This window comes from Microtus pennsylvanicus, chromosome 16 (assembly GCF_037038515.1).
Source record: "Microtus pennsylvanicus isolate mMicPen1 chromosome 16, mMicPen1.hap1, whole genome shotgun sequence".
NCBI lineage: Eukaryota > Metazoa > Chordata > Mammalia > Rodentia > Cricetidae > Microtus > Microtus pennsylvanicus.
This window is the reverse complement of record NC_134594.1, coordinates 33,575,174-33,819,255: the sequence shown is the minus strand read 5'-3', so window position 1 is coordinate 33,819,255 and position 244,082 is coordinate 33,575,174. Positions and strand designations below refer to the sequence as shown.

At 42.6% G+C, this 244,082-nt stretch overlaps 3 protein-coding genes, 1 long non-coding RNA gene, 1 other non-coding gene and 1 pseudogene across 18 annotated transcripts; 3 read left to right on the top strand and 3 right to left on the bottom strand.

Moving 5' to 3' along the window:
- Positions 1 to 9,419: 9,419 nt before the first annotated feature.
- LOC142836312 (uncharacterized) lies at positions 9,420 to 12,642 on the bottom strand. Its single transcript, XR_012908045.1, has 3 exons — positions 12,467 to 12,642; positions 11,440 to 11,641; positions 9,420 to 10,473 (listed from the first exon to the last, which is right to left on the bottom strand). It is a non-coding gene; the product is annotated as an uncharacterized LOC142836312 (long non-coding RNA).
- Positions 12,643 to 12,939: 297 nt separating this feature from the next.
- Positions 12,940 to 30,740, top strand: Slc33a1 (solute carrier family 33 member 1). Of its 6 annotated transcripts, XR_012908044.1 has the most exons (8): positions 12,940 to 14,110; positions 20,818 to 21,008; positions 25,185 to 25,369; positions 25,778 to 25,895; positions 26,972 to 27,187; positions 27,667 to 27,861; positions 28,538 to 28,561; positions 29,493 to 30,740. XR_012908044.1 is itself a non-coding variant. In XM_075950524.1 (7 exons), exons 1-6 carry the CDS (start codon positions 13,336 to 13,338, stop codon positions 27,832 to 27,834), a joined length of 1,653 nt encoding a protein of 550 aa, XP_075806639.1. In that variant the 5' UTR covers positions 12,940 to 13,335; the 3' UTR covers positions 27,835 to 27,861; positions 29,493 to 30,740. The 6 variants fall into 6 exon arrangements, 4 of the variants coding, with proteins under 4 accessions (XP_075806639.1, XP_075806638.1, XP_075806637.1 ...); XM_075950524.1 differs by lacking the exon at positions 28,538 to 28,561; XM_075950523.1 differs by lacking the exon at positions 29,493 to 30,740 and having other exon boundaries at positions 28,538 to 28,652.
- A 2,607-nt stretch (positions 30,741 to 33,347) lies between these two features.
- C16H3orf33 (chromosome 16 C3orf33 homolog) lies at positions 33,348 to 45,569 on the top strand. 3 transcript variants are annotated; one of them, XM_075950791.1, is made up of 5 exons: positions 33,348 to 34,160; positions 35,249 to 35,308; positions 37,621 to 37,768; positions 41,335 to 41,495; positions 44,708 to 45,569. In XM_075950791.1, exons 1-5 carry the CDS (start codon positions 34,029 to 34,031, stop codon positions 45,107 to 45,109), a joined length of 903 nt encoding a protein of 300 aa, XP_075806906.1. In that variant the 5' UTR covers positions 33,348 to 34,028; the 3' UTR covers positions 45,110 to 45,569. The 3 variants fall into 3 exon arrangements, with proteins under 3 accessions (XP_075806906.1, XP_075806909.1, XP_075806907.1); XM_075950792.1 differs by having other exon boundaries at positions 33,351 to 34,142; XM_075950794.1 differs by lacking the exon at positions 35,249 to 35,308 and having other exon boundaries at positions 33,348 to 34,142.
- Positions 45,570 to 54,446: 8,877 nt separating this feature from the next.
- Positions 54,447 to 237,272, top strand: Plch1 (phospholipase C eta 1). 7 transcript variants are annotated; one of them, XM_075950576.1, is made up of 24 exons: positions 54,447 to 54,573; positions 81,181 to 81,299; positions 160,841 to 160,987; positions 163,137 to 163,380; positions 169,781 to 169,910; positions 173,420 to 173,590; positions 184,404 to 184,497; positions 186,251 to 186,454; positions 193,197 to 193,317; positions 196,984 to 197,155; positions 202,213 to 202,320; positions 211,689 to 211,850; positions 213,706 to 213,777; positions 216,753 to 216,847; positions 222,187 to 222,284; positions 223,240 to 223,419; positions 223,516 to 223,623; positions 224,416 to 224,540; positions 226,530 to 226,614; positions 228,805 to 228,951; positions 229,272 to 229,351; positions 230,830 to 230,889; positions 231,326 to 231,683; positions 233,968 to 237,272. In XM_075950576.1, the coding sequence occupies exons 2-24, from the start codon at positions 81,221 to 81,223 to the stop codon at positions 236,046 to 236,048; spliced, it is 5,121 nt and encodes a 1,706-aa protein (XP_075806691.1). In that variant the 5' UTR covers positions 54,447 to 54,573; positions 81,181 to 81,220; the 3' UTR covers positions 236,049 to 237,272. The 7 variants fall into 7 exon arrangements, with proteins under 7 accessions (XP_075806691.1, XP_075806697.1, XP_075806696.1 ...); XM_075950581.1 differs by lacking the exons at positions 54,447 to 54,573; positions 81,181 to 81,299 and adding exons at positions 98,807 to 99,306; positions 233,640 to 233,667 and having other exon boundaries at positions 216,756 to 216,847; XM_075950579.1 differs by lacking the exons at positions 54,447 to 54,573; positions 81,181 to 81,299 and adding exons at positions 98,807 to 99,306; positions 233,640 to 233,667.
- LOC142836621 (nucleophosmin pseudogene) lies at positions 123,791 to 124,305 on the bottom strand (annotated as a pseudogene).
- On the bottom strand, positions 171,873 to 171,977 carry LOC142836680 (U6 spliceosomal RNA). The gene has a single exon (XR_012908146.1). It is a non-coding gene; the product is annotated as a U6 spliceosomal RNA (small nuclear RNA).
- Positions 237,273 to 244,082: the final 6,810 nt, after the last annotated feature.

Below are 244,082 nucleotides of genomic sequence, written 5' to 3'. Positions count from 1 at the left end.
TAAATGTAAATCTTTTTTTGTTTGTTTGTTTGTTTTTGTTTTTCGAGACAGGGTTTCTCTGTGGCTTTGGAGCCTGTCCTGGAACTAGCTCTTGTACACCAGGCTGGTCTCGAACTCGCAGAGATCCGCTGTCTCTGCCTCCCGAGTGCTGGGATTAAAGGCGTGTGCCACCATCGCCCCGCTGACTATCCATTTATTATAGAACACTAACATTGCCCATGCTCTGCTGTCAGGCTCTAGCTCAGGTACTGGGAAGTGACACTGAACAGATTGGGACCAGAACTTACTATAACAGTGTCCTGAGAATAGTGAAGAAGGAGTGTTCTTGTCACATCTTTGTTTGTTTTGTTTTTCGAGACAGGGTTTCTCTGTGTAACAGCCCTGGCTGTCCTGGAACTAGCTCTTGTAGACCAGGCTGGCCTTGAACTCACAGAGATCAGCCTGGCTCTGCCTCCTGAGTGCTGGGATTATTAGAGGCATGCACCACCACTGCCAGACATTTTGTCATATATTTTACAAACCAGAAAACTAAGACACAGTAAAATAATTTGCCACTCAAGTAGCCCTGTTTCACTTACCTTTTTGTTTAGTTTTGTTTTTGTTTTTGTTTGGAAAAAAATGAACAGTTGAATTTTCCAATGCCTTGATACTGGATTTTCTTGGTTGGTTTGTATGAACAATCCAGAGTGTAGTTAACAATAGAAGAGTTTCAACTTGTGTAAATATCCACCCACCACCACCACAATCCCCAGGCAGTGCAGCAGAACAATGTGATAGCTGGCGTTAAGGACTGGCTACATACCATCTCAACCTCAAGTCTCTGGAAGCTGCAAGACACATTTCAATAATGGATTCATGCTGTCGCCAGGGAGAGGCTCAGTTTGTTGTTGTGTTTTTATTTTTCTTTTTGTTTTGTTTTTTGTTTTATTATGTTTTTGAGACAGGGTTTCTCTGTGTAACTTTGGAGTCTGTCCTGGAACTCATTCTGTAGACCAAGCTGGCCTATCCCTGGCAGTCCTGGAACTCACTGACTCAATTTTTAACAATAAACTGTAGATTTCTCGTAGAGCCTACCTTGTTGAAGAAATTATTTTCTATTTACTAGCTTGTCTGGTTGTTGTTTTTCAAGAGTGGATGGCAGCCGGCCACTACTTTTGATCCCAGCATTCAGGAGGCTGAGTTAGACACACAAAGTTCTAGGCCACCCTGGTCTACAGAGTGAGTTCCAAGACAGCCAGGGCTTTACAGGGAAACCCTGTCTTGGGGAGAGAAAGAAAGAAAAGGGTGGATGATGTTTGGCTGGGGAGATGACCCAGCAGGTAAGAACTACCCAAACCTAAGATCCCAAGTTCAAGTCCTAGCATCCACATAAAATCCAGGTGTGGCCACATTCACCTAGAAACCCAGAAATTCAGAGGACAGAGATAAGAGAATCACATGGGCTTGCTGGCCACCAGCCTAGCCCCAGGCTCAGTGAGAGAACACGTCTCAAGAGGATAAGGTAGATATTGATAGAGAAGAACACCCAACATCCTCCCATGGCCTTTGTGCCCATAAAGACTTGTGCACATATACCACCACACACACACACACACACACACACACACACACACACACACAATGAAACAAGAACTTTAGCCGGGCAGTGGTTGCGCACACCTTTAATCCCAGCACTCAGGAGGCAGAGGCAGGCGGATCTCTGAGTTTGAGACCAGCCTGGTCTACAGAGCTAGTTCCAGGACAGGCTCCAAAACCACAGAGAAACCCTGTCTCAAAAAAAAACCAAAAAAAAAAAAAATAACTTTAGAAAACAAGAAGAAAAAAAGAATGGATGATGGAAAAAAAAAGAAGTCATATGCTACTATGATGACCGAGCACTTGCTGAGGCATCCCTGGGAGCTGGAGGTCAGCCTAGGCTACACAGTGAGTTCCACGATAGCCTGGGCTACAAAAAGTAAGGAAATGAAATAAAAGAAAAGCTTCAGAGGCTCTTGACATCTCCTCTGAGCTCTAGATTCCTTTTATGGGCGACAGTTAAGCTTGGCTGTCAATTTAACTGCATGTGGAATCAACTAATAGATAAGTCACTGGGCACAAATGTAATAGAGTTTCTTGATCAGGTTACATGAAAGGGGAAGACACACTTTACATGTTAGCATCATGTTCTCATGATAACCAGAAACAAAGGAGGTCCAAGGAGAAAAGTTGCTTTTTTCATTATTTGACTTCTCGTTGCAATCCTATCTTGCTGTGAGATCATTTACTTTGTCGCCGCTGCTACCATTCTTCTTTACTGATGAACCCAGTTTTTTTTCAGCCTTCTAATGTGGACTGAAGGTCAGTGGCTCTCCAGGAACCCTCTACGTCCTCAGTGTCAGACTAGGAGTATTGAGGTATCTCAACAGCTACTAGGTTCTCTGGCTCTCCAGGATGTAGACAGCCACTGCTCAACACCCAGACTATATCAGGTAAGCCAGGCTGATAAATTCCCTTGACCGTATATTCATTCTCAGTGCTGGTCTACTAGAGAGCCCTAATACACCATGTGGTACTGGGGATTGGTTGTAGGGCCTCGCACACACTAGGCCAGCTCTGGCACTGACCTATTTACCCAGCACTCTTTTATTTTTTATTTTCACTTGGGTCTCACGAAGTTGTCCAGACTGGCACTGAACTTATTTTGTGCCTTGTGTCCCTTCTGGCTCAGCTTCCTAAATAGCTTCAGTTTCAGTCTTCACCAGCTGCCGTGAATCCCAAACTGCTAACTTGTTAGGTCCGCGGAGGTCTGGCTAGCAGTACCTATCCGCATCACCTACAAGCCACTACTTCCTTCATGCTCCTCTCCAAACGTGTAAACAGCCTCATCCCTTACATAAGGTATGTTCTTTCTTGACTTGGGCCTTTTGCACAAGAATATCTTTCTCTCTATGTTGACCTGGCTGGCCTGGAATGTTATATGTAGAGCAAAGTGGGCAGCCTGGAGTACATTATAAGAAACTGTCATAAACAACAGAGAAGAGAGGAGAACTGTGGCCAGAGATAGGTGGCACAGATAGACTTTATAATGGGCTGTCGAGTAATAAAAGCTGGAAATATTAGAGAAACATTTTTCAGCCATCATAATAATAATAATGAATTCAGACATGAAATATCAATGGATGCTAAAATTAGTGAGTAAAAGATCAGAAGCAGGTCTTAATTATACTGTATCGAAGTATCTTCCCACATAATAATCATCAATTATACAAGGTAAAATAGCAAAATTGTCTTTTTGTTTGTTTCTGAGATAGGGTCTGACTGTTAACCTTGCGAGCCATGAGCTAGACATGATCCAACTACATCAATCTCCCAAGTGTGTATGCTACCACATCTGACAAAAATTAGCGACTTTATAGATGCCTCAAGATACCTCCTTATTTGAGTGATCACCAATAACAATAAATCAGTGTCATATGTCACTTGATGGTCTAAGAGATAAGCTTAGTGTTACATTAGCGATCCTCTACCTAAAATGCATGAAAGAAATGGAAATCAAATGCAGGCACATTCCACAAAGTAACTGTCCTGGTTCCAGTTATTTATTTCCTTATGAAAATAATAACCCTAGCCGGGCAATGGTGGCACACGCCTTTAATCCCAGCACTCGGGAGGCAGAGGCAGGCGGATCTCTGTGAGTTCAAGACCAGCCTGGTCTACAGAGCTAGTTCCAGGACAGGCTCCAAAGCCACAGAGAAACCCTGTCTCGAAAAACCAAAATAATAATAATAATAATAATTACTCCTAAATGTGGTCACTAAAGGGAAACTTTTTTCTGCAGTTAGGGCAGAATTTATCCATGACAAACAGCTTTTCTCTGCTTTATCGTCTCAGTTGGAGCCATCTAAAGGCTGGCTTCACTAGGTCTGAGATAGAGTGGCCCAAAGCTAGGGTTTAGAATAATCTATTCTAAGGCTTTCTCACTCACCCCTTTGACACCTGCTCTGGGAACAAAACCTCTTAGGGCTGGAACACTTCCATCTTCAGGGCATCTCCACCTCTCTGTGGCCTCTCTCTCAAACTGCTTACAGATAGTCGGATATCTTCTGCATCAAGTCAGATTTCCCAGGGAGAGGATACCTGGTGGAAGCTGTACAGCCTTTTCTGATTCTCTTCTCTATTGGCATAACAAGGATGAAATTTAGGGTTTTGTAAGCAAACACTACACTGAGACACATGTCCAGCCCCTATATGGCCTTTTCTAATCTAGCCATGGCTTACACACAGAATTGTTTCTCTGCCATTTATTTATTGGATGAATCAGAATCCTAAGCCAGATTCATTTCTCATGGATTTAAAAACTATATGGTTTACAAAACCATGTAAGACCTCAGAGAGCCAAAACAATCCTGAACAAAAAATATCAATGCTGGAGGGATTGCCATCCCAGACCTCAAGAAATATTATAGAGTTGTGTAATAAAAAACAATATGGTACTGATGCTAACAGACATGTAGACAATGGAACAAAAGCAAAGACCCAAACATGAGTACACATAACTACCACCATCTGATATTTAATAAAGATGCTAAAAACATACTAGAGAAAAGACAGCACCAGATAAATGGTGCTGGGAAAACCAAATGTTCATATGTAAGAAAAATGAAATTAGACCCCACTCTGTTACCTTGCACAAAAACTAATTCCAAATGCATGAAAGACCTAAGCTTGGAGCCTGAAGCAGTAAAACTGCTGGAAGAAAATGCAGGCTGCCAGTACTACACGTAATACAGGAAGGGAGGGACTTCCTGCCAAGAGTTAAGGCCAGCAGCTGAGAAGTGGGACTTCTTGAAAAGAAAATGCCTCTGTACAGCTAAAGAAACAACCAACTGGGTGAGGAGAAAGCCCACAGAATGAGAGGACTTCTGTCAGCTATCTGACAGGTTTAAAACCCACAACTCCCAGAGCTGCCTTGAAAGGAGCATTATGACCCTGCTTCCCCTAAGGACTGCTATTGGGCTAAATGCTGTTCCAAATGGAAATGCCATTCTTCCAAGCCTCCTTCCCCTTCACCTGAGATACCCTCAATAACTGATACTGCCGTGCTAAACTAAGTTTTAAAATTCCAAACAATACATTAAGAAATAGTTCTTATGATAGTGAACTGCTGAGAAATCCACCAACATAGAATTACAAGAAGGTGCCACTAGATGGTGGAATTCATTTCTGAAATGGAGCCCAGGAAAAAAACCAGAGGCCACAGCCTGGCAGTAAATCACTCTGTGCTTTTGAAAAATAGTCTGCAAACTACAGCTGCAACTTCTTGCTATTTAGAATTTGAATGACGTTGGCTTCTGTGTTTTCTCTAAGCCAAGTGCCCTGGCCTTTCAGAAACCATATGAAGCCACATCTATCCCTGTGGTAAAATTCTTCAATAAACTAAATAAAAGCTTATTGGGATTTCCAGTAGTTAATAAAAGGGAAAAAACAAACATATTCTTTTAACATTTACCCCTAGATTCAAGAAAGATTAGGAACTTTCTAAACTGAAACATAATCAGCCTGACTACAAGAAAAATAACAAAAGAAGTCAATAGATCCCCGTGTGCTGTTTAATAAAGTTGAGAAAAACTCAGCTGCCTTTGGTTATTTATGGGCTGGAGAAGAGAGTCTGTGTCATATCAAACATGTCAGTGATCAAGAAAAAAAAAGTGGAGTAATCAATATTTTGGTAAAAGACATTAAATTGGCTGGGTGGTGGTGGCGCACGCCTTTAATCCCAGCACTTGGGAGGCAGAGGCAGGCAGATCTTTGTGAGTTCAAGACCAGACTGGTCTACAAGACCTAGTTCCAGGACAGGCTCCAAAGCTACAGAAAAACCCTGTCTCGAAAAACCCAAAAAAAAAAAAGTTATTAAATTGACCAAACTGACCTTTGAGGTATATTCTGGTTAGGTAAATGATGACTAGAAAATTAAATACAGGAAAACACCCAGTGTCTGAGTATGGTGACTGGGAGACTGAGGCCACGTTGCCATGAGTTCCAGATCATCAGCCTGGGCTACATAATGAGGTTGAAACCAACCTGGGCAACATGAGACCCCGCCTCAAAATAAACAGCAATAGTTTAAAAAAGAAGTTTATCAGCTGATGACTGAGCCAACCAAACAAGAAATCAGCAGTGAGCTGGGTGATGGTAGATCTCTGTAAGTTCAAGGCCAGCCTGGTCTACAGAGCAAATTCCAGGACAGGCTCCAAAGCTACAGAGAAAACTTGTCTCAAAAAAAAAAAAAAAAAAGATTTCTGTTAAGATGGTAGACTCCAAGCTGCTTCTGTATTAGTTGGTGAAAGAAAGAATCAGAAAAAAAAATATTTTATACCAGAAAGGAAAAGCTTTAGAAATTCACAAAAGAAGTGAAAAAATACAGGGAAGAGTATAAATAACATTGCACAAGTAGATAAGTAAGCTAAAGGCAGTCAAACAGCTCCCTGCCAAAGACAGAAGGCTGGGGAGCTGCTGCCCAGAGCAGTCAAGAGGATGGTCAGATGAAAGCCCTGCAGCTCTCCCTCAGGTGAAGCCCACAGGGCCCACATAACATCTCAAAATCAGTTGTGGATTTGGTGAGACAGTTATTCCTCCTACAACAGGGCAGCAGCAGAGAGAAATGGCATCTTCTCATATTATTTCACTTAAGATATGGTGCTTTTTGTTTGTTGTTTTTGTTTTCTATTTTCGAGACAGGGTTTCTCTGTGTAACAGCTCTAGCTGTCCTGGAACTAGCCCTTGTAGATCAGACTGGCCTCCAAATCAGAGAAATCTGCCTAGCTCCACCTCCCTAGTACTGGGATTATAGGCACTTGCCACAGACACCTGGCAAGATATGTATTCTTTAAAAGCTGAGCTGTTACCAGGTGGTGGTGGGGTACACCTTTAATTCCAGCACTCAGGAGGCAGAGACAGGTAGATCTCTTGTGAATTGGAAGCCAGCCTGGTCTACAGAGCGAGTTCCAGGACAGGCTCAAGAGCTACAGAGAGGGTTGGAGAGATGGCTCAGAGGTTAAGGACGCTGACTGTTCTTCCAGAGGTCCTGAGTTCAATTCCCAGCAACCACATGGTGGCTCACAACCATCTACAATGAGATCTGGTGCCCTCTTCTGGCCTGCAGTCATACATGGAGGCAGCACAATGTATTGTATACATAATAAATAAAATTTTAAAAAAAAGAGCTACAGAGAAACCCTGTCTTGAAAAATTTAGATAGATAGATAGATAGATAGATAGATAGATAGATAGATAGATAGACAGACAGACAGACAGAAAGATAAATACTGAGCTGTCTGAGGCCCTGAAATCAGGGAACATTCATATGTTTGGGAACGTCAATTTGGCCTCTCCGTAAAGAAAGGCCTAGAAAGTCGGTTGTGACAAGAAAAGTGGGGGTTCCAAGAGGCTGGCTCAGGCTGAGAAGTACAGTCACAGTGGTGTCACCACTCTCAGTGGAAACAAATCCCATCCACCAAGAATTCCCTGCAAACTGACAGTCCTAAGTGAGAGGCCAGTGGACAGACCAAATTCTACAAGACAGCCATCTATCTGTCACTTACAGATGGGCTGAGAGACAGCCAAGCATGAGAGATAAGAGCATGGGCTGCCATAGAGAGGACCTGTTTTCACTCCCACATTCGTTAAATGGCCTGTAATTCCTCTTTCAGGGGATCGAATGCCACTTTCTGGCCTCTGAGGGCATCTGCACATATGTGGTACACACCAAGACAAGCAAACACACACAAACATAAATGTAAATGAAAAATAATTTTAAAAAGAAAATAAGAAGAGTTACAGAGAATGGGTCAGCCTTTCCACAGAATACTTAAGTAATTCTGAAGGAAATGCTGGTGTAAATATAGATAGCAAAGGGCATCCTGAGGAAGACTCAGATGGAAATGAAAACCTTACTAACCGGAAAAGGTAAAGCTTACAATAAACTGGCAAAGAACCATCAGAGAGATGTAGTGTTCTGCAGTGGGTGGAAACTGAACAGCCAAAAAATTGAATATTTATGAGCCAGGCATGATGGTAAGTGCCTGTAACTCATGTACTCAGAAGGCAGAGCCAGAAGTGCTGTAGTTTGAAGCCAGCCAGGTCTATACAGCAAGTTCCAGGCCAACCAGAACCTACAAAGAGATACTATTTTGAAACAAAACAAAAACACAATCATCACCACCAACAACAACAAAACAGGATATTTATGAATTAAGACCTTAGGAACATTTTACTTTCACCTTTTAAGCCACCATACCTGGTTTATCTTTCTTTTAAAAGCCCTAATATGGCTGGAGCTATAGCCCCATTAGTAAAATACTTGCTTAACATGAACAGAGCCTGGAGTTTGATACCCAAGCACTACTAAATTAGGTGTGGTGGTGCACGCCTATAATCCTAGCCCAAGACGCGAGGATAAGAAGTTCAAGGTCATCCTCAGCTATGTAGCAAAAGTACGGCAAAGGCCAACCTGGACTACAAATAGCTTCTGCAGAAAGCTGCAGGGGCCAGGTTGTCTGGCACAGCACTGGGAGGAAGTTGGCTAGGTAGATCTGCAAGGGCAGGATCTCCACCACAGACAATCCAAAAGCCAAGAGGAATGTGGTAGTTTGAATGATAATGGCCCCATAGGATCACAGATTTGAATACTTGGTCACCACGGTGTGGCACTATGTGAAACGATTAGGTGGTGGGCCTTGTTGGAGGAAATATGTCACTGGGGGTGGGCTTTGAGATTTCAAAAGCCCATTCCAAGCCCAGAGTCTCTCTCTTCCTGCTGCTTGCATTTGGATGTAGAACTCGAAGCTACTTGGCCAGCACCATATCTGCCCATATGTTGCCATGTTTCATGCCAGGATAATGGACTGAACTGTAAACTAGCCTCAGTTAAATGCTTTCTTTCATAAGAGTTGTCATGATCATGGTGTCTCTTCATAGTTCTAGAACAGTGACTAAGATAAGGATTATTCTCAAGACTTTAGATTTCCTATAATGTGCCTTGTAATTTGTAATTGCCATCTTTTTCTTTCCTTTTTTCTATAGATATATGTCTCTTCTTTTGGTTTTTCAAGACAGGGTTTCTCTGTGTAGCCCTGACTGTCCTGGAACTCGCTTTGTAGACCAGGGTGGCCTCGAACTCACTGAGATCCACCTGCCTCTGCCTCGTGAGTGTTGGGATTAAAGGTGTGTGCCACCACTGCCAGTAGATATGAGATATTTCTATAGAGGTAGATATTCCTGCCATACAACTATACTCTTTTTTTAATTTATTTATTTATTAAGGATTTCTGCCTCCTCCCCGCCACCGCCTCCCATTTCCCTCCCCCTCCCCCCCATCAAGTCCCCCTCCCTCATCTGCTCGAAGAGCAATCAGGGTTCCCTGACCTGTGGGAAGCCCAAGGACCGCCCACCTCTATCCAGGTCTAGTAAGGTGAGCATCCAAACTGCCTAGGCTTCCCCAAAGGCAGTAAGTGCAGTAGGATCAAAAACCCACTGCGATTGTTCTTGAGTTCTCACTCTTTTTTTTTTTTTTTTTTTTTTTTGGAGACTGGATCTCACTCAGTTGCCAAGGCTTGCATGGAACGCAAGATATGGGATGACAGGCATGAGCCACCATGCTAGACTTCATTACTGAATTTTGGAAATCTTTAACACATATTTCACAGGTTCACAACTGAGGAACAGTTCCCTCAAAATTATGTATATATATGAATTATTTTTTATCACCTGTTGCTGTGATAAAACACCCTGACAGAAGCAACTTAAGAGAAGGAGAAGCTGGGTGGTGATGGCACATGCCTTTATTCCCAGCACTCGGGAGGCAGAGGCAGGTGGATCTCTGTGAGTTCGAGGCCAGCCTGGTCTACAAGAGGTAGCTCCAGGACAGACTCCAAAGCTACAGAAACAAAGAGAAAGAGAGAGAGAGAGAGAGAGAGAGAGAGAGAGAGAGAGAGAGAGAGAGAGAGGGTTTGTTTTGGTTCACAGCTTAAGGGAGGATGTAACAGGGGAGTCTTGGGGGCAGAAGCTTAAGACAGATCTGTAGTCTCAGAGCTCACTATGTAGCCCAGGCTAGCCTGCAACTTGTGAACCTCTTGCCTTAGCCTCTTCAGTGCTGTGATTATAACATGGGTGTGACCCCATCTGGCTCAAGGCTTTTCTAGTTAGAAGGTTGTTTTAGTTTTTGTTTGCTTTGTATTATCACCATCCATTAAAAAACAAAATCATACACAAAATATTATGCATACAAACACAGACCTGGATAAATACAAAACTCTTCCCTAAAATTTTGCACTGGTAATTTTCTCCTGTTGTATTTTTTAGTTGGCTGCAGAAATTTAGCATTGAATAAATGATAGTTTAGCTGAAGTAGAACAAGGCAGGACAGACCAATCATCAGCACTGCTCACACAGTTCATTTCCAACATGACTTCACTTTGGCACCTGGAACAGATCGGCCTAGAGAAATAGCGAAAACACAACAGATTGTTACCTTTAACAACCTGACCAGAAAAGCGTACACCTGTCAACTGTAATATGTGTCTTTAAAAAACAAAAACCTGGGTGCCAGGCAGGCTTCTGTGGAATCTCACTTGCTTGCTCACTTCACTTTGTGGTCTTAAAGTATAAAATGAGGATGCAAACTGGACCCCATACCAAGGGCTTTCAGGAACTGTCCTGGCTTTGATGGCGTCTTTATTCCACTCTCACTGAGGTCAGAGTGCTCATTCAAGAGAGAGTCCCACAACATAGCCACTAAAGAGAAATCAGTATTATAGCTAAGGAGTAATATTAGAACAAATTATTTAAAATACTGACAAAAGCCAGGCATAATGGCACATGCCTGTACTCCTAGCACTTTGAAGTTCAAGGCCATCCTTGACTACATAGTAAGTATGAGGGCTATATGAGGCCCTTCCTAAAAATAAAAGAATAGGGTCTTGTCTAAATAACCACAACAAATTCAATAAATAAGTAAGTTAACCAGCTGCTTACTGAATAGATCGGCTGCCTGTGCCATAAAAGGAAATTCATGCCTACTGCTGCAAGACTAGTCAAAAGCCACTGGAGAGGTCAGAGGTCCTGGGAGGGGAAATTTGGGATTGCTGTTTTCTTACATGGACATATCAAACTGATCTCTGAATATTTATGATTATAGCCATAGGTTAGTGCCGCTTTCAGCCTTTGTCACAGAACCTACTTTCTACAATGGACAGCAGTCCATACAAAACCTCAACTGATCAAAGTGCTGAAAATAAGTGATAGTTGAGTGCTCAGTCCTAAATGAGACGTTTACATTTACCATTCCCTGCTACCCCACCAAAACTCAGGGGTCCCTGTGAGAGCTGGCGGATGATGTAGAAATGCTGTCTTCTGAACATGACATGGCCATTGCACTCACGAGCTCACAGTAGCTATGATTACCTGAACACGATCAATCCACTCAACATCACAGCATGGCTGGGAGGGGGACTCAGAAGCTTCCACCCCAAACTTAGGAGCTGTTGACAATTGTCGGCTGCTGGGAGAAGAGTTATTTTTCTTCCAGAGTACCGTTGCTGGCAGATTGCCCATGCTCCAGTGGTTAGACCCAAAGATATGAAACAATTGTTGCACTCAGTGAGCTCTAAAAAAAAAAAAAGATATAAATGTGGGAGGGGTTCAAGTGGGGAAAGTGGGAGGATTGTATATGATCAAGACACATATATACATGTAAAGTATTACTAAAGAATAAAAAATAATAGAGTAAATTAATTTGTTTATTTGACCCTACCATTTGGGATGTCACTATGGACTACACAGTAAGACCCTGTCTGAAAACAAAAACTCCAATGATGTGGTATCCATAAAATGAATGACAAGAAGGGAGGAGTTAGAGAAGAAGACAAGGAGAATGAGAAGTGTATGATTGCTAAGTCGTTAATAAGCTGTGGAAAGAAGAGAAAGCAAAACCAGCAAAAGCGCAACCAAACTGAGAGCATTTAAAATGAAGAAAGCATTGCCATTACGTTTGCAGTGGCGTTTGGAAACTGGCCAATTATGAATTCAATAAAAATTTTTAGAAACGCTCTTTCTTCGGCATCACAGAAATACTAAATCTATTATCTCAACCTTTGCAGCTCCATGAGCTTCCAAGGATTCTTAGAAAGAAAGAAAGAAAGAAAGAAAGAAAGAAAAGAAAGAAAGGAAAGAAAAGAAAGAAAGGGAAGTCACTTAAAAAGCATAACTGTGGATGCCAAGGATGGTGGCTTCAAGAAGTTTCCATGGCATAAAAATATGATGCAGCAGATTGAAATTCATCTCATTCACCCTGTGTACCTAGCGGTCCCATACACTTATTCCATCACATTGGGAAAATCGGACCGCCTCATTCGTTCTGCGGATAAGATAACCGTGTTTCCATTTAGCCAGGCACGAAGCCGCCTGCATCCTGATATCAAAGAGTCCTAACCTTTCTGGCGGGCCCACAGGGCAGAGGAGTTACGGGAACCTCCAGCGGGAAGTTTTGTACTGAATTAAATAAACACAAAGACAAAGTCTCCTAAACTCACTGCAGCCTCTGACCCAGCACAATATTACCAGGGAATGGGCCAGTCCCGCAAGAAAAAAAAAAAAAAAGCAAAAAAAAAAAAACTTTGCTCACGTGGCGACGAGAGCCCAATAGCTTAGGCCCACGAGTTCCACGCGAGCGCATGCGCAACCGGAATCCCGGCATTTGCGTCGCTTCATCCTAGACGTACGGTACGCAGGCGTTATTCCTCCCTTGGCGTCAGAATCGAGGGAATTAATGGTTCCTAGCAAACGTCGTTCGGTAACGCCACCACCGGAGCTGGCCCTGATTGGTTGGCTTGGAAAGGGGGCGGGCGGGGGACTTATTTGGGAAAGGAACCACTTCCCGAAGCGCGAGGCAGGAAGTCATCCTGTACCACCGGTGTCGGCCGAGCAGGGCGCAGGCTGCTGGGGCAGCGGAGACCTCCTGGCAGCGGGCGGGCAGGCGGGCGTTCGGGTACCGCCGCAGTTGCGAGCCCGCCACCATCGCAGCGCCACGGCCCGCTCCGCCAGCCTCGAGCCCGGCGCGGCCGCCGCGGGGGCTCCTGCAAACTCTCTGAAGCGGCTCCTCGGGGCAGCGACCCAGGCTTTGCCTGGGCCACCGGCCGGGGAATCTGGATCCGTGCTGCAGAACAGCGAGCAGTCTCCCCGTGTCCGCCCTCCTGGCGGTGAGCCCTCGAGACCCTGGTCCAGAGCGGCTGCCTTGGACCTGGGACTAGATTGATCCAAAACGCCAGGCCATCATAGACCGGGCTCTGAGTCGTCTCTGATATGTCACCGACCATCTCCCACAAGGACAGCAGTCGGCAGCGGCGGCCAGGCATGTTCAGCCACGCTCTGGATATGAAGACTGGCCCGTTGCCGCCGGGCGCCTGGGATGACAGTCACTCGGACTCTGTGGGCGGGGAGGGGGACCGAGAAGCTCTTCTTGGGGATGGCAGCCCCGGTGACTTCCCAAAAGCTCCGCGGAGCTACCGAGCCGAACTAAGTAGCATTTTGTTACTGCTCTTTCTTTACGTGCTCCAGGGCATTCCCCTAGGCCTGGCCGGAAGCATCCCTCTCATTTTGCAGAGCAAAAATGTTAGCTACACAGACCAGGCTTTCTTCAGTTTTGTCTTCTGGCCTTTCAGTCTTAAGTTGCTCTGGGCGCCCTTGGTTGATGCTGTCTACTTTAAGAACTTCGGTCGTCGAAAGTCCTGGCTTGTCCCTACTCAATACATACTAGGACTCTTCATGATATATTTATCCACTCAAGTGGACCATTTGCTCGGAAATACTGATGGCAGAACACCTGATGTGGTTGCTCTCACTGTGGCATTCTTCTTGTTTGAATTCCTGGCTGCCACTCAGGACATCGCTGTGGACGGTTGGGCGTTAACTATGTTATCCCGGGAAAACGTGGGCTATGCTTCCACATGCAATTCTGTGGGCCAAACAGCAGGCTATTTTTTGGGCAATGTTTTGTTTTTGGCTCTTGAATCTGCTGACTTTTGTAACAAATATTTGCGGTTTCAGCCTCAGCCCAGGGGAATCGTTACCCTTTCAGGTAGTGTACCAAACTATTATACTGTCAGATTGATTTTATGCTTGTGAATGCTTTTGACGCGAAACTTTGGATGGGCTCTCTCTTTTGCTTGCGTTTAATTTTTTTTAATGACGCACAAAATATTTTACATCATTTCTCTTTAAAATGAACGCACACCACATTGACTTTCATTATGAGATTTTCATACATGTATATATGTACTTTGCTCATGCTCTCTTCCTTAACACACCCTTCTCTCTCCTCCTCCTCCCTCCTAGCCCTCTTCCTTCAAATAGTTCACACACAATGTTTTTCCCTTCTAGATTCGTTGTAGGAGAGAAATCATGTGACATTTTTCCTTTTGAGTTTGGGTTATTTCTGAATTCTGTTTACTGGATTTTTTTTTAAGGGTCTGTATAGCCAACCTCAAGCTCAGTCCAGCTTCAGCTTCCTGAGTGCTGAGATTACAAGCATGTGCCCCTACACCTGGCTTTTTTATTAAGTTTACCAGGCATCTAGATGGTAGATGAGTTAAGTGTGTGTCCTGTTTTGTTAAAATGTGCTTCTTTCAAGTATTGCTAAAGCCAGCCTTTGACATTAGCACAGATATTGATCAGTAAGTACTCGTCAGTGAAAAGTGAAAGTAACTGATAAAAATAATAAAATTCTGAGATAATGATCTATGGGCATTTCTTGATGCACAAGTGCATATTTTAAAAACATTCATTTAAGCACGGTTCACATTTTTCTTTTGTGTTTCAGTAAACTGAGCTGTCTAGTTTCTCGCTTTCTGAACCTTTCCCAGCTTTGCTGTTTCACAGGTCATCCTCTCTAGCAGTTTGTCGAATGGCGAGAGCAGTAAATAGAAGCATTCCGCACTTGGCAAAGTGACAGGGTTCTAAGGGCCTTCTGCAAAGGAGCGTGCCTGCCAACTAAGAACAGTAGAGATGGACATCGGAGAGGCCCAGAACAGCCAGCCATTGACTGTGGTGGAGATAACAGTTGACATTTCTCATGGTTGGTTAGGCTGACACTGGTTTTTTTTTTTTTTTTGAATAGCTGTTTGAAAAACTGAAGAACTTTGTTCTCCAGAAGATTCTAAAATAGTTCACTTTAAAATTTAACTTTTCTTTCTGTACTTTTGATTTTGTTTAAAACATTTCGAGTTAAAGAGTTAAAGCATTAACTTTAATGCTTACACATATCACATTACCAGTTTTGAGGTTTCTGTGACTTGGTAATAGCGAAACTAAATTCTGTGGATTCTGTTTCTGTTTGTGTGTCCCTGGTGCTGGGAAATGAGCCCAGTACTTCTGCATAAAAGGCAGACTGTTTTCACTGTGCTGAGTCCCCATCCCATTAGCCACTGGGAGTTTTTCCTTTTGTTTCCCTCTTGACCTTTGTCTAGTCCTGAGATATGGAAAGGAGTCTAGACTGGTATCAAATGCCCATCCATCTCAGGATCTACGTACTTAAGTTATGCACCACCACGCTCAGTTTAACCAGTGGGTGGTTTTGAGGAATTTAAAGGCCCTGGAATCATAGAAGGAAATACCATTGCCTAGGTATGTAAAGAGGAGAGAAACACACTCTAGAAAATCCGCATATTAGAATCCGTAACTTAGAAGCAAACCAAACAGTCAAGGGCTTGAGTGTTAACTCTGGTTCAGAGCTCTTGTTGCTCTGCAGGGGTCCTGAGTTTGGCTCCCAGCACCCATATGGTGATTTACAGCCCTCCGTAACTCCAGTTTGGGAGGACCCAGTACCCTCTTCTGGCCTCCATAGACACCAGGAACACAAAGTGCACTCACATACATTCAGGGAAAACACTAATACACATGAAAGTAAACAAACCTTTAGTTTTTTTTTAATTCTGTAATTAATCACAGGTACTGAGTAAGGAATGTACTGAAAAAGAACAGTTTTGACTTTAGAAGGCAGTCATCTGGATGGCAAATTGAGAGAGGGATGATGAGAAGAGATAAAATCAAAACTTTGAGTCTACTGACTGGCTTTTTCATGGCTTCAGGACAGTCCCAAATGCAGAAGGAGGCCTTTTCCTTCTTATACCCTTTGTTTTCCAAGATCCTGGACAGACAAAGAGAGACCCTTTAAGCAGGAAGGGATGTCAAAGACAGAGAGAGAGAGAGAGAGAGAGAGAGAGATGCATTTCTTTCTTCATTTTTATGATGACAAAACTGCTATCAAGCAACTAATTAGGGACATGTACTTGGAGCTTAGGTGTTCGTGGCTTTTTTTTTATTTATTATGTATACAATATTCTGTCTGTGTGTATGTCTGCAGGCCAGAAGAGGACACCAGACCTCGTTACAGATGGTTATGAGCCACCATGTGGTTGCCGGGAATTGAACTCAGGACCTTTGGAAGAGCAGGCAATGCTCTTAACCACTGAGCCATCTCTCCAGCCCTGTTCGTGGCTTTTAATCTAATATTTTGCCTGTAATTGGTAGGACGATAGAAAAACCTCATGGAAAACCTTTAGATCTAAATATGTGCTAATGGAGCTGTTGTCTTTTATTTTTCAGAACAATGCAGCTTTGTGGCTCCATGTAGCTGAAAAGATCACCCACTTTTAGAATCCCTTGTTCTTAGAAATGATAGGTTAAAGTTTTAATTTTTTAACTGACCTACGCGGAGCCACCCTGTGGGTGCTGGGAACCAAATGTGAGTCCTCTGGAAGAGCAACCAGTGCTCTTAATTGCTGAGCCACCTCTCCAGCCCCCACATGGCTTTTAAGTTTGCTTTAAAATAAGATAAGTATGTATATATAGGACTCAGTCAGAGAAAAGGTGCTTGCACCTCAAGCCTAAGACAGGATTTCGATTCCTGGAACCCATAGTGGGAGGAGAGAACCAACTCCCAAAAGTTGCCCTCTGACCTTCACATGTACTCTGTGATGTGTGCCTGTGCACATGCATACAATAATAAGAGCGATAATAAACAAAATAATTGCCTTTCATTCAGTTGTGTGGGGAGAAGTTAGGTGACCCCCCCTCCCAGAAGTGGTAAGGGATTTTTGTACTACTAGGGATAACATTAAAATATTGTCTTATACTAAAATATCAATACAAACAAGATGGTTCAGTGTCTAGGGTGCCTGCTGCCAAGCCTGATGACTTGTGTTTCTATCCCTGTGATCCATATGATGAAGGAAGAAAACTATTTCCCACAAGTAGTCCGCTGACCTCCACCCCACACATACATACATGTACATGCACATGACTAGCTAAATACCATGCCAAGAAGTCGGTGTGGGGATATAAACCGTTGACTTTGATTTCACTCATAAGCCATGTGGGAGAGGATAGGTGGCCGTGTATATGGTTGTGTGTGTGTGTTTGCATGCAGTTTTACTCCATGTATGTATAGACTTTGTAACTAACACGACAGTCATGGCTGACTGATTAGTTTACCTTAAGATTCCTTTCTGTTGTCACGCTCCTCTTATCCACAGCTTTTTTTAACGGGAGAGCAGAGCATCACTCTAACCCAGCTGTCCTGGCTATCCTAGAGTCATTGACCGTCCTGCCTCAGATGCTAGGACTGCAAGTGTGTGCCGTCAGCTGGGCTTGCTTTTGGTCTTTATAGTTGTTACACGAGCAATGCTCCCTCTCCCCTCCACTAGCCTGTCAAATGCCGGGTTACAGGTGTACATCACACTGTGGTAGGTAGGTACTGCTTGTGCTGTTTGATTTCCCTTTTAGCCCCCAAGTGAATAACTCATTTTCTCTCTGTGATTGCCAGCATTTGGTATTCTTGCTGTTTTTCACTTTAGTTACTTTGATAGTTTCATAGTTTACTAGTTTTACAGAATAGTATGATTATAAAGGAATATTGGAACCTGATGTGGTGTTTTGATTTTGATTTTTGAGACAGGGGTCTTAGGCAGTCCTGGCTACTCTGGAAGTCACTATGTAGACCAGGTTGACCACAAATCCAGAAAAATCTACCTGCCTCTTCCTCTGTTTCCCACGTGTTGTTGGGATTAAAGGTGTGTGCTACCTTGCCTTGTCCTAATATTCCTTACTAAGCTATTTCCCTGTAAGATTGATGTTGAAGAATATCCATAGCTTGAACTACCAGCCACTGTAAAAATACACCATGAGCTCTATCATGACACCATATAGTAAGATACGTAAGATGAATTCTTTTTAAAAATGTTAAGGTTGATATATTGTTTATTTATTTATGTGTGTATATGCACACTTACGTATGTGTCCGTGGAGGTCAGAGGACAGCTAAGTGGAGACAGTTCTCTTTTACCTTTATGTGGACTCCAGAGATTCTACTCAAGTGGTCAGGTTTGTACAGCAGGTATGGTTCCTGGCTGAACCCTTTTGCCAGGTTCCTAACCTTGAGCTTCTGCTTTTCTTTGTGCTGCTTTTCTCCTGAGCTTACAATGGGCTGGTGTGCCAGAATCTATATTGTGTGTGTGTGAAAAAAAAAATTCTTTTTTCCGAGACAGGGTTTCTCTGTGTAGCACTGGCTGTCTTGTCCTTGAACTTGCTCTTTAGTCCAGGCTGACCTTGAACTCAGAGACTTACCTGCTTTCTGCCTCCCTAGTGCTGGTCAGAGGCACACGCCCTCCCTGCTTGGCCAACTTTTATACTTTTATTCATCAGTGGTGAATTACTACCTGCTCTTAATGTCTGCATTCGTGGGTGTATTAGACAAGTTCTTGTAGGCACTTTTGAATATTCAGTCAAATAGCGTGTTTGTGAAAGTAGGACATCACCTTTGTCATCTTGGTCATTTTGGAGAGCTGATTGTGTACTTTCACTGTGATTAGTACACTGTACTCTGGAAGCGATGTTAACGAACAACAGACATGGCCAGTGTGGTTGGTGAGCCATTATGCTGCAGCAGGGATTAGACTTTCCTTCCTGTTCTTCATGCTTTATTTCCCTCAAAGCACAAGGAAATCAGAAATAGTCTTGCCTGTGCATACCATGTCCTTCTGTTGGCATTGGCATAAAGGAATTTAAATTCTAGTTGAAGATTTTTTTCATTAGACTCGTTAAGATGTAGTAAGCAAATTTTCCTTGAGAAGTGAAGCTCCCATAACCTAAAGTATAATGGAAGAATCTATACATTTCATTCTTTTTTGTTTACTTGTTTTTATTTTGAAGACAGGGTTTCTCTGTATAGACCTGTTTTTGTTTTGTTTTGTTTTTGTTTTGTGTGTTTTTTTTTTTCAAGACACAGTTTCTCTGCAGCTTTGGAGCCTGTCCTGGAACCAGCTCTTGTAGACTACGCTGGCCTTGAACTCACTGAGATTAGCCTCTGCCTCCTGAGTACTGGGATTAAAGGTGTGCACCACCATGGCCGGCTGGTCATTTAATTCTTATCAAAACTTTTAATTGGCATTTCTGTTGGCAGAATTATTAAACCACCAAAAAAAAAGCTTTCTTAATGAAAATACTGCTTAAGTTAAACTCTAAACAAATCTTCATTTGTCTCACTTTATTGTTTGTGAGTACAAGTGCATAGGCTCACGGAGGCCAGAGGCACCTGGAGCTGGCGTTACAGGCCACTAGGTGTGAGTACTGGGACACGTTGAGACAGATGTGTTCGTGTCTGAATCAAGGGGCAACTCCTATGGCAGCTTCGTAGTGAGCTCGGGCGGCATTTGGTAGTTTATCATACAGTGTATATTACAGAGGGGATGTGTGTAACCATGCTTTGCACATTCATATCTTGTGTGTGCTCTATTACTGCTGTTCTTTCTGGCTGTTAGGAAGGCTCTTCTAAACCATTGTTCTCTCCCACCTATACACTTGTTCAAGCTCCTTCCGTGAAACAATACAGACAGTACACCGTGTCTTCATCTGCAGATACTGCAAAGAGGTTAATCTTAAAGAGATTAAACATGTACAAAGTTTAGAAATTAAAAATTAAAATATGAGCTGGCAAAGAGAGTTCAATGGGTACTTGCTGTGCAAGCCTGACCATCTGAGTTCAATCTCTAGAACTCATAGTGGAGGCAGACTCCCTAGGGTTGTTTGACCTCCTCAGGAACCTGCATCTGTACTCTGACACATATATTACACACACACAGCACACACACCTACACTTGTGGTGGGCATCTGAAGCAAATAATCATGTGTTTGGTTTGGAATGGAGTGTTTAGTTTTTCATTTAAAAACAGGTGTATATATACGCTAGGCTGGCTTTGAACTCACTGTCTAGTGAAGAATGATCCTAAGTGTTGTTCCTTCTGGCTCAGCTTCCCAAGTGCTAGAATTACTGGGATGTTCCAGCCCACCCGGCTATCTTGCTGTGTACCTCTGGCTGGCCTTGGATTAACTTTGTAGCCTAAGCTAGCCTCAAAAGCCTCCTGAGTGTTGGGATTACTGGTGTGCACCGCTGTGCTTGGTTCAATCATGCATTCTTTATCATCTAAATTGTCATTTAATACAGGAAATGCTTGGATGTGTAACTATAGCCAATGAACCTTATGTGGTGTAAAAATCTTTTCTTTCTCTTACCTAAATTAGATCTGTAGCCCTCCCCCAAAGGTAAGTATTAGTCAGTTTTGTGTCTGTATGTTTAAAGAGTCAGGAAGACTTCATTCATCTGCTGTGCCTCAAACAAAGTTTATAGCATAACATTAGGGTATTTTTAGTTAAGGAAAGTTGTATTTTATTTATTATCAATGAAGTTATATTTCAAAAATTAATTATAGACTAAAACATTCTTAATTTCAGATTTTCTTTTTTTCTGGGGAACTGTATTTTTAATAACAACGACATTAGTAGCCCTTCTGAAAAAAGAAAACAAGGAAGTGTCAGTAGTAAAAGAAGAAACCCAAGGGATTACAGATACTTACAAGCTGCTGTTTGCAATTATAAAAATGCCAGCAGTTCTGGCATTTTGCCTTCTGATTCTAACTTCAAAGGTAAGAGATTTTTAAACAAATGTATTATTATCACGGAATACTTTCAATGTCTTTTCATAAGTCCCCTTCTAATACCATAGGATTTAAAACTGAAAAGCAATATTTCCTGCGTATTAAATATATTTTTAAGTGATTTCAAATATCACATCTAAGTAAGCTATACATCTTAGAATCTTGAAGTTATGTCCATATGTAGATACTGTTGACAATAGTAACGGTTGAAATGAGAGTGAACACCTTGAAGTGAATAGTTTTCTACTATTGTAAGGATCGCGTCCTTAATATCGGGGTGTAATGTCATTTACTGAGAATGTGGCTTACAAAGATAAGGAAGTGTATATGTATTTAAAAATCTATTGAATTATTTTTTTCAAAATATTGAAAGGAAATCTACCATGAAACAAATAGGATTACTGGTAATTTACATTCTTCATGAAGATGTCTTTGCTTAGCCAGGTGGTGGTGGCACACACCTTTAATCCCAGCACTTAGAAGAGTGAGTTCCAGGACAGCCAAGGCTACATAAAGAAACCCTGCCTTGAACCTCCCCTGCCTCAAAGTCTTTGCTTAGCCAGATATTGTAACTAATGCCTGTAGTCCCAGTATAGTCCCAGGGGAAGTTGAGGCAGGAAGATTAATGTGACATCAAGGCCAACCTAGGTTATAGTGTAAGGCCCTGTTGCAGAAAGCAAAATAAGGCTCAGTTTTGTAGTCCTAAAACTTAAAGCTCTTATGCTTGAAGCAAGGTAAGCAAGTATATGCCTGTAGCATAGTCTCACAGTCTAGACTTTTACAGCATTTAAAAAATCCATCTATATGAACACTTTATAACAGGCCTAAAGTAAATACTGTACCTTCATTGTCTTCATTTTAATGAGTTACTCCCTTAATGATGGAGACATAGTTAGAAGATAACATTATATTCAGTCAGTCATTTAGAAATGAACACTTTTTGGCATGTTCCTTTGTTTTCTATTGTTTTTGCGATAGGGTCTCACCCTACATCCCTTGCTTGCCTAGAACTCAATATGTAGGCCGGGTTGGCCTTGAACTCACAGAGATCTTCCTACCTCTGCCTTTGGATTGCTGGTTTATTTGAGTTTTTTTTCTCTGTTATATGTGTGCACATATCTGTGTATATACCTACTTCATATATATGTTTTTACAACAGTTTAAAAGTAGAATTGAACCATTGTGTGTAATTTTATAGTTTTTGTCCTATTCCAGACATATCCTGGTATCATTCGTATTTTAATATGTTTAAATAGCTACATTAATAGTCATAATATGTAAATTTGCTATGAGTTTTTTCCTCATGATACATGAGACAGTATCATCATGTAGCCCAGGAGCTGGCTTCAGACAGTATATAGCTGATGATAATGTTGAATAGTGTTTTTTTTAAAAAAAGATTTCTTTATCTTTATTTTATGTATATGGGTAATCTGCTTGAATGTATGTCTGTAACACATGTGTGCAGTACCTGTAGAAGTCAGAAGAGGATGGTGGATCCCCTAAAACTAAAGTTACAGATGGCTGTGAGCTGCCATGTTGGTTCTGGGTACTGAGCCCCTGTCCTCTGGAAGAGCACCTAGGACTCTTAATAGCTTAGCCTTCTTCCAAGCTCAGTGTTGAATGCTTAAGCTCCTTGCATCCGTCTCCCAAGTGTGAGGACTATCGTGTGTATCACATCTAATGTATGTTATTTATAGTTTGTTCGTCTCATTACTCTAAATTCCATTTTATGAGGATGCCGGTATTTATTTTTCAGGATTTGTTTAGGTGGGTATGGTTTATTATGAATAGTACCTCTGTAAATATTCATGTAGGTGTTTTGTGAACCTTTATTCTTATTACTCTTAGGTTAATACTGAGGAGTTAAATCACCAGGCTCTAGGAATTACATAGTATATACTTCTAGGCATTTATTTTTTAAATAGTGGCTCTTTCCGGACAGTTAAGTGAGGTAAGGGCAGAGAGACCTCTCTCTGCTTCCACCTTTAGCAGCATGAGGGGGTTCTTTTCAGAGGCCTGTCTACTCAGGTGAAGCTGGAAAAAAAATGTTTTTTTCAGGGTAAGTCAGTATAGAACAGAGTTGAAAAATTGGAGGTGTTAAGGGAAATGAGCATGCGGGCTCAGGTAGGGGCATAGGCTTCTCAGGGAGTCTGTTCTGAAGCTGCATCTGAGAGAGCTGTAAAGGAACAAATGCGATCAGAGTGACCGCTGAGGTGCATTGGACAGGAATAATGCTGATAAGGTAAGGACTTAGTCACAAGGTTTTCAGTGGGGAGCTCAGATATTTTTATAGTAAACAAATCAGTAGTCTCGTGCGATTCCCAACAAGTGTCTGGGAAAAAAGCGGGGCTGTACTGGGAGGTATTATAGATCTGTCGTTATGCATGGCTTGCTGTCTCTTGACGTTCTTACTTAAAAATCATTACATAAGGAGAATATTTTCTCTGTGTAGGGAGTCTTCACAGCAAATGTTATTAATTGCATAGCAATTCTTTTTTTCCCCTCTTAGTTAATATTTTCTTTTGAGAACTTCAAAAGTAAGCACTGAATCTGCATCACTCCGCCCCCTGCCCCAGCCTCCCATGTTCCCCTTCATGATTCTTCATCATCATCTTTTTAAGACGGGGTTTCACTGTGCTATGTAGCCTAGGCTTTCCTAGAACTCACTCTGTAGACCAGGCTGGCCTCAAACTCACAGAAATCAACCAAACCAAATAAACAAATAAACAAAAACCCCACCCCCCAAAAAAGACCAGATTCTATAGAGTGGCCTTCTGTGTTGGAATCGGGTTATGCATAGGTTTGTAGGAGCATCACAGACGTCATATCTCTGTGTCTCCAGGGAATCATGGAATCTATATCATGCTCTTATCCCCTGATGTTTTCTAGGTTTTGAATGCTTTGTTGAGACTTTGTGAGGTTATAGTTTTTTCTTTTGTAACTAAACTGACTTCTAAGAAGATCCTCGGGACTAGCTGTCTTAGTTCAAACGTTGTCTCCACTTTTATCATCCTTACTCTTTATTGATGTCTTTAAGAATTAATCTCATTAAGCCGGGCGGTGGTGGCGTTCCCTTTAATCCCAGCACTTGGGAGGCAGAGTCAGGTGTATCTCAGTGAGTTTGAGGCCAGCCTGGTCTACAGAGCAAGTTCCAGGACAGCGAGGGTATACAGAGAAACCCTGTCTCAAAAACAGCTAAAACAAAACAAAATCTAATTAATTATACTTTTTCTGCTTTTTTTTTTCCTAGACAGGCTTTCTCTTTATAGCCTTGGCTGTCCTGGAACTGGCTCTGTAGACCAGGCTGGCCTTGAACTCAGAGATGCACCTCCCAAGTGCTGGGACTAAAGGTGTGTGCCACCATGCCAGGCTATTTTTCCATATTTTATTCAACCTTTCCAGTATACTGTTTTCTTAAAATTGATTTTGAAATGTTAGATATGTTTGGGAATTTTTATTTTAATTTATGAAAAATCGTCAAAAAATATGTCAGTGAGTCTTCATTTGGATCAAATTTATTTATGATTAACCAGAAACTTTTCTTTTAAATTTATGATATACAAAACAGTAGAATTTTAAACTTACAATAGATTGAACTGATGTTTGGTTTTTTGTTTTTATATTTTTTTTTTTTTTAGGGGAAGGTCCCTCTACATTGCTCTGTCTGTCCTGGATCTCTATGTAGACCAGGCTGGCTCGAATTTCCAGAGAACTGTCTACATCTGCCTAATGAGTGTGAGGCTTAAGAGCATGCCTCTTCAACCGATTTATGCTTTTTTGAGACAGAGTCTCATTACATAGCCCAGGCTGTCCTGAAACTCACTATATAGACCAGGATGGCTTAGAACTCACAGCAGTTTGCTACTGCTGCTGCTGCCTCCTAAAGGCTGGGATTAAAGGCCTGGATTGAACTTTTTCAAAGTAGAAATGTATTTGTAATTAAAACTAACTACAGTTCTACCAGTATCGCCTTTTCTATTGTTTTTCACTACATAATATTAGTAAACCAAAGTGCAAAATACACCTTCTGTAACTTGACAACTTTGCACTTGTGACTGGTGGGCTAAGAGATGAGACTGGAGGTTTTGTAGGACTTGCCTGTGTCTTGACATAGGCATCTCCTGTGTCAGATGCTAACCCACTTCTGTTCGTTTGTTGCAGATTGGCTTTTCAGCAGCAGATGCCGTGACAGGCCTGAAACTGGTAGAAGAGGGGGTGCCTAAGGAACATCTCGCCTTACTGGCCGTCCCGATGGTTCCTCTGCAGATAGTACTGCCACTGATCATCAGCAAGTACACCGCAGGTCCCCAGCCACTGAACATCTTTTACAAAGCCATGCCCTACAGGTAACAGCAGAGCCTGCTAAATAGCTGGTTATGTTCACTATTGTGCATCTGACAGTAGAGTGTAGGGGTAGAATTGGGGAAGGAGGCATGATGGAACTTTACTGTCACTGTTATTTAGAGGAAGTTTTTCTCTTTTTAGTCTTCTGGAATGTCCTTTTGTTGTTTGGGGGATAGGTAATATTTTTGTTTTCGTTACTGTTGTTTTGAAGGAGTGTCTCTATGTAGCCCTGGCTGTTCTGGAACTTACAGACCAGGCTGACTCAAACTCAGAGATCTGTTTGCCTCTGCCTCCTGGGTCTAAGATTAAAGGCATGTGCCACCATGCCGGGCTCTAGCCATTTTTAATACAGCTTACAGCTTACTCCTTAATGTAAAATGGATGTCAACTCAGTGTTTCTCTTTTTGTAGGTTATTGCTTGGATTAGAATATGCCCTGCTTGTTTGGTGGACTCCTAAAGTAGAGCATCAAGGAGGATTCCCCATATATTACTATGTTATAGTGCTGCTGAGTTATGCGTTACATCAGGTAAGCTAGGAGACGAGCTGCTCATGAAGTGTGTGTGTGTGTGTGTGTGTGTGTGTGTGTGTGTGTGTGTGTGTGTGTGTGTTTCTCACTAAACTGGTAGCTTGCCACATTGGCTAGGCTGGCTGGTCACTGCCTGTTTCTGCTTCAAAAGCTGGAGTTACAGGCACTCACTTATTCATGGGTGAGCATATGAACTCAAGCCCCATAGTTGTAGAAGTGCCATCTTCCAGTCCCTGAGGAAAAAATTTCCCAGCTACTTTAATGAAGTTGAAGGTTTCCATGTTAATCTGACAATAAAGTAATTTGATGGTGAACTTAAGTCCAATGTCTTTAAACTTGGTGAGGGATAGTCATGAAATAATTTTTCTTCAAATTATTCCTTTATGGAGAATTTATTATATTTCAGAATTTTAACAAAGTTTACTCTTACTAAGTAAGTATACCTTGATCTATTCATAGATGTAGAAAAGATGTTTGTGTTTATTTTTGGTTTTGAGACAGTCTCTGCCCGTATAACCAAGCCTAAGTTTGAACAGGTCTGAAACTGGCCCTATCAATCCAGTCAATCAATAAAGAATTCCATAGTGGATCATATCTAACAAAACATAGGCTTGTAAACTTATTGGGGCCAGTATGTCAAATGCATATTTCTGTTTTGCACAAAATTAATGCTAGGCACATAACAGACATTAAAAAGAAACATTTGGTTCAGTTAGTGTCTCACTGTCTACCTAGGGAAAGAAATGTATGGACGATGCTGTTATAGTCCAAAGGCTTGTTTCTTTGGCTTTTGCTTTTCTTGGAGAATTTCTCAAAGCATAATCAGAGAAGCCTAGGCAATCACACAGGCCTTAAAGGAAAAAAGATTCTAGGTCTCCGACATGAGGTGTGGTGTATGGCAGCAATGTCGTCATTACTGATGTGTTGTGTGACCAGAAAACAGGGCTCCATAGTTTATGCTTCCTGCTTGGTGCCCCATGCTCAATCCCGAACACCCTGCACACAGAAAACAAAAGCCAAAAAGAAAAGAAAAGAAAACCTCCTTCCACCATCCCAATGTTGCCTTCTTCTCACAGGTCACGCTGTACAGCATGTATGTGTCGATAATGGCTTTCAATGCCAAGGTCAGTGACCCTCTTATCGGAGGAACATACATGACCCTTTTAAATACTGTGTCGAATCTGGGAGGAAACTGGCCGTCTACAGTAGCTCTTTGGCTCGTGGATCCCCTCACAGTGAAGGAGTGTGTAGGAGCATCAAACCAGAATTGTCGAACACCTGATGCTATTGAAGTAAGTGTGTTTTAGTTTCCAGATAACAGTGAACAAGTTTTGAAATATGGTTAGTGGCTAAAAATCATATATACCGTAGTTTCAGTATGGAAATGTACATATTTTAGCACTATTATGATGAGGATTAATTGCGAATTTGTGTCAGTAAGACTAGCTTAGGTGAAGGTGCTTTTTAGGCAAACAGAGCACACTGGGGTAGCTGAAGTGCTCACAAATGAAACAATAATAGCTGGCTTTTACAGCACGGTTGGTGTAGTGCTTACTTAGCAAGCACAGAGTTCTGGGTTTACACAGAAAACCAATCTTAGCGATGTGTGCCTTTAATCCCGGCACTTGAGGGCTGTGAGGAAGAAATTCAGAAGTCCAGGATATCCTCAGGTCCAGAATTTGAAGCCAACCTAGGCTATCTGAGACCCTGCATCTATAAAGCAAACCAGAAAAAAAGTTACAGAATATTAATTATACTTTTATTTTTATAGCTTTGCAAAAAACTTGGCGGCTCATGTGTGACAGCTCTGGATGGTTATTATGTGGAATCCATTATCTGTGTTTTCATTGGATTTGGTTGGTGGTTCTTTCTTGGTCCAAAATTCAAAAAGTTACAGGATGAAGGACCATCTTCATGGAAGTGCAAAAGGAATAACTAATGCCAACATTACTGGACATTCTAGAAGGTAATTGTAGATTAGTTTTGCTGAGAAAGCTATGATAATCAGTGTATAGGGATATAAAATACTGCTTAATTTTAACTTTAAATGTCACATAGTTGAAAATAGAAATTTCTTTGTGTATTTGATCATATTTTTCCTTGCCTTCTCAGTGTATTTAATGTTTACTTAAGGCCAGGAAACAACTCTTTTGGTTGTATTACTTGATTTCTGTTAATTTACTGACCAAAGCATATTTTAAGCTGCAGTGGAACAGTCGTGGTGGTCACCATGCTGCCAAGTATTGTTGTTGGTACCTGTCATTGAGTTGTATGTAACATTTGGTACAATGTATCAAGTGGGCAGAGCTTAATATTCAGGTACTAGCTGACTAGTTTGACCTTATTGGACGTTAATTCTCACTTTAAATTGTAAATTTGTAAAAATTTATGTGGACTCTGATGCAAAGAAAATGTAGACTATTAAAACATTGAGATTTTTCTGATCATAATCGATTGTATAAATGAATCTGTTAAAATAACTATTTTAACTGTAATTTTTGCTTTTGTAAGCATGGAAGATTTATAAAAAGATTATTCAAACTATTTTTTTATAAATGAAAGCTATTGTTTTTAATTTATTGATTTTCCTATCTCTCCTTTTTGGGGATGCTATTTTGATTTCTTGTTAACTCTTGCCCTAGGTTTACGCTATGATTTTGTCACAGGTGAGTCATGGCACACAGACAGCTAATGAGGGGATCAAGTTTGTGGTGTGCGTGTTTATGGCTGAGTTGTAAAAATAAAAACTAAATGTCATTCTTGCTGTAGTTTTTTAATTACTGTGAGAAAAAAATGTAAACTTACAATTAAATAAAAGTTCAGTGAGTTAACACTATAATCTTAAAGTGACTATTTCAAAAAGAGATTTTGTGCCTTTGATAGACCACTCTGTGGGAGAGCATTTCTTAAGTTTAGGTAAGCACTTTATTCATGAAAATATTAATAATTATTTTATGCCAAATCAGGAATTGTATTTGCTTCTTTTTCCTTTTTTCTTTCTTTTTTTAAAATTTATTTATTATGTATGCAATGTTCTGCCTGCATATATGCCTACATGCCCAAAGATGGCACCAGATATTACTATAGATGGTTGCAAGCTACCATGTGGTTGCTGGGAATTGAACTCAAAGAGCAGTCATCTCTGAGCCATTTCTCCAGCCCCCAGGTATTTCTGTTTTTTAAAACACCCAGGTATTTCTGTTTTTTAAAACACATGCTTTTGGGGGGAACTCATTTTGCAACTGTGTGGGTACCAAAGAAATAGTATTACTGTTGGATTATTCCACAGTATCTCTACAACATTTTACGTATGAACAGAGTGCGATCACTTTTTGTTTTTTGAGCCAGGGTTTCTTTGTGTAGCCCTGGCTATCCTAGAACTTGATTTGTAGACCAGGCTGACCTTGAACTCACAGAGATTCTCTGTGTGTGTGTGTGCCACCACTGCCCAGCCTAAGTTAATAACTTTTGATGAGCCAAGGCCAGGGAATTTCCCTACCCTAAACAAGCCTAGCCTTTGGATTTTGAAATAGTGTCTTATTGTGTAGCCCAGGATGGCCTCAGATTTGCCCTAGCCCTGCTGCTTTGGTCTCTCAGGTACTGAGATTATAGGCGTGTGCCGCTACAAACTCTGAAAGAGAATAGCAGACAAGAGATAAACCAGAATGGCGGTTGTTGGAAGGTTGCTGGTCAGAGGTTACCGTCTATCATGGCCTGGCAGCTCTCTCCAAAGCTTGGCAGCATGGGGACTACCCCCAACCCCCAGCATGACTTCCTGCTCTCTACCTGATCTTCTCTGGAGAATATCCCTGGCCCGCCCAGGAAGACTGACATTGTCTGAAAGCTGTCTTTAAGCCTTGATGCCTGATTTATCTTTAGCATGACCCTGGGCACAGTTCCCTGCTAGAAGCCTTCCCCTGCTGCACACATGGTGATTAAACTTGTATTAGGAGCTTTGCTATAGGACCCAGCCGCCACAATCAAAGCCTCATGATAGGAGTGTGGTGAGCCACTTAGTGCAAAGTAGGGTTTGTCCCTGTATATTCCCTGGAATAAAGTTGGTAGGACTTACTGAAGTCATCTCCCAGAGGACTGTCTGTGTTGTACTCACAACTGTCTGAATCCTGTTCCCTGTTTCTGCTGCCTCCTCCCTCATGGATCAGTGCACCAACAATCTGGAGGAAAAAGCGGGATCACAGGTAGCGTGGGAAAGGAAAAGAAAAAATGGAGTCCAGAATTTGTGAAGATGATTGGAAGGAGTGTTGTCCTAGGAAGCAAAAATAATGACAGTGTGGGTGGGACCAGGGACTTGTTCCCAAACAAATGTTTTTCTAACGTTTTAATATTTTTAAGATTATTTTATTATTTTATGTATTATAAAAGTGTTTTGCCTCCATATTTGTATGTATGGACACAATAGCCATGCTTGGTACCCAGGGAGGCTATTGGATCTCCTTGAACTGGAATTATAGTGACGTATGAGCTACCATGTTGGTTTGGCGGCTTGAACCCAGGTCCTCTGTAAGAGCAGCAAGTGATGTTAACCATTGAGCCAAATCTCCAACTCCAAGAAGATAATATATTTTAATATTTATTATTGTAAAAATTAATTAATCAACATTATTTTTGTCTTTTATGAAAACAAGAATTAAATATTAATTCTTCAGGGTCAATATCAAAGTAATTTTGCTAGTTGCTCCTCAATCTAGAGTTGAACAGCAGCCTTCTGGCAGCTTCCTTTTTCTCAGCTCTTCCATCATCGGTCTATAGTCTTCATTACAAGTATATAGATTTCTTGTAAAGTGTAATCAGAAAATAAAACTTCTTCCTTTAGGATAAATGGTATCTCCTGAGTGATGAATTTGTTCTTCTCCATTATCTAAGCCACATATTCCAACAAATCCTGTCCATCATAGTTCTGCCTACCACGTGCATCCCAGGTTGTGGAGTGCTGTGTGCTCAATTTAAACTAAAGATGTCCTGTGGGCATTTCTCCTTTAAAATTAGCGGTGGGAGCTGGAGCGATGGCTCAGCACTTCCAGAGAAACCGAGTTCATCCCATCACCCACATGGTGGTTCACAGTCCTCGATAACTCCAGTCCCACAGCATCTGGTGCTCTCCTCTGGCTCCTGTGTGCGCTCGGTGCACATCCATGTGCTCAGACAAACAGCAGCACACATAAAGATAAATAACTATAAAAATCAACAGCTTCCAATTACTGCCTTGGCCCAGCACTACAAAAAGTTGAATAGAAGGAAACAAAGAAAGGCTCTTCCTTGGAGCACTGCACCTGTCTACTGTGGTCATCATCATAGGTTCCAGAAGTGTGACTTGTCACAGCCAAAACTTAGTACTTGATTCACGATACCATTCAAAACCCTCATATAAATTAATCAAGAGGATCCATGATTTTAAAAGGTAGGTGTTTGGTAATTCCTGTTTTATACAAAAAACAGAGGCACAGGACAAAGGTACGTGATTTTTCTTTTTTTTTTCCTAGTTTGTCAAGATGGGATTTCTCTGTGTAACCCCGACTATTCTGAAACTTACTTTGTACACCAAGCCAGCCTCCAACGCACGTAGTTCCACCTGCCTCTGCCTCCCGAATGCTGGGACTGAAGGCATGCATGACCACGCCCAGCGGTAAATAAGGACAGATTGCTAGTGCAGGCAGTCCAGCTACGGTCCCCCACCATGAAACAGCTGAGCTGCTGCTCCTCTCCTGTCTCCACTCGGCTGTTCCACATCACAGCCCCTTTGCACCGTCTGAATTAGCTCCCAAACAAGGACAGGCTTCATATTGCATCTCTCATTCTTAGACCAGTATACCGATTCAGTATACTCGTTTATATCCTTTGGTTCACGACCTTATCCTGCACTTGAAACAGTCCCTTAAAAGTAAACGCCCACCTCTTATGTGCCAAGATTGCATGCACATACCTGGTTCGTGTGTGCTGGAGGGTGAGTCTAGCACCTTGGGCATGCTGCGCAAGCGCTCTACCGACTGAGCTACCTCACTAGCCACAAGAGTGAACTTTATAACTAGGAGAGATATCATCTTCTAAACTTGGAAAGCATGAGGAAAATTTATTAAAATGTTCATGGGGAGAAGAGGTTAAAACTGGGAGCTGAAGTAGTTAAGAACGCATACTGTACTTGTAGAGAACCTGAAATCAGTTCCCAATACCTATGTCAGAAGGCTGCCTGTAACTCTAGCTCCAAAGGAATCCCTGACCTCCACTGTCTGCTCAAGGGCACAGGCCACACAGAGACGATGACCTAAAATTTTTACAGGTATCTTTAAAGGTCAAATTTTGAGGTTTCTATTTAAATTAAAAGTAAGGAAACGGGGATGTGTGGTAGAAGCTTGCCTAGCTAGCAAGGCATCGTGGGACACATACCTGTCACCGGAAGGAGAGGAAGGGTAAAGCCTGAGGTCGGGATAGGCCACAGGGATCCCACTGGAAAGTAAAGCTGACGGGAGTGGCTAGTACTGTATTTTTTGAGATAAGATTTGCCAGCTTTGTTTCTTAACTTTCCGAGCAGTTCTTAGCACTCCAGAGGAAATTAATCATAATGAACTTGGTCCTGTGATAAGAAAGCATAATTAGATACTTCTTTTTTTTTCTTAAAATATTTATTTATTATGTATACAATATTCTGTCTGTGTGTATGACTGAAGGCCAGAAGAGGGCACCAGTCCCCATTACAGATGGTTGTGAGCCACCACGTGGCTGCTGGGAATTGAACTCAGGACCTTTGGAAAAGCAGGCAACGCTCCCAACCTCTGAGCCATTTCTCCAGCCCTAGATACTTCTTATCTCTAGAACTATTTTCCTGTTGTCCGGTTCGCAACAATATAGGAGTAGTAGCTTCACACATTAGGAAAATTCTACTGTAACGTTTAAACATTTAAATAGAGGTGATAATATACTGAACCCATGTAGAGGTGAATAACTGTACCAAGATTTCCATAACTTGTAACATAACTGTCCCGTTTGGGAGTGTCCAGGGCATTCTCCGGTGTGGTGATTTGCTTAAAAACAAAATCTCCACCCATGAAGTCAGGAACAACACTGATGCCTCTCAGCGATCACGTGTGAAAAAGCAAGGAGCAGCGCAACCAGGAGAGCGCCCCCATATCTGTGTGCAGAGTTCTCATTACACGGCTAGCAGATCGGGAAGCGCCCCCACATCTGTAGAGTTCTTACTGCACGCTAGCAGATCGGGAAGCGCCCCCACTTCTGTGCAGAGTTCTTACTGCACGCTAGAAGATCGGAAGGTGCCCCCACATCTGTAGAGTTCTTACTGCACGCTAGCAGATCGGGAAGCGCCCCCACTTGTGTGCAGAGTTCTTACTGCACGCTAGAAGATCGGAAGGTGCCCCCACATCTGTGGAGTGTTCTCTCTGCACGCTAACAGATCTAGTCCCTCTGAAAGTCAAGCTGATGCCCAGAGACTCAAAGCCTCCACCGTAAGTGGGATGTCAGAAATTACCAGGTGCAACGGGAAAGAGCAGATCTTTCTTTGGGCCAAAGTTAAATTTATTAATACAATATGAATAGGTATATCTCCATCTCTCTTTCCTTTATTATTTTCGGCATTAAAAATATTTAGAAAGCCAGGCACAGTCAAACACACCAGTAGCCTCTGCATAGAAGAAGCTGAGGAAGGACAGTGGCCAGTTTTAACTACATAAAAGGGGTGTTTTAAAAGGAGTGGCGCACTGTGGTAGAGAGTCTGCCCCACATGTAGAAGATCCTGGGTTTGCTCTTCAGCACTATTAGATATGGCAGATGGATCTCTGAGTTCGAGTCCAGCCTGGTCGGCAGAGCTAGTTCCAGCACAGCCAGGACTACAAGCAAAAAATAAAAGCTTACAGACAAAACAGCAAGAATAACCGAATCGTGTATATTTACCCAGATTTCCAAATTCTTAATACTTTACCCCATTTTTGTTGTTTGAGTCAGTGTTCCCTTGTCCTGGCTGGCGTGGTACCCCTATTGCACACACTTCATGTACACAGCGGGTGCAGGAGCCCCGGAGGGGAGGGGACCGTGGGACGCGCGGCGCGGCGCAGCGCCCCCTGCCGCCCGCGGGAGGAACCAGGGCGGCTCGCCGGACGCGGGAACATGGCGCGGCCGCCGGCGAGCACAGGGTCGCAGACGCCCGACCCGGACCAACGGGAAGCCAACGTGGTGACGCGCCTGTCGCAGTGGGCGGACAGCCACCTGCGCCTTGTCCAGGTGCCGCGACCCGGCGGGGTGGGCTAGCCTGAGCGGGTGCTCGCGGCAGGCCTCGAGGGGGACCGGCAGGCACCGGCATGGCCGGGGAGGCGACATCGCCTCCTTTGCCGTCCCGGCGGCCAGGCCTGCTTCGTCACTGCCGGGCTGGCGCGGGGCTGGGGACGCCACAGGGGTCCAGGTAACTCCCGGTTCCGTTCGGCAGCCTGGAGACCCAGAGAGCTGGGAAGCCCCATAGGCCTTCACAGAGCCTATTTTTCCAGGGCTGGGATTCGAACTAACGTTAGCATTCTAGTGCTTACCACTGAACTATTTCCCCAGTCCTGTTTTGTTTTGTTTTTTGAGTGAAATGAGAAGTCACCGAAATTCAGTCGAAGAAGAGAAGCGTTGATAACCAGACTAGAGACAGGACTGCTAATAAGGTCCTGGCGGTGATGTGGGCAAAGAGGGAGCTGCCCGTGCGTTGATGGGAGTCGAAGGCGACAGAAGCAAAGGCTGACAGAGCATTAGGGAAGAAGACAGCTAGAAGCCAGGAGGGGAATGGATTGGAAGAAACAATTTTTCAAAAGTTCCGCTGAGAAGCTGAGGAAGTTGAGCTTTGCAAATGCGTTGCAGCTAGGCAGCCTGAGGTCCAAGGTTGTGCCTGCCTGCTGACATTCCTTTGTGGCTTCATCCTTAGTCTACCTGTCATTTAGTAGTAACAAGTGCCAAAGAAATACATATATCATTATTAACTATATTAATGTTACTATTCAATCATTTACATACATGTTTGCCATGGTTTTCTACCAAATGCATAATTCACCATGGATGTCAAAGATAGAAATGTTAGGTCAGGGGTGCATTCAAGGAGTTCATAGACCAGGTCAAATCACTCACACTCAAATCCCTGTGCCTGCCAGATAGCTAAGGAGGAACACTGAAGGGTAAAAAGACAGGAGACTGCACGTGAGGACGCAGCAGAGCGGTCTGAGCTACCGTCGGAGGCGGCTGCATCATTTGAACTGGTCGTCATCATGAGGGCCGTCTCCTTCCCCCTTTCTAAGTTAGTGCGTTCGCTGTTGCAAATGATAACTGACAAGAGTCAATCATGAAATCTCTTTCTGTAGAACGTCAGCACGGGAATGGCCATAGCTGGGATCGTGTTACTAATGAGAAGTGTCCGGCTGGTGAGTCAAAACTGGCAGGGGCAGGGCTGGAGAGATGGCTCAGTGGTTAAGAGCATTGCCTGCTCTTCCAAAGGTCGTGAGTTCAATTCCCGGCAACCACATGGTGGCTCACAACCATCTGTAATGAGGTCTGGTGCCCTCTTCTAGCCTGCGGACACACACACAGACAGAATATTGTATACATAATAAATAAATATTTAAAAAAAAAACTTAAAAAAAAAAACTGGCAGGGGCAACAGACAGCGGGTTTATTCCCATTCCAGGAAGCTTGTATCCATACTGCAAGACTTTAAGTTCTATTGTAGAATAATAAGTATATTTTTTAAGATCTTGGTTAATGTTTAGAGCAGTGACTATATTTTAGAGTCACAAAATTGTACAGTTACTGAATTCTACAGACTATTCGCATAATCATATTTTTAGAGTTAGAAAAATAGTTCCATAAAGGATTTAGTTTGTTAAGATAGTATAGTCACTAAACTTGCATTTCAGAATCTGTGGATTGTCTCGTGTTTTTGGTTGACTTTTTGAATATATTATAGATTGCTTATAAGAGCAATTGGATAGCATTCTGATTAGTTCAGAGTATTTTCCTGATGTCTGCTGAACCATTAATCTAAATGCTAAAATGATCAAGCCTACATATAAGGAATGAGTTGGAGTAAAGGAAAAGCAAGCAGGTTAATAGCATATACATTTTCTTTATGCATTTATGCAGCCGGTCCTAAATCGCTGTTGCCTCTAATCATATGATTAGAATCCCATGAGCTCGGCTGCTCCACAGACCATGTCCTTTCAGTACACAGATCTCGGTTTTCTGTCAACAAAATGGAATTTAGTTGGGTATGGTGACTCGCACCTGTCTTCCTGGCAGCTAGGGAAGCTGAGGCAGGATTACTACAAGCTCATAAGCAGCCTGGACTGCTGGTGAGTTCCAAGTCAGTCAGGCTGAGCTATAGAAGGAGACCTTGTCTCAAAACAAAACCAAAACCCAAACAAACTAGAATTTGTCTAATTTCCTTGTCTGGGTAGGGAGTTGTTGGTACTGATGACATCTTGTCTTTTAGGTAAAACTATTTCTCATGTGTTTTGCAAATAAACTATTATTTTGAGATAGAAATAGACATTCTGATGTGGCTGATTTTTAGTTATCGAACTTAAATGGTCAAGTGATAGATCATCTATTAATTTGAGAGGCTACAACTTGCCAGTTTAACCTGGAATAGTTTCTTAGGTAGCATAGCGTGACAGAATCTCAATAATGCAGGTTACCATCTATGGCTTTCACGTTGATGAATCTGAAAACAAACTTACATAAGTTCTTTACGTATGCCCACACAAACAAGAAATCCAGAGTGGTCCTTCTGAACCCAAGTTAAAAGTAAGTTCTGGGGCTTGGAGGTGGCTCCGTGGTTAAACACTCTCACACAAGCCTTGGAGACCTGAGTTTGATCCTCAGAACCTGTGTGAAGGTGGAAAGAGAGAACATAGCTCCACAAAGTTCTCCTCTGACATCCACGAACACACAATGTAGCATACACACACACACACACACACTAGACATTTTAATTATCCCAGCATATAGATAAAGCTCTTCTCCCTTGCAGAGATAATATGCCATAGCATCAAATATTCTTTCCTCTCCAAAGAAAGATGGACAGTGCGTTGTAAGGTTCTGAGCTAGCCGTGATGCTGTATGATGCTTGTTGAATGATGCAGTTACTAACCCTGGGCACCGAGTAGGTGATGGGGTAAAAGGAAATCTCCAATGTTGGCCTACCCTCTTGTTTTCTTTTTAAAGATTTACCTTGTCACCTAAATGATTTTAAAAAACAATAAAAATCTCACCAGCCAGGAGTCTAATTTAATTCAGCACAGCTGTGCTGGGACTTCATTTCACACCTCATATATGCTATCTTGAAATAGACATGGGTGAATAGTAAGCTTTAACTCTCCAAAAACAGTTTAAGCTATTTACTCTTTTTATATATATGTGTTTGTGCATGTACTGAGTTTATGTGCACCAGATGCAAGAAGAGGGTGAGGGTCTCAGCTCTCTGGAACTGGATGCCTGAAACTGAACCTACATCCAGAGCAAGAGCATCAAGTGTCCTTACCTGCTGAGCCATCTCTCCAGACTTTAGAAACACTTTTGATTCAATATTAAAGTGTCGGTGCTAAAACTTATTAAATATTGACACGTTAAAGTTGAAACTTTTCAATGCAATGTCTTCTTGATAAATGCTTAGATATCTTCACATTGTATTTTCATTTTAAGTGAAAATTATATGTCTTTCTTTGTAAATCAACAGACATCAAAATTCACAGCCTCTTCAGATATTCCAGTGGAGTTTATAAGGAAGAAAGTGAAGCTCCGTGGCCGATTACACCGGATAACCGAGTGTGGTCTAGAAATTGAACATATTCCTATTACTTTACCTTTTATATCTTCGTGGAAAAGTAAGTAAGATGCAAGAATTGTAAAACTAACGGTTGTAATCATTATTGTGTATTTAATAACTAGATGTTCTTTATAAAGGAGCAGAAATATGCTAATTTCTGATTTCTTTCATAATCTATGAAAATCTGAACCATGGCCTTACTTACAAGAACTTGTTTACTTTGGCTCTAGAGCTCCTGTCTTCCTTCTCTCTTTGGTTTCAGCCGACTGCCCAGTCTTTCACTCAGGCCTTTGGTTGCTCATCCTGCAAATGATGACAGCCTGTGGTGGCCCAGGACCTAAGATAACCGTACCATGCGGAATCAAACAAACATGGTCCTTCTCACGCTTACAGCTTACAGTCTTGGTGGAGGACAATAGGCCTGTGAAAATTCGTTCTAACATTGATGAAGACAAGAAACAGAGTGCTGGGATAGATAACTATTCATGTCTGGTGGGGTTAAGGAAATCCACACATATACAGTAGTCAGAAAGAGAAGATCTCATTGAGGAGACATTATATAATCAGACCTGAACATTTGAGTGGGCTAGCCAGGAACAGCGCAGGTAGGAATGAGCTTGCATCTTTTGACAGGTGTATGAAGTTCCTGTAGTCGAGACACAGGGAAAAAAAGTTGAGAGGAGCCAAAGAAGATTAGAGGGGTATTAGGAGCCACACCGGTTCTCTCTCTCTCTCTCTCTCTCTCTCTCTCTCTCTCTCTCTCTCTCTCTCTCTCCCTCCCTCTCGCTTGCTCTCTTCTTTTTTCTTTGTTTGTTTGTTTGTTTGTTTGTTTAAGACAAGGTTTCTCTGTGTACCTTTGGTTCCTGTCCAAGAACTCACTCTGTAGACCAGGCTGGCCTTGAACTCACAGAGATCCTCCTGCCTCTGCCTCCTGAGTGCTGGGATTAAAGGCGTGTGCCCACCACCGCCCAGCACTTCTCTACTTATTATCAGTTATCCCCACTTCGTATCAAAGGGCCCAGACATACACACCTTTCTCTCTTAGATATAATTGCATAACCCCGGCTCTGGTTCTTTGCTCAGACAACTTTAATTCATTCTTTGGGATCTGACTCAGTTGTCTTTTTTTTTTCTTTTGTAAAACTTCCTTAACCCCCACCCCCCTGTGAAGAGGGTTAAATGAACTGCAGTGGTAGAATTCCTTGTTTTTCTACCCTGCATTTTAAAATTTGCTGTCTTCCTAGGCTACAAGCTACCCATTTTTTCTTGTAACTTCCTGTGATATGATATATTTATGTTTTTATATCTTCTCTACTAAAGAATTAGCACTTGACAGACATGAACATTTCCCCCAAAACTTGATGCTCACAGTTTATAGAAAAATGCTGACTAGTCAATAGAGTTTGGATGGAAAGAATTGACTTGCTTTTTTGTCGTTGTTATTGTGTGGTTGGCTTTGGTTCTAGTTTTTGTGCGTTTTGTTTTATAAGCTCTCTCCTGATTCAGTGGAGCCAACGGGACATAGCTGGAGAATTTTTGGTTTTAAGGGTTTTGTTTCCATTTATTTTGTTGTTCCATCGAGAACTCCATGGATGCCTGTTTGTGTATACATGAAAGAAACCTGCTGCATGTCTTCCAACAGATAGTGGCCACGGCAGAAGAAGTGAGAGTGTGAACACTTTGTGTGTGGCTGATATAAATTGCTCCTGGGAAATGGATAATTTTATGTTTTCAGAAATATTTTAAAAAATATTTCTTATGGTTTATTTAACTTTATTTTATGTGCATTGGTATCAGAAGGTGTCAGATCCCCTGGAACTGGATCTTCAGACAGTTGTGAGCTGCCATGTGGGTGCTGGGTTTAAAGGCGTGCACCACCACCGCCTGGCTGGTTCTCTCCTTTCACTGTGGTTCTGGAGCTAGAACTCAGGTGGTCAGACTCATGGCAAGTACTTTTCCTTGCTGCCTTGGTTGCTTTACATGTTTTGAGACAAAAATACCTGATCAAAGAAATTTAAAGGAGAAAGGTTTATTGTGGCTGGCAGTTCCAACAGGATACAGTCCATCATGACAGGAAGGTATGGCAGCCGAGTTACATTACATCCGCTATCTAAAAGCAAAGAGAATTGGAACCTGAAACCCAGCTTTAAAAGCTCGAGGTCCAGCTGGTGTTGGTGGTGTGCGCCTTTAATCCCAGTACTCAGCAGCAGAAACAGGCGGATCTCTGTGAGTTTGAGGCCGGTCTACCTATTGAGTTCCAGCATATATGTCTCTGTGAGGGTATTACATTGCCTGGAACTGGAGTTACATACAGATGTGGACTGCCAAGTGGGTGCTGGGAATTGAACGAAGTGCTCTTAATCTCTGAGCCATCTCTCCAGCCCCCTGACATTCTACATTCTACCACTTACCCTCATAGGCTTGCAACTACATCATGATGCAACTGTTTTTAATAGTCCCAACATTGTTTGGAAGTTCGAAATATTTTCTAAGACTTAAGTCATCTCTTAAATGTGACCTGTAAAGTAAAAAAAACAAATTACAAGCTGGGCCTGGTAGCGCCTGTCTTTAATCTCAGCACTCAGAAAGCACAACCAGGTTGATGTTTATTTGTAAAAATGGCCCCTCTAGGTGAAGGGAGTGGTATATTAGGAGGTGTGACCTTTTTGAGGTAGGTGTGGCTTAGTAAGAGGAAGTGCGTCACTAGGAAGTGGGCTTTGAGGGCTCAGTGTGTTCTCAGTTCTCTTCCTGCTGCCTACAGATCCAAATATAGAACTCTCAGCTACCTCTCCAGCACTATGTCTGCCTGCATGCTTCCATGCTTCCCGATATGACAATAATGGAATAAACCTCTGAAACTCTAAGCCAGCCCCAATTAAATATTTTCTTTATAAGAGTTACTGTGGTCATGGTGCCTTTTCACCACATTATAACCTCAAGACAATTTCTTTTTCTTTCTTTCTTGGTTTTAAGACAGGCAATCCTGGCTGGTCCTGAACTCCTTATGTAGACCAAGTTGGCCTCGAACTCACAGAGATTCTCCTGGCTCTGCTTCCTAAGTGTTGGGATTAAAGACCTATCTATTATAAAGCATAAATATCTGGTTTATTTGACATCCTCAAGCAGAATTGATTGTTTGTGGGAACCACAGAAGTAGATCCCTTCCACCTTTACTAAAGGTCAGAGAATGCAGACCTATTCTTGTCCTTCAACGTTATATGACAGGAACAAGGACATATGGGGACATAATAATTCTGATAATATCAACTACAATTGCTCTAAAATCAATGAAGAAAATCTTTCTTAATTGAGATATATCGATGGCAAATAAAACTATGTTTTACATCAGATTGGTTTTCTGAATAATTGATTAGTAAGGAAATAAGTGTATCATTGATTTGTTGATTTCAAGATCTATGCTATAAAAATAAATTTTCTAAAAATTTAAAAAAAAATCTGGTTTATACTTGTATTATTTTAAAAGAAAATTTAATAAAAAGAAGTGGTTTTAAATTTAGAGTTTGATTATTTATAATGTGTGTTAGGGGTTTGGAGACAAATGACTTTGGACTTTGTTTTGTGGTCTGCCTTGAAGCTAAACTGCTTTCTACATTACTTTCTTAGAAGAGCCATGTGGGTTTTTGCTGGTTAAGCTGGCTGGAGTAGAACTCACTGAAACCGGTAAGGTCTGGTTACAGAAAGAGCTGAAACCTTCCCAGCTGCTGTGGTTCCAGCTTCTTGGAAAGGAGAATTCAGCACTGGTTTGCTACCTTCTAGTGAACAAGGTGAGCAGTGTGAAGAAATACCTGACCGTGCACACATAAGTAAATGCTTATTTAATTGGCATTTTGAATATATAATGAACTTTTCAAACTACTGACCACAGTTATGTGGTGTAAAGAACAAGGTATTTTATAATAAATTTCTTCTTCCTTTTTTTTTGTTATTTGCTTTGTTTTGTTTTGTCTTTTTTGTTTTGTTTTGTTTTTCGAGACAGGGTTTCTCTGTGGCTTTGGAGCCTGTCCTGGAACTAGCTCTTGTAGACCACGCTGGTCTTGAACTCACAGAGATCCGTCTGCCTCTGCCTCCCGAGTTCTGGGATTAAAGGCGTGCGCCACCACCGCCCGGCATTTTGTCTTGTTTTTAAGACAGGGTTTCTCTATGTAACAGCCTTGGCTGTCCTGGGACTTGCTCAGTAGATCAGATCGAACTCATGTCCTTTGCAAGAGCAATGGGAGCTCTTAACCACTCAGCCATCTCTTCAGCCATCTCCAGGCCTTAGTTTTTGCCTTTTTAAACTATGAGTCTATGTGTGGGCCTATGCGCATGCGTGCAGTATCCACGGAGGCTAGAATAGGGCATTGGATTCCCTGGAACTAGAGTTATGGGTGGTTGTGAACTGCCTAAAGCAGGAGCTGGGAACTGAACCCAGATCCTCTGAAAGAGCAGCGACAGCTCTTGGTTGCTTGAGCCATCTCTCCAGCCCATTTAGAATGCCTATTTGACTGATATGACATCCACGAAATTTTACAATGAAATTTATATAGTGCCAATTAGTGGTGGCACACACCTCTATTCCCAGGCTTGGAAGACAGAGGCAGGTGGATCTCTGTGAAATCATTTAGGGAGTGAGGCTTGACAACTAGAAGTTACAAAGAACGGGATGTTTTCTAAAGATAAATATTGCTCCATCTGCTCCAGTATCCTGTGTGTTCACACTCAGAGGCTGTAAAAGTAAATGTCTTGGCCACGTTACTTCATGCATGTAGAAGACCATGCTCTGGGGTTGCTGTTCTCATTTACAGGTGGGTCTCCAAAGGATGAGAGTCTCCTGGACTAGACTAACCAAAGGGAGAGTTCTTCCCGGCTCAGAAACCCACCTGCATTCCTAGTCCTTACATTGTTTTCCAGGTGAACAATCGATGCTGTGCATAGGAACGTGATTCAAGTGCTTCTCTGCCTGAAATCTATTAATGTGTGACACTGTTTAGTTGTTTTGGCTTGGCTCAAGGAAATGAGCTTATAAAATGTTCTAAACTGAGACAAATATAATAAACCTTTCATAGACCAAAATTTACAATTTACTGTACCCAGAAAAATGTTTTGTTTCAAAGTCTTTTTTTTTAAGATTACTTTATTTTATAGACTCTTAGAAAATATTTCTTCATTTAAGCCTGGAATTTTGACTTTTTAGATTAATTTTTATATTAATTGTGATCGCCTTTTTGAAAATGTGGATGTGTGTGTGTGTGTGTGTGAATGTGTGTTTGTGCATGTGTCGGCTTGAGTGTGTGTGTTTGTGTGTGTGTGTATACACTCACATGCATGTGAAGGAGCCTGCCAGCAGAGGGCATTGAATCCTTCCATGTTGGAGACACCTGACGTGTTTCATGGGTGCTGGGATGAAAACCCAACTCAAATGATTGTGCAGCAAGCACTTGTTTTTTTGTTTTGCTTTTTTATTTATGTGCCTGTGTCTACCTATGTGGGTGTCTACATGTGACCAGAAGAGGGTGTTGGATTTTTTTGGAGCTGGAGTTACAGACAGTTCTGAGCTGTCTTGTATGGGTGCATGGAGTCAAACTCCAGTCCTCTGCATGAGCAACAAGCATTCTTTATCTGCTGAGCCATTTCTCCGACCCTGTACTGTACTTCAAAATGAAGCTATCAACATTTGATTTTAATTGGTTTTGTTAGGGTAAAACAGGATCTGCTTTATCTCTGTAATTTACTATGGAAGGTCGTTTATTGATTTCATCACAAGTAGAATAATAGTGGCTTACAACAGCAACTCTAGTTCCAGAGGATCCGAGACCCTCTTCTGGCCTTGGCAGGCACTAGGCATGAAGGTGATGCATAGGCGTACACATAAGGGCAAAACACCCATGCACATTTAAAAGAAGAAAAACAAACACTACCTGCCAGACCCCCCAAACCCTGTGACTTTTAAAAAAAATATTTATTTATTTATTATGTATACGATATTCTGTCTGTGTGTATGCCTTCAGGCCAGAAGAGGGCATCAGACCCCATTACAGATGGTTGTGAGCCACCATGTGGTTGCTGGGAATTGAAATCAGGACCTTTGGAAGAGCAGGCAATGCTCTTAACCTCTGAGCCATCTCTGCAGCCCCCAACCCTGTGACTTTTAACCTAACAATTTAATGCTGTTGAGTTCATTGTCCCCTATTTACTTATTAGTTAATACTTTTCTTTTCGTTGTTGTTGTTTTGGGCTCTCATTGTACAAATCTTGTGCTCTGTTTCCCCTCTACACAGTCAAGAAAGTAAGTAGCACATTCTATAGTTTACCTTTCCAGTGCTTCTTTGGATTAAAGATCAATGAGAATCTTTGAGCAAGTTTTGCATGTGTATTATGTCAAAAAATAAAATCCTTCAATTTAGCAATAGCAACTCTTCTACCCCTTTGTTGTTTCGTTGATCTGTTTTGTTACTTATTTTATGTGTGAGGGTCATCTGTTTATACAGGTGCTGACACGTGTGTGTGTGTGTGTGTGTGTGTGTTTGTGTACATATGTGGAGGCCAAAGGTTCATGTCAGGTGTCTTCCTCAGTTACCATGTACCTTATCTTCTCATCCTGAACCCAGAGATCTCTTTCTCAACTAGGGTGGATGGCTGGTGAGCTCCAGGGATTGATTCCCCGGTCTCTGCCTCCCCAGCACTGGGATTACGAACCTGACTGCTGTGCCTCACTTTTTGTACGGATGCTGGGTATCTCCAGGCCCCTGTTTTATTGCTGTCACTGTTTTGTTTGAGACAGGGTCTCATTTTGGAGTAAATAAGTAATCCTCCTGCCTCAGATTCATAAATGCTAGGATTGAGAGCGTGTGGCACCAAACTTGACCTGAAGAGCTTTGTGTTATACATTTTTTTTGCTTTTCTCTAAAATGATAAAATTGCTCAATTTTAAGGTAAATAAGATAACATGAGTATAGTACCAATTTATTAAATCGTTGGTTTCCTTCTTTTTATTCAGGGTGGATACTTTAACGTGAATCTGAATGAGGAAATTTTGAGAAGAGGCTTGGGCAAAACTGTTCTTGTTAAAGGGCTAAATTATGACTCAAAAACCCACTGGAAAATCCACAGAAACTTACTTAAGGCTGAACTGACAGCCGTAAAGAAAGGAGAAGGAATATGGAAGGAAGAGTCTGAAAAAGAAAGCTATTTGGGAAAATTCAAAGATTCCTGGAGAGAAATGTGGAAAAACAACAATTATTTAAAAACAAGCAGCCCAGATTTCCACTTGACCAAAGACAGTTATTATGACAGGTTTCAGAGGGCTTATGGAAGCTGGAAGGACCACGTGGGCAACTTCTCTTTAGTTTTGAAACTCAGAGAACTTGTGAGCCGCTTGTACTTCAGGAGAAAAAGATGAAGCATCCTTGAGTTCCAGAGGTGACCTCTGACGAGTGCATGACTATATGACCACTTTTCCTTGCGTCAAATGGAAATTTCTTCAGGTGACCAAAATTCTAGTCTTAAAGATTCAAAACACTGTTAAAACCAAAATCAATTTGAAAGAATTATGATCAATGTAATATACTTTCAGGAAAAAGTAACACACTATACAGTTACCTGGTAGAAGGCTGTATCCATATAGAACCAGTGTTTTGCCTGTTTCTTCTCCTGCCCTGCCCCCTAGTGCTGTGGATTGAACGCAGGGCCTCATGCACTCTGGATTCGCTAGCGTACCTTGGTCAAGTCTCATTGCCAGCACTAATGTCTCAAAAGAAAGTTCAAGTATTGACTGTTAAATTAGTTATTTGGCACAGCCAGTTTTAATATTTGTTTTTCAATTTCATCAACTTTATAATAAAGGAAGTTTTGGAATGTTTTCTTTCTAAGCCACTTTTTCTCCCAGTGTCTTTCTAGCTGCTAGTGAGTTTGGGCCAGGGCCACAAGAGATAGGGACACCATTCTTGGGAATAAAGATCGCTAACCTCTCCTGTAGTTAGATGAGAGGATTACTCTTACGACAGAGGACGAAGATGGCCCCACAGAGTACAGAAAGGAAGGATCTTTAGGACACCACTGAACCCTGAACGAGCCAACTCCTTGTACGGTGAGAGAGTCAACTGCCTTGATAGCAAAGCCAGTGTGAGCTGAGCATGGCGGCACACACCTGCAATCCCAGCACTTGGTAAGTAGAGACTGGAGGATACGGAATTCGAGGCCAAAGTGTCTTTAGAAAACAACCAAAGAGACTTTACTCGATCTTGCAGTGTAGAAGTGGTAGCACTCTGCCAGGGCGTGATTAATAGCTTATCAGAAGTTTATTGATTCATGTTAAGACTGTGAACAGCAGCACAATGAGAGAGAGATCTGATAGCTTGCATTTGTACACCTTAAAACATTCCTATGCTCTGAAACGTTTTTATCCTCAGACCTTTATAACGTGCATGTACACACCTTAAGTCACTTGCATGTGTACATCTTAAAACACCTTCTTGGCCCCTAAAACATTGCTAGATCCTCACATCTTGAGCCTTGCATCCCCTAACACCTTTTATTTCAACACGGTAAGAAGTTATGCTGAAGTCTGTTTTGTGAGGTTGTCCCTTTCAAACTGGCAAAACCTCCCAGCCATCAAACTGCACCAGAGTTCTTGAGAAGGATAAAATTTTTACCCGAGTTATTGATTTAAAAATGGCAGAGAACTAAAATTCTTTTTCTATGTTGAAATCACACATACTGCCTGAGTCAGGACCCTAAAACCTTAAGAGTACTTACTCCCCAGAATGCTGGGATGACTGTAGAGCTGTTCCACCGTCCTCTAACCCTGACACTGGTAGGTAGTCCAGGCTGGTCTTGAGTTCATATTCTGGTGTAAGAAAATACACTGCCTATAGCCAAGATGCACATTATCTTATTTATTTTCTTGTTATAAATACATGTGATGTGTCTACAAGGCAAAAGCAACTCCTCCCCATTCTTCTTCTATCAGGATCTTTTTGTGTTATAGTTTGGTCTTGAGCTTCTAGAATTGGAGTAACAAGTGGTTGTGAGCCCCTGGATATGGGTGCTGAGAAAGAAAAAAAAAAAAAACTTGGCTCCTCTGTTCCAGTACTTGCTTTTAACTGCTGAGCCCCACAGAACCTTTTTTTCTAATCTAAGCCTTCCTCTCCAAATCCCATGATGCTAAACTCTGAAGACTAGTTTTCCTAAAAGTTTCCTGAGTTTAAAATAACATTTACTTCAGAGCTTGGTAGCATGTTTACCCAGCATGTTTGAGGACTTCATAAGAGAAAATAACTTTTAAAATATCTAAGAATGATATTTCTTTAATCCCACATGCCTTTAATCCCAGAATTAGGGAGGCAGAGACAGACTTCAAGGACAGCCTGGTCTATAGAGTAAGTTTTAAGACAGCCAGGAATACACAGAGAAATGTTGTCTTGAAAAACCAAAAAAAAAAAAAAAACCATTAAAAAAAATCTAATAAAACTAAGACATGATTATATGGTTTGTTTACTTGTCTTTTTTTAAACTGCACTTTCTCCTTTATTATTTTTGTGTGGGAAAATCTAACCATTTGGGTTTATTTGGGGGGCGGGGTAAGAAAACAAAGCGAAACATGTGTTGGCAATAAAGAGTGCACCCTATCAGAATTCTGAATAGAAGGGAAACAGTACAGGCTTCCTTGTGTTGTAAACCCTCTCCCTCAGGTTTTCAAAGCTTTAGATTTCCATTCTGTTTTAGCACTTGGCTCACTTTCTTTCAACATCTCTTTCGGTTTTTCTTTACTATCTGTAATGATTAATCAGAGAACTGACAGTGTATTTGAAGATGGAAATAAGTGTATTCCTTGATGGGAAAGCATAGTCTCAAAGTTTCACTATTATTTCCTATTCTGAATAATGTACCTCCCTTAGACATCTTTTCTAGCCAAAGCAGCAGATACGGACTCTGTGGGAGGTCTTTCTGGAAACAAGAGTCCAGAGGGGGGTTCTGAAGCCCGTAGAGGAAAGGGGGCTCTGTTCTCAGCTCTGTTCTTTGCTTCCTGTAAGATACTTCAGCCCCTCCAGGAGGAGGAGAAAGGGTGGGGGAGGGGAAATTCACTTTTATTAGCACATTTTTTTTTGCCTTTTAAATGCTGTAATCTCACGAGAAGAATTGCTGGATGTAAGAAAAGCTGGCAGTTCAACTGATGAATTTACTTCCAGCAAAACCTACTATTTTCTCTTTATCTGGCAGTCACAGGGTACACTACTTCACCAAGACACAAACATGAAGCTAGAGAGCCATGCATGGGGGCACAAGCCTTTAATTCCATCACTAGAGAGGCGCTCTCTCTAAATTTGAGACCAGTCAAATCTACAGAGGGCGTTCCAGGCCGTCCAGAGGTACACAGTGAGACTCTGTGTAAGGACTCAAGATGTACTCAGAGTAGAACCCACTCTGGAAAGAGGGAACAGACGTCTTAAAGTTGTCCGCTGGTCTCTACGTACACATTGTGATGTGCATCAACACATACCAGAATACACACACACACACACACACACACACACACATATGCACACACAAACATATGAGGGGGGTTAGGGAGGGAGAGAGCAGCAATAAATAAAATTAAAAGGATGAGGGCTGGAGAGGCAGCTCACGAGTTAGCTAACAACACTCTTTTAGCAAACACAGATCAGACACATACATTGGTGTGGAAAACTTGTGTTTTGTGTTTCTCAGTGTTCGTCAATGGAGTTTTCACACATTCACAAGAGCAAAACAGAATGAAGCCTGTGTCTTTTTTCCTTATCTATGATGGGAAATGTATATTTGCATGTGAATAACATAATAACTTAGACACCGCCATATACAAAGGGGGAAAGAATTTTAATGGCTTGTTATAGGAAACATATGAGCATCCGTTTAAAGAACGGATCCTTTAACGGTGTTACAAGTACAGGTAAGGAAAGAACAGGGAGAACGTAGCCTTGAAAACACCCCTGCCCTGTATATAGCAAATGCATTTCTATGTCCGATAACAGTAAAAGGAGTTGTTGGCACTTTTGAGAGCTTATTTTGTATCTAGCTGTGATGGAAATTCCTATTTGTCAACTTGACTACATCTGGAATAAACTAAAACTCCAAAATGAAGGGAACATCAGTGAGGGAGTTTACTTAATTTGCAGTGGGAAGATCTACTTCTAATCTGGATCTTTGAGGTAGGAAAACACACCTCTAACCGGGGCAGCATCTTCTGAAAGCCCTTATCAGTACCTGGAAGAGAAGCTTTTCTCTTTGCCTACCTACTGGCTTTAAAGCCTAGTTCTTCAGGATTCTAGTGTATACTGAAGATGAGCAGAGACATACAACCTGCTGGACTGAACAACCACTGGATTCTTGAACCTTCTGTTGATAAGCAACCATTATTGAATTAACTAGACTGCAGCCTGTAAGTCATCCTAATAACTCCCTTCTCTTTATCTATCTAGAGATTCATTTTATAAGTTCTGCTCCTCTAGAAAACAGTGGCTAATACACTGACATTTTGCGAAGGGCTCAGACACATTGGTTTTACTTAGTTACTCTGAAGTCATGCATTTTTGCCAATAAACAAGATCACAGTTCTGGAAAAGTGTGTAAATATATGAATGTACATATTATATTGACTCCCCCCAACCCAATTTCTGGATAGGTAAAATTGACTAAATCTAACACTTTATACTGAGGAACTAATGTGCAGGCTTCATTATCCTATTTTATTTTTGCAAATGTGTTAAAATCCCTTCCAGCAATAGTGAAAAGCACAACCCTCCCACAGGACAGCTTTCCTACTTATGCCCCTTCCCCCCCCCCCCCATCTTCAGTATGACAGTTGGTCACATGAAAAATAACATGCCTCTCCTGCTTGGTGGTTTGATGTGAGATCTTATTACTTGTTCTTAAAAATCTTGAGCAACACAGAAAGTCAGGCCATAAGACCAGGTCCTGCTCATTACTTCTAAAGTGCTATCTATACTTCAGCTATGACTGATGACCTAACGCTGGTCTTGGCCTGGCAACCTCTTGAGAAATATGTGTTGAAAGGGAGGTGACTCTTCCCTGATAAGCTCCTTAAGTCAGGTTCCTTGACTTCCTGATGCATTGATTAAAACAGAGGTGTTATTTATCTCTTTCAGGCTCTTGCTTCTGACTGCAACTCCGTATTATTGCTGGTTAGATTGGAGTGCTTTCGGGAGGGTTCTTTTCTCCCCTCACATCCAAAAGTACTGGTTTTTGCTCAGGTGGGACAATCTCCTTCCAACACACACATTTATTAGTAGCACAGTTTTCTTTACAAATCCTTCTCAATGTGCAGCCTAGCAGGCTCAGTATAAGGCTTATTAATCAATGTCGGAGTACCAGACACCGCTTGCAGGGTTTCCTGTGATCCTGATCGTCAGTGCACGTTCAGTATCAAGGAAGCAGTGATATGTAGAAATCTGGCAGCTATTTAGAAGGGAGGCCTGGCAGGGACCTGCCGGGATAATTAATGAGAGGCCTCCCTTAGAATTTAAGGCTTAGTCGGTGAAGAGGTGGAGGTAGGAAAGATGCCGTCCACCAACCAGTTCAAGGCATTTAAGACAAATCATGTTCTCATAGTCCCTTTGCTGCATTGAAGACTTTAAATCTAGGGACCCTGTCCAGGGCTTTTGGTGACTTTTATAGGGGTGAGGTCCTTGTGTCTGGGGAAGCAGGAAGATCCTAGCCTGGATTTCTTAGCAGAACTGGATTAAGGTACCAGCAGGAGTCCCTTGATCTTGGGACCTTGGAAAAGACTTAGAATAAAGGATTCTAACTTTTATGACAGGAGACCATCTAGGAAAGGTCCTAGCCACACAGGATACATAGGTAAGAGGAGTTTTACTGTAGATTCCATTGCCTTGAATTCCCCTTTAGCCAGTCCTGGGGATGGGGGATGGGGGATGGGGAGGGACGATGGTGGTGGGTATTGGAGGTACTATTTGCTTTGTTTTTCTGTTGACTCTGGTACCTTGGAAAAGGTTATGCAATCACAGGGGCTGGTTACTCATAACCCACTATTTAATAATGTTGTTACTATTCTCTCTCTTTTTTTCACAAGCAGGGAAAAAAAATTCACTCCTACTTCCATGAAGTTGTCAAAGTAGTGACACTTTCTTGTTTGTAATCAGTGACACACCTCCTGTTTGTTGTCACACTGTGACCCTAGCTGTCCTGGATTTCACTGTGTTCCAGGCTAGCCTTGAGCTCACTGTAACTCTCATGCCTCATTTATTTCTAGGATCACAGGCATGAGCCACCATGTCTAGCAATTTAATTCTCTTTTCTCAATAGTGTTTTTTAAAAGCCATGTGAGAAAAGACAATCTGTGATCCCAACACTTTGGAGATGGAAGAAGGAGGATCAGAATTTCAAGGATAGCCTCTGCTACACAATGAGTTTGAGGTTAGCCTGGGCTGCAGGAGCCTCTGTCTCAAACAACCAAAATGGAAACACGTGTGTGTGTGTGTGTGTGTGTGTGCTTCAAAACACACACATTTCAAAACATGCACGCTTGTGTATGAGCTTATTAACCTTACAGTTAGTGATTAGGGAGGGGGAAGAGTAATAAGGGCCAGGAGCTAGGGTTTTAGCTTAAGGGTTTATTTTAGAGAGCAGGAAGAGCGGCTGGAGTGATGATGGCTCAGTGGCTAAGAGTACTGGTTGCTCTTCCAGAGGACCCCCATTCAATCCCCAGCACCCACAAACATCTGGAATTCCAGTCCCAGGGGATCCAACAACTTCTGGCCTCCATGGGCATCAGGCATGTACTTGCTGCAAAGACATACATGCTGGTGTTATGTGACAATATTTTTCCTGGGGAGACACAATACATACATCTATTCACCCAGATAGTGAGCCCACGACAGTCCAAAGTACATAGAACACCAAAGTCCAAACTGGTGAACCTTAGGTTTTATTTAGGTTACTTACAGGAATATGGGTCACCTGCAGGTTCAAAATTGACTCCAAGACAGCTGCATCACCAAAGCCCACCCCAGCTCACAAAAGCTGGAAATCTGGAACACTCTGTACAGTCTGCAGGCAGATCGGCAGGTTCGAGGATGTCCTTTCCAGATGTAAGAGTTGATCTAAATCTTTCACAGCCTGCTCAGATGACTTCTGCTTCTTCCAGACCGCTGGTCTGGTCTCAGAGTCTCCTTTGCATCCCACTTCATTTCCACTGACAGGGATGCTCAGCTTTTATTATTCACCACATAGGGAGAGGCCTAGTGAATCCCATCAGTTTCAGGAACTTCCTTATTGTTTAAGGAACTTCCTAAGGATGGTGTATTTCAATCCCCAGGCGAAACTGTTACACAGTAGCAGGCAAAACACAAAACACATAAGATAATACAGGTAACTTTAAAAGAAATTTATAAAATGTATTACTGGGTCAAAAGGTCTGAGCTCACTTTCAGATTTGAAAACTCAGCAAAATCTGATTCCTGAGCTTGAAATCCCACCAACCTCCACCCTGGAAAACTACTACCCAAGATACCCTAATGTCTGTCTTCTGCTCAGTTCCCCATTGCTTCCAAAAGATGCAGCCACCCTCTTGCATCTTTTACAAGAAATCTCTTAGGTAAGGGTTGTTGTATGGTGTTACTTTGTGGTATTCCTTGGCTCCCGGCTGCCAGGATACCTTTCCTCTCAGTACTGCAACACTTCCATTGGGGAAGCCTTTCCCTTCAGAGCTGTGACACAAGTTTTCATTCCTGTTTTCCATAGGTTTGAAATGTGGTGTGATTTAAAATTTTAAAGTTCACGAACTACAGAAATAAACAGTACCAAAATCAAGACTCCTTGGCATAAACACTCTTGTCAAGAAGTTAGTGTTTGAGTGTACTTTTCAACCTGTGCATCTGAGAGCTTTCGGTTCCAGAAGACAAACACAGGAGGCCGAGCGATGGATAAACATGACTGATGGGGAGTTTAATTATCTTGCCTTTTTTTTCCCCTGTTCACCATGGTGATTGCCACCCAAACAAAACTCTAAACAACCCTTCTCTACACACACACACAAAAGCAATTTGGAGGCGGAAAAATGACCTGCCAATTTTTTTTCTTTTTTTTTTCTTATTTGTTTACTATTTATTTATATATTTGGTGCTTGCAATTATGTTTAGGGCCTCAAAGCACATGATGCATTTACACCCTCAACCCTATTTAATTTCTTGAAAATTGGGTATTTGCGGTCTGGTTAAAGAAAAAAAAAGGAGCAAAGAAAAACTTGGGATTTCTTTCTTTCTTTTTTTCTAAATTGATTTCTTCCTTGCACTGTACTGCTATTCTGGTGGCTTTTTCCTTTTCTTTCCTTTCCTTTCCTTTTCTTTCTTCCTTCCTTTCTTTTTTTTCCCCCTGAGAGTCCAGGATAGCTTTTCAGGATAAAGTTTCTTTTTGCCCATGGTGCTTTGCTGTTGACATTGTAATTGCCTCTGTTCAACGGAATAATACAAATGGGTTGTTTCTATGGTATCGGCTGAGCGGGGATGAAAAGGTGAAACACTAGATCTTGTGCTGAGGGGTCACAGTGCGTCCCTCCTCCCACCCTCCAACCGTCTGTCAAAGAGGACTATCGTCGATCCAGGCCCTCCTCGTTTATTGCTTTCTAAGCAGATTCACGCGTGACAATAAAGACTTTTGTTTACGTTGTCACTAGGCTTAGACAACCTTTGCCAAACCTATGCTGCCGTGCCAGCGCTCCTGACTTTCTTACTGGAGAAAAGTTGCTTTGAAAGGTGCGTGAGGAGCCGCGTCCTCAGTTCCTCCTAGCCAAGCTTTTAACTAACTAACAATAGGGCAGGTTGAATGAAGATTGATAAATGCAAATCCTGGAATTCCGAAGCCGGACCGCATCGCACCACGCTGGTTGCTCTCCACTGTTGGGGCGGTCATCTGTCGTGATCTTTTGAACACTTGCTGGGTGCAAACGTCCTTCTGCCACCGGTGTGCTCTCTGACCGCGCATTAGCTTCTCCAGCCCTCTAGCGGAGCGGTTGAGCCGAGGATTAACTGACTTGTTAATTAATGCCAAAAAGGGGCATTTGGAAGAGACTAGGAGATAACAAAATAAGCTCCAGCCCACGCTCCCCGTTCCTCAATTTGACTTGTAGTTTACTCAAAATGGATCTCCGTGACTTACCTCTGTTAACAGATGCTACATTTATTGGAAAAAGGGTAAGGGGAAGAGGGAAAATGGGTCGTTTGGAGCTTTATTTCATAAGCTCTTCAAACTGTTGTAAGAGCATTGCACAACTGGCGTCCCCTGGACTCTCCAACTTTGTTTTTGAAGCTCCTTTACCCATCACCTAAACTGAGACTCAACTGGGGGGTGGCCCTGGGTTTGGGAGTCTTTGAAATTTGCTGCGGGGGAGAACATAAGATCTTTATTCCCAGGGGCTCCGGCCTGTGCCTAGCAGGGAACCCATTCAGGAGGGTGTCGGCCTAGGGGGTCCAGGTCCAATTCTTCGCCCCCATTACTATCCTGCTGGGGCAGCCGAGGAGGCAGGAGCTCCAGTCCACTCTCGCGCGCTCCAGTTCCGGATTTGCCCTGAGCTGCGGGCTAGAAGGGAGGGGGCTCCAGTGTGAGCCTGAGGATTTGAATGAGAAAGCAGGTTGTGGCGGCAGCGCAGGTCTCTGCGCCGAGCTCCTCTGTGGGTTCTGCCTCCTGGTGTGGAGTGGTGCCCCGTCGTGGGGCCTGTTTTGTCTTTTGGCAGGGACTTGAGATTGGAGTCACACCGGGCCACTAGCAGGTAGATCACGCCAGCTTTCGGGAGGTTGCGCCAGTACCAAAAACTCCGAGGGTCCTTCAACCGCGGGATACTCAGCTGAGGAGGTCAGTGCAGTGAGGGGTGGGGGGCAGGGAAAGGGACGCGAGCAGGGAGAGGAGGACTGGACTGCCTCTCCAGCGTCGCGCGAGCAGGTGGCTGAGTTCTTTCTGGGCAGTCCCAGCCCCGCGCGCTGTGGACTGTGCAGTGTGCCAGGATGCCCCGGGCGATGAACTGGACCACAGTAGCTCGTGGCCTTCTGAAGGAGAGCGTGGAATTGTGCGCCTGAGCGAGACCTAACCTCTCGCCTTCCCTGCCCTGGTTGCAGACGTCCAGCCTCTGGGAGGGTCGGGCATCGCTGCGGGGTGATCCATGACGGCTCCCAGATCCTCAGGCGGCCAGGAGAGCAGCTCTGCGGTCTCGGGAGCGCGCTTTCAATTGCACGCTCGAGTCCGGCGGTTCAAAAAACTCCGGGCATTAGGCGCGGGGAGGATTTACTCCAATTGCCCTTTCCTGGGACAAATCGGAGGTTACCAAAGCGACGCCCGGGCTGCGATGGCGCTTTGTGCGCCTGCGCGGGATCCCATGGCAACAATACGGGTCGGAGACGCCACTTGACTAACAGACTTGCCTTGCTTTGCTTAACTGTGGAGTCCGCTCCTTCTCTTCTAGACTTTTTTTTTTTTTGTTTGGAACTTGGAGTCAACTTACGATCTCATTTTCCCTTTAAGACTTTAGCACTGAAGTGATGACCAACTGCATGAAATAGGAAATGTGAAACTTTTTCTCCTGCGTTATCCTATTGATCGTGGAAGGAAAACAATGATGAGAAACTGCTTATGGGAGCATTCATTCAGGTTTCCTCCTCTTAACTTATGGAAGAGGAGATGAATAAGACTTTACTTGCTGGTGAGGTTTTATTTATTTATTTTTAATTTAGTTCGTCTTGGGTCTTAGGAGGACAGGTCTGAACCTTCTTTCTGCAGCGTGTGGACAACCCCGTAGCGCCTGCGTTCTCTAAACCACACAGCGCGATTATAGTGCACAGAACCCGATCTCTCCATATGAACGAGTGTAAAAATACCGGTGACTGGGAACAAAGGCTTTCTGTGGCAGCAGAGGCGTTGCTTTTCCAGATGCTCTCCGCGTTTTGCTTACTGCTGGGGTTACGATCTTGTTCATAAAACGAATGCTTTAAGACGTCTTATTGCAGACTTGTCTTCCTCAATTGTCTGTTGAGAGTCATTTTTTTTTAATATTGTGTCTTGAACCCCCCCCCCCCCCCCCGCCCTGCCCTCCTTTTAAATTCCATTTGTTTACACCCAGGTGAGTTTTGGCAAGAGTACAAATCTTCAGGGTTCCTAGTGGGTGCTGTAACTTCTTGTTTCTATGCATCTTTAGACTGCATTCCTATTTTGCATCGTGATTGTGAGCTACTTGCTATTAAATAAACCAAATGGAATTTACATAACTGTTCATTAAAGTTTAAAATGGAGTTACTTTTCTTGGGACAAACTTTGGCCTAAAATAACTTGAATTAAGTAACGTAAGGATTTTGCATTGAACACTATACATTCCAGAATAGCGAGCATTTAGATGTACCAGGACTTTAAAGATGATTTAGTCTAGTGCCAACAGCAAACGGCAATGACACCAGCATACTACTTTTCAAAACAATTGGTAAATAGCACTCAAGTAAAGTTTTCTCCTCCATCCTTTTCCTTATCAATGTCTAGACATTGTGCATCTCATGTAGCTCTAATATTTTTTTAAAAATATACTTAATCTACAAGAGCTAGTTCCAGGACAGGCTCCAAAACCATAGAGAAACCCTGTCTCGAAAAACCAAAAAAAAAATATATATATATACTTAAAATATATTTAAAAATACTCTTCTAGCCGGGCGGTGGTGGCACATACCTTTAATCCCAGCACTTGGGAGGCAGAAGCAAGTGGATCTCTGTGAGTTCGAGGCCAGCCTGGCCTACAAGAGCTAGTTCCGGGACAGGCTCCAAAACTACAGAGAAACCCTGTCTCGAAAAAAAAATAAAAAACAAAACAAAAAAGTCTTCTATTGAAATTTAGAAAAACTTAATTTTCAGGTTCAAGTACTTTGTGACCCTGTTTGGGGCTCCGATTCCCTATTCTCAGTGATGTGTTCTTCTGCCTGTTCCGGGAGGTAAACTGCTGCTTTAGCAGATCATGGGATAATGAGATTGGGAGTGCCCGGAGGAGGACTGGGAAGGAGACAAAGGGAGGAGAGGTTGGTGGGCAGAGCCAGACTTAGAGTGGCTTGCAATCAAATGCGTTAAAAATCCTGGCTTCTTTCTGTTTGACATATTTTCCCTGTCATTGCCTTCAAGTAGATTTATTTTGAAAATCAGTCTATTACGTAATTATATAGATAGAGTTATAAAAAAGACATGATAAAGGTGTCTCGTATTAGGAAATATGTTGTGGAAATAGCACAAAGTACTATGTGCATGTGTGCATTGCTGGGGATTGAACCCAAGACCTTACTTTTGCATGCTAGGAAAGCTGTTTACTCTCAGGCTCTCTGCCTAGCCCTTGTGAAAATTCTTAGTAAAATGTTTTATAGTTAAGTCATTCATTTAGCCAACAATTATTTGTTGAGAATTTATTTGTAAGCAAGATGAATACATTCAATTCCTTGTCCTCAGTGAGTTAAGAGTTCTAAGTTTTGGAATAATTGTAATGTGGCTTCTGGTTTTCAGGGGGAGGGGCACCCCACCTCTGATGGTTCTTTCGTCCAGCAGTGCTGGAGGTCAGCTGCAGCTCCTCACGTATGATATGACAGCACCCTGCCGCTAGCTGCATCTCCACGGAAACTTCCGGCATTCTTAAGAGTAAAACCAAACTCAAATCGAAAAACTTAACCAAAAAAATGTCTTATTTAAAAATGAGTGTGCTTTTTAAAAAGCAATTTAGATAAGACTATGTGTGTGTGTGTGTACTTTGACACAGTCTTCAAACTTGTGGTCTAGGCAAGTACTGTGCTTAGTGTGGGAGAAACCAAGAGGCCTTCAGCTCAGGTTTCCCAGGGAAGTTAGGTGAGTGCTTCAGCAGCTCTTTGTTCTGGTTCCCTGTCTCAGGACATAATGAACCTGCTGCCAGCTCCCTCTGAAGAACAGAGTGGGTCTCTGTGCTTGAAGGATTGTGACTCCTGTTTCTCTGAGGGGGAGAAAGGGCAGATCCAAAATTATGGACCGGTGAAAGGAAGGCAGGGTAACCGTTTAACTTTCATGTTAGCGTGAGTTTCAGCGACTACAGACTATTGAAATCGTTTATAGTCCCCTGCAGGAGCTCTCTTGAAGTACTGGCCAGGGTCGGTAAACATTTGCTTTTGTCGTTCCTAGGACAGAAGGCTAGGGAAGATTCTGGCCTCCTTTCCTTCACCACTTCAGGAGTTTAATAAAGATTAGAAGGTCACAGACGAGCCGAGGAGCATCCCCCCATTTGCTTATTGCTCTTTGTCTAGGAAAACCAGACTCAGCTGTGAATTGTGGACCAAGTGATGCAGAACTCATTACTTTGAACAATGCCTTCCCTGCCTGTGAAGTGTGTTCTCTCTTCTTGCTGGCAGGGGCTTATTCCAGGCTAGCTGTGGTCACAAGGAAAATCATTTAGACACAGTTCACCAGTCACTCACTCGCTTGCCTTTGACATCCGTGACCATTTTTGTTTAGGGAGAAATCCAGTATTGCTGTGATAGGGTGTGCCAAATTGGAAGGGCATTTTAGGAAGCCCGTGAAGAAGTTTACACAGCTTTTTGCTATTATCATAAAAGTCTCTGTCTTCTGTGCTTCAAAGTAGAAGAGGGCAGGATGGATAATATAGAAGGGGCAACCCAAAAAAGGTCTCTGCTCAAGTTAGAAATGTTCTTTCCAGCCCTGCATTTTGGACATAGTAAGTGCTCGGGCCCTTGCAGTCATTACAGAGCGGAGAAGGATGAGTCTACCATATGTGTTGCAGACACGAGGAAGCCAAGGATTAAGACTACTAAGTGACCTTCTTAAATTCCTACAGCTAACAAATGGCAGACCTGGGATGAAAATACAGACATGTTGATTTTTAATCTTGCTGTTTCAGGAGATCTAGGGACAGCAGACATCAAATCCTTACTGTGAACTTTCTGTTTAGAGTCGTGTGAAGTCCGTTTAATTGTAGATGCAAGGTTGGTGCAAAAGGAGTAGCCATTTCATAGGCTTTGTTTCTGATAGTAAGCAGAACTGACCACGTATATATGGTCTGATAATATATTTGGTTTCATAATATTATGAATATTATGAAAACACATTTTGTTTATATAAATACAAGAATCCTTTAGAAACTTAGGCAGTTGGGCATGATTGAGATTTAATTCGACTGGGGATTTTCTAGTAGGTTTTCGTCTAGTAACTACCTTAAAGAGTTTTGGAAGAGAAGGAAGAAATGAACACGTGACTAGACATGTACTATATGCCTTTTACAACTTGTAATGATCCAAAGAGGTTGCAGTTACCCCATGCTGAGACTCAGTGAGGTTACTTCCTTGCCTATGATGTACATAAGTTGGGAAGAGATTGGGAACTTGAGACTAGGTGTGCCCACCTCCATGTACCCTTACATCATGCTGCCACTCAGGAGAGCATGAACACATTTATGCAGCACGCAGTTGGGTTTATTGTCAAATTCCCCACTTCTTACAAAGTACAGGTAGAAGTGTTTCTGCTCTGCGCTGAGTAGAGAAGATCCATTCTGGAGGTCAGGGTGCTATAAATTTAGGTCTGGTTCCAGAAAAACATTCAACACTTTGTTTATAAACTGTGTTGGCTGTTTGTTTAGCAGTGAGTGATGTTTGGGTGCTTTTCCTTCCACATCAAAGCGGCTCACTTATCTCTTCTGGTCTGTGTCATCTTGGCTTAGATCTGAGAGGACCCTTCACCAACTTAATGCCTGTTTTCTGACATGTCAAGACAGAAATCTTGGTTTTATCTTAGATAATCTTTGCCTGTTTCTTTTTCTTGAAGTAGTACTGTGAAGCTTGCTGCAGGAATAGAGTAGATGAACTTTTACTAAAATCCTCACAAATTTGCTGAAGTCAGGCCAGAAGCTGGCATTTTTTTCGGCAGTCCCAGAGCCTCCGCCCTGTAGGGATTGGAGCATGTGATGGGATTACATGGAGCAGAGTGTAGAGACACATTTGTTTTTGATGCTTCTTTATCACTGGAGAAACTGAGGCTCAGGAATGTCCCTGCCCACATAGCCCATTGGGGCTGGGTTGCAGCTGGGTGGGGACCAGCGCAGGACTGGTGTCCACGTCAGTAGTAGTATAGTATCCTTGACAGCACAGCATAAAGCCCTCCCCTGTCTTCTTCCTCCCCATTGTCTGGTTCCAGTTAGTTCCAAGCCCTTCTCCTTCTCCTTTTTAACAAGGGTTCCATGTAGCCCAAGCAGATCTTCAGCTGAAGGTTTAGCTACGGATGACTTTAGACTCCTGATCCTCCTACCTCCTAAATTCTGGGATTACACCTGTGCACCTCCATGCCTACCCGGAGTCATTTTCTACAGTTCTTTTCTCTGTGGCTGCGTCTTTGGGGAGGAACTTAACTAACCTGTCCAGCTGGTCGGGTGCTGGGGCCCACCTGTGAAATTGCACTGGAAGTCTGGACGGTCTAATTTAGTGCTAGTGTATGTGAGTTACTGATTAACGAAGGAAAGACCTCGTGGTTTCTTTTCACCCGTTTTTCATTTCCTGTTGCTAGTCTACGAGAATCAAACATTCAAATTCAGCTTCCCATTTCCTTCTTCCCGCCTCTTGGACGTAGTAAAGAAGCCGCGCTGGATCTCAGAACAGCTCTCCACAGAGAGCTAATAAAATCTCTGAGAAATTTCCGTGGTGGGAACATGGACGATCTATACAGGGTTTTCAGGGACCAGAATCCAGGACCAGAAATTAAGTGAGTTGATTTGCTGGTAGTTGTGTACAGTTCAGTTTTCTAGACATCCTGCTTTCCTTTGCCAACAGTTCTTTCTTAACAGTCAGTGGGAATGGAGGTATTGAAAAGAAAACGCTATGTTTTCAAGAGAGGTTTGCTCATAGGTAATTCATTCATAGAAGGAGTTAGGATTATCGAAATAGTCTTTTGGTTTTTATTTGAATTTAAATTTGGTGGTTCCATGGCAAATTGATATTAGAAGGTGAAGAGTGAGGGGAGAGGGAAGTCTTTCTGTGTATGCATATAAGATATCTTTGAACAGAAACACAAGAGACCAGTAGAATGGCTGCCAGGTGAGGGGGGCGGAGCAAACTGCTCACGCTGTACCTTTTTGTGACTTTTGAATATTTAAAGCTTTCAACTTAAAACATTGGTTTTTCAATAATAAAGAAAAATATGCATTTACCTCCTAGTCCCTAGTAGATGTCAGATGCTGGGAAGCAATGTTTAAGAAAAAGTGTAGCAATGCTTATTCTTTTTGAAAATATCATCAAAATTCATATTCAGTGATTTTGTTTTTGAGACAAGGTCTTTTACGTAGCCTTGGCTAACTCACTTTTTGGTATCCCAGGCTGGCCTCAAACTGTGACAATCCTTCTGCCCCAGTCTTGGGAGGGCTTCGGGCTTAGTTTGTAGGCACACATCCCCATATTGGCCATATTTAGTAATTTTTAAAACGAGTGTGCTTTAAGCTCTTGACACGGCCAGGGAGATTTCTTTTCCTTCTTATTCCTCAAAAAGACTTGCCTATTGGCTGCAGTTAGGCTCCTGGACCCTGGCAGTCAGTGTTTGTGCAGTTGTGCAGTTTTTCTAACTTTCTGTCTCTCTTCCTTGTCTTTTATTCTTGCCCACCATACCTTCTCCCACCACAGAGACTTTTCAATCATTCTTATATTTTCCTGAGTACTGTCTGAATCGCTATCACAGAAATCTTTCCAAAAGGGGGAAAAAAAAGGTTTGTATCCAGATGCTTTATTCTGAACCACAGCTCTCTCAGTTTAAACAGCTTGTGAATTGGAGGCCTTTGCTGTTTACTGAGTGAGTTGTTAAGACACCGTGTTGGAAGAAAGTAAGTGTAAACTGTGTAGTAGCTTCCCTTTCATTTGTCCAAAGAGAGAAATGTGAAATCTCTTCTTTAGTGGTCAGGTTTCAATCCAAGGCAGAAAGCCAACAGTTCTCAGCACAGCCCTGAGCAATCTCACCTCAGATCTGGTCCAATAGTTTTTCTCACAGAATTCTTCTTGTTGCTCTGTTCATTTTCATTCACTGGAAAAAAACAGTGTTCTTATTTTGAGGAGCTTGTACAGTCTCATATATATGTATATAATAATAATAAAATTCAATATATTTTATATAATATATAATTATTATATATGATAAAATCTATTATTGTTATATATTCCTGTATATACCTCATGCATTATTATTATTATTATTGACAGCGTCTTCCTCTGTAGCCCATGAGGGCCCTTGAACTTTTGACCTCCTGTCTCAGCTTTACTGGAATTTCAGGCCTCTCCATAATGCCCAGTTTTAAAAGAAAAAATTTAAAGTGTTTTTAGTACATGTTCTATCCCATACTGTCTCTTAGCTCTTCAGCTGGTTCCTTCATAGACCAAAAGCATCATTTGTTTCTTTTCAAAGATGTAATTAATGTATTTATTTATTTTATTTTTTTTGCTTTCATTTTGTTCTTGTCTCTTTTCCATTTGAGTTCCCTGTTTAATTCTTTTTTTTTAAATTTATTTATTTATTAAGGATTTCTGTCTCCTCCCCGCAACTGCCTCCCATTTCCCTCCCCCTCCCCCGATCCAGTTCCCCTCCCTCATCTGCTCGAAGAGCAATCAGGGTTTCCTGACCTGTGGGAAGCCCAAGGACCGCCCACCTCTATCTATTAATTTGTAGATTTAGTGACTTTATTTGATTTGTAAGAATGTTTTGCCTGTGTGTAGGTACAGTGCAGCAAATTGGTGCCTGGTGCCCTTGGAGGTCAATAAAGGGCATCTGTTCTCCCTGGAACTGGAATTATGGACGGTTTTACACACTGTGTGTTTGCTTGGAACTGAACTTGGGTCCCATGCAAGAGCAACAAATGTTCTTAATCATTGAGCTATCTCTCCAGCCCAGTGTAGTGTATTTTATATCCTTTTGTGTGCAGATGGGCTGGGCATGCTTGTGTGCTTGTAATCCTGGCACTTAAGAGGGTCTATCCAGAGGACTGTGACTTTAAGGCCACTTTGGGATATATTAGGAGACTCTCTTTCAAGAAAAAAAAATTCAGCATAGCAGCCTCACATTTTTTCCCCCTTTCTTTAGTTCTTCTGGAGACTGCACCCAGGGTCTCCACATAGTGGGCAAGCATTCTACCACTGATACACGCCAAAGTTATTTTTGCATTTCACACTTTCCATGTGTTTTATCATCCCATATAAATTTATTTGCAACTTCATGATTTAAAGAACTGTTTCTTTTTTAGAGCATTTATTTAGTGGGCTTGTAGACAGAGACAGCTTTTTCATTACCCCTGCCGCCCAGACTCGAATAATCACTAGTTATAACACTGTTTAAGCAACAGCTCAGGCATATTTCTAGCTAACCCTTAAACCTTAAAGTAGCCCATTTCTATTAATCTGTGTATTGCCACGAGGCTATGGCTTACCAGGTAAGGTTCTGGCATCTTTCTCCTTTGGTAGCTACATGGCATCTCCTTGACTCTGCCTACTCTCTTTCTCTTTGTCTCTGGATTTCCTGCCTGGCTTTACTCTGCCCTGCCATAGACCAAAGCAGCTTCTTTATTATCTAGTGGTAATAAAACATATTCACAACATACAGAGGGGAACCCCACGTGGTGTGTGTTTGTATGTGTGTGTGCGTGCGTGCATGCGTGCGTGCGTGTATGTGTGTGTGTGTAGGACAGAGGGCACGTTTGTGGAGTCAGTTTTCTCCCCCATTGTGTGAGGCATAGAGTCTGAGCTCCAGTCATTAGGTTGGGCAGCAAGTGCCTTTATCCACTGAGCTGTCTCCTTGGACTCTGATTCGTGGTCATTTTCACTCTTTATTTTCCTTTTTCCTCTCTCTCTCTCTCTCTCTCTCTCTCTCTCTCTCTCTCTCTCTCTCTCTCTCTCTCTCTCTCACCCTTCTTTTTAACAAGCCCTCTAAGACTTTGATGTCTTTTGTTTTTGGAACCACTGAGTTCACTTATGAGTAAGCTCTGCCTGTATGAGCATGGGTGGGTGTTAGCTCCTGGAACCAATATGAACAACTTATCAGTGGCTACACCATTGAAGAAAATGACACCCCTCTTCCCTTGTATCCATTAACTGCTCATAGTCCCACCTTGAGGGGCGGGGCCTCCTAAGCTCCTGCCTCAAGTATGATGTCGTGATGACTGTCCAGTGTTGTGCAGGTAACTGTAGCTGTAGTTAATTCACAAGCACAGAGCTGTGTTATGTCCAGAAGACACTATGTCTTAGCACTCCCGTCCAACCTCTGACCCTTCCATTCTTTCTGTTCCATCTTCTGAACTGTTCCCTGGGCCCTGGTGGGGGAGGGGGTGGTGATTGGAAAATTTATTAATATTCAGGATAATTATTAATGAGTAAGGACTGCTTTCCTGTTCTCTTATTATTTGTTTCCAGTTATTTTGTAGCTCCTTCATTCCTTTCTTTCTCTCATGCTATCGGTATCCTTTGTGACTAAATGATTTTCTCAGTATGCTATGACTTTTTCTTAAATATTTTGTGCATTTTCTAACCACTTTTGTTTGGCTTTTGCAGTGACTCTTATGTAAGGTATCTTCAAGTTATAATAGGCTGTTCTGAGGAAATAACTTAACTTATATCGCATTAAAAACAAGTGGAGATGCAGGCCTGTAATTCCATCACCTGAGAGGTGAGGGCAGCACAGTCAAGGGTTCAAGTTTGAGGCCAGCTTTGGCCACTTGAGGCTCTATCTCAAAACACTCAGAGCCAAAACTGAAACCCTCAAATAGCAACACCCTGAAATAAACAAATCTAACATACTTATTCCACTCCTACATCATTTTTGTATCAACTGTATTTTTAAATCTTATACTTTTTTTACATTATATATTCCTTAACAAACTATTATTGCTAATATTTTAATAGTTTTGTCCTTCTTAAAAATATTTTATTTATTTAGTTTTTTGAGACAGAGTCTCTCTATAGAGTCCTGAAACTCTCTATGACAACAGGCTAGACTTGAACTCTCAGAAATTCACCTGCCTCTGCATCTCAAATGCTGGGATTAAAGGCTTTCACCACCAGGCCCGACAAGATTTATTCTATTTTTAAATTATGTGAATGTGTTTGTATGTGTGTTTGGAATATGTACGTGTGAGTGCAATTTCCACAGCAGCCATAGGTGTTGGTTCTCCGTAGAGCTGGAGCTACAGGTGACTATGAGCTGCCTTAACTCTGGTGATGGGAACTGAACTCAAGTCCTTTGGAAGAGCAGTACATGCTCTTAACTCAGAGCCATCATTCTATCCTTTTATGTTTAGATTTTTATACTAAGAATATCAATAATTTATATACATTATATACATTAAATATTAATATATTCATCCTCTGCCCAATGCATTCATTGCTTTTGTGCTACTACTAGATAGTGTCCTTTCCTTTGAACTTGAATAACCCCCTTTAGCATTTTTAGAAAGACCACGCTTGGTAGTTGTGGTGATCTGAATAAGAATGGCTCCTATAGGCTCCTGTATTTGAGTGCTTAGTCACCAGGAAGTAGCGCTATTTGAAAGTATTACGAGGATTAAGCGGTGTAGCCTTGCTAGAGAAAGCAGGTCACTGAGGGTGGGCTTTAAGGTTTCTAAAGTCAAGGCCAGAGAATCCCTGTGTGGGAGGATCAGGGTGTAGCTCTCAGCTAGCTCTCCAGCCCCATGCCTGCTGTGCCTGCCACGATTTCCACCATGATGGTAATGGAGTAGGCATCTGAAGCTTTATTTTCTAAGTAGTCTTGGCCTTGATGTCTCCTTATATTGATAGAACAGTGACTGGACAGTAGTGCTAGGCTTCTTCAGCCTTATCTGGAACAGGCTGTGATCTTGGTCATGTCTGAAGTACGTCATTGTTGGATAGAGTAGTCACCGTTGGTGGGGTTTCTCCTCCTAAATTCAGCTCTTTTAACCTATCACTTCGTTCCCTTCCAACCTCTAAGGTTTCAGGTGAGCAGCTGGCTGCTAGTCTTTTTGGAACTTCTCTATATGACAGGTAGATAGATAGCCAGATAGGTTGATAGATAGAAAGAAAGATAGACAGACAGACAGATAGATAGAGATAGAGACAGGTAGTTAGATAGGTGATAGGTAGGTAGATAGATAGACTTCTTTCTTTTCCTGCTTTCAGGATTTTCTTTTTGCCTTTGATTTTTGGCATTTTGGCTAATTATATTGAAAGAAGTTAAGTTGCTTCCAGTCATATACAAACAAATGCAGTCAATAACATGGTATTTGCACAGTTTTGCACAAGCCAAGAATGGCTATAAGGCTTTTAGAGACAGTATTGCTGAATAGTATGTTTATACATATTCTGACTAGTTTTACATCAACTTGACACAAGCTAGAGTCATCAGGGAGGAGGGAGCTTCAACTGATAAAATGCCTCCGTAGGATCAGGCTGTTGGCAAGCCTATAAGGCATTTTCTTAATTAGTGATTGATGTGGGAAGGCCCAATCCACTGTGGGCGGTGCCACCCCTGGGCTGGTGGTCCTGGGTTCTATAAGCAAGCAGGCTGAACAGGGCATGGGGACTAACGGGGGGTAAGAAGCAGCACTCCTCCATGGCCTCTGCATCAGCTCCTGCCTCCAGGTTCCTGCACAGTTTTAATTCCTGCCCTGGCTTCCCTCAATGTAAGCCAAACACACCTTTCCTGCCTAAGTTGTTTCTCGTGATCTTTCCTCACGGCCGTCGTCCCTCTAACTGGACAAGCACATTTGTAACTTTGGTAAGGATTGGTCAGTTGGTCTCTCTAGAGTCTGAGCGAGTTGTATTCCTATAGGAAGCGCATCACATGTGATGTTCTCTCTACAGTCGCCCAGCTCTGCTGTGACTCCTCATGACAATTTAAGGTTTCGTGAACCTGGTAAATGAGATTGTGCAGATGAACCTTGCTTTTCTCCTATTTACTATTTTTTTGTATATTGTTGATGATTTTTTTTCTTTTTCTCTTTTGCTGTGTTGGGGATTAGACCCAAGGGATTTGTGCTCCATAGACAAGCACTGCACAGCTGAGCCACACCCCTATCCAGCTAATTTCTTTACATGTTCTTTATTATATCATATTGTATTTAATCAGCATACTAAGACTATGCCTTGATAATTGGTATGGCCTGGATGTGGTTTGTCCATTGACTCACAACTCAGACTGAAATTTGATTGTCGTGGCAATGTTTCAAGCCAGACTTTTAAGAGGTAATTAGATTATTAAGAGATTAGTATCATTCTTGTGGGACCAAGTTCTTGCTGTAGTCTCGTGGGACTAGGGCGGTTACTGTAAGAGTAGATGGTTATAAAGCCAGCCCGCTCTCCTTGCTTTGTGTCTTTTGCGTGTGCCAACTTGTCCTTTGGTTTTCTCTCTGGGGTAAAGCAGTTGGAGCCTTCAATGGTGCTCTGCTTTTAGACATACCAGTTTCTAGAACCTGGAGCCCAAATAAACTGACCCACCTTTCTTCCTGGCTCACTACCTCCCTTCTTCCCCTCCCTCCTACCCTCTCTTCCCTCCTTCCCACCGAGAATCTTTCCTTCTTTGATTTTGTCTTCTTTCATGTATTCCAGGCTGGCCTCAAACTTGCTGGTGGTGATCTTGAACTGCTGACCCTCCTGCTTCCCCCTCCCCCCACCCCGAAGTGCTAGGATGGTAGGTATGTGCCACCATGCCCAGCTTTTTAACTTTTATTCTTTATAGATGGTTGAGACTCAAGTTATATGTTATAGCAACAGAGAATGGACCAAGATGACTTTTTAAATTGATAACTGACAATTGGTTTTAAGGTAGTCATTATTTCTTTGTTCTAAAACATCTGTCCTAATGCAATCTTGTTTTACCCCATTTAAACTTAGTGATCTTTTGATATCTGAGTGTAACCTTCCCCCCTCCAGGACATCATTTCCTCCTGCCTTTGTTTTCTTTCATCATTCCTTTTTATCTGCTCCATTTTCCATCTGTCATGTATGTTGCCCTTTCATGTGCAAGTTTTACATCTTCAGTTTTTGTAACCTATTCTTTAATCTATACCGTTAGCACCTCAATAACTGGGATTGAGTTCAGGCTACTCCCCACCCCTTCAGCATCATCTGCAGTGTCCACCCTTGGACTCCAGTGTATATAGGCGAATTGTCTGATTCGTGAATAAGCGGGGAACAAACAGGAGAAGTCCTTCTTTCACTCATTCTGCTGCCTCGTTTTGAAGGAGGGGAGATGCCTTTGACTGGAAGTTTAATTTCCAGAGCAAGGCTTTCTCTTGCTGGAGCTGAATTCATTTCAGGCTGAACTGTAGGGAAGCAGGCCACCAGGAGAATCTAATGCTCCCAGATGATAAACTCCATTTACTCACTGGTGATGACCTGGGGGAATCTGAGGTATCTGTTCTCTGGCGGGGGGGGGGGGGAAGGGTGATACCTTTTTCAAGATGTAATATTAGGCACCCTTATGTGCAGGCAGAGGCTGCCTATGTTTGTTCCCAGCCCAGACCCAAATAATCACACAGAAGCTGTATTAATTACAATACTGGCCAGCAGTTTAAGCGTTTTTCTAGCTAGCTCTTATATCTGAAATCAACTCATTTCTAATCTGTGCATCACCATGAGGCTCATGGTTTACCAACAAGGTTCCGGGGTCTGTCTCCTCCTGTGGTTACATGGAATCTCCTTCACTCTGCCTAATTTCTCTCTATATTTCTGTTTGGAGTTCCTGCCTGGCTTTACTCCGTTTAGCCATTGGCTGAAAGTAGCTTTTTTTATTACCAACGGCAATGAAACATATTTCCAGCATACAGAGGGGAATCTCACATCACTTGTGCATGAAGGAATAGGTTGGAAAGCATTGGTTTATTTATTTAATTTCTGTGTGGATATATGTATGTGAGGTTTAGGTACATTTATGGAGGCCAGAGAAGGACACTGAGTGTCCTGATCTACCTCTCTCCACCTTAATCTCTTGAGACAGAGCCACTGGGAACCTGGAACTAGGCTGGCAGCTGGCATATTCCAGGGACCCTCCTGGCTTATCTTGCTCAGCCACTGCTTGGGGAATAGGCGGGTATGGACATACTTGACTTTTTACATTGGTGTTGTGATCCAAACTCAGGTTCTTATGCTGGTGAAGTGCATGCTTTTACCCACTGGCCATCTCTCCAGCCCTCAAATGATTAGTTTAAAGGTAACTGGTGTGAATCAAGGGATCTTTGGATGCTAGAACTACAGATAAGTATAGGATTTGTATGTTATTAGGGACTTTAGATGCGATTGAATATGTCAATATTGATCTAGAGTTAAAAAGTAATGTCCACTGAGAATTTCAAAATCTAATTACCAGACACCATTGCTTTGGGTATTAGTTTTTGATGTAGTCTTAATATCAAGTCACTTGTGTGCCTACTGTAGTAGGACTTTCTTTTCCACTGCCAGTCCCAAATAATGACATGGAGACTTATTATTAATTATGAATGCTCAGCCTTAGCTTAGGCTTGTTCCCTAATTAGCTCTTCTAATTTAAACTAACCCATTTTTTTTTAAATCTGCATTCTGGTATGTGAGGCAGGGTTTTTCTGTAGCTTGGTGCCTGTGCTGGAACTAGCTCTTGTAGATTAGGCTGGCCTCGAACTCACAGAGATCTGCCTGCCTCTGTCTCCTGAGTGCTGGGATTAAAGGCATGTGCCACCACCGCCCAGCTAATCTACATTTCATAATAATTATCCTAAACTGTTTGTAATAATACATTTCAAGTACTAGAGCTTTATCCTACATTTTGAATTGAGTTGCTTAGATCTAATACCTTAAATAAGACTAGAAACATATATATGATATAACAAAATAGCCTTACATTTTCATCAATAGACAAAAGTCCATACCAGTGTAAAGTATTTGAGATGAGTATTTGTCTTTTTATCCTATATTCTATATCCTCACTAAATGATGACAAACATCCATAACCCACCAAATGACCAACCCCTACCATCACCACCACTCCACCTCTCGGGAATACCTTGTGTTCTCTAGAGAAAACTGAGCTAATGGGAAGTCCTATACCTCCTCTCTTGCTATTGGCTATTCAGATATTTATAGACCTATCAGGTGTCTTAGGAAGGCAAGGTAAAACAGCAGTATGTCTTTACGTAATTATACAAATGCAACATGTATTTGCATAGTTAAGCAAATATTCTGCAACAGTAGAAGATCAATCTGGACAATAATAGATTTATTATCTTTGACTTCAGAGAATTCTCACTATTGAAATTAGAAAACTATGCACTTTTCATAGACTCCCTACCTCCCCCCACCCCGTGAACTGAAGACAAGAAACTAAAAGACCCTGATGATTAGAAAAAAAAAAAACACTATGAAACTTGAAATCAGAATAATATAAATCAGTGTGGGTTTAGCAACAGAGTAATTCAGGTTGAAAATGGAAATTAGCCAATCTGAAGAAAATTTTGATTTAGATTTGAGAATAAGAAGAGAGGAAAACAGGCAACATTTAAAGAGGAAAAAGAGATAAGGAATAAGAGTCTTGAAGCCATGAATCCTAATTGGATAACTAGAGGAAAAAGCCAGATGAAATATAATTAAATTGCCGAACATGAAAAATGAAGGGGGATCTTTCTGCAGAGCCAGAGATATGAGGCCGCTTATCTGCAAAGGCATGAGATGTAGTATTGGGATCCATCTAGAAGGTGGGAAGATGTTGTGCTTCTTGCATTTTGAGAAATAAACTGCCAGCTTAGGATCCTGTTTGTATTCAAAATAACCTTTAAAAAAAAAAAGGACAGAATACAAACCTCTCAGGCTTACAGAAAGCTAGAGTGTGTTCCACAGTTCATCACTAAAGAAGGTTCATACATAGGTGCCCAAAGTCATATATGTACAGGTCACAAGAAAGCAGGAACAAAATTGCTTAGGGGAACAAAGAAGACTAATGGGACAGGGAAGGGAGAGAGGAAGAGTGGAGGGGACAAGGGAAGAGTAGGAGGAGAGAAAAGAGGGGAAGAGTGGAGGGGAGAAGAAGAAGAGTGGAGGGGAGAGAAGAGGGAAAGGATGGGAGAGGAGAAGAGGAGAGTGGAGGGGAGAGGGGCGAGAGGAAGAATGGGAGGGGGCAGAGGAAGAGTGGGAGGGGGCAGAAGAGATGGGGGCAGGCTGTAGAACACAGTGGATAGCCTCAAAGTGTATTACACACTTGCATGAAAATGGCCTTACTCTAAACCTGTATAATAGAGACAGAAGAGAAGCCTTCTGGAAAGTGGAGGAAGAGAGAAGTAATGGAGATGGAAAGAGAGGAGAACTCATGAGTAAAAGAAGTTGCCAGCTGCACAAAATGACACCATAACTTCAGCCGGAATGGAGACATGAGTTGGAAAAGCAAACGCAGTTAATATGTTCTAAGGTTCTTGAACAGTTGGAGAAGAGATTAAAGATACTGATTATCTAGACTTTGATAAGTGCCTGTTAAACTTTAACAAGAGAATAGGTGGCTTCCTGGCTAGCAGAGGTTCGACGAAATGAGAGGCTTTCTTGAGGAAGTCAAGAGAAGATGGTAATATGGAAAATAAAAATTACAAGCCAATCTTCCTGAGGGACACACGTGTAAAAATTCTAATCATAAGCAAGTGAACAGAGAAAATTCAATAAAGTATAAAAAAATGATGCAATCTGACAGGATTAGATTTTTTTTGGAAATTGATTTTGGAAAATTCACATTAACAGATGAATAGAGAACTATTTCACAGTCACATTAGATGCAGAGACAGCGTTTATTATAAAATTGTGCAAAATGTTAAAAAATCAGAAGAGGCCTTAACATTTTAAATATTTATAAATTCATGTAATATGCATTTATATAAAAATATATTATGTATTTATAACTTGAGTAGAAATTAAAGCACTTTGCTAGCGTGGTGACCATTATTCTATAAAATGCTGTATTACATAATTAGTGGAGTATTGTGTCTTATTTTTTTCCCACATACCATTATTTCATGAACGTTTTTCTTAAATTTACAAGTACTTTGCAAATATAAATGAAAATGTCAACCCAGCAATCAGTGCCTATTGGGTAATACTTGAGTAGTAGTATTCCTATTTTTCTGTCATAAAAAAATGTAGCAGACATTGGCAGTGCTCCAATATTTGCAAAGTTTTACTGAGCATATATGAAATAATAGGGCAGAAGTCATTTCACAATATACAGTGGGAGAAAAACTACGTAGGTCAGCTGTAGTATTTTGGTTCCATGAAAATTATTAATTAATAATAGTTGTTTCTATTGTTTCTGCCAGTACTCTTTACTTTTGGGGGGAGAAAAGGAGTTTTCAGACTAAAAAAATAAGTTACAATGAGCTGGGCTGTAGCTCAGCGTAGATTGCTTGCCTTGGATGCACAAGGCCCTGGGTTCAATCCCCAAGAACTGCCAGAAAAATGTCTTCGTCTATTCCTTTTGAATGTGACTCTGAATTACCGAAAAAGAAGGTATTGACTTTTCCAAGCTATACTTACTATATTTATTTATGTGTGCGTCCATGTGTGTGCATGCCGTAGGACACATGAGAAGGTCAGAGAAAAGCTTTGTGAGGTTGGTTTTCTCCTGCCTTCACATGGCTATCGGGTGTTTGTTGTAGAAGTCCCTTCGGCTACCGAGTCATCTTCCTAGCCAACTTGTTTTATTTTAAACCAGGCCTTTCGATTGAGCATCCTTACGCCCTAGGAGAGTTGAGTGACTCTCATTGCCCAGGTAGGTCACGTTAAGCTCCCTGATTGCTGAAGATAGAACAAAACAAAACAAAAAACCCGCCAGAAATGTGGGGCTTGGTAATGTCTCCTGAGTGCCTTAAAAAAATGACCAAAGTGCCCTTTTGTTTGTTTCCCTTTGTATACCTTGTTGGGAGGGAGGGGCCGTGGAACTGGCTAGTTGCAGAGCTTCTGAACTACCTACTTGGTGGTGCTTGGAAGCCAGTGGCGAGGGAAGGAGAGGATTTCCAACTTCCGGGAAGGACACCTTCTGGGTGGCCTGGGGATCCCGGGGCAGGCCTGACCTTGCAGGGCACCCTCCCCACTCCCACACCCCTGTGTAATCCTGATGGCCTTAACGAAGAAATGAGAGAGGGCCAAACTTCTTTAAAATCTTAGCTTTCCAGCAGATCTCGTTTGAACCCTCAGATTTTGGCAGTGCCAGGGCGCCGTGGTCCTCAAGCATCGCTGTGACAGGCAGCGAGGTGCAGGATGGAGTTTGAAGACCCCTTCCCCAGGCCTTTGCCGGTTTGAATGCTTGTTGCTGTCTGGACATTACTGTCAGAGGTTATTCACTTGGCCTTTCATCTCCCAGCAAGACTTGATGAGAAGTGCAGTCAGCGCCTTTCCGTCAGGATTCGGTGGGCTTTCAACGTTATTTAAATTTATAATTAGAGATGAATGGATTCAGAGACTTAGGGAGGATTTGCCTAATGCTGAGTGAAGGGCTCCAGAGAACTTCTCATTTGCCGCTAGGCCCGCCCTTCTGCCTTCCCTTCTTCCTATATTTCCTCTCCCTCTTTCCTTTCTTGCGTTCTTTTTTCTTCCTTTTATTCAGAGAAGGCACAAAGTTGTGGAGACAACAGCCAGAGCTAACCTTAGAGGCCCGTCCTGGCCAGTCTCTGGCCTTTTGGCATCTGGGTCAGGCAGGGGTTTCCCGCTGCCTCTGGATTCTAGAGGACCGCCATCAACTAGTTAGTCACCCCTTTCCTTCCCAAAGGAGAGCAAGTTTAGGTATTGCATTTTAATTTCCGCCTAGAGCCTGGTGTCCTGTGGTTTGCAGTCTGTAGACAGCGTGAGCCGGTGAGACAGTCTTTACCATGAGGTCTGGCTAGTAGACCGCGTTCAATCCAATTTCATCTTAAAACAGCATTTCAACATCTCATACCCAAAGAGCACACACTTCACTTATCTCTACTCCATATACTCTAAAAGCTCTTGGATGGAGGGGTACATATACATTTTTAAAAATAAGTAGCATTTCACGTAGCCATTCCCTGTCTTGGTCTGTGGTAATAAGGTGGGTGGAGCAGTAGGGGTCGGAACAATCAGTGTCTTGTGTGTCACCAGTAAGGAGGCCCTAAGCTCTTTTTATGGGGCCGGAGAATGTCAGTGAGCGAGCAGCAATGCTGGGTGTCCCTGTATGGGATGGAGGCCCTAGAATCCAAAGATGTGGATTTGCATCTCACTAGTTCTTATTATTCTATTGGAACTCATGCTCAAAAAAAAAAAGGTGACTCACAGGGAAAAAATCACATCAAACAAACAAAAATAGATACAAAGGGAATATTTTAGAAATCATTAAATTATTTGCAAATACATAGTTTTAGAAAATGTAGAGGAATGGGTTGGGGAGTGTTGTTTTTACGGAAGCGCGATGTCTACGGAAGCTTTAGTTGTGGAAGTCACAAGAGAGAAGGAGGTAGAGATGTTAGTAAAGTGTAGGGCACAAACCCATCCACTTTTGAAAAACTGTCTTTTGGCACAGTGGTTAAGAGCACTGATTGCTCTTCTGGGGGAACTGGATTTGATTCGCAGCGCCTGCATGGCTCACAGCCATCTGTAATTTTAGTTCCAGAGGATCCAGCGCCCTCTTCTGGCCTCCGGTCTTCAAACACCTAGTACACATAAGATACACACAAGCAAAACACTCATATGCATAAAATAAAAATAAATCTAGTAGTGGTAATGCACACCTTTAATCTCAGCTCCTGGGAGGCAGAGGCAGGTAGATCTCTGTGAGTTCAAGACCAGCCTGGTCTACAGAGCAAATTCTAGGACAGCCAAGATTGCACAGTGAAACCTGTTCCCCCACTCAAAAATTCCATTTTATTTCATTTATTATTTCTTAAAAATACATTTAGGCCATCATATTTGGCAGTGGGTACATTACACATTGAGCCATCTCACTATCCACTTAGAGAAAAGTTATGTCTATGTTTCTTCACTCCAAGGTTCTCTTTTGTAAGCGTGTGGACTAGAGAAGTTTGCCTTATAAGCCATTTATGTGGCTGGAACAGATTTGTACTGTTTCATAAAATGTGTTAAAACAGTATCATAGATTTGCTAGACATTTAAAGACAGCTAAGGAAATTTTAAAGCTGAAGATAAGGTGTTCGGTTTTGCTTTGCTTAAAAGTCCCTACAAATGGTGTGGGGGATACTTTTCAGTAAGGCGTGAAGGAAGTTCATTTGTTGTTGTTGTTGCTGCTCAAGTAAAAATACTCTTATTTTTGAACTCAAAGAGATCCAGTTAAAAAACGGGTTATGTGTGAGTCAGAATTGAAGCCAGGCAGAGAGGGCTCATGACTGCCAGGTGGGCTCTCCACATTCTGCTATGGTGAAATATCTCATTAGTTAGGTCTCTGGCTGCAATAGGTAGAAAACACGTTTCCCTGCGACTTAAACAAAACTAAGCAAACCATGGGGGCTGGAGAGATGGCTCAGCGGTTAAGAGCATTGCCTGCTCTTCCAAAGGTCCTGAGTTCAATTCCCAGCAACCACATGGTGGCTCACAACCATCTGTCATGAGGTCTGGTGCCCTCTTCTGGCCTGTAGGCATACACACAGACAGAATATTGTATACATAATAAATAAATAAATAAATATTTAAAAAAAAACTAAGCAAACCAACAAGCAGGTTTAAGGCTTGTTTAACACATGGGTGCAGGGGTCGCCCTAGCTTCAGGTGCGCTCGGTATCAATAGGACTTCGGTGTCTCACATCTTCTATTCAAAGATAGTGGCTCTAAGTTCTAGACCCTGAGGCACAGGTTTCCACAACATCAAGACGAATAAAGGAATTTGTGTGTCTCATACATGAATACTCAGTGGTCTAGAGCAGGCCATGAGAATCTCCTGTACTGTGTCCCTGAAGATGCCTGTATTGCTTTTCCCAGGTCACACACCACATCTCTTGGATGAAATAGAGGAGTCTCAGAGGGAAACACAGATAGTGGAGAGAGTCCATGCCACACGCCTGCAACTTTGTAGGCAGACTTAATTATGTAGATTGGGCATGGAGGCTTTTCTTTTTTTTTGTATATAGCATTTAAGATGTTTGACAAGTGATTATTATTCCCAATATTTTGTTTTCTTAGTTAAAGGTGCTATCTTCCCATTTTGTGTATGTGTTTGGTACTGGTGTTAGGTGGTTTCCTGACTGTCTTTCCATGGATAGTTTTGGTCATGGGAATACAAATAAAAATGCCAAAAGTAAAGAAATGTGTTTAGGCATTGTGCCACACACCTGTAATCTCGGTTCGTGGGAGGCAGAGGCAAGTGGATTGCAAGTTGTGTTTGTTTTGCCGAGGTGACACACCCTAGAATCACTGGGGGAAAAGTTTCTGCGAGGGATTTGTCTAGGTCAAGCAGGTCTGTGGATGTCTGTTGGGGCTTTTCTTGATTGCCTTAATTGATGTAGGAGACCCAACCTGGAATTGGGCTTCAATCACCATTACCTGATTGTAGACCCTCGACTATATAAGAATAACAGAGAAAAGTAGCTGAGCACAAGCCTTCATTTCTTTGCTCTTGGCAGTGGTTGTCATGTGACCAGCAGCTTTAAGCACCTGTCAGCTTGACTTCCTCAGAATAATGGGCTGTGACCTGGAACCGTGACCACAAATAAGCCCTTTCTCCACTGTGTTGCTTTTGGTCAGGGTTTTTCTCACAGCAATAGAACTGAAGCCAAGATAGTGCATTTGATGTCAGCCTGGACTATACAGTGAGTCTGTCTCACAAACACAACAAGACGCCAAACAGAAGCAATAGCAACAGAAACAAAAATCCCACATTAGCTGTGCTTTGAAACAGAACTTTAATAACTACTGGTTACTTCTGATATTCTTTTAAGTTAATAATTTTTAATGATCAGGAATTTATGCACTCTAGTGAGATGACTCTGGGTAAAGGCACTTGCTGCCAAGCCTTATGACCCGAGTTCAATGCCCAGTACCCACTTTGTTGAAGGAGGGAACTAACTCCTGATACTTGTCCTCTGACCTCTGAATGGGTTTTGTGGCAATTGTGAACTCACATAAACACTAACAATTAATAAAAAATGATGTAATAGTAACAAAATAAGTCAACATAGGGGCCCAGAGAGACGACTCAGTGGTTAAGAGCACTGGCTGCTTTTCCAGAGGACTTGGGTTGGATTCCTAGCACTCACAAGGCTACTCTCAACCATCTGTAACTCCAGTTCCAGGGAATCTAATGCTCTCTTCTGGCCTCTGAGGACACAGGTGCACATGTGATTCATGACATACATGCAGACAATATACCCATACACATAAAATAAATAGACTTACGTAGTCTGTGACATGCACATGAATTTATACAGAGTTCTAGGTATAATATGGACATTACATAGGCCCTCTGGGATGTGGAATGTTTTGTAAAATGTAAAATAAGGTTAAAAAAGCACCTATTTTAGAAGCATCCCGACTTTTGGTAGGTGCAACCCAGCTGCATCTCATTGTGCACACACAAACAGGCCCATAGCCCATTTAAAAGAGCTCTGCTCCTGACGGTGGGCTCCAGCAGTTTTTTAACAGTTAGCAGTGATAGCTTGCAAGTTAGGCATGCTTTCTGAGCCTCGGTTTCCTTTTGGTTTCTGAAGAAGGCTGACTTAGCTGAAGTTCAACATGCCTTTTAGTTGCCTTCCTTCAGTGAATAGTAGCCCTGGCTCTTCTAAATCTAGTTGGAGCTAAAGTTCTATGTGTGTCCGTGTGTGAGGTCAACCTTGAGTGTTCTTCGGGTGCTCTCGGCCTTGGTTTTTTTTTTTTTTTTTTTTTTTTTTTTTTTTTTTGAGACATGGTCTCTTACTGGCCCGGAGCTCACCAAGTAGACTAGCTGGCTAGTAAACCTGAGGAACCCCTGTCTCTGCTTTCCCAGTCCTAGAATTAAAAATGTGCCGCCACCACATGATTTTTTTTTTGTAGGTTCTGGGGATTGAACTCAGGACATCACGCTTGCACGGCACTGATTTTACAGGCTTCCCCTGTGAGACTCAAAGATCTATGTTCATGTCTTCTGCTGTCAATCCTTTTGAGTCATTCTAAGAAAATGCCATTGACGACAACATATCTTACAAATAACAGAAATACAGTTCTCACAGCTAAGAATTGTGACCCAGATTTGGTGTCTAGGGAGGGCCCTCTTCCAGTTGCAGACAGCTGACTTCTTGGCTGTATTCTCACTTGGTGTCTGCTGTGAGCTAGCTCTGATGCTTCTTACATAAAGACAGGAATCCCAGGACAGCGAGAATCCCAATGGGTCACCTCCCGGAATCACCACTTAAAGATTTTCACTTATGTACATGGGGTACACAAATGTTGGGATCACAGCGCATATCTATGGCTGGAACATTTCAACCTGGGCTTCCCTACAACTGGGTAGCTGGATTAGCTAATGCTGAACCGAGAGGGAATCCATTAAGCAATGTTTCCTTTTTGTGAGGCTGTTTTCAAACTGTCAGCTTGACATACCTGGGAGCCTCCATCAGACTGTTCTATGGGCATGTCTGTGGGCATCTTCTTGATGGCTCGCTGATGCAGGGGCTGGCCTCTGTGGGTAGGTAGTGTTGTCCTAAGCCCTGGGTTTTTATAAGGAAGCTAGTTAGCTGAGCAGCAGCAAGCCAACAAGGAGCATCCTCCTGGGGTCTCTGGTAAGTTCCTGCCTCCAGGTTCCTGCCTTGGCTTCTCTCGGTGATAGATCATAGAGTGTGAGCTAAAATAAAGCAAACCCTTTCTTCCCCTACTTGGTTTTGGTCAGGGTTCAATGGCAGCAACATAGAAGTAGGCTAGGGCCTTTGAAGTGTTCTTATCTTGGAAGAATTAGCATCAATTTCGGTTGATTTTGTTGTTAGAAAAGAATCACTGAACCCAATATCTTAGCTGTAATCCTTGTGAATTTGCAGGGCACCTCCCTCTCTTATATTTATTATTTTGAACAGGATTTCACTATGTACCCCAGGATGACCTTGAACACAGTATCGGTCCTACTTCAACCTTCCAAGTTCTGAGATTACAGGCATGGGCCTAGCTACAGGATGTATTTGAAACCTTCACATCACCTAATGGCTTAGTTCCTTATGGCCTATCATGGTTAGATACTTGAGTTTGGGACCTGAAGATATGACTGAAGGTTGTATTTCTGCCTCTTGCTGGCAACATAAACAAATCACTCTCTCTAATAGCATCTTCCCTTCTTTGGTGTGGTGGAAAGAGATAACAGTACCTGTCTCAGAAGATTAATAAGGCCTGGATGAGAGCCCTGCACAATCAGCCGATTTGCTAACCATAAACACCTTAGGGGTTCCTTAGGCTTTTACAGCAACGGGTATAGGGGGCAAAACCTCATAATAACAAAACCACAAAGTTGAATTAGCAAGGAAAAATGAGATAGGGTCTTCTTTTCAATTCCATGTAAATTAATGTGTTTATACTATGTGACAAGTACACTTTGTTTTTGTAATTGAGCAGTACTACTGTTAATTCCTAAAACTTATTCTCTTGGAAAAAAGTAGTGTCCTTAAAAATATAGAGGACCTCAAAATTGTACGTTTAGGCAAAACACTGGAATGATAAATATTAAAAAAAGCCCTAGTTATTCTAGGAGAGGGACATGTAACCAGGGAAGAAGGGAATAGAATAGGAAAGAAAACTGGGGGATTTCAGTACTGTCAGGTTTGGCAGTTTTGGAAAAAAATTAATAACATGTTGTTGAGGGAGCTGCGGGCCTCTTCCCACAGCCAGGCTCCCAGCCGCCTGGCTAGCTTATACCCCGAAATAACAACACACAAACTGTATTCTTTTAATCACTGCTTGGCCCATTTCTATTAATGTGTGTAGCATCCCAAGCTGTGCTTACTGGGAATATTCTAGTCTACATCCATCCTGGGTCGGAGCTTCATAGCATCTGCCCCTGAGAACTGAGCTATGGCGTCTGAGCTCACTTCCTCTTCCTCCCAGCATTCTGTTCTGCCTACTCCACCCACCTAAGGGATGGCCTGTCAAAATGGGCCAAGGCAGTTTCTTTATTAGCCAATGACCTTCCTCCATCAACATGTCTAGTTATGTTTTGCTTATTTCTCTGTGGTATCTGTATGAAGTTCAGGGCCTTGCACTTCTAAGCACATACTCTATTTATGAGCTACGTTCCCAGTCTTTCACTACATTATTTCTATAACTAAGAATGCTTGGGAGCCGCCGTCTTTATAATATGAAATGTTGGTTTCGGAGGACAAAGGTAGGGTTGTCTCTGTCGTCGGCTGCTCTCTGTCATGTTTCTCCATGCTCCACATGGTGTTCTGACTCGCTCAACCTTACAGAGGAGGAAAATCATTCTCAACTGGATGAGTGAGGGAAAAAGAAGGGGAGGGAGTTCAGGTTTGTGTGGAGAGGCCGGCAGGCTGGATGTAGATAAGATCCCCTTTGTGGATGGACGGTTGCCCCAGGAGCCTTCACTAGCTGTCCCGGTGACAGACAATGTTGGCTTGTTTTGTCACTAAGTCACTGACTTCATCTTAGGGTACACTTAGAAAACCCCAGACGGTTCCGGTAGGACAGATGACAAAACCGTTTTCCACCTGGGGGTTTTGCCTCTTCCCAGCCTGGCTTGTGTTTTTCTGGCCTTGTGAACCGAAAGGAGGCTGGAATTCGGAAAAGTCACTTTAGCCAAGTCTTGTGAACAAAGGCGGCCTTGTGCAAAGGGTTCCGCGCATCAGCTCCTGTAGCTTAATTCATCAGCTCGGGTTTCTGCTTCTCAAGTCCTTGCCCTCTGCAGAGGTGGGGAGCTCAGCAGGTACTGTGAGTACCGATGCTGGAGGCCTGGCCCCGCTCTAGTGACATCCTAAGCCTGGGTGGGTACAGGGATTAGTGGATGCAATGAACCAAAAGAGGGCTGGCAAGCTTTGCTATGATTTGGTGTATCTGCACCCCCATGGACATTGTAATAATGTCAACATTTCATGGGTTGGTCACATAACTCACCAGGATGGTACAGACGCAAAATCCAGGAGTTGAAATGATGGCTTACCTCCTGGTAAAACTGAAGGAAACTTACCAGGATTGACTGGTTGGGGACCTGATGGAGTGCACGTGAGGCCTGGAGCACATCAGCTGGTTCTGAAATTTCCTTAATGATAGATTTATTTCTTCAGCAGACAGAAGTGACTGAGTTCAGAATGGTGCGGGAAGGAATTATGGTATGCAACAAAACAAAATGAAACAAAACAAAAAACAATAGGACATTCAGATCCTGGGCAGATTTGTGGGAAATTTGTTAGGGCCTGGAGGAGTCCAGGTCCAAATTGTAGCCCCGTGTGTTGCCCCTAATGCTAGGCAACCAATAGCGCAATGCTGCCAGCGTGAGCGTGTGGCTGCCGTTCTCTTCATTTCTGTCTCGTTCTGTTCCTCTCGACAGGGCAATTTGGTTTTGATGCTGTGCCAGAAACCGTCCAACAATGAGCTACTGGAATGTCGAGAAGAGGGGCTGTGTGCAGTACCACAGGCATTTTCTGGCGGACAACAGTGTGTTTCACGGTGAGCTGACTGTTGGCTTTATGTAAGAAGGGTTTCTGACAGCCCTTCTATTTTCCTATTCTGGATGCGAATATAGTCTAACCGTTGGATTGAATCAAGAGCGTGAGTTTTCTTGCTTATGGTTAATTTCCTTAAAATTCCAGCTGGACTCACGACTCACAGTTGTTAGCAGTGTGAACCGTCTCAACCTCAGCAATGATGTTTCCCCTTACTACCTCCCAAGACTTTCTACTCTTGTTGGCTCCAGCAATGTGCCTTTCTGATGTTTGTAACTCTTGGGGGCTGGGCCCATAGGAAGTGACGTGTTCAGTAAATATTTGGGGCTCCCCATTCAGTGCTTGTTATCGGAATGGTATGTGCCTTCCAAATTCAAATGCTCAAGTGTGCTGATGATTCTAGTCGCTCGTTACAACGGAGCCCACTCACTTACATTGCTGGCCTTTGGGGTTTGAAGACTTAACCTGTGTCTCAGACCACGGGAAAGCAGAACGGAGCAGTTGGGCATGTCTGCTGCATGGATTACTGTAGCTGAGTAAGCAATATTACTCATTTTCTTGGCAAATAAGAATTGTCTTCAACCACTACCTTTTTAAAAAGTTTATTTAACTATATTTTATGTGCACTGGCGTGAAGGTGTCAGATCCCCTGGAACTGGATTTTCAGGCAGTTGTAAGCTGCCATGTGGGTGCTGGGAATTGAACTGGGGTCGGGGTCCTCGGAAAGAGCAGTCAGTGCTCTTAACTGCTGAGCCATCTCTCCAGCCCTCAGCCACTGCTTTTAACCCAACCTAGAGGGGCCTGTTCAGTGGCTCATCGTTAGGGAGAAGCTCTGTCTCTCTTGCTACCTGGAGTCCAATGGGAGACATTTATTTGTGAGCCAAAGAGTTCTGTGGCACTGGAATTTATGGAGCAATGCTCGTCAGAAGCCCAAGAAGACATAAGGGGAAGTAGAGAGATTTCATGAAACCTGGGTGTTGTTTAGTTAAGCACCCTGTCTCAGTCTGTTTTCAGCTTTCTACGCCTGGGTTTCTTCCTCATTTTGGTGACAGGTTTAAAGCGTACCATTGCTCTAAGACTAAGCATGTGACAGGTGCCACCTCACACACTGGGTCCAGCAGTTGCTCTTTCCTCAGGATTCCTCGTGTGACCCAGCAGAGGCGACTTTATTTTACAGGAAGTGGCGATGAAATGATGGCCGGGGTTGACACAGTTATCACCCGGCTCACCCCCACATTGCAGCCTGTCTCTCTGGTCTGACTCTCTTGATATTGTCATGATAAAGGACGACGATAGGGACAGAATTGGGGTAGTACAGCAGAAGTGAGGTCCTGTCTTGCTTTCTCCTGAACCTCTCCTGAGAGTCCTGTTGATTGCTTTGTGCGCACACTCGCGTTGTATGGTAATTTCTGTTAAGACTTATTTATCTCAAGGGATGGAGGTTTACTACATTGCTGAAATGCTGTGTTTACATTGCCGTTGTCATTCTTCCAGAGAGCTAAAATGCAGTTCCAACTTGAATGCATTTCTGCTGTTTTCATGGTTATAGTCCAGTTAGTATGTTACTATATTATCATCCGTATTGGTTACTTTTCTTGTACTTCAAGGAAGGAGTTGTTGTAGCTCACAGTTTGAGGGCACTGTCCGTCATGTGGGGGAAGCATGGTATTAAGAAGGATTCTAATTTTGGAGGCAAGAGCACGAGACAGCTGGTCATATTACCTCTACATCAAGACACGGTGATGAATGCTCGCGTTTAGCTCATCTTCTCTTTTCTCCCATTTTACTCGGCCTGTGGCTCCAGTGTTAGGGGGTTGCTTTCCTCCTCAGTTAAACAAACTTTTCCACAGGCTCACCCAAAGGGGTATCTTCTAAGCAGTCAAGTTGACAGTGGCAGTTAGCTCTCACAAGGAACTCTTTGTGCAGGGCTTGATCATAAACATTGCCCTGTTGAGCCCTTTGCCAATCTTTGTAATACTTCATCCCATTTTTGTGGTTAGGGGAACCAAAGCTTGGAAGTTTTGACATGGAGATTTGATGTTTGAATTCTGATCTTTAAGCCTCCACCACCTCAATGTTTCTGTCCTTTTCAGGTTGTCATCCCGTTCTAAGAGATGAGGTCTAGGCCAGAACTCTCCCACTGGACTATACCCCAGCCCTTGAGAGGTTTCAAGAGTTCTTGCTCCACCATTAGCCGGTAGTGGATGAACTTGAAAAATTAGACAATCCTTGGCCGGGTGGTGGTGGCACACACCTTTAATCTCAGCACCAGGGAGGCAGAGATAGCCTGATTTCTGTGAGTTTGAGGCCAGCCCAGTCTACAGAGTGAATTCCAGGACAACCAAGGCTACACAGAGAAACCTTGTCTTGATAAACCAACCAACCAAACAAGCAAACAAACAAGAGAGAGAGAGAGAGAGAGAGAGAGAGAGAGAGAGAGAGAGAGAAATTAGACAATCCTTCAGGTCTGTAATTCTCCCCAGTGTGAAATAGCATGCTGGTCTTGATAGATTTTAAGGTTCTCTCTAGTCCTAGTGTCTTAAACTCCTTTGAAGTGTCTTAGAAGGTTGGATTTTTTACTTTTTTTTGTGAGTGACTTTTCACCAGACACAAGATACACAAGGGGGCAGTGTAGCACTTAAAATGTGAATCGGTTACTTTTTCACCTTTACTTTTCAAAGGATTTAGAGATAGTAAACCCTCTCAAGATTAAGAGGATCCAAGCCAGCTAGAGCCATGATTCTATACATTTGTAATGCAAGTAGTAGCATTAAGAATTGATTTCTGATAGGGGAAGGCATCATTTTGGGTTTCTTTAGCTGAAGAGATTCAGTGATTTGGGACTGAAAGGCACCTGGTCCTCTCTCTGTGGGACCCTTGGCTAAGGTAGGAACAGTGAACTCAGCAAGTATGCTGGGGTGTGTGGGGTACCCAACATTTGTGAGACAGGGACAGTGAACTCAGTGAGCATGTTGGTCTGTTTCATGTTAAGGGCTGTTAAGAGGGTACTAATAATAGTATTTTGAGGATTCTAGGGGAGGTGGGGAGAGAGAGAGAAGCAGAGAGAGAGAGAGAAAGAGAGAGAGAGGACAGACGGGCAAGATGTGGTAAAGAAATGTTTATTTGGAGGTTAGGCCTTCTAGAGCAGGTGTGCTTCCCAATCAGCTTTTGCTTGCCAATGTGATGTCTTGTTGTCTTGTTTATGTTTACGACAGCCCTTATATAACCAAGCAAACCAGATAAAGAGAGAGAAAACGCTTTGCATCACAAACAGAAAGGCATCCTTCCACGCATACAATAGCCTTTGGAAATGTGCTCGCTTGAATGAACAAATTCCTTAACATCTTTTTTCCCACAGAGATGTGAGCTGCGTTCCCAGGAGGCAAGAGCTACATTAGAATGAGGCCCCTGTGCACTAAGATTCTCAGTAAAAGCTACAAATGTAACATCGGTGCCATAAAGCATATCCTATGTTCATTTTCTGGTTATCGTGGCAATATATTCTCATTGGAACCCATTCAGAATAATTACGGTCCAAACAGAAGAGACTGCTTAATCCAATGAAGATCTTGCTCCACTCTGAATTGTGTCTGTTTGCTAATTAACTTTTATCAACTGGACACAACCTGGAGTTACCTGGGAAGAAGGACCCTCAAATGAGGAATTACTTCCAGTCGACTGGCCTGTGGGCCTGTCTGTCAGGAGTTTTCTTGATTGATATGGGAGGGTCTGGTCCACTTCTAGGCAGGTAAAAGTCAAGCAGTTGAGCAAGCTAGTATACAGTCTTCCCCATCGTTTCTGATTCATGTTCCTGCTTGCATGTTCCTGTCTTGAGTTCCTGCCTTGGCTTCCATCAATTCTGGACTGTGACATGGATCTATAAACCAAATAAGCCCTCCTTACCCAAAGTTATGTTGGTCATAATGTTTATCACAGTGACAGAATCAAATTAGAATTCTGTCCTTTCATCTTTGTGATATTGCTGGTGCAGGCTGGAAATACTGGCAGATGTCCACTAGCTGAGAGATGGACTGGTAGACTAAATTAGTTCTGTGTTCAATTATGCAATAAGCTTGGTTAGAAATTATGAATTTTTGTGTTCCCACACTCTCTTTTGTCCTCATTATTTATGTGTGTTTATGCATGTGTGTGTGTGTGTGGGGGGGGTCTTCTCGGAGGCCATGAGAGTATTGGATTCCCTGGAGCTAGAGTCGCAGGCTGTTGTGAGCCGCCTGAGATGCGTGATTGGAACAGAACTCTGCTCCTCTAGAAGAGCAGCAACCAAGCGTAACTGCTGGGAATTCTTTATACCAGTCTCTGCCCCCATCTGAGGCTCATCAGAGGTGTTTACAAGGAGACAGTGTCTTCCAGACAAGATGGGGCTGATACACATATGAATTCAGAGACTGTTACAGCAAAAACTCAAGCCACACAAAATTCCAGCATGAAGAAAGGGGGCAGATACAAAGCTCCATCTCTAATCAGAAGCTGTTTGTATTTGGAAAGGGAAAATAAGTTTTTATTTTTCCCAATGAAGTTACATAGTTTATATCAACCACACTTCATTTCATGTCAGGTTCCATATCCAGGAGTAGGTGGCCAACACTTGTGTGTGCGTTTTGTTTTGTTTTGCTATTTTTTTGTGTCTTTCTGTCTTTTTAGTTTCTGTTATTTCTTTTAGGGAGGATATGAAGTTAGATGGATAGAGAGGTGGGGAGGATCTAGGAAGAGTTAGGAGAGGAGAAAGAATATTATCTATCTATCTATCTATCTATCTATCTATCTATCTATCTATCTATCTATCTATCTCTATCTATCTATCTATCTATCTATCTATCTCTATCATCTATCTATTTTTTTTAAAGAATTTATTTATTTATTTTGTATACAGTGTTCTGCCTGCAGTTATGCCTGCAGGCCAAAAAAGATCTCATTATGAATGGTTGTGAGCCACCACATGGTTGCTGGAAATTGAATTCAGGATCTCTGGAAGAGCAGCCACTGAGCCATCTCTCCTGCCCCTCAACGTTATCTCTTCTCCTTTCCCAATCCCATCTCTAGCAATTGACTTCCCTTGCCTCTGAGGTACTAAGGCAACTTGCCCCATGCATTCTCTGATGTGTACATGTTTATCTTTTTTTCCTTCCATGCATTCTTTTATTCCCACGTTTCCTCACTTGAATCTCTCTAGATTTCCAAGGCTGTGAAAAGATGGGCAGGGTATGAGGTTGACTTTCCTCTACAGACCTCTCTTCTCACTTGTGACTGCGACTCCCATGCTACTCCCAGCCTACACCTTAAGATGCCCCAAAGTTATTCTTCTGTGGCATATCCCTTGAGCATCTCATGGGTGAGACATGCTCTTTAGTCTGCCATCCCTGCCACCCTGGACCCCCAGGATGAGGGTCTCTGGGATTGTGGGTTTCAAATGGCTCTCCCATATCTTTCTTTTGGCAACTTGTAGATTCTACAGCCACTCTAGGACTGGACTGGCTTTGTATTTAATGTTTTAGACTAGGGTGACTTCATGTCCTTAAGCATCCTGGCATTATTTACTGTCTGTTTTTTTTTTCTTTGCCAGGCTTATACCTGCATTGGTCAGAGCCAGGCAATGATCTCTCTATAAAAAATTCATGCTAGACAATTCAGCCTCTTTTATTCAGTGAAGGGATTTGGCTGGGAAACCAGAGCGCTATAATTTCTTTGCTGAATTTCCCTTGTCAAGGACATTTACACTGCACAGTAATAGAGGGGATGAAAAGAGTGACTAACAAAATGGCAAACTGAAGGTCTGCATGTGTGGGCAGCCTAGGTGGGAGAGGAGGTGCAGGGTCAACTCTGTTGGTTTGTTGTTTTGGTGGTTTTGTTTTTTGTTTGTTTAAGACAGGGTTTCTCTGTATAGCCCTCACTGTCCTGGAATTTGCTGTGTAGACCAGACTGGCTTTAAACCCAAAGAAGTCTGTCTACCGCTGTCTCCTGAGTGCTGGTATTAAAGGTGTGTGCCACCACTGCCCAACCGAGTTCACTCTTAATTATGTCAAACAAGCCTATCACCTTCAAGAAGCACCCTTGGCTAGCCTTATCCATTAGATTCTCCAATTCTTTCTTTGAAGCCTGTGGCCCGTTTGGAGGTCAACCAAACAGGAAAGGGCCATGACTATTTTATTCATCTATGCTTGGGAATCCCAATCTCCTAATTACTCAATTAGAAGGAAGAAATAGTGTGTTTAATACAGTCAACTTCTCCTTCAGACTGGCAGACTTCTTCAATCTTAAGCGGTAACTAAGTGAGAATTATTTCCCTCTAGACCTGTTTACACATTTAAGTCTTTGTTCTTTAAGTTGCATTTCCATAATTGTAATTAATTTCCCTCTGCTCTCTCATTTTCCCAATTGTCCTTCATACTCTGTGCCTAATGTATGCAGACTTTGATAGAAAGACGAGACATCTTTGCACCGGGGGACTTTGGGTTCTGCTAGGGCACCATAATTATTAATTTAGTTGCACAAACGGTCTGGAGTTTTTCCTTAGGCCACGGTCATAATTATTAGCGATTGCATTTGTAATCATGGAAACCTCTTATCTCCCATCTGTCAAAACGAAAATGAAAAACTGCGGTTTGCCCCTTTATAACGTGTAAATGAGAAGTCATCCCGAAAGACGTGGGATGTGTTTGTATCAGGGCTCTTTCCTTTCGGCAAATATGTTTGTGGTGATTACCAAATGTAAGCTGTCGAATTCAAAGTGGAATTCAGATTTTCACTGAAACCCATAATGGGAAGTAGTTAATCCATGTTCGTAACTGTAATTCCCATGTGTATGCTGATCTCTCCAACGATGAGTACGTTCCTAGCTGAGCCCTTCTCCGGGCCTGCATACTGATACACCAAGTGCCTGCTTTATGTGCAAGACGGTGTACTCTAGCTCTGGGATCCATCATCCTGGAGAGGAACCACGCCATCCTGGTACCTGTCTGTCCTGGCGGCTTTATCTTGCCCTTCTCCTCATATACCTCTCCTTCATTGACCTTGGTTGTTCTTGCCCACAAAGCTCCTCCTTTCTCTATTTAGCCATCAATCTTTCTTTCTTTTCCCTCTCCGTCTCTCCTCTCTCATTTCTTTATTCTTTCGTGTTTATTATGTGGCATGCATGTGTGTGGACATGCACATATGTGTGTGTGTGTGTGGGCTAACAGTTGACATGTGGTGCCTATGTTGATTGCTGTCCATTTTACTGATGCTGGCTCTGTTGCTGAATCTGGAGCTCACGAATTTGACTGGTCTAGCTAGCCCCCACGCCTTTGGGGGTATCTTCTCCCTCTGCCTCCCAACTGCTGGCATTATGGGATGGCTGCTACATGCATCCAGCTTTTATGTGAGTGCTGGGGATCCAAACTCCAGCTCCAACCAAATACCACAGAAAGAGTTTCCTCATTTTATTTAACAGGGGCGATAAGAGCCGTCTGCTCTTTCAAATTCTGCATTAGGTTGAATTTGGTTTTTATCTTTCTGCCATAGAATCCATGGTTCTGTGGCTATAGCCTCACTTACCTTCACTCACACTTTTGCCATAGGAAATGCAGGAAAGACCCATAAGCCATCCTTTCCTGACAAAGAGGGAGAGAGTCTCCTCTAAGAACTCTAGTGTGCCTTATTATTGCAGACGTGCAGTGATTCCAAATGAACCGTGGCTAAACGATTTCTGTAGAACTTCTTAGGCAGTTCAAATTCATTTACTAATACTCTCTAGAGCTCCCATGTTGGTTATAGGTATGTGTTTCATTCGATTCTGAAACTGGAGTTTCCCCTCAGTAAAGTGGCGCTGTTAATAAAGACGCTTGGCAGAGGTATTTTGTATGCTATTAAAGTTCTCTGCCTCGAGAGTCGTAAAGAGCTTGTCTGTGGGGGTAATTCTTGCTGCAGACAACACGGGACAGACCTTACTAAGACAAGGGCACAGGTTTCAGTGAGAGAAGCACAAAGAAGGCCCAGGGGAACATGCAGCCATCAGGCAGGTCAGGGCTTCCTTAAAAGAGAAGAAGATGCACTTTTGTGTTATCTGTAAAACAAAAACAAACAAACAAACACCGAGGGACTGGAGAGAGACTCAGTGGTTAAGAGCACTGGCTGCTCTTCCAGAGGACCTGGGTTCAATTCCCAGCACCCATGTGGCAGCTCACAGCTGTCTGTAACTCCAGTCCCAGGAGATCTGCCACCTTCAGACTAATGCACATGAAATAAATTATTAAAGAAACAAAGCATCATCAACAGCAACACAATCCAAAAAGAAAAATGAGCCTGGTGGTGGTGGTGGTACACACCTTTAAAACCAACACTCTTGGGGCAGAGGCAGGTAGATTTCTGTGAGTTTGAAGGCAGCCTGGTCTACAGAGAAGGTACCAGGCTACGCAGAGAAACCCTGTCTCGATAAAAAAAAAAAAGAAAGAAATGCTCCCACCTGTGCCTGTCCTCTGAGCATCTCAAGCAACGTGATGCCATAGTCCCAATTTAGGGGTAGCAAGATTGCCCTGAGAAAACAGCCCCTACCTGGGTGTAGAATTATTCGTGTAGAATTTGTGAAAACTTTGGCAGTTATGTTTCCCCCATATCGTGTCATTTGGTATGGAACTGACACGCCGTCACAACTTTTCCTGTTTTATAAGGGACCGTGGCTTATGCCCAATTAAAAGAATGTATTGTTTCATGTCCCACTTACCGTGCCAACTGGCAATGGAGCATCGATGTCTACTAGAGCATCGCTGTTGTCTGGAGTGGTGCAGCGTCAGGTTTCCTGGCGTTGTGATAGGCTGAGCGGAAGCTTATTTTCAGCCGAGATTTGTAACTAATGCTTTTAGCCAAAGGACCCCAGGGCTGTGGTCTGGAATCACCTGGGGAAACAAAGCAAAACATAAAAATGAAAAAGGTTCCTTGGTCCTCGCCTAGAGGTTCTACTGTTACTAATCTGGCGGATAGCTTGGGGGATGAAGAAATAGTCAGGATTCCCTAGGTTTTTCTAGGTTGAATATCTCATACCTAAGGTGATCAATATGCATCAATCTCAATAGCACTGTTTATTTATTTGTTTATTTATTTATTCATTTATTTTTGAGACAGAGTATCTCTGTATAGTCCTGGCTGCCCTGGAGCTTGCTATCTAGGCCAGGCTGGCCTCAAACTCAAAAGAGATTCTCCTGCATCTGCAGTGCTGGGATTAAAGGCGTGTACCACCACCGCCTGGCTTTCTCTAGTCTTTGCTGAGATTTCAAGCACTATGTTGAATAAGAGTGAAGAGAATCACACTTTTGTCTCAATCTGAATCTGAACTGGAAATGATCAGTTTTTTTCCCCATCTAATGTAATGTTGGCTGTTGTTTTTTTGAAAGACTTTATTAGGTATACAGTGTTCTACCTGCATGTTTGCCTGCACACCAGAAGAGGGCACCGGATCTCATCATAGATGGTTGTGAGCTCCATGTCGTTGCTGGGAATCGAACTCAGGACCTCTGCAAGAACAGTCACCTCTCTTAACCTCTGAGCCATTTCTCCAGCCCCGACTATTGGGTTTCTTGTGGGAAGCAGTTCTCATGTTGAGATGTGTTCCTTTTATTGCTAGTGTCTTCAGGGCTTTTTATCATGAAAGGATGTTGGAATTCTCCAAACAGGGATCTTTCTGTGTCTGTTCAGATGCTCCTTAAGGCTGTTTATGACTGTATTACATTTATTGATTTGTGTATGCTGAAGCCTCTTTGTCTTTGGAATGAAGCGAATTTTGTCATGACGAATGATCTCAGTTTATTGAATTTGACTAATAAGAATTCTATTTAGAATTTTTTGTATCATAAATTTTTGTTCATGAAGGAAATAGGTCTATAGTTTTCTTCTCTCTCTGTACCCCTCCACCCCCTGTGTGTGTCCCTGTGTCCTTATCTGCTTTTAGCATCAGGGTCATACTGGCTTGCTAAAATGAGTTTGATAATGTTCCTTCCATTTCTTGTGGAACAATTTGATCTTAGTGATCTTCCTTACTGAAGGTACAGACTGTCTGGCAGTGAATTATCTGGTTTGGGGCTTTTGGGGTGGGGGGCATTTTATTGCTGCTTAATTTTGTTGCTTCTTAAGGATCCGCTTAAGTTATTTGTATCTTGGTGATCTGGCAGATTATTTGTGTTTAGCTTTATCTATTTCTTCTAGATCTCGCTCTAGGGTCCCCCCGCACCAATGTTTCTTTTACCTGATGTCTGCTGAAGGGCACGGGGATGAGGGTGTCAGCTGATCCTGCTGACTCTTGTCTTACCTGTGTTTCAGCTGATGCCTCCTCAGCTACCTTTACTTTTGTCGTTTCTCTTGTTTGTGTCTCAGAGGTCTCTTCTGGCCATTCCCATTAGCCTTGTAGTTTCTGTGCTGGGCAGATTCTCTTACCCTCTTGAGGCTCCCAGTTTTTACTGAAGCAGCTGGTATTTTAGTTGGGGGTATCTACCAAGTGCAGGGGGAAAGTGGAAAACCACACACTACTGAGATCTGCACAGGCAGAAGACCTGGCTTACGCGTTGCACTTCAGCTCACTGTGGCTCTAGGTGGCTCCAGAGTTTTATCTACCTACTGAACCCAGGCTACCAGACTCCAGTGATATTCTCAGTTGATGAGATCGACTCCAGGGGCTGTTGGGGGCAAGGTTATGTGTGGAGCATCATTCAACCTATCAGGGTTGAGTTAATTCTAAAGGCCAACAAGCTGCTGTTCCGACCCAACTGGCCTTTGTATCTGAGCTAAGTAGTATGACTGCCTATGTGTGTTTTCAGTAGGATAAATCTTGGAAGAGTTGGCATTTTCTAATGATCAGAAATGACTTCTTTGTAGAACTGGAATATAGAGACATAAAACGAATTTTGCATCAAGCTGTTTTAGATGATCTGCCTATGACAAGGAGAGCAAGGACTCTTGAGTAGCCTAGGTCTATGGGTGTGAGCATTGATCTGGACGATTCCTCACTGACTGCAGTAGAATTCAGGGCTGTGGGGCCATCCTTACCTAGCGTCACTTAACGGTCCCCTGTTTTGTGTCTTTGTAGCTAAGAAAATGACAATAAACTCTGTGTGGGGTGGGGATGTGAACTTTACAAATGGAGTAATACAACCCACGCAGCGTTTAGATTAGTAATGATTTCATTATCTGGAAATTTATGATTTGGAGTTTTGACTCAATGAATTCAAAGGAAGCTCATGGGATAAACATTTTAAAGTAACTGCTCTGTAAAACTACATCTTCTGTGGAAGATGGTTTTCAGAAGCAGGCCCTGCCTGTGTCTGTGAGAATGAGTGTTCAGGCCCTCCTCAGGTATGCTGGTCAATGACATATGGTTGGTTTTCAGGGACAAACACCTATTGTCAATCTTTTAGCTGGTGGCCTGTGTTGGAGATGTTTTTTACAGTATTTGTAAAATACTTGCTTGAGCCATGTGAATCTATCTGGGAAATAACGCTCTCATATGTCTCCTAGTTTGGCCTTGAGTTATATTTCTGATTCCTTCTCCCTTTGCCATTTCTAACAGATAAATCAGTGCAGGTATTTAGTGTTGAGCAACTGTAGTCCCTATGTTATTAGTAACATATAGATTTTTCTTAGCCAGAGAACAAGTTCTGCATGTATCATAGTGCTGAATTATTTCCAAATTATATTAATATGAAGGGGGTAAATGTTATTGGTTTTCTATTTTATAATCATTAGTATTCATGAAAATGCAATTCTTTTCTCGTTTTTCTCCAAGGTCTTTAACAGAATTAGCCTTTGTAACCATTCTATGCTATTTGACTATCAATGTGGAGAACAAATGAAGCAGAAAATTAAAATACTTTTGATGTTTTAACTTTAATATTCATCATTGACCTATACTTCAAAGCTACTTCTATCAGTGATAAGTTCATTGTTTCAGAAATTATTTCCTGGTGTCTTTATTTTTTAAAATCTGTTTTTGTTTTACTCATTTTATGTGTGGTGTTTTGTCTGCATGAATGTCTGTGTGGATGCCTGGTGGGACTGGAGTCGCAGACAGTTATGAACTGATTTATGGGTACTTGAACCTGGGTTCAAATTTAGGTTAACAGTAATTAATTCCCTTAAGTTAAAAAAATTCTTTTTCTTTGAAATATTTTTTTATTTAAAAGGCTTATTTAATTTTTAAATTTCTGTATATGTATGTCTGTGTATGTTAGACACATATATGTATAGATATCTGTGGAAGCCAAAAGAGAGGGCTAGCTCTCTTGGAGTTGGAGTCACAGGCGGTTGTGAGCTGCCTGGTGCTGGTACTGGGACCTGAATTCCTCTCTGCAAGAACAGCAAATGCTTTTGGTTGGTGAACCCTCCCTCCAGCCCCAAAGATTTTTATTTTTTAAACTGGCCTATCTATATAAGAAAACACATAGAGGAGAAGAAAAGCACCACATATACAATTTCATTTTTTCAGTTTTGAACAGTTTTATTTTTTTGTTTGTGAAGGGTGGTGTTGCCTAGCCCAGGCTAGCTTTTAACTCAAGCTGTCCTCTTTCCTCAGCCTTCGGAATGCTAGGATTCTAGGTGTGTAGACAAGCTGAGCAAACTACCATTTGTTTATTTATTTCTTTTGTTGGGTTTCTCTGCTTTGAAGCCTGTCCTGGAACTTGCTCTGTAAACCGTGCTAGTCTCAAACTCACAGAGATCCATCTGTCTCTGCCTTCTGAGTGCTGGGATTAAAGGTATACATCACCATTGCCCAGCTATTATTTATTTTTCAAAGTGTGTGTGTGTCTTTGTGCACATGTGTGTGTGCTCACTCGTGTGTGTATACCATAGATCATGCATTCATGTGTTTATGTATGTGTGTGTGTGTGTGTGTGTGTATGCACCACAGCTCATGAATGGAGGTCAGAGGTGATTGTGTGGCGTCTCCCCTACTTTCATATGGGTTTCAAGGATTTCCAAGGATTGAACTTGGGCTCTCAGGCTTGTGTTATTGGGTGGGAAGTGCCTTTTCCTGATGAGCCCAAATCCTGTCTGCCCAAGACTTTAGTTTTTGACTCACCTGCTTATACAGGGGAAGGAACATGCTAAATATGGAGTCAGTGTTAAATTTCCTAAATCCAACCAAGTTCTCAAGATTGGAAACTGGCTTCATATGGGTGTGGCCTTAGAAGGGTCCTTTGGTTGGTCTAGAGTGTCCCCGTTGCCATCTCGAAGTTGTGTTCTGGGTGTGGGGAGGATCCATTTTTCTTTTCTTTTTTTCTTTTAACAGCAGATTCTGTATCCAGTTTATACTACATCCTAGGCTCGGAATGTCATTATTGTACCATTACTGTAGGCGCTGTTGTGGATGTGGACACTGAAGCTTATGACAATATAAAATAATCTGGCTTCTGTTGCTAAGCCGCCTGGTAGAACCCAGTTCTTTCTAGTTCCATATCCCATGGTTTTGCTATCAATTCCAACAACTTTATGCCCTTTAGACAGTTGGGAGAAAATAAAGTAAGGAGAAACAGGTGAAGCGTTGTGATGTGGAGGAGAGACACTTCCCAAACCGTCGCCATGTGTAAAAACGCATGCTGACTGAAGCTGTGGGGACCAGTCACCCCTATTTCCGCAAGGGTGAGGGAGTCTCATTTTCTTCTCAGAAGGGTCGTTTAGGTTAGGGATTTAGATGCCACACTGGGACTATGAGCTGTGACATGTTGAACATTATTATCAAAAGAGTCAGTATGCTTTCTTTCTTTGTTTTTCTCATAGAGAGGAGCAGTGTCCATGAGGAAACCCTTGTTTTAAGGTCATTTTGTTACAAACGTTACCTTCCCCAGCCATGGTAGACTCAGTTTTGTGAGGAGTGACTCTTCCAGTCCTTGGAAAACCTTTGACCCTCTGAGCACTCCCAGAGATTTGTGTTCTCAGAAGAGTCTGTGGTCGGCAGAAGTTCTCAAGAGTTTGCTGGAATTGGGGTGTCCCCACTATCCTGAGGCAGCCTTAGAACTTGGGTCTTCCTAGTGCCATTGGGTGGTTTGGTGAGACTTACAGAAAGAAGTGTGGTTAGTGTTGCCCCTGACCTGAACGTTTGTGGATACTGATGTTGTATTCAGTGCATCTGGTTGCTTTTTTGTTTGTTTGTTTGTTTCTTTCTTTCTTCCTTCCTTCCTTCCTTTCTTTCTTTCTTTCTTTCTTTCTTTCTTTCTTTCTTTCTTATCCTTTCCCCTTCCTTCCTTCCTTCCTTCCTTCCTTCCTTTCTTTTTTTTTTGAAATAGGATCTCTGTATACTTCCCTGGCTGTCCTATAATTTGCTGTGGAGACCAGGCTGGCCTCAAATTCACAGAGATCTGGCTGCCTTCTGCCTCCTGGGTTCTAGGATTAGGGTGTGCCACCACATCCAACTCCTGGGGTGTTTCCAGTGCCCTTTGTATGCTACTGAGGGAGACTGCTGAGGTTTATTGTGAGGGGGTCCCCAGGCCCCATCACAAGCTTTGTCCATAGCTGGTGCAGTTAAAGAGAAGTGATTAGATCGGGTGGCCACTCCTATCGTCAGCGTTAGGGGGTGGGGCCTAATTTGAGGAAGTACGTTTTGGCGACTCCCCCTGAAACATACACCTTGTTCTGGATTTTTCCTTCCTTCCTCTTCCTCCTGGGCTGTCATGAGGTCAGAGCAGCATCCTCTCTGCCATAGCCTCCTACGTGTGTCTCCTGCTGCAGGCTGAAGAACAGTGGAGTCAGCTGACCTTGGCGGAAACATCTGACTCTGAGCCAGAATAAATCGTTCCCCCTTTTCAGGTATTTTGGTCACAGCAAGGACATGCTAACTAGTGTCTTCTACCTGTCCGTCTGTCCTTCTTGGCTCATATTATGCTTGTGTTCCTCTTGGGATCAGTCTGCACGTTCAATGTCCCAAGTGAACATTTGTTTATATTGTCAGTGTTACCAAGCACAAGGCATTTGCATTATGATGACTGCCACCCCCTTCCCTCTTTTGAACATACACAGTGTAGTCCCTGTTTGGCTGTCAGCCAAGATGTCTTGGGCGGTTGGTATCATTTGCTTTTCAACGGACTCAGAGATGTCAGGTTAGAGCATTGGAAAATGGTCTGTTTTAGCCATTGGAAACGACAGAGTTGGTTACTGTGATTTTTTTCTTTTAAGCTGGAATGCTGGAGAGTGCCAGCACTAAGTTGTTTTGTGTGTGTGTTTTGCTATATTTTGTTTTCCCTCTCTTCCTAACCCGGTTGTCCAATTCTTGCCCTGGATGAAGGAATAAAAGGGGCAAGCTACACCCCAATGGCCATTGCGTCAAGCTTGAAATTCTGGCTCCTTCTTAAGTTTCTTAGGGAAGATTTATTTTAATATATGTCGCTGTCAGCAGCCATTAGAGATTCCCATGGGCCTACCTGACTCTGGCTAATTTAAACTTATGAGACGGGATGGGAGATAGCCAAGCTGCGATTGTTGGTTCACAAAGTCTGCATAGGAGTTGGATATGTCTGAATGGCAACAGAATTTTCACCTCTCTTGAGCCATCACCAAATGCAGCTCAGGTGCATTTCATGTGCTCACTAAACGTGAGTTCTGCTATCTTTCAGAACCTGTGAGCAAAATCCTGCCTTGGGTCCCAGTTGCTTTCCTGGTTTGCTCGGGCTGAGATTTACCTTGAATTACATCAGCCCCTTCCTCATTGCAAGTGACGAGCCTGCAAATCTTCACACTGACCTATCATTTTAAAGTGGAACAGTCAGTAAACAGCCTTTCAGAGAGCCAATAAGGACATTTTATTTTAAAGCCAAGCGTCTTGAAGGGGAGCTCAATAAATCATCAATGAGACATCACTTCAAAGAGATGGTTGGACTGAACCGTGGCTTATCTCTGCCCTGCGGAATGCAGCAAATATCAAATATGGACTATCATTAACTTGTTTAGGGACTTAGATGCTTAAAACTGTGTAGCGATCACCGTCTAGGATGCACGTCAGGTTGTGGGGAAGTATAACCCGGTTCATTTGTCAGGGATGAGTGATGGGCCGGGCGTGTTCTGTCATTCAGCGAGCGTGCGCTTCGGTCTGTCCGGTGGTGAGGGGTGACACTGTGACAAGCCCTCCTTGTCACTCTTCTCAGCATTTGCTCAGCAGCTGTTGGACGGAAACACGCGTCCCTCCAGGTCTTCATTTGTCTTTTGTGTGAGATGAACCTGAGAGTGCTCCACATTTTAATTAATTAAGTAGCGTGGTTACGTCTGAGCCGTCTTAAGCTTTGCGATGCCTCCCGTGTTCAAACTTGTGATTAGTTTAAACCCTGGAGTCTAGTGCTTTTCAGGATGGGCTTTCAAGTGGAATAATAGCGATGCTAATATTGCTACTCTAAGCTCTTTATGGATAATTTCTCACTGGAACATATTGATGTAAGGTGTATTAGCACACCAGATGTGCAAATTAAGAAACCAAGGGAGCAAAGAGGTTAAGTAATTTTCTGGGTCACACAGCTCGTTCGTGGCAGGGAGGGTTTGTACACGGACAGAGGATCTCTAAGATCTTCACTGCTTGTATAATAACGTGTATGGAGGTATGTTAGATTGAGTCTTGCAAGAAGTATATTCTAAATATGAGCCCCCAGATACCTTTAACATTCCAATGAGATTCTTAAGAGCATTTAAGAGCAGATAGTGAGATTCACAGACTTGGGGAAGCGACCTATATGTTGGAAAACAGGTGAATGAATGGAACGAGTGTAGCAGCTTAGAGAAAGGGGTGGTGGTGATGGGGTGCAGCTGTCTGGGCTGGATGGCCCTGATGGTCGTCTAGCAGAAACTGGCTTTGTCCTCTGCATACTGGAGATGTTCAGGGTCTCAGGGGCTGGAGGTGGGTAAGGTGAGTCCAGGTTAGGGAGAAAAAAACATGACAGTAGGGGTTAGCCACTAGAAAGAATTCTGAGAGTAACCGGGTTAATACTAAGAGCAGCAAGACTCAATTCAAATATTTGAAAGCAAGACAATAATAAATTGCTTCCGCTCTATCAGCCTCGGAATCTGTCTAGCAATGTATCCCTTCAAAGAAGTTGATTAAGTTTCAGATATATACTTTAGGGAAAACTGTGCTGCAATAATAGCTTGTTCACAAAAAAAAAAAAAACCTGATTTCTTCAGACCCATGCTATTTAACTCATTTATAGGGGTGTGATTTCTTTCCCCCAAGACAGGGACATAGCTCCCACGGAATAAACATTGTGAGAATTTGAAAACATTCCATTCATTTCTGTGACCATTGCTACGGTTGTGTGGAACAAGAAAAAAAAAAAAGCCTCAACCATTTGAACAAATGTGCTCTTGTCCAAACCGGAACAAAAGTAGCCTACGGTACAGAAGATGGCATGCGGATTATTTCTTAATGGGAGCATTTGCCTCTGATGGAGTGATGTTTGCTTCTAAGAGCGTGCACGTAGTCCGTGTGTGCGCCTCTGTGTGTCTCTGTGTGTGCATGTTCGTTTTCTGCATTCAGCCTGCGTCACTCCTATGGTAATCAGTATCTCTCAGTGAGCCCCGTAGGTGAGGAGGGTTTCTTTGATGGCTAAAGACCTCCAGTTCCCAGGCATTAAATGTGCATACTGCCTTCAGGGCGTTAAGCCCTGCGCTCGCTAAGCATGCAGGTCTCATAGCCTAACTAGCCACAGCTTCTGCATTCCCACAGTCGCGGCAGCCACAGCAGATGCTTCCTTCCACCGTGCTTCTCTGGCTGCGCTGTTCACTTTAGGACAAACTTCTGCAATCATCTCATGGATTTATTTTCTCTCCATTATAACGCCTGGACTGTGAAGATGTCATCATGCCATCAGGGGCAGCATGAGCCAAGTTCTTGGGGCTGTTAAGGATCTCTCTGCCTTCCCCCCGCCCCTCTTGGAGATGTGTAGCAGGAAAAGGCTTTGCCTTTAGAGAAAATTTTTATCGCTTTGGCCAATAATGTGTAGCAATATTAAATTTGATGGCAGACCTTGAAGTGTATAAAAACTTAAGTCCGGAAAAAGGTAAGACCTATGCTGCTAGTTTTAAGGTAAGTTGATAGCTTAATAGTAAAAGGTGGCAAGCTTTTCTTATTTTGTTTCACATTAAGTTAAAGATTTATGTGATTGTTGATTGACGTATTTGAAATACTATACTTTAATCTTAACTGAAAAGGTATTTTTGATTGGGTCAAGGTGTTTGTTCCTTGTAAATGTGTATTTGTACAATGGCAGTTGTGGTTGGTGACAAGTCATGCATCACTGTAATATAGTACATCATTATAATAAAGTGGTCTGTGGGAAAATAATGTGGGGTCTTGGGTTATAGTCAAGGACTATAAATCAAGGACACAGGCATGTTAAAAATTTCATCTGTTTGATGCAAACTGTAGGTTTTAATTTCAGTGTTGTCAAATCATATTCACTCTGAATTACGATGAACAGAGTCCTATTTTAACTTTCTACAATAATCCAGAGGGGTGGTTTCTAATATGTGTCCATTGAAGGCAGTCAGGCTAGGGGAAAGAATTAGCTGTATAAGATGAAATGGCACGCGTGCTCAACATAGATAAAATGGAGGCAGGACCTACGTATTGTGCCTGGAGAACCTGTCGGCTCCGAGAGCTCTAGGAAAGCATCCTAAAGTATGAATTTGGAGTGGGGCATGTGAAATGTGTGGGGACTGTTCTTGTGTTGGAAGAAGAAGCTGCTGCCTGCTCAGACAGCACAGATGACATGTCGAGCCGTGTCTTCTAAGCCCGGCTTCAAGTTGCAATGCGTGTGCCACTGAGGTTATTGAGGTGCGTTGCTTCCTATGTAAGTTTCCTGAGCCAGTGCTCCCTTTGAGAACCTGTCTGCAGGTTGTCGCTGGCCTGCGGAAGCCACTTCAGCGTGCTGTGCTTACAGTACAGCCCCGGTGCTTGCTGTTCATTCAAACACAGACATGGTACCACAGGTGATTTCCTTAGTATCCCTGAATTTTCCGAGTCTGGAAAGCAGCCTCTCCCCAGGTAGAGAGAAGGATTTAGTTCCCTTGATATACAGGCTATCACAGGGATTCCCATGTAAAGTTGTCTGTGCGTGTATTCAGGAAATCTCTTATGTGCTGAGTGCAGGACTGACTGGCTTTGTGTAACACCCTGCCAGAATTACGCACTTTCTACTGCCATGGAAGTAATGAGAGAAACTTCTCTCCCACCACATATGGGGTCTCTAAGACTGAAGTCCAAATAAACTCTCTTTCCTAAACATTACAGAAATCTGAATTATCTTTGCCAGTTATATAAACTTTAAAAGATAAAATAAAATGTCACTCAGGCTAGGTGTTCTCACATATAGATAGTCTTAGTATTTTTTTTTTAAATTAAGCTTTTTGGTGTGTTATATAACAGGTTTTCTTTGATTTATTTTAATAATTTATTTACATTGGGAAAAAACCTCTTCGCTGAATCCATCCTGTTTTTAAATTTTTCTCTGTTGGTAGCAAGGCCATTTTTGAAGAACTGTTTCTTATAAATTCCAGACCAGTTTTAACAAGGATCTCTTAGGGGTATGCAGAGTGCGTAACGCTGATAGAGTCTGAATCTCATGAAGTCTAAGTTGCATTATTGAATAACGACATCAGTGACGAGACTCAGTTCACTGGGTTCCAAAGTTTTCATTCACAGGCAGAAAGATCAAAAAGACCCCAAGTTTTTGGTGGCACTTGATGCTGTCCTATTAAATGTAAAATGTGGATTTGTTCATTTGTATTTGTAAGCAAATTTGTTTTACATTTGGATATTTTATGTAAATATATTTTTTATTTATTGCATGCTTAGAAAATTATTGCTATATTAGCCTCAGATTTTGGGTTAATGTGTGAAATCTCCAAGCTGGAGAATCATCTCAATTTTTCAGATAGTATAGAGAGAAGGTAGGGTCTCATTGTAATATAGAATCAGACAGAGAACAGCTTGAGGCAGGTACAGCTTGCTTTTATAACCTCAAGATGTCTGTGACCTTACACTTCTTCTTTTAGCAACAAGACAACAGAAAACCCCCTTACCCTTGTGGGGTGATAAGGAGGGTTACGGTGCAATATCTCTAAAAGTACTTGGAAAAGAACTGTAGACACAGAATACAATATCATTAGAAATTGGGATAATGGGCAACTGGGGAGATGAGATGGTTCAGTTGGCAAAGGTGCCGACTGCCAAGCTTGACAACCTGAGTTTGACCTCCAAAACTCACGTGGTGGAAGGAAAGAAACAATTCCTGGAAGTTGTCTTCTGATTTCTACTCATATACTATTGGGTGTGTGTGCACACACACACCCGAGAAGTGTGTGTGTGTGTGTGGGGGGGAGAAATAAATAGAGAAGAATCATATCCATCTCATCTACTTTAATGGAAAGAAAACTGTATTCATCATGAGGATGCCAAAAGCACTTTGACCTAGAACTTGGGTACCGTCTGCTAGATCCCCCTGTGGCTCAGTAGCTTGCTTGCCAATAGTGCACTCTGAATAGCATGCCTTACAAAAGGGCAGATGTCAGTGTTGGAGCAAGTCTTAGGTTTCTGGAGTCAGAAGCAACCATAGCACTGCTGCTACTCTGTCATAAAGAGATACAGTAGGCACAGATGCTACATGGGCTTTTTTTATTTTTTATTTTATTTTATTTTATTTTGCACACACAGAGCAGATTTGCAGCTGGACCTGAGCCCTGTAGTTCCTATCATGTATTATAATTATAATACATGTATTATATTAGCCCTCCTATTCCTGCCCTTTCCACTTGTACCAATTGTTGTTTTTTAGGAGATGTGAGTTATTTTGGTATTTGAGATGTCACTTATATTAACACCGTTTAAGCTCTCAGGAGAGGGAAGAGGAGCACCTTAGTGAATTCTTGACACTCTTTACTTTTAGTAGCGTGCCCGTGTCTGTGTATGGCAGTGCAGACGTGTGGGCATGCCATGGCACACATGTGACTCTAGAGGACAACTTTCAGGAGTTGGGCCTTCTCCTGTCAATGCGTGGGATCCAGGGGCTGAACTGAGGTTGTCAGCCATCAGGTAAGCACCTCTATTTTTTGAGCTGTCTCACCAGCCCCCTTTTCCCCTTAAATATTATTTGTTGTCTTATAAAATTATTAACTGATAATAGTGAATTTGTGCTATCCATAGGGACATGGTTAGTACTTGACAAGGTACTGGTTAGGGACATGGAGATTAATCAAATTATTTGCCCTTACAGTGACCCCTGATCTAGCACACAGGCATGCTCTTAGCCCTATGATAGAGGGAGACCTTTGCAGAGGTTCTTGAGTGTGGAAAAGTCAACGCAAGATTTTTTTTCTTATTTATTGTGCATACTATGTTCCTCCTGCACGTATACTTTCATGCCAGAAGAGGGCACCAGATCTCATGACAGATGGTTGTGAGCCACTACGTGGTTGCTGGGAATTGAACTCAGGACCTCTGGAAGAGCTGCCAGTGCTCTTAAGCTCTGAGCCATCTCTCCAGCCCAAGGGGTTTTGAGCTTTAAAAAAATAAGGAATAAGGAAGATCACAGCAGGTGGCAAGCAAGGGTTGAAGTCTGAAGAGTAGGGAAGGCCAGGTATCAGAATAAAGATGCCCAGGCAGAGTCTAGTTTTAAAAGGAATCCTGAAAGCAATTTGGGCAGCCATCACTGTGATGAAACCACAGAACCAAAAGCAAGTTCTGAAAGAAAGGGTTTATTTGGCTTACTCTGCCACATTTTAGTCCATCACTGAAGGAAGTCAGGCAGGAACTCACACAGGTCTGGAACCAGGAGGTAGGGGCTGATGCAGAGGCCATGGCGGGGTGCTGCTTACTGGCTTGCTTTCTCTAGCTTGCACAGCCAAGACCTCTAGCTCAGGGATGGCATCACTCACAGTGGGCTGGGGCTGGGCCCTCCCCCATCAATCGCTAATTAAGAAAACACCCTTCAGGCTTGCCTACAGCTGGACCTTATTGATGCTTTTTTTTAAAATTGGGGCTCCTTCCTCTTGGATGATTTCAGTTTGTGTCAAGCTGATGTAAACTTTCCAGCACAGGACCCCGTTGTAGGTGGAGTGGATTGGCGACCAGTTGCCCCCCTCTAGAGATTAAGGAGAGGGAAGGCCACGTGTTAGAATAAAGCCCTAGTAACCCGGGGCAAGGAACTTAGTTGTTTTTTGTTTTTGTTTTTTTGGCAATTTAAGGTTTTGAGCTGAGGAGAGATCTTTTTTAATTAGACAAGCCCATCAAGTCACTTCACTGACAGCCACGCCCCTTCTGCCACTTCACTGACAGCCACGCCCCTTCTGCTACTTCACTGACAGCCACGCCCCTTCTGCTACTTCACTGACAGCCACGCCCCTTCTGCCACTTCACTGACAGCCACGCCCCTTCTGCTACTTCACTGACAGCCACGCCCCTTCTGCCACTTCACTGACAGCCACGCCCCTTCTGCTACTTCACTGACAGCCACGCCCCTTCTGCCACTTCACTGACAGCCACGCCCCTTCTGCTACTTCACTGCCCACCTTTCTGTCCCTTTACCACTTCACTGTACTCTCATTGCTGTGCTGGGATTGAGCCAGGCCCTGCAGCCTGCTGAGCGGCTCCTCTGCATCCCTGTCTCCTGCACTGGCAACTGGAACCCTTTGTCTAAGACATCTATTGGCCATCCCTTTCTCTTTGCCTCTTTAAAGTCCTCCTATAATCTCTCAGTGTGTTTTCCATCCTTCTGTGCTCACAATTTTCTTCCTGTGTTTTGATCACAGGTTGATTTTGAAAATTTGATTTCAAGAGACAGAGTTTACATCATTGTGTGTGTCATTTGCATACATCTTATGACTATATAGATGCCCACAGAGCAAAGTAGCTAGCTAAATTACTTAAGGGATGGTATCCCTTAGAGGATGGTATGCAAGGAAAAGGATGGAGATTTCTACAGCAAATGATAAATCAAGCTCATTATACAAATTTGATAAGTAGCACTCTTCTTGATACCTCTGTGAAGTAGGTGTGGTTATTATCTTTGTTTCTGAGATGATAAACCTGACATGCGGGCACACAGAGAGAGAACCTGAACTTTCCCTAGGCCACACCATAATGGGTGGAGCTGGCACTTTAATCCTGTTGCCTGGCTTTGTAGCCTGGGCTTCCAGTCCCTGTTCCTGTCTTCGGGATGTTGTCCTGTTGCCTGGCTTTGTAGCCTGGGCTTCCAGTCCCTCTTCCTGTCTTCGGGATGTTGTCCTGTTGCCTGGCTTTGTAGCCTGGGTTTCCAGTCCCTCTTCCTGTCTTCGGGATGTTGTACTGTTGCCTGGCTTTGTAGCCTGGGTTTCCAGTCCCTCTTCCTGTCTTTGGGATGTTGCTGCTTGGTTGGAGGTGTAGACAGTTGGGAGCCATGGACTGTGCCCTCTGTAAAAAACTTCTCTGTTCTTTTTGGTTTTGGTGGTTCAAGGTCTGGTCATTTATTTGTTCCTCTTAAAGACTTACTTTTGACTGGACTCAGACTTAGAAGTGCTCAGTGAGGACAGCCTACATCTCTTGGCAATCTGTTTCTGATGTTTTTCTTTGACTGCCTTCCTTCTCTTGGTCAAAGTCTAGCACATCCTTCAGTCTTCTCATTATTTTTCTGAGCGCATTGTTTCTTCAGAGCAATATGTTGACATTTGTGTTGCAGGACATGTGGAATAACAAGATGTTGAATCACGATGGTTTGGTCTTGGGCTTCTTACCTTCTTTGTTTAAGAGCTTTCCGACAGCATATTGGCAGACACCATCATCTTTAGAGAGACTGAAAAGCTTTAGAATCCTGCTAGCTCTTTTGGGCCCTAACCACCAAAGCACAGAGACATCTGTCCATTTGAGCTGGGCATAGTGCCATACGCCTTTACTCCCAATATTTGTGAGGCAGAGGCAGCAGGTCTCTGTGAGTTCTAGGGTGACATTATCTGGGAAACAAACAGACAAAAAAATCACCACACTGAGAACACTCGGATTGGCATCCCCAATGCATCTTTGAGCAGACTTGCATTTCCTCTCTCCAGTTCCTGGTCTGTAACAAGAATTCCCCTTACTCCAAAGCGAGCATACTCTGCTGTGGGTCAAGACACCTTGCTTCATGGGAAAACCTTCTTTGTCCTTCCCACCACTTATCAGACCACACACCCTTCCACTTTTCACCAAGAGCCTCAGAGATATGTCTGCGGCCATGTGCTTCTCTGGAAAGTGTGACGCTTGCATTCATCCGACTGGGACGAAGATATTCAGCTTCATCTTACATGGATGACGACCAAGGAGGCACCATGAAAAAGAGCTCACTAGGATCTTGTTAAAGACATCTCAGTTTTTTCTGTGGATGCCTTCTTCCCCACCACCAAAGATTTGCTTGACATTCATTTGAATTAACATGCTTGTTAATGGGCGTCCCTGAACGGGGGGCAGGAAGGCACATAGCGGGTTGCATAGAGTTCTGTGCGGGGAAGCAATGGGGTAAAAATGAGCAGGATGTGGGTTTTTGGTATGCCTCTGGGGACTTTGACTGACTTTGAGAGACAAGAGGGAAGATGGTAAACTTTGGAATAAGTAGGTGATATCAAAGGAGTTCTTTAGGAAACAAAAATCTAAAAGCACAGAGAAAAGCAAAGACAAAAACTGAGGAAGGATCCTGTAGTGGACTGGAGAAACTGGTCTGGGCCTATCAGGGTCATGCACCCTAGTCATTGAGGCTTTGACCAATGATGCATTACTTCTCTAATTACAGTCCACAGAGCAGGAGCTACCATGAGTGAGCTAGAGTTACTTCAGATGTCAGTTTGAAGAATGGCAAATGATTGCTTCCATTGATCTGTTTAAAGGCGACGTCACGGTAATTGAGGTGTGTGACATAAGGCTTTTGCCTAACCCAGTGACCTGTTGCTTCTTGTTTTTCTCTAAGATTGATGTATCGTCTGTCTAGCCAGGGAGTGTGGACAAAGACAAAATGGAGAGGCCATGCAAGTGGGCCTGTCTCATCCTCACTAAATGCAGGTTCAGAGATCCGTGGAGAAGGGAAGTGACGCCGGAAGGGCAGGTGTGACGGGACCACTCTGCCATTTATTCCCTTGGTTTCTTTTCGAACCTTTTTCTCTAAGCTCATCCATCTCCATGCGTCTTTTCAATTCATTATTTCATTTCAAATATCTAAAATTGTACCCCGTTAACCAGGAAAGTGAGGGAAAGCAGTAACAGAAAGCAGAGTAAGGCGCAGTATACGGGGTGCAATGGGTCTTCTGGAGAGGAGTCTTGGCTCTTATTTATTTACCGCTTAATTTTCAAAATAATGAAAATTTGGCCAGACCTCCCCTTATCTGAGCGTACCCTCATTTTTAGCCATTCCCAACCCCTTTTGTATTCTCTATCTGCTTAAATCTTTAAATGTGTTTCTTCTCAAAGAAGCAGTGGATATAAGAGCAACCTATGTACCAGGGGATAAAGGAAGAATGTGACAGGTAGAGACTGAAGCTTCTCCATTTCCCCGTGCTTGCATGTCTCTCTCTTTGCTCTCTGGGCATCCGTGTTCTTGTCTCATGATCTCTCTTACATGGGCTCTTCTATTTTTGCTGTTGCCTTTTCACTAGATTTCTCGGTCTATATTATTTGGTCATAAAAGTAAAATGTAGTGACATTTGGTTTATAGAACTAAACGCAGACCCATGAAGGTTATCAGTAATTGGGGCCGCGCTGGCTTTGAGCGAGTTAGCTGTTAAGACCTTGGAGCCTGCTGTCGACTCTCTGTGAGGAGAAGTGGGTTGTTCTTAAGCTGTGTCTAACCACTAACCAGAGCAAAGTGAGGCAGGTAGTGGCAGGCTAGGTAGTAGCCCTGAACTGCATGAGAACAATGGTCTAGTTACTGTTCTATTGCTATGAAGAGACACCATGGCCAAGGTAACTCTTATCAAAGAAATTGTTTAATTAGGGCTTGCTTACTGTTTCAAAGTGTAAGTTCAAGATCATCATGGTAGGAAGCAGGCAGGCAGGGTGCTGGAGCAGTAGCTGAGTGTTTTACATCCTGATCCAGAGAGAGAGAGAGAGAGAGAGAGAGAGAGAGAGAGAGAGAGAGAGAACCCTCAAAGCCCACTCCCAGGGATACACCTCTTGTAGCAAGCCCACACTTATTTCAATGAGACCACACCTCCTAGTCCTACTCAAACAGTTCTGTTAACTGGGACCAACCCATTCAAACTTGTGAGTTAGTGGTGTGTGTGTGTGTGTGTGTATGTGTATTCATTCCCACTCAAATCACCATAGCAACAATCCGATGAAATCATAGTTGATAACTGTTGCTATAGTGTTACATCCTGACTCACATTCTCTTTCTGTTTACTGGGTGGCATGACGTTTTTTGTTTAAGCGTGTGCGGGGCGGGAAGGGGGGTACTGGGGTTGAAACCCGGCTAAGTGAGCACTCTTCCTTTGTCTAGTGCTCAGTACCTCGCCCTCCAGACAATGTCACTTCCTTTCACTGGCAACATAAGCTGTCGCTCTCAGCCTTTGTCCTCCGAGTTTACGGGCCTTGTCCGTGTTTCATCTCCTCTCCTAGTTTTGACAACCAGCCTCAGGTTTCTACTTGTGTGTCTTCGTCAAGTCTCCTCTTGTACCTGCTTGTTTATCTACCTATGGTGTAGTCCAAACCAGAAATAAGTCAAGCATGTGAGAGAGACACGAAGAACCTCCAAGAAAGCGGTAAATTAAAGCAGTAAATTAAAAATTTAATTAGCACATAGGCTATTACTTAGTTTATGCATATGAAGAAACAGATTGTCCCCTCAGTTTTGACAATTCTGCTCATTGTGCAGTGCTCAGCACCCCATGAGGAGAGTCAGCATGGGGCCATTTGTACCAACCGCTTTCATGTGAAGTCCTTGAAATCCACAAGTTATTCTGTTTCTTATCACTTAGCCTGATTGTATAAATTAAATGCAGCTCATCTTATTAACGATAAAATTTTCAAGATCTGCTGTAGATTCAACAGGGTGAGTGTTTGTTAAAAAAGTGCAAGGGAAGCAGACTAAAATATGGTTTGACGGTGCTTTTGTATAGGCTTGGGCATGTTCAGGGTGGTGGGCTTTCACCATGTTGCTTCCAAAGATGAAATGAAGGCTGGAGATACGATGCAAGGGCAGGACATTGCTTAGGATGTGCAAGACCTCGGGTTCCAATCGCAGCCTTGAGAAAATTCAACAAATGAGAAGCAGGTTATTTTGCTTTATTGGGTCGGCGGGAGGTTTCTAAAGAGCAACAATGTCGGCAAAGAGCCGGGGAAATGGACACTTGTGTGAGCTTTTAGTCTGGGTTAGAATCGGCTTCCTGGAGAGTAGTTTCATAGGCCAGCCTTTGGTCCAGCAGTTCTAGATTCTGCCAATTCGTCCTGTAAAAGGACTTCTGGGAAGACACATTAGAGGAAGCAAGAAAAGGGTCATAACCTCAATGAGCAACTCATTTTTAACAGGTAGCACTTGGACACCACAGTAAGCAGCGCAGCCACAAGGGGGATGGAGAGATGCAGATACTGGGAGAAAGTGCCTAGGGCTACAGCTGTATTCAGTGGAAAATATTACACCAAATTCCCATTTTTCTTGCTGCTTAAAGATAAAGTAAGCTCAGGGGTATTACAGTTGGGCGGTGGTGGTGCATGCCCTTAATCCCAGCACTCGGGAGGCAGAGGCAGGAGGATCTCTGTGAGTTTGAGACCAGCCTGGTCTACAGAGTGGGTTCTAGGACAACAAGGGCTACAGAGAAATCCTGTCTCAAAAAAAATGTTTATTACAATACTAATAAAACCTCAAGTTATTGCTGGTTATCTTTTACCATGGACTTTTTTGTGTGATGCTTTAATTAAAGGGTCTGTGTTTCCGTGGCCAGGCACCAACTGCTTACCATGTTAACTTTCTGATGCAGGTGTTATGAGTTGGGTAGTTTTTCCAAAATGGTAAATCAGGGGCCCAGATTCCTACTCTCTTATGACTCTGCTGGGGTCAACATATGACTTACATAAAAATAGAGCCTAGCAGTATCTCCTTTTCAGCCAACTGCAATGAGATAGACAATGGGAGATTCCCCCCCCAAAAAGCAGATTTTAATGAAGAAATTTTAATGAGCGAGCCCCAACTCTACTGTCCAGCACCTAGTCACACGCTGTGATGGTTTAAATGACATTCATCCCTATAAGCTCCTATGTTCGAATACTGTTTAAACTGTTTGGGAACGATGAGCAGGCACGGCCCTGTTGGAAGCGGCGTGTCCCGGGAGATGGGCTATTCCCACTGTGCCTAGCTCTGCCTCCTGCTTGTGGATCAAAATGTGATCTCTCATGCTGTTCCTGTGGCCATGCCTATGTCCCACCATGATGGACTCAAACACTTTGAAACCATAAGCCTACAAGTGCTTTATTTTATAACTTGCCTTGGTCATGCCATTTTGTCTCAGCAGCAGAAAAATTACTAAATCACGTGGCCACACCGAACTTCAGAAGGCACCTGGGAAATGGAGTCTGGCCCTGAACCCTGTAGAAGGAGAAAGCAAAATTTATAAACATGTAGTACTCTTTGTCTTGAAGGTAGAAGCCCAGATTCTTGCTCCGTTCTTAGATAAACCATTTTATTCATTCATCACGTATCTCTTGGCTTCAGAGGATACACGTGAGACAGTGTATATAACAGCTTGAATATGTAACAGTATACAGAGTGAGCCAGCATGCATAAACAAATTCCACAGACTGTAAAATGTTACATGAGCACAGGGAGCTTTGTGACAACTTCTCCCGGTTTTATGTTTTTTTTTTTTTAAAGATTTACCTGTGCATAAGAGTGTGCTTTCATGTATGCCTGTGTGCCTCCTGTGTGAACCTCAGGTGTCACCTGCTACCTCTGAGGGTCAGAAGAAGGTAATGGGTCACCTGAAACCAGGCTTACGGATGGTTTTATTTTGCTGCCTGTGTGCTGGGAATGGAACCCAGGTCCTCTCCAAGAGCAGCAAGGGCTGTCAACCACTGAGCTATCTGGTCAGCCTGTGCTTTATAATTTGTAGAATTATTTGATTGGTAACTTTGACCAGACATTGGCTAACAGTGTCCTGTGTGTCAAATCTGGCTAGCTGGCAATTCTGTAAAAAGATTTCTTGGAATGTAGCCATGTTTAATGGTGAACATATCTGCTAAGGCTGTTTTTACTCTGCATTCACAACTGAGTGATTGCCATAAGGACTGTATAGGCTGACCTGCCTAGAACATTTGTTGGATTTTGTACTAGACACAAGTGTGCGAGGTTTTATTCACTTGGTCATTAGCACAAGTATCTGAGATACAGCTTGGGAAATCTTCAGTGAAGGGCTAAAATATCTTTCTGGAGCTCAGCTATTATGCAGCTGGGAGGTAATTTTAATAAAAAGACATTTCTCTCTGGTGTGAGTGAGCACTGAATGCTCGCTGCTCTCTGAACAGTCAAGTAGCCAAGATAACCAGGCACCCGAGTTTAACACTCGTAGCTGAATCCCTTCTACCGCGTTGCCTTAGTTAGGGTCTCCGTGAGCTCGAGCACTTGCTCTGCCTCATTTTTACAGTTGGATCAGTTCTCAGGCCGTACGGCACATCACTGTCTAACTCATTACGGTTGGCAGCTGTTAAGTAACGGTTATGGCAGGAGAAGAGTGCAGAGTGAAGACCAGCTGGCTGAGGACTGCTTTCGTATAACAAGTGCACCCTCTTGATAATGTGGGCGCTTACACGGCTAGTTTAACATCGAAGAGTAAAAGCAACAATGCTACAGGTTTGATAATTCTTCCCCTAATGATGGACAAACTGTTAGTATCCACTAACAGTACAAATGTAAGATTTGGCACGCAGAGCTAGGAAGACAGTGTGGTGGGAAGGATGTTCACTGAGCTAACGTTTCCTGACTTACTAGGAGCGGCTAGATATCATAGGTTATATTGGGCACCAGTGATGAATAAGCCATAGTCTCTGCTTGGTCAAGGCATGTACAGGTTAGTGGGAGAAGATACCAAGGGGGTGTGGAGACCTTCTTAACTGCTCAGAGATAGGGTTTTGCTAGAAGATTTTATTTGTGGCCTGTGTGCATGTGGGTATAGTTGTATGTTTGTGTGCATGTGGGTGTAGTTGTTTGTGTGCATGTGGGAATAGTTGTATGTGTGCATGTGGGTGTAGTTGTGTGTGTGTGTATAGTTGTATGTGTACATGTGGTGTAGTTGTATGTGTACATGTGATGTAGTTGTATGTGTGGGGGTATAATTGTATGTGTGTGTACATGTGATGTAGTTGTATGTGTACATGTGGTGTAGTTGTGTGTGTACATATGGTATAGTTGTATGTATACATGTTTGTGTGCATGTGAGTGTAATTGTATGTGTACATGTAGGTGTAATTGTGTGTATGTGTACGTGTGGGTGGAATTGTATGTATGTGTGCACGTGGAGACCAAATACCTTCATCTATTACTTTCCACCTTATTTTTTGAAACAGTCTCTTTCTGAATGTAGAACTCACCCATTGGCTAGATTGGCTGTCTGTCAGTCCTTAGGCTCCTCCTGTCCCCACCTCCTAGTGCTGGGATCGCAGAGACGCCTCCTCCTCCAAGTTTTACACCTGAGTGCTTAGGGGTCCAAAGTTACGTCTTCAAGCCGTGCAGCATGTATTTTACATATGGAATGACCTCCCCAGCCCTGGAGATAGTATTTCTATGGACATGAATATCTGAAACCATAGCAGCCTCTTCCACTGAAATAATCTGAATACTTTATCCAGCACATGGACGGTAGGGGGAGAAGAGCAGATGAAAATGGCTTTAACAATTAACGACTGCTAGAATTGGGTCAAGGTTTATTTTTCTGTTCACAGTGTTTGCTACCCAAATGTAGCCCTGAGAAGCAGTTGTCTAGATGGATCAAGGCAGGTCACGGAAGAGCTGCTTTTGCAGATCTGCTCAGCAAACACTTCAGTGGTTTTTCTCTTGTCTTTTTGTTTTGGGCACTTATGTTTTAAAAGGATGGAGGCAACAGGGATGTGTACAGAAATCCTTTTTAGGATTCAGGCACCGAGAATATCAGAACATTTTTCCCCCTGAGAAACGTGTAGAACAGGAATGGTGTTTAATTCCGTTTGATGTCTAATTCAACAGCAGTGCCCACGTGGAGTTTATGCTCAGTGATTATTTTTGGTGAAACATTGGGGATTTTCTGTTGGAAGCAAAGGTTTAGTCTAACTTTTAGCCACTGGAGAGAGAAAAGGTGTGTGGAGGAAGCAGACATAAACACGGAAGGCAAAGATGGCAAACAGTCAGTATCTGAATTGGGTGGGTGCACTACTTTCTCCTATAATTTTGGTTGTGAGCCCAGCCTTTAATGGACTACGTGGGCAGAGGACGAAATGCACCTCTTCTCCAATATGCCAGTCCTCCGTTTGGCATTCTGTTTGAATGCTTCCGACTGGCAGGCAGGGATTTGGCTATATGAGATGTTTTACAGAGCACATCAGATATTTTTATTCAGTAAATTTCATAAGAAATTCAATTACCTATGAAGTCACTCTAGGGAAGTCACTCATCCTAAGGTACACAGGAAAGGAAAATTCTCAATTTCTTTTCCATCAAGGGATTCTCTTTAAAGGGGGTCTGTTGATTTCTCTTCTGATAATGTAAAATCTAAATGTACAAAAGACGGGGCAAAACTCAAGAGACTGGTGAGAGAAAGTGCGTAGAATCCTTTCCAATTGTGTGGTCGTGGAAATAAGTTAGCTGAAGTTCAGACGCTGCTGCAATTAGGTCACCCCAGTATTAGGGTTCTAGAAAGAGTTGTCTTTCTCAGCGGGAGAAATAGTTCTCTTCCTCCGTGAATTCCAACTCTGGCTTAGTGCTGGGTCCACTGCAGGTTTCCAGTGGGCTATGAGCTACTGAAACATCCTTACTGTGTAGGACCCACCATGGCTGGGCAACCACAGCCTTGGCATCGACACTGCTGCCATCTCAGGCTCAGATGCCTTCCATTCCTGGAGCTCTCTTAGCTTCCAAATTTTCTCCTGGAGCCTGCTCAGGGAGAGATGGGGCAGGGGTGGGGGTAAAAGAAGCTGCTGACTCCCAGAAATACAGCTCTCTCAGCTGGAGTGTCCAGTAGCCATGGGTGCGCTATTTAGAGAAAGTCTGGTTTCACGTGCCGGCCTCTTAAGTTACTGAGGACTGGCCCACAGAGGGAACTTCTGCCTTTGTTGTTCAAGTGTGAACCCTCCAGCAAAAGATGCTTCCGTTCTAGCTGTGTGGCTTTCCCGTTTGTGGAAGTAGGTGATGGGAATACGTGACAGATACTTTCCAAGTTTAGTAAAAGATATCACAGCGGGAACTTAATACACTCTGTGTCAAATGAAGCAGAAGTTCCATTTCCTTCTTTAAAAACTTATATATGAGGGGCTGGAGAGATGGCTCAGAGGTTAAGAGCATTGTCTGCTCTTCCAAAGGTCCTGAGTTCAATTCCCAGCAACCACATGGTGGCTCACAACCATCTGTAATGGGGTCTGGTGCCCTCTTCTGGCCTGCAGGCATACGCACAGACAGAATATTGTATACATAATAAAAACTTATGTCTGTCTGTCTGTCTGTCTGTCTGTCTGTCTGTCTGTCTGTCTCTCTCTCTCTCTCTCTCTCTCTGTATATACGTACACAAGAGAGCAGATGCCCCAGGAGGCCAGAGACTATGAGGGGAGCTGGAGTTATAGGTGGTCATGGGCCACCTTAGGTGGAGGCTGAGATTTGAACTCGGGTCCATTGTAAGAAGAGTGCACACCGTTATCATCTGAGCCATACCTTCAGTCCAAGTGCCTTTCTCTTAATGATGATGCTGAAAAGGATCAAGAGGGTATGGGCATATCTTCTCCGGCATGGGGTCAGTAGCTTTAAATGAATCTCCTGCAGTCGGATGGCTCCTCGGCTACTGAGACAGCACCTGTTACCACAATGAACTGGGAACGGAAATGTACCCGGCGTCTTTCATATCCGTTGTTTCTGATGTGTTAATGCTGAAAGGCTTGGTTTCTAGTGACTGAGGGGCGGTGACGTGACAGCCAGGTAGTGATGTGACAGCCGAGGAGACAGTTTTGTCCTTGTCTCTGAATGTGATCCTGGCTCCCTGAGCTCTCAGTCACCACCGGTAGTTAAGTTGGTTTTACAGTCTGCTGGGTAATGATGTTTTCAAAGTAAGATTAGCTCCTTAATTACAATGGAAGGGAAAGTGATAATATTGAACCGTGATGGGTTTTGGCAGTCAGCCATGGAGGAAGAGTGCTGTTTAAGGCGTGACTACTTCTTTCCAGATATGAAAGACATACTGATCTGTAGGGTTGTTTGAACACTGACTCAGGATACATTGAAATAATTGAGTTGAAGATTAATAGAAACAGGCCATAGCAATAAATAAAAAATGCTTATTTTATTTATATGTCTTTGTGAACGTGTGATACTTGTATGTGGTTGTTCATGGAGATGGGAAGAGCTTGATTCCCTGGAGCTGGAGTTACAGGTGGATGTGGGTGCTGAGAACTGAATTCACTCCCTCTGCAAGTGCTCTTAACCACTGAGCCATCTTTAGCCCAGATATAAGCTTCTTTAGTAGAAATTTATCTTTATTCTTTTTCTTTCCTTTTGAGATAGGGTTTCTCTGTGTAGCCATGGCTGTCCTGGAACTCTCTCTGTAGACCTAGCTGTCCTGAAACTCTCTCTGTAGACCTGGCTGTCCTGAAACTCTATCTATAGACCTGCCTGGCCTCAAACTCTGCCTGCCTCTGTCTCCCGAGTGCTGGCATTAAAAGTGTGGGCTATTATTGCCCTTTATTCATTTCTAAAATCGAGTCTTATGTAGCTCAGTGTTGACCAAGGTTTCTGTCTCACCCAGTACTGCATCCGTTAATTCCCATAGAATCTCACAGAGGTCTACATTAGTTATAAACTAATTAGCTCAGGCTTTTTATTTACTAATTATTATAACTTACACTAGCCCATAATTCTTGTCTGAGTTAGCCACGTGGCTTGGTACCTTTTTTGGCAAGGCAATCACATCTTACCTCCTCTGTTGCTGGATCATGACTGCAGAAAGCAGAATCCTCTTCCCAGAATTCTCCTGTTTTCGATGTCCTGCCTCTACTTCCTGCCTGGTTTTCCTGCCTCTACTTCCTGCCTAGCTACTGGCCAATCAGAGTTTTATTAAAATACAATTGACAGGGTACAAATCATTGTCCTGCAGCACTGCTCAGGCTGTATCTACTTACAAAAGTAGCTGAGGATGACCTTGAATTTCTGTTCTTTTGGCGTCCACCTCCCAGTTGCTGAATTACAGGAGTATACCATCATGCACAGCTACAAATTTTATTTATTTATTTTTGCGATATATTGTTTGCAATGCGAATAACTCATACTTTTCTGGCAAAGATTATGGACTAAAAGAGCTGTGAGGGGAGTCTGTTAGCTCCTCAGAAGTACAGTTTCAGGTTTTATAACTCAGTTAAATACTTTGTAAACAACTTGTTATTCCTGAAGTTACACTGCAGCATACAACGCCTGTCTGCGCTCTCTGCACTACCATACAGTTCGCGAGCTTTGGGCAAGGGGCTGGAGGTTGAAACACACAAAGACACACACAGACAGAGATATGGACCTCTAGTCACTGGTAAGAAGCCCTTTATTCAATAGCACCATGGAGGCTTATATACCCAACACAGTTAGGTGGGCCAACAGGTGAAAACCTTATCCTCTGATCCTCAAGGCCAAGGCAACACGTGCTCGTGCTCGGGAAGCAGAGCTGGTAAACAACTCTGACACAGCCTTTAGTAACTCAAATCAGAAGGAAAGTAAAGATCTCTAGCAGGGAAGAGTAGCTGGAGGCCAGGACGCCAAATGGTCCCAACATTACACAATGATCTTTGGCTGTTTCTAGTAATAGTTTAGGTTGGCTCCTTTCTGGTATTAGGTAGTTTCTTACACACCATCTCTCTAATCATTACTTAAGACTGGAGGAAGGAGGCGTGTGTACCCCCGGACTGTTCTTGTGGGCAGTTCACATTTCCCCGTAATCTGTCCTGTGCATCTGAATTCCCTGGCTTTCTTCGCTGTGCTTCTTTTCTGAATTCTCCTGTACAGTTTTAGAGTCTGGAAAATCTCTTCAGGCATTAAGTTGAAGCAATCACAGGGGTCTGACATGATTCCTGTCTCTCAGGAAATACTGTGCTGTGCTTGTTGGTATCTTTAAGTCTTAAAATTGTTGTTTCATGTATTTCATCCAGTATTTGTTTCAGATGGGTTATTCCATCTTGGTCATAGCAGAAGGCCTATTTCCTAGCTGCTCTTGTATGTTCATTTTTCTGTGTACTCAAGGACCAGCTCTTTTAGTTTCAGAGGAAATATTGTGCAAAAATTTTTACCATTGTTGCTCTTGCATATCAAATATTTCTCTTCCATTGTATCTTCTTCAGGTTAAGAAAGATGCTAGCTTTGCCTAAGGGGGATTTATGTGTGCACATACCCGGAACTAGTCATTGATTTCTTTCTGATTCCCCCCCCCCTCGCCCCCCATGTGGGGATCAAACCTTTGGCCAAAGCAAGCACTGTGCCCACTGAGGTACAACCCCAGGCCAATTTTCAATTTTATTGAATTAAAAACTCATAAATGATATTAAATTCTCAAAGGCCCTTTTAGCAATCTCTGGAGATAATTGCATGCTTTCCCTTTTGGTATCTGGTAAATAATAAATTGCATTATCAGGTTTCTCAGACAAGAAACATCTTTTTGTTCTGTAGAAGTTTTTCTAGTTAATGTGCTGCTGTGCAATGTGTGATTGGTGTGTATGAGTGCGTGTGTGTGTTTATGTGTATGTGTGGGCATGTATGAACACCTAGCAGCAACATTCATAGGTAAGGTTTGCATGTAGTTCTTTCCTTCGCAATCTGTTATGAAATCAAGTTTAGGTGCCAGAATTATATTGGCTTCACAGAAAGGATGGCAGTTTAAACATTTCCTAGGCTCTGAAGCAGTACGAATGGCAGGTAAGTAGCTTAGGGCTCATCTATTCTCTGAAGGTTTGATTGAATTCCTGCTATAAAAACACATTAGTCTAAGGTATTTCTATCTGGGGGCATAATAGTCTCCATTTCTTTGTCCTATGAAAATGTTTCAGATAATCTGCTTTGGAATCAAGGAGGGAAATACTTTTAAAGAAAATTATCTCTTTTTGTAGATTTTCAATGTATTTTGAGCTGGTGAAAGATTCTTTTGGTATTTAAAATATAATTTTTATTTCAATGGTCTATTTCTATTTGGTTTATTTGTGCTTTCTCATTTTATTTCTCAATAGGTTTGCTGCTATCTTTTTGTTTACTTTGTTGGTTTTCCCCTCAAGAATCTGAGGTTCAAGTTTACTTAGTCATGTTACTTTTGGTTTTGATTTTTATCTTTGATATCTTTTTGTGAGCTCTGGATGTGACCCTTTCTTTCTGGGAAAGACTTGTATTCTCCCAGTCCTGGGTCTCCACAACCATTTCTGTTTTCTATACAGTTAATGTAGTCTCCTTCTAGTTTGGCTTTGCTGGTTTAGGCTGTTTATTATTTGTATGTAAAGGAACATTTTGCTGTTTTTTGAAAAATATTTTTGTTGTTTTAATCACGTGTCCGTGTGTGGGGATGTGCATGTGGTGCAGATGCCCGAAGAGGGCGGGGCATTCCCCTGGAGCTGGAGTTACAGGTGCTTGTGAGCCACCTAATGTGGGTTATGGGATTCAAACTCAGGTCCTCTGAAAGAGCAGTATGTGCTCTTAATTGCTAAGCCGTCTCTCCAGCCCAGTTTTTAGTATTATTGAGCCCAGGTTATACCTGGGCTGTGTGTTACAAATGGTTTTATTTACTTTGTTTCGGTGGACGTTTAGAAAGGTTTGGATTTCCGGCATCTCTTACTGCATGAAGATTCTGAAAGAGAAAGATTAATCCAATAAAGCCAAATTGCTGAAACAAGAAGTGAATTAAGGTTAAATATCTTAGTTAGAAACTAAAGGTGAGCACTTTATATAGAAAGCTGCCTAAAGACATTGGTAATGGATGACCTTTCTGTAGATGTCCTAAAGAACGTACGAACTGAAGAGAGAGAGTTAGAGGGAAAGCAGTGGAGAGAGACAGACAGCTGGTTTTGAGGGACTTTTTCCTGTAAGACATTATAGCATTAGAGTAGAGACTAACTAGGTGAAGGCTGTAGGGATGAAGACAGTTTTGAAGAGGCAGACTTTTGCTGTGTGGTTCTGGCTTGAATATTCATAGGCATGAGCGTGATATTGCTATGCATGCTGCAGCCCTGAACTTCGGGGATCAAAGCGTCCTTCTGCGGCTGTCACTTGCGGCCTTAGGACAGCACGTGCATACTGCTACATCTTTGCTTTTAAGGGACCGGAGGATTTTTAAGAGTGGCTTGAAGACTGTTGTAGATAATAGGGTAGAAAGAAAAACAGCTGGAGTCGGAAGAGCAGGAAGGAGACTGTAGAAGGAAAGATAAAAGCGGTAAGAGGATGAGAAGTTCTTCTGAGTGACCTACAGCTAAAATCGGGAGCAGAATTATCAGCGGAGTGGGAAGGATAGTGGAGGTTCGAAGAGAAAATGTGTAGAGAAGTTATTTCTGATACAATGGATGATCATTTGAAAGAGTGAAGATGAATGCAAATTGAATCACGTCCCCGTGTTTTGTGCAGACACAGAAAACGAGGAGAATAGGAGGTTATTTGGTAAGGGAGACTGGGTGAGGCTGAGTGCATGCGTAAAACCCCGGAGCATCGTTCGTGGCGGCTGGGGGCATGTAGGCAGCTGAAAACAGCAGCCATGGGCCAGCGAGATGGCTCAGGGGTAGAGGCACTGGCTGCCAAGCCTGACGACCCCTGTTAAATTCCAGGAATACTCATGCTGGAAGGAGAGGACCGACACAGGAGAGTTGGTTCTCTGACCGCCACAGGCTCAGTGTGCTGTGTGTTTGTAAACACGTGCATGCCAGCAAGCATGCACACGCTTAAACAAAGAGAGCCAAAGGGTGGAACTCTCTGGCGGGGCTGGATAATGAGGATACTGGAGGAAAGAGAAGAAAAGCTAAGAATGAGATGGTGGCCTTCTAGTGGGAATCTTGCAGTGGCGCTTGAGAGAATTACACAGCTAGGGCAGTTCTATTAAAGGTTTAGAGTGAGACCTAACCTTACCTGACGGGAGGCTGGAGAGGCTGAAGTTATTACATACGAAGCGGTAATGGAATGGCCAGAGCGCGGAGCACCGCCTCATTCTGAATCCATGTCACTAGGGAATACTGGTTAGTGGAGAGGGGGAGCTTGGTTATAAAATCAATGAATGAGGGGGGTTCCGGCGGTGTTGTCTGTAACAGCAGTGAGGTAGGCTGTAGGGGACGCGAGAGTGAATCTGTCCGCACCTGTGCTTTCAGGGGTAAGGAGAAGAGGGGTCTCAAAGCAGCAGCAGGGGAGCCAATGAAGTCAGTTAAGATGCCTGGTACTTTCCTTGCATGGACTAACATTCAACAAATGATACATGGTGCCCAGTGCTATGGTTTAGCAAATTAATAACCTTGAAATTGTAAGACTATGTTCAAAGTAGGCTTAAAAAATATTAGTGTGTCCAATGGGGTCTCTACAATCAAAATGGATTCTTTTCTTTTTTCTTTCTTGCTTTTTTTCTTTTTCTTTTTGTTTTTTGCTGATCTAAGGGGAGTTTCAACCTGCTTTAACAGTGGGTGCGTTTGCTGGATCTGACTGTGTTTGATGCTGCCGTCTTCATGTGCACGAGACAAATTGTCATGGCTCAGATGTATACATCAATGGCAAGTTCTCCAATGATGTGATCCAGGAAGTAATGCACTGCTTTGTGGTCTAAATATTATAGCTGCGCCTTGAAGGATGCAATTGCTTGAATGATTGAAGTTAACTAGCTTCCTGCTGCCCCAAGTCTCCTGGAGAAAAATGAGAGAAGAGGTAGGGTTAGGTCAAAAGCCAAATAAATGTTAACATCTGACTAGGACCTCACTTTGTCCTCCTGTGCACACGATCTAATTGATCTTTGTGCTCACCCAGAAAATCAAACTAATAAGCTTGTTCTGCTTGCTTAACCACATGGGTCCAAAGCCACTGAGGTCCAGCTTACATAATTTTAGAGATTCCTGGAGGGAGAGAGCCTAGAAGTTGGAATTTGAAAAACGAAAACCAGTAGGTAATTCAGGGTTTCTTTTAGTTTATGCTGGGTTAGAATTTCATCTCTGAGAACAACTTCGGAGAAAATAATTGGAATATCTGATCTGCCTGTAAATAAAACTGAAAGAAGGAAGTAGGGGCTCCTTATGTTAATGTCCATATAAGGCAGGTGATGGTAATTTCCTACTGAAACACTAAAGCAACAGGAATAGAAATGGAGGACGTTTATCTCCCAGTATCCTTGATTAGTAATACTAAGCTCCAGATATTTTTTCATGGTAAGACACTTTTACTGGTCTAAAGATTATAGCGTTAGTGTGTGCTTATTAGAAGATTTGATAGGCAGAAGCCTGTGAAATAAAATTTAAAAGTCCTCTTAAGTCGTAGCCCCTGCCTGTATCCCATGCTTTATAGATGTCAACGGTTGACATTTGGTTTGTATCCTCCTTACTTTATGCACAGGCAATTATACTGTACCTTAAAAATGAAAACCTATGTTGTTATATACTATGTCTGACTAATTGGTTTTGTTTACTATGCACATTTATGTACACATTAAGTTTATTATACAGAATATTTTCAACATGAAGATGCCCACAACCCCTCCCATGTTCCCCCAGCCCCGGCTCCGCCTGAAATTTATAGCCTTTTAAGAAAGATGTTTTTGTTACACAGCCTGCATTCTTTAGGTGCCTGTAGTTCTTTCTCTAGGGGTGGGGCCCCTAGAATTCCCTGTTCCACATTAGCATGCCTGTTGCTACTGTCCTTACTTAGGTCCTGCTCAGACAGCCATATTGCTGAGGTATCATGGGTGAAGATTCCTTGGCATTTGTAGGAAACAAAATCAAAACAGAAGGTTTTTTGGTTCTTTGTCTCTTAGCAATCTTTCCATCCCCTCTTATCTAATGTTCCTTGAACCTTATGTGTGTAGGAATTGTCCATTGGGAATCACTTGTTCTCTGCATTTTGATCAGGTGTGGTATTCTGTAATGGTCACCAGCTGTTGCAAAGGAAAGCTTCTTTAACGAGGGGTGAGAGCAGCATTTATCGGTGGGCATCAGGATAAGTATTTAGAATGCAGTTAAGAATGATGCTCATTTGGTAAACTGACAGCAGTAGATTCTTCTTTAATTTATAGTGAGGCCTATGATCTCGCTAGTCACAGGCTAGTGTCTTAGTTGGGGTTTCTATTGCTGTGATATAACACCATGAGCAAAAGCACGCTGGGGAGGAAAGGGGCTATTTGGTTATACTTCTATGTTGCTGTTCATCATTGAAGAAAGTCAGGACAGGAGTTCAAACATAACCTGGAGGCAGGAGCTGAAGCAGAGACCATGGAGGGGAGCTGCTTGCTGGCTTGCTCATCATGGCTTGCTCAGCCTGCTTTCTTATAGTACCCAAGACCACCAGCACAGCGATGACACCTTCCACAATGGGCTTGACCCTCTTCCATCAACCACTAATTAAGAAAATGTCCTACAGGCCTGCCTAAAGCCCAATCTTATGGAGACTTTTTTTTTTTAAATTGAGGTTTCTTCCTCTCAGATGATGCAGCCTGTGTCAAGTTGACATAAAACTATCTAGTACAACTAGTTTTCTAGTAACATGAATGATTTGCCTGCTATTGACCAGACCTTAAGTCTAGTTAGGCTGTTGTTGGTTACAACCAATGGATGCCACTACTATTACATCTTTTGGGCTATCTTGCCATGCTGGGCATTACTGTCGTTCACAGGAGTCACAACTGGGCAGGAATGCTGGTCGCTTCTCTCCCTTGGAAGCTTGAGCAGTAGCTTCTGGTACTGTGAAAGTTAGTCCTCAGGGGGGAGGCTTTAGGTCAGACACAGCTTCAAGGGGTCTTCCTAGTGCCGCTTCTGAAGTGCATGGAGCCATCATCAGTTGAGACTTAACCTCCAGCCTCTATGAGGCAACCACCCAAAGACAATAGCAATGGCCTACATTGACTTGGGAATTTCTTGGATTTCCCTGACCACTTGAAAAGGGCTTTCTCATGTCTGGTTCTGGGGTTTTTATAGTGCTTGGATAGACCATTGTCAGCCCAGGTGACATAGCTTCATTTAAGCTACATATGTGTACTCATATACCTATATGTATTAGATGTAATTTTAGTTAAATATATATGATTTTCTATTTTAAAAAATCTTTAGTTGTTTTTCATGTTTTCCTCTCTCTCATTCTGAACCCCCACACCCTATTAGTCCCCACCTCATATGCTCCATGCATCAAAGCCACAGACTTGTCAAATTCTAGTGTTTAAATTTTTAGTAGCTGTTGCTCACATGCTCCCCGTGTGCACGAGAATGCTGTTTGTTTGCATTCCGGCCAACAGCAGACTGTGTCAATCTTTTAAATCTAGTTAGCAATAGACTATCATTGTTTAATTGCCTCAGCTTTGAGTAATAACACCCCCGGGCATATTTTCATGCTTAGTGGCGATTTCTTCATCTCTGCGTTGTCTCTATGCTGTAACCATTTATATATAATAGTTATTAGCATTAATATTACTGAAGGTTCTTGAGACAGGTTCCAGCTGCGTAGCCCAGGCTGACTGGGGTGATCCTCAGGTCCCTCCCCGCAATACTCTGGTTACAGGTACACCCGGCAGGCTCCAAGGGTTTGTCTTTTTCCTGTTGTCTTGTCAGAGCTCACTGCATGTGAGCTAAAGGCATCATCAGCCCCGTATGTTGAAAATTATTCATCCACTTCTTCAAAACTTACAACTCCATTGACAGTCACACACATGGCAGTGGCCAACAGGAATCTGTGTGAGATGCCCGTGGCAGGACGGAGCCCAGTGGCTCTCGGGTTGGAGCCGTGGTCAGGAGAACTCTTGTATTCTGCGGCAGAATCACTGGCCACCAGCAGTGAGGTCTGGCCCCTGTCTATACCATTTGAAGGAAGCTGCCCTGGTCTAAACATCCTGTCTCCCCATCCCTGTGTCGACTCCACCTCTCCTAGGTAGGAGCCCAGACACCAGCTTTCCTGAATAGCACCAGAGCCTAAGCCAAAAACCCTAAGCATCTCATCCTGCTATGGGCAGGCATAAACCATCTTCTCAAAGAGACTTCCTCTCCTGGCTGTGGTCTTGCATCTCTTCCTAGTCAGTTATCTGGAAGTAGTTCTTCATATAACTGATGGACTCAGCTTCTATTCTGGGAAGAGAACCCTTTTTCTATACTTGATGCATTTTTGCCTTAATGTCTTCTACAGAATTAGGTACTCTGGGAATTTGAGAGTTTTTTTAATTTTTTTTTTTTATTTTAGAATTCTTGATCTTTTGGTCTTGGCTTGATGGTTTTAAGTCTGTTCCATTCTTGCTTGATTTTTTTGTGTTTTTTTCCCCCACTGGAGTATCTCATAGATTCTTCACTGGAACTTTTTTTTTCCCATCAAAATCATCATCATCTACATAATTTTATTCTTTTATTCCAGGGTTGATTGGTTCTTAGACATGCTGAAGAATTTTTCATTCTCGTCTTCTTCTGACTCTGCATCCTCCTCTCCAACCACTAGGCATTGTCCGCTAATATGCACAGTCCGTGAACCACACTTTAGCCTTAGGACCCCAGGTAGTGTCATTCCAAAGCCAGTAAGGGAAGTTGTGTTGTACAGACATCCTGAGTCTCTAGTATTACTTTCACTGGACTGCCTTCTTAATTCACTGCTTCTGCCTCCACAATGTAACGCATCCTTGACCCCAGCCCATAAACTGAATTTTCTTAGTGGTAATTGGTGCTCAGTTTCATCATTCCCCATCTTAAGGCCTTTAGGTTACAACCAAAAAAATATTCTGAGCCTTTGGAGAGCCCGTGTTCATGTTCGTTGGCTCTTCCACGAGCTGGAGGCACACACTTCCTTATGGGAGCAGCAGGGTGGGGATAATTGTGTACTGCTCCTCAGAGGGGCCTGAACTGATTTTGATCAGGACATTATGCAGTTGTGGAGGGGAATGGAGGGACAGCTGGAGCTGCCTCCTGAAGCCTTCCTGGTCTTACTGCTCTCAGGTAGCTTCAGTCACATCTCTAAGTCAAGGCTAATGTCAGCTGCTTGAGTCGGTATCCAAGCATGAGTTCACTTATATCCCACGTCTGTTCTAGTTGCGTCTGCCCTTGGGTGCTTGGGCCCCAACTGTCCTTTAGCCCAGCTCTTGCCCTCCTAAGCCACAACCAGGAAGATCTTCAGAAAAACACTAGCCTAGGGTTGGTCTTGTTGCTCAGTTGGCAGAGTGCTTTCCCAGCATGCACGAAGCCCTGGCTTCCATCCCCAGCACCTCCTGACCTGGGCTTCTTGTCCCACACCTTGGAAGGTAGAGGCAGGAGGACCAGAAGTTCAGGAGTATTCTTAGCTATCAAAGTGAGTTCAAGGCCAGCCTGGGATATAGACAATCTCATTTCAAAATACGGTCAAACAATCAGCCAATGAATACCAGCAAAATAAAAGCCCAGCTACTTGGGTAGCCTCCCTGATTGAAAGGCTCCAGGGGTCCTACCTTTCCTCCTGCCCAATCACAGCTCCTTCAGCAGTGGTGGTGTCTGGTAAGGAACTGTGGGACCTTGTGTTTACTTGCCTGTCTGCTCTTTGGCCTCATAGCACAGACATCAGAGCACTTCTACAGAGAAGTCTGCGTGAAGTCTGTTATCATTTGCTTTGTCTTTCTGTCCTGCTGGACATTTTGGGGGCACTCTGACAAATGTTATGGCATTTTGTTGCCTAATTTGTTGTTTTAGGTCATTCATGTCTGCCTAATGGAGACAGACATTCATTCTGTCTCGCTCACTCACTGTGCTGTCTTAGCCCCCAGGAATAACTCATACATACACTAAACACTCACTATTTTTCATTGAAGCAGAGAGACTGGCTGTGCCTATGAATAATTGACACTTTAGGAAATTGAGGTGTGAGCCGAGCAGGCCTTCCTACCAGCTGGAAGCTTGGCATTCACCGGAGTGGGCAGAAGCCTGCTGGGAAGAACCCCAAAGCCAGAAGCTAACAGGCAGGCAGGCAGAGGCCACAAGGGTCCTGCTCAGGTAGGGTTGTGTTCCTGAGAGTTCTGTACAGGGCTGTCAGCATCATTTGGTGATGGCTCTCCTGCCCATTTCTTTTCCTTGAGCCTGACTTGGTGGCTTTGACGAAGCTGTAGCTGATCATTGAAATATCTTCTACACCACTCCATCGTTCCTTCCTGGAGCTGGCGATACTAAAATTTATAAGCCGTGACCCTCTTGGCTGCACCACGGGCTGGAGATTTGAACATAACAGCATCACTATTCTAGATTATGCTCTCCTCCCTGTGGCTCCATCAAGAGCAACATTTTCATACCTTCCAGGTTCTCAAGGGAAGCATGGAAGAATCCCTTTTCTAATAACTTGGGGTAAATATGGCAGGTAAAACCCCACAGACTTCCTCCCTCTGAGAGCGGTATCCATTCTGTTATGCCTTGTGGCAGAACTACTGGGGGAATGGAAGCACACAGGAGAGGCATTAGTCTGACCATGGATATTAATGCTTGCATGTCCTTGCTGTGTGCCTCCCATGCCTGAAGACATCTTCCACCTCAGATTTTAAAGAAATTTTAATTTTTGTTTGAAAGATTATTGCAAAAAAATTAGTTTCCGAGTGAGGGTGTGGTATAGATTTAAGTATTTGCTGGCTTTAGCTTCAACCTTTCCACAACCAACTCTGTCTGGGCGTGTTTCCTCGGAGAAGCCTCTGAATACGGGCTTTGCCTAAGCTCTGTGTATGCCTTTTGTTCTCTCTGGTCTCCTAAATTGACGGCTTTGTTGACGTGCAAAGAAAATGTAATTTCCTGCTACTTGTGTCTTTTGATCTCGCTAAAAGATTCCTTGTTTGGAAGAACCAGCTTCAGGAAATGTGTGTTGGCGTGATAGAACTGTCCGCAGGAATATTTTTATTAGGCACTGTTGAGTGAGGCAGTCACAAGGTCTTTCATCCTGACACTGTTAAAGCATATGTAGGGAGTCCTTTAAATTGAGTACAAGTGCTTGTTTTTTTTATGGCAGGGCAGTGCATTCATTTTGTGTTTTGACTCTTAGGTTAAGATTTCATGCATTTTTTATTAGCTATGCTTTCACATCCCCAGCCTACTGAATAGGAAAAGCAAATGTGTTTGGCCCTGGGTGATACAGCATTAATACAGAATCTTTTGATTCTGTGGCAAAGAGGTAGAAATCAAGAGTGAAGGTGATAGCTCACTCTATACAGCCACAAACCCTGTCTCTGTATCTGCATCTGTTCTGTGGACACATTCTACATGTGAGGGTCGAGTCACCAAGGCTAGCCCATATCGAAGTGGCCGAGAAACAGATTTTCCTCAGGGAAGGGTGTCAGAGAATTTGTAGATATGTTTTAAAGCCACTGTAGATATGGCTTGCAACATTCCTTGTGATTCATTGCTTCATTGAGATATTTTATCATAAACCAACCCAGTGAATTAATTAATTAATTCCAAAAATTTATTTATATATAGATGAGTGCTCTGCATATAGTCATTAATTTATTCCTTTATATTGAGCCTTATATTTTTCTCTGCTCCCCTTCCTTTCTCTCTCTTCCTCTTCTACTTTCTTCCACGATCCCCACACTCCCAATTTACTCAGGAGAGCTTGTCTTTTTCTACTTCTCATGTAGATTAGATCCATGTATGTCTTTCAAAAGGTCCTCTTTGCTGTCTAGGTTTTCTGGGGTTGTAAACTGTAGGCTTGTTTTCTTTGCTTTATGTCTATAAACCTGTTATGAGTGAGTGCATATTATATTTTTCTTTCTGGTTCTGGGTTATCTCACTCAATATGATGTTTTTCTAGATCCATCCATTTGCCTGCAAATTTCAAGGCATTATTATTTTTTTGCTCTGCGTAGTACTCCATTGTGTAAAAGTACCACATTTTCCTTATCCATTCTTCGGTCAAGGGGCATTTAGGTTATTTCCGGGTTTTTGCTATGGCACACAATGCTGCTATGAACATAGTTGAGCACATGTCCTTGTGGTATGATTGAGTATCCTTTGGGTATACACCCCAAAGTGGTTTTGCTAGTTCTTGAGGTAGGCTGTTTCCTAATTTTCTGAGAAATCGCTGTTCTGATATCCAAAGGCGCTGTACCAGTTTGCACTCCTACCAGCAATGGAGGAGTGTCCCCTTTACCTCACATCCTCTCTAGCATAAGATGTCATCAGTGTTTTTGATCTTGGCCATTCTTACTGTTGTAAGATGGAATCTCAGAGTTGTTTTGATTTGCATTTCTCTGATGACTCAAAATGTTGAACATTTCCTTAAGTGTCTTTCAGCCATTTTAGATTCCTCTGTTGAGAGTTCTCTGTTTAGGTCTGTACTCCATTTTTTTAAATTGGATTATGTGTTCTTTTGGTATCTAATTCTTGAGTTCTTTGTATATTTTGGAGATAAGTCCTCTGTCTGATGTGTGGTTGGTGAAGCTCTTTTCCCATTTTGTCAGCTGTTTGTCTTCTTGACTATGTCCTTTGCTTTATAGAAACTTCTTAGTTTCAGGAGGTCTCATTTATTAATTCTCTCAGTGTCTGTGCTACTGGGGTTATATTTAGGAAGTAATTTCCTGTGCCAATGTGTTCAAGTGTACTTCCCACTTTCTATTCTATGAGGTTCAGTGAGATTGGTTTTATGTTGCCGTCTTTGATCCATTTGGACTTGAGGTTTGTGCATGGTGATAGATATGGATCTATTTTCTTTCTTCTACACGTTGATAGCCAGTTATGCCAGCACCATTTGTTGAATATGCTTTCTTTTTTCCATTTTATTTTTTATTTATTTTTTGCTTCTTTGTCAAAACTCAGGTGTTCATAGGTGTGTGGATTGATATCCAGGTCTTCGATTCAGTTCCATTGCTTCCCCTCTCTGTTTTTATGCCAATACTAGGCTGTTTTCAGTACTGTAGCTCTGTAGTAGAGTTTGAAGTCAGGGATTGTGATGCCTCTAGAAGTGCCTTTATTGTACAAGCTTGTTTTGCCTATCCTGGGTTTCTTGCTTTTTCATATGAAGTTGAGTATTGTTCTTTCAAGGTCTGTGAAGAACTTTGCTGGGATTTTGATGGGTATTGCATTGAATCTGTAGATTTCTTTTGGTAAGATTGCCATTTTTACTATGTTAATTCTACCTACTCAAGAGCATGGGAGATCTTTCCATTTTTTGGTGTCTTCTTCAATTACTTCTTCAAAGATTTAAAGTTCTTGTCATACAAGTTTCTTTCTCAGCCTATTTATCATCTGTTTAAAGGAGGGTTACTGAATTTTTTGAGTTACTCTTGTATCCTGCTACATTACTGAAAGTGTTTATGAGTTGTAGAAGTTCCTTGGTAGAATTTTTGGGGTCGCTTATGTAAACTACCATATCATCAACAAATAGTGAAAGTTTAACTTCTTCTTTTCTGATTTGTATCCCCTTGATCTCATTTTGTTGTCTTATTGCTCTAGCTAGAACCTCAAGTACTATATTGAATAGCTATGGAGAGAGTGGACAATCTTGTCTTGTTCCTAATTTCAGTGGGATTGCTGTGAGTTTTTCTCCATTTAGTTTGATGTTGGCTGTTGGCTTGCTGTATATTGCCTTTATTATGTTTAGGTATGTTCCTTGTATCCCTGCTGTCTCCAAGACCTCTATCGTGAAGAAATGTATTTTGTCGAAGGCTTTTTCAGCATCTAATCAGATGATCATGTTTCTTTTTTCAGTTTATTTATATGGTGCATTACATTGACAGATTTTTGTATGTTGAAGCATTCCTGCATCTCTGGGATAAAGCTTATTGGTCATGGTGGATGATTTTTTTCTGATGTGTTCATGGATTTGATTGGCCCCATTTTATTGAGCATTTTTACATTAATGTTCATGAGTGAGATTGATCTGTAATTTTCTTTCTTCATGATGTCTTTGTATGGTTTGGATATTAGGGTAATTCTAGCCTTGTAATAAGAGTTTGGCAATGTTCCTTCTGTTTCTATTGTGTGGAAGATTTGAGGAATATTGGTATTAGTTTTTCTTTGAAAATCTTGTAGAATTCTGCGCTGAAACCATATGGTCCTAGGCTCTTTTTGGTTGGGAGACTTATGTTAACTCTTTCTACTTCTTTAGCAGTAGTAGTCTGTTTAATTTGCTTATCTGGTCTTGAATTTAATTTTGGTAAGTGATATTTATCCAGAAAATTGTCCATTTCCTTTAAGTTTTCAAATTTTGTGGAGCACAGGTTTTTGAAGTATGACATGATAGTTCTCTGGATTTCTTCCATTTCTGTTGTAATGTTCCCCTTTTCATTTCTGGTTTTGTGAATTTTGATATTCTCTCTGTGCCTTTTGGTTAGTTTGGATAGAGGTTTGTCTATTTTGGTGATTTCTTTTTTGAAGAACCAACTCTTTGTCTCATTGATTCTTTGTATTTTTTTTTTTGTTTCTATTTATTGATTTCAGCTCTCAATTTGATTATTTCCTGCCTTCTAGTCCTCCTGGTTGAGTTTGCTTGTTTTTGTTGTAGAGTTTTCAGGTGTTCTGTTAACTCACTAGTATAGGATTTTTCAGTTTATTTTTGAAATGTAGGCATTTATTGTTATGGTCTTTCCTCTTAATATTGCTTTCATTTTGTCCCATAAATTTGGGCATGCTGTGTAGTCATTTTCATTGAATTTTAGGAAGTCTTTAATTTCTTCCTTGACTTATTGGTGATTCAGGTGAGCAAATTTATTTCCATGTGTTTGTGGGCTTTCTGGAATTAGTGTTGCTGTTGAATTCTAGTTTTAAGCCACAGGTGACCCAATAGAACACATGGGGTTGTTCCAATTTTTCTGTATCTGTGGAGGTTTGGTTTGTTACCTAGTCTGTGGTCAGTTTTTGAGAAGGTTCCATGAGGTGCTGAGAAGCAGGTATATTCTTTTATGTTTGGATGAAATATTCTATAGAGGTCTGTTAAGTCCATTTGAATCATAAAATCTACTAGTTCCCTTATTTCTCTGTTCATTTTCTGTCTGACTGACCTGTCCTGTGGTGAAAGTGGGGTGTTGAAGTCTCCCACTATTAGTGTGTGGGGTTTAATATGTGATTTAAGCTTCAGTGGTGTTTCTCTTACATATGAGGGTGCCCTTGTATTTGGGGCATAGACATTCAGTATTGAGATTTCCTCTTGATGGATTTTTCCTGTGACTAATATGAAATGTCCTTCTTTGTCTCTTTTGATTGATTTTGGTTTGAGGTCTATTTTGTTAGATACTAGGATAGCTACACAAGCTTGTTTTTTAGGCCCATTTGATTAAAAAATATTTTCCCAATCCTCTACTGAGAGGTGATGACTGTCTTTGAGGTTGAGGTGTCTTTCTTGTATGCTGCAGAAGGATGGATTCTGTTTTGGTATCCAAACTGTTAGCCTGGGTCTTTTTTTATAGGTGAGTTGAGCCCATTTATATCAAGGGATATTAATGATCAGTGATTGCTGTCTCCTGATAATTTAGTTTTTGTTGTTGGTGATGTTATTTTCTGTGTTTCTCCCTTTGGGATTTGCTGTTGTGATATCGTCTATTGTCTGGTTTTGTGAATGCAGCCAACTTCCTTGGGTTGGAGCTTTCCTTTTAGTACTTTGTATAGGGCTGGGTTTGTGGCTAGGTATTGGTTAAATCTTGTTCTGTTATGAAATATCTTGTTTCGTCCATCTATGGTGATTGAAAGTTTTGCTGGTTGTAGTAGTTTGGGCTGGTATCTGTGGTCTCATAATGTCTGCACGGCGCTTGAGCAGGACCTTCTGGCTTTCATTGTTTCTATTGAGAAGTCAGGTGTAATTCTGATAGGAATCAGAACACTGTCGAGGACGTTCTTGTTTAGGACAGCATCTCTCCATGGAGTGCCCCACCCTGCCCGAAAGTCTGGATAGAGGATATATGTGCATTCTGCTTGGTGTTTGAAGCCTGGGACACCTTAGCGAAGCAGTTTGTGCCTTGTCACCTGAGGTGTCATTTCCTTGATGCAGAAAATAAGGGTCTTTGACCTGCTTTCTACATCCAGTTTAAATCGCCTACTTGGTGAAAAGCTTGAATGCGAGGTAGAAGAGAGATGAAAGAAAGGGCATTGCTCTTCAAAGTCAGTTTATTTAGAGAAACTTTTTGGATGTAATCGAAGGGCTGTACATCAATCAGTCTTGGGCTGTATTTTCAGAAAATAAAATGGAGTGGGCCAAAATAAGGTTAGGTAGTTAAAAATTGGTTGAGTTGCCCCAAATACCCACCATCCAAAGGATAGAAAATTGATGTTTCTGGGTGGAGAGTCTGATGCTCTTTTCTTAAATTTCTGGTAATTGTTTTCACTTGGATATAGTTTACAAAGGAAACGAATATAAACAGCTGACTTTCCTGGTTGGTTGCTGTGTTAGTATCTTGACTGGTTGTTGCTCCGTAATTCTGTGGTAGTCTTAAATATATGAGTATTCCTGTTAGAGCCAAAGTTACGGAACAGAAAGGATGCTGTGGCCTATTGCTATTCTAGAGCCAAAGTTACAGAACAGAAAGGATGCTGTGGCCTATTGCTATTCTTTCCGTACTTGCACTTTTAATTTTTCTTGGCTTGGGTGTGGTCCTTGGGACAGAGCAACTCCAGATACTGCAGTATTGGTGTGTTGACTATCACTTGATATAGGAAGTCTTAAGGGTACACTTGCTTGTATGTTTGCGTTTTTAAAAATTTGCTGCCTATGGAATTCAGAAACCAATAGAAATATTGTATATTGGTCTAGAGCAGTGATTCTCAACCTCTGGCTTGTGACCCTTTTGGGTTACATATCAGATATTTACATTCCAATTCATAACAGTAGCAAAATTACAGTTATGAAGTAGCAATGGAATAATTATTTCCATATACGTGTATCATTGTTTCCCCCTCTCCCTCCTCCAAAGAACTGGCTCTATTTCTTTATGATAAAAGTCACTATAAAGTGAGATTTTTAATGTGTATACAAGTTGAGATTTATTATAAAGAATAGATTCACATGATAACAGAGGTGGAGAAGTCCTATGATCTAGGCAGGCTGGAGACTTAGGAAAGCTAGTAACTTCTAGTCCAGAGAAGAGCTGAGTAATACTCCATTGTGTAAATGTGCCACATTTTCTTTATCCATTCCTTCATAGAGGGACATCAAGGCTATTTCCAGGTTCTGGCTTTTATAAATAAAATTGCTATCAATATAGTTGAGCAAGTGTCCTTGACATATGCTTGAACATCCTTTGGGTAGATGCCCAAGAGTGGTATAGCTAGCTCTTGTGGTAGGTTGGTTTCCAGTTTTCTGAGGAACTGCCATGCTGACTTCCAAAGTAGCTGTACAAGTTTGTGTTCCCACCAGCAATGGAGGAGTGTTCCCCATGCTCCACATCCCCTCAGCATGAGTTGTCCCTTGTGTTTTTCATCTTAGCCATTCTGACAGGTGGAAGATGGAATCTCAGAGTCATTTTGATTTACATTTCCCTTATGGCTAGCAATGTTGAACAATTCCTTAAGTGTTTCTTGATTATTTGAGATTATTTTGTTGAGAATTCTTTGTTTAGATCTGCACCCCATTTTTTTTAATTAGACTATTTGGTTTGTTGATATCTAGTTCCTTGGGTTCTTTATGTATTTTGGAAATTGGCCCTCTGTTAGATGTGGGGTTGGTGAAGATCTTTTCCTATTCTGTAGGCTGCCATTTTGTCCTATTGATGGTATCCTTTGCCTTACAGAAACTTTTCAATTTCATGAGGTCCCATTTATTAATCGTCAATCTTAGTGCCTGTGTTGTCTTCTGTGCCAATGTGTTTGAGATTATGTCTCGCTTTCTATGAGGTTCAGTGTAATCTGGATTTATGTTGAGGTCTTTGATCCACTTGAACTTGAGTTTTGTGCAGAGTGATAAATATGGATTGATTTGCAGTCTTCTACATACCAATATTCAGTTAGATCAGCAACATTTGTTGAAGATGCTTTCTATTTTTTATTGTATAATTTGAGCTTCTTTGTAGAAAATCAGGTATCTATATGGGTTTACATCTGGGTCTTTGATTTGATTCCATTGATCCACATGTCAGTTTTTATGCCAATACAATGCAGCTTTTATTACTATAGCTCCGCAGTAAGGCTTAAAATCAGGGATGGTGATACCTCTGGAAGTTCTTTTATTGTACGAGACTATTTTAGCTATTCTGGGTTTTTTTGTTTTTCTATGTGAAGTTGAGTACTATTCTTTCAAGGTCCATAAAGAATTGTGCTGGGATTTTACTGGGGATTAGATTGAGGAGAGGGTTCTCCTCTCATCGGATACTCCAGGAAAGTAACTTTAGAGGAATTTGTTTTGCAGTCCCTGTTTTTGCTTAAAAATAAAAAAAAAAATCAGTTTTGAAAAAAAATCACATTAATTTAGTTTGTGTTTATGTCCTAGGAATCAAATGAAAATTCCACAGGGAGCCTTCTGGCCAGGCTGGAAGTCAGCTTTAAGCATGGTTTCCAGGGGCTGGAGAGATGGCTCAGAGGTTAAGAGCACTGGCTGCTCTTCCAGAGGTCATGAGTTCAATTCCCAGCAACCACATGGTGGCTCACAACCATCTGTACTGAGATCTGGCGCCCTGCTCTGGCGTGCGGGCATACATCAAGGCAGAATGTTGTATACATAATAAATAAATAAATCTTAAAAAAAAAGCATGGTTTCCAGGGAGCGTGTCAGATGTGTGCTTGAGGAGTTATCATAAAGGATGCCTTATCGTAGAGCCTTGATGGTCTCTTTAAACACCCAACTGGCATTTCTCTTGCTGGCTTCCTATTCAGTCCTACTTGCAAGTGTAGAAAGCTCCAAATCGTAAAGGATTTCAATAGATTTTATGACCTTATTTCTTGAACTTTTGGAAAAGATCAAGTGTAGAACGCTTTTATGGAATTTGCCAAGTGTTGATACCTTGTGGAGTCACATGTTGGAATTCACTGAGATGGTCATGAAAGGCCCAGCCAGATCCAAGAAGTGACACAGCAGCAGCAGAGAGTCACTGTCCATTTTCCAGGACAGGGGGCTGGAGAGATGGCTCAGTGGTTAAGAGCATTGCCTGCTCTTCCATTTTCCAGGACAGGTCTCAGCCACGCCTCTGCTAACATCTGGGAACCTGGTGGTGCCTTGATTGCATAATCATGGCGTGTTTTGGTCTAGGGAGCTGATATCTCATTGATGCTGGAGTTACAAAATGAATGTTCATTTAATATTTAGATGTTATATAAAGTAAGCCTTTTGGAAAAGAAACAGCTCGTCTGCTTTAGTCATGCGGGTATCCAGTGTTCTACCTTAACAGTGGCACATCCCAGGACCATGGTGCTGAGTTACCACATCAGCCTCCCGACTGCAGCCTTGCTCTGCTCCATCCCTCTCTCCACTCTGTCCGGGTCCTCTTTGTGACCATCACCTCATCGCGGGTCACTCATCTCAGCTCCTCTGTGGCACGCAGAGTCCTTGAAAGAGGTCCAGGCATCACACTTCTTCCTCTGCCATTTCGAGCTCTGTTCTACGCTACCAGCTTATTACTCTGGCAGCCACACGGCCAGTTTATTACTCGGGCAGCCTCAATAGTGAGTCATCTGCAGGATCCAGGGGTGACCAGGCTTCAAAGGGGCTGAAGAGCAGAGCCAGCCCTCGTTGCCCAGCTCTCATCTCTGTGCTTCCACACAGCTGTCTTGTTACTCTTTTCTTTTTTTTTTATATTTATTTATTATGGATACAATATTCTGTCTGCGTATATGCCTGAAGGCCAGAAGAGGGCATCAGACCTCATTACAGATGGTTGTGAGCCACCATGTGGTTGCTGGGAATAAAACTCAGGACCTTTGGAAGAGCAGGCAATGTTCTTAACCACTGAGCCATCTCTCCAGCCCCCCTTGTTCCTCTTTTCAATAGGCTGCTCTGGCTTTGGCTGCCTTGGGAATGGCAACCCACAGTTCCCGGTTCCCACGCCATTCTTGTAGTGACTAGTTTGACAGCGTCTACACAAGCTCCTAGGAAAGTTTGTTGTTGGGACCATTTGGAGTCCTGGTCTCCAGCCACTCTTCCCTGCTGGGGATCTTTACTTTCCTTCCGATTTGAGTTACTAAAGGCTGTGTCAGAGTTGTTTACCAGCTCTGCTTCGTGAGTGCGTGTTGCCTTGGCCTTGAAAATCAGAGGATAAGGTTTTCACCTGTTGGCCCACTTAACTGTTGAGTATATAAGCCTCCGTGGTGCTATTGAATAGAGGGCTTCTTACCAGTGACTAGAGGTCTGTGTCTCTGTCTGTCTGTCTGTCTGCCTTTGTGTGTTTCAACCTCCAGCCCCTTGCCCTAAGCTAATGAACTGTATGGTAGCGCACAGAGTGCAGTCAAGCGTGTGCGCTGTAGTTCATGTGATAGGCAAGAGTACAATTAGTGCAAGCTGCACAGATGCCCCGGGACTGTGGGCACTGGCTGGGAGAGAAGCCTGTTGCTTTGCAAGGTGGGAAGAAAAAAGCAGTATCTCAGTATATTTTCTGTTGCTCTAGCGAAGTACCTGAAGCAAGGTATCAGAGAAAGATATCAAAGCTAGGTACATAGAAAGAATAACTCTTGACTGAGAGCTTCCTGGCAGGTGGCATCACAGAGGAAGAGAGCTCCTGACAAGGAGAGGCAGAGAGAGGGCGGGAGAGACTCGCCTTTCTCTTCTACAAACAACCCACAGTGGCAGGAACAAAGGAGCCATATTCTCACTCCCTGGTGGCGATGCCACCTACCTAGCCACCTCGCAGTGGGCTCTGCGCCTTAGTGGTTCTGTTTGCTTGTTTAATAAATATTTATGGATTACTTAGATTATTTAAGAATATTACAAAATACATGTGATATGCTGTCATATGTAGTTTAAAGTTGAATTTAAGTTTTTAGGAAACATATTAAGTATTTAAGTGTCAGTTACTGGCTTTTCCAGGGTTAAAATCTTTTACTCACTAATATTTTCCCCCAGATTTTGTTTCAATATTATGTCAGGCAGTCATCCACTTTAATCATTTGTCTGTATAGATGCCTGTGATTTATTCATCAGTTTTATTGATTCTAGTTAGAAGCAACTAACTAGGGGTTAGACATGTTGGGAAAATAGAAGTTTTCCAGCAGCAGTGTTGCGTGACATTGTGTTTTTCATTAATTAAATAGCGAGAGATGGGTTTTGTGTAATCTGGGAAGCTGGAGGCCTTATGATTATGAACATGGCAGCCTGCCCAAATAGTCTCTGGTCCTGGAGGGAGCTCAACATTCAGGACTTTGCAAATAAACAGTCACATGCAGAAAGAAGAACTGGAAACATCATCGTACGAATCCAAAATGACATCCCAGCTGGCAGCATCAGGAAAAAAAGATATTAGCCTTGTGAGCCAAGCCAGGCGTCCTGCATGTCAGTAGTGTGTGCTGCATTGTTTAAAAGGTTTTGTCTCGTTTTCTGTCTGCTTAAATTTCATTGCTGTGGGGACTGATGCCATGTGACTGGCTGGTGGTTTCTGTGGTAGAGTTTTAAAGCTGAAGTCACTTATCTTTCCTATGTTTGTTGAAGGTAAAAAGCAGACTCCTTCAGGGAGGCCTGGAGCCGAACATATATGCTAAGCACATGAAGTGTATCTTCTTACAGTGAAGTAGGGCACATGCTTCATGGTGTATTCTTTTTTTTATTTTTTAAATATGTCTAAATTATTTTTATTTACTTACATGCACATGTGTATGTCTGTGTATAAGGAGGTCAGGGATCATCAGATCTGGAGCTGCAGTTACCGGCAGTTGGGAGCTATCTGATGTGGGAATTGAACTCATGTCCTGTGCAAAAACAATGTGTGTTCTTAACCACTAAGCCACCTCCCAGACCCAGTGTATTCCTAAGATGGAATACTTAAAGATCACTCGGAGAGCGGACCCATAATAAGAGTAAAGAGAAGCAGCATAGTCCATCAACAATGTTATCAGTAAAGCTCAGAAGGGCTTTTGCTTCGTGTTGGGGCTTGAACAAGGGACCTCACGCACATTGAGCAAATGTTCTCACATGAAGCCGTGTTCCCTTTGAGTCCCTTGTTCCCCACCTTCTGCTTGGCTAGTACTCTCAGGGAGGTCTTCCTTTCAGAGGAAGAATATATGTTGATAATCCCCTCTAGAACCCCAATTTGGATAAATTTCAAGGTGCGTGTTGTCTCTGAAGCGGGTGGTTTGAAAGGCCACGTAAGTTCACAGAAGCAAATGTGTGGAGAATTTGGCTGACTCGTAACAACTGACAAAGATAATCTGGTCTTCAGATGTGATCTGGCTTTTACTCTGCAGACATGCAGGGGTTAATATGATCTGATAGCTAAAAATCAAAAATAACGAGATGGGAGTTACCAAGCACAGTTTCCATATCCATGAGGTAAAAGCGCTAGTTGTATATAGGTGGTACTTCTCATTTGAAGGATAAACTATAGACCCCGAATCTGCTCCTCAGCAAAGTGACATTTTGGTCACCCTCAGGATCGTGTCGTTTACACCAGGAAAGGACTTAGCCTGTTTTTAATCGGCTTCTGGTAAGTGTTTTGATGCTTTAAATTTCTAGTCCACAACAGACTGGTATTTTTGCATAATAAAATTAAAATTGATTATTAAAGATATGAAATCAAGACATAAAAATGGAAGCTTCATTTTTTTTTCTTGAGACAGGGTCTCACCGTGTAATTCAGGGAGACCTCAGACTCAGCGATCTGACCACTTCTGCCTCCCAAGTGTTGAGAATAAAGGTATATATAACCATATTCCGCCCCCTAGTTTTTATTTAGTCAAGCAAATATAGAATTGTTAGAAAAGAATCTGAGTTGTTCGAAGTTATTTATACCTCTGAATAAATCTACTCTTCTGGCCTTATGTCCATTATGAATAGTTTGCAGACAGGCATAAATCCTGGGATTATCCTTTGAGATATCAAATGCATTTATTTAGCTGGAGTTGAAAAGCCAAACCATTTGAACAACTTCTCAAATTTTATCTGGATTTACATGTTTCGCTGGTGTATTTTCTTAATAACAATGAGGCATTCACTGCATCTCATTTCCTAACAGAGCCCCAACGAACTGGTCCCGTTCCAGGGAAGGGTGGGATAATTGCCCCATCCTTGACATTGTGATCAGTTTGATTATTCTAGCTTCCTGATAATGGTTGGTGTACTGAGGCAATTAGGCAGGAAATGTTGGTGCTTGAGATGTTTTTGTCTTTAATCCCAGCACTTGGGAGGCAGAGGCAGATAGATCTCTGTGAGTTCCAGGCCAGCCTGGTCTACAAAGCAAGAGAAATCCTGTCTCGAAGAAACCAATTCTGAGAGAGAGAAAGAGACAGAGAGACAGAGACAGAGACACAGAGAGAGGTTCTTTCCTCCTACAAACAGTGCAATGAAATAAACTGAAGGTAAGATTCGCAGGTCTGCTTCTGCTTCAGCCTTTCTGGTAATTTGCTGACCATAATAGAAAAATGGAAGAATGGAGTTTTAAAAAACGTTTTATTTACATTTATTTTATGTGTGTGTTGCCCACATGTATGGATATGTGACATGTGTGTGCTGTGCCTGTGCAGGCCAGAGGAAGCAATCAGATTCCCTAAAACTGACTGGAATTGGCGGAGGACATGAATCACCATGTGGGTGCTGGGAACTGAGTCCAGGCCCTCTGCAAGGGCAGTAGGTCCTGTTTACTGCTGAGCCTTCCTCCCTTACAAAAAATGGATTTTAAATGGATTCTTGAAGTGTTAAATAAACTAACATCTGACTGCCTTTCTGATATTCTATTCTGTGGTATAAGAAATTCTTTCTTCTTTTCTTATGTAAGTCATTTGAGCATCTTTTTCTTTGCTGTAGCCTAGAGCACCTCTACAGTAACCTACCAATTAATATGTACAATACTTTAATGAGTTCAGACTTTAAAGAAACTCAATAATTGATCAGATGATTATGAATCGATTTCCCATGTAGCGTTCTATCCCAAGGTGTGGCTTTTCATCATAGGCAGCTACCTTTACATTTATGGGCAGAAAACCTACAAAAGGAATGAACTGGCTGTAGAATCTGTTCTGCTAGCCAGTGTTAAAAAACCAATCTTGCCACAGTCGTAAAAAGGTTTGCGTTGAGATGCTGGGCAATTCTAACTTTTGAGGTGGTGCAGGTCGATTCATGTCTGAGTCTTTCGTTTGAACATGGAAGGGGGGGGGGAGTGCAGGGTATGTAATCCTCCCAGCGAGCTGCAGGATTTGGTCTGTCGATATCTGCTGGAGGCTCCGACTGAGCCAGGGCCTGTGTGTTACATTTCTTCCTGGGCACTGTGTTCTCAGCCTTTAAAGTTCATGGAGACGCTCAGGCTTATGAAGACGCTTAAGAAGCGGCAGGGTTTGAGAAGTACTCTACCTAGAGATGTAAAGACAATGGTTGCTAGACACCTGGGGAGCTGGAGCATATGAAAAGAGACTAGGAAGGGGAAAACAGATATGGACCAAATAACGCCATTTCAGTGTAGTCGGCAAGGTACCTGGAGGGATTTAAGTTTTTTAAAAAAGTTTTATTTTATATTTATCTATCACACGTGTATGTTTATGTGTCGTGCACACACGTACACGAACCCACAGAAGCCAGAAGAGAGCAGTGGGCTCCCTGGAGGTGGAGTCGTAGGCAGTTGTGATTTGCCTGGAATGAGTTTGGGGAAATGAACTCCTCTCCTCGGCAAGGGCTGCGAATGATCTGAACAGCAGAAGCATCTCTCCAGCCTGGGATTTTGTTTTTTTAATTATTAAATTAATAGCATTTTAAGACTCTGTGTCATTATGTCTAGGGTACTGTTCTAAGCATCCTTTCTTCCTTCCATCCCTTCCTGTTACTAATGGATATTTTCTGAGTGGTATGAATATAACAGCTTACCTGTTTTCGTCCCTTTAATTTGTAAGGCACAGTGGTATTACGTGTGTTCACAATGCAGCGTACATCCGTCGCAGAAACATGCTTTCTCAACGTTTTCTTCATCCCCAGCGTTTTTTGTTTGTTTGTTTCCCTGAATGTAGAGGATTCTCATGCCAAGCCCTATTTGTATGTAGGGAAATTCAGCACAACTTCACTTACAAGGCAGGCATGCAGGTTAGTGCAGCACACTGCGTGTTTATTGCTTGGATAAATTGTTACTATTGTGTGTGCTTGTTCATATTGATTGTGAATCTGATTAGAGTGAGAAATGCCCGGGATGCCAGTACAACACATTTCTGGATGTGTCTGTGAGAATGTTCCCAGAAAGAATTCACTGAAGGGATATAGAGACGGACAGTAAAAATGAGTAAGAGGTTGGATGTCTCTCTGTGTGTAATATACATATTTATAAACATAATATTATGTATATTTATATGTATATAAAGAATTTCACATGCATATAAAATATTAGATAACAAGTGTTGAGGAAAAAATGAAACAATGAAGGATATGTAAGGAAATTAACCTATTTCAAGGAACACATAACCAGGGCATAAGGAGATAGATGCACTTAAAAACACAGCAATCCAACGACAACTACAACAGATTATTTATTTATCTTTCTATCTATTTACTTTGGCGATTTTGACTGACTCATTCTATGTAGTTCAGGCTGACCTTCAATCCTGCTTCAGCCTCCCAAGTGCTGAGGATTCCCAGTGTGCACCCCTAAATTTACAGGTCATTTAGAGTACTTGACTTCACAGGGCAGAGCCTGTGATGTGTTTGAGAAAGTGTACCCCGAACATCAAGCAGCAATGTGTGTTGTAACTTCTCAGCCAAGGGGACTTCCTGTGTCCCATGGCAGCTTCTGTCCCCGTTCCTTCCTTTCAGGGACCTCAGCAGAAGTGAAGAATAAGAGTTCTTCTGAAGAGTCCTTCCCATCAAGGGGAAGAAAAGCGTGTTTGAAATAGACCCCCAGCCCGATAGGTGGTGTGAGCGTAGAAGGGAACTGGGGTTTTATTCTCCAGGAAAGAGTTTTGATGTTTCTGTATCTCAGGAGCAATGTTAAATGGAGGACCGTCTCGGGATCTGAGAGGTTGGAGTGGGCTCTTGATTGATATAAAAATTCAAGCGAGGGTTTCTTCTCAACACAATTACTGTGAGCGCTCGGTATCACAGGTCTTGTGCATGCTGTTTCTTTGTTATTCTACAAACCAGAGTGGAATGTTTACAGAGCTTGTTCTGTGAGTGTAGCTCAGTAGTAGAGCACTTGCCTAGCATGTGGTGGGGGGTGGGCTCTGAGTTCAGTTTCTGATAACGCACATGCACACACACACGCACACACACACATCACAAAGAAACAACAGCAAAATAACAAAAGAGAAAATAAGAATAAAGAAGTTAATTTCCCACTAAATATAAACAGCTGAGCTAGCCTTGGTGGCACACCCTCAAATACTGGAGGCAGAAACGGGAATCTCTGAGCTCGAGACCAGCCTGGTTTACATAGTAAGACCCTGTCTCAAACAAAAAGAAAACAGCGAAATGTCAGGAATTATCTTGTATTGGATACTCATTTGTAAGACCTTAAAAGTCCCTGTGGTAGATCGTTTAAAGGCTCCATGTGGACATGGGCTATGGAGAAACCATTAGATTGATTTAAGCCTTGTCATCCTTGCTTACGGAATAGAAAGCAGACAACTATGTTTTAAAAAGTGCATTTTGAGCTGGGAGACAGCTGATCTCCAAAGATAAGCTGCTTTGCAGCTGATTTGCTCATGGATATGACGATGGCTGCAGCGGTAATAGATGCTTGATTCAGCTTCCTGAGTATTTCCCCATTCTGGATAAAAGTGTGGTAATCGATGGGGAGAAGACCCGGCCTTTTGTTGTCAGGCAGGTCCAGGACACAGCTTGGGTCAGAATAGGGACTCTGTGGCTAAAATCGTTTGGTTTTGGAATTCCACATCTATCCCTTGGGTAGCTGGAGAAATCAAGCACCGGAGAATACGTCGGTTCAAACGCAGTAATCATCACTTGTTGGCACAGCTCTGTTGAGCCATGTCTACTTCTGGCAGCTGATGGCCATTGTGACCTTGCTTGCAGCTGCCTTGGATGAGTCACGGTGCCAAGCCTGGCTTGAGCCTGAAGCCCTGGCTCCCCGCTTTGCAAGCACATAGGAAGGCTGCACTTGTCAGGGGTGTGTTCAGTGACACTGACCTTGCTGTTTGGTTTCCATCCTGCCCTGGGTGTTTAGAAACAGAGTCCTTCTGGTCCGCTGTTCACCCAAGGGGTAGACTTGTAAGTGACCAGTGGTGGTGACTGAGTTCTAACGACCACCGATGCCTCTGGGCTGTCACCAGAAATTTCTTCTACTCTCACTGCCTCACAAAGAGCAAACGTTGCCTGAGATTTAAGAAGGATGGGCCTAGCATGACGTTTGGGTGTTTAGATTGTGTTAGACTCTGATGTCTCAATTGCCCTTGCTCCGGCTGGAGGGGATAGAGCTGTGATTATAGCATCTGGCAGTGACTGGAGCAAATGAGGCTGCTGCAGAAATTCAAAATAGCAAGGGACATAATTGTCCTGAGACTAGGCCCTCCGGGAAGCAGCCACAGGGACAACAAACAGTTCTGAATATTGTTCCTTCTTGTCTCGAATGTTCCGTTGGTCGAGGGCAGAGAGAGCTGGAGTCCTGGCGAAGCTTGCCCATCTCCTGGATGTTACACAGCACTTTGTGTCCCTCTGGATGCAGCTTGTTTAACATAGCTCATCTTCAGCATGGTCTTATCAATGGCCTGGGGGCTGCTGTCAAATCACCAGATATTATTTCGCAGCTGATAATTGTTTGCTGAGCGACCGTGTCTTTTTTTTAATTTATCAAAATTACCAGAATTGCTTTCTGTATTATGTAAATATCTGACTCTAAGTTAGGTGAAGGTGACCCAAAGGTGAACCAGTTTGATTTTAATAAAAATTTGGGTCAGAATTTCAGAGTTATATAAATAATTTTCATAAGTAAGACAAAAGATTTCCCTTGTGATGAGAAATTTAAAGTAGTGTTGTTTACAAGTGATAAAATAGTATTTTAAATTCTAAATTTTTCTTAAGCATGTTGAAATATTTTGGTGTTTGTCTATGAAATCAATCTCTCCTCCTACCCGCACCCTACACCTCTTTGGCTTTTGAGGCAAGAGTCTCACGTAGCTGAGGTTGGCCTCGAACTTGCTAGGCAGTTGAGGATGACCTTGAATTCCTGTGTCTCCCTGCCTCTGCTTCTCAAGTGCTAGAAGTATAGGTATTTCCCACCGTGTCGAGATTTCAGTCTCGTTTCTAGTTTTCACTTCATATGGGCAAAGATCATATTAGAAAGTTGATAAAATAAAAATTGCAAGTAAGATGTGACGTGTTTATTCAAGAAAATAACAAAGTAAGAAGCGAATAAAGAATGTGAATCATTTCTGTCACCTCTCTAGCCGGTGCCGTGAACCTGGGAGAGCTGGGCCCAAGAATGAGGTGAACTCATGCAATATCCAACTTTATTCAGAACAGCAGGCAATTTATCCCCCGAGAGTTAAGAAAGGTCACCCGAATTAAGTTCTCATGAGTTCAAGTTGATTATATGAGGTGTATATGTTCCTAGGGCTGAGCATTCTGTAGTCCTCATTCTCTGCACTTTGGCCAGTTATGGATTTCTGTATTAATCTCTGAAAACAGAAGCTTCTCAGATGAAGACTGAGCAATGCATTGATCTGTGGGTATAATGATATGTCATTAGGAGTCCACTTAATGCTGTTTTTATTTAGCAGCATAATAGTATAGATTCTCTCCAAGGTCCCATGTCCTGTCCAGGTATACATTCTTGGTACCAGGTATGGGTTTCATCTTATTGAATTGTATTTAAATCCAATCAGAGAGTGATTAGTTAGTCCCATGATGTTCATGCCACTGTTGCCCCTATGGGCTTGTCTTGTCAGGTCAGCCATTGTTGTAACTCCCAGGTTTCAAGGTTGGGTACGATTGATGATTGGTTTTCTCCTCCATGGCATATATAGCATCTTCCAGCACTCTGAATGTTAGCCAGTAAGGAGGAGGCTTCTTGGTCTGCACCAGATTGATTTCATCATGTTCTGTGACTCAACTCAGTATGTTCTATGTGGTGTCTTCACCAGTAAGGTCTTTCTGTCAAGTTCTGAAGGGCAATCAAGAGCAATGGCGATGGTCTGTAACACGTGTGTGTGTGTGTGGGGGGGGGTCTCTAAGACCCCAGTGGTCAACTGCTACCAAAGAATTTACCCATTCCTGGCACTGGGCTTTTTATTTGTTAACCTCTGGTGTTTAGTGGAGGCATTGCTGCACTATTTCAGGGTACGGCCATTTAAACTCATGCACACATATGAGTGTGTGTGTTTGTATTTTCGCTTTTACAGTACTAGGTTCCTATATGTCTTCTTCTAAAGGTCTTTAGTGTTGCTTATTCCTCCCCATACCCCCTCCTCTACTCTGCCCTCTGCTTCCCTGTCCTACAATATAGAATCTTTTAAGGTTTCTATTCTCAAGAAGTACGTTCCCTTTCCATAAATTCCAACACATTCCCATGCTTACTGTGGGACATAAAAGGTTTCTGTCTTTACTCACTGGTCGCGTCTAAGACCGAGATAGCCATGGGTAAGTGAACAGCCTGTTTAGTGTAAGTCTTATGTGACAAGAACCTTTAGGAACAAAGACACCAAGCACAGGGGAAGCGTTAAAGGGTCTGGTGAAGAGTGAGTGGAGAAGAAGGGCATGCTCTGTCGTGGCTGCAGGAAGGAATTTAGCAAGGCCTGTGGGTCAGATTGTTCTAGATACCCCTGCGTCTTCATGCGGAAGGAGGCTATGTTCCTCTAGGGAAGGCACCTCTGGAATGAATGTCACTTGACCCATTTTGGAGCAAGGACAGGTCATTTATTTATGGCTTTCTATGTGGGGCAAAAGCAGGAGCGGTCAGCCAGCACCTTCTGCTTCTACTGTTGGCTGGATTTCGGGACAGCGTGTCCTGAATTCTGTCAGTAGGCAGCATATGTTAAAACCTGTGGATTAAACAATTCAAACAGAGTCATGCTATAAATGCTTTTTAACTCTGTGTGTGTATGCTTGTGTATGCAGAAATGGGGCTTGAATTCTAGGGCTTGGTGCGTGCGAAACAAGAGTTCTGTCATGGAGCTTTACCTTGGGTATGTTTTCTAACTGTTTTATTCATTTAAAACATCTTTGTTTTCCTTTTTGGGGACAAATTTAGATTCATGACATTTTTTATTGTGTGTGTTCAAATGTGTGTGACACACAATGTGTATACTGATGTGTGTGTATGTGTGTGCATGTAAGTAGGGCCAGGGTTGAGTTTGGGAGTATTTCTCGGTTACTCTCTGTCTTATATACGAAGGCAGGGCCATTTTATTGAACCCAGAGCTTGCTGTTCGGCTAGTCCGGCTAGGTAACCTGCTTCTCCCTGTCTGACCCCTTCAAATGCTTGGCCCACAGGTGGCCTGCAGTGCCCATTTAGTTATCATGTAGATTCTGGGGTCTTAACTCCTTCTGTCTTCTTGCTTGCATGGCAGGTATTTTAACCACTGAGCCATCTTCCTAGTCATAGATTTGACATTCTTTTTGGTGACATCCTAATATTTCATTCTATGATTAACTAATCATTCATTTAGTTGAGCATCATGGACATCCTTGGTGATACGATTGCTAGACCAGAATGCATGCTTATTTTAAACTTAGATATTGCCAAATGGATTCAAATGTCTCCCAATTCAATTTGCGAATATTTTTTTGTGTGTGTGCGTGTACATGTGTGCACCATCATACACGTACCTAGGCTCTAGGGATTAAACTCAAGTCTTTATATTTGCAAGGTGTGCACTTTACACACTGAGCTCTCTCTCTTGGCCACCTACCTCCATTTTATTTATTGACAGTTCCCCAACTTCATCCACAATGATTTTTCTTTTTCATTTTTAAAATTATATATATGGGGGTCTCTGAGTACGTATGTGTACATGTGTGAAGGTGCTTCTGAAGGCCAGAGGCATCGGGTTTCTCCTATAGTTGAATTATAGGCTATTCTGAGCGACACAGTGTTGGTGCTTAGAAGCAAGCATGGGTCCTCTGTGAGAACAGCACAAACTCTTAATGGCTTTTTATGCAGTCCTGAAATATTTGCACATGGAATGAAATACTGTCTTACTATATTTTAACCTACAAATGCATTTTCTTTTGCATTTTTATTTGTCAATTTTTTTCCTGTGCTTAAACAAAAACAAAACCCAGTCTTCTGACTTTGCTCGTTTGAGGAGATGAGTGGATTCTTCCTCTGGACCAGGACCATGGAGGACAGACAGATCCTTGTATGTTATTTCTCTGAAGTGCATGGCTAACGGGGATGTTTTGTATATTGCCGATCAGCCAGCCTCACACCTCTTCCAAGTTTATGATGCCAAGAACATTTGAGGTGTCCCTCAGGGTTCATCTCTTTTCCTATGCTGTTCCCCCGCTTTTCCTGGCTTGCAACTCTTATCTTGTGGTGTTTATGGACTAGCCATTGTCTTCACCATTGGATGTTGTTGTTGTTGTTAATTTTTGTTGCTTTTCAGCCTTGCAGCCATTGTTTTAAGTATTCCCTGTCCTCCCTGGATTCATTCCAATAATCGATACAAGCAGTGTAAGGGAGCTAACACTTGCTTTGGTTCACTGTCTGAGGTCTTAGTGCATGGTCACTTGGCCTCATGCACTTGCACAGAAAATGGTGATAGAGGAGTGCGTGGTAGAAAAGATTACTTATCTCGTGGTGGCCAGCAAGGGTGGGGGCAAGGACAAAGGCAGAGCCAGCAAGGGCATGCCCCCAGTGACCTTCATCTTTCCCCTTTTTAGGCTCACCCCCTAAAGTCTGCAGAACTTCTCTAAATAGAGGTAGCAACTGGGGACCCAACCCTCAATGTGTTTTTCTTTTTGTGGGTGTGTGTAGGAGTACTTCATATCCAAGCATAAAAGTCCTCTTTGTGTTTGGTGTGTGTGTGTGTGTCTGTATATCATTTCACTTGACCTAGCCCACCCATCATATAAGCATCTTTCTTTTTCCCTAGCTCTCTTCATCCTCTTTAGACGGCCATTCTTATACTGCTTAGGGTGTATTTGGATGTGTGTGAGCAGTGTATGTGTTAGTATATATGATGACATTTGGATTCAGAGAGAGGGAGTTGATGCTGCCCTCCCCCGAGACTGACTGTTGGGAGAGCATCTGCTCTGAGTGCATCTGCACACTTTGCTTATAAGAAGTCTGCAGCACTTTTTGTCTGCTTTCCCATTTTTAGACAGTTCTGCTAATTTTTAGAAATTATTTGAAGACCTCTAGTACAACCAATTTGAGATGACATCCACAAATAGTCTGCGATAATTCTCATCACTCAGTGATGTTTTTGAGGCGTTTCACTTTTAAGAAAGATTGTTATTAAGAACGAAGTGCTGGGCATGGTTTTAAAAGGCAATCTTTGGGGGAGTTTGCCTGTGCATTTCCCCTGCTTTGGAAAGAGGTCTGCTTTTAATGCCCCCTAACTTGTTTTCCTGAGAACCATGGTCAGAAGGTGTCAGACCGGCTTCATTCCGCACAGCAGGTTGTCTCTGTGACCCTCAGCTCTAGGGAGAAATTGGTTTGAGAGCAATAAAGGGTGGGAAAAGGAAAGCGGTGGCCTTTCCCACCAGGGACAGCATGAATTCTTCTTCAATCTTCAGTTATTTGACTCTTTGGTAAAGAGTTTCAAAAGCTTGCTGAATTAGGACATCTGTGCACAACATTATCTCAGTTTGCCTGAAATTAGTTAAGATTTGATTTGGGCTTTTCATTTTCGTTTTTGACACAAAAGGATCAGCTCTGTAGTCCCACAGTTGGTGAAGGAATAGGATCTCAAATTAATAACTGGGACCTACTTGAGAGGGTATGAATTTGCTGGAACACCCACAGGCATTCTGTTTTCAAATGCAATTTAAACAAAGACAGGAGGCACCTGAAAAGAGTTCAGGGACTTGGAGAAATGAAGTTGGCAGTAATAACCTTAAATCCATCTTGGTTTGGTGTGTGTAATGAACCATGTTTGACTACTGAAGAGGAATTTTTATTGTCAAAGAGGTGTGGTGTGGGCAAAGTCGGACACCTTGACCGTTGGTCATTAGGATCTGTAGTAGACAGTGAGTGTCCCACTCCTGGCTAGCAACTATGCACAAGTAAGACCTGAGATGTGAGATGCAGAGCAGCCTCCAAGGATATGTGAGCTCATAGAAGAATGATGGCTGGTGGGTAATGCATGGCAGGATTCATTCTCCTATAGCCCTTGCTTAAACTAGGGTATTTCATCTCTTATCAGTGGTGGGGAAGCAGGGCTGATGTTATATTTGAAACTGAGTAGGAGGCCTCTACTTGTTTGATTTAGGGATCCCTCTGTGGTGGTTAGAAAGAAAATGGCCCCCAAAGGAACTGTCACTATTAGGAGTAGTGCTCTTGTAGTAGATGTGATCTTGTTGGAGGAAGTGCGTGACTGTGGAGGAGGGCTTTGAGGTCTCATATATGCTTAAGATACCATCCAGAGTGACAGACCACTTCCTGTTGCCTGCAGGATGTAGGATTAGCAGCTGCTTCTACTGTTATTCTTTTTATAAAGATCTAGTGTAGGACTGGGGAAAAGCCAGTCATATGCTGGACCTATGAGGGGTAGCGGTGAGTGACTCAAGGCCTCTGACGGTCTCCCAGGCCTTGGTGAGTCCCCTGAGGCCTTAGCGGGCCACCTTGGTGGATGGGAGACCTCCGCAGGTGAGAGATGGGCAGATACATCACGCAGAGAGAGAGTTTGGGTATAGAGTTTATTTAGTGGGTTATGGAGAGAAAAGGGGGAAGGGGAGAAGGGGGAAGAAGAGAGAGAGAGACAGAGAGAGGGGGAGAGGGGGAGGAGAGAGAGAGAGAGAGAGAGAGAGAGAGAGAGAGAGAGAGAGAGAGAGAGAGAGAAAGAGACACAGCCTAGAGGAGTCAGGATTATCTGCTCCCTCAGCAGAAGGGGAGGGGTTGGGAGAGGGAGGGTTTTATTAGGAGTAAGTGAGCTAATACATCACTCTGGGTACACAGTAGACCTCAGGGAAGCATAAACCAACCTGCAAACATATCCAATGCTCAGGCCTATCCCAAGAGATGCTGATTTGATTGGCATGTGCTAGGGGCTTGTGCTTAATGCATTTTAGAATGTCTTTCTGTGATTTGTGTACACAGCAAGTGTGAGAAATGTGAGTATGCCTTGTTAGATGTTTATGTTCTTTATATGCAAGGCCGATATTTATCATGGCATGAGAATTTTTTGTCTTCAAATACCCAGAACAATGTCATGCCACCTAACAATGGTAGAACAGCATCTGAGGTTCTTTTTAAAAATAGCATATATTAAAAAACCACATTGTTGGGTCACTTCTGATCTTATATTCAAATAAAAAACCCACTTTACATGTCAGTTGGAACTAAATGTAATGTTCCATAATCTTTATTTATTTCCCCCCCCCATGGAAACATTAAATAAAGACAAAATTATATTGCAATGCATTCTGATTAGTTTTTAATTTGCATCTCAGGGCTAAAAACCACGGAACAGGACAATTGTTGCATATAAAATAGACCCAATTAAGAAGCAAACTGTTAGGTGGAAGGTTTCCATAAGGGAAACAAGGAAGGTTATGCCATTTTAAGATTTACTTACTAATTCCTTTTTTTGACCTAAATCTCAGAGGTATTTATTTATCTACTCACACTATGCACATAAGACTCACAGACAAATTCCGCAATATTATTGATTACCAATTAGTTTGCAAAAGGCTTTAGAGCAATCTTATCTTCTCCATAGGTGTGATTAGGCCAAGGCATTTGGCTGGGGGCGAGGGGCTAGGAAATCGATGAACTTCACATTGCTTTCTCTTTGCTAGGAAGACTCTTGCCTTGAGCCGAGCTACTCTTGGTTGCTGTGAGCACAGGTATTCCTAGGCTGTCAACGGGAAGGCCTGTTAGTGGCAGGGGGCAGCTCCCAGAAGGAAGCCGTTCCCTATGAAGAGCTATTATATTTCACATATAAAACTCATTTGGAAACTCAGTCTCTACTAAGACACCCAGATCTGCCCCCTCCCCCCTCCAGACCTTCCATAGTCATTCTAAAATCTTTTCAGAAACCGTGGAACTCTGATTGGAAGAAAATAACATTTACACAAAGAGCTCAGCTGTTTTATAAAAAAATGCTCTTTTAGATTCAAGAAAGGCTACAACATGACCTTCTAGAAAATCACACAGGCAGTAAGTGGCCGAGCTGGAAGGAGAGCCCCTCTTGCCCTTCCCCTGATACCTTTCCCTGTGGACAGCGACAGTGCCCATGAATGCCATGGCCCAACGCCTACCAGATTAGAATAGGGTTGTGATTTGTGCCGAGAATTCAACAAACAAGCCTCCTACTTCCTTTGCAATGATTTTAGGAAATCTTCCTTTCTTCCCTTTTCAGGACACTGCCTGCATTTTGGGGGATGTTTTTGCATGGAAATGAAACTGTTTTTGTAACCGATCTATTTCAGTGACTGAGATTTACTCTAATCTGTGAAACTTGGCAAGAAATCAACTCATTTTTTTTTATGTGCTTTTTGGCTGAAAAGATTCTTCTGCAAAAGGCCTGGGATTTTTGTTGTTTTTGTTTGTTTTCTGTTTGCCTGCTAATGCAGTTTGATGGTCAGCTTGCCAGAACAGAAGTGAGGTTTGGTCATGACTTTGTGTGTGTGCAAATCTGGCTGAAGGTGACCCATGAACAGAGATGACTTTGCTGTTTGGCAAAGGACAGAGATATGAAATATATTTAAGCATATAAACATGAAAATGTACAGAACTGTGGACATGTGTGTAGACTTCTTTCTGTGAGTATGCATAAATAGGTATCTACTTTTCTTTCGCCTTCCTATTCTTACTGACTTGATTTTAATTTTAAATATGTAGAATAGTAACAGAGAAGCTTACAGACAGCTAAGGGGTTTCATTGTTTTGTTTTTGTTTTTACTTTAGGCTTATTGTGTTCCCCTCTTCTAACAATGAATACATAACCATACAACTGTAACTATACAAAGATGTGTGTGTATGTGTGTGTGTTTGGGTGTGCTTTAGGGTCTCACTTTACCCAAGCTGGCCTCCAGTCCCCTATGTAGCAGTTTGACAGCATGACGACTTAGCAAAACAACAATAGTAGACACCCCACACTCCCAGCTAAGGCCTATGACCTCCCTAACCAGAGATTTTGATGGTTGTGGTATGAAACATCATATCCCTCTAGTGGAGCAGCACTCAGATCTAGCAGGACAACCATTGCTTAGCCCCATGGACAGTCTGGCCACCATTGCAGCAATGAGGATCTTGCATTGCAGATCCAAATTGTAGCGAGAAGGGTCAATTGCGAGGTAAGACCAGGATGTCTTTCTCTCCACCAGTATCCCACATAGCATCTTCGAGTGCTATGAAAGTTAGCCAGCAGGGAGAGTTTCCTGGCTACAGACTGATTCCTCTGTATCCTAAAACCGAAGTGTATGGTGTCTTCAGTGATGTTTTGAGTGCCTCTGGGCACACACACCCCCTCTCAGACCAATACCTTATAGGAAGTAACCTGTCCCTGACCCTGAGATTTTTCAGTTAATAATCCATGCCTCTGACAGCAGCATTGTTCATCCAAGTCACGGAACCAATGAAATTACCTGGCGTGAGTGAGAAGGAAACACGGAACTTTCAACAAACCCACTTAGGAGTTTATTAGAGGGTTTGCATACAGGCCTGGGGAAGTCAGTGTGCAGAGAGGGGGGGGGGGAGAGAGTGAGGGGGAGAGGGGGAGAGAAGGAGAGAGGAAGAGAGAGGAAGATGGTGCATCCAGCTTTTAAAAGCTGCCTAGTGCATGCGCATAGGGGGTTGACATGGCTACATCATACACAGATGACGGGGCTCACACATGCAAGGGCTTAGCTGAGTCATACGTGGATAATGCAATCCACACCACATGTGGGTCATGCGGGGCCTTCCAACATTCAGGGAGCCATTAGACACTTCTGCCTAAGGGCTTTCTGCACACGCACAACCCCTAGAACCCAGAAGTATCAGCCTTATTATGGCTGAAATCATTCCACCACTGTTAAAACATCTTTTAAAAGATGCTTTTAATTATCTTACTAACTAGTGGGTTTTCATAGGCTTCTTTACACATGCTTCGGTTTGGTTAATCTGCTTCCTATTTCTTCTTTATCCCGCCCCCTCCATTTCTATCTTTAAATCTTTCGCACTTGGTATACCTCCCTAGTTATTCATAATGTGTTTTCCCATATCCTCTTATTATTTATTTTTAGTTGAGTTGCAAGATTGTAGGTTCTGATATAGCTTTTCACAAGATTGTAGGTTCTGATATAGCTTTTCATATATAATTCATTTTTGTTATCCCTACTCTTGTCCGTCTTTCTACTAAGCAAATGCTTTTAACAACTGAGCCATCTCACCACTGTGTTACTTTAATGCACAAATCAAAAATGGATTTTTAAGTAATGTTTTTGTTCATTGAAAATTTCATGCAGTGAATTTTGATCGCATCCATCCTCTTCCTCCAACTCCTCCTCCACCCGCCTCCTCTTCCACCCACCTTCCACCACCCTAACCTATTGAGTCCAGTTTGCCCCAGCCTACTATTGTTGTGTGCAGGGCCCGCCCTGGAGTATGGTTAGCATACCAGAGGTCACACCATTACAGAAAATTAAGTTTTCCCTTTCTTGGCAGCTGCCCAATCGCAGTAGTTCCTCAGCTAGGGGTGGGGCTTCCTGGCCCCCTCCTCTGGAATTTCTCCTGGCTTAAGTTTGTGGTGAGCTCCGGAACGACGTCCCAGTCACTGTGAGTTCACCTGTGAACCTGCCCAGTGTCTGCTAACCACCATTTCCTTGACGTGATTCCCCATCATTGGCTCTTGCACTCTTCCTACCTCTTCTTCCATGGATGTCTCTAAGCCACGAGGGCAGTGATGCAGGCATTACAAGTGGGATTGTCATTGTTGTTTAAGAGTCTTACTGTGAGGCCCAAGCTAGCCTCAAACTCAAAATTCTCTACCTCCCAGTTGCTGGAATTGTAGGCATGCCCCACCACACCAGGCTAGAAGTAGTATTTGTTTAGACTTCCTTTATGTATATTCCTTATACTTCTTTTATTTATTTGCTTCTTCTGCTGTGGGATTTAGAGAACTGACAACCCTTAAGGAAATTTCGTGTATTTAAAACTAATTGTTCCATCAAGAACTTATTTAGTGCTTTAAAAGATTATTATGCTTTTCATTTTATAGCTGAGACTTCGTTATGAGTTTTAAAACTCTTAATTATGTAATAAAGTTAAGATAGTCCTCCGCTTGTCAGTTCTGCTCTTTAAATATTTATGCAGCTTATAGCAGCCATTAAAATGATAATTATAAAGTCTGCAGTAACATGGAGAGCTGGTTTATGATACAAATGCTAAAGCAGAGTGCCAAACGGCTTAACTACCATGATTTCAACCAGAGTAGCAAATTTATGCATGTGGAGTTTAGCAGATAAAAACTGGGCTTGGTGCAAGGGGCTGTGGACATTTCTCATTCAATATCCCTGCCTGATGCTGGATTTTATTAATAACAACAACACCAAAAAAACCTAATATGTTTTCTAAACCTACTAAAGCTCTACTGTATAGGATCAAAGAGATTTTTTTTTTCATACGTTGGTAGCTGCCTCAATTTATGGTCTGATTTTGCAAGTATTTGTGGGGAATCTCCAGCACTGGAAATGTATTCAGTGAGGCAGCAACCCTTGTTTACCTGCAATAAAGTCTCCTTCCCTTCCCTTCCCTTCCCTTCCCTTCCCTTCCCTTCCCTTCCCTTCCCTTCCCTTCCCTTCCCTCCCCTCCCCTCCCCTCCCCTCCCCTCCCCTCCCCTTACCCTTACCCTTACCCTTACCCTTATCCTTCCCTTCTCTTCCCCTTCCTTTCCTTACCCTACCTTTTCCGTACCTTCTATTTCCCTTTCCTGTCCTGTGCTGTCCTGTCCTGTCCTCCCCTCCCCTCCCTTCCCCTCCCCTCCTCTCTCCTCCCCTCTCCTCTCTTCCTCTCCCCTTTCCTTTGCACATCCTCCCCCCACTTCTCCCTGTCTCTGCCACCCTCTATATCTCCCTCCCTCCCTCTCCCTCTTTCCCCATCTCTCTCTTTCTTTAAGATCTATTTAATTTTTATTTATGTGTATGTCAGCCAGATGTGTTCCTGTGCCTTCAGAGGCCAGAGAAGGGCATTAGATCTCTTGGTACCGGAGTTAAGGGCAGTTGTGAGCTGGGTGCTGGAATCCAAACTTTGGTCCTCTTGAGGAGCAAACAGCAAAGGCTCTTAAATTTTAAGCCATCTTTCTTGCCCAAGTAAGGTCTTTGAAGTCCTCTTTCAGTTCTCCACCAATCTAGCATGAGTGGAGACTGGTTTTATGGAGGATGGTAACTGTTGTATACACCTGTACTAAAAGCAGAACATGGAGATTGGTGTACGCTGATATATAGGTGGTTTTGGTAAGACTGGAGGAAATCTTTTGTTTTCATCCTTGGTAACCTGTTCTCACTGCGATGTGTGTTGCAAATTGTGATTGAGGATTCCTTATTTGCTTAGCTTTGCACCTGCAAAGGAGCGTGCACTGTCAGGTTTGGGGAAAAGAGAAGAGGTCAACGTGTCTCCTAAGACTTCACTGAGCTGTTCCTTCCATTTCACTTTAACCAGATCAGTTTCTGGTGATAGGGAACAATTAGGGATGTAGCACAAAGCAGTGACACAGGCAATTCAAGTCTTATGTTATTTAGGCTCTGATGGCCAAGTGCTTTGTCATCACATGCCTATGTCTGCTGCAGCAGATGACATGCCTTCTTAGCTCGTGGGACACCCAAGGTTGAGTAGGTAGATAAATTCAAAGCTAAGTGACCATTCAATGTATTGTGCCCATACACCCCTTACTGAGAGAGAGACTGAATTCAGCTTTCAAAATGTTGGGTTTGCCTGGGTGATAATTGCTCAGGGGGAAACAGGCACATTTATTGACATAAGTGACTGAATCTGGTCTTGAATCCACAGGCTTTTTCTGGCAAAGTGCTGAGGACAGAAAGGGAGAAGGAAAGAAAGGGCAGTGTGTTGGTTATATTTTGCTGTAGTCAAATAGTCTCAAAAGAGGGTGGGGTTGACTTAGCTAGCAGGTTTGGTGGTATCAGTCTATGGTTGGTTGGCCTTCGTTTTGGTCCCTGGCAAGGCAGCACATTATGGCAGGCATGTATAGGAGAGCAAGGCCTGTGCACATCACAAGCCATGGAGTGCAGAGAAAAAGGTGGAGACCTACAGACCTTGTCAGGGGTGTGTCCTCAATGACCTGCTAGGCCTTACTTTTTGTAGCTTCCACCAGTTCCCAAATAGTTGCTAGATGCTAGCAACCAAGACGTTAAAACAAGTGTCTTCCACCTCACCCCGAAGTGTGTGTGTGTGTGTGTAAAACTTAATCTAAACAATAACAAGTAAATGGTATGTAGAAAATAGTGGACTTTGAGTCAGATGCACAGATGTGTGGATGGTACAATAATTAAAATCTTCACTCTGGTATAAACAATACATTTTCTATCCCCAGAGAGACAGACTTCTTAATTCTTTGCTAATTCTTTGCACAGAAATAGCTGATGAATGTTGCCCGTGAATCAAAATCTTCCACCACCTCCCCAGATCCCTGCAGCCTCACCTTACAAGCAGGTGGAGGGCCTTACCTACCAATTGTCTTCTTAGTTACTCTCCCAAAGGTTTTTCCTTCCCCCCTTTCTCCACTGATCGCACTTCTCTCCAGCCCAGCCTCCTCTGCTTTTTTTCTGGCTTGCACAGAGTTGCTCTTTTAGTTCTGACTTGACCTTTGTGTTTAAAGAGTTTAAAGACAGTTGATCGTGCCTTAGCTCAGATACCGTAGCACAGTATGATCGCGCAAGTGGCTTAAACCGCAGGCACTTAGGTTTTACAGTGCAGGGGCTGCAAAATCCAAGATGAACTGATAAGTTCTTGGGGAGATTTTGTATGACTTTCCCTTGGGAGATGTGAAGAGCTATCCATCCATCCCGCGTAGGGCACTGAGAGCAGAAAAAAAGAAACGGTTTCAGCCGGATATAGCTCAGTGAACTGGTGCATTTATGAGGGTTACTTTCGGAAGCATCAGTGATCAAAGGAGGCTGATTCACTGAAAAGGCCTCCCAGCGTGAGTGAGGCTCACAGGAGCGATTATTGCTGGGTCTCCCACAACCACATGCAGGCTGCTTCATTGAGTCCTCTTCTCTTCTGCTTGATCATTTTCTGCACCTATTATCTTGTGGGGAAAGCCTTGTGGGTCTACTAAGTTACCTTAACCTGCAAGCCTCCCTCCCTCTAGCAAAGACATGCTTTCCCACAGGGAATAAATAAGCTACACCGCACCATTCTTTTCCTGGCTCTTTTTTTGTTTGTTTTGTTTTGTTTTTTCAAGACAGGTTTTCTCTGTAGCTTTGGAGCCTGTCCTGGAACTAGCTCTTGTAGACCAGGCTGGCCTCGAACTCACAGAGATCCTCCAGCCTCTACCTCCCGAGTGCTGGGACTAAAGGTGTGCACCACTACCACTGGCTTCCTAGCTCTTGTCTTATCGTTGTCTCTTTTATAAGGCAAAGGGAAGGGATGGTGAGGAGGAATGGAATGAAGGAAGGGGAAGCCCTCTTCTTTTAAGAACACAAATCTCCTTACTCTCAAGACCTCATCTGCTCAGGGGTCTCTCAAAGGTCCCATCTCTAAACATCCTCATATTGGGCTTAGGACAAGATACATTTGCACTTCAAACAAAAGTTTTCGTCGATTGGGTTTCTAATGTGCCAGGCAGTGTTTCAGTACTGTTCACACACATCGGCTCTTTCAGTCCTCATCATAGTTTGGGAAGTAAATGTTATGATTAGACGACATATAGAGAAGAGGGCATGGGTGCCTGAGCAACTTCTAAAGTTACATGAGTACCAGTTTTCAGAGCTGCACTGTCTGTCTTAGGGCAGATGCTGTTGTTGTTCTTAACCGTAGTTCTAAATCTCGTTAATAAACATCTTCCTCAATGTTTTGTAATGGTAAAATTTAAATGGCTGAAGCCAGAGTCTCTTCCTCCTTCGCTTTGTTTCATGATAGCCCTGTGCTCACATGTCCCTCTTGTCCCTCTGGGAGCCTCTGTTTATGGACAGGATTGGTGGTCACTGTCACTGCTGTCGGCGAGCTCAGAAGCTGCCCCCAGAGTTTGTGTTGGTTGGTTTGACTGGATGGCTTTGTCTTGATTCTCCGAAATGTCCACTTCTTGTGAATGAATTAATTAAAAGTCCTTTTAATGCCTGGTACGAAGTGGTCAACGCGTGAACCGAGGTAGAATTCAAGAGTACCAGCTCAAGATTCCTGGCATTGCTGCTAGCGTTCACTGCTAGGGTTGCGCCACTCTCTCTACCATCAAAGACAGAGAGTGCTTCAGTACCACACCTTCAACCATCTGGCCCCTTCTTTCCACACTAGCACAGTCACCTGACCAAACAAACAGGAAGCTTACAGAGCATGAGCCAAACCGTGAGTTCTTCAGCCAATAACCATCCTCACAAGCTTTCTGAAGTCCCCAGTGCTGAGACAGTTCCACCCATGCCTTTAAGCCTGGGCATGTCCACTCTAGCAAATTAAAGCTGGTATGCATATTCTAGTAATTTGTAAATATTTTCTTACACCTGAAATGTCATCATGAAGCCTTCTTTTGGGCAGGTTTTATCATTCTGCACTGTGAGGTAGCTTTACAGTGCGTTACTACAGCCAGAAGAACACACATATGTATTAAAAAATATATCAAATCATTGCGTGCAAATCAGCAAAGTGTTTGCCACAACTCACTACTTAGCATACACCTCATGTTACCGACAATGGCTGTCCTTGGAGGTAGCAGAGTTGGCTTTTGGTTTCCTTACAAATTTAGTACCCCATCATAGAAGAACATTTGATTTGGGGTCTGCCAGATTACTATAACTAGGTAACGTGTCCAATAAAGGAATGTATTTTATCAGTGCAGATTTCATTGCATTTCCTAGTTCTAACATACATGGGTACAGGAATGCTATGAAAACTTTGAATAGTTTTTTTTTATTTTTGTGTTACTTGAATTTTTAATAATTCTATAAAATCTGAATTTTAAATATATGCATATCTTTTCTTCAGATGCCAGGTGTGATATAAATGTTGTAATTTAGTTGTGTGCTCATAGTGGATCCTGGATGGAACAGGCTTCTTACTAAGAATATAATTCTGCTTGAGAGCTTACGTCTAAACCCAGGTTGTACAATTCTCAAACACGAGAAATAGAAGTTGTCTTGGCGAGGAAAAGAAAATGAGCTCATTAGCCTCCTTTGGCATACACGATGGCTCTTGATGGCAGGTAGACTTAGTGACTTCTGTGGACCCAAACCTCACATTTTGTGTTTTGCCTTATGGTGTGCAGTTTACGTTTCTGTGTTGGTTTTCCTTTTCTTTCTCATCTTTTTTTTTTTTTTTTACCCCTTTCCTTTTTCTGTCCCATTCTCTCTTGAGGATCTAATTCAGCACCCTGTGTATCTAAGTGTTATTGGCAAATATTCTGTTACTGTGCCCCCATGCCAGCTTTCCTAAACAATATTTCTCTTACTTCATCTCCTCCCACTATCATATACCCCCAAAACTGTAGTTTTGTGTGATACTTTCTTGGTTCCATTAGATTAATGTGGGTGTGTTGAAGATACCTTTAATGGATATGTTGGTATGCAACCTAAAGCTGTTGAATCACATCGTTTTTTCCTAGTAAAGACTCTCTACTCCCTACCTCCAAGAGCTCAGATTTGACATTGCTGAGGTTTGTTTTCATCATTTAAAAAATCTGCTACTAACAGTATGTGTTTGATAAGGCAAGAATTCAGCTAGCTATGTCAAGTACTCTGTTTCTGACTGATACAAAGAAAAGGAGTATTTGGAAGAATATTGGGAAACTTGTAGAAGTCAGGGCATGATGTAGTTTCTTGTCATTCTTAGAGCAGGAAACGTGACATCTGTAGCAGCGTGGAAAGACCAATCAGGGCATCCTGCAGAGCTCAGTTGTTGAAATGACCAAAGCCATTTTAGTCAATCATCCACTCGAGGTTTGAGGTTCTTCTGAAAAAGTCCATTTGCTCTAAACATAAGTCAGCTGCCTGTTCCTTGGCGAGATGATTGACAGGCCACCAAAGATACACAAAATCCGTGAGGAGTGTCTCTAAAGAAAAAGGAGGACAGAGCAGGTGTCTACTTACAGGGAACTTGAACTCAAGGCACACTAGGTGTAAATAAGAACTTGAGGGTACCCCATAAGTGGTTTGAATATTGCCTAAATCAAAGTACTGAGTTATTCCTCTATGTGGAAAAATCTCAGTAGCCCAAATGCAACAACAGTTGTGAAAATTTGTTTCTTGGCTACATAAGACGTGTATTTGACTTTTCAAACACACAGAAATCTGCCAGGAATACACATGGAGTCATCATCCACCCCTCACAACTGGCTTTGGGTCAATCCTGTTTCTGTGGTCTCATTTTAGAGCACTTTTACAGGTGTTTTATACAGCTGGTTGAATAAAAACTCACGCGATTTCCTGTGTGAAAGCTTGCCTTAGAAATATAAATTCAGGTGTCAGTCCATCATCTGTCTTACACAGACAACAAAAGATAGCTACGTGCAACAGCAATACATTATTTATCTGGAAATAGGATTTATTGTTTTTAAAGAGCCAGGCTAGAGTGTTCATTTAACATGCACAGAAAATGGCAACAGCAACCATAATTCTTATCCAAGTCCAGTGTGATGGCTCATATGTGTAATCCCAGTGCTCAGGAGACTGAGGTAAGATGGTCGCTGTGAATTTAAGGCCACCATGAAGCTACATGGGGAATGCCAGGACAACCTAGCCTACAGTGTGTGACTCCTATCCCAAAAAAAACAAAAAAAAATTTGCTTTTGTCATAAGACTCGTTTACTGGTGTAAGCTTGAGGAATAGGTTCCTTAACAAGTCTGTCTTTAGGTTACCTCTGCCAAACATGTCGTCAGATCCTTGGGGTCTTGGAATGAATCAGAAGTTCTTTTGACCCGTAAGTGTTGCATGCAGGTATGCCTTTGCATTGTGTGCAGCTGAATGTGCTCTCATCTCTTGCAGTTGAAAGATGCATGAGTGTAATGCAGTCCGGGACACAGATGATCAAGCTGAAGCGTGGCTCCAAAGGCCTCGTTCGCCTCTTCTACCTGGATGAGCACCGGACCCGCCTCCGATGGCGCCCCTCTCGGAAGAGCGAGAAGGCAAAAAGTAAAACCAACCTTCGATTTCTTTGCTTTGATTGGCACATGGGTAATGCATAATAGTGCAGATAATGCAGGGACAATAACATGGGAGGTGCTGAGTAGGCTCTGTGGACACTTCGTTTCTGTGGATACGAAAATTGGGGTCAGCTGATCATAAAACAAGAAGTGACAATGATCTTTGGGGATTGGAAAACCATGAAGGCTTTCTTGTCCATAAATGTTATAAATGCTAATATTTCTCCTATGTTGGAGATTTGCCGTGTTTTATTTTAATTGGGATATCAAGTGTCATAGCTTGAGACTTTTTCCTGTGAAAGGTAAGGAATATTATCAATCCAGTGGACTTCAGAGTCTATTGCATACTCCTCCAAACAATCAACTAATCCATGACTTAGCCACAGTGTTTAAATGGTTACAGTTTATTTCTCCTATCTGTGCTCTCTATAATACCAGTATTACTCTAGAGAAACAAACTAGTAGACGGATAGCTACTTTGGTAAACATAGGCAGATGAGATTAATAAAAAGAAATGACTCGCTTTTCTGGAGGTTAAACAGCGATGTAACGTATGTGCCCACTGCCTGCTGGACAGCGACAGAAATCAGCAATACGGCTCAGCCTAAGTCTCTGGACCTGCAACCGGGGGAAGGGATGGTGTGAGTCTCAGTTTTAGGGTGAAGGCCTGAGCTCCCTGGGTACTGTAGATTCAAGTCCAATAGTCCAAGGGCCCGAATCCATGATATTTTCATATCAGGAGATGAATGTCTCAGTTCCAGGAGGGAGAAAATTCACTTTTATCTTCTCCCTTTTGTTCTATCTGGGCTCTTTGCTGATTGGATGCAGCCCACTCCTGTTGGGTGAGCATGACTTTCTTATTCAGGCCATTTATTCAAATACCAATTTCTTTCACACCAGCTCTCCTGGACATGCCCAGCAATGATGTTGTCCTTGGTATCTGGGCATCTCTTTATCGAGTGTGTTGGCACTAATTGTTATAATACCTTCTGGATTTAGCACCAAGTTCGTGTTGGATCTCTCTGCAGTCACTCTCATCGAATGTTAATACCTTTGGTCGAAAATCTCTTTGCCCTTAGCAAGTGTGGGCTGTTTCGTTTCTTATTCTGTTTCCTGGACTGGTCACTGCTATCCCTGGTGCTGATGTTGCAATCAAAGCATTAGTAACATGACTTCAACTACTCTGTACCACACACAAAAAAATTAATTATTTAAAAATTAATTTAATTAAAAATTTAATTAAAAATAGTTAGGGACTCCCTCTCTTTCTTCTTCCACCTTCTCTTAGTGGCTTAGATCTGTCAGGACTTTTCCTTTGGACATCAGATGATTTCTCTGTGTGTCATGCAGGGAATGAGTTGATACTGAAGTACAACCAGAACCCAGCCCATGAGGCAGAGGGAAGGGTACGGTAAACGGCAGTCAGTAGGACATGGAACATTTCTGATCATTCCCTTAAAATATACACACAGCATGTATAGTATGTAATAATTCTTCTCTGGTGCAGTCCTTAAGTGTCTGTCTGTTAACCTTCCCGAATTATGTGATTCTCTGCCTGTTGATCCTTAAGATCTAGCCTTTGTCTACCTCTCCAGCTTCATCTCCCTCTATTCTATCTCTTGAGCATTTCAGGCCAGCAGTCTTGCAATGGGCTGTGGTTTCTGCCTGCCTTTCCCTTCCTCCTTCCCACTTTTCCAAGCCACACCATCTCTATATTTCCCTCGTGAGTCACATCAAATTCTACTACTTCCTTTCTATGATCATCTTAAATATTTTGCAAAACAACTTTCAATTCCGTTTGAGCATATTTCCCTACGTAAATATGCAAACTACATTTGAACTATTTATTAGCTACCTTTTTTACTAGTCTTCTTGCCTTGATAGGCATCTCTGTTTCTTTCCTGTAAGTCTCAACACACTGTGAGTGATTGTCTTGGGATGACATTGTCAAGAATGCCCCTAAAAGGTAAATTATTTGAGGACAGTTTTGCACATTTTGTCTTAAAAAGTACTACTTATCGGCAATGGTTTTTTTATTCTTTAGAATGCTTCCAATAATTTTACATGTCTTGTTTCCTAGTCACTAAAGCTAAATGTCTTAACCTGCCATTTAACTGTGTGTCTTACTTCTCTTACAGTACTGATTGATTCCATCTACAAAGTCACGGAGGGCAGGCAGTCTGAAATCTTCCACAGACAGGCCGAGGGGAACTTCGATCCCAGCTGCTGCTTCACCATCTACCATGGCAACCACATGGAGTCCCTGGACCTCATTACCTCCAACCCAGAGGAGGCACGCACCTGGATCACAGGCCTCAAGTATCTGATGGCTGGCATCAGTGATGAGGACTCCCTTGCCAAGAGGCAGAGGACCCACGACCAATATCCTTTCTTAGAATGCCGTGTTTGCGTTGTATGCTTGTGTGTGCCCCTGTGTGTGTGTGTGTGTGTGTGTGTGTGTGTGTTTGTGTGTGTGTGTGTGTGTGTGTGCGGTATATGTACACAAAGTGAGAATTAAAGTGAACTTTGCTTTTTTCCATATTTGTGAGGTCTGAAGCATCTCTCTTTGCTGTCTGTTTTTCTGTCTCTTGAACTATCCTCTGTCCCTTGTGCGCTCATTCCCGGGGCATGAATAAGTAAAACCAAAGAGCTCAGAAACAGAATTCTGAAAATTGAATGTAGCTCCACAATCAGAGAGGGCCCCTATTAGACATGATTGCATTTTTTTTTTTTTTTAGTGAGATGTTCATGATCTGTAATTGGGGGAGTACTAATTTGGATTATAAGAAAATCCTGGCTTGTCATAATTTCAGTTGAATTTCGCAAATACTTTTTGGTGTTCTAATCATGTCATTCATACTGATTGCCTCTCAGCTGTTTTCTCCCTTTGAACTCACAGCATGGGCCCTGAGCAGTTCGCACTGTAGAGGGAGGAAGGGATTTCTTCTTACCCCACTTACCCTCTCGAAAGTGCTGAGAAATGAGAGTCCCCATCTGTTCCTTTTTTTTTTAAATTTAGAAATTACATTTTGTACATTTACTTTTTGAAAATTTCATACATGAATATGTGTGTTGATGAACTTGTTCATTCTTTCCATACCCCCTTACTCCCTTCCCAAACTTCATGCACTTTTTTTTTAAAATCCGCTGAGCCCCTTGGGTGATGCTACTGAGGACTCGCGTGCAGGGTTATCCACTGGTACATGGGCAGCTTCTTGGGCCACATCTGAAGAAATCTCACTCTCTCCCTTCCCACAGCCATCAGTCACCAGTGGCTCTTCAGTGTGGATAGGGACGTCATTTGTGCTTGCATTTCTGCTGGCTTGGTCTTGCACGGGACTCGTGATTCAGCCCTCGCCATTGTGAATGCATGTGTGCAATGGCCCTGCCACGCCTGGAAAACACTGTTTCATAAGCCATTTGCTAGCTCTTAAAATCTTCCCACTCCCTTTTCTGAAACGGGAGCAGAGGCTCCGGGGAAGAGGATGTGCCATAGGAGTCCCATTTAAAACTGAGTGCTCCACATTCTCCATATTTTGATCAGTCGCTGGACTCTGAATTTATAGCTGCCTAGTGCAAAAAGAATCTTCTCTGATGGGGATGAGAAATGCGCTCATCTATAAAGACATCTAGAAGAAAGTTCAATACCATGTCAACTTAGCAGAATAGTAGTACTTGGTTCTTCCATAGGGAAGTCACAGGTTCTCGGTCCATTTAACAGTACCAAGCATGAGTTTTGTCTTGTAGAATGGGCATTCAGTCCCATCAGAAACAGTTGATTATTCTCCAAACATTCATGCCATTATAGCTTCAATGAAACAGTCATGTCATTATAGCCTCAATGAATGTATCTTGCCACCCTTCTGATTCTTGGTGAAAACCCTTCTTGTGGTCCTTCCCTGCTGATGAGACACACAATGAATGCACTTGTTCCGAAGACACCTTTCTGCTAGGGTAGAGTTGATTGTGTCCTGTGGTCTTTCTGACCTCAGTTCCTCTGCCTGTACAGTGAGGGTATCTAGCTAGTCCAGGTTGGTGGTTCCCTGATTCATGCCTTTGATGGTCTTAAAAATATATATGCCCATGTTTCTGTGAGGGAGAATGCTGTCATTCTCTTTGCCACTGCTACCATTGTCACCACCACCATCATCACTATATGCAGGAGTGTGGAGAAACTTAAACTCATTAGCTGTATAGATTCATGCTTAGGAGGCTGTTGAAGTGGACGGGACCAGTTATCTCAGGAAGTGATTTTAACTGTGTGAAGCTGAGCTGGTGAGACACAAGGTTTTCCTCACAGCAAGCGGATGAGCGCAAGTGGGATTCCTGAATGAGTTTAGACACGTAGCTAACTATTTCTGCCTTGGTCTGTTGGTTTGACATTTGGTGAAACAGAGTAAATAAGAAAAACCCAAGCGAGCAACAATGTTGAACAGTGGCAACACCATTGTAGTCCAAGCATCAACAGCCACGCTGATGTGCTTTTGATAAAGACGTGCTTTCTCACAAATGAGGGCTCGAAGATGGGCATTTTCAGGGGGGGGGGTTAATTCAGTGTCTAGGATATCATCAGAGACCCATATCTGCTTCCCTAACATATGGGTGCGGTCCCTCAGCTGGCTGGCCACCTCTTGGTCAAAGGAGGTGTAGTATCTGCAGGGGGCAGGGGGCAGTGTCAAACACAGTCCTGCCCAGGGGGACAGAGTTTCATGTTGCAAATGAGACAGAGGAAAAAACCAGAAGGCCTTTCTAGAAGTCTCTCCAGAGATAACCTCTTGTCATTGATGAGAATTCCTATTGCAGGGCCATTACTGCTTGAAGCCGGCCATGATGCTTTGCTAATGCGAAGTATATAGTGATATTCGCCTTATTAGAAGCTAAGTCTGAGCACTGAAAAATAGTCAATTTATGTAAAAATCATAGTAATTTTTACTACATTTAATATACTATAGAATGACTATATTTTTCCAAAGCAAACAGACTTGAAGGATCTGTTGTTTCATCACCTTACATGTTCTGCGATGTTGGGCGGAAGAGAGCACATGAGTTTCCACGTTTACTTTGTGCTTGGCTTGTAAGTGATATGTTGGCTTAAAGTACATGAAAGAAAATCCAGCCGCACACAGAGAGGTTATGAAATTTGGAGACTATGTCATCAGAGACACTCAGGCAGGCACTCTGAGGATGGCTAGATGAGGTCCAAGATTCATCTCTTTCCCGTCAGTGCCTGACCACAATTAGAGCACGTGACCCTTGGATACATTAGTATAGCCGAGGTTCTGTATGAAACAAGGGAAACCAATGGTCACAGAGGAAGCGATCAGTTCTGGAAGCTGCGGTCTGCACCCAGTTAATTAGGATCCACTTGAACATCCCTGAGCCATTAGCCCATAGGTAAGGGTCATGACCCTTGACACACTGGTAAGAGGTGGGCAGGGACAGCGGGGTCCTCTGCTTGCTTTATCGGACGGTGGGGTTTTCCATTTTCTTTAAACTTAATGCATTTACCTTTACTGTCACTTGAAAGTGTTTGTCATCGAATTAGTCAGCGTGGTGGCTAAGACATTTCATATTCTGGACACAGGTGACCTGGGAAGGAAGCGCACCAGAGAACTGCACAGGGAAGCCATCCTGTAAGACACTTAGAGAGAGTTGATGTTTGTGCCAGTAAGGGAAGGAAAAGGGAAGAAGAAATTAATAGTAAGAAAAATAGTGAAAAGCAGGTTGAGGCAGGGGATACTATTCTTCAGAATTGACAAGGTCTTACATACTATGCTGGCATTAATTCTTTTCTATCTTTATTTCCTTGTGTGTATGAGTAGAAACACATGACTGTTTGTGTTCCTACTAAGGTGACTGTGGAGGTCAGAAAAAAAACCTGCCAGAGTTAGGGAGTTAGTTCTCTCCTACTCTGTAGGATGCAGGGATTGGACTGAGGTCATCCAAGGTTGACAACAAGGCCCTTCACCTGCTGAATCATCTCTCCTGCCACAGACTGACTTTCTCGATTGGATGTATGTTTAATCAGGGAGAAATGATACAGGACGCTCACGATTAGACTTCACTTAGACCTTAAATTTTCTTGGATAAATAATAAATACAATGAATCTCAGGTGGCCGAAAGAGAAAATCCATCCACCTAGGGCATGAATTATTTAGCTTGGCATTGTGGTTTGGGTAGATTCTACCCTTTTGTCTCGTGGTCTATGTCTGTAGGATGTCAGTGCCGATAATGCTGGCGCCTGCTCAGGGAGGGTGTAGCGGGGCAAAGGAATTGATGTAAGCACTGCCCACCACTGGGTAAGCACTTTGTTAACAGGCTGCTTGCGGCTGCAGTGGTGAAGCTGGCAAGTCTCTTCCTTCTTCCTTCGGAATGAACTCTGAAATCTCAGTGCCCCACCCCGTGCAAAGATGATGGTGGTGGTGTATAGCCTGAGCGTTAATTCTACCAGCCTGTTCTCTGCTTTCTCCACTCACCCCGTCCTGACACTCTGAAGGAAGTTGTTACTTGCAGACACCCCCTTACGTGTGCTGGAAATGAGAACTTTACTCTTTCAGTATTTGGGGGAGATGCAGCTTGTTGCCTGGGTTTAGCTAGGATTATGAGCTAAGAATGAGCTTCAATTTAAATGGTTGAAAAAAAAGTCAGAAGAATAATAACGTTTTTATCATTAGATATTTATTTAGAATAAATATCTAATGATAAAATATTTAATTAAGTTAGAATTTGAACTTCATTGTGCACAAGCAAAGTCTTACTGGCGACACAGCTGTGCACACTCCTGCTGCCTCCCATCAGGCTGCTGTTTCATGCGTGGAGAGGTCATAACTGAGATGAGTCGTCCACCGAGGGTTGATTGTCAGCCACTTCCCAGAAACTTTGCCCATTCTCACCCCAATGTGAAATAATACCACATTTTTTTTCCATCCTGCTATGGTTTTGTCATAGAAAACACAAAGCATAATAATAATACTTATTTCCCTTTTCCTCTGATTTTTCCTCTGTAGAATGACTTGCTCTTCTTAATGTTGTTGTTGTGGCAGGGGAAGACATTTTTGTCTTGTTCCCTGCTTGGTAAGGTGATATTATCCACTGGCCCTCTGCCGTTTCACTTCTGTTCTCTCACTTCTTGTTTGGTTTTCTTTTCTTTTAATGTATATTTATTTTATGTGTATGGTGTTTTTTTTCTGCATGTATGCCTGTTGCCTATAGAGGCTAGAAGAGGGCATCTTCTGGAGCTAGAGTTATGGTGGCCGAGAGCCTCCTTGTGGGTGTTGGGATTTGAACCTGGGTTGTTTAGGAGAGCAGCTAGTACTTTTAATTGCTGAGCCTTCTCTCTAGCCCAGTCATTTCTTGGTTTGTAAACTTATCCCTTTCTCTGCGTTTGATTCTCTGGATTCATTCTTTTTTTTTTTAAAGTTGCTTTCATTCTGTTCCTCTCCAATTTCCTTTAAGTTTTGAAGCTCAATTTAATATTCTATGCATGCATGCCATCCTTAAAATATGTTATATTAAAATGCTGTGCATTAATTGGGAATTTTTCATGCATATATTCAATCTGCTCACTTATTTGAGGATTCTGTAAGTTTCAATACACATGATATGAATCCTTTATCTTGAAACTGGGCTTCATAGTCTCACCACCGAGTCTTACACCTGAGCTTACTATGATTAGAAGTTTGCAGTTGGTAGGAGACCACTATCATACCGATAATAAAGGAGGAGTGTGGGCTAGAAACAGCCTAATGTGCACAGAATATGGATGCCAGGTCAGATTGTAAGAGTCATGGGATTAGGATGAGACTAAAGTCTCCTTCCTGTTCTCACCAAAGACTCTTTCCCGGCGATGCTGAGGGTCAGCCAGATGGCCTCATCTTTAAAATAGAAGAGTAAGAGACAGAAAAGAGAGTGGAGCTCTTGACTGGAAGAATGGCAAAAACAAAAGCCATACTAAGGGAGAGGGCACAGGAGAAGATAAAGGCCAGATTGGTTATATTTGAAATTTCATCCTAATGAGATCTTTGGACAGAGAGCTAGACCATTAACACGAGGCTATTCCTGCTGGGTGCTGTCTCTGCATCTCACAAATGAGGACCTCCAACCCTTGGTGCTTGAGCAAAATTATTGAGAAGGTGAAGTCAGTGAAGGTGTAAGTCACAAAACAATCCCATACCAGTTTGGAATTATGAGTAATAAAAGGGTTATTTATTTAAGGGGAAAACTTACAGATCACTGCCCTAGACAACAGCCCTCTGAGCGAACAGGAGCAGAATCTAGCAGCCAGAAGCAGGAGCCTGAAGCAAGAGAGCGCACCACTGCTTTTTAAAGCAATAGAGACCACACCCAAGTGGGCCGATATCTTAAAGGCTATTGGCTGAAGGAGCAGAATGTGCCCCCACAGCAAGTCAGGACATGGGAAAAAGGATAACGTGTGAATTCATATACTCGTGTTGTAGTGTTGTCTATGGAGGCTAAGGAAAGTGGACCCAGTGGCGTAGCTGTCCTTACGGAAAAAGCTTGATTTAATTTCGATTAGCAAGACTGTTTGTATTACACCTTTCAGCAGTCTGGCATGCCTCAGGTTTTGCAGGGGAGGGTGCCCCCCACGTGCACACCCCCCTTCTGTTATTGCTGTTTATCAAGGGCTCAGCAAAGCCTGTGCACCGCAGGGTCTCCCTCAAAGCATTTCTCCTGATTCTGTGTTGCTGATTGTGTCCCCGTGACGTTCGATGGGAGAGCAGTTCTGATTTCGATGAAAACTTTTCTTTGACCTTTCTGCACGTGGGTGAAGCAGACCTTTGAGGAGGCTGATAAGAATGGCGACGGCTTATTGAACATCGAAGAGATTCACCAGTTGATGCATAAACTAAATGTCAATCTGCCCCGGAGAAAAGTCAGACAAATGTTTCAGGTATGTGGTCCCCTTTGGTAAAAACACAGCAATGACTGCTATAATTAGCACATTAAAATCTTTTATGTCGTGAGACGCTGGTCTTACTTGCTCCACGCTGTTTTCGTTTTTCTTCGATAAAGAGATGTCTCATCAAAGGAAAAATGAGATGTCTCATCAAAGGAAAAATTCTTCTCAAACTTAAGAAGCATTGGGTTTCATCCCCCTGGAATACTTCTTTGCCGTTGCTGTTTCCAGAGAGCTATTGTTATAAACACTTTCCCTGGTACTTGAGCTGTGGCGTGAACTTGGTCAAGTGCTTCTGAAGGGTTGAGAATGTTTCATCTGCCTGCCTCAGGGCTGGGGGGCTGTGGTGAGGGTTACAGTGAAGACCAAGTAGCAGGGGAAGAACAAGGCTGTCAGCAGCCCCAAGAGTTGTCTCTTGTTTCAGAAAACCCACGAGGCTTAGAAGTGCTAAGGCATCAGAGTTCAAACCTCTCTTGGTGTGTGAGACAAGATGCATTTTCCTCTCAATCCTTGAGGGAGATCCTGGGCTGGAATTGATTCTGCAGCATCTAGCTGGGCTGTGCTTGGGAATGAGCAGTGTTGGGCAGAGACCAGACTGCACTGTTAGTAATGATCAGAAGTTAAGTTACAAAATGGTACTGCTTTGTAGATAAATCATATGCAGAATCCATGTTTTATAAAGACTTTTAGTTCTGTGTGATTAAGTCTATATCTTAGATGTATAATAAACATAGAAAGGTAAAATGTTCTGTGTTTGGAGCTTTTGCTCTTTGACCACTCGTTGCTCCTAGCAGGGCCATGCGTTCCAACAGCAAATGGAAGCCAGATGCTGGCTTCCTTCTCTGATTCCCTCAGGTGGTCCTGCTTAGGAGACACTCCTGTTTAGGGATGGTTTGGACTGTGGGTGTTTGGTTCCACTGCGCAGGAGGACAACATGAGCTTAAAAGGAAAAGAGGAAGGAGTGAAACACAGGAAAACTAGAAAATGTAAATTCATCAGACAAGTTTATTATTTATTAAATGGTTGCTTTTTTAAATCGGCAGATATGGCAGGTTGCATTATGGCATTTTCATGCGTACTTTGGTTGATTCTCTCCCCTCTCTGCCCCCATCACAGCTTGTACCCTTGTGGCCCCAAGTAGTTTCTTTTCTATGTCCTTATGATTTTGTAAACCCTGAGACGGGGTCATAATATGTGGCCAGGCTGGCTCAGAATTTAGAGCTCCTTCTGCCTCAGCCCCTTATTTTGGGATAGTAAGCCACTGTATATGTGGTGAGACAGGTTTAAATGAGAATTCAGAGTCTCTTTTTAGGCTCTTAGATTTTAAAATGTGTTAAGACAGAAAATGACCAGATACATTTGCCTGCTATATGTGAAATATGTCCACCTGGGTCCTGAGTCTATCAGGTGTCTGCAAAGAAAGGCTTATATTGGGAATGAAAGATTCAGGAGTTTCCAAATAGAATAAGTACTCTCATGTGAAATTCTTGAGTCCAAAAGTATTTTGGATTTAAGATTTTATTTTTTGGATTTTGGAATATTTTAGTATCTATAAGCCGAAATCTTAAATGTATCTGCTAAATAGGATTAAACACAAACACACACTTAAAGAACAGGGACTCACTATGCAGTTCTGGCTGACCGGGAACTCACCATGTAGATCAGACTGGCCCACAACTCACATAGAGTTGCCTGCCTCTGCCTCCTGAATGCTGGGATTAAGGTGCACATGCTCATGCCTGGCAGGAGTAAGTGTACCAATTTAAAACTATAACAGAAAAGTGAACGCTATACTCAATCTCTTAGATGCAAGGACTCTTCGTTTATCAAAAATCTACATGCATATTTAAAATGACAAGATAGGAGTAATCAGCTTCACAGAGAGACCGTGCAAGGCTTAACTATTTATGTGCGCACTTAATTAACCTAAAGTTAGCATTAAGCAAAAGTTTTCTTAAAAATTTGGAATGCTTTATGCTAATCTGCATGTTGTCGTTGCTCAGAGGCCGTGCTAATCTTCTGCATGGTTCCATTTTTAGCATATGTACCCCTGAAGCGAGCATGAGCACATAAGCAAACTTTTCATGACTGTTTCGCCTTTCAAGGCTGTATTTAAGTCTGTTTCACAGCCGAGTGTTCTTCCTCAAACCCAAGGCTTCCGAGCGCCACTCACTTCCTAACAGCTTTGGTTTCCTCACGATTGTGTTCACCGTGAATGAACGCCATCCCGTAAACGGTTTGGTGGCTCAGTTTGCTACTCTGGCAGTCTGATGACCCACTCAGCCCAGCTCAGGATCCGTGGTGAACAGTTCTTGTGCAATAATCTTTGGGGACAAATAAGGCAGACATCTACCTGCGTGAGATGTTCGGACTTTTCCTGGGAAGAAAAAGTCAGATAGTAACATGGCTCTGCCACCAGAGCCGTCATGGGTCATCGGAAAGGTTGTCTTAGGGAGGAATGACATTACAGTTCTGAAGCAAGCGAGAGACGAGTGTCTATGCTGTGCTTCGAAGCACTTGCCTCTCTCTTGTCCTTCATCCTTTGTGCTCAAGGTGCCTTTTTGATTGGTGTCTTCAAAGATCAGCTGTTGGCTTCCTTGCTTACTTTTAAAGATAGCATTAAAAAAACTATCATTGCCCTTTGGTTTTGCTTATAGTTTTCCTTGGCTTCATTCTTTTTAGATCTTTAGTTGAATAACTAGCTTTTATGTTTTATCTTGTCTTTGAGACAAGGTCTCTTTATGCAGTCCACACAGGCCTCCAACTAACCATCCATCTGCTTTATCCTCCGGGAGGTAGAAATTACAGGCAGTTCAGGTTTTGTTTCCAAATAACGTATTCTAACAAATTGAGCTTCAAGCTTTGCTTTAAAGGTTTAACTGTATCATCAACGTTTTACTGTTTGCTTGTTTGCTTGTAATTTATATTTCTGATGCTGGGATTTGATGTGTGTCTGTCATAAAAAAATTGAGCTTAATTAAAAAAAATTGTGCTTTGCCTGTGTGCATGGACGGTACCTTGTTTGTGCAGTACCGAAGAAAGCCAGAAGAGGGCACTGCATCTCCTGAAACCGGAGTTACAAATAGTTGTAGTCTGCCATGTAGGTGCTTAGAACTGAACCTGGGTCCTCTGCACGAACAGCCAGTGCTGTGCTCATAACCCCTGAGCCATCTCTCCAGCCTCAGTGTCATATAGATTTGAATTAGAGTTGTTCCATTTAAGTGTTTACTTTTCTATTTAGAAGCATTATTTTACTGTTCTGCTTTAAGATTTTTCTCTTAATTTATAGACATACTATGGTCAAAGAAATTGGTTTATGTAATGTTGATTACAATCTGTTGAAGCTTTCTTGATTGCCTAATATTTTTTTTATAATATTCCTTGTGTGCTTAAAAATGTATTTTCGTGATTTATGTGTTGGCCCTTTTATGGTAAATGTTCCTTTCTTGTTCTGAATTCCTCGCTGTTTCCAATTCTTACCGCCTTTTCTATATTTTGTCCAGGAAGCTGACACAGATGAGAATCAGGGAACCCTGACATTCGAAGAATTCTGCGTGTTTTACAAAATGATGTCTTTGAGGAGAGACCTGTATTTGCTGCTCTTGAGCTACAGCGACAAGAAGGAGCACCTGACAGTGGAGGAGCTGGCTCAGTTTCTGAAGGTGGAGCAAAAGGTACCATTGCGCTGCGGGATGGGGTGTGCACGCTGGTGCTTGAGAGTGGGCGTCTGCTGGTTAGTGGGTGTGGGTATATGCTACATGCAGGATTCACCAATGAATAGCACTGAGAAGTAGGCTATCAAGATCATACCAATGGGTCATTTGAAACACCTATGTAGTAGCTTTGAAGGACAGTGACAAGCTGAAACCCAGCATAGATGACTTTTTATTTTGTCTGTGTTGAATATAGATATGTGTATTTGCCTACAGCGAAATGAAAGTTAACTCATTTCATTTTGGACTCACTGGTAATATTTTCTTTATACTGTGAGGCATTAGTAACACTATAAATTTGAGCTTTTATTCATTTATGTCAGTATAAATTAGTATTAGTAAAATATAAATCGATCTTTAATTATAGTATAGTTGTGTTTTATTAACTATGACATAATTCTTAGATCACACTGTGAACACTAATAGTTCAGATAGGAAGTTGCATCTAATTATATACAAAGATTAGTAAATTAGGCCTTGCCTAGGGTAGGGATTCCTAAATCTACTGAAAGGAGAACATTAAATTTTAAATATAATATAGACCGATTTATGTTCAACAAGTTTAATTTTTTATATGGCTGTCTTAGAATTCTTTAAACTCCATTTCTTAGTACAGTGGAGAAATAAATGGGTTTTATGTATACATCTCAAACACAGGTGGACACTCAGACTTGTGACATTTCAGTTTAATCCATTGCCATGTGTGAACTCAAAGTCCATTTCTAAGACATCGTGCTAAGTTTCGGGAATGTGCAAAATGTACCCTTAGATTTCTCAAAATAAAAGAGCTCTTTCTTGATACTTTATAACTTTCAGAGTCTATGATAAAATTAAAGAATGCCAAGAAGTGAACCAACACGCTTTGTTTTTATTGTGTTGGGGCAGGGTTCTCGTGTGGCTGAGAAAAGTAGCGTATTTTTAAGGTTTTCCCTTCTTAAGCTTATAAAACTAATTATGAATTAAAAAATAATGCTGTCGTATTGCTTTCCTGAATCATTGCTTCCTTTAAAAGTATCTTTGCGGGGCTAGAGAGATGAGTCCGTGGTTACGAACACTGGCTGATTTTTCAGAGGCCCCGAGTTTGATTCCTAGCACCCATATTCGGTTCTCACACCACCTGTAACCACAGAGGTCAGAGGTGTCAGACCCACAGAGGCAGGTGGGTCTCTGTGAGTTCGAGGCCAGCCTGGTCTGCAAGAGCTAGTTTCAGGTCAGGTTCCAAAGCTACTGAGAAACCCTGTCTCAAAAAACCAAAACCAACCAACCAACCAACCAAAGGAAAATAAATAAATAAATACCCTACAGACTTGCCTGCCTGCAGATGGATCTTTGCAGGCTTTTTTTTTTTTTCAGTGACTTTAGCTTGTGTCAAGTTGATATAAAATTAGCCAGTACACTCAACATATGAAATACGTTGCCCTGGCAGGATCAATGTAAGAATGGAAATAGTTGTTTTTAGTTCATTTCTTCTATGAACTGTTCAGTAAATGGTCATGTTTCCTTAATTGCACAGATTTGGTCATTTCCATGGTGCCTATGTAGGATTACAAGTGAGCAGATACTCACACGTACTAGGTTTTACAGTTCCATAGAGAATAGAATTTTTTTTTTTACCCTTTGCACAAACTTGAGGATATTAAAAGCATTTTAAGAAGGAAAAAAAACCCAGAGATTTCTGTGATAAATTTTCATGACATAGAGAAGACTTAATAAGGAAACCATTATATGAAGAAATAAGAATACCTGTGTATGTTTTATATCAGGTCTTTTGACACATGGGCAGACATGCAGACATGGGGAAACGTGATTGGTGGAAAGACTGTGATGCCATGCCGTAGGAGCAGAGGAGAAGCTTGGCAAGACCCGTTTGTTCAGATTCCTCTGGTTATCTGCCTTTGGCTCCTTCCTTCTCTGGATGTATAGGGAGGGCATCTTCTGAATGTTAGTATTGCACCCTAACTCAGGGCAGGGGGATCCAGAAAGTTCTTCCTAGGAGTAAACACCTGCTTAAAGGGAAAAGAGCTGGGGGGAGTCAGAGACACCTTCCTGCAGGTACTGTTTCCTCACGTTCTGAGATGCTATGTGTTAGGGTAGCCAGTCCTGAATCATACCACTTATATACAACTAGAATTTCCCTCTAGGTTCTCCTTTGCCTCATCACTCCCACATTGGCCATGATATAATAAAATGATGATAATAGTGATGATGAGGATAACAATAACAACAGTAATTTGGTATGTGATCCTTGTCCCCTGATCTTGATCCGGAGCCATTAAAACCCTTGGAACTTCCTGAGTGATTGGATCTCTTTGTTACTTCCAGCGAGCCAGTCCCCTTCAGATCTGAATTTATTGGACCTCTGAATAGTTGCAACCATGTGATGAGAGGCTGTGAGCATAGGGAAGGGAGAGGGAGCTGGGAATTAAATCGGTAACTTTGGTCAGTGATATCGTCAGTCTGTACCGTAGTACTTCTATCATAGACCCTCCATAAATAAAATGCCCTGGGGCACAAGGCTTAGTGAACACACTCAGGTGCTGTGAAGGGAGTATGTCTGGAGAGACCATAGGTCTCTACAGCCACTCCACTTCTGTGCAGTTCTTTTGTTTGTATATTTCTGAGCTGTCATTTATTATATATAGATAACTGGAGGGACAGCACTGGCCCTCTGTGAGCCACTCTTTTGAATGACCGGACCTGAAGGAGAGTCAGGGGAACAGCTTAAAGCCAGCTCCTTGATGATGTTAAACAGGTTTCTCTGAGCCCTCCTAATTGGCAGGCAATTTTCTCAAGCCTTTTTTTTTTAATTATTACTTAAAAAAAAATCCAAATTTCCACTCCCTCCCCTCCTTCCAGTCCACTCCCTCCATATACTCTCCCCCTCCCCCTCCAACCCTAAGGGAGTGCCATGCACCCCGCCCTGTGGAAAGTCCAAGGCCCTCCCTACTATACATAGGTTGAGCAAGGATTATATCCAAAGAGAATAGGATCCCATGAAGCCAGTATATGCAAGCAGAGACACATCCCAGTGTCACTATCAGTGGCCCCTCAGTCTGCCCCAGCTGTCAACCCCCTTCAGAGGGGCTCGTTCACTCCCAGTCCAGTTGGCGTTGGTGAGCTCCCATTAGCTCAAGCAAACTGTCTCAGTGGATGACCCCCTCATGCTCTTGACCTCCTTGCTCATACTCTCCCTCCTTCCACTCTTCAACTGAATCTTGGGAGCTCAGTCCAGTGCTCTGATGTGGGTCATTGCCTCTGTTCCCATCTGTTGTTGGATGAAGGTTCTATGGTGATATTTAAGATAATCATCAGTCTGACTACAGGGTAAGGTCAGTTCAGACACCCTCTCCTCTATTGCTTAGGGTCTTAGCTGGGGCCATCCCTGTGGGTTCTTGGGCATTTTTCTTGAGCCAGGTTTCTTGCTAACTCCATAATGGCTCCCTCAATCAAGATATCTCTTTCCTTGCCCTCATATCTGTCCTTTTTCCATCTCGACTATCCCATTCCCTCAAGTTTTCCTCAACCCCCCCTTTCCCCTTCCTTCTCCCCCTCCTGCTCCCAAATTTTTGTCTCTCAGCCTTATTTTTAATAAGGTGCTTTTTATAAAAAATCATGTTGTTTTCTTAGCCAGGATTCCCATGCTCAGCCCTGTAGCTCATCAGCCTGTTACCTGCACCCAGACTCTAGTCGATGCCTAAGCATCTTGGTTGGCTTTCTGCAAGAATTCAGTCGTTTGGTTTGTCCAGATTGAAAGTACTACCCTTTTTCTCCTGGTAGTACTTTATCTACTCATCCTCGTTCTTCCTGATTTTCAACCTTGCCTCCTTTTTCATGCGAAGGGCAACTGGTACCCACTCTTCCCACCTCACAATGTCAAGTGTAAGCTTGGTCTTGAATGTGACTGAGATATTCAGAAGTGCAGTCATGTGAAGAATTAAAATTAAAATGCATAAATCTAGTGACTCTAACTTCATCTAGGCTGGTGGAATCACTCCAGCCCATTTGAATGTGAGTAGTGCATATCCCTTGCTGATGGGCATGCATTTCTTCCTCTTCTCAGGTTATGCTGAAATTCTGCCAGTGAATGTTCTGGTTTGGGGGAAATGGAAGCCAGTGTTATGTGAAGTCTTCTCTGGTAGATCTGTACCTACTTTAATTTCAAAATTAGCTTGAAGCTATTGACATTTGGGTAGGGCTTGAAACAATGTCTGTCTGTCTATTATCTATCCATCTGTTTATCTATCTATCTATCTATCTATCATCTATCTAATCCAATCTATCTATATTACTGTACCTCAAGAGACAGAAACCTCAAAGGAACATTTTAATGTATAGATATTTTAAGGTTTGATATTTCAAGTACTACATAACTGAATCACAAGGTAGGGAAATATCTGTGACACAGAAAAAAAAATACTGAGTTTCCTTCATTGGAAAAAGCTTTTTGGGTCATTGCACCTAGAAATACTCTTCCCTTACTAGTAATAAAGAAATCTAAAATTAAGCCAAAAGATTATTATTTTAACCCATTGATTTAGTGAACATTAACGACCATGGTATCTACTTTAGCCTGTAATTGGTCTAATTATTCAGTACAGCAGTTTTGCAAGTCTGAAACTGTTCAGAATTTATCAATAAACTTTAATCCATTTTACCTTTAGTCATTTTTCCTAAAGAAGTAGCTATAGAAAAAAGAACATAAAATAGCTATAAAAAAACATATACAGAAAATGTTCGAAAGTTGTGAGGAAGGACACAGGAAAGCCATAGGAAGGAGGAAGGACATGGGAAGAAGGCCATAGGAAGGAGGAAGGACATAGGAAGGTCATAGGAAGGAGAAGACATGGGAAGAAGGTCATAGGAAGGAGGAAGGACATAGGAAGGTCATAGGAAGGAGAAGACACAGGAAGAAGGCCATAGGAAGGAGGAAGAACATGGGAAGAAGGCCATAGGAAGGAGATTCAGACGGCCATACTTCTCATAAAAGGGAAGCATGGCATTTTCTGACACAAGAGGAGGTAGGGACAGGCTCTCCCTCAGAGACTTCAGGGGAGCTAATCCTGCTGATACCTTGGTTCCGAACTTCTACCTTTCATGACCATGGCAGAATAAGTTTCTGTTGTTTAAAGTCACCAGCTTGTTGTATAGTAGCCTTAGAGATCTAACATAACAACCCAAAGTGTGTGTATGGCGGGGGATCCTAAGATATTAACTTCTATCAGAAATCAAATACAGTAGCATGACCCAAGAATCTCATAGTGAAGCCAGGAATCAGCTTTGCTCATGATCTTCTGTCCCAACTTATTATTGACTTGGATTTAAATGTGCTTTAAATAATTTTCAAGATCCTCGGCGTCATTTTCTCCCTCACCCTTATTTTATCATCCCATCCTCCTCCCCAGTAAATTCTCCCTTCTGTTTTCCCTTTTCCCCATTCACCTGTGTTCTACTGTTCCCCTTTAGAGAGTGGAACACTCTTTTCCCTCCTTCCCCAGTGATCGTTTTCTACTTCGCTAGCTTGTACAGTTACCCCATCTTAAACCCTCAAACCTTAAGACTGCCAAGGCCAACCATGTCTTTGAGGAAATTCTGTACTATCACAAACAAGGAAATAAATAGAAACAAGAAGCTTGGTGGAAGTAGAATAGAGGCCATACAGGTAGAAGGAAACATAAGGAAATGGTTGTTAATGTCATCAGATTAAGAAAATTACAGCCGTGAACTGAGAACGAGACACAAGGAGAAAAGATTCAGAAGGGGAAAAGAGGTCAGAGAAGCTTAAAGAGTAGAGAGGTAACCACAACAGAAGGTTTATAAAATGGAGGAAACAGAGCAGACAGAACCGAAAATAGAAAACGGTAAGTAGATGGGAGGGAATTATCAAGCAATAAAAAGAGATGAATCTCTAGAGAAGCCAGTTGAGGGCCATGACACTATGGAAGATGAGCCACTCAGCTACAGCTCAAACTCATTGTAAAACTAACGTGAGAATAGAGAAGGCTGAAGCTAACTGAGTTAAGCTGAGGCAGGATGTGTAAGCAGGCTTGGCATGAGCACCACCTCAGGACTTCCCCAAAGCTACTTGGAAGTGGAGAAACCAGGAGTGACGATTCCAGCCGAGAGCATTCTGCTGCACTAAACTGTCAAAAAAAAAAAAGTGTGTGTGGAAGAAAAATCACCGAGTCTACACAAAACACCTGCAAAATGCAGACATTTGACCTCCGTCAAGCTCGGCTGTGATTATCACACAGTGAAGATGAGGCAGAAGCTCATCAAAGCTCTGAATCAGACAAGCGTAGGAGAAGAGGCGGGCGAATTTAAGAAGGGACAATGAAATTCAGAGGGCATTTCTTGCCTTTCTGCTATGCGAAAACAATATACCAAGGAGCCATTAAAATCATGGGAATTATTTGTGGTAGACTTATTAAGACTCAATCGGTAGAGATTGCAGTAATCGATAATGCCAAAAAACTTTGGGAATGCATAGCCTGTTCCCACATAGCGTATTCTCTAGTGTTCGGTGCTTGCATGGCTGGAATAATTTAAACAACAGATTATTTAGTAAGCATTATGTGGGTGCACAGTGGGATGACCAGCAAAATTGGAAAGCTTTGTTGACTCAAAAAAGCTTATAGTATATGAAGCTTGCATAATGTTTAACATAATATGTCAACAGGTAAGTGTATAAAATGAAAAAACAATGTAAACACAAAGAGGAGTGTGGGGGTCCACGCCAAAAGAAATATAAGTATTAGCTTTGTTGCCTGTGGATTCTGGATAGATAAAAGGGAGTTGTATTTAGTCTTAAACACTGCGATTTTGACTTTCTCAATAATGGGTTGAGTTATTTGAATAAAAATAAGTTCAGCAATATTAAAATTTGCAAATTTTGTCTCAGAGTTGTGTTTGATGTGCTAGGGACTCGTGACCTTGAGAAATGTAATCATTCAGTCCATTGACTCTGTCTTGAGATTTCACTTACTGGGAAGATAAGCAGGGTTGGAACGTGGATCACTTTTACAGATTCATTGCTGGTTTCTCCAACTCATCTGTATTGTGTGTATTTACCTATAATGTGAGGGCTTTTTCTCTTCTAAATGATTTTAAAATAGAGTAGTTAACAGAGCAGAATAGAGTCCAGTTTTAAATCATGCAAGAAGCCAGATTCTAGTAACTGACTTAAAATTGTAACACCTTCAAAAATTCATAAATTTCAGCTACATCCTTCAAATATTTTAGTAGAAATGAAGAAAAAACATCAAGGGATTAGATCTATAAGAAAGCAAAATGTTTAGACTTAAAGCCCAGGAAGTCCAAATTTGTATCTTGGTCCCTGCTTCTTACAGTTTGGGGACTTTGGTGACACTGCTTAGCTATTCTCTGCATGGGTTTTCTTCTCAGTAAACCGAGATAGAAAACACTAAGTTTGGATGACAATTGTACAGGCTGGAGAGATGGCTTAGAGATGAAGAATACATATGACTTTAGCACAACCAGAGTTCTGTTTCTAGTCCTCACTTCGGGTGGCTCATCGCTATCTGTAACTTCAGCTGCAGAGGATCTGACTCCCTCTTTCAGCCCCTGCAGGCTTCCAGGTCCCTGCATGGGTCCAGGGGCAGGCCTGAACTGGAGCAGTGAGGGAGGAAGAAAGGAGACACGTAGACACAGACACAGACATGGACACAGACACGAAGAACTAGCTGGAGATGGTGGACTGGACTTTCCGATGGAGAGCCCCAGCCCTTGGAAGCTCAGTGTGTTTATTATATACATTTGAACAAGGAGGTGGAGTTATTATTTATTGCTGAACAAGGAGGCAAAGTTACTAATACAGATCATCAAGAAGGAAGTGTCTCAGAGGCAACCCACCAACTGGGAGAAGATCTTCACCAACCCCGCAACTGACAAAGGTCTGATCTCCAAAATATATAAAGAACTCAGGAAACTAGACCGTAAAAGGCTAATCAACCCAATTATAAAATGGGGCATTGAGCTGAACAGAGAATTCTCAACAGAAGAACTTCAAATGGCCAAAAGACACTTAAGGTCATGCTCAACTTCCTTAGCGATCAGGGAAATGCAAATCAAGACAACTTTAAGATACCATCTTACACCTGTCAGAATGGCTAAAATCAAAAATACCAATGATAGCCTTTGTTGGAGAGGTTGTGGAGAAAGGGGTACACTCATCCATTGCTGGTGGGAATGCAAACTTGTGCAACCACTTTGGAAGGCAGTATGGCGGTTTCTCAGGAAATTCGGGATCAGCTTACCCCTGGACCCAGCAATACCACTCTTGGGAATATACCCAAGAGAGGCCTTATCATACAACAAAAGTATATGCTCTACAATGTTCATAGCAGCATTGTTTGTAATAGCCAGAACCTGGAAACAACCTAGATGCCCTTCAATGGAAGAATGGATGAAGAAAGTATGGAATTTATACATATTAGAGTACTACTCAGCAATAAAAAACAAGGACTTCATGAATTTTGCATACAAATGGATGGAAATAGAAAACACTATCCTGAGTGAGGTAAGCCAGACCCAAAAAGAGGAACATGGGATGTACTCACTCATATTTGGTTTCTAGCCATAAACCAAGGACATTGAGCTTATAATTAGTGATCCTAGAGAAGCTAAATAAGGAGAACCCAAAGAAAAACATATAGGCATCCTCCTGAATATTAACCTTCAGCAAGCGATGAAAGGAGACAGAGACAGAGACCTAAATTGGAGCACAGGACTGAAATCTCAAGGTCCAAATCAGGAGCAGAAAGAGAGAGAGCACGAGCATGGAACTCAGGACCGCGAGGGGTGCACCCACACATTGAGACAATGGGGATGTTCTATTGGGAACTCACCAAGGCCAGCTGGCCTGGGTCTGGAAAAGCCTGGGATAAAACCGGACTCTCTGAACATAGCAGACAATGAGGACTACTGAGAACTCAAGAACAATGGCAATGGGTTTCTGATCCTACTGCACGCACTGGCTTTGTGGGAGCCTAGGCAGTTTGGATGCTCAACTTACTAGACCTGGATGGAGGTGGGGGTTCCTTGGATTTCCCACAGGACAGGGAACCCTGATTGCTTTTCGGGCTGGGGGGGAGACTTAATTGGGGGAGGGGGAGGGAAATGGGAGGCGGTGGCGGGAAAGAGACAGAAATCTTTAATAAATAAATAAATTAAAAAAAAAAAAGAAGGAAGTGTCTATGGTGTAAAGCTAGATCAAGGAGATAGTTTTAGCTAATCTTAATAGGAGCAGTTTCTGTCATCTTAAGGTTACAAATATCTAGGAAGAGAAAGTGGACATCTTCACACACACTGTCAACACCAGCACTCAGACCCCAGAGGAAGGCTTTGCCGTTTCTTTGAGCCCAGCCAAGGAAAGCACTGGAATTTTCCTAGGGTCTTTGGAGTCCTTGACATATCCATGCCTCATCAACAGCACACATTGACTCAGGACTCCACACACTCAAGGCGTCTGTGGCAGACACCTGTGCACAATGTACACATTTAAAAATAAAATAGGTTGGGGCTGGAGAGATGGCTCAGAGGTTAAGAGCATTGCCTGCTCTTCCAAAGGTCCTGAGTTCAATTCCCAGCAACCACATGGTGGCTCACAACCATCTGTAATGGGGTCTGGTACCCACTTCTGGCCTGCAGGCATACACACAGACAGAATATTGTATACATAATAAATAAATAAATATTTAAAAAAATAAAATAGGTTGTAATAACTATTTTGCATGATATCGATATGCAAATGTAAAAGGCATCGTAAAGAGAGGCTTAGAAATGGAAAATATCATACCATTGAAATGCCGCTTCTTACATGAGAAGACCATGGGGCAGGATGGGAGCAGATTCACTCTTTAACTTCGGCTCTCATTAGCAGAGTTTAAACAGGCAGTCCTTATGGCACATGGTAATCGGTCGAAAGTTATTTGTAGAAATCTCTTAGTTTTGTGAAGCCTTTACTAATATTTTCATTAATTTGGTGAACTTATTTTCAAGTATGACTTAAAAAAAATCTACTTCTGCCTTGTGTCTTGAGGTGATAATGAGTTCTCCGCTTATCTACCATCACCTCTACCGTAGAATGATGGGTGGTTTGTTGTTTGGGCTTTGCTTTAGATCTCGTGGGTTCCTGGTGGTTTACCTGAGGCCTCTGCATTGCAGAACAAATGCCTTCATATGCAAATAATTACAAAGTGAACCAAATTTATCAGTGTGGTTCCTTTTCCTCCCTTCCTCCCTTCCTCCCTTCCTCCCTTCCAACCTTCCTCCCTTCCTCCCTTCCTCCCTTCCTCCCTTCCTCCCTTCCTTCCTTCCTTCCTTTTTTGGTTTTTTGAGACAGGGTTTCTCTGTGTAATCCTAGCTATCCTGGAACTCACTCTGTAGACCAGGCTGGCCTCGAACTCACAAAGATCAGCCAGTCTCTGCCTCCCAACTGCTGGAATTAAAGATGTGCACCCCCATGCCTGGCCGTGGTGTGGTTCTTTTTATATTATGAGAAATTATTGTTTAGGTTACATGTGCTAAGTCTTGCTTATAGTAGACAAGCTCACTGCTTTCTGGATCCCTGGAGCTCCTTGGAGACATTGCAGTTCTGTGTACTTAACCATATTTCCTGGTGGTGTGGTCATGATTATGGGCTTTACACAAAGGATGCATGCCAAACGAGGGGTCCTAGTCAGCCCATCTTGCTGCAGTGTAGGGGGACACAGCTCATGAAGTTGCCTGTGCTTTCTCTCTGTTCTGCTTTCCTTAGATGAGTAACGTGACAGTGGACTATTGTCTTGACATCATAAAGAAGTTTGAAGTTTCTGAAGAAAACAAGGTGAAAAATGTCCTCGGTATTGAAGGTAACCAGAAGTCTTAATTGCATTTCTCTGTGTCTCCCATCCACTACATTAAATTTTACTACAGTTTCTAGGAAGCAAAATTGGGAAATATTCATGGGCTTTTAGGTGATTAAGATAAAGCCCGAAAGCATACATTTTTGTGCAAAGCCAAATCTATGGTTTTGGTTTCTCCTTACTTTTGCAGTACTCCTTAAGCTACCATTGTGTGTGATGAATGCCAAGAAATATTTGGATCTTGCTCAAATGGATAATCTTTCCTTTTAGAAATCGGCATGTCCTGATGATTGCAGGAAGAGAAATTTGGCCCCCAAACAAAGAATCTACAAAAGTTGTGATTTGAAAATAGACTTTTTAAAAACAAAATGTTAAAAATCTATTTGTTTTTCCCAATTGGTAACATTTTGGAGACTGTTACACATGGAAGCCTTGTCACCAGCGCTACCTCAGTTTACAGGTAGAGAAAGGAAGACCAACAGAAATGACGTCATTTACTCACAATGTGCACTCAGAATCTAGCTCCGAGGACTTATACATAAATAATATGGTATAAATATAGTCACAGTGTGCATAAGCTGCATGCCTTTAACATATGCAGAGAAATAAATGATAGGCTGTGCGATTTCCCAAGTAGAAGAGATAATTTTAACTGGAGAGTACTGGGAATCTCTAAGATGCCCCTAAGGACAGGCAGAGTCACAATTGATAGCTGAATTCCAGTATTCCCCAGCTACCAGTATCAGTGTAGACACATTGTGTGTGCATGCGTGTGTGGTGTGAAGAGACTGGTGTTCACTAGATTCTTCATGTTGAACTTCCATGACTTGATGAAGAATCTTTATGCTGCAAACTTATTTCCAGGGGCGGAAGAGAATTAAAATGAGGGGGAATTATTTCAAATTTTCTATCATTAAAACTATTTTAGAACAGAAGACAAACTAAATTGGGCCTCTTAAGACTGTACTAAGATATGAACATTTTTTCCTGCGGCTTCCCCCAAAGATGGCAATTAGATATGGTGTCTGGTTTTAAACATAAAAGTTGCCATGATGAGGAAATTCTGAAGATTCAGGATATTTCCAGATTGGATTTTACCAAACGAGTCTCCAAGACTTGAAACAGCATATCGTAGCGGTGCCTACTTCTGGTCAGTTGTGTCTTAACTCATGAACCCACGACAGCGCTCGCAACTTCTACTCACGTTTTGTGTTTTGAAAGCTTACAGGAAAACTGGTAGATTTTCTACACCAACTTTTAAGCACTGATTCTAAATTATTTATGTGAAAGTCATTAGCAGCATTTTTCCCAAAGCCAGTTTCACGGTTAGTCACCCTCCAAATTTAGGCAATGCTGAAAGGTTTAGCCTTATACTTTGCCATGTGCTGTTTTCCAGAACATAACAACTTATCAGTTTCTGCTTGATAGATTATACATATGGCTCTAAGACAACACTGGTCACCCCTGGGGTCACGCTAAACAAACAGCTTGACTTTAGTAGTTAATTAATACTTTTGTCATGACAACATGTCAATTCGTTTTTTATAGGAAATATTTAAGTGGCAACTCCCCAAAGTCATATATATATATATTTGCTACTCTGGCATCAAACAAACCTCTCTTGGCTCCAGTTGTCACCATGAACGTTGTCCCGATACTCGCTTATGACCATTCTTGACCGCTTTTTGTCTTTTTTTGGCATCGGTTAAGCAGCTATTCTTTGCATTTGCACTGTGGCATTTTCCTCTTTCTTCTGAAGGCTTCACCAACTTCATGCGTAGTCCTGCTTGTGATGTGTTTAACCCTTTGCACCACGAAGTGTACCAGGACATGGACCAGCCCCTCTGCAACTACTACATTGCTTCGTCTCACAACACATACCTGACGGGGGACCAGCTCCTTTCTCAGTCCAAGGTGGATATGTACGCACGGGTACTACAAGAGGGCTGTCGGTGTGTGGAAGGTAAGTGGAGTTCGTCTGAATATGGTTAATAGGCCATTTAAATAATAGAGGCCAAAAAGCTTCTTCTATAATAATTATATATATTTGTTCATTATAAAGTCATTCTCCTCCTTGTCTCCTTATTTTCAATCATGAGAGAGAGAGAGAAATGTGCCAATATTTGGGAAACATACACTGAATTGTTGAAAAAAAAATCAAAGTAACAATCTCCCCAAAAAGATGTTTTAAAATACAAAACAGCAAATGTCGTTTCAGGAGACCTTTTATTTTGTAGAGACCTCATGGTCCACATTTATTAAATTGCTCATCAGTTTCAGTGGTGAGGACACAGATATAAGTAAGATGTGATATTTGAGTTTGAAGAGCTCACAGATTGTGTGCAAGCACGTACGTAGAAATGGGGTTTAATATGAGGATATCAAAACAGAGTGTGGATATGAGGATAGGCAAACAGAGTGTGAGATGAAATTTAAGTAATCAAGCAGAGTTGGGTCAGGCATGTTGAAATAGGAGCAGCGGGCTGCGTCCCAGGCACCCGGCCGCCCCCACAGCTAGCTTTACCTGAAATAATTACATTGAAACTGTATTCTTTTAAACACCGCTTGGCCCATTTCTATCTAGCCTCTTCTAGGCTAGCTCTGGCACCTGGACTAGCCCATTTCTAATAATCTGCTGTAGCCCACCAGCTGGCTTACCAGGAATGATCTTAACCTGCGTCTCTCTGGAGTGGGAAAATCATGGCGACTCCCTGACTCAGCTTCTTTCTCCCAGCCTTCTGTTCTGTTTACTCCACCCACCTAAGGGTGGGCCTATCAAATGGGCCTAGCAGTTTCTTTATTGCTTAACTAATGAAATCAACAGATTGATATATGACACTCCCACATCACAGGCATAATGGTTTAGGTTCAGATTTTTATTTGGGGGGTGGTGGTGGCTAGTGAAGGAATTCTTCCCCTTTGGCTTATGCTTGCTGCTTGAAGGGACCAGATCATCATGATGGGGAAGGCGAGGCGTGAGCATGAGGAGGCTGAACACGTGCATCCACAGTCAGGAAACAGAGAGAGATGAGTGCTGGCTGGTCATCAGGCTTTCTCATTTCTCCCCATTTTTATTCAGTTCGGCTCTAAGCTCATGGGATGGCATCATCCATGTTTGAGCGGGTCCTTTATCCTCAGTTCAACTTCTCTTTGTCCTCATCTTGCAATAGAAAACACACTCATTCTTTTAAGGGTCTCCAAAGTCTTCATAATCGATTCTATTTAAGGTTCACTTTCTTCTGAGACTCACTTACTCACAACTGTGAGCCTCCTGTAAAATCTAAAAAAACAATACAATGGCCCAGAGAACATAACCATTTCCAAAGTGGAGGAATGGGGGCCTAGTCCAGAAAGATCCCACCAAAGCAACCCTGAATCCACCAGGGTAAGCACCAAGCCCTGCATAGCTCCATCCAGCATTTGGAGCTGTTGGTCACATCATGTGGATTCACACAGGTTTGAGAAGTCCTTTCTGCAAGCTCTGTTGTCTAGTGTACCTATGGTTTCTCTCTTGAGCTTGCTTAACTCTGGGAACATTTTAAATCTCTGGCGTCTCCAATATCTGTAATCTTCCTTGCAACTTAGGCCTTCCTTCATGTCTTCACAGTTTATTCAGGAGCCCAGTTTAGGGAACCCTACTGTGCCACAAGGTGCCTGACCTCAAGCTTCTAGCCCACAGCCTCTGGAAACACTTCTACAAGCTGGTTCCAGAGGCCTCCGAGTCAGGTGCATCCAACCAGTGTTCATACCAGTTTTCTCTTCTGGTTACTTTCCTCATCACTCTGACCAAATATTTGATAAGAAGCACCTTAAGAGGGAAGGCATTTATCTCACCGAGCTCTGAGGTTTGTGGGTGCAGATGAGAAAGCACTGAGAGCAACCTAAGGTCGTGGTTCACCCCGTGCATCACGAGGCAGAGAAAAGGGAAGGTGGAGCCCTAAATAAGGGTTTAATAGCCTGCAGCTGTAGGGCCCAGCTTATAGTTTAGACAGTGCTATGTAGGCGTAGCATGACCCACTCCGTGGAACGTCTGTTTGTAGAGGAAGAGGGAAAGTGGGAACTGATCCAAGAGAGTGGCAGGACACCTATTATTGTTTAAAGGGAGAATTAAAAATATTGGAATAGTCTGGCCTGATTGTTCAAGCCTCTTAGCCACAGCTGGTTGGGAGGCAGAGGTTGAAAGTTCTAAAGTGTAAGGCCCTACAGGATAACCCAGTGAGACCCTGTTTCAAAATAAAAATGGGAAAGAGGATGGGTGATATTAGCTGCAATGGTGGAGTTTGTGCATCTCCGGTACTGTAAACAGTGATTAAATGGTGAAGAGATAAACCAGAGAGAGTTTAGTGAGAGAACTGAAGGGTGGAAGGGATGAAGAGGAAGCTAGAGAGGATGATGGTGCTGATCTATGCTGATGGAAATCCAGTGGGCAGGGCGGAAGAGAAGTGTAATTCTACCTGCCAAGTTGAGAGTTAAACCCCTGTCTTTCTCTGTCATTTGGATAACAATATCTGAACTTAACAGAAGGATCCAGAATGATAAATGTTTCATAAGTCTCTATGTCTCTATGGATACGGTAGTTAAAATCAAATATAGACAGGCAAATTGGTGGACTGATGGCTGGATATCTTTCTTAGGAGACAATTTGATGCATTAGGTGTTTGAGCTATTTATATATAAAAACAATCTTACTTCAAAGTGGTTCTGTAGACTTGTTTTATTTTTATGACAATTTTTTTTACAATAGTTGCAAGACAACGTATTGACATTATAATGACGAAGTCAGGTGGTTTAATAGCTGAACATTCAAAATGCTCAAAGTAATAACGTGGAGAAAAAAAACCTTCTAAGTAACAGGTCTTGAAGTGGCATTCTGCTCTCAACTCTCCATCCCCTTGGTCACTGAACCCTCAATAATTTTCTGTGTCTGATATCATAGCCATGTCCTGTGCACCTAGCCTCACTGCATTCATGCTGATGGTGGCCGCTCATTTTAAATGCCAACATTTCTTTGGAGGCCAAGTATGAAAATGACATTCAGTGATTTCACGGAGTAACTGTCCACTCTAGACAACCATTGTGACTTGCTGCCGTCTCCTTTCTGCACTTTCTTTTACTTCTCTGGCCCCTCAGAACCAAGTCGTCTCTATTTCTGCTTACCTGTCCACAATCGGTATCCTAATTGCGGACACCAAAATCAAGGCAACTTAGGAAAGAAGAATTTATTGGGACCTATAATTTCAGAAGGTTAGTTAGGGTCCATGACTATCATGACAAGGAAGGGTGGTGGCAGGAAGGCATATCACTGGAGTGCATGGCTGAGAGCTTACATCTTGATACAGAACCACGGTGTAGAGAGAAGCTAACTGGGGGTGGCATGAGATTCGGAAATCGCAAAGCCTGCCCCCAGTGACACTTTTCCTCAAACAAGACCACACCCCCTGATCCTTCAACAGTTCATCAACTGTGGACCAGGCACTCATGAGCCTATGAGGATATTCTCATCCAAACCACACTCTCTGAGCTTGACTGTATTCCCATGCTCATCTTCATATACTGAACCCAAAACTTTTAATCCTCCAGCTCTGTCTGGATATGAAAAAGGAAAGCTACCCCTCTACGTCAGTTTCTAATGAGGGATGTATGGTTTTTGTTGTGTTAGCCCTTTTAAAATGAATGGGAGATTTTAGACATTGTGCAGCAAATGGATGAATGTGGACCGTCCCTATCTCCTTTCTATTTGACGATCACCAAAGAATCATTTCAAGACTAAAGGCCACCTGCCCTGGATATGAATACAGTCTGAAATACATCCTGGCACAGAATGTTGTTTATTCTTTGCCTTTCTGTTTGTTTTGAGGTAGGGCCTTCTATCATAGCCTGGGTTGTCGTAAGGACTCAGTGTGAGGCTCAGATTGGCCTTGAACTCATTGTAGCCTTCCTTTCTACCTCAGCCTCGACAGAGCACTGCAGACCACACTGGGCTTCGTGGTGCAGTTTTCCTTTCTCGGTCTTTTCCCACTAGCTTATGTCAGAAAATGTCTCTCTTTGACTTGAAATTCTTCTTCTTAGAATAAAGTATAATCAAACAGTAAAAGTATAACCGAACTACTGTTTCTAGAAAGGTTTTGTGAAGAAGAATATTTATACCCACCTGGGGAATGGAGCCAGCTTTGTACTTAAATCATTTTCTTTTTGGAAACTTTGGTTAGCACGTTGAACTTCAGTCTACTGTGGAAAGAAAAATGGGTGCTACTCAGTTTTGTGGACCGGTCTTGGCTGATAGCTTTCCATATGTTCTCATTTAAGCCCTCGGCACCAGGAGGTATGGGATAAGTTCCAAGAGAAAACTTCAGCACAGACTTAGGTAGATGACCGAAGTTTCTATAGCTTGCAAGCTGGAGACTCGATCTAGTATTCTAGTACTGTACCATTTCTGACCTGCCTATGAGGGACTGAATACAGACTAGCAGATTCCAAGAGAATGACTAGACACAATGGAAGCCTAGCACTGAAAGGGGGGGACTTGCTTCCCTCATGATTAAGCCTAGCACTCCAATAGTTACTTGTCTCTGAAGGCTTAAAACCTGGTCACACAATCTCTCAGTCTTCCAGCAATTTCTTTTTATCATATAACCTGAAGTTCTTAGTTGACATTTACAACTTGGGCATGGAGACACCCGGTCTTTATGTGCCAGTGGCACTCACCTGCCTTAGTGCAGATGGATCTGGCCCAGAAAGAATCTGATCCTAGAATGTAGCAGGTCATAGACAGAGATGCTGAGATCTACAGATATTTTTCTTAGCCAGCTTCTGCTGGGGACAATACTTTACAGTGGAGAATGATGATTATATGCACTGTTTTATAAAGTATTGTGACCCAAGAGTCTACCTTCTTTCAACTGTCTGCTTTGATGATGTGGGTTTCTATATTCACTAGTTTCAGCTGCGATAATGTTCTCCTTCAGGGTGTGTATTGGCAAGGCCTTGAATTCACTGAGATCTGCCTGACTCTGCTAGGATTAAAGGTGTGCCCCACCACCACCTGGCTATTAGAGTGTGTTTGTTTTGCCAATACTCCTAGCACAGTGTTAGCCTTATGAAAGTTCCCTTGAATCTAGCTGTCAGGGCCTCCGTGCTATTTGGGCATGTTGTTATCCTCAATTAACAGAAATTCAATGAATTCAGACATAAAGTATTAGAAATAAGCAGTGTCGGTTGTTGATAGTCTGCCTGTGATTTAAATATTAGCAAAAGAACACTGTGTCATTACCTATGTAGGCTAAAGCATGTTGATATGATGGGCAAATCAGGCATCGATGTGCTTTTTATATTTTGCATTGTTTCTTTGAAAGGTATTAATATATTATCTGCTGTATCATTTCCCCTCTAAAATGGGACTGTGAGTCAGGCAATAGGTGTTGAAATTACACACAGTCATGCACTGCTTGATGGTGGTGATACAGTCTAGGGAATGTGTCAGGCAATTTTGCCAAATACCAGAATGCACTTACACAAATCTTAGTGGTGCGGATCAGTCCAATATGACTCCTTAATGCGATCAAGGGACACAGTAAACATGATCTGTTTAAAGTCGTTGCCTACAGAAAATAGCATATTGTTTTCTAATAAACTTTTTTTTTTTAATAAATTGAAAGCATGTACTCTGAAATAATGATACAAAGCATAGCACAGTGGCACAATAGCACGGTTCTTTATTGTCATTACCAGCCATTAGGTACCAGACACAATTGTACAATGCTATGCTCTGTACACCGGAAAGTACAGTATATTCACACCAGTAATGCCATTAACGTGCAAGGGATGTCTTATGCTAAGACATGACTACAGGATGCTGTGTTAGAAGAATTTAGAAATGTTCCCTTCAGGCCGGGAATGACGGTGTATCCCTTGAATACTTGGACTTGGGAAGCAGAGGCAGGCAGATCTCTGTAAGTTCAATGCCAGCCAGTCTACATATTGAAACTCTGCCTGAATAAATAGGTAAATAAATAATAAAAAAGAAAGAGATGTTGATTTCAGGGTGGAGAGATGGCTCAGTGGTTATAGACACTTTCTGCACTGATAGAGGACCAGCCAGTGTTTAGCGCATAGAGGGCTCGGGTCCTGTATTAATTAAGCTTCACCTGTAAAGAACTGATAAATTAGAGTAAGAAAGCTAAATTGGGATTAGTTGGTTGCATTTAAGGAATGGGCTCACACAGTTGTGAGGTGAGCAAGTCCGAACTCTGTAGACGGACTAACTTTTAGCCAGAGACCTTGGTTGAAGGTGATATTTCAGTTGCATGAGCTCAAAGCAGGCTCAGGCAGAACTAGTTGCTTTCTGTTGCTACGATGAAACACAAATTTATCTGTTCAATTTATTTTAGTTAATAAACAATTTTTTAGAAGACTATATTTCCAAGAAAAACCTTGATAAATGCGAGTTTACTTGTGAGCATGATGTCATTGTGAACTATAAACACTCAAAACAAGCAAACACACACATCCACCCCCCCCCATCATTTCTCATCTTTAACTCTTTATTCTGGTAAGTATGCCAGAATGTTCAATTCTCTGTCTTTACATCATTGTCATAATTGTAGTATGGGATAAGTCCTAGTAATATAATCACAAATGTTTCCGGTATTTCCAGAGATATTAAGAAACCAGACATTATATTGTTGACGTGACTTTGGTTTTGGCAGTTGACTGTTGGGATGGCCCAGATGGAGAGCCAGTGGTCCACCATGGTTATACGCTCACTTCCAAAATTCTCTTCAGAGATGTGGTGGAGACCATCAACAAGCATGCCTTCGTGAAAAACGAGTAAGTACAGCAAGACCCAGGAGCTAAGCTCCACCTCTTCGCCTGGGAGCTCAGCCCAAGTTAAAGCAGCTACAGAAAAGCAAGCACTCTTCCTTGGACCCCCTTTCCTTCATTCCTACTGCCCTGGCTCCCTTCCTTCTCCCCAACAGAGATTAGGAACAAGTACCATGGCTTCAAAGTTTATGGACTCCTGAGACCCACTTGATCCCATTCTTTCTCATCCTATCTCCTTGAAAATATCCTAACAAGGAATGACTTACCAATTTTTCTAAACCCATAAAGCTTGGAAACAAAGTATTATACAAAATAGTTTTTAATATTTTTGAGGCTTCATTTTAACACGTATGAGTGTTTTGCTTGAATCCATGTCTTGGCACCATGTGATTGCAGGGTCTGTGGAGGCCAGAAAAAGGCACTGATCCCCTGGGACTGGTATTATAGACAATTTGTAGCTTCCATATGTGTGCTGGGAATTGAACCCCAGTCCTTTGGGAAAGCATCAAAGGCTCTTAACTTCTGAGCCATCTCTCCAGCCCCATAACAGTGTTTTGACACTACATCATAATTTAATAAAATGTGGAATGTCAGACACTTCAGGATACCTAAGACATCTAACACAGAGAAGACCTACTATTTCTTTGACTTCACTGCTTTCTCTCAGTTCTCATTTCCGCTTTGGTTCAAACTGTGTCCTGATGCTGTGGTTTCTGCTGCTGTAATTCTTGTCTTAGGGATCTCTCTAAAACTTCTCCAGCACCCAGGATATCTTCATGCCCTTCACATGTGGCTACTTCCTTCTTTATTTCATCATCGCGCCACAGAAACCTGGCACCTGCAAGCAATGATTGTCTCTCACTTTCCCCACAAACCTGGAACTTGTGTATGCTATTCTGTGCACCAAGTACCCTTCACACCATGTTACCCACGTACTTCAACCCACTGGGAAGCATATCTTGACCCGCAGCTGACTTATCCTCTTCTTCTTGATACTTAGCTATGTGAACACGTCACAGCATGTAATACCCTGATAAAAAGGTTGATATCATCCTTCCTTTTATAGGTATGAGGTGGTAAACTCATTGAAAATATGAAACTGTATTTCAGTAATTATTGATTTCTTTCTGTTTAGCAGGTACCATCAATATACTGAGCATATGAGGAAGGCTTTTTAAATTAAAGAAGCAAATTAAAATTGTGATTGCATAAAATTAATATTTTAGAAGCTTACTAGCCTTTCTAATATTTGGTCCTATTAATTAACCATGAGGCTGAAATGCTTTCTTCTAATAAAGGATTTTTGTTGCATAACAAATTTAGTTTTTGGCATCTTTTACATGGAGGAATTTCGTGTTAAATTTGATTTTTCAAGCCCTGATTTTTATGAATCTTACATGTCAGTATTTCCCATTGTATGAAATGGTGCCACCCCAAACCTCAGAAGATCCTCCGGTGCCTAGGATGCTGACTTCATGCTTACTCCTTGGATAAAATGCACTTTAGGGGTGGAGAGATGGCTCTGTGGCTAAGAGCACTTGGTGCCTTCTGCAGAGGGCCTGGGTTTGGTTCCCAGAACTCACATAGTTGGCTCAAAACCACCTTTAATTCTAGGTTCAGTGACGTCTGAACCCTCTTTTGGCCTTTATGGGCAATGGGAGTGCACGTACATTCAGACAAAACACCCATACACATAATATAATAGAAAATAAGAAATCTTTAAAACAGGGAACACCTTAACTGAGAATATCGTTTACTTGTTTAGGATATTAACAAATTTTGGCCTTTTTTAAAATTTTCCTTCTATTTCTAATTCTTCATTTTACCAGGGCTTCTTAAATTTGGCACTATGAACATCTGAGGCAAGATCGTATAGCCATCTTGTGTACTGTAGAGCATTTGGTAGCATCTCCAGCTACAGCTCACCAGGTGCTGGCAGCATCCCTAAATTTTGCCCACCAGAAGTTGTCTTTCGACATTGACAAGTATCCCTCAGCAGGGCAGGCTCCACAATCCCTTCCCCGGTTGCGAGCAGCCTTATTATTGGCAGCACTAGATACTCATGAGCTCTTTATATGTGAATTGATCATTTAAAATGAGTTTCGTTAAAACCTACACGATTGCAAGACTTCTCAGGGGGCTTCCTGTCGATTTCTCTTCACAACACTCTCGAATTAAAAACCCATCCGGGGGCACAGCCAGAAGACAGACCACAGTCAGGAAAGCAAGCCACCATCAGTTGGAGGCATCAGTCGGAGGCACCAGCCCGAGGACTTCAGCCTCAGAGCTTCCTAATCAACAGAAATTAATTTGGAGAGGTCATAGGCTGTTTTGTGGAGCTTGTGCTTGCCCAAAGAAATCTTTTTTTTTTTTGTATACAGATGTACTAGGCAATTCAAATATCGGTTTGCGTATTTCAAAAGAAGATCTCACGTATTATTTCTGAAGCTACATGATAGAAAACTAAATTCCATTTTTGTTTTTCCTGCTTTGGCTGCCAACCTCTCAGACTGGTTTTGGGAATCACTTTACCTTTTCTGTACTGAAACCTGCATGCTGCTTTAGAATAGATAGTGAGTTTTCTAGACATTTATGTGTATGTGTGTGTGTGTATGTGTGTGTATGTGTGTATGTGTGTGTGTATGTGTGTGTATGTGTGTGTATGTGTGTATGTGTGTGTATGTGTGTGTGTATGTGTGTGTATGTGTGTGTATGTGTGTGTATGTGTGTGTATGTGTGTGTGTCTGTGTGTGTGTCTGTGTGTGTGTGAATGTGTGTGTGTGTGAATGTGTGTGTGTGAATGTGTGTGTGTGTATGTGTGTGTGTGTATGTGTGTGTATGTGTGTGTGTGTATGTGTGTGTATGTGTGTGTCTGTGTGTGTGTGTCTGTGTGTGTGTGAATGTGTGTGTGTGTATGTGTGTGTGTGCGTGTGTACTCACATGTCACACTGCACATGTGGCTGTCAGAGGACAGCTAGCAGGAATCCCTTTTCACCTACATCCACATGTAGGTGCCCAGGATCGGATCCAGGCCATGAAGCTTGGCAGCAACTGCCTTTACTGGCTGAGGCTGAGCCATCTCTCTGGTCCAGTTTTTTTTTTCTTTTATAACTGAATTCTGGTGTTCACTTTTATAAAAATAATGTTGGGGAGGCCTGATGTTTAAAATAAAGCTGCATGATGCTATTATTTCCCCTTAGTTCCCAAGCTGGGACAGGTATATTTTTAGAGTAAGCAATTGTCTTTAATGATATGCAATAGTCTCTTTGGTTCATTTACACTTATGTGAATAAATACGAAAGAATGACATCATGAATTTTCTTTCCTTAGGCTTCACATGTGTATATATATATATATATATATATATATATATATATATATATATATATATTATACCTCATTTTTTTGCCTAACATTAAATTAAGTCATCCTGCAAGAACTAATATTTGTTTACTCGTGGTACCTGGCAGGATGTATTTGCTTTGAGAAAAAAATTTTTTTTCAGTGCATCCTTGGTCTTTCTTCTTTTAGCATCTTACTCATTATCCATCAGTATTGCCCATTCGGTGGCTGGGATTTTAAGAACGCCATGCATACAGATTCTGTTTCCAGGGTTCCACAATCCCTGAGAGCTGGCTGTACTGAACGCCCTTGCAATCGCTGTTTCCCCAGGTTTCCGGTTATTCTGTCTATTGAGAACCACTGCAGTATTCAGCAGCAGAGGAAGATTGCTCAGTACCTGAAAGGAATATTCCAGGACAAGCTGGACCTGTCATCTGTAGACACAGGAGAGGCCAAGCAGCTTCCAAGCCCTCAGAGTCTGAAAGGCAAAATCCTAGTGAAGGTAATGACGTTCCCAGACATTAATGAGCAACTAAGTCTTTCCTCTTTATTGACAATAAATAAACAAGCAAATAAATAAAGGGAAAATGATTAGAATCAGTCAAATCAAATATGAGATGTATCTGTGCATTTTATATTAATGTATAGTCACACTTTCAGAGGTAAGTTATGGCTGGTTGGGTGCTACGGATTTGTTTTGCTGGCTGTCCTTGCCGTGCAAGCTATTTTAGTCTGAGAGAGTTCCCACAGAGAGGTGTGTGTGGCAGAGTGAAGTGCAGGAGAGGAGAAAGCTCTCTGACTTCATGTCTGAAGGCATTCTGTTTAGATTCTTTTCTTCCATTTCAAGCTCCAATAACTGTCTGTCAAAAGGGAAAAAATCTTCATGGTTGGTTGGTCTTGGTTATGTGTGTGAGAAGCACTCACTTCAGACAGGAACATGGGCACAGACATAATGCCCCCGCGGGCCTGTGTTTGCCGGAGGAGAGGGGGTGAGTGGAGTGGCTGGCGTTTTACCAGCAGATTTTCTAAGGGAGAAAACTTGCTGTAGTGAACGTCATTGATGCAAACGATGGTCGGAAAGACAGTTCTTTGAGTTCTCAGATTTCCAATGTTACGATGTCACTTATCACCAGTGAATGTTTTCTTTGGACTAAAATATTGGATGGTTACCTGTCTTAGAGTTTGAAAAGGTAAAGAGTAGAGGAGTAGTGCCATGGTGGAGAGAAAAAACAAGAGCCCATTGTAGGGTAGAACTCTAGGAAAGATAATGAGCTATTTAGAGCCATCAAAACTGTCTTTCCAGCAATTCAATCGTTAGTATAGATGCAGAGTCCATCAGGATGGTGTTATCAGGCTCTTGTGTAAGAGCATTTTGAATAAAAGGTGCTGATAACATGACAGGAATATTCAGAGCAATTTACCCAAGTCTGGCCAGAGGTAACTGCTATGTTTAAAACTGGTTTCTGCATTCAGAATGGAAGTGTTACCTTTATAATATTGTAAATACTTCACACTCCTTACTCATGCTGATGCATGCAGTGGCCCATTCTTTTAACTCCAGCACATGGGAGGCAGAGGTAGGCAGATCTCTGTAAATTTGAGGTTAGTGTCTGATCTGCATAGTATGTTCTAAGCCAGCCAGAGCTGTATAGTGAGACTGTGTCTCAGAGAGAGAGAGAGAGATTATTTGTTTGGTGTCCCAGGGCCTTTGGGGTACCAGAATATATTAGGTAGAAAGTCTGAGACAGTCTTTGGCAGGGGTGACAGCATTACGAGCTATGGGCATCCCCAATGCACTTGAGAGTCAGTCACTGTTGGTAATGTTTCTTAGAAGTTAAGGAAAAAGCTTGGCATGGTAGTGCATGTCTTTAATCCCAACACTCAGGAGGCAGAGGCAGAGGCAGAGGCAGAGGCAGAGGCAGAGGCAGAGGCAGAGGCAGTAAGACTATAACTTTGAAAGCAACCTGTGCGATCTTCTATCTAAAAGAAAGTAAAGACTGAATATAAAGGCGAATAAAATTTGAAGACTGGCTGATGTGTTCCAGCATGCTCCCCTTTATAGCAAAAGCAGCACTGCTCTGGCAGAAGAAGAGTCTCCACCCCAAAGGCAGCGTGGGAAGCCTACTTACCACTCAGCAAGTCTACAAGTTGACCAAACAGAGGCATAGAAACAGTTATATCTACAAGGGACGTACGTGTATTCCTGAAAAATAAGCAAAAGGTTGCTTTGGAGCAAAATAATGTTTAGCAGCTTCCCCTAATTGCTATTGCTAAAAGGAGGGATTGCTCTTTGCTCTGAGGTTCCTCCACTTGTAGAGGGATACAATGGTGCTACCATTGCCGTGGGCCACACAGCAGAGAGTTTGAAACTGAGAGGTGTCCAGTAATATTTCCACATTTCATATGAATCAACTCAAGCTGGAAGTGGCAACACACACAGGGCCCGCACAGATTCAAGCTAGACAAGGTCCTAATTTTATTCTTTCTCTCTCCATGGCTAGCTGTGACCAAAGCACGTTAAGACGACACTCTTGGCAGGGCGTGGTAGTGTATGTTTGTAATCCCAGTTCCTGGGAAACTGAGGCAGGATTGCAAGCACAAAACCTGCCTGAGCTACAGAGAACAAGGTCTTGTCTCAAAACCAAAACCAAACCAACAACGTCCTTTTGCAATGCTTTTCTTCCTGCCTGGATAAAGTATCCTAGTGAACTAGGAATATGGAAAAGCTGGCCAAAAATATGGGCATCAGCATGCAGTATCTTTGAGATACGTTAGAAAAAAAGCAAGGAGCTCCTCTAGTGGCTATTCTGTGATGGCAGCCTTTTGCTGTTATTCCTTCCTCCTATGCCACCCTGAAGCAAAGGGGAATTGAGGCCTGTGCTGCTGTACTTCTCTTGCCTGGCTGGCATGACCCTCATGCCTCCTGTGGAGCTGGAATCAAATTACATCATTTAAGAGTGGTTATTCTTAACTTGGTGATTCTTTTGTGTTTATTAGTTTTGTCCCACTGGACATTATTTTAATGGATTTGTTTTTGATGCTATTTTAAAAGAAAAAAAAAGAGTGCTGTCAGGGCATTTAATAGCTGTGCAGAGGTCTACTCTGGTCATTGTGCCCAGCAAAAAGTTGGTGGTGAATACACGAAAGATGGTGATATCACTGTGTCTGTGGTGGCCGAGTGTATCCGGCCACCACTTAAGTGAGTGCTTGCTATACTGTCATAACAGCTCTATAAATACTCTCTTAAGTAAAGAACAATGAACTCATATTCTGGGAGCATTCTACATCGATCATACCAAAAATCACATTTATATATATTTGATCCTTCTAATTCTGAGCCGACCTGCTATAATTGGAGCTGGGAGTGGGGCTCCTAGTGGAATATGCTTGCCCAGCATGCATGAAACTCTTGGATCAATTCCTGTCACCACCAAAACTGGACTTTGCTGTTGTACACCTGTAATTCCTGTACTAAGGAGTAGAGGCAGGAGGATCAGAAACTTAAGGTCATCTTCAGCTGCAAAGTGAGTTCAAGGCCAGCCTATAATATATAAGACCTCGTCTAAAGCAATGCACAAGTTCATTTTGACCATTGGAGTCCCAGAAAGGCTGTTCTGTAAGTTGAAGGACGTATTTAAGTCGCCAAATCCTAAAAGCTTTATCTGAATGCAGGCTTTGCTTTTATTACATGTTTATAAAATCATTTTGAAATTATCATGGTGCCGAAGGCTAGGGTCAAGGACTTTGGGTGTTTAGGGGCGTCCTGGACAGGGGCAGAACTCCCTCTTGCAATCTGAGAAGCGTTAAAGTGCACCAATCAGTTACGAAGGACTTCAAAATGTCCTATCTCAGTTTTGAGTTAAAAACGTTAGATATCTTTTTTTTTTAGCCTTTCTTAAAAGCAGGGGAGGGGGCATGATGCCTAAAAGTGACCCATCAGATGGGCTTTCCTCTGTCATTGAAGAAAAAACAGGAGGAGGGGTCCAAACTGAGCCTGTCCTGCTGAGGACGCCTTTCTGCCAACACTTCCTGAGGCCACTGTGTGGCTTGTGAGGTTATAGGCAGTGCTCTCTGTCACTTACTGTTTTGCAAAGAGTACTTTTGCTGGATTAGTTCTGCCCCTGTGACTCCATTTGTGAGTATATTAGGTGTCTATGGCTGCATAGCAAATTGTCCCCAAATTTAGCAACTTGAAGTAGCAGACGTTGTCCCCAAGTCCCTGTTGGGTGTTCTGCTTTAAACCTGAAGTGAAAGAATCACAGGGAACTGCAGTTACCTCAAGGCAGACTGGGGAGAGGAGTGGGGGCAGAGAGGTGGCTGGATATGGGAGGAAAAGTAGGAACGTAAGTTCAGGAAGGGCACCCCACCTATCATTTTGCTCCATGTTTAGAAGTGGTCACTAAGTCCAGCCCACATTCAAGAAGAGAGCATTGTAGTAGGGTAGAGAAAAGAGCCCCTAGGAGACATTAGTAACACTTTGGAGGCTGCCAACTACAGCCTCGGTCACTTGCCTCAGAGCCTGGTTCTGACCACCCTTTCCCTACAGCATAGTCTGGTTACGACTCCATGTCGTCTTAATATTCCTTTCTGCTCTCAAGCTAGAAGCCCACCAACGTAGATAGCTACCTTAGAGCTCTCTCTTATCAGACCCCGGGTCTTGCCTTTTCATGGCTTTTTTCTTTTCTTTTTTTTGAATATAAATTGGGAAATATACAAGAGGGAGGCAAAATCTATAGAGGTACTTACTCTTAACTTTCTATGTATGTGTATGCATGTGCACATGCGCATCTGTGTGTGTGCCTATGGGACACAGTGGAGGTCAGGATAAACACAAGTATCAGGGCTTGTCTTCCATCTTGTTTGAGGTAGCTCTGTGGGTTTCCGGCCGTTCCCCTGTCTCATCTTCCATCTTGACATAGAAGCCCTGAGATTATAGACACAGGCTAATGGGGCCCAAAGTCAGATCCTCATGCTTGTGTAGTGAGTGTTTTACCCTCTGTGCATCTGCCCAGCCCTGGCTACTTATTCTTTTTTTTAATTTGATTTTATTGAGCTCTACATTTTTCTCTGTTCCCCTCCATGGCTCTCCCCTTCAACCCTCTCTTATGGACCCCATGCTCCCAATTTACTCAGGAGATTTTGTCTTTTTCTACTTCCCATGTACATTCGATCCATGTATGTCTCTCTTAGGGTCCTCTTTGTTGTCTGGGTCCTCTGGGATTGTGAATTATAGGCTGGTTTTCTTTGCTTTATTTTGAAAAACCACTTATGAGTGAGTCCATATGGTAATTGTCTTTCTGGGTCTGAATTACCTCCCTCAATATGTTGTTTTCTAGATCTATCCATTTGCCTGCTAATTTCAAGATGTCATTATTTTTTTCTGCTATGTTGTAATGTGTATCAGGATTTTGTTCTTTTAAAGGGCTGAGTAATATTCCCTATGAGAAGAGCAGGTTTTGTGTGTCCATTCATCTTTCAACAGACACTTAGTTTATCTCTACTTTGGGGCTGTTATGCATGCATTTGCATTTTCAGATACAATGTTTTGATCTCTTTCAGGGCAAGAAGTTGCCGTATCACCTTGGGGATGATGCAGAGGAAGGAGAAGTGTCTGACGAGGACAGCGCAGATGAGATTGAGGATGAGTGCAAGTTCAAGCTACATTATGTGAGTTGCAGGCTCAAGGCCCCTTTTGCCCTTCACGAACTCCAGGAAGAAGGCAGCCCCTAGAGTCATTTTGATTTACATTTCCACGATGGTTCAGGATGTTGAGCAATTCCTTAAGTGTCTTTTGGCCATTTGTAATTCTTCTGTTGAGGATTCTCTGTTAAGATCTGTACCCCATTTTTTTTGGATTGGATTATTTGGTAATTTGATATCTAGTTTTTTGAGTTCTTTATATATTTTTGAGATCAGTCTCTGTCTGATGTGGGGTTAGTGAAGATCTTTTCCCATTCTGTAGGCTGCCGTTTTGTCTTAATAACCATATCCTTTGCCTTACAAAAGCTTTTCAGTTTCAGGAGGTCCCATTTATTAATTGCCGGTCTCAGTGTCTGTGCTACTGGTGTTATATTTAGGAAGCATTCTCCTGTGTCTATGCCTTCATGGCTACTTCTCACTTTCTCTTCAATGAGGTTCAGTGTAGCTGGCTTTATGTTGAGGTCTTTGATCCATTTGGACTTGAGTTTTGTGCGTGGGGATATATATATGAAGCTATTTGCATTCTTCTACATGCTGATATCAAGTTATGCCAGCACCATTTGTTGAATATGCTTTCTTTTTTTTATTGTATACTTTTAGCTTCTTGGTCAAAAATCAGGTGTTCATAGGCTTGTAAATTAATATCAGGGTCTTTGATTTGATTCCATTGGTCCACCTGTCTGTTTTAATGCCAATATCAAGCTGTTTTCATTACTGTAGCTCTATATTACAGTTTGATGTCAGGGATGGTGCTACCTCCAGGAGTTCCTGCATTGTAGAGAATTGTTTTGGCTATTCAGGGTTTTTTTGTTTTTCCATATGAAGTCGAGTGTTGTTCTGTCACGATTAGTGAAGAATTTTGCTGGGATTCTGATGGGAATTGCAAAGGCAAACATTTAACTTGGACTGGCTTACATTTGAGAGGTTTAGTCTCTTTCATCCTGGCAGGAAGTGTGGTGGCATGCAGGCAGACATGATGTCGGAGAAGGAGCTGAGAGTTCTATATCTGCATCTGCAGGCAGCAGGGAGGGAGAGAGACAGCTGGGCTGGACTCGAACATTTCACCCCTCAAAGCCCACTCCCAGTGACCACCTACTCCAGCAAGATCACGCCTCCTGAGAGTGTCACTCCCTGTAAGCCTGTGGGAGCCATTTTCAGTCAAACCACCACCCCACCTGTGTTCTTTCCAGGAACGAACCCACATATCATAATAGGTCTGGGAGTTAAACTGTGGTTGGACTGTCGGTCTTCTTGAGGAACATGAGTAGGTGCGGCCTTCCCTTCCCTACCAAATACTGGCTGCCCCCTATGGTACTTTAGGCTGGCTCCAGGCCCCAGCCACACCTGGGTCTGCTTTATTAAGGTGTAAAACCCTTCACTAAGAAAGTATGCCTTGGCCTCAATGATTCCGAAGCCCTTACTAGAGTGGGACGCTTGGCTGGATGTTTAATTGGCCACATCCTCAATAGAGTGGCATTTGAAGTTAGCCTTGGGATCTGGGCTTTTTCTTACATGCAAGGACCTCTGTGCAGAAGATCAGTGTTTTGACTCGTGGGAGTGAGGGAGGGGTTGCAGTTTGAACCTGCAGAATTCTAAGGCTCGAAGAAATGCTGTCCCTGTTACTGTCAATGGTCACATGATTTCTGGTGCCACATGATAAGCCCAAAGCAGTGCAGGCTTTGCTGTGTAGTTTCATTTCCACAGAAAAGTGGCACTTCGTGGACATCAGAACCATTATTCTGTCCCCAGATACATTTTGTATAATCTCCCCTAATATACACTATTATCCTGAATTCAACAATTATGTTGTTACAACAAGACACTATCTTCTAAATTCCAGTCACTCTGATGCCTCACCTCTGAGGTGGCAGCCGGAACTGCCATTATTTTCAAAGGAGACAAGAACTTAATGACAGCTGAAGTCTTCATAGACATTTCTTTCATGGCTTTTAACATGCTTTGAAAAGGGGAAATGAAGAAGATTCAGCTGGAACAGAATGAAAATTATGATCTGAATGCCTCCCTTCCCTCTTAGAGGTTTCTAGTTAAATATCTGTAATTAGTAGGTCACAAAACCTACAGAGTTTCATAACTGAAAATATAGTAACTATATTAGTTTTTTAAATATATTCTTTTCTAGGCATTTTCTATCTTTGTAACTGGTATCTTCTGATTGTGGATAATTTAAGTCTTATTTAATAAACCCAGCTTTTCTGATTCCCTTTCTTGTGCCTCTAGGTCCTTCAGATCTCTGGGTTACTAGCTGCATAGTCTACCATCTGTGGAGGACGCAGAAGCTGTGCATATTATCTGTGTGGGAAATGCTGTTTTGTGAAATGGGGAGGTGGTAGCTTCAACTACTGTTACTATGACAAATGTAGACATCTATTGCAGTGTGCAGTCAAAGCTGATCTAGTTCTTAGGCCCACTTGGTTGTATCAGTTTTTCTTTGATCCCATTGAGACTTTTTTGTGGTACTCGGGGTTGAATCTAGGTAAAGTCAAGTACTTTACCACTGAACTATGTCACCAGGCTTCTTTTGACTTTTTATTTTGGGACACAGCCTCACTTTGTTGCCAAGGCTGGCCTTGAACTTACTGATCCTTTTGAAATAGTTGGGATATCAGCTTACGTCACCATGCTTGACAAAATTCTATTTTCTATAGATGTCTATAAATTTATTTATTCTCTATAAATGTCTGTGGTTATGAAATTTCACTGTAGATACAGTTCTGTGAAAACAGAATAATAGTTGTACCAGGGTTCTCTGCTTATGCACATAATCTCCTGGCTGCTTTCTAGGCTCTGGTGTGGATCAATGTTTTAGAATGTGTCTCTACAAAGAGAGTCATGACCATTCATTTGACCTGAGTAGAGTTACAGAGCGCCCCACAGCACTCGGGAGGCAGAGGCAGGCAGATCTCTATGAGTTCGAGACCAGCCTGGTCTACAGAGCTAGTTCCAGGACAGGCTCCAAAGCCACAGAGAAACCCTGTCTCAAAAAACCAAAAAAAAAAAAAAAAAAAGGCTTTACAGAGACTTTCTTGACATACATTGGAGAAGAAACTGTGTTAACACGCACACATACACACACAAAAACACTTAATATTTTCAGTAGAAATATATAAAGTTTTTATGCAACCTTTATTTCTCTATTTTTAGCTTTTCTGAGAAGAGAGAATTTAGAATTTGAGAGTATTTTATTGTAACTAGTCAGTTTATACTCCACTGAGAAGCAGGGAGTTTAATTATCTTATCAACGTAGCAGATTTAAAGATGGTTGATCATATTTCTATAAAAAGTGTAGGTTGGAGCCGGGCGATGGTGGCGCACACCTTTAATCCCAGCACTCAGGAGGCAGAGGCAGGCGGATCTCTGTGAGTTCGAGACCAGCCTGGTCTACAGAGCTAGTTCCAGGACAGGCTCCAAAGCCACAGAGAAACCCTGTCTGAAAAAACCAAAAAAAAAAAAAAAGTGTAGGTTGGTTGTATGAACCAGTCATTACCCACAAAGCCATTTCTATAAAGGAAGTCCTTTATCTCAGCTGTAAGTTGAAAGTACATGGTTAGGTTTATCAGCCAAATCTTAATCAGTGTAATACCGAAAGCTTTTTATCCCAGTTCATGGACACCAGACCATAAAGTTTCATGAGCTTATTAAGATAGTTTATGCATTGTCACCCGCTTTTACTGGGCATTTCCTGTTGGAGCTGCGCCATCACTGTTGGTGTTAGATGACACTGGAGTGGATGAAACAGATTGAAGATTCCTGGGCTTTAAACATTAGTGAAAGAGAAAGGAGACAGATAAGAAACAAGGCAAACAAGTAAAATATTTGGTATGTTAGATATACGTGCTAAAGGAAAAAGTTGTGTGTGTGTGTTAAATTTTTAGAGGGGGTGTCTACATAAAACTTTCCTTAAAAATTACATTTAACTAAAGATCTGAAGAAAAAAAAGAATTAGCTAGTTTAATATATGGAGAGAAAGTTCTAGGCAGAATGAACCCCAAGGCCAAGAGTAGGGCAGGTATAGCGGCTCACCCAACCGAGCAGGATGCAGGCTTTCTCCTAGTCCACCGGCTGTTCAAATCCCATGATGTTTCTTGCTTATGCGATGAATGTCTTCTGCTATGCTTGGCTCGTCTAAGCTTCTGTTTTGTATTACTTTGTAGCCTCAGCCACAGGGAAAATCTGGCTCATGATATGTAAGCCACAGGGTAAAGCCAGTGTGCTCAGTGACCCAAGAATCACAGCTCAGCGACGTAAGGGACAATTTCCTCCCAGCCGCAGTACAGTAATCTAGCAGATTTGATTCCAGGCAGCCCGATCATTGTTATTCACAGTTATGGGACCCCCTGTGCCAGGGGGCGGCCCAGACTTCTCACTCCTGAATTTCAACTCCCTTGGTTATTTTTTTCTCCCTCTGTTGAGCTTTTGAGTTATTTTTCTTAAAACTCTCTCAGTCTGTGTTTAGCCAGTCTATTGGGCACAAACAGCAGCTCTGTCTTGCATGAAGCTCATCCCACAAACACCAAGCCTACCAGCACCAACTGAGCCCCCAGTACAGCCCATTGTACCCCATTATTCTGTACACTATTATCCATTCTGGCCCTCGCTGAACATTTCAATCATTTTCCCCTTCCCACAACTATCGTTGCAACTTCATCATCTTTCCTTCGAGACATTTTAAGAAGACTTGTGAGCGTCGTTAGTCTCAAACATAACAGCATTCATAGAACCGATGAGCTGCCTCTTGGGGCTCTGGGGTCTCGCTACTCCTCTGTCCACTCTGAGATGAAATGACACGTGCCAAGCAGCAAGTCATATCCTAGCAACAAGTTACAAGGACTAATGAGGTGGCATGGGAGATTTCAGTTCTTTCTACTCTGTGATACGATTCTTGGACAGAAGAACGTTCTATGAGAAGTAAAGAAAATGGCAGGAGAAGGCCCAAGTGAATGCAGACTCAGCTGAAAAGCAGCTGTCCTTCACCTCATGTCTTCAGGAAATGGGCTTGAAGCTATATAAGGCAATCAAAGGAGCAGCTAATATATTTTCTTCCTGTTGCCAAAGTCCAGTACTAAGCAGGGAAGAAAAGGCATTGAGGGATGTAGAGATGGCCCCGTATCTTGTTTTCTGGTTTTGTTTTCAAAGAGAAGGCCCCCGACTTCAGCTGCATAGTGGTATGGCAAGGAGCTTTCAGGGGTGCTAACACCTTTGCCCCAGCCCAGAGATTGTGATACTGGTTCCTGTGTAGCCTGGGAGTCTTGCCCACTGCTCTGGTGACCCCAGTGTCTAGTGTCTCCAGTTCCTTCCTAGACTGGTGTGGGGCAGCCTTCTTTCTGAATGTTGCTATAGGGAAAATGTGCTGGGGGGGGGGGGGATGAGAATGCGTTTGTGATTTATTTATTAATTGATTGATGGATGGATGACAGAGCTTCCTAGATGGCACTCCTTCTCTCAGAAAACCGAATCAGGGAGAAACCGCTGCTGACCATGTTAAATGACGATTCTCCTCTTCCCACAGCAGCCCACTCCCTCCAGCCCAGGGAACAGAAGGACTAGAGACACAGGACTCTCAGCTCCGGTCTCTAGCGGAGTTGCACGTGGCAGATAGGTCTTGAGGTCAGCCGCCTGGCTGAATTGTCTTTCAGCCAGTGCTGTTGGAGTCTGGGACTGAATGCTAACACAGGAATGAAACCTCAGCTGCGGTCTCCTTTGTTCTTTGTGGCTGCAAATCTTGTCGCGATGAAAATCAGAGAAAGGGAAGGAAGAGATCACCAGGCAGGGCTCTCATTCCTTTGGCAAATCCCCACTTTTAGAGGATGTGAAGGGAATACTAAGTTCTGTGTCAGGCACTTGTTTTTCCACCAGCCCTGGCCGTCCTGGACTTCGTAGCGTTAGCCCTGCTCTTCTGATGTGCCCACAGTTCAGCTCTTCATCGTGTTCTGCTTCTGCGAGGCCCGGAGCAAGGAAAAGAAGTGGTGTAGGGAGCCCTCTGTGCTTGGCTCTGGCCTTCTAGGTGTTCTAGCAAGCTTTCTCTTTCCATCTCCACAGGTCCTCCCCTCCACGCCCAGGAGCACTTGATCAAATACGCTAGTAGTAAGAGAGGGCTCCACTCATGGCCTTAAGTGAAACACCCTCAAGTTTCCTGCAGAGAGATTTCAGACAATTTTCCACGTTTTACAATAGGAATGGCGGTTGTTTAGAATGCGAGCCAACTCGGCATCAGCTAGACGCCAAAAATTCATCTCTTTCTGCCTGCCAGGGTGTGAAAGAATGGCTGTTGCGTTGTTGGAGAAGTGCCCCGGCTTGTCTCGGTGTCAGATCCCTAGGGCCGTTCTCGGATGAGCTTCGGAGTCTTTCCTCGGTCTGTGTCATTACGAGTGGTTCTTGACAAGGTCCTCGTGCGTCCCTTAGAGGGTGTCGAGTGGTTCAGATAACGTGCTGCTGGAGGCCACTGCTTTGTAAGGTGGCCTGGCACAGAGACGCGCTTGTGCTTGCCAGACAGGCGCACCGTGTTGTTTTGAGCTTTGACTTAATACATTTGACAGGTACCGTGTTTTCAGCCTGTGCGTTTGTTGCGGTATTGCACTGAAAAAGGACATCAGCTCGATTTTTCTCCACAACATGTGCTCATACTGTGTGTCTGGCACAGTTTCATATCCCCCAATACATTAAGCTTTATGATTATATTGTCATTATATATGGTGATCTCTGATTTTTGATGTTGATATTCTCATTGGTTTTTAGAGGGGGGGGCTTCCATAAACTCACCTAATCTGTTAATATGTGTGTTCTGATCTGTTCACTAACTTGCCATTCATTCCTCAGATCTTTTTTTTTTCTTTTTTTACGCTTGGGCTTTGCCAGTCCCTGATACAGAACAGTATTGAAAGTAGGTTAATCAATGGCCTTACAGTAGCCCCCAGCTGCTCAGGCAAAAGGGAGAGTTGCGAGCCTCTCTCTTTAAATCAAAGCTGGAGAGGATGAATCTCAGGGACAAAGGGGCAGACACTGACCAGCCGAAGGCATGCTAAACAATTGGCCCAATTGTCAATACAAAGGAAAAGGTGAAGGAGATTAAAGGTGCTACTCCAGTAAACACACAAATGGGAAAAAGTGAAGCCACCTACAGCTGATAGCATACAAGGCTTTAGTGGTCTGGATAAAAGATAAACTAACCACAACATTCCTGGATGCTGAAGCCCAAATAAGGGCGAAGTCCTAACTCTCTTCTGTTAAGGATCTTGAGAGGAGAATGTCCTGGGCTTCTGGCGGGCTTGAATTCAGTGCTAAGTGTTCTCAGAAGAGGAGGAGGCCAACAGATGGTACACATAGGCAAAGACGATGTGAATCCACAGGTAGAGAGAGCTGTGCTCTCACAAGCCAGGGAATGCAGGGAGCTGCTGTAAGTGAGGAGAGGCCAGGACCCAGAGCTCCAAAGGGACTGTGACCCTACTTTGCTCCAAACTTTTGCCCCCCAGACTAATGAGAAAATGAATTTGTTTCAAGCTGCTAAATTGGAGTCATTTCCTACAGCTGTCGCAGGAAATCGATGGTCTTTTCTTTTAAGATATATTGCTTCATGCTTCTTCAGTCCAAGAAGCTGAATTCCCAAGGCAGGTGGCCTGCCCTTCTCTGTGCCCCGGTGGTACCCCATAGGCCTGACTCATACTGACTTGTTTGAATAGTTCCCCATGGCACCAAGGACTGTGACAGTGGGTTGATCCTTATTAGTATGTGTCACCTAGCATATGGCAGAGATTCGGTACAAGTCTGTTTTTAATCAAAATAAGTTTCCTCCCTAAACTCTCTGTGATCTATGCCCCCAGCATCCTTGCCTGTGTACTAATTAATTCCATGGTAACCGCTGTGCCTGGATTTTCATCTGCAGACTCCTGGCCCCCTTTGGTGGATGCTTGCGGACTGCTGTTATTCCTAAAGTACTATTTATGCAGAATTCTGACGGCCCCATCTTCTGGCTTTCAAATCCCTTCAGTCCCCAAAGTCCTTGCCTTTCCTCTGAACTCCTCCTGCTCTAGGCCATGACTGATCCATTTAAATCCTTTGTTTAGACTGGGTACCGCAGGGAAGCCCTTCCCTTCCTCACTGTCGAACACTTAGCTCTCTGGTCGGACCTTGTCTCTGGCATCATCTCTGCTACCCAGGAGGAATGGCGTGTTCTTCCTAGCATCCCTGTGACTGGCGGGCTGTGCTTGTTCACTTCTGAACTCCAGTGCAAGCTCTTTGTGTCTCCTTCAGAGCCTGATTGTATCATGGGTGGAATGCATTGTTAATTGGACATTTTAAACACATTAATGTAGGTTTTATAAGTACAGGGAAATGTAGCAATCCATCCTGGCAAAGGTGTTTTTTTTTTTAATTTTCTATGTTTATTTTGCCTTGCTCTTATAGGATTTTGTGAAATACATTCAGAAGTAGAGGGCTATCTATTCCGCAGGGGTCAGATAGATGGGCCTCCTAGTAATATTCCCACAATAGTGTGGGAATTGTTCTTGTGGAATGGTACGACTCCCTGCATGCCTGGGGCAGGTTGGTCTTTGGCAACCCGCTGAATAATCTGTGGAGCAGATCTGGACAAAGGGAGAGGCCAAGGCAGTTAAACAGCAGAGGGCAGTGCACACAGCCTGGGGCCACTGGTCTGTGAGAGGACACGGGGGCTGTGTGAGATTCCATGTGAGGTATTGGCATTGCTTTGTTTCCCCGAAAGTCTTGAAATTGGTTGTGATTTTTAAAATAATCAAGTCAATATTGTGGACCCACTAATGATGTCAAGGCGTTGGAGATCAGAAAGAAATTTTGTCTCAGAATTGTCAGCAACCTTGGAAACTCCCTTAGCATTTTTTTGCCTCTGAGTGAAGGAAGTCCATTTTAAAAATAGTACTTTTGCTCAATTGTAACTATGTAGGTTTAGACAGCTTCATCCCCTGAAGGTTCCCCTGGCTTGCCCTCTAGGGAAAGCGTGGAGCATCAAGAGGGAATGGTTTAAAATCTTTCCTCACTTACTGGCTACCTCTGTAAACCTCCAACAATTTGCTTAACTTCTCAAGGCCTCAGAATCCACATCATTGAAACGAAGTAGAATAAGACTTTGTGTGAACAGAGCCGAACACACGTGTAGCCAGTGAAGGGCAGCTGACCAAGACGGGGGTTTTTGGTGAGGGGGTTCAAAATTGTTCAACGAGTAGCTTACTATCTTACAGGTGACCGAGAGATCATGAGATTATAAACTCAGTGTTGTCTTGGGCAGAAGGCATCTTCTACAGGAGTCTGTTTCTTGGGGGATTGTTTATATTATTTTTTTTTTTCAGAGTAATGGGACCACTGAGCACCAGGTAGAATCTTTCATACGGAAAAAACTGGAATCATTGTTGAGGGAGTCTCAAATTCGAGACAAAGAAGATCCTGACAGTTTCACAGTGAGGGCTCTACTCAAGGCCACACATGAAGGCTTAAACACCCACCTGAAGCAGGTAAACAATCTCCTCTTGAACGCTCCTCTCGCCAAGGGAAAAAAACGGACCCTTCTCTTCGGTTTCTAAGTACCTTTCCTTTGTGAAATACTCCTCAAATGTCTCTGTCTATCGTAAAGTTTGAGCAACAAAGTCCTTGGGCAGAGTAAGTGAGGATGTGCGCAACACACTTAGCATTGTCCTGGGCACAGAAAGTACCAACTCGGGTCAATGACTTTGATCTCAGATTGCCCGAGACAGCTCTGCTGTGTGCTGTCGACCTGGTGTCCTAAATATGCCCAGTTTCTCTCTTAAATCATCTTAGTTGGGACAATAAGTGGCAGGGTCCTCCTACCAATTAATGGTCTCTTAGAAGTACCAAAGAACTCACAGGTTAACTGGCTCGTTATTCTCCTGTTTACCGGATGAGAAAATGGAGTTGAAGAGAAGGGCCATGGCTTTGGCGATAGTACTGTTTCTCCTAGCTTGGCTAAAGTAGTTTCAATTCTATGACCAATATCCAGTGTAGCTACCTTCCTAATCCATACGCTTTGAACAGTTAGTGGTCAGGATTACTAGGTCTTCATAGTCAATGTACACACATAAAGTAGTCAAGGGTGAGTCAACATCCCCCCATAAGCCCCTGGTTCTTACCCCTCACCAACTTTTGGATGGGTTTTTATACCAGTCATCTCCCGGGTTCTTCCTTGCCACCTCTCCCATGAATTACTTTTGATACTATCTGTCTACAGCTTTAGCAGACACTTCTTGCAGCTTCTTTATTTTAAGGGGCTTGCTTACTTAGCTGTGTTCTATTGGTGAGTTTCTCTCTGTTTAGCTGGAGTCCTTGGTGGGTGGGGTCTGCAGGTCTCCCCACAATAAATTTCAGGGACAACAACCCTTTCAACAGGGGACATTTCTGCCCCCACTCCACATGTGGGCTAACACAGGAGGAGACTTGCTCACCATCTCTACCTGGAAAACGAACCCACGTGAGGAGTTTTCAGAGGCTCAAATTCCACTCCCTGGTGCTTGCCACTAGGGCAATGCTTTCAACACACAGATATGCATCACAGTGATTTCCTTAAATGAATGAAAGTGCTATGACTGGCTTTTATTTATAATACTTTAAAATCCCAAACAACAGTGTTTATTGTGAGCATTTTCTGTACTTAACAGCTTGGGCTACACAGCAAGATGCTACCTCAAAAACAAAACGAAGAATGATTAATGATGATAATTTTTCTGACACAGTTTTGACACATGTTATATATGAGACTATGGCTATCACACCTGGAATCTACTTCCATCATGCTATTTTGTTTCATGTTTTGTATGTTTAAGATCTTCAGAGATCAGCCCCCACTGGCTTCACACCTGCCCACTATGCAAGTGAACCATGGCTCGCTTAATCACTCTTTAGACTGAACAGTTGGTTTATTTTTCTTGTCGCTGTAACTAATGTCCCTAAATTATTCTACTTATGGACATGAAATTCCAGAGAGAGCATCTCTTACAATAGTAGAAAAGGTCTCACCGAAACCCTCAGATAGTGTTAAGTGGCTATTTTCCAAAATTAAAATGCCTCTTAACCAGAAATGATCATCTCCACTTGGGACATTCAGAGCACCACGTCCTGGGCTTAGGCACACAGTGAATAGGGATGGAAGCCATGGGCTGATGCTGTATTCTGGCATCCCTAACGGTGTACCCTTTCTTTGCATCAGACAGACACAGTCACATTTTAGGTGTCAGAGGTGTGAAGTAGGAAGAAATGAGCCAGGGAAAGAGAAGAGAGGGTCCCTAGGGCACCTGCCAGAGCTAAAGAGGACAAAAAGAAAGAAAAATCACTACACTATGCTTTTTATTTACGCAGAACCTGGACGTGAAGGAAAGTGGAAAGAAGTCCCATGGGCGATCGCTGATGAGCAACTTCGGGAAACACAAGGTACGTGCATAGTGATGGTCGTGAATGTGTGGTATTCAGTTAATTTAAAGATTCTATAAGTACCAGGGTAACATTGTATTGTAATAACCTTGGGATGGCTGAAGGTTTTGTCGAAAGGACTTCTGAAGGAGAGAAGTTTGAAATTTAAACAACCTTGAAATTTAGAACCACTATTAATCAAAAGGATCAAAAATCAAGTTGCATTTTAGAGGTTTTTTTTTTAAATGCACATATCCAACAAAGGAATCATATTCTATATACTTGAATCATTTCTACAGGTAAGAAGACAGGCAGTTCTAATTTCCAAAAAAACAAAACCAACCAAAAGTTTAAATGCACCCATTGCAAAAGCAGACAGCATGGGAAAGAGGCACTTGGCAAGGAAGTGAGGCTCTCCTTTGGAGTTATCTGGAAGTGAAAATTGCATCAAAAGAGCACAGAGACCAAGCGTTTCAGTGCTGAGCAACATGTACTCCCTCCGCTGAGGTACAGAAACCACTGCGCACACAGTGGGACCATCTCACCTTTTAGCAGCTCTGCTGTTGGGCTTATGACCAGGACAGAAACATCGCTTTAACAGTGGCATTTGCAATGGGACAAGTGGTGAACAGCCCAAGTGCTCCTTAACTATAGAACCAACTAAAATGTGGCAAATTCACATCTGGCCTGTTGAACAGCCACAGAAAGAACACAGTTATACCTATGTGCCATGATATGATCTTTCAAGCATGATCTGAGCTAAAGAAGTAAAATTTGGAGTGCATGAAGTGAGAGTATCTTTATGTATTTAAATTTAAAACCCTGTAAAAATGCTATAGGCTAGAAATGTGGGTAGGTATTAAGGGTCATTGTTACCTTTGAGGGGAAAGTAAGGACCGTGGGAGGATGTGGAGGATTCTAGGAAGCAGGCAGGATTCGACTTCCTCATTGGAGTACTTTCAGTTTGTGGAAACCATCATCTGGTACACATAAAACTGCATACTTGTGTAGATGTATGTGCTACCTCAATAAAGAGGTGAAAATTTTATATAAGATATCAGTCACTGGGCCAGTGAGACGGCTCAGCAGATCCAGTGTGTGGGTCTCAAGCCTGGTGACCTGGATTTCTCATGACCTACCTGGTGGAAAAAGTTCAAGTTGCTCTGACATCCACTTGTGTACCGTGGCATAAGTGTGTGAGTGTGCATCCACACACACACATGCACACATGAACTAAATGAAATTTTAAAAATTAATAAAGGAGATTGGTTATTAGGTGATGAGCGTAACACTATCTGAGGGTTTCGGCGAGACCTTTTCTACTACTGTAAGGGACGCTCTGTCTGGAATTTCATGTCCATGAGTAGGATAATTTAGGGGCAGTAGTTACAGCGACAAGAAAAATAAACCAACTGTTCAGTCTAAACAGTGATTAAGCGAGCCTTGATACACTTGCATAGTGGGCAGGTGTGAAGCCACTGGGGGCTAATCTCTGAAGATCTTAAACATACAAAACATGGAACAAAACAGTATGATGAAAATAGAGTCTAGGTGTGATAGCCATAATCTCATGTATATCATGTATCAAAACTGTGTCAGAAAAATTATCATCATTAATCATTCTTCGTTTTGTTTTGTTTTTGAGGTAGCATCTTGCTTTGTAGCCCAGGCTGGCCTTACACGCCCACTGAACCTTCTGCCTCCACCTCTCAAGAGCTTGGATTACAGATGTGCATCAAAACACTGCCTTTAGTTATTGACTTCTTTTTATATCTTATAATAAAAACGTATCTTATGAGGAAAATATTTCAGAAGAATTTCAAAGAGTGAGCATTTTCACACATCTGGTGGTAACAGTAGGCTGTCCGTGAGGTTGTTTATCAATTATTTTAGTAAGTACCAGTAATAATTTACATACAAAGTTAAAGTCAGTGGATTACAAAAATGGCTTTGTATGTCTCTCATTTAATCATTGAGATAATAATAATAACCCTGTAGAATGGTAGTGCTTACACAATATGTTTAAGGTATGCCAGGAAACCTGATGGGACTTGCAACTTTACCTGCTTGGTGAAAAGCTAACCTAGAATGGAAGTTTGAACAGTAGGGTTTCCGTGTCTGAAGTTCTCGGGATGAAAGCAATTCTTGAGAAGGTTCAAAGTTGCTCATCACCATCGGTGCAGTGGGCATCTTGTAGCTGGTCTTCAGTTTGGGGCAATGAGAAGATCTGGAAGTTGATGTGATCTTGTGATGACTTGGGGATAGTGTTCATTTCCAGGGTCACGTTCCTCTGATGTCCAAAGTATACCGTCTAGACGACTAACCTTGGTAGGAGCTGTATGTTTGGTCTCAAATTTTTCTGCAATGACTGGGGGCTCCATCATTTGTTATGTTGGGTTTTGTGCAGCCTAAATAATGAGCAGTCTCCAGTGTGAGAATGAACTCCCTCCCCCCAAGAAAAAAAATCTGTCCAGAAGATGCTAGATTAATTCTGGAGACTTTAAGCTCATGTGCTATGAATAGCAATTTTTATTTTACTTATAGAATGTAAAATGGGCTATACACTCAAAAGAGCAGTTTGATTTACATAATAACTATTTGAGGATGTGTTGATGGAAGGTAGAATGGCAGTCATCTGTTTTTTTTTTTTTTTTTGTCATCTGTTTTTTTAAAACCAAATTTGTCTTTTATCGCTTATCAATAGTAAGAATATAAAAGGACATTTTCCCTTATAATTATTTAAATAGATACTTTAATTTTGGACTTTCTCTTCAAAGTACACAAATAATATAATTTTTCTAAGATGTCAGTTTTCTGTGGCTTATTTTGCATTACTAGTGAATATAATGCTATTGACTGTTCTCTCTATGCATGGCCGCGCATGCACAGACACCTGTGCGTGTGTGTGCGCGTGTGTATGAAAATCTAGTCCGGTCTCTGTGTTTTGTGAATGTACCTAATGTGGTGAGTTAATAAATTTACTCTGACTCTTCCAGCAGAAAACTACAAAGTCACGTTCTAAATCCTATAGTACCGACGACGAGGAAGACATATTTCAGAATCCTGGCAAGGAGGGAGGCCAGCTGTACAGGTAAGAAAGCATCTCCTTGCCTGTTGCTCTGACTCCCACGGCCTCTCCACCCTGTGGCCCTAGCTGTTTTAGTTGTGCGTGTCTGGAGACTGGGAGGGGTCACAAGGGAAGGTCCTGGAGTGAGATGTGAAGACCAAGGTAGAGATACTGTGTGGAGGGAATGCGGCGTCAGTGAGGTGCTGAACACAGGCTGGTGGCAGGAGTTGCCAGGGGAAAGGTGTCTTCAGAGAAGGGGAGGGCTGTGCACATGTCAGACTGCAGAGGGCTGGAAGGACAGGATAAGCACACAGCTGGAGCAGACAACAGGTTTTACTTGTCCACCAGCCCTCGTAAATACTGAGCAAGGTGACCTTTCCATCTTGTAGGGTCACGAAAGGAGTACAGGAATTAAATTGCACAGTAGATCCCAACCCCATTAAAGAAATGCTCAAAACTATTAGCTCCTATTTTATTATTATTTTGTTTTGTTTTGTTTTTTTCGAGACAGGGTTTCTCTGTGGTTTTGGAGCTTGTCCTGGAACTAGCTCTTGTAGACCAGGCTGGTCTCGAACTCACAGAGATCCGCCTGCCTCTACCTCCCAAGTGCTGGGATTAAAGGTGTGTGCCACCACCGCAGGGCTCTATTTTATTATTTTTAACAACTTTACACATATACAATGTATCATGGTTGTATCTACCCATTATTACCCTTTCTTGTTCTTTTCCTGATCCTGCTCACTTACTTCTTCCCAGCATGGCCTCCTCCTCCTCCCTTCATATCTTTGTTTTGGACCCACTGAGATGAATTAGGGTTAAGGTTGTAGGAAGCTGCTTGTTTGTTCCTGGCCACCTAGACTCCTGAAATAATCACACAGAAATCTATATTAATTATAATACTTGAATTTTACCTTTATTTCTTTATTAATTAAACCTGTTCCTTAACAATTCCATTCACGTATATAATGAATTCTGTGCTCTCGCTCCCTACCCTCCCTCTCTTATCTTCCTTCCACCCCCATCTGCTCTCCCTTCTCCCTATAAATCTCTTCCCCACATTGGTATCCTTTTGTTTTGTGATCTGCTGAGTTTAAACAGGCCTATCTGGATGATCAAGGGTTTAGAAGTAGCCATCGGAACCCGGTGGGCTCACTAACGGGTACAGACCAAAGACAATGACTCCTCCCCTAGAATCTATTAGTAGCCATAGTTCAACAGGGAGTGGTAAGACCCCACAAGCCCCTCCCTCATCCATGATTGACTGTTGACCAGGCCAGTCTTGTGCAGTCTCAGTGCAGATACTGTCTGCTGCTGCTGCTGCTGCTGCTGCTGCTGCTGATGATGATGATGATGATGATGATGATGATGGTGATGATGATGGTGGTGATGGTGATGATGGCGATAAGGGCTATGTCAGAGTCAGAAGGTGACATCTCAGTCTTCTCCCTATCTTCTTGCTCTTACATTCTAGTTGCTCCTTTCTCTGCAGTGTTCGCTGAACCTTAGACTGGGAGGTCAAAATGTCTTATTTAGGACTGAGCGCCGAACCATCACTTACTCTCAACTCTTCGAGCAGCCATGAGTCTCTGTATTCTTCATTATTCACTGCAAAGAGAGGCTTCTCAGGTTAAAGCTGAGAATAGTATCTGTCTATGTATAAAAGTAGATAATTAGAAGGCAGTTTTGAGCTATGTCAATTTATCTAAAAAACAGTAGTACGCTCTTTCCTAGGGTCTATGACTTCACCAGCCGCCTGGGTTGGGCTGGTTTTACAGTACCATGCATGGATTCTCTCCTGTTGAGAGGGTCCCAACTTCAACCAAACAGCAGTTGGTTACCCCCATAGTGGGCTCACCTAGCTAGGCAGGTTGGTATTATAGTTCTTAGTGCTCACTACCCTAAGTCTGTTGATACCTCTTCTCCCCCAGCAGCCTGTATAGCGCCCCTTGAAGCACTAAGAGAGCTACCTGACTGGGAGGAAACTGCCCACTCCACTCCAGATTTATTTATGTTTCTTGCAACCAATGTGTATGGTGTCCTCAGCAACGGTGTCTTATCCTCTAGTCCTGGCAGACAACCAAGAGAAGTGCCAAGAACCTATATTGTATGGGAAGTTTCTGGGGCCTTCCTTGGCCAACAGTTCACATGAAGGCATCCTGCACCCAGGACTGTCATTTTTGTCTTTTTACTCATGACTTCTAGCTATGACATTATCTACCATTTAGGCCATGTCCCTACTAACTCCTTTTTAAAATAGAATTATTTAGTTAGCTTATAAAATAGGTTTCTTTAAAAAGATTTTAAAATTATTCTCTGTGTGCATGCGTGCACACACATGCATGCACACACAGGTCACAACTTGTATGTGGAGGTCAGAGAACAGCTTGTGCAAGTTACTTTTTTCCCTCCACGATGTGAGTCCTGACATTCCAACTCAGGTTTTCAGACATGGTAGCAAATGCCTTTACCCACTGAGCCTGGCGCCTAAAGCAGTGGGTTTCTCTGTTACCAACCGTCTCCCTCCTCTCGATGCCCGATTCCATCCTTCTTTAAACATTTCTATTCCTAGTGTTCCCCTCTCTCCCTTTGCCAAATATACAGTGGACAGAGGTTTAACACTTAGAATAGACACTGAAAATATCTAAATGTTACATAACCTAATTTAAAAACTGAGCAGAGTTCTCAAAGAAAAAAAATAGAGATGACTAATAAACACTGGTGTTTGATATCACTAGCCATCAGGGCGATGCAGATGAAAACACTTTCATATTTTGAGACCCATCTCACCCCAGTCAGAATGGCTATTATCAAGGAAACAAATGATGGCAAGGAGGAGAGCTAAGGGGGAGCTTTAGTCACGGTTGGTGGGAATTTAAAGTGGTACAGCCATAGTGGAGATCAGTATGGGATTTCTCAGAAAACTAGAGGTAGAGCTTCCGTATTACTTGGTCACATTTCTCCTGGGCGTATACCCGAAGGACTCCATGTAGCCTATCATAGAGACACCTACACACCCATGTTCGTTGCTGCTCTATTCACAATAGCTAGGACTTTGAATCAGCTCACATGTCTGCCAGCCTTTGAATGGTTAATGAAAATGTGGTACTCAGACACAATTCAACACTACACAGATGTGAAATTAGGAAATGTATAAGAAAACAGATGTAGCTGGGAAATATTACAGTGGATGAGATAGCCTAGACCCAGAAAGACAACACTATGTGTTCTCTCTCATAGTCAGAACCTCGCTTTAATGTTTTACATTTCTGTATTTTAAATTGTGCTGAATACCTGTAGAGACCAAGAAGCAAAAAAAAAAAAAAAAAAAAAAAAAGGAGTGCAGAGATTGGGGATGGGGAGACCAAAAAAGGAGGGCTAGCATAAAAGCATGATCTGAAAATCGAGGAGGGCACTAGGTGTGGAAAGTTCCCTGTGCCCCCATTTTAAAGCTGTTGCCCATGTAGTATCTATGATGACTGTTTTCAGAACCCGATTGTGAATCAGGACTTCCTGAGTCACAAAGGAACACAAACCATATCGTGGGTAGGTACATAGGTGTGGGTGGGGACACACACACACACGCACACACGCATGCACACACACATGCACAACTTTGTCTCTTAACTAAACACAGAAATGAAGGCCATAGAGGCCTTATAGGAATCTTCCATTAGTGCTCAGGTAGACTTCCTATTCAAGCCCTAATGGAATGCATATACATCAAACACTCGTTAGTGAGGGTGGAAGAGAAAAGTGCAGTAAAATTGAATATTAGTTACACTAAAAGATACAAGAGAGATGGGAACACCTTTCAGAAGACCTTTACTAACTATTTCTAAATCAAAGTGTCTGGTGCATAGCAAGGGAAGCGACAGTTTTTAAAAAGACACATTAGTCTTCATTCATGCAAACGAGATGCCATTACAGGTATTACATGCTGTAATAAGGTTACATGCTGCTCTTGAGTCAGTTAGAGATTTGCCCCTAACACCTCCGAGAGCCTGAGCACTGGGACTTGGGTCACCTAGGGACTTCACTAAACCACTTCACTATTGGTATAAAAATATAAAGAGCTAACTTTATGTATAATGTCTTCGTGCCACGGACTGTCTCCAGAGTTTTACTTGTGAATTTTAAGCATGCTCTCACACTGATTTGTTCAGTTTTTATCTTTAATATCTAATTTTCAAACCTTTTCATCATCCCAAGAAAACATCTCTACCCCTCAGCAGTCTCTCTGCCCTCCTCTCCTTTTTGTCTCTGGGTAGACTTTTTACTTGACAACACTTGACCTTTTAAAAATACCTGGCTTCTTTCATTCAATTATGTATTTTCAGGATTCACTCACATTGTGGCATTTGGATGCGCTATTCGATTTTATGGTTTAACTACCCGCCGTATGAATATCCTACATTTTATGTATTCTTTCAGTCCTTGGAGAATGTTTTGGTAGCTTTCTCTTCAATGGCTGTTAAAAAGTATTGCCATGCATATGCCCGGGCGGGGTTTTACATCAATGTAGAAATGCAAGGTTAACAACGTTGCCTTGCACTTGACCAACTGCCAAGCCATTTCCCATGGGAACGGCACCGTTTATATTCCCAGGTTGTGTGTGAGTTTCCCTTTATCGCCACTCACCCACCTTCTCAGTGATAGCTGTCCTAGCAGAAGAGACGTGGTGCCTTCCTGTGCATTTGTGCTTTGCTGTTGACCGATAAGGCTGAGCATGATCTTGTGTGCTTACTGGCCATTTGAGTGGTGGTGATGAGCGTTGAATGTCTGATGTTAAATTTTCTCTAGAGGAGAAGTGTGTGTGTGTGTGTGTGTGCGTGTGTGTGTGTGTCAGCAATGGGTGGCATGTGGAGATTTCATGGCGGTAAAGAGGAGTGGTTGAATATGTAATGATATAGTCAAGACTATAAGAATATTGTAGTAAGAAAACTTAGACGGTGCCCAGGAAACCTAACTTCTACACAATACGATGTATAGTCACTAAAAGACTATCTAAAATACTTGTGATTATATTTTTAAAGAAAAATCACTGTGAAATTCTTGACTCATTTATTTTTTAGGTATTTAGGTTTTGTGGTCTATGTGTTTCTATACCTATTTAGTCTGTGTTTCTTGGGATTATTTCCTAGTTGGGCAGCTGTGGAACCACGCCTTTCACAAGAAAGGCAAATTCCCTGCAGCGACTGAATAAAACAAAGGTTGTAGAATGGTATAGACACAGGAGAAGGGCTGAATGGGGAGTCAGACCTGGGTTCCAGCCCTGGCTCCACAGACCCCAGGGAAGGTGATGCAGCCAGAGGCTTCCAGCCCTTCCAGCCCAAGCCGCATTCATTTGAGTGTGTGTTCTGCAGGCTGGGCCGCCGAAGGAGGACCATGAAACTCTGCAGAGAGCTCTCGGACTTGGTGGTGTACACAAACTCCGTGGCAGCCCAGGATATTGTGGATGACGGTAAGGCCCAAGAGTCTCTCGCTCTCGTCAACGCTCTTGACTTTTCTTTGTCCTTGCCAGTTAATGTTTCCACTGATGGGATCTTTCCCACCCATATCTGGGACTGTATGGCATCTCATTTGTCAGGAAAATGACAGCTAACGTGATCCCGCGCTCACATGAGGGGCTGTGTTGATTATTTGTAGGTGCCTGATTGCCTTGAGGTCAGAGAAGTTTCCTACAGGGTGGAGACATCTTTTATTATCATGAAATGACAAAGGCTTTTCAGAGTTAAAGTCTCACTTCAGGACTCAAACTGTGGAGACCCGGCCTACCTTCTTGACCAGGTCACAGATGGCCATTTCGAGTGCGAAGGACCAGGAGGAGAGGATTAATTAGCTACAACAATACCCTGGAGAAAACACATTTTCTCATTAAACATTTTGGCTTTGACTTAAGTAGTTTATTTCCCTGACTGAAGTTTTAAGAAAAGGAGTAGGCACAGCTCGGTGTCACTGGTTCTCGTGGATTTTCCTTCATTCTTTTCTTTCTGAAAGGGGATTTATTTGTTGTGTGTGTACGCCTGTGTCTTGCCTACATGTATATATGTGTACCACATGTGTGCTTGGTGCCTGCGGAGGCCAGAAGTGGGTGTTAGGTCCCCTGGAACTGGAGTTTCGGATTACTTTTAACCACCATGTGGGGGCTGGGAACCCAACCAAGGTCCTCAGAAAGTGCTGTTAACTCAGAGCCATCTCTCCTGCTCAGACATCTCTCCATGTCTTACCGCTTTCATTTGTACCAAGCCGAGAGGGACCAGAGACAGCCATCCTCATCTTTGAGTCTCCTGGCTATTCTTTCTCCTATTTCATTCTGTCTCCAAATGTTTATGGAGGTGCAATAATCCAGCGGTGCTTCAATCCGCTTTGATTTTAGTGGAGGGAAGTGGTCACATTCTCTGTTTTTTGACTGATAGGAACCACAGGGAATGTGTTGTCCTTCAGTGAAACAAGAGCACATCAAGTGGTCCAGCAGAAGTCGGAGCAATTCATGATCTACAACCAAAAACAACTCACAAGGATTTACCCCTCTGCCTACCGCATCGACTCCAGTAACTTCAACCCTCTGCCCTATTGGAATGCAGGCTGCCAGCTAGGTCTGTATGGCCCGAGGGCGGTGGTCCTCTGCTTTCTCTCTCTACCTTGCTAACTGTAACTTGTTTCTAATCCTCTCAAACTTCCAATGTTCACAGTGGCTCTGAACTACCAGTCGGAAGGACGGATGATGCAGTTAAATCGGGCAAAATTCAAGGCAAACGGCAACTGTGGCTACATTCTCAAGCCTCAGCAAATGTGCAAAGGTAAGTACCAGTTTCCTAGCTGCGTCTGAGTGCAGGTGATGCCCTGCTATTTAAATTGTTATTATTATTAATGTGGGCATGCGTGTTTGTATGTATGTTAGTAGAGGTCAGAGGGCTACTCTGCGGAGTCTCTTCTCTCCTTCCACCATAGCGTGTGCCAGGGTCTTTAGGACTCAGGTCTTCAGGCTTTGTGGCAAGCATGCCACTCATTGAACTAGATTTGTAGAAGTTAGACAGTAGAGTTTCCGTTCTCCTCTTAATTTCAGATTCTCTTTCCATGCCTTGTATTCGTTCTAGACCCGAAACAGCTTAGCAAATTACCGGATCCTGACCTAACTGCCCTTGTTGTGATGCTACAGGCATTCAATTAGATTGTTCATCCGTGTCATGGTTGCCCTGTTGACATGGCTTTAAAGTATCCCATCCTCTTGCTTTTGGAAACAGAGTGTAATGAAAACACAACCATAGAAGTGTTGACAGAGAGTTCTGTCTCCCCCCCCCCCCCCCCGTCTATACTTCCTGCTTGCTACTGGCCAATCAGCATTTTATTAAACCAGGACAAGTGACAAATCTTTACGGCGTACAAGACCATTGTCCCACAGCATGGAAGTACTGAAAGTTACGTTGATGGTTACATGATTTCTTAGCTCTAGCAAACACTGTGGTAAATAGCACCATTGTTCCTTTGACAAACTTAAGCTGTGTGCGTGTGTGCATGAGTGTGTGTGTGTGTGTGTGTGTGTGTGTGTGCGTGTGTTCCTGTGCTACTGACCTTTACTTTACTTGGCCTAGGTACTTTCAACCCTTTCTCTGGTGATCCACTTCCTGCCAACCCCAAAAAACAGCTTATCCTGAAAGTGATCAGTGGGCAACAACTTCCCAAACCTCCCGACTCCATGTTCGGAGACCGAGGCGAGGTAAGCTATACCTGACTGTCTATCAATTATGTGATTATTTTATTGCATGTAAGCACTCATCTCGGTGGCTTTAGGGACATATATGTTTCTGTGTGTTGGGGGGTGTACAGATGTTTGAATGTGAGTGTGTGTCTGTGTGTCTGTGTATGCATATGGTGTGTGTGTGTGTGTGTTTCTAAGTGAGCACTGACTTCCACTTATCAGACATGAGCTGGTTTTCTGTCAGTCACACAGACTTCCTCCAGAGCTTTTTATCACCTGGTTTGGATGCTTGAAGGCATGATACTGGTTCACAGTTCAAGAGTGATGCTGGCAGCCGGGATCCAAAGAACAAAGGCTAAATGCATTATTGACAGCAACGTAGCCCAAATCATGTATTTATCTTCCAAATCCCACACGTCCAGCAACCTTGCTCACTGCTGCCTGCTCCTTGGCCTCATGCTTTGTGGCCACATGCCGTCACCTGCTGCTGTACTTCTGTCGCAGGATGCAGCAACATTTTGAATTTTCTCCCCATGGGTCAGTCAGTCCTGTTTGCATACCTTCCTCTCAGGGCTTTCCCATCACTCCAGGCTCTCGCCTCTTTCACCTTCTCAACTCTCACATCTGATGTGTGGTTAGGACCGCCCAGCTCTGCCTGTCTGTACCACTGTAAATACTTCACGTCAGACTTGATCTGACCCGGATGCAGTCCGGTGCAGTGCAGCGCTGTAGCACACATCCTCAACTCCCTAGGGTCACCCCGCTCTTCACAGTGGCTCTTCCCAGCCTCTCTGTACTTGTTAACAGGTAGCACAGTGCCCAGTTAGCAGAGAGGAAGGCATCGGCCAGGGCCATCGCCTCCGTGTCTGCTACAGCTGTCTCCCACAGACCCTCTTCCTTTCTCGCCTTTGCTTCCGCTCGGCATTCACCAGCGGCAGTAGTTAGTTGGATCATCAGAAAACTTATGCTTATTTCTTTGTGTTTGTGAGGCCCAGGTGTTCCCAGAGGCCCACTCTGTTCCCAAAAGCCAGAGGATGGGATACTTTTAAAGCATTCTCAGCAGGGCAACCATGACAAGGAGAAACAATCTAATTGAACGCCTTTAGCATCCATCACACGAAGAAAGGAATACATATTTCTTGTCTCTCTCAAGTTTTTCATTTTGAGAAGGCTTCAGCCCCAGAAAAGGTGCAAGGATAGTACAATGGATCTCCTCAATTCACTAATTCAATTATTAAGTTTTCTAACACACGTTGTGCCATCCTCTCATCTATACAGATTTTATAAGTATGTATGTTGTATGTAAGTATATATGTTGTAAGTATGTATGTTGCATGTAAGTGTGTATGTTGTATGTAAGTACGTATGTTGGAGGTATCAGTTTGCTTTCCTTGGCAGTCATTTGTGACCATCTCACTACTTGCTTACTAAGAACAAAGGCATTCTCCTGCAAAACTACAAGATACAATATTGTCTAACATAATGTTTATATCTAATCTTTTCATGTTATCCTCAAGTTGTCTATTGTCTTTTCTTTTTCAGTCAAATCACATGCAACTTTTTATTACCATTTTCTTCAGTTTTTTCAGTTATTCTCCAGGTTTTTTATTTTGATTTTATGGCATCGGTACCATGTAGCCATCTTGCTCAGGGTAGACCCGTAAGTTGTTTCCAGTGTTCGACTATAATATCGCAGCTTCTCTGAGCTTCTGTGCCTGGGTGTCCCTCTTCTTGCTTTAGTTGGATATGTACCCAAAACTGAAATTTTATGTTCTTTCAGTAAAAACCTGTGTTGAATTAACACATACTGGCAAATAGAATTTAGCGTTTTAATTCCACTCTTCACATATATCTAGATATGATCTACCTGGTTCTATGATTCTTTGAGTAAGCATGTAGTAACATCACATGTTATTGAAATGTGAACATTTGGCCCATTTAGTCTCAGAATAATTAGCACTCAGGTGCAGGTGACATTAGCAGTCATACTTCCTCTCTTTCCTACAGATCATTGACCCCTTCGTCGAAGTGGAAATTATCGGGCTGCCCGTAGACTGTTGCAAGGATCAGACTCGTGTGGTGGATGACAATGGTAAGCTTGGTGATCAGCGGCACTCACTCCTGAGATGCGCCACAGCTGCGGTGTGGTGCAGTGCGCACGGGCTAAGGAAAGTGTTCTGCTAACAAGAACCCGATAGCTGAGCTCCTTAGCTGCAGTCCGCGTGGATGTTAAACACGCTGATAAGATTCACCCACTCTGTAAGCTTCTGGTTCCTTCCTGAAAAAGGAAAGGGAATTCTGTCAAACACATGCATTCAGGACGAGTCGACCACTGTGCCCTATAAAATGCCGCAAGCCCATTAAATAATGACAGGCTGAAAATCAGAGAGGCCCCAGTGAACAGAAGAGATTATCTTTTTTTTTTTTTTTTTGACGCCATAATGACCCCTCAGTTACTTCTGCAACTAAAAAAAGAAGGTTTGGCTAACCTTTGAAGAACTGGGATGGATACACGGTATATTTTGATAAAGCTGTTATAATCAAGACCCCTGGGACTCTTGCTAAGTTTTTCTATTGAAAAGCATGGGAGACATTTAAAGACTTGGGCTCCAAACTCACCTAGGGAAATATTTCCTAGTGTGTTGCTTGTAATGCGATTCATGTGTTCTTGTAAATGAGTCTTCTTGAAACTTTCGTTTGTGAGGCCCAGGTGTTTAGTTAATTTCTCTTGGCTTTTGTTGTTGTTTGTTTGTAGGATAAAAATATCTAAGGATAAGGCCAGAATGCTCTGGCCCATTCATTTCTTAAATATGGTGAGTGGCCAGCATTTCAATAGTATCAGGAAGGCATTACCTTTACCCAAGTCTAGCATGTTTTTCTGGATAATCTTATAAAATTATATTTGCTTGTTCTATCTTTGAAAACTATTATTTCATACATATTTTCTTAATTTATATTAATTAATAGTCTATAGTAATTTGAAATTATGGTTATCTAAACATTTGAGAAATCGGTGGTTCATAGGGAGTGTCCTTGAAGGAATATTAGTTGTTCAAAAGTAGGGTGAACCTGGGAGGAAATAACATTCTTAAAGAAAGCCCTTCTTATGTTGGATTCTCTCAGGGCTCAAGAAACTATCTTTTCTTTTCTTAGTTGCAGAAGTAACTGAGGGGTCATTACAGAGTCAACAAAAAAGGTCATCTCTTCTGTGCACTAAGGGCCTCTCATTTTCAGCCTGTCATTATTTAATGAGCTTGAGGCCTTTTATAGGGTAGAGTGGAAATTATTAGGGTCCCAACCACATACAAACCATACTGGTATTTGAACCAAGACGTGTGCTTTGTCATTCATGTTCATTGTGTATGGAAATAGAGTAAGTTCTTGCATCCTGAGAAGCCACTAAGAATGTGCAGTGCACAGTCTAGTTTGGACCTCCTGCTTACTGTATGACCTTAAGCCCATTTCTGTGAACAGCAATGCTCTAAACTATATGATGAGTAACAGATATCTTGGACTTTCATACGTATAGGCATGTGTTACTTGTCTGAATTCAAAAAGTTGTAGTTGGAAACTTGATAACGTATGGATGATTTTCTTGCTGAGACAAAACCAAGCTGGGTGTGGTGGTTCATGTCTGTAATCCCAGCACATGGGAGGTAGAGACAGGAGGATCATGAGTTCCAAGCCAACCTGGACTAGTGAATGAAACCCTGCCTCCAAAACAAACAAACAAACGAACAAACAAACAAACAAAAAAGCAAAGTCCCTGCCCTGCCACTCCTATAGGTTTTACAGGGTTTCTGTAGGAATTATAGGAATTATGCCTATTTGTCCACGATAGAACTGAAAGCTACAGAGTGCCGTATGAAATATGGTTAGTTACTCCAGCGGGAAAAGCTTTGGTAGATGAGAAATATGATTCTATCAGGGGGTAACTTTCTGTCATATTTCTGCTAAAATACTCTTGGAACACTACTGTAATTTTTAAGCTCATTGAAGCATTTTAATGACAATTAAGAGGCTTCCTGATACAATGGGGCATCAGAGATTAATAGAATAGATGTGATCATTTACAGGTGATTTTCCTACCAATTATTTTCAAGCGTGGGGTAAACTCGGAGGCTTTACTTCAGCAGGGCATCCTGGAAAGGTTCAGGCATTTTCTTGAGTTTAATGACCATTACAAGCAATTTTCACTGTCTGCTCTGCAGACGTCGCTGCTAAATCATTTCCAGCCAAGCCCTTTGCTTTTTCTGATTTTTCATTTTCCTTTTTCTCTAAGGATTTAACCCTGTGTGGGAAGAAACCCTCACATTTACAGTCCACATGCCAGAAATAGCTTTAGTCCGGTTCCTGGTGTGGGATCATGATCCTATTGGAAGAGACTTTGTGGGCCAAAGGACCGTGACCTTCAGCAGCCTAGTACCTGGTAGGTATAGGCTGACCTTTCCTCTCCGGATTGACTATTTCTTTTGTTTTTGTTTGTTTTCTACTATGGTAGAGAAGTATAGAGGGTCTGGCATATGCTGGGTTAATGGTTTCTCTTTGGAAGATTTAATACATGGCATGGGATACACAGGGTATTTACTTATCAAGTCCGTTATTGTAAATTGTGTTATACGATAGATGTGATGTAGCATGCTGCATAAAATGTAAAGAATGATATTAAGAGATACCTAATTCTCTTGCACTCTCAGGAAGGCCAAATGCAAATTTGACCAAAAAAACTAATTCTTTTTGCCTTTGCAGGCTACCGGCACGTCTACCTGGAAGGACTCACGGAAGCATCCATTTTTGTTCACATAACGATCAATGAGATCTTTGGAAAGGTGAGCGGGATCATAGACATACAGGAATAGTATGACCTCAAAAAAGTGATTGGTTTCCTTAACGAAACATACATTTGACAAAGTTTTCTTTTGTGGGTGTCTGTGGGGCGCTCAGCAAGCTCAGACAGCATTCCAGGGATGTCCATGTTCACCTCTATGCAGGGTTGGACTTATTTCTTCCTCCCAGAGGTTCTCTCTAGGTTTAATAGAATTGAGAAGAGTATCGTACTTTCAGGCAATTATTTTATGAAAATGATGAAGACCGTTAAAATCTGAATTTTATTGTAACTAAAAATGACCCCATTTTCTACAGTAGGAAATGTGTCTCAGGGCTTTGAAGCATGGCCTATGCTAATCCAGTTAAGTTTCCAGCCAGGTCTAGGCAGGGTGAATTCAAGTGGAACAATTGTAAATTGAAGATCAAGAAAAAGTGTGAATGGGTTTAAAGCTACCCACAGAAGAAATGGGGAGCAGAAAAGAGTGGGGAGACAGACGGGGGGAAGAGATGGGGAAAGTGAAGTAGGAAGAAAGGGAGACACAGTGTCACAAAGAGGTATCTAGTTCTGCCTGTTCTCCCTTCACTGTTGAAGGGCTGGTGCCTTGCAAACCAGTGGGTGACCCTCGGGTCATGTCAAGTGCTGGGGACTTGTCCCCTGTTATTGATTTTCAGGACCAGATGTGACCCGGAGGGTATATAGACGGGCACAGTGCCCCGGGTTGCCTCGCGCTACTTGTTACTATAGTCTGTGCTGCCTGGAGCGTCTCCACAGTACTGGTATTCTCTGTGAACTCACTCTCCATGCGTAAAGGGGCAGTAGAAACAGTACTGGCCTCATAAGTAAGTTTGTTATTCTTTGAAAGCTGCTTGGGGTGGAGCAAACAAGCATACTGTTGGCTAAATATCAGCGTCATGGTGGCCACAGTCCAGCTGGGCATTGAGCTGGGACTGTAGGTTTAGCCTCATATTGGGTAGCAGAAGGGAATGAAGGATTTTTTACCTCTGAAAATGCTGACAGTATAAACTTTCAATCTTGAGTCCTTATTCATACAGCTTGTTGGGCTCTTTCTGTTAGCCTAAATGGAATAACCTAAATACAAATGGTTTTAAGGTGATGCCTGAATTCCTGAAAGCCAGTTTAACTGTACATCCTTCCTCACTTGAAGCAAGGTGGCGGGAAACAATAAAGCATACAGTGTCTGTTTACAACTTAGCCCAGAAATAAAATACAAATAAAGTATTTTATATAACTTTTGTTTCATTCCTAAATAAATGGCCAATTTGGAGACATTTATTATTTTCAATGTATGTTTGGGTTGGGATGCTCCTACCATAACATAACGGTGTTGAGTCGGATGAGGAATGAACAGAAGATGGGGAGCTATTAGAAGTGGGAGGCAGGGGCTATCCAGGTGTTTCCTGGCAGCTACTTGAATGAGCCCACATCGTGTTTTGTTGTGTTTTGTTTTCTCCCTTGCAGTGGAGCCCTTTAATCCTCAACCCCAGTTATACCATATTGCACTTTCTAGGAGCTACAAAGGTAGTTTCTCCGCATGGCCCCGCCCTCTCGCTGGCATAATCTTTCCACATGGCTGTGGTGGCATGCCTCCTCGTGTCTCGCCATCTTCTGCTTACCATTTTGAAACACACATTTGTTGCTTCAAGGCTGTTGGAGTTTTGTCAGTGTGTTACCCATGGAAACTTTTCTACCATTTTATCATCTCTGGGTAGGAAAGTTCTGGAAAGGTTGGCCATGAAATTGAATGACTGCCTTCCTCACAGAATAAAGTTGATGGCATGTGCATTGTATTGTGTGACCCTACTGTGAGCTGTTTTCGCGTTCTGAACGTCCTCCGGTCAGTGGCTGCAAAATTTCACTTCCCATTCATTCTTCATGGAGCTGCCATTTCAAACTGAAGTTGTTCTTACGACGGCATGTGCTTAATTTGTGGTTGGTCCTTTTTTTTTGTCCCCAGAATAGACAGCTCCAAGGTCTGAAGGGACTGTTCAATAAGAATCCCAGGCACGGATCTTCAGAAAACAACAACTCCCATTATATTCGAAAGCGATCGATTGGCGATAGAATTCTGCGACGTACAGCCAGTGCTCCAGCCAAAGGCAGGAAGAAAAGCAAAGTGGGCTTCCAAGAAATGGTTGAGATCAAAGATTCTGTCTCTGAGGCTACAAGAGATCAAGACGGCGTCCTTAGGAGGACCACACGGAGCCTGCAAGTACGTCCTGTCTCCATGCCTGTTGACAAGAGTCTTCTGGGGGCTTTGTCGCTGCCTATATGCGAAGCAGCGAAAGACACGGATGGAAAAGAAAACTCTCCAGGTAAGATGCTTTCAGTTCCTCTCAGCTGCGTTTCCATGACAACATGACTGCCATTCTGCAATTAAAATATTTTGAAAAATAAATAATTTCTAGTGCTAATTCTATGCAAGGAGATTTTAAACTTTGGGTAAGAAAGTAAAAAGTGAGCTATTTCCTCCTCTCCCGTGGCCTTGAAATCACATCTCTTTCCGTGGGGAGGTGGAGGAACGTAGGCGTGATGACCTCGGACATGCAGTTCTGAGAAGGAAAGGAAACCTACAATATACAAATAGTGTGTTGGTTTTCTGAGTGGTGACTTTCTAGATCAGGGGCAAAGGGTTTAAAGAGGTCTCGTTCTTAGATTGACCCAAGGTTAGATACCCATCCTAGCTTTTCTGAGACTGAATGCAATTCCATAACTTTTCACTATTTAAAACATTTTTTTTTTTTTGTGTGTGTGTGTGGTTGGAAATGTTCCCTGTGAAAAGTTGCTGTTAAAGGCAAGTCGCTGACTCCACTTGAAAAACTTTCTTCCTTAAGGTGTGGCCGAGGCAGCATTTTCCTCCTGCGATCTCACTCCCTGCTTAGTGCGGTGTCAGGGAAGGAGTCGTGCCCATGGCTCTTGCTTGGTTGCAGGGCCATCTTTTTCCTTCACTGGGAGTATGAGGAGCTCATGTGGGCAACTGATGACAAGCAATGAGCACTTCAGAGAGTGACAAAGAGCTCTTGAATCTGTGACTCCTCTTCCTATTCCAGAACTGTGTCCTTTGACTATTTCTGGAATTATCTCGAGCAAGTAGAATGCAATACCTTGTTTTTAATTTTAGCAAAATTGGTCTTCATCCAAACAATATAATTTTAGTGATTTATTCACCACAAATGTTGTTTTGCTTATATATTGGTTTTTTAGTATCAGATGTTCTAGGGAGAAAAGAAAAGGCAGTTTCAGAATACTTTATTAGGGGAAAAGCAAACCTTGAAAATTTCTAGTTTGCAAGACCCTGGAGTCTACCTTGAACTGGGAAAATGTTTGAAGTTTTACTAAGAGTAACATCAGAAAGGAGAGGACACATGGGGCAAGCCTGTGTCAGCAAAATAAAACTCTGTCCAATAGAAATCTGTCCGAACTGGTCCTCACTGCAGAAGATGCTAAGCCAAGAAGATGAGCTGAGCAGCAAGCACGAGACAATGTTTCTTTCCTACATTTGAAAAGATATAAGAATGAATCATAGAAGCAAATAGCAAATATGGAATGGTACCCAGTCATTACAGCGATCCCAGATAGTTGCAAGAAAAAAATTAAGTAGAGAAGGGCAGAATATGGAATTCTAAATAGTCTGTCTCTCTACAAAAGTGGCTGTTTCTGAAGTGATATCATGGGATATTTAATATTATACAATTTGGGAAGCTTAAATTTTTTATGATGATTCAATTTTTAACAAGGAGAAAATATTTTAGTGAAAACGATCTTTATCCACATATCATGACTTTGAAAGAGTTAGTAGACAATTAACTAATTGAGCATTGGGCATTGCCTTAGCTTATATCAAGTAGAATGATTATCCTAGGTTACTGGGAATTATATGTTTTTAGTTTCCTTTAAGTACCATCTTAACCACATTGGAGGTGAAGTGGGGAAGAATGTAATATATTTTTTTTGTACTGGAACCAAAAACATCATCAACAGAATATTAACTATGCATAGTGATGTGGGATTGATGACTTGTTATCTTTTCCCTCCAAGCCAATAGGTATTAATAGTTTTGAACACATGTTGTACTTTCCAACTGTGTTAGAAATTAATTGGCTAGATCAAATATTTTGCCAAAATGCCTTTAAAAATGCTATCATTTGTGGTTTACCTGTCGCTAATACATGTATAACTTTGCAAGCTGATAGTGTCTTGTTTGCAGGTACTGTAGTGCATTGTTTAACAGAGCTGTCTTGTTCTGTTTTTATCGCCATGCTTCTGTGTAGTACAGATCTGAATAGGAGGCAGCGTAAGGTAATCCTCACTGCGAAAGCACAGTAACTCATTGACATTTTCTGGACAATGAATATTACATCCATAGCTGATGTAATACACATTCAAAAGGAAGCTCGGTGAAGTTCCTGTAAATCTATTTTTTACCATTTATCCATCACACAGACACTGTGTTGCAAATTTCTGCTTATTCATAATTATATTGTGTCATAACATAAAAATTTTTACATTTTCCATTTGTCTGTGTCGAGACAAACGTGAGTGTCTGCAGCACCTACGTCAAGTGATATGCTTTACCTAAAATGCTCTTGTTTTATTTAGCAGAGGACCAGGGTGACGGAAGAAAGCGAGAGGCAACTATAAAAGACCCACAGTTTTCCAGTTTCAACAAAACGTTATCCTTCTCCTCCAGTGCCCTCCTTCACAAAGATGCCAACCGAGGTGATTGCCCTATTTCAACTTCTAGTGTATCAATGCCAGAACAGTGTGGAGGACCAGGTCCAAAGGGTGGGAGAACCAAGCCAGATGTGACAAATGATTGCCAGGAAAACCAGTGCCCCCCCAAATTCCTCTCTCCGAGGCAGCGTTTGGCACTCGATCCTGCAAAAAAGGGACCACAAGATCTCCCTGGGGTGAAAGCCACTGAAAAGCGGCATACTGGGGGCTTACGGGAAGGGAGAAGCATATTGTCGGAGAGTGTTCTTTCTCCAAGTGCCCTGGAGATGGAGAACATGGAAGGCCCCAGGGCCACAGGACAGCCTGCAGCGTCCTCCTCTCTGTCCGACGTCTCTGTGCTCTGTTCTGACCTCCCAGAACTTCACTCAACGCCCATCCATCAGGACACTGAGATTTCCAATCTCATTGATGATGTTACTTTAACAAATGAGAATGAGCCGGGCAGTTCCATCTCAGCACTGATTGGCCAGTTTGAAGAGAGCCAGCATCCGGCTAACGTTGCTGTGGTTTCTCACCTCCTCGGTACCGATGTGACCACAGGAGGTGCTCCTTTGCCTATGACATGGGGCCTACAAACGCCCTTTAAGCATGGTTTTTCCCAGGGGAAATCCAAGGCCTCCTCGTACTCATCTCCTGAGCTGATCAAGCTCTCTAGTGCTGAGACCACCAAGCCTGCAAATAACACACTTGTTTGTGAAATGACTGGCTCGCCGATCTCTAAGTCCAAACCAGGTACTGACCCTTCTGATAAAACCAAGACAAGGGTCATGGAAGGTAACTTGCCTGGGTCTCACGATGCTTCTCCTGGCCAGTTTCCCAAAAGCCACACTCATGGAAAGGACCAGAGACGAGTCATGAATAGCCCTGATCTTTCCACTGAGTTGGCCCTGGAAGATCTAATTGCAGACCCTGCTCTTGGTGTAAATTCTGAAGAAAGCAGCCTTGTAGAAATCGATGGAGAATCCGAAAACCTGTCTCGAACGACCTGTGACTACAGGGGAGAGGGTCTAAGTCAAATCGTTTCTCCACTAAAACTGAGGCACAGCCAAGAGATGGTGGAACACGTCCCGAGAGGCTTGAGGAATATTTACTGTAAAGAGGCACCCCTCCCTTCTGCCCCTGAAATATTCAACAATATTCAAGGTGTCAAAAATCAAAGTATTTCTTGTCTAACCTATCAGGGTGCTGGCTTTGTGTATAACCATTTCTCAAGTTCAGATGCAAAAACGAACCAAATGTGTGGGCCCCAGCAGCCTGGGGCTACAGATATACATGCCTCCACACCGACGCCGTCAGCACATGCTCCTTTGGTTGCTTTGAAACTGCCAAGTCCTTGCAAATCCAAAAGTCTGGGGGACTTAACATCAGAGGACATTGCCTGCAATTTTGAAAGCAAATACCAATGTATTAGTAGGAGTTTTGTGACAAACAGCATTAGGGACAAGAGTGTGGCTATGAAGACAAAGTCACTAGAGCCTTTAGATGCCCTAACCGAACAGCTCCGAAAGCTGGTGTCCTTTGACCAAGAAGACAGCTGTCAAGTGCTGTACTCTAAGCAGGATGTCAGTCAGTATCCCAGGGCGTTAGTCAGAAAGCTGTCCTCGAGAAGTCAGAGCAGGGTACGTAACATTGCCAGTCGTGCCAAGGAGAAGCAGGAAGCTGGCAAGCAGAAAGCCACGACCCACAGCGCTAGAGGAGGAGTGGTCCTTCGAAGTAAACCTTCGGCTCCCTCTCTGGCTGTGAACCGACACTCCACGGGCTCATACATTGCAAGCTACCTGAGGAACATGAAAGCTGGTGGCCTGGAGGGCCGAGGCATCCCAGAGGGAGCATGCACGGCCCTTCGGTATGGCTACGTGGACCAGTTTTGTTCAGATAACTCAGTTCTGCAGACCGAGCCAAGCAGTGATGATAAACCAGAAATTTATTTTCTTTTGAGACTGTGAGCTCTACAAAGCTGCATTTTCATTGTTTACGCGATATTCTAGCGGATGTTAGAGTTTTTCCATTGTCAGTGACTATGATGCTTGGCTTTGAGATGATCTTCAAATGTATTTTGGAACTTGTATTTTGGTCTCCCTTTGACTTCACGCGTTCTCTCACTTCGTGCGTTTGTATATAGATCTGTGACATTTCCCAGGAACCTATGATCTCTTTCCCCCAAGGTGTTGTAACTTGTGTCAGTATGAGATGTGTGCATGCCCTCGATGTGAAACTTCTCAGCAGTTTGGGCCACAGTGTGTGCATGTTGCACAAAAATGCTCTTTCCTGTGTCTTGGGTCATAGTCCCAGAGGCTGTCACTTTTACTCACTGAGTGTTGAGCTCATTAAGAGCAGACCTTTCCAAAGATAAAGGAATTGATTCTTTATTTGAAACGACCTTCTCCTTCTGAATCGAAAGACCCAGATTCAGTTTTATAGCTCAGTGCTTAAAGTAGTTACCTTGCCCTTCATGATTTCCTCACCCCACCCAAAGTGGGAATTCCATGAAAATGGACAATGTCTCTCCCGGTCCCCAAATCCCTTTCAGAAGAGACTGTAAGGAAGAAAGTGAACTTCTGTATATAAGGAGAAAATAGTTTGTTTTTGCATAAATATTGTTACATATTTTTGCTAATGGCTTTGTATGTAACAAGAATCCAGTTGCCAAGCTCTCTGTCATACTTTTGAAGTATGTTTTGAAGTGTCTCTGATGTGATAGATTGAGAATAATGGCTTTCAGGATGAGAGACTTTCAGCCAGGCATGGTGGCTCACGTCTTTAATCCCAGGATAGGCCGATGGATCTCTGAGTTTGAGGCCAACCTTGATCTACATGGCAAGGCTCAGATCAAGCAGATCTACATAGTAAGACCTTAAGAAAGAAGAGAGAGTGAGAGAGAGACTTACATTAGACTTAGAACTCAGAGTAGTGCAAACAGAAAACATCCCCCAAGATTTCAAGGGAAAAAAAAGGTATTTTCTCATAATCCAAGTGAATAGATGATTAAAAGAAACCTTTTCCCTTTAGGGAACCAAGTAACTCTATTTTAGTACTGACATATATTATTTTCATTGTGAATCCATTTTTTTATTGCATGTTCAGGTATCATTTGCTTTTTGTACCATGAATTACAATGATGTTCTTCCTGGACTTCATAAAATATAATTAAAACAGATTTTTGAACACTTGGTAGTTTCATTTATTATTTTTTAAAAAAGAACCAAAGCAGGAGTTTGTGTGTTAACTGTTGAGTGAGGGACTGGGAGTGTTTGGATATGTCTTCCTCTCTATGTTCTTATAGCAGAATTGAGAACGTTCATTGTCAGGGTTGACTTTATACAGCAGTTTATGTCTCCGGGTATTTTCATTGTGTTGAAGAAATATCCATTTTTTTTGCCTTTTTATTTTTAGATATATTTGCTTTATGTGTATGAGTGTTTTGCTTGCATATATGCAGCATGCGTGTGCCTGGTACGTGAGAAGGGCTGAAGAGGGTGGTAAGCCCTTTGGAACTGGAATTAACAGACCATTGTGAGCTGCCCTATGTGGATGCTAGGAACACAACCTGGGTCCTCTGGGAGAGCAGCAAGTACCCTTAACCAATGAATCATCTCTCAAGCCCCAGCATTATACTGAAGAGCGTATTTGTAAGGTAACTGAAATAGATACCAAAAAGAATGATTTGTGTGCATTTGGTACGGATTTACACATTTATAAGTAATTCCTGGCAACTAGTCCAGTGGGAGTTGTAGCTCACATGGGGAAAGTAAGTGAGATGTTCTGTTTGGTGTGTGTGTGTGTGTGTGTGTGTGCACGTGCGTGTGTGAGCATGTGTATATGTGTGTGTGTGTGCGCGCATGTGCATGTTTGTGCTATGGGGGTCATCAGTCCCTGCTTCCCTCAGTGCCAACTCTTAGCTTTTCCCTAATGCTGGGAGTCGTCTTTTTTCACACACACTCGAAATCTTTGGAGGCAGAAGTACCAAGTTAAACGGGATCGAAACCCATTCGTTTGCCCTTAATGAGCTCGAACTCTTTCTGTCTCGGGATCTTCGAATCTCTAATGTTCTAGCCTGAGCTCTTGGCTCCTTTGTTGTTCTTTTTATTTTAGAAGACAGTGATGTAATACAGAGTTGTTTAAATTAAATTGCTATGAATAGACGTTAGCTGCTGTTTATGATTTAAAGAATCTTTAGTCCAAAAAGAAAAAAAAATGAGAAAGAAAAATTCTCTGTCTGGTCCTGACGTGAATGTTTGGGGCCAGCAGCTAGGTAATGCAGGCGTCCTCTTGGCCACACACATGCTATAATCTTCTACCGACAGACATAATACAGGAACATCATGGAAAGTAGTTGCATGGCATTCATTTGAGACCTGTGAGATAACCAAGAAGAGGTAGCAAAGCTTAGATGTTCATAAAGTCTCTGATGTGCAGGCCCTGCTCACTAAGACTCCACCTGTTTAGCAGATAGAGACAGGACTGACTTCGTCCCTAGGAAAGCACACAAGTGAAGTCTCAATCAGGACATTCACAAGCTTTCCAATACCGAATGTGAGGGGAGCCGCTAGTCTCTGCTCTCTGACCTAGGACAAGCCCTGCGAAAACTCAAAGCATCCTTGTGACCTTTTTGTTAGAGGCTGTATTGCACGTTCCAAGTCTGAGTGGTGAGGCTGCTGGACGAGCTGTTAACAGTAACAACATCCTCAGAGGACTGAAGCAAAATGGCTTAACACGAATCTGACCAAGCCACGTTTCCCACTTAAAATCCTTTATCTGGTCCTGTCACAAAACAAGGTTCCATAATTTTGCATAGAACTTTGCTCAGTTCTAGAATGATTGATGCTCCAAAGCACCACGAATCCCACTGTATTGGGTTGACATGCTCACACCTCTCTTTTCTCCCTTAGCCATGGGCCAGTGTCCAGGCCCTGTGACATGTTCCTAGCTTAGAACCCAGCACGTATTAAACATTTTGATAAATGGGCGGATGATAACTAAAGGGAGATGTGAAAGAAAACAGCGTGTGTGCTATCTGCTTGTTGTCCTTCCCTGGGAGCCACAGGACCTGGTTCCAAACGCTTTGTGTGGTTATGACCATTGATGTTTCAACACGTTGCTTACTTTCCCCTGGTCCTATCCAGCCCATCTTTTTGTCCCCTTTTAGTTTAGTGGTTCCTTGGTTGCTTGCTGTAAAGTAGCCGATGTCATACAGCGCTCTGATTTGAGGCACCTGATGTGCTCACATGTTATCCCCAGTTCAGAGGCTCAGAAAGTGAGTCTCATTTCGTGATTTGCTCAAGGTCCTGGTGGAATTGGAAGATGCTAAGCAGGAGAGTTCCGTCTCTTGCCTTGTTCGTCTTCCCCATGCCCATTGCCCTTTCAGAAGACCTTAGCAGACACATGGGTAGCAACCACCCTAGGCGCTCCAAGCGCTCTTGCTTTCTGTCAATGAGAATGAAGATTGGCTTTATGGCGCCACCAGCTGGCTGAGGTAATAAGATGGATTGGCACTGTTTCGTGTCTATACGACTAACAACGGCACAAGTCGGAGTTAAAGATCCAGGGAAACAAGCCAATAGTGCTCTCCGTGTCTGAATCTGAACCATTTGATCTTGTCCCTTGTATGTGTGATCATGTCATTGCCTTTGCAGAAGGGAGGGGACAACTTCGTCATTAGTTCTCCCATTTCCACCTTTATGTGGGTTTCAGGAATCCAACTGCGGTTCCCAGGCTTGCACGACAATCCCCTTTCCCCTTTGAGCCATCTTCCCAGCCCACGAGTTGTTTTTAGAAACAAAAATAGCTAAAATCTCAATCTCAAAATCCCCAGCAAAGTCTAATGTGCTAGAACTATTGAAAGTTGAGGAAATATTCCCAGGGAAATGAGAACGGGGGTGGAAAGAGGCCGAGGCAGGGAAGGAAAAGAAAATACAAAGCCGTAAGTTACTGAGATGACCAAAAGGTCAGCCCGCTAGCTGTTAGGGTTATAGGATCGCTCCAAAGAAGTCACGTGATGGGTGGCACCTAAGAGCTCCACACAGGTGGGAAGGAGGATGGCAAGTTCACGTCCGTCACTGTGTCCTTCCCATTACTTTCAGGGGATCGTAAGAGGCATTAACTTGTGTGAGGCCAGCCTGTGCTTTGCAGCCCCTGCAGATGTCCCCTGCCGTCCCCTGCCGTCCCCTGCAGAGCTGGATGCCCCTTAGCACACCAGTCTCCATCTTAGCTGGTGCTGCAAACGGGGACGGCTTGGTGATGGCAGTGACGGTGGCAGCTGCAGAAATTCAGCCTCGACAGCTGTGGGAACAGCTGACTAGCTGAAAGCCGTGCCAACACTCGAGAGGGATGGGATGAAAAGAGCTAGTGACCACATCTGGCTCTTGTTTACTGTATCCCCTTCCCCGGGCTGGATTTTCTGCACTCGCTCTCGTATGGAAACAAGAGACCTCCACTATTCCAAGAAAAGAGGTAAAAGGCTGGTTCTCCCGTACAGTATGGTGATGGTCCTTTATGATTAGCAAACTGAGCCAGGTGATGGCGGTGCACTCCTTTAGTCTCGGCGCTCGGGAGGCAGAGGCAGGCGGATCTCTGTGAGTTCAAGGCCCGTTGGTCTACATAGTGAGTTCCAGGACAGTTGCTAGACCTATTACACAGAGAAACCCTATCTCAAAAAACCAAAACAAACAACAACAACAACAACAAGATTATCAAACTGAGCCATTATCCCTATCACTGTAGCAGGTCCATAGCCAGAGTTGGTTCCTTTCTCTTGTTACCTGTTTACTTTCCCATCTGGTGGCTCAACACAGTCCCTTATCCTTGATAGGGATGGGTCCTGCCATACACTGGTTAGGACGTTCCCCACAAGTTTGTATATTAAAGGTGTGCTCCCCAGGCCCATGGAACTATTAAGAGAAGGTAAGATGATTTAGGAAGTGGGTCTATTAGAAGGAAGTCATGTCACTGGGGCATGACTTCATCTAACACACTCCACTTTTTGGTTTGACACAGGGTCCCTCCCTGAGCCTAGAGCTCACCCATTGGCTAGGCTGGCTGGCTTGGCAGCCCCGGTGAACCTATGCTTTCTGTCTTACGGCACTGGGATTATAGGTGCACACCTCTGAAGCTGGCTTTCCACATACACTCAGGATGAGAATGTAGGCCCTCACACTTTGTTTACTCGGCTGAACCATCTGTGAACACCTATGCTTCGCAACCAATTTGTACTGATTCTACACTCACTGCGGGCAGAGTTACGTGGTATGCCAGAGGTTGTCAGACTTCGCTCTGTAGGATGTGTCTGTGCATAATGGAGGCCACTGTCCCCTAAGAGTGTCATTGATGCTGTGGTCCTCTTAATTATCAGGTACCACTCATCCACCTACTGACAGTCTTATCAGGTCATTTGAGACTAGGTGCCATAGTCTCTGTACTAAATCCAAACAGAAAAACGTCAGTCAATATAGACGGCTACTATATTGTGGAATATGTGGAATTTTTGTGGAGTATGAAGATGGCTGCATTGGCTGCAAATGTCTCCTTCTGGGTAGCAGAAAAATAAACAGATCCCGGAACAGCACAGCAGTGGGGGATACTGCCCGCCTTGTGGATATAAAGATGAATTGCTTTGGGTATGCTCGACTGATAGGAGCCATGAAAGAGGATTTGACAAAATAATAGCCACAAACTATGTGTCAGAGGTTTGGTTGGTTTGGTGCAATAAAACTCTAATCTGGTCCAGAAGTTATAACTGGAGTCCTCTGGTTATCACATAGTTCACGGATCTCGACATAAGCCGTGTTTTACATGGAGAGCTTAGACAGATGAATGACCTGGGAGACATGGGAATAACCATCCCTGAATCCTTTTGACTTACTCTCGTTACTAAATTCTGCAGTCTTTCCTAGGAGGAGACAATGCTTCTGCTTCACTGCCTTGGCCTGGAGGGAGAGTGGATTATATTTTAAAAGACTAACAGTAGTCATTTCTACCATAATGTCATTTAATTCATAAGTCAGGAGACCAAGAGCCAACTTGGAAATACATCTGTTCTGTTATGAATGGAAAACTAGATGTGAAAAATAACCACAGGGTGGACCCTTAGGTACACTGGATCCATTGTGAGATTGACTTTAGTGCCATGCACCGCGCCCCTTGTCTGTGCTCAATGTGCTGGCACCCAGTTTGCGAGCTTCGGGCAAGGGGGCTGGAGGTTAAAATACACAGACACATACAGACAGAGAGACAGCGACACGGGTCATCCTTGAATTCCCCAAGAATGCCCCCTTTATTGTGTTCAGGGGCAGATTATATAGAGATAGCCACGCCCCAACCAAACCCACCAGAAACCACTCTCCTGCCATCAGGAACTCCTGAAGGTCTCGTGCTCAGAGAAGCTGTAGGCACTCAGATCAGGGGATTACAAGAAATTCAGGATCTGGGGTCTCACTGCTCCCAACACTTTAGCTGAAACCTCTTTGATGCTCTGGGATCTGTTAGAGGTACTTTCTAACTAGAAGGCTATAATGATCCGTTGGAACCCCTGGTATGTGCATCTCTTGTGACCTCATTCTCACTAACTTCTAGATGTTAGGCAGGATGTTTGTACACATCACTCAGGAGGCAGGAATACTACAGACTCTAGGCCAGCCTGGGCTTCATAGCGACAGTCTGTTCAAAACAAAAGTATAGACTGGGGATGGGAGGTGGCCATGTAAGCATGAGGATGTGACTTGGATTCCCAGGAACCATGCAAAAACTGGATATGGTAGCATGAATATCAGTTATCCCAGCGCTCCTACAGGGAGGTGAGAAGTGGAGACAGGAAAATCTCCAGTATCTTGTGGGTCAGTCACCTTGGTGTATGAGGGGTAAAGACACCCTGCTTCTAACAAGGCTGAAGGCATAGACCAATGTCCAAGGTCTCTACATGTATACTGTGGCAAAGTACACACAACGGACTGACTTTTACGGCGTTCCTATAAAGGGTATGCTTCCATGACAAGCTTGAGCAATAGTAGGGAAATCTTTGCCAGGCTTGTGGAACCAAACTTCCCTTTCAATTCATGGGCTCAGGATTTATCAACTGTTCCAGATCCTGTAACCGGAAATTGCACTTTTCACTATAGTGACTGGAGCCTTCTCATCAGGAATGTTATTTTTGGTTGGACACATCGGGCAGAACCTTGGTTCAGTGTCTCGAACTTTAGTGGTACCTTTGGGGAAGCACTGTCTTTTAGTTATCTTGAGAGATGACCATGGGACAAGGCACCTTGACTGCTCATTGTGGTAACAGTCACTAATAGGCTTCTGTTGTGCAAGGATACCTACTTCCCCAAGGGTATTAGGAAGTCCTGTGCTATTCCTGTACCACCATTGGCTCGAGTGGACAGTCAAGAGCAAGTTCCTTGTGATGCTTCTATCCTCATTGTAGGTGTACTTTTTAATGAAAGGTCCTCCAAGGAACACAGACCCAGGTGGTGGGCTCACAGGTATGCATCCTGCATCCTGATGTGAGTATAAATTGGTGCAATAGTTATGAAAGTCAGCATGGAGAGCCCTCCAAACAACAACAAAAAGCTAAATAGGCAACTACCATGTAACCCAAGTACACTACTCCTGGGCATATCCTCAGAAGTCTCTGTGTGACCATACTCCAGAGATGCTCTCACACCCATGCATAGAACTACACTATCACAACTACCGGGAAACATAACCAGCCAAGCTATCCATCAACAGATAAGTGGACAAAAGAAATGTGGCCCACATTCTAATGGCAGGAATAAGTTGCAGGTACACAGAGTCTTGCTCACTTGGTGTGATACTTTGGATGAGAATGACCCCCATAGGCTCATATATCTGAACGCTCGGTTACTAGGGAGTGGAACTATTTGAAAGGATTAGGAGGTGTGTCCTTGTTAAAGGAAGGATGTCACTGGGGGATGGGCTTTGAGTTTCCAAAAGTTTTCTCTCTCCCTGCAGATCAGGACCCATGTCCC

What these genes read in the sequence shown, in the direction of transcription:
- Plch1 (XM_075950576.1), top strand. Translation starts at nt 81,221, where the DNA reads ATGAGCTACTGGAATGTCGAGAAGAGGGGCTGTGTGCAGTACCACAGG. An exon ending in AAATGTCCTCGGTATTGAAG is followed by an intron (nt 184,498 to 186,250) that starts GTAACCAGAAGT and finishes TTTCTTCTGAAG; the next exon opens with GCTTCACCAACTTCATGCGT. An exon ending in TCAATGAGATCTTTGGAAAG is followed by an intron (nt 229,352 to 230,829) that starts GTGAGCGGGATC and finishes TCTCCCTTGCAG; the next exon opens with TGGAGCCCTTTAATCCTCAA.
- C16H3orf33 (XM_075950791.1), top strand. Translation starts at nt 34,029, where the DNA reads ATGGCGCGGCCGCCGGCGAGCACAGGGTCGCAGACGCCCGACCCGGAC. An exon ending in AGGTGCCGCGACCCGGCGGG is followed by an intron (nt 34,161 to 35,248) that starts GTGGGCTAGCCT and finishes CTCTTTCTGTAG; the next exon opens with AACGTCAGCACGGGAATGGC. An exon ending in TTTTATATCTTCGTGGAAAA is followed by an intron (nt 37,769 to 41,334) that starts GTAAGTAAGATG and finishes TTACTTTCTTAG; the next exon opens with AAGAGCCATGTGGGTTTTTG.
- Slc33a1 (XM_075950524.1), top strand. Translation starts at nt 13,336, where the DNA reads ATGTCACCGACCATCTCCCACAAGGACAGCAGTCGGCAGCGGCGGCCA. An exon ending in TACAAAGCCATGCCCTACAG is followed by an intron (nt 25,370 to 25,777) that starts GTAACAGCAGAG and finishes CTCTTTTTGTAG; the next exon opens with GTTATTGCTTGGATTAGAAT. An exon ending in TGAGTTATGCGTTACATCAG is followed by an intron (nt 25,896 to 26,971) that starts GTAAGCTAGGAG and finishes TTCTTCTCACAG; the next exon opens with GTCACGCTGTACAGCATGTA.